Raw genomic sequence first — 217,804 nt, 5'->3', positions numbered from 1 at the left:
TATAGATATGATACTATATTATATATATATATATCTATATTATATATATATCTATATATATATATATATATATGCGCATGTGACGGAAAGGGTGGAGAAACTACAGATGCTTGTATAAAATCGTACATAAATATAAATATTATAAATTATATAACAAAAATCTATCAATGCCTAAAGTTTACAATGAAGTCATTTTAGCATTAGCTGCTTATAGCTGTGCCAAACTGGAAATCAGCAGCTAACAGCAGCCTGATTGACTATTGCGTAAAGACTTTGGATTAATACATCCACGATGCACACACATGCTGCACAAACAGAAAAGGCGCATACAGCAATCAGTCTTGATGCTCTGATACATTTTTATGTATTGTATATTAAGTTATGTTGGAATGTAGTGGTAGGCAGTGTTGATTTTAATCTTTAACCTAAGCTGTTATTCTTCATTTATAGTGGAGATGCTCTGCACTGACCAAACACTCGCTCTGGGTAATAAATAGGGAACATTCATGTCAACAGCCCAAAAAATAGTTTTGTTTTTGAGGCCTATATTGCTATACTTACTTAAGAAGAATACAAATCTGATAACAATTTACTATCCTATGTCTTTTTCTTTCTTCCATAAACACACCAAGTAAATATTTTGTAATAAAGATATGTCTGGGTAAAGAAAGGAAAGGCAGGAAAAAAAAGTATTGTAGAGTTTCAACAATAAACATTAATGGAGCCTGAAGTATTTTGAGCCATAACTATAAATTAAAACACATAAAACTGAATTGAGAAAAACTATATGTCAAATATACATTAAACGTTGCCAATAAATCATTTTTGCTGCGGTTTACTGCAACCCATTAATGGCTGATAATATCAGCTGGCTCTGCTCCTGAGGCTCTGCTTATCCTGGTTCAGTGAAGTGGAGCATATATAGTGTATATAGTGTAGTATATAGGGCATGTTGTGAGGAGACTTTGTCAGGGGTCTCATCCGTTAATTAACAGAGAAGCCTCAGCTCCGTGGGTTTGGTTTTAATCGCAAGGGCATCAGAACCACCTGTGATAATGAAGACTCGGTGTACTTCTCCTTGACAAGCCTCTGTTGCACCCGCATACAGCCACCAGTTTTCTATGATTTTCAAAGTAATCCCCATCCTCATATCTAAGAGAGTACCTCCAAAACTTGTGGCGTTACGCCTCTTTCTCTCTCCCTCCCTCTCCAGTTTTCTCACTCACTCTCTCTTACATACTCGCCGTATTCAGAAGAAGGCTCTTTGTCTTGTGTTGCCCAAGCAGAAAACCAGTTGCTTACATTCTATCATCTAAACATAGGACGCCCCTTTATTCAGCAGTCTTCAAAGCTTTAATAAAGGGCCGACCCGGGCCCTGAATGGGACAGCTGACAGGGGGCTAGTGTCGCCACCGCTAACTGAGAGCCAAGCCAATATAGGCCAGGCAGGTCTGCGTCCTCGGGACCTGTTGTTGCCAGGAGCACTGGGGCATGACCGACTGTTAGAGAAGGCCTTTCTTTTTCTCTTCTCTGTACAGTGAGGAGTACGACCACAAAGGGAGCACCTAACAATAAGGGGTCACCCTCAGCAGCCCCCCAAACCCCAACACTTGTTGAACAAAGTAGGGCTGAAGGCGTCACACATTTGGTTCAGTGATGGTGCTTGGACACTGGCAGCTGTGAAGATGGACTCTGTTGCTGACATACTAATAAGCCCCACAGTCAATAGAAAAGGTTCAATAGGCATCCTGTTGCACACATTCAGATCCATCAGTCATCTCTCCCTGAGTGGCCAATTAATCTCTCTCGCCGAAGATCCAACGTGTTTCCTGTGCCACATGTTGTCCACACGCTTTTATCTGTTGTAATTAGAAGTTGTAAATCTGATGAGATGGAGCGGGGAATCTCTTGGCTAAGAGGTGATAAAAAACTTTTTCCTGGAGCATGTCTCTGTTGCCGCACACACACACACACACAGAGTAATGTGTGGAGACTCCACTGTGTTTTATTTTACATCTCTGTGGGAATTTCCTGCTGCATTATCAGCGCTGTCATGGAGGTTTATGTCAGGTAGACCAGAGGAGTTGATAAAGATCAACAGTCAAAGGAAATCCTCTCCACACCTCTCTGCCCATGATGTATGATGGAAAGATGTATATAGGATATGGGCTGCAGTTATGGATGACTGGCTGAGGAAATTACTGTTGGCAAAACAGCGCTTGATGAAAAAGAAAGCAAGATGTGGATTCATTTATAACTTCGAAACGTATTAGTTTGATTTACAATTTTGTGACTCTTTGTTGTTTGCAAGCACAAAAAACAGAACAGACATTAGTGTCATCTATTTGTTCCTCGATGACTTATGTTTCTTATTATTCTAATAATAATTGTTGAGTGTTCTTGTGGTTTTGTCTTTATTTGGCAACATGACACATCTTTACCAAACAGGAATTGTTTTAGCCTTTGTTTTTGGTGTGAGAGATAAAATCAAAACATACCGTAAATCAAAAAAGATGTCAGCTATTGATTATCTCGCTTAATTAGCCTGAAGAAAGAACACACATGGTGTCAAAACATCTTACTTTTTGTGAGGGATCAAAGAAAAGATGTAATCATCATCTGTTAATGAAGAACAATAGCAGTAGTAAAAATAGTAAGCATGCTTACTATAAATAAAGGGATAGTCTGTGATTTGTGGCCAAAATGTTGTTGTTTTGTTTTGTTTTTGGGTTAGGGTTGGACTCTTGGAAGGAGGACCTGTCTTGAAAAAATAAATAAATAAATAAATTGTGCTGCATTATAAAAATTTAAGAAATGTCTCAAAGACAGTTGCTGGAAAACACATGCATCACGGACCAATCAAAGGAAAGCTGTAGCGCAACTTTAAAAAAAAATAACAGACTTTGTATTATTTATATACGGATAAATGAAGAAATATGGCTATTAAAGTTTAAAATGTGTCAGATATAATGTGATTATGCTAGGGTATTACCGATAGTTGATAGCGTCGATAATGTTCAGCAGTTTGGAGAAGCAGAGACGGATGCACGGAGCACAGCTAAGCTCTGTGAATATGCTGGATCAGATGTGAGTAGTGGATTACCTGTTGAAGGTACAGACTCTGTGATCTGAGGGTAAAATCTTGTTAAAGCCTACTGTTGGACAGTAAACGTAAGTGATCGAGAGCAGAGTTGTTGTAATTTTTACAAAGGTCTGCTCTTCATCAACAAGTGCACACACACACACACACACACTCTCTCTCTCGCAGACAGAAAGAAGCATCTACACACACATAAACACACACCACAGTGCTTAGTTGCCATAATCCTTGGCCTTGCGGAGACATTCCTGGAGGGCCTGTATGTGTGAGAGATATACAGCTGAGTGCTCTTTTTGACCTTATGTGCCATCTACTCGGTGCCATCTGTAAAACACATGTGAGCCCATAGGGTGCTGCGCGAGCTGAAACTCGCCTGGAGCCCAAAAATGTTTGTCAACATGTTCTCCATTTGAGCTCTAAATGACAGCATATTTAATAAGTATCTTAAACCAAATAAATGAGGAAGGAAAAAATACAGCGCTGACAGCTTTTTGACTAAACAAACGCACTGTGCAAACAATATGTTTAACTCTCGATTTTTGTATATGTAAAGCCTCAAGTTCCCATATTCAGCTGCGGTTTTATTTTTAGGTGTTTGAAGCGCAGACGAAACTTACAACTATGAGTCACACCGTGACCACAAACTTCCAGCCCCGCTGACTGCTCAAACTCTCAAAGTCATATCAGTTTTGCTCGGTTAAATCTGCACTCAATCTATCTGTGAGTTACAAGAACAAATTAAAGGCATTCGCATGGGGATATATTTAGACCTTTTTTTTTTTTTCTTCCTCTTTTTCTTTTTTTTCTCGACAGGACTACATGCTTTTTTAGACAGGCTGATTCCTGTGTTTGTTCTGCAGAGCTGAAGTAACTCTCTGGCAGTCGCTCTTTGGCGGCAGTGGGACACCAGGGGGGCCGAGGCCCACCGAGCTGTGTGTGAGGTGTCGCTGGTCCAACATGAGCGGCCTGCAATCGAAGATGACAGGGTGACTGTTGTCTGCCACCAGACTCTGTTTGTGTGTGTGTGTGTATATATGTGTGTGTGGGTGGTTGCTTTGCGTGCAGTAATGTCCTCAGCTGAGCCACCCCGGGTCTTGGAGGCCCTGTCTCCCAGATTGTCAGCTGTGGCTGCTTGGGTTTCTTGCAGCAAAAGCAGATTTTGGCTGATTTGATATGACATGTTGAACATAGTTTATCAGGATTAAAATGTGTTTTAGACATGTTTTCAGGTAATGAGGCCTGCTTCTTTTGGATCCTTTTTTTTCTGGATTTATTTCTTATTTTCTGTCTCTGGTGTCCCTGGAAATGTCATTTTCCTCTCTTTTCTTTGTAGTTTGTTATCTAGCTAAGCTAACATTAGGTTATTACCATAGCCTGTCTATGAACAGGCTTCATTCAGTGACATAGAACTATAATTCACCTTGTGAAAAGGCCTTTCACCTTCCCAAAACACCATTTGATCCCATACTTGCTCTCTTGACTGTTTCTACTATCTAATGCCAGATTCCCAAACACACACAGATAACCATGCCATCACGTTTTCCAATCCTCCCTACTCAAACAAAACGCTGGACAGCTCTGCAAAAATTAATTGGGTATCTGACCTTGTCCATGGTATGTGGATTTTTGCTGCCAGCAGAGTTTCAACGTGAAAACAAAGGATAAAGGAAGAGGGTTGTATTGGAGTGGTAATGAGGACCACTGCTGAGGAGTACATTTATTTTTATTTTCTCCACATTCCTGCTTTCATTCACGTGGCCTAGTTGACAATAGGTATAAATAAGAGAGCAAAAGAGTGACAGTAGGGGAGCGTGGTGGCAGCAAGAGGATAAACGGGACTGATTCATGGCGTGGTGACTGCTGGGATGGTCTTCAGAGATCCCCCGTGGAGCTCAGGAGAACAGCAGGAGTGGGAGCTGCAAGAGGGGTGGAGGTTGTACTGGCCTTGTGTTTGAAGTTTTTCCTTCCCAACTGGGGCACAGACGTTACCCAAGGCTGGGCTCCTCTCAGGGGGTCCCGCATGAGTGTTACCCTACCAGGCAGGCAGCTGTCGGACAGCCTCTCCTCCCTTCTTATCTGTCTTGTCTGTCTCCTCTTTATGTGCCAGTGTTGTGTAAGCAAACACAGCACCTGGACGTATCCTAAATCACTGTATGTAGGGAAAACAGGGGAGTGGGATCTAATCTGCATTGACATGGCCTGAAGGCTTTCAGTGAACATGGAGCAGACATTCTTGGGTTTCTGTAGTACACCGAAGACCTGAAAATGTGGGTCAAAAAAACATAACATGCGAGAAAATCTTGACATGATAAATATTTGGCTTACATAATGTCACAGCTGAGTGTAATGATCCAAAACTTTGGCCTGCAGGAACGTTCATCTGTTGCTCCTATGAGCCGAGCCAGCCCAAGAGCCCCTCAGCTGCATGACAACGGGTCATAAGTGGAAATGCAAGTACAGTTAGATAACGTAAGAAAAGGCCATTTAATAGAGCTAATCCAAGAGGAAAAACATAACCAAGGACACAGATTAGGTAATTAAACAAGTCTTGCATTCTGGACTTTCTGTGCATTCAAGAAACATGGTCCAAAAAGCATTTTGCGAGCATAAATTTGTAGACATGAGACTGAATCTCGATTAGAGAGGTGGCATTAACCTAAATAGGAAATTAAATCAAACTGAGATTGAATATCATAATAAACTTCTGTTAAATTATTAACCGAGGAAAATGTCACAAGCTATGATCACAAACAGACTTTAGTTTTACAGTGAAATATCATGCACACGCTCCCTTAGTTCAGTAGGAGATCTGTTATACGATGGTGACAGATTATGTTGCTATTACTGTAAATATTTAGAGCTCAGCTGCATTATCTACTGAAGATAACAATTACCGACAACATGGTAGACTCATCTGGTCTGGCCTCAGGATAGAATAATGTACACCAGGCACAGTGACCTTTTTTGTAGCATAGAACTTCTCAAAGATGTTGCTTTGTGTTGGGATTTAAATTTTAAAAATGTTTAGCATGGGAGGATGAGAGGCCTTTGTGCTGTGGTTTGCGGCTGGAAAAGTTTGACTTTAATCCCTATTTGAGCAGAAACATTTGACTTGCTCTCTCTCTCTGCTTCATTAGAAGAAATGGGAGTATTATGAGGCATACATTCTCTGCCAGATTCTTACTGGTAATTTATTTATTTATTTATTTTTTACGATTTTTGGAAACCGGTCTCCATGAATAAGTAAAACCTCTTTAGTATCTGATATTGATGTCTGACTGGCACAGACTTTGATTTATTTAACACAGCGAAGACGTTGCTTGCTGTGTTTTAAAGGTTTTAAATGTTTGGGGGTCAATTTGAATATATAAAAAAGACAGTTTTGAAGTCAGAGTTTGCAGCAGGAGGCACATGTTTGCAGAGCTCTCATTCTTCACTATAATTAGTTAACATCATAGAGAATCAGAGGGGGGGCAGTCACACACTCCTCCCCTGCTCCCCCCTCAATACCACCTTTCAAAGGAGCTTGTACCTTGCCTTCCTCCCCAACACCACCTCACCCAGCACTCCCACTGTCAGACCTACCCGACCCCTGCTGCTCCCCTTACCCAGCCCCATCCCGTTCCCGCCCTGGAGAGTGGACAAAGTGAAGCATCCACTGAGCGATCCATCACTCCCGCCTGTCTTCCCGCATGCCCTCCTCAGGAAACGCCTTTCAGACCGGGAGATTAGAGTGTGATGGGAGAGGAGAGGAGCAGTGAAAGAATGATGGAGGAGGAGGAAGAGGAGGTAAACGATTCAGGGAAGGGGAGAGAGAGAGAAAGAGGGAAAAGGGGCGCTGGAGAGAAATTGATTGAGTGAGGATATGTGAGATTGATGAGGACAGGGAATGAGAAAATGGGAGATAGAAGTGTTTCTTTTTTTACTTTGCGCACCAGAGGAAGCAGTGACCAGTGGAGAGAGAATAAACATGAACTTGCCCATTAGGGGACGTGTTGATAGTTTCAAGTGGCCCCTTGGAACATTAGCATGTCTACTAAGGACTGACATAGTGTGGAAGAGAACACACACATGTGGTCACACACACATAAACCCCCCCTTTTAACATCATAAGAACACATCAAACTAGAAGTATTAGTGTACGTCTGCTAAGATGAAAGTTATACAACTTTACAATGAAAGGCTGTGCTCCTGCGGGTATTTGTTGTACTCTTTTACATCAAGACTTCTCAGACATGACCCCACTCATGCTAATGTGATAGCAGTTTAACACGTTGGTCTCATGTTGAATAAGCACTCCAGTCACTTTTACGTAAAAGTCACAATGGCAGTAAAGTAAAACAACATTACTGCCTCTTTAAAATCACTGTAATAAATATATTCTCTTAGTATCTTATGCACAAAGACTGTCACTATCAAAACAGTTTTCTTCTCTGCTGTCATAACAGTTTTAATTGACCCATAAGCCACTTTACCCGAGGGATGTTACACATTCTATATCTGAAAAGGCCTCATGTATCAGTCATTTCGTGATGTTTCTCCTGCTGCAAATTATTATTTTCACATTTGTCCACTTAATAGATTCATCATTCAGTCTTTAAATGCAAAATGTCCGAGAAGTCCAAAATCATATTTACTTTTTAGTAAAACAGTGTCTAGCCATGCAGAAAATGTGATCTGCTCAAGCTTTCTGCCTCCAGCCTAACATAACAGAGATGATGAGTTTTGTCTGTGGTGCTCAAAGCAGTGAAAATGAACATTTAAAATATTCAACAGCAACATCTCTTTCCAAGCCAACGTTCCTTTGGGGATAATTCCCAGAACATGCTGTCAACAGTTTTCACAGGGACTTTTTCTTTTGTAGAAAGTAGTTCTATGAAACCGACCAGTACCGGGAAGAAAGTTACAATATTTGTAATTTTTGAAAATGTACCTTTTAACAACCCGCGTAACAAAACAGCTGACCATGTGTCACATTGCATGAGAATTTTGAATTATCACTGACAGCATTTCATGCACACCAGTAGTGTGCATGTGTGCGATGTGTGCGAACAGACTTTTCTCACAAAAACAGTATTTACCCACAAATTCTGGCTAACCAGATTATAACAGACAATAACTTCTGTTCTTATAAAAACAAAACTGAAATGCCTGCATCTGTGCTCCAGGCTGTTGGCATGCGTTTGTAAAGTCTGTGCTAGGAAGTAACTTGAGACTTCTACTTGTCAGAGATGTGTAAAATTGTCAGGCATTCAAATATATGGAGGGCATGACAGATAGTCTTACACTACCTGCCAATTTAAGTTAAGATATGAGATATTATTCTTTATTTTGGGCAAATAACCAGTGTTGATAAGAAAAACGTGAATAGAATTGATGTGTAATTTATATCTATATTAATATGAACAAATTAGGCACTGCTGTGAAAAGGCAATTTTCCTATTTATTTGAAGTTGAGTCAAATTCAACTTTAATGCAACCCATTGTCATGCTATGTTGACCAATCCATTGATCATACCAGTAAAATTCCTCTACACTCAGCCTGAAATAAAGCTGGGTGCTATCCAGTTCATCAACTAAACTCTCCCGTTGCGTCCTTGCTTGGTTTATTTGGTGTGCTGACCTTCTAAGTCTGTGTTTAGCTTGCAGTCTGATCTGCAAAATGAGAACACCAAGACATTTCTTTTCATCTGTATCTATTATTTTATGAGATTAAGCAGTGGTCAAGTGACGTAGACAACGAATGAAAGTGTGGGAGCAGAGTGCTGGAAAAAGATTGTTTTCATAGTGGTTACGTTCATCATAAATAAATAAACCCCCCCAGCATCCCCCCTTCCAACCCTGATATGGTCTGAATAGACCTGTCAGACCAGGGTGATTGCTTTAAGCCAACCAAAGGTGTTACATTCATTATCACCTCCATGTTAAGAGAAGCAAGATGTTTTGGCAGTGGCCTTGCAACCTTCGGTGTTGTCAGGCTCGGTGTGTGATTTCCCACACACACAAATTTGGTGTGGATAAAGGTCTCTAAACCAATCACACCTCTTTTCACTCATCACCCCCGTGGGAGACATATACGCAATCCAGGCTGCTAATTCGCTACCAACCCGCTCTTTGTAGCATCTCTGGCTCATTAACTTAATGCCATTTGATGCTGAGTGATAGTTCGCCTCGCTGAAAAGGTCCCAGAGATAAGGGCCAGGTATTTAATCTTTTTTTTCCTCTGCTTTGCCATCTCCCAGTGACAACGTGTGAAATATGTCACCTGCGGAGAAAAAACCTTTTCCAACACCAAGACCGTTAGGTCTTAACTCCGCAATGGTTCACGTGTCTCCTTTGTTTCATCAGCATTATGCAAACTGCTTTACTGTCTCCTATTGAATTGCATTGCCCTAATATACAAACTATACTGCAATAGAGGAATGTTCAGGAGGTGTTTTGAGAGGTTCGCCGTTTGCTTCAAAGATATGAAATTGAGCAGGAATGAATATCCTCTGCATGAGCGACATGTGATGTGTCTGCTGTTACACCATTGTTGGACGTAGATAAACCAGAGCGCCACAAACCAACACTGATACTTGTTGCACAATCCATCGAACATCCATTGTGCAACTCTCAGAGGAAAAGCTCTGGATTTTCAAATGCCCTTTAACTTGATATGTGACACACGTCTTGTGGTTAAGAACTTCTAAGAATTAATCATCATAAGCAAATCACACAATGACAGTAATTGCAGGCGTACCTCACAGGCATAAAAACAACCACACATATACATAGAAAAACACACACACACACACTGCACAATGAACGGTATTGTTGGTTGTAATTATATTCTTTTGTTGTTTTCCTGACTTACTGAAATCAGATCTCCCAGATGCTTAGATGCTATTTGTTTGTGAAAGTTGTTTTTGATTTCCATCATACACAATATGATTGTCTTTCTGAAATTACAGGTTATCACTCAGATTTTGCTGACAGGTCCGTAGCCATACAAGACGGGGCTCCTCCTGCCTGATACTGAATTACTACAAGTGATTTATTTAACCCTAACTACAACCATGAGGCAAAAAGATGAGCCTTTCTTTCATGGCAGTCATGAATTGGGCCCTAAATGACCCTTACTGTTCACTGGCAGGTAACGACGCTTCCAGTGGTGGGAGTCGGGTCGTTAATGTCCCATGTTAGGATCAGTGCTCTGTGGCTGCGTACTGAGTTATGGAGATGAGCGTAGCGACTGGGGAATGTTTTTCTGTCTGTCTGAGCCCCCCACCCCTTCCCCACTACAACCACCTTCCTCTCATCTGGATGTTAACGCATTCTCAGGCCTCAAACAGCAGACATTTTGAAACACTCAAAACAACAGCCACGTCGGGGGTTAACACCAGTTACGACTAAGGTGTCACACACTCCTGCGGTTTAAGTAAACACTGTGTGTATGTGTGTGTGTGTGTGTGTGTGTGTGTGTGTGTCTGCCTGTCTGCCTCATAACAGTATCTTCATGATCTTCCAAATCTCCTCTGTAAATAAAGTCACAAGTGACAGCTTGTGTTCTGCTTTACATGCAAATTCAGCCCAACCTTTTGCATTTAAAGGAGATAAGGGAAGATTAAGCAAACCACACTGTCACTGCCTAAAAGTAAGAGGAAGAAAGCGCAGCAGCAAGTGAAACAGGAGACGAGTAGCAAATTTTTTTTTATTATTATTTTGCATGTCTTAGCTAGCTGAGCAAAAGGCAGTCCTGCTTTCTCATGTTGCGTATGACAGGTATCACAGGCTTAGAGGCTTGCAAGCTTAGCAAGCATTTATCCTGAATATGATCTAGTGATATGATAAATTATACTACATTGTTCTCTCAGGTGCACAGTGTTTATGTATTTTAATGTGAATTTAATTGTTCATGAGACATGTTTTCAAGGAATTACGAAAGTGTGAAATGACACACTGTGGTTTTTACAGGGAATTATGACCCATAGGTGTCCTTGGCCTGGGAACAGTAACTTTTTAGACTCTACTGATTGCTGGTTCCCACACCCACCAATAAACTTGTTTTTTGTATTTATTATATAAACAAAACATTTTAATAATAAAGCTTTAGTGGTTTTTGGAGGCAGATTTTGTTAATTATGGAAGGGTCGTTCTCATTTAACAATCAGCAAGACAGAGAATATGGATGTTTCCCAAAATGCCAGTGGTTTAACAAAATAATAATTAATTGTGGTGTCCCTCAAGGTTTCATTTAAGGACCCCTAATTTTCTTCTAGCACTACTCTTTTTCTGAATTATATTGATTGCATAGGAAGGTATTGTTTTCCTTTCCGTTTATATGCCCCATGCATTTATATATATGTAACTGGTTTTGATTAGATGCTCTGAGTCATTTAGATGATGTGTAGAAAGACTATATGTAACAACAAAACTTGTAGTCAGGAAAACATTCATTTTAAATCCACATGTAACTCATCTGGCGTTGTTATGGATGCACAGACTAAAGGAAACCACAGTACCTCATTATCTCAACGATCATTTATACTTTAGAACACACACCTCAATTTACCGTGAAGGGAGGGAAATTTTGTTTTGGGGTTTGATTGCACTTCTATAGGTGCTCTGTAAAAAATTGTACATGCGCAACAGAGGAAGGCATTTTATCTCCACTACATCCATGTGCCCACATGTACACACAATGTGTTGCTGTAATGACTTTCCCAAATTGGTGTGATTTATTATACATTCTTTCAAGTGAGAGGTCTAATGCAGCATAGTTACTAAATAAACATTTGTTTTAGAGGCCCCCTTTTCCTCTGGGACATCTTCTCTATTCCTAATTTCCCTCTGTTTCTCACTTAACCCAAACTCATTCCCTCTCTTTTTTTTATTCTCTGTTACTGTGTCTGTCTGTTTCTCTTTGAGTCTCACCCCCACATACACATCTCCCTTGTGCCCAGTGAGTAAACGTGGAACCGTGTGAGCCTTCAGGAGGACTTTGAAATGAGACATGGCTGGGACATCAGAGGACTCTGCCACTCTCAATGAAGCCTGCTTGATTTATAAGAGAGCAGGGAGTGGGGGGGTTGTTTCCAGAGGCACACAAGGCCATGAGGTCCTCCATTAGTACCCTGACCCCTGTTTCATGGGACCAACCACTGCATAGGAGGAGAGGGAGGAGAAGAATGGAGGGATGGATGGATAGTGGACATGGGGGGCTTGTGTGTGAGGGGGTCTTTTCTTTTTTACCATAGAAAGTCTGCTATTTACATTTTCACCACTGAGAAGGCAGCAGAAATGAGAAACCCTAGCTCGGTCATTTGTCAGTGCCCTGCAGTGTCCTGACTTAAACGTCTGCTGCTTGTACGTGATCCCTCGCTCAGGCCCGTCCCTGCTCTCTCTCTTTTACGATTCCCCTCACAGTTTTACTGTCCTCAATCTAATTAGCTGTGTCTTAATCACGTGTTAAAGCGCAGCACCTTCCTGGTGTTTACTGTCTGTTTGCCATGCTGTAAAAATGTGTGAGGTGGCTCGTAAAAACTCGCCCACAGAGGATTAAGTACTCACTCTCCTTTAATGGACAAAATCACAGTATCAGTGACAAATAATGGGTTATATCCTCTGGACTGTGCTACTGCGGGAAAACTGTAGCACTGATGTACTTGTTTCTGATGATGGAAGGGATTTGGAAGGGAATTGAGAGACACTTGAAAGCTACACCATTTTGAGAACATTGGAACTTTGAAAATCACTTCCAATCATTTAATTTTAATCCAATTAAATTTTTTTTGCCCTCAAACGAGAAATTATAAAGGAATTTGATACTAAAAGGCATCTTATCTGGCTGAAATGTTGGCCTACATGACTTGTTTAATTTCTTTTGCTATTCAGCTTTGGAGTAGATTGTGTCATGCTGCTTTTATTCTGCATGCCTAGGTCAATCTATGTTCGCTCATCACGTCAGCCATTCTGTGTTCGCAGACTGAATCCATAACATGGCTTTGTTCCTGTCGAGATCCCGTTGTTTATGAACACTTCGTGACAGGCCTGCCGGCTTTGAACTAACTGGGTTATGGCATTATGCTAGCTTTTTGTAAAAGACATGTGTTTTCAGTGTGCATTACATTTGGTTAGTTAGTGTGGCCCCTGGACCTATTCATCAGAAAATGAGCCTGGTTGAAGGACCCTTACCCAGAAAGGCCTGCCTCTTGATATAAGCATACTGGAATTTATTGTTTTCAGTAAACATGTCTTATACATTGGCTTTGACTGCAGTATACACTGCCAGTTGCCATAGGAACATAGCAAGGTTTTCATAACACTTCAGGGGCTCCCTTAGGCATGATGGGTCTCAATCGACCCCCATCACACAGTGAGTTGCAGGCCCACTCAGTATTTTGAGGGATTGGGGTATAAGACAAAGTGTCCATCTGCATCTTATAGGCCCAGCGAGCATGCTGGGTAATGGGAAACAGTCACAGGCCTTGTGGGGATCCATAGCAAATTATAAAACACTGCAACAGGTTTTACAGGCGTGTCCCTTATGTGTACGAGGTGATTAAAAGTCAGCGCAGAAAGGAGCTGAGGGAGCTACAAGGAGAAAGACAAGGGGAAGAAGGTGTAAAACGCCGTCTGACTGTGCGTCCTCTCTTGTTACCGGATGTCTTTGTCCACCAGACATCCACTCTCATACACACTGCTGTCTCTGACAAGAAAATATAAAAGGCTCCTGATGGAGAGTTGGGGATTATTGCATGCAGCTGGCGGCTGTCACAGTGAGACACTTAGCCTCTCTCACTTCACCCTTCATCTTAACCCTTTCACAGGCTACTTCCCAAAGTTCCCAAAGTTTTTTTTGCCTTTCCACACCTGTAATTCTCCTCTGTAAATCTTGTCACCCCTTTTTATTGCTCTAAATGGGTCAGTACACTTCAAACAAAGTCCTTATTTGATCACCATACTGTGTCTTAAACACCCTCCTCCCATACTTTCCTGCTGTAGAAACTTGGAGGATTGCATCGAACAACTTTTGTACCTTTCTGAAATCAACAATCTGACATTTATACCCACTTCATGCAGCAACAAGTAACCAGCAACCAGTGTGGAAAAGCTCTTTTGTTCACTCTGAACTCCTAATCAATCATTATGGCATCTCACCCCTCTCTATGATGGCAGGCTTCTCACCACAGCTTCAAGTGTACCCGTTCAGAACAGGTATAAACACTTTTGCCCTCAATAATCCATGTACATATCACACCACACTAACAAATAGACGCATACACTGCCAGCACTCAGCACACACAGGTGTTCTCCACGAGCTATCCGGGAATGTTCCAGTGATCCCTGTCCAGGGTTTTGATGTGGGTGGAAGGAAAAGACAAGAATTTAGAGGAAAGGAAAGCCAAGGGATGAGAGGAAGCTCAAGATCAGATGACGCCACGGATGCCTTCAAGGAGAAAATATGACATTGTGCACCATTATTCTAATGAACCATTATTACATCTTGCCCCTCTCTATGATCCCGGGCTTCTTGCCACAGCTTCAAGTGTACCTTTTCATAACAGGTATAAACACTTTTGTTCACAGACATCGGACTACATTTCGTACAAGATGTTTACGTTCAAGCATACCTCATGCCTTAACTTTTTCTTAACTTCTGAGCTCAAGGCGACCAGCAGCTGTTACCATTATGAGAGAATATGATGCCTGATAACTACTTTGTAAAATGAAGTTGTAGCACTGATGACTCATTGAATCTCTCTAATTTTGTCCAGACCATTTTAGCTTTCATCACTTACTCAGTGATGCAGAAATAATTGTCCAATTTGAGTGGAAGGACTGATAACAGCCAGCAATACTCTTTGACATCCAGGATGATATCCTCGCTAGTAATTAATTCGACCAACTGCCGTCTTTACTAAGTTTATTATCTATGCAAATGGTGGGGAAGTGATTAAGACCTTGAATCCTACCTCTAGTGTGGGCTGCCCTTCCTTGCTGTGGATAGACCGTCTTTTTTCTTCTGGTTGTGTAGCAACCAGGGAACAACCACAGCCATCACATTTGCATCCCCACCCAACCTCTGCTTGTACCACTGCCCACTTTAACTGGGCCGAGCACTTCATCACCAAGCAAACAGTGAGAGTTTGTCATTTTGAATTCGGGACAATGAACTTTGGCAGGAACAGAGCAGTTAAAAGGATCATACGGTCGATCTTTGACACAAAGAGAGAAGTGGAAAAGGAAAGGGAGATGAGGAAGCAGAAAAGAGAGAAATGGGACGCCCCTTGAGACCGATCACTATCGCTCGACTGATAAGAGAGCGAGTGCCCGAAGGCGGGCTTTTCTTCCCACAGCCTTTTGTACCTCCCCAGGGCAATTTGAGTCCAATTGTTCAGGATTATAGAAGCTTCTCCCTCCGGCATAGAAAGGTGGATCTTTGCAGGTGGAGATGAGATGATGTAACACTCCTGACCAGAACCATACAGTGCAGTTAGAAGGGTATTTCCCAAATCCTCCACCATGACTTTATTATTAGCTCAGGGAGTGAATCTTTAGTATTTGATGATCTCTTCCAGCATCATCCTGCTGATGGTGACGCAAGATTATTTTTGGTGTATGTCATCTATATAAGATAGAGGAATAATTGTGAATGAAATAATTGTGGTTTATTGAATGAGTCATAAAGGACCAGTTTGCCCAGACTCATCACCCAGGTTGCATCTGTGTATAGTGGGGGTGGTTGTCTACCCATGAGGAATCAAGGGCTTCTCCCTTTTGAGGTGTATTTCATCTTAGTTAGTGGTCATTCTGATGAGTCACTGAATTTGAGGCAGTTTTTTTTGTCTTCTTACTCAATCTCTTTACAGGCGGCCGTCTCATCACTGATGCATTCTTCATGTACCGTATCATATCTTGTGCTGCATTTAGCCACTGAATCATCAGCAGCAGCCTTCGACATACATATGTTCTGTTGCGTATACTCTTGCGGGTGGCAGGTTCCCTTTCTCAATAAAAATGTGCAGTTTTTTCCACTCTTCATCACAAGGGAAAGTGTCTCTCCCTCCTAGTGAAAGAATGCGTCATTTTGCCAGTGTCCAGTCACTCTTGACCTAGATTGCTTAATGGTGTCTGCGCTGTCATGGAACAGTACTGTATAGAGAAATACAGCAGCAAAATACTACAGCTCACTGGTATTAGTCTTAAAAAAAAATTAAAAATTGAATGGTAACGCTTCAATTCAAAACCCTCCTACATTTGTTAATAATGTTCTGCGTTTACATTTTTTTTACTATAGACATTTATATATTGGCTTATATAAGTTTTAGAGTGTGTACACAACTATTAGCTGTTTATACATCAAAATCATTCACAAGTTGTTTATATACTTTAAAAAGTACAACTCTTGTGTTATTAAGTATTAACTAACTGTTCATAAAAGCAATAAGATAAGATTGACCTTATTGATCCCACACTGGGAAAATCCAAATTAAATAAATAAATAAACAATAAAATTCTAATGTTATTCATTGCTTATATAGTGGTTATAAATGCTAAATGGAGTTTCCATTTAAACCTGCCCAAAGCTTTATTGCTATTATCATATAATTACTGTATGACGTTTCTATAACAAAAAAATAACCAAGCTCAGTGATTAGGTTACTGTTTCTTGACAAAATTTAATTGTGGGCATACTAGCATGGTGTTATCATAGAGGCCGTCTTCGGCTGTATCTGCTTTTCTTCTGAGAGGCTTTGCTGACAAGGCAGGAGTATGGTATGTTGAGGTGTTTCTGCCCCTCGCCCTCTGCCCATATGTTTTGTATTACGCCCTAGGAGGTGCCATCCTCAGCAGATCGGTGATGGGAGGGGATAAAGCAGGCCTCTCCGGCCCAAATGACGCATGACATGGCGCTGCGCCCTGGGCCCTTATTTATGGCTTCCCATGTCAGCGAAGGCTTGCTCCCCTGGGGAGCCCCACGGCCGTTACCCGCTAAGGCAACCTTCATTGCTCATCTCAGGCCTGGGAGACACACAAAAGGATACACATACTATCCACTGTATGAATTCTGATCACCATAATGTGGCAACATGCACACACGGCTCAGAACTATGCAGAAATCAAATCGATTTCCTCATAGAGGAGTTTATTTAGCTGTGCAACATTCACAGTTGCTACACTACTTCACAAGAAGTAGCGTGGCAAATGGAATAACATGAAATGCTACTTCAGAAGAATTTTCATCATGTCAGGCCACGTAGTGCCAGGCACACACTGCCCCTTTTATCAGTTCCTCTGGTGTGGAAGAGGATGTGAAATCTGGAGATAGAGTGAGGAAGAGATTTGGAAGGAAGGATCTGAATACATTTTCTCTGTAGTTACTCAAGAATCCATGTACATATCACACCGCATTAACAAATAGACGCATACACTGCCAGCACTCAGCACACACAGGTGTCCTCCACGAGCTATCCGGGAATGTTCCAGTGATCCCTGTCCAGGGTTTTGATGTGGGTGGAAGGAAAAGACAAGAATTTAGAGGAAAGGAAAGCCAAGGGATGAGAGGAAGCTCGAGAGTAGATGACAGGAGAAAAAAAGCAGAAAGAGAAAATCTGCAATAGATAATGTTAAAAAGAATTTAATGAACGTCACAGAAAGACGTGATGTGATGGCATGGCAGTGACAACAGGGTTAACACAGGACAAAAAGGCCAGGGTTTTCTCTTCCCTGGTATATCATGTTTCTTTGTGCTTTGGGGAGTGAGCGTAAAAAGAGGGAACACTGTCAAGGTTTTATGTGGCCTTTTGAAAACAGAACAAGCCCTTACAAGAACAATATGTCCAGCTTCAGAACCTCTCTGACAACAGGGCACTCATTTTTCCAACTTCCCAGGTCCTCCCTGTAAAACACCCTGTTTGAAATCCACTCTGGTCATTGTTTAGTCTAGTGGAAGTCCCTTAGATCATCCTCATCAGCAGCCATTCCGCATCCCCTTCATGTTTCGAGTCCCCCCGCCTTGCAAAGACAAAATCGGAACCAGCCACTTGACGTTAATCGGACTCTTTTTAGCATTATTAAGACCTGACAGCCAGTGTGTTATTGCCGAATAAGAGGTTGAATGGTGATTGTACAATTGCGCAAACAAAAGAGAGCAGTTTGGGTTACGGTCAGAAACTTTTTTTGAAAGTAGTTGTGAAACAATGCTGCGGTTTGTATATCAGTGGTCGAGTGGTACTTGGTACAAGTGAGGAAGTATGTACTTATGAATATTTTTCCTGGAAATTATGCAGTGCTCCACTTTCTAGCCATAATGAAGTCAGATATTAATAAATGTTTTTGAAGCTAATTGACTCTATCGACTATATCGACGCCTGCATAACGCCATTTTATATTGTTATTATATTTATATTATTTCATTTTATAGTTGCAACTCCATTTTTATAGGAGTGACTGGTTGAGGGTTTGTTTATAATCCTGCTAAAAACCACAAGAAGAATGCATCTAAGCAAGAAACCAAGTATTGCTAGTTTCTGCCTCTTGCTCTCTTGGATAATGTGAACGTCCAAACACATGACTTGGACAATGACGTAGGATCAAAGAAAAGAGGGGAGGCTGCTACTGATGCTCTTGGCCTGTATTTATAATTAGAGAAGGGTTTGAGTATTCCAGCCGGACTGTACAGAGCCAGAGAAAGCCCTGGGAGTCTGGATCTGCTTGGTAAAGAGGGAAATACCACACTGTACTACTGAGACTGGGTCATTGGGTTAAACCTTAAGCTAGTGTCTGTTCTTTCATCTGGCCTCCAGCAGAGCAGAGGCAGCATCTGATCTGATAAAGCCAGGAGAACATGCAAAGTAGGCTAACGCTTTGCTTTCTTCTACTCTGAAGATTCAGAGTAGGAGGAGAGAAAGAGATGCAAGTATGTGAGAGTGAATGATGTGCTGGTGGTCTTCACCTCATTAGGACCTCCCTGAGGTCTTTGATGGCTGCTAAAGGCCAGAAGGTGATGTGATGGAGATCGAATGATTGAATCCTCCTTTCACCTATTCTCTCTGGTTCCTTTTCCCACCAAACATTTTTCTATTTTTCTGCTTCTTTTCCAGTCGTAGTCCTCTGCTGTATGCTTCCTTTTGCTCTTTTTTACACAATTTCTCCAGATTTGGTTTCCCTTTTCCCAAAATGTCTTCATTGCTTCCCTACAACCCAGTGGTCCAGCAGTGAGAGATGACACAGGGGTATGATTTGTCAGGGTTGGTGTGATCCAACGATCCATCAGGCTAAATCCAGGGACTCCTGGGGGACTGGGTCTTTGTTTGGGTAAGCCGCTGACGGAAGCAAAGCCTCTGTCGGAGAAGCCATTAAGAGCGCAGCAGGCCCAGAAAAATGAGCCGCCCTTGTCAATCCACATCAGGAGCTCTGCCACGGTCGCAGATCCTCCTCAGACGCCATCACATTCGATCGCTGTTTGTCCAAGCCTTTGAACTAGGGACAGCTAGGTAGATAGATGAATGAGCCCATGTGTGAAGTTGTGGGGTGCTTCAGGTTGGCTCCCAGTCTTGGAACGATGGCGAGTGATGGTTTGTTATCTAAAGTTGGGGCGAGGACAGGACAGATGAAGCGGGAGTGATGAGGGTGACTTCAGTACTTGTTCCATAGCAAATTCAAATGGTGTTATTAGCACTGGTGAGAAGATGAGAGATGATCCATGAAATCCACTTTGAGTTTGAAGTATGGAAATGAATGGAATTATAGTGACTGTCATTTTGTTCTTTTTTTTCCGTCTTGATGATTGTTCGTTAAAAACAGCATGTTACATAATATTCTACAAATAAATCTGTGCTTGTACATATTTGCGCTTATTCCAGATGACAGTGAATTGCATTGCTGCAGAAGTGTGAACTTTCGGGCCTAACAAAATTCTGCGTTTTGTTGTTGCAGCCCCTGCGTCAGCACCCCTGCTGTGCCAGTGGAGTAGTCTCTATTGAAGTGAATGAAGCACTGTCTTTTGTTTTTCCTTGAGCCACCACTGTGCTCTATCAGAACCGCTTGTGAAGTGGTTGAACGGTTTCAGAAATCCCTTCTTTTCAGGGATCAGGGGGTGTGTTCGTTTTCTTTCTGAATTCACACCCACTGGCTAGGTGCATGGACATCACCCCCAGGTTTGGAACAGGTATAAACACGTTTTCAGGTACAAAAAGACAATGCGACAAACTAGTTAATTTCTTGCTTAACCCTCAGACACCTCAGTGGTGGGAAAGCTCTCAGTGTCCAATTGAGGATCAATTCAAAAGGACTCCCACATCCATCTCCCATTTGTTAATGACTCAGCATCCTCTCTGCACACTGTCTCCTCACCCACCTCTTACTCTCTCTTTGTTCCATGACAGAGATGGAACACCTCCACCTTGCATGTCACAGCCTCAGACTAAACATACTCTCTTAGTGTTGACGCATCAGTGTAGCTGCTGCCTCCAACGATGGCCAACTTATCTCATTAGAAAAATAATGATTTCACTGGCAGCCATTTCCCACAGATAGTCCCTGTATTTGTCTTAGGCTCTGTGTCCTTCGTTGAGCTGCTGGCCCCAACGATTGGCTGCCACGGCCCTCATGCCTGCCTGTCGTATATCAGCAGCGCTGCCACCGTCAAGCCCCTGATTTATGGCTGTTTATCTCTAGTCACCACCACCACCCCCAAACCTCCAACAGATGGGCTCTGGCTATTTACTCAGGGAGAGAAAGGTCCCAAACTGATGAAATACAACAAACAAGAGGTAATCATAGGGTAGTTGGTTGTGATTACAATTTATAAGTCACTACAGAAAATTGAGATTAATCCATCTCTGTTTCTTATCAGGTGTGCCGTTGATTAATCTGCCTGCGTTAGGTTTCCCTCCTATCTTAATTACTTTTTCCGCTCCGGTGTGCTGACAGTCCTGGACATTTTGAGATGACATGATGGGTACTGCATATATAAAAACAGTTATATCAAGAGTTCCTCACATGATTTATGTTTATTAACAGTATAATTGTGAAAACATTCCTTCAGCTGTCATGTTCTACCGGGTTGTCACCTTAAATCTCTGCAAGTATATTCGAGCTTTAAATCTCACTGGCTGTCAGATCTTCACAGAGGAAAAAAAACACATTGCACCATAAATTGTCTGTTACAGACTTAGAGGGGCTCCAGTTGATTTCTGAGTCTCCGGAGAAAGGCCTTAAGTAATAACCCGACAGTATCAATTTTTCAAACCAGTCCTACTATATTGTTTCAGATTTTTCACTACCTGTAAGCATTGGTTGTTTTTTTTTCTCAATTTGATGGATACAAACCAGATTTTGACCCTTGCACCTGTCAGTCATAAATTATGATTCCTGGTTTATGTTACTCATAATCTCAAGTTAAACGCTTTGAAAATTATTTTGGGCGCAAGCACACAGATAATAGTGCGTAACATCCTCCTCTATATATCGCATTCCACAGAGACACATTGATACACCATGCAGTGGGATTTATTTCTTCTTGGGATTAAACCGTGATTAATGTTTCCCCTCCGTGTATATGAGCTTAAACACAGACCGTTATTCACATGGAGACGTCTCTGTCTGTGTGTCTGAATGTATCGGGAAAAATGTCTCCCGTTCAGATATTCTTGTGAGGAGAATTTCATTTGTCAGCACCACGTAGCTGATATAACTAAAAAGAATAAAGCACGGATTGACGTTGGTGGGCTCCATAATGAGCTCCAAACTCAGCCAGTCGTCACATCTCACTCATCTACTGAGCTGAGCCGCGGTGCCTTATCTCGACTCTGATTAACCGGTGATGGAGTGTAAAGGATCCAGGATAGTTCTGACCACTGTAGTACCAGATGTGTGTAAGCAATTATAAAGAGGAGATTCAGGGGGTGATGTTATATAAATATTTTTTGTAGTTTTTTGAGGGCAATTAAGTCGTATTCATTCATACTATTATAACCTGTGCATTATTTGCTATATACAGGGTGTTGGAGGAGTCAACATATTCAGCACACTTCTAATACCAAAACAGATAGACACAAAACTTTTTTTAGATTTTTTTAGGTTTACATTAGATAAACTTATCTAATTAACTTGGCTAGATATTGGTCCACACTTTATAACCATACTTGCGTACAAACATTTCCAGCCAACTTAAACGTAGGCGCTGAAAAGAATCTAAACTACATTTCTGTTTTTCAAAATGATGAAATCACAGAAATAAACTAATATACATCCATCGGCAGAAATTGTTTGCTTGCCTTAGAACGCCATATTTCATGTGAAACATGTGAAATGTTTCCATAATGAACATCCATAGTGACACATTAACAAAACATGCAATTCAAATAGCTGGTGGACAATTAAATTATTAGACAACATGATAAACCAATATCTTGAGTTCTTATTGCTCAGATATTAAATGGATAATATACTGTATGTGTAGTTTTTAGGTATCTGTGGCATTCAAACAGTGGTCACTCATGGTGGTTGGAAGCTAGAGGTCTGTACTGTTGGACCCCGTGGCTGTCAGGAGATGTACTCCCCAGTGGCCCCTTCTGCTCCAACTCAGCCCACACTGAGAGACAGAGAGAAAGGGAGAGAGGGCAAACACATCTGGAGCCAATCTTTAAGATGGTGAAAGAATCTGTGTGAGGATCAGACCTGCAGCCTGCTTAAGATCAGATCAGACTGGTTCATCTTGGCACTCTTGAACAGCTCCTTCCTAGAAGCGCACCACAAGTGGTTTCTGCTTTTGACATTAATAAACAACAAATTTGTCTTACGCAAACTCTTCCTCTCCGCATTCAGTTCTTCTTCTGTTTATCTCCCAGTCCCACTTCACATAGCATGTGTGTCAGTCTAGGCTACACCTCACGACTCCCACACATGTTGCGTATATTATGTTAGCAGGCTGGACCCTCCTCACGTCTCCAGCAGCCCCTGTAGCTGGCACAGACAGGCGGGCGATGAGCAGGAAGGAAATTACATCATGGCAGTTTTGATCGAGGCTTGGCACAAGTCCCCCCGTAAATTATTGAAGCTGTGTAGTGTGAACTCATGGAAATATAGATAGGGTGCAGTTTTTAATGACATGGCATTGGATTACTACACATGGCTGGTTGTGATTGTGAATACACAGTTGATTCAAAGCTTTGAGAAGTGTTATTTTGCACTTAAAGCCTTTCTCAACCACAAATTGAGCTTAATTAAGTCATTACACAATTAAAAAATACAACTGTTACACTTGTTTATTTTCACTTATGGTTATTTAGCATTGGTTGTGGTCTACGCAAATTCAATTATTCTGCGTTTTGTGGTACATTTAGCGTTGATAGATATATCAGACCCGCTGCTATTTGTTAAGCTGTGGTCACCAAGAATACAGATGTCACTCCGATTGACTTAGGAAAATGCAGAGCAGCCAAAACATAAAGTGGAAATGTTAACCCAATAACGTTAGATAAACAGTCAGTGGAGAGGAGCCAAAGACAACAGACAGCGAAGGGAAAGTGTCCTGCTGGCATCAGGTTTCCCAGAGTAAGTGTTATTTGAAAAGCAGCTGAAGGGTGACACTCACTCTCCTCCCACCCAATCTCCCTCTCTCCCTCCCTCACTCACTCGACCATCTGTTGTTCCCTCTCTTCTCAGGCTGCTCTAAGTGCCTTGAAACAGCTGTCGGAGCAGGGACTGGACCCGGTGGATGGCCCCATCAAGGTACGGTAGGACACGGATCGCGTCAAACTCACAGACGAAACGCACCGCGCTCACTCAGTGCTCAGTGTTCAACCACTCGGCCACTAAGAGTTGACGGATGCTTTGTCTGCTGAGGAGCCAGATGTGCGCGTGCCAATCTGGTTTATTGCAAATCTTCAGCGCTGCAGGCTTGGCCCATCATCATCTCCCTCAACACCCACACACACACGTACAACATTTCCGCACGACATTTTTCCTCCATAGGAAAGCAACAGTAGGCGTATATATTTACATGCACCTCACTCCTGTCAGTGCTCCATACTTTGCATGATGGCTATCACTACCAAGACTCAATCATGACAGAAAAGAGGGCTTTCTCTCCTCCCTTCCCCTCATTCCCTATCTCCTCCACGACAAGGAAGGGAGGGAGGGAAGGAAGGAGGAAGGACGACAGCGGAGAATGAAGTAGGAAAGTAGGAGCGCTGTGGGGGTTTTTTGGAAACCAGGGAGGAAATCAAGCATTTCTGGAGTATTTTCATAGTAGGTGTGCCCTGGGAAAAAAGTTTTAGGCAGGGCCTGTTTTCTTGCAACCCCTTGTCTCCTTTAGAGAGAAAGAGGAAAGGAACAAAGAGAGGAAAGACAACTACAGTTTGATTTACGTCACCATAAGAGGAGAGGGGCAAATATGGCAGCAATTGCTCTTTCACCTGAGCAGTTAATTTCTCGTTTTTCGCGGCAGTCTTTCCTCTCTCCGTGCCTCTAAAACTCATTAACTTACCCATACTTGATTGCGGTTATCCGTACAAGAATACACCTATTTCCCGCAAATCAGCAGGTTTTCTTTGGGCTGCACCCCCCCACGCATGACTCTCCGTCTGTACAGTCATTTCTGATAAAAGCCACACCGGTTAGTCTGAAACCGATTGAGGTCAAGGGCTTGTTAAGTGTCCCGAGTGGCAGCAGTTTCAGTTTCTCTGTTTTCTCTCTTTTACAAGAATCGCTTATCGTGTTTGGACTAGGTAAATCCTGGTATCTTTCTGAGGAACACTTAGAACAAATTACCACCAGCAGGACTGATTAATAGCAGCGTTGCTCAAATCTTTAGATGAAATCTGCCCTAACACAGTTCTATTTGTCTTTTCAGACCAGTGAACCATGTGGGAGGGAGGACGGACACTAAACAGACTAACTCAGGCACCACCACTCAGGTCTGCAAGGATTCAAAGGCTGTCGTCTAGGAGCTGACAACCCCGAACCCTTCCTTTGGCATACACAAACCCCGACCCCACCCTTCACCCTGATCTCCCATAACCCTACAACCCACAGTGTCCCCACTCGATTCCCCCACCCTAACCCCACGATTGCCACTGTATCCTGCAAAACCTGTCAACATGCAATAGGGTGGATGTGCACCGAGAAATGACCGACTAAAAACACCATTACCTGAGTCTATGTGAAGACAACGCTATCTTAACACGTTTATTGATGATTTCAGTCAAAATTCAGAGGTCAAAAAAAAAAAAGAGAATACACGAAAGAAAAACTAATGAGATAAATGCATGGTACTGTATGAAAAATCAAGGGAAATCCAAAGTGATACACTGCATAGACAACTTTCCCTTTGGATCAATGTCTGTTGGTATGGTTAAAACAAATATGTACATCATGCCATTGAAATACAAAAGAAACATTTAGGGGAGAAACCAACTTGCGTACAGTAGCTTATTTTTTCGGGGGTATTATGTTTCCTTTTTTTTTTTTTTTTTTTTTTGGGTTATTTTATTAATCTAACAATGCTTGAGTACTGTATTTAAAATTAACCAATGCCAGTGCTGTGAAAGTTGTAGTTGTTGTCTTCATATATAGTCACCCAGCTTACCTTGTATGCTGACATAAGAAAAAAAAAAAAAAGAGTTCATCTATCTATATGGATGTGTATGACTTGCAAGAGTATCATATTCAGAAAAATAACACAGAAAAGTTTTTTTCATGTGGACAATAGGGACAAAACTGGTGTTAGCCGTAATCAGTAGAAGTGTTGACCACCCAGGAGGGAAGGTTGGACTAACCTTTACTTCCTGAAGGGTCTAACTTTCCCACTTTAACATGACCCCACACTGGCATAGCATCACTGGAGCATCACCTGACAAACAGCGGAGGCAAAGGGGCCACCAACAGTTGTACTTTTTAATCTTAAAAAAAAAAAAAACAGGCCAGTGACAATGGCTAGTTTTTTTTTTTGCGCACATTCTCTAATGCCAGTAAACTTTATAGTAGAGTCCAAACTCCAGAGAGTTTTGTACGGGTGTGACTGCATGTCCTCCAGTGAATGAGAAGTCCTCTCCATTCCAGTGATTTTGTGTCAGTGGATTGTCCCCTCTCCCCCCCTTCCTCTTCTCCCACCCCCCCACAGTTTTGTCGATCACATCTACACCCATTGTGTGTGTTGTATTGACCCGCCAAGGCATCAACTGGGTGCTTTTAATACCTGCATTCTGGAGTGTATCTTTTGAGCGGAGAGAGCCTATGTCAAGTTTACAGACTCCCCTCCCCGTAAAAGGCCACTTTGAATCACTTTGTTCACTGACATTGAGGATGTGTCTTCTTCGCTGTGAGTGCAATGTGTTAATAAGGCTGTTTCTGTTACTGAAATGCAGTAAAAACACCTCAGTTCATGTGGAAAAAAAAAACAAAACAACTGTCTCTTCGTGTCTTCATTTTGTCCTCCTGTCACAACACCACCACACTCAACATATGCTGGCACATAGAACACATTCAAGTAAGTGAAAATTAGATACAGGCTGAAACCATTAACCAGAGGTTAGTTAAAAGTGTTAAAGAATAAACAGGCCGCCCTCCCCACACCATCTGTTCAACACCTCCGAGGCAGATTGAAAAAACCAAGAGCAATCAAGATTTACTAGCATTTCAGTTACTTTCAATCAGTCGACAGAAGTGGATAATCGATGCTCTGTTAACCTTGAGTTAGGATGATTTTGAGAGAAGGTCAATAATGAGCTTTCACGCTCCAAAGTCCGTTTGGAAACCGTTTTCTGCACCTGACACAAAGCCCTGTCCGAGCTTTTAAATCACTGAAATAACAGCTGAACCGAGATTTTACTATTAAGTACTCCTTCAAATAATCATTTTCATCTCAAAGAGAAATAGACTTTACATTGTCCTCATAAATAAAATATGTTGTTCAGGTTACTTAATCTTACTGCTGCATTTATCGGTCATTACGAGGTATAAAATTTAATGAGCAAAATGCAACAAATTGGGTAGTTGTGCTCCAAAAACCAAAAGTGCACTAAAAATTGTAATTGTGTGCCGTTATTCCAACTCTCTTCATAAGTCATTATCGTTTCATCTAATGTTGAAGCATTTATTATGTATGATTCTATAAATCGTCTGATGACTTGCCAAGCTCAGGATTTATCTGCAACACTGGCTGGTTTCTCATCTCTCATTAGTATCACGCGGTATTCCTTATCTTAAAGGATATGTCTGGGGATATTCTGTTTTTCTTTTTACTGTGAGAGTCTCGCAAAACTCTCCTATGTGGCTCTCAGCCCCATGCCCACTGATTTTTAAAGAAAATACAAATCTCTGAAATTTCGGAAAAACAGCTGGGCCGTGTAGTTTTGAACAAGTGTTACTCAAACAGGAGTAAATCATTTGTTATAGAATTATGAATTAATACACACGTGAATATTTAGGGCAGGACAGTATATCTGGTTTGACTTGGTGTCCATGTTTAGGTTGTGGCTATACAGATAATACTTGTTATTAGGATCAGGTTTCTGTCTTTTCCTGGAATTTGTTTGCAATAAGAAAAATCTAAAATATCACACGACCTATCCCTTAAATCATCACTGTGCAGCTTGTTAATATGTAGCTATAACTATATAAAGAATTTCCCCTTTCAGGGAATAAAGTTAATCATCTTCTTCTTCTATGCAGCCCAAACTAACAAATCACTTTCTGAGGACAAAGACTTTGTTTCATGTTGTCCTTCACTTGTGCTATTTGAAGATCTCAGGGGGGAAAGAATTTCCCCGTTGAGGGATTAATTAAATCTTCTAATCTTCTTTACAGTTGAATAACTACAACATTTGTAATGTCATGACATCCTGTTCATTTATACTAGAAACGGATCTCATTCTGTAGTGAACAAAAAAATGCTGCTTGTTTTTCCAAAAGAGAAATTTCATGACACTCGGCTGGACGGATAGCACAAGCATACATTGTGTGCACCTTATCTGTGGCATACTTGTGTTGTATCACTGCGTTTTCCACGCGTATGTCCACCACCTCTGCAACACCAAACCCACTCCGTTCTCTCCCATTAGCGAGATGAATGAGCGAACAGGACAGCGGTGGTCTAATTCAGTTTCACTGACTAATGGACTCAGCTGGCAGCTACATCTGCTAGCCATTGAGGAGCGCCAAGGCTGTTCACACACATTAGCAGCAGATCTCTATTCCAGAAGCTTGTTCAGGTAGTGGCAGACCAGCTTGAGGCCGTGTTAGACCCGAGATGAATTGCCTTGCTCTGACCAGCCAATATGGGAATTGAACCTTACAGCCCAAAATAGAATAAAATCAATGGTGCTGTGGAGCACGTCCATGCTATGCAAAAGCAAATGCCAGAGCCATTGATTTTTCCGTCTGAATTATGTGCCATCTACCCCCTTGAAGTCCTCTAAATTAGAGGTGTATTAACAGGAGGATAAAAGATTGAGGGGAATCCTATAGATGTTGATAGATGTCCAAGCAACGAATCAAGCCAAAATCCTAATAGTTTTCTTTCTTGGATGAGAGCGTTTTTGTGTGTACTTAACTAAAGGCCTATTTCACACAGTAAGGCTGATTTGAGCTACAGAGTCTTGGAGAGGCTGCACTTTGGTGCTGATTGCTTCTGTACACAGAGGGATCGAAACTGTCAGTACAGCTCTCCTTCATATTAGAACTAATCTGCCACTGAGCAACTTTATCCAGCCCTGATTAGTCACGGCAGAGGAGCGCTGCGTGCTGTGGGCTGAGGCTCTGACATCTCGGCACTTCCCTGTAATGCACCGGGGAGGTAAGAGAAGGGAACTCGCAGTCAGAGTCAGTAGGATGGTTTCTTTCTCTGTCACCAACCAGGAAATCAATTTGTTCTGTGGAAAGATGAGCGATCACACTGATAGATGTGTGGAGAATCACTTAGCTCAAAAATGTTCAAGGTAAAACTTTGTTAGATAAGTGAAGAAACCTACTTTGTTATTGAGATCTGGTTTTCTAAACCATAATGCTGTTAATTAACAGGCAGATGTGTCAAGAAAGCTCAGTTTTGGGGATTTACAGTCGAAAAGCTCTAGGTTAGCACCGTTTGGACTCGAGCCCGAGTCAATTTTAATCACTCATCGAGAATTGATTTGCTGGTGTCTGACAGTGGAAGCCTGAGGCAGCACTCGAAGGGCTTTGAAGACATGTCTGACCCAGATTTAGATGTACAGAGTTCAAGCCGTCAGGTTCCCCCAACGTTTATGGGCGAGAAATATGAATCATTGCATTGTTTTATTTTCTTGGCCTGAAAAATGTCTAGAGGGAATCTTGGAGGACACCAAAAATGTTTTGATTGATTTTAAAAACCACCTCTAGGCGTTGAGAAAATGCATTTTTACAATTTTTTTTTTTTCCAAGCTGAACAGCAGTTATGTATGACTTTTTTTAATTATTTCAGAATATAAACAGCACCTTAGGTCACTAAAATCCCCAAAATTTTCGGACAAATACCAAGGACGTGATCTCAAAGGCATCTACAGCCATGCAACAAACAACTCAGCAGTGTGAGGAAGTGAGTCCAAATCTAGCTCATGACATCCTAATGTGGTGTGGTGTGGTTAGGTAATCTTGCTTTGTTTTTGCTTTCCTTTAGGGAAGTAAAGGGCAGGGGTCAGCTACATAACAGCTCTAGTGGAAATGGAAGGAGTTTCATTGGTCTTGCTCTCAGATGGTTGCCAAAACTGCATTTTTTTTAAATTGATAAGTGTTTCTGCTAACCATTATCACTGCATTAGTTTGACTGTGTGAAGTTAAAATATGACAACATGACCACTTATGCATCCTCTTTCATTTTTTAGTGTGACTTTGGTGCTGTACATACAGTATAAACTGTAGCAAATGGCTCTTTGCCCTCTTTAGCCAACACCCATATCTAAAGGCCACCTGACTCAGTGTGGCACAATGTGGGAGGACAGTGATACCGATACTAGTCAAAAGAGTAGTCATAAAGAGGAGAAAAGGGCTGGGAGGGTGTCATCTTAACAGTAGAAACTGTGTCCAAGGAGTTCATGGCATTGCAGAAGAGTCTTTCCTGTGAGTCACAGGCATCACAAACACTCTCCACTACTATAAACAGAAAGTCCGGAGGTGTTTTCATCATCTTTCCTGTGAATTCAAGTTAATGACGACACACCATTTAATAATCTAAATCACTTTTATTAATTTAAGTTAGGTAGAGACACTAAACATTGGAACCACATTTGCTCGGCTATGGAGCAGTCTTCAGAAAATTACAAAAAATGAAAAAAAAAAAAAAAAAAAAAGAGGCTTATGTCATACTGTCAAAAAAAAAAGGCAAAAATTAAGAGGTAGAGAATTTAGGCTCATCACTGTGACTGGAGGAATGATGCCTATTGGAATGTAGTTGAAATTCAAAAACTCTTGTCGTCCCAAAAAGGTATATAAAATATTCATACATCAAATATGGTGGAGACAGTCATTTTGGGATACTGGGATATTCACAACATTAAAACATTTACATTTCACTTTAACTGGACAAGGTGGACAATGGACAGGAGAGTTTAAGTGTTACTTTGGAAAAATTAATGAAAAGCTAGTGTCTTTAATGCACTTCCCTCAACCACACATCAGTGTTGGGACAGCGGTTCACCTGGAGTTACAGCCTGTATCAGGTTATTTATTTATTTATTTTTTTAAACAAATAATATTGGTAACAGATAAATTTACAATATAAACACCACAGATCTTGAAAATAAAGACAAATGAGAGAAATAAAAAATGGATTTCCTCTCAGTTTCTCCCAAAGCAGTACATTCTGAATGTGTCACACATGTTAGTTCAACCCAGGACATTGACTCCCTCGTCCACTTTTCATTTGAGAGGTTAGTCGACACAGACCTGAAATGACAGGACCATGAAGGGACAATGTTGAGTCCCATTGCACTGGAAACTCCTGTGAAGATATAAAAATCAGCCACGATCTGGCATTTAAATGTCCCCCATTTGGAATGACTTCATTACCAACATATATGCTACATGTCTGTAACTTACATATTTAAACAACAGTGGAATATGGTCGACTTTTAATTGTGAAATATTCATCGTGTAAGACGGCACAAGCGAAAAATGTCGAGCTGCAAACCAATTTCCTGACGGACTGAAAAAGAGCCTCTGCATCGGGAGACGTTGGGTAGTTTGAAATGCTGTGTTGAACTTTCCTACACAGAGAATGCTGGCAGTGTAGAGAAAAATCAGAAATTACAGTGCATGTCTACAAAAATAAAATAAAAGTGAAAACTTTTTTTTTTTTTTTTTTTTTTTACTGTTTGTACAGTAACATACTGTATATTTCCACAATGACACTAGATAAGGCTGGTGACTACATTACGTAAATAGTTAATTATTGGATACCTTTTCTGTATGATTTCAAAACTAGTGACACAGAATATAGATGTTGGTTTCTTTAAACAAACTTACAAAAACAAACAAAACAAAGTCAAATAAATCCTTTGTGTAATACACAGCTTTCTTTGTTCCAGAGGAACAATATGGTAAACCTTTGCGTTTGCTCAATGCAAGTGCACCAGTCTAGATTCAGTCTTTCCTTCCGTCCCGTCTTCCCCATTTTTCCATCCTCAGTGGTTGTTTCCTCATGCTTGCAGGTTTATGTGCCTCTGTTTGTGTTACAAACAGCGCCCCCTAGATCCCATTCTTCGCCTCATTGTTGTTCATGGCCTCCTTTCTCTGAGCTAGGAAGGGGTACATGCACTTGTCGGCGCCTAGGAACCGGTACATGCACACAATGGCCTCGAAGGGTAGGATGCTGCGGGGGAGACGGGACAAAAAGATAAAGATTTATGACACAAGATCCTCCTGTTAGAGGTGATGAGGTGAAAAACTGAAATGGAATTGAAACAGGATATTAGAAATGTAAGAGGCGGCTCACCTTTTCATGAAGTTGACCATATAGACGATGCGAGGTGTACAGATCATGGGCTGGTCAGTGAGGATGGCTCTCATGGCCTGTTTCACACAGAACTCTGGCTTCAAGGGAGGCAGAAAAGGCTCAATCTCCTTCCTGGATGGAAAGAAAATATCATAACTTGGTTATTTACAGGCTCCAAAATTAATTGAAGATACTGAGATTTAAAACTGTGAAATAAATTTGATTGATTGGAGTTATCAGGATGTTTGAATATACTTTAAAAAGCTGGAATTACAATTTAAATCGACGCCTGAATTAGGTGATACTGGATTTGTTTTTGTGCACAGTAATGGAGCAGTTTTTAAAGCCAGAGAACATGCCACCTGCTGACTGCAACTATCAAACAAAGTAAGGGTGGAGAAAAGGTTGGGAAGGGGGTGGGGGCTTATTCCAGGTGCACCTGTTGGTGAGGTTTTCCCTTGGGAAAGTCTCCCGCTTTGTTTAAGCAAAGCACTGACCAATGGCGTACGAGCGACTTTGTAAGATCTCTTACCCAGCACAAACCATCAGCTGCTTGCTTTGAAGTTAAAAAAAAGGTGTTTGTGAGGAATTTTATATGGTGAAAATTAGAGATGACAAACTCATACCAGGTGCAAGAAACCGTTAAATACAATTACACTGGCCGGTGAGTTGAAGCTTACCTTATCCTGCAGCCTTTGAACATTCCCGTGTCTACCAGGTAAGGGCACACCAGAGTCATGTTGATGCCGTCCTTCTCGGAGGCCTTCAGCTCATGGCTCAGTGATTCGTGGAACCCAATGGCACCGAACTTACTGGCGCAGTAATCCTGGAGGGAATAAAGAGAGAACAGGTTAGCCCTGTAAAACTCTGCCCCAGCCCGCACCCAGGGACCACAGAGAACATTATCAAACATGCCCCATGGGCACAGAGGTCTCTCCTTGCTGTTAATGATACAGCCACAAAAAAAAAAAAAAAACCTGAGCGAGCCTGTCCGCTGTTCTACGGTTTCATTAGCATTCTTCTCTAGTGCATCAGGAGACTGCTCTGCTTGGCGGGAAGGTTTTGATGTGGTTCGCCATGGAAATAATCTTTATTAAAAAAAAAAAGGCTTGGGCAAACACAGATGCATGTTGCTAAACATGGGGAGGATAAAGAGATTTGACTGTGCCCACATGACAGATGAGGGCTTTGGTTCCCTCAAATTAATGTGCACATCTGAAATCACATTCGAGGCACTTCCAGGAAGCATAATAGGTTAACAAAAACTGACTTAGCTTCAGATCCTTTGAAGGGGGACTCGGATCATTATGGATGAATGCTCGTACAACAAAAGCAAAACGTGCAGCTATAAAAACAAAGCCAAATGGAGTGGTAGTCCCTGTAGACGATCTGAAAATGACACCATTCTCAGCCAAGGAAGGGGATAAATGAGAACGCTGCTCTCCGAAATATCAAAATAAAACCTTCTAGGAGGGCTACCACTTTACTCCCTCTGTGGTTATGGAGACAAATGACTCCACTGAATATTTTAATATGTATTAAAATAAGAAAAAGAATCTGTACAGGGTTGAAAAAAAGAAAGAAAAAAAAAAACTATAGGAAGGAAAACCAAAAACTTATCCATTGAAAGCTGCTGTGAGCTGAATACTGAGTGAGCACCAAGTTGTTCACAAAGCAGTGATGAAGATGTCTCTGTCTCTTGGGGAGCTGTCAGCTCATTCTGGCCCCAGGGCCAGAGCCCAATAGGGGCCCAACACCCCCACTGCTGCAGATAGAGGAATCTATAAGAGGCTCCCCAATGCTCATCTGTGTCCCTTAATTTAACGGGTGGAGGGACAACTAGAGAAAGGGGGCCTAACCTCCCCCGGCCCAGTGTGCTAGCTGGCACGCTGAGAGCTTTGGAGAAAAGCACTGGTTTTGGATGGTGGGAACGATGGGATGTGTACGTGTTGTTGTGTATGATACTAACCTCCACTCCAGCTGTGCTGAATAAACCCAGGGAGCTGGCAACCGTCACAATGTGACCATGATTCAGCTCCAGCATCTTGGGGAGAAACGCCTTGGTGGTCTGGGGGAAGGACAGAAGAGACAGAAGGGCAAAGAGAAAAAAAGAGGAAGGTTAGTTCACTTGTGCAGTTTGTCTGTGCCAAAGCCCTTTGATCCTCTCTGCCTCCCTCTCATTCCCCCCTCTCCATGTGTTTCTCCCTTCTTCTCCATGGTGATGCAGAGAGAGGCGTCTGAATGAGAATTCATAACGGGCGCACACACACACACACTAAAAAAAAAGAAGAATCAGTCTGAGGTGCAGCATATGAAAAAGTTACATTTTAAGTTGAGCGTTTTTCCTTTGTGAAAAGGTGTGAATTAGAGAAGACTGAGGGTTTTCCCCTTTACAGGTATTCATTGAACAAACAGGTATGTGGTGTGTGTGCGTGTGTGTGTGTGTGTGTATGTGCGCGCCGCTGTACAATCTGTTCTTTTCCCACACAGATCTGGTACCCGTCGTTGGGCCCAGCTCTAAAGACTTGGTGACAACACCAATCATAGGCCTCCGTTCACTCAACAACAATACAATTCAGCCTCTCGTCTACCCACACAGCCTTGCGCCCTGCCTGAGCAGCAGTCAGCAGAACAATTGGCAGCGAGATGAGCCCTGAGATGAAAGAGTTTCACCGTGAGTGCCACGTGAGAGCCCGAGTGGTTCCACCGGCCGGTCCAATGAGAGTTAGTGAGGTGGTGAGAAGAGCAACCCCCCCCGTGGAGGTGATTCAGAGAGAGTTACAGTTGATTAACCTATGGATCCATTCCTCATTCTGCCCGTCTGCTGACTTTGGACACAGCATGAGCCAATCAGCAGGTGTGACATGAGACAGCAATGACAGGAACTGACCAATCACTCTCCCACTAGGAGGTCTACAAACAACCAGCAGGCCTTTTGTTGGTAGCGCTGCTAGATCTATTCAAGTCAGATGTGCGCTGCCATAGTGAAGAACAATGCATGTGGCCTACAATGCCCTTTGAAAATGTCACAAGGTTGCAAATTAAAAACAGAGGACACCTTTACATCACAACAAACGCTGAAACAATTTGTAGTTTTTTAAGTTAAAGTATGAATTCAAAAGGATTTTTGCAATCAAACTTTAAAGACGTCGCTTTTGAGCGTTTGTTGTCCTGCGGTCCAATAAATGAAAGGCAACAGTTTCAGTGGTCAGTACAGTATGTAAATCTGCCCAGAGAAACGATTCAGCCTACTTTGTAAACATTTGCTGGAGAGGAGCACAGAGCCAGAGAGTGCATGGTACCAGGTAGTACAGCCATGAAACCACTGGCAGGGGAGGAAAAGCCTCATTAAAACTGCAACCACTGCATCAGACTTCTACTGTAATCTCTGCTGTGCTGAGACATCTTTCTCCTTGTTTTAGGAAGTGAATAAAACTGGAAGCAATAAGTCCGATCTACACGGAGTAAAGGCTGGCAAAAAAAAAAAGAGATGACTTCACCGTTATCGGCTTTTATTCTATAGCCAGGTATAGTATAACTGATCTGACTCAGCTCCAAACATCTGCACTTTTCCAGGACATAAATTTAAGTTGCTGCAATATTCAACTCATTGAATGATGGGGCCCAAAGAGAGGGGGGCAAGAGAACACGAAGCCTGGATACGAGCTGAGAAAGGCCTCTGCAAGCCAGAATGGCAGCGGATGAGGGAGAGAGTTGCGTGCAAATGAAGCATTAACTTAAGATATGCCCATACCTGACCGGAGCCAAAGTTTCCCACTCCCACAGCAACTTTCAGAGAGCGGGGAATGACTTGATCTGGCACAATATTCTCAGACTAAAGCCAACACTCAGATACAACTGGACAATTTTGCTGAGTGGTCTGAAAAGAACTGGAACTGATGGGAGGAAAGGCCCATTCCTTCAGCTGAAGGACGGAGCTAAACGTGAACAAACGTCCCGTCTCTCTCCCACCCTTGTGCAATGTCCTGCTTCTCATGGCAGCTCTGGCATGTGGGTATGACCCCCGCTGACCTCTCAGACACAAAATGTGTGAAGGCAACCAGGGGCTCGTGTCTTACATCAGAGCTGCCGTAATTGGGTCTCAACGCTCCCTTGTTCCGCTAAATTACCCGCTGACACAGTCGGGCCTCCTTGGCCTATGTGGGGATGCCTTGCCCGCTGCAACCCCTAATTGGTGCGTGCCCCCAGGAACATTTAAGCCACACAAAGCTTCTTGCAGCTGGGGTGTCAGACTGCATTAGTGCAAGCGCCTGACCAACAGCAATATGAACAAAATATTGGCCTTAGTGTAGGACCAGATGGCCATTTAATTGGACTGACTTCTCCCCGGATGAGAGAATGAAGGAGAGAGAGAGAGAAAAAAAAAAAAAAAAAACGCATGAGCTCTTCTGATCCTACAACAGATCTGGGAATTTGAGTGGGTTGTGTTTACTGGTCATCAGGGATGATGGATGCAGATTGGTCATGTTGTGGTGACCTTGCTGGTCAGTAAGCCTCTGTTACAGTTGATTAAACCTCAAACCCAATGCTGGTTGTACTAATGGAATCTAGTTTACCTGGAAAGCAACTGCATCAATAGGCCAGAGGGGATGTAGTGTCAATGCAGTATAAACACAAAGAATCCCAGGATTCAATGTGTGACACAAAAACTAAATTCTTGGTGTCTGTGTGTACATCATAGACTAGTATTTTTCACTCTTGGGTAATCATACCACGGCAATTAGACTGTTTTACCACAAGAAACTAAACTAACTAAAGCCTGTGTCATTACTTATAGTCACTTCAGTCCATTTGTCGTTTTTGTCTGTTTAATCTACCTTAAGAATTGATCTATCTCAAGCAAAGGTGCCAAACATTCTTTGGTTCCAGCCACTCAAATGAGGATTGAATGCTGTTCTTCGTCACATGATAGCAAACTGACCATCTTTGGGTTTTTGGACTGTTGGTCAGCTAAACCAGAACGTTTGAAGACACATTATAATTATAAATGGGCATTTGTCCCGATATAAATTGGCAGATTAATAGATTGAAATTGTTGTTAGTTGCAGCCCTAATCCCCTCCCTTGCGAACAGGTACATGTTCAGGGAGACACCCAACATGGGAGTAGTTGTGGCTAACTCCAGTGAGGGGGTACAGGTGCACCAGGCCTAAGGAGGGGCCCATATAAAACCAGTCAAGTAGGACCCTTCTGCCTGGCTGCCTCCTTTCTCTGGATACAGCAGGAATGCGGCCTGCGGAACTTGGCTCCTGTCGCCTGGCATCTTGTCAAGCTGATCCACAGACAAGAAACCAATTGTCAGATAAAGTGGGTCAGCAGCAGCTTACCATTACCCTCTCGCCTCGCCAGTGGATGGGAAGGCAGTGCCTTCCTTCCTCTTTTCTTTCCTCTGCTCTTTTCCCGCCATGTCACTGTCGAGCGCTCTGTGCTTTCATGTAGTCGCACGAGAGAGAGGTACAATTTCCAGGAGGAGGAGAAACTGCTTATTGTTCATAAACCACCTGTTGGATAACCAGCTCAAGATGCTGAGGATGATTTCCTTTCATGTCATTCCACTAGACACACACTAATCCTGAAACATAAACTGGTGACACTTACTGAAATGACTGCACATTTCCCATCCCGGCATGACTAAAGGCCTAAACATCACAAAACGCCAGCTGGACTAATCAAAGCATCATCAAACAAATTAAATGTTATGGTCCCGTGCTTCATAAAAACCGAAAGACAGCAAGGGACTGAATCATAGCAGTTTGTCCATGTGTGAGTGTGTGCACGCGCTAAAGTGTGTGTATGTGTGGCAGAGCCGGATGAACAGAGCTGGCCTCCATGGCTGCCATGCAGCTGCACCCACTGCCTCCAAATCAGGTTGGGAGGAGTCAGAGGGGCCTGTGGAAGGAGGACAGAAGAAGTGTGGGGTCTGAGCCGGGCCAGTCTGGCAGACACACACACAAACACACACACTATGATTACCATCCGCTTCCTGTTCATGTCTCCATCCCTGCCTTATTCCCACTACGCTGTCCAACAAATGAGACAAAATAAAAAATCATCTTTTTTTCATCTAAACTTGGCAGTCTTTGTCTGTGCTTATTTTACACTCTGGTGTATTTTAGATGTAGGGAAAGCTTTGAACCTGCTGTCATGTTGCTCTTGAGAAACTGTTGTAATTTCAGTGACTGGCTGGGATTAATGCAGGGAGGTGGACAAGTATTGGGGATTTTTCCTGATACCTCCCTGAGTGGCCCTGAGTAATCAAGTTTTGCCAAATAGTGACGCTTGACAGGCTGAATAAGATGAACACACCTCACGAAGAATGCATCCCAGAATGTTAATGTCCATTGCTGTAGCCTAAAAAACATGGACAATGATGGAGCAAATAAACATTAATTAAAATGACACTTTGATTTCTTACTTATTGTTTTCAAGAAAGTCAAACCCCTTTTGTAATTTCCTTTTGTGTCAGCATGAACACAAATATTCATTTAATATCTACTTGGTATGACAAGGCTCTAAACTAGTATTACTTCAGTCATGAAGCACAATTATTAATAATTAATTCGTTTTATAAACCGGTTGATCAAAAAAAAAGGGGGGAAAATAAATCAAAGGTTTGTGTAATTCTCCATACTGCATGCAATGAGTAACTGTACCGTGTTTGTGTAAGAAAGGAAAGTGGACAGGTCCCTGTTAGTCTAAGCTCTATTCATCTAGCTTGTGTCTTTAATGAACCACATCCTCCATTCTGGCTGTCGCCATTCATTAAGTTCCTCTTTCATCTGCCCCCCCACCCCTAAAGAAACCACGCTCTGCACAGAATATGGGAGAACAAACACAGGCCCCTATTAAAAAAAAAAAACCCAAATCTGCCACCCAACCACTGGATCCTGACTTCAAATCCTGGATGTTAAAAAATAAAAATAAAAAAAAATAAGTGGTGATGGCCAGCAGAGAGCCCCATGAATAGTTGAATGGAGCAGCCATTAAAAGAGGAAATACACAACCTGCCTGACTGACAACACAAGAGATTTTCATGCTCAATTAGGGAGCTTCACAATCACTGTGGTTTCATGGTATCACTGAGAATGCGGTTCTCTGTCAAAAGAAGAGTCTGCAGCCAAAAATCTCAAAATGAGCATCATGCGCTTCACTAGACCCATTGCTCAATATATCGTGGCAAATGCAATCAAAGATGAAATAGTCAATTTAGAGCCATGCCAACAGGCAAAAGGACACAATCTGAATCTTTGCTAAATACTCCACAGCAGGCCTATAAACCAATTTGTGCACAATCACTACAACTGTCCCACACAGGTGGCCAACTGTATGCAATCAATTCTCATTAGTGGTCTATTTGGCAATTTAGAAGAGGAGCTTAAATGCTACACACTTAACTCTAAATCTCATCAGTAAGGTTACTCTTCAATGGATTTCTAATTGCCAGCTGCTTTCCACGCCCCCCAAAAACACACACAAGCACATGAAATAAAGCTGTGATAGAACCTGGCCTGTTCCACACTGCAGCTTATGCTTATCTTAAGTACAACATATTCACTCCATCAAGTCCACGTAGCCTTTCAGATAAGTATTCACACTGAAAAGGCCGGAGGAACGGAGCCAGAGTAAAATCTGATACACAACAAATCACTGCCTGCCAACAAAATGTGGCGAGCTGATCCAACACAGATCCAACCCACGTACAGAACCCCCCCCACTTCAATCACGCAAGTCAGATTTGTGCAGATCTGCGCTGCAGAGAGGAGAGGAATGGAGAGGAGAGGAGAGGAGAGGGAAGGGCTGACATACCATGTGGATCATCACTGATCGGGGCTGCCAGAGAGCAGCAAAGGCAGGATTTACAAAGCCAAACCCGTGACTCTCCTCTGGCAGAATTAAACTAAGTGGAGCTGAAATTTGAACATGCCAGGGAACTATTTATGGTCACACTTTTTTCAGTCCCAGAGACACACATACATACACTCACACACACACACACACCTTTGATTCTTGGCACACAGACGGATAAGATTATGAATAGGCATGCAAGTCAGGCTGCAAACATTCCTGTGAACATAGCATCACAGTAAACACATTTGATAATACTGTGCTCATGGAAACCGAGGCAGCGAGATCAAACCATCATACTATAGGTCTAAATATACACACACAACACAAATTACATATTTTCACATGCTTCATTGTCTGTGCATCAACTCACCCAAAAGTGTGCATGACAGTTGACCACCATGGTGCGCTCGATCAGCTCATCGGGACACTCCAGGAGGTGATGGCCAGAGACGACGCCGGCGTTGTTGATCAGTATGTCTACCTCTCCCACCTCTCTGCGGACCTTCTCAGCCGTGGAATACACACTCTCACGCTTTCCCACATCACACACATAGGTGTAGACCTGCGGCTGGAAAGGAGGGACCTCCTCTACCCCTCCAACAGGTCCTGTAGGGGGGGGGGGGGGGGGGGGGGGGGGAGATGGAAATAAGATGACTAAAGTGATCAGTGAAAAACTTTGTTGAGTAAGCTGGAACCGACATATGAATTAAGTAGTCAAGGTTGATCATGGATTTCAAAAAAACTAATGTTAAGAGACCATCTGAAGAAGCAAGTCAGTCATGTTTAAAGATCTGATGCCTGTGAGACGCTGCAACCATGTCCACGTATCTTGCGTGAAACATTTCCACACAGCATGCGATAACACTGTATCTAGTATCTTTGAAATATAATTACCTAACACTTAAGAAAACACAGATTACAAACAACAGATTGTCCATGCGTAAAAAACAGATAACATCTTAATTGCTGCAAATAAAGCAGACTTACCGTCTTTGGTTATGGGAGTGTCCAATTCATGGTATATCTGCCGCACCATCTCCGCGGTTTCCTCGTTGCTTTGGCTGTTTATGTCCCATAACACCAGTATCGCTCGTCTCCGGGCGAACTCCTTGGCAAAGAGCCGCCCGAGGCCGCTTCCAGCCCCGGTGATCACGCACACCTGTCCCGCCACGCTCTTCTCCTTGGGCCGCACAACCCATTTAGCCCCGGCAGTCACAAATGCCCAGAGCACTTTTAAAATAACCACGAAAAACTCCGCGATGATAATCATCATCTTTGGCCGGATAATTCAAAAACAAGTAGCGAAAGGAAGGGGAAAAGATAGGTAGGGTCACGCCGACAAACTTGGTTGCACAGTTGCAAGGCAGGGGGGTAAGAAAAACGCTCAAAAACACCGCGCGTAAAAGTGGTGAGAAAAAAATACTAAAGCGCAAGCAGCTACCGCAACTTGTGTGCGTAAAAAGAGAGTTCAGGTGCTGCTCGGTCAGAGTCCAGTTGCCACTACTGTTGCGGTAAGTTATGAGCAGCTACTACGAACTGTGTGTGTGCCTCCTACTTCCTCTGCTGCTCCTCCACTCATCTCACACCCTTACTCGCGTCTCACTCGCTATTTATTCAATCCACCCATCAACGCTGGACCCAATAGGACTGAGACTTGAGCGCCTGTCAGAATGAAGCGCCGGGTCCATACACTACACTCAGAGAGGTGATGTAACCTCAAAGATTTCAACTAACACTCATCTGTTGCGGGTTTTTTTTTTCTTTCTACCTCAAATTCAGTATCACAAAGAAAGATCACAGAATAGCATTCACACCCTTGGAAACCACTGCATTTTTTTTTCTCTCTATTTGGAGTTTTATTACATTTAAAACAAACTTATATATAAAAAATATGGTTTTAGGACAAATAAAAATAAACTATCCCACTGATTAATATCACAAGATCTTGTTTTTAATATATTTTTTGGATTATGATTGGGATTTTACAACACAAATACAGTTTTTTTTTGGATTATGATTGGGATTTTACAACACAAATACAGTTTTCAGCCAGAGATCAGGCCATATTTTATTTTTACAAATCCAGGTCAATGTCCGCCCATACAAAGCGAAACCACTATTATTCATTCAAATATCCAAAATATGTCATTTGAGCTATTTTGGGGGGTTGATTTCAAGCTGTCACCAGTCTGACACATGCCACAGCAATTTACTGGCAATGATTCAGTACGAGCTTTTCATTGTGAAAGTGGAAAGATAAGATGACTGGAAAAAGGACTGGACCACATACTAATCCATGTGGTTTTACATGAAGGTGATTTTGATGGTGTAGGACAAAAGGCGCACCTGGGGGTGAGTGTAGGGTGCAATGCGTTTTTCACCGGTTTCCAACATTACCCCCCTTTATAGCGCTGGCTGACGACGTTGTGTAACGTCCTGCAGCAGCCTTTATCATGTGTGGTGGTGGGCGTGTCCCGTGTCCAAACCACGGGTGGAAGAATTAGAGTGTTAATGCCAAAATGTTAATATTGTATTCTATTCTAAGCTATTTAAGGTATTAACAACAATATAAAAAGCAGAACTAGCAATACTAATTATGAAAGAGCAATAACTTGTATGGGTAAGTTGAGTTAGGTAATTAAATGAATGATTGTATTGTTTTTTAAATTTTAATTAAACTGTAGGTCACTGTGCTATTTAGGTCTATAAGTCCGTGTGTGTTTTTTTAAATGCAAAATATTAATTTTGCATCTAAAAATATGTATATAAAAAGTTGCAACGAAAAGAAAAGAAAACTTCAAAGCAGCCCAAAATAGAAATACTACTTGGCCCTCACATTTGAAACAAATTAAACGCGCATCTATCAACAGATCTGTGTTTTGAATTAAACATTGACTGCAAAGTTACTAGTGGCCATATTGAATTGTTATGAAATTGCTTATTTCCATAACTCTGTTGTGCATCACGCTGCCTTTGTTTTATAACCCGAAGAAGGAGAGGGGGTCTTCTCTCCCCCCACTGAGATCCAGAATCCAGCGACACTGTCCAGCAAAGCAAACCTTCCCCTGCAGACGCGTCTGCAAAAATGAAGCGTTTGCTCCCTCTGCCGTACCAGCGCGTGTACAACCATCACCTGTGGCGTGGAAACTGGAAATGTACGGTCATAAATACACCGTGGATATTATTTGTATGTTACTTGTAGTCTCCTGTTCATGTCTAATTTGATTTTTTTTCAATTTTTTCTAATTTATACCATACAGTTATTATTTATATCATATCACTTACTTTTGTAATATTATTTATGGTCACTACTCTTGCAATAATATTATTATCCTCAGTACTTGTCTGTTTTGAAGGTTGATTGTCTTTCGTGTTTTTTGTGTAGGTTATAGATATTTCTGTCTGTTTAATTTCTGTCTGTTTATTGTGTTTGTTTGTTTTTTGCCTTTTCTACTTTTTTTCTAATTCTCTAGTGTATGCTACGTTTCCCTCTGCTGCTGTAACAAGTACATTTGCCCGTAGTGGGAAGAATGAATTATATCTAATCTAATCTAATTTCAAAACAATGACAAATATGCGACGAAAATATGGTCACATGACAGAATAGACAGTTTAAGATTAAGATTTCTAGAATTAGTTGTTAAATTGATTATTCTACTATCCAAATAAAAACAAAATAAAATTGACCGTGATATGACACCGTATATATAATATATAATTTTTTAAAAATATTTTTATTAGGAGGTAAGGCACAGTGGAGCAGGAACCAATGTTACAGTTACATCGAGCATCACATCTGGAAATGTAAACATATCGAAACAATAGAAATACTGCGCATCTTTATGAATGAAGAGTAAGACATAAGTTGTTTTCTTATTTTATAATAACTAAGGATTCTTGTATGTAATAAGTGAATAAGTGACACCGTATATTTAGAGGCCATTCAACCAACAGTACTATAAGAAAGACTATATTTAATCAAAACATCGCTTTATGATACTTAAATAGGCAAACTAAAGAAACTTTTTAAAATCAGGCACTCGGAAGGACAGTCCGCGGAGGTCCTAAAATCCTTTAACGCGCACATGCGCAGAAGGAGATTTCTCTTTCTCGGTGGGCGCAATGGCGGACGCAGAGTGAGTGTTTGCTGCGGTCTCTAAATCTGAGCACATCCAGTGTTTAAACAGCCATCCTTGATGATTTTACACCCTGGATAGATTATTTAGTTTGCGTGCACCATTATCCTGGCGGTATTGTTCAGGATTGTCATGTTTTATTGTTGTTATGATCACTTTATGGGGACTTACCCTGTAGCCCTAACAACATGGCTGTCTCTCCAGCCTCAGAGCTTTTGAACTTGAGCTTTTCTGTGATTTAAAAAGGGGAACTCAGCTTAGACTGAACTATTATAATACGTCGCTGGCTTTAGTGTTTATGGTTCTCACGTAAATACGCCACCATTGACGGGAGAGACGACATGAGCACAAGCCGGTAGATGACAGGCTAGCTGGTGGCTAATAGCGACCAGTGGCGGCTGTGAGACGTGTCAACGTGGTTAAACTCGCCATGTGAATGTGAAGGACAGTCGATGTTAGTGTGTTTCCAGTGTGACCATGAAGTTTACTCTGTGTGTAACAGAAAAAAAGTGCAGGCGGTCCCTGAGAGCCTTTTGAAAAGGCGAAAGGCCTTCGCCACCATGAAGGCCATGCGTATCAAGAAGATGCTGGCAGAGAAGAAGGTGAGTTTCTTTGCACACTCAGAAGAACTGATCTAACTCAGTGTAATTGGTCAGTTTCAGTAGTCATCTGTTTTTCTTTTGTGTTGTTTCAGGCCCGCAAAGTGACCAGGAAACTGATCTACAAGAGGGCTGAGAAGTACCACAAGGAGTACAGGCAGATGTACAGGCGTGAAATCCGTCTGGGCCGTACTGCTCGCAAAGTGGGAAACTACTACGTGCCAGCTGAGCCCAAACTGGCTTTTGTCATCAGGATCAGAGGGTGAGTGCTGTCGACTGAGGACAGGAGCATCAGTAACATTCACATGGGTTGCTAGACTTTAAGACGTGAAGCTCAAGCTGCTGATGTGGACTTTTTGAAACATCTGTTTGGGTGCCCAACATGCCATGTGTATATCTGTGGGTGCATCTTGCATGTTAAACTGTAATGCCTAAGTTTGGGCACTATAGCAATCCATGTAAATGTCTCTGATTCAGTCTCCTGCCCTGTGAATGCCGTTAGTTGCGTGGTTAATGATGTTCCTCTTTCCCCGACTGATCGACTATGGTGATACAAAAATGCAAAATAAGCCAATTATTTCTGAAACCACGATTGACTTGTTGAAGAAGCCGTGTACCGGTGCCGTCATGTGCTAACCATCGTCCTCGTTTTGTTCTGCAGTATCAACGGTGTCAGCCCTAAAGTCCGCAAGGTTCTGCAGCTGCTCCGTCTGCGCCAGATCTTCAACGGCGTGTTCGTCAAGCTGAACAAGGCTTCCATCAACATGCTGAGGATCGCCGAGCCTTACATCGCCTGGGGGTAAGGCTGTTACTAAAAAACCTGGTGTTGATCTCACGATGGAGGTGAGGGTAACCAAAAGAAGTTTTAGTAATGGTGCACTGATGAACACCGCCTCTGGTCACTGTTTGCTCTCTGTGATGTGGTTAATGATGCTCAACTTTTTTCCCCATCTTATCGACCATGGTGAACACTGACTGAAACAAAGCCAGTTTTGTCTGAAACCACAATCCATGATAGCAACAGGGACCAGTCATCTGTTTTTCAAGAAAACAAGTTTATTGATTACACATTATTGGTTTGGAATAAGAAAGTTATTTAGTTTTAATGAAGACAGATGAGTCTCCATTCTACAGTGATGCGTAATGCCGCTGTACTTGTTAAATTCACGTCAAATGTCAGGGAATAAGTGCTGTCAAACAGTTTTCATAAAAGTAGACTCAGTGTCAAACTTGCTTGCAGGAGGTGGATGCCTGGCTGCATGAATGTATATCTTTAATGACTCATTAAAAGGAAAAGATGAAGGGAATGTTTGAGTGTTTGACACTGCTGAGTGGTGCTGTAAAAGATGAAGTCATCTGACTTTCACTTGAATATTAGTGCTATAGCTTTTTATAAGACTATCAAACTTGATCTACTGTGAGCATGACAAACATGACACTAGGTGCTAATGACAAACATGACACTGGTGCTAATGCTCAGCTGTGTTCGTCACAGCAAACAGATGCTGCACTACTCGAGCATGTAGCACATCTGGTCACTACCCAATAAGTCAGAGCAGGTGATTTGCCTTTGACCCAAAGTCCCACATGTTTTGAGGTGATGAGCATTAAGTAATGTGTTTTTGACCTACTCTTTACGTTCTGGCAGCACAACTGAAATGCTTTTCCTTGTTTAGGTTAAGTTTTTATGGAAATGAGAAATCAGCACAGAATCAAAACCAGTTTGAGCTTATTTTCTAACCTTTATGACTTGTTGTGCCACCAGGTACCCCAACCTGAAGTCAGTGCGTGAGCTTATCTACAAGCGTGGCCACGGCAGGATGAGGAAACAGCGCATCGCCCTCACAGACAACGCTCTGGTGGAGAAGGCCCTCGGTATGGAAAATGATATACCTTTTTTCTTTACTGTTTGTACATAGCACAGTAAACGGGTGTTTATATAAATAAAGAACCTAATGTTACTTGTTAGCCATCCCGATTGACGGTATTATTCCTCTGAGTTTAATTTTAGATGAGACTTGCTCTTGCTCAAGGCAGGATTAAGGTGTTTATTACTGCTACAGGTGGAACGGCGACTGAATTATTAACTTGTAATGTATTGTTGGGTTAAAGCATAGTATTACACGTGGTTAATGATGCACACTTTTTTCCCCGTCTTATCGACTATGGTGAGAAAAACTGCAAACTAAGCCAGTTTTGTCTGAAACCACGTGTGTAACAGTGACTTTCTGTGTAACCAGACTGGGAAACCTTGGTGTGTGGGGAAGTTGTCCAGTTGTTAAACACATTGTCTTTTGATCTGCAGGCAAATATGGCATCATCTGTGTTGAGGACCTCATCCATGAGATTTACACAGTTGGAAAGAACTTCAAGCCCGCCAACAACTTCCTGTGGCCCTTCAAGCTGTCATCACCCCGCGGCGGTATGAACAAGAAGACCACACACTTTGTGGAGGGAGGAGACGCCGGCAACAGGGAGGATCAGATCAACAGAATGATCAGGAGGATGAACTGAAGTTATGGTGAGTCGTAGGGACGTCGCAGGTCTACAGGGTGTGTGTATGTGGAAGTTATTCGGTGTGGTTAATGATGCATATTCTTTTTTCCCCATCTTATCGACTATGGTGAAAACCAGCTGACTATAAGCCAACTATGTCTGAAACCACATCTTAGCCGATAATTGTCAAATCATCCGCTGCAGATACCCGACAGTGAGGGAAATGTAACTTTGTTCAGTTCAAAGCAGAAAAATATGTATTCAAGTTTCACAGTCAGTCATCTTCAGGTGTGAGTCAGATGATTAGTCTGGGAATTTTTCTTCATATCAGACACTTGGGCGTTGTGTTGTATGTGGTAACAAATGAAGATTACTTTCTCAATCTATAACTTTTTTTTTTCTCTCTTTCAGGTTTTGAAAGGACTCAAAATGTACAATAAAAAACGTGGAAAAAAATCAGCTTTGTCGTGTCATTAATGTGTGATTGTGTCATTTAATGCATGTAATGTTGGAGGTATTTCTGTGTTTCAGCAGTGTTTGTGTGTTGGGACGACTAATGAGCCATAAATGACGAGTGGCTGACTTATTATAACACATGAGCAGATATACAACATCACTTTAATCTTTCACATAAGGCTGAAAACGATAAAAACTGATATTTGGTGGCGTGAAACAAAGGGGACGTGAACGCACCACCTGTCATGTAACGTTAGTATAAGTAACGGTTCGAGTGAAGCCTGTCTCCATGGCGACGCGGTGACTAGCATTGACCGTGGCGAGCCGCAGTTTTAGCATCTGCTGCTCGGGGATGATTAGTTTGCGCGAATATCCCGTTATGATGAGCGCATGTGGCGCATTTAATCTATAACCAGATGACACCGTGTAGCGGTCCTCGTATGGCGGCTCCAGGTATGATGACTTTCCAGGTTAACGCGTCGCTACCAACCGCAAAGGCTTTAATATCAGAGGGAAGCTCGAGTTGCAGCCAGCGCGGCCCTGATGCGGCTGGATATCCAGCGTACAGGAACTTCGGGATGGGGGCAGGTGGAGGACAAGCAGCCTTCAGACAAAACAATCATACGAGGAGGAAATTCCCTGTGATACAACCCCTGAGCAGTGAGTAAGCGTGCTCCAATGTATCTGCTGAACACGCAGCTAGCTCGCCGGGTCTTTATGTTGAATGTGTGCTGAGCAAAACATTGATCTGTTGTAGAGTCCAAGGACTGGAGAGCCTTGGTCAGCGGCATCATAGCAGGAGGGTGAGTGGGTGAAATGAGTATTCAAGGTGGTGTTACACAACCAACAATAATACACATGTTTCTGCTTTTATCAGGGTGTTATTCACCTTTTTCCAACCCATGTGTGTCTCTTCAACCTATGTGCAGGTCACCTAATTTAGCCAAAGATGACAAACTGGAGTCAGAGACTGACCCAAAGAAGGACATCTCTGGGAGACACTTTCTGTTTGATAAGCAATGTGAGGACTGCAGAATATTAGCACCACCATCTGAGAATAGATTTATTTACATGTTTTATGTGTATTATTTAGAAATATGACTATGAATTGCTTTTAAAAAGTGGATACACTGAATCTGAGGTTTGTTCCTGGGATGTATCCTGACGGCCAGTAGGTGGAGTTGTCATCACACATAATGAGCACAGGTTGTAACACTGATACTTGAGACCGACTTTACAATATAGTCACATTCCTTTTCTTTTTAAAAGACCTTTAAATATCGGAAAAAAACATAGATGCTCATTCTGAGTCTAATTATTTGTTTAGTTACGAGGTTGGAGAGGACCAGAACTGTGATTCCTCCACTACCAAGAGACTACCACATGCACAGACCTGGCAACCTGCATCCCTTCAGCCTCTCCAAGGAGCTTTCCCACAGCCATGCTGGGCGGCCCTTCACCCTGGGGTAACCAGCAGTGGATTACTGTCACTCAATGCTGTAGTTGTAGCTGTACTCTTCCTTTTTTTTTTTTTTTGGAGACAGCTGCACAGATTGCAGTAATTAGTAATTAGACTGAGTCGCTGTCTTATAATGACAAGAATATGTGAATATGAGAAATTAAAATTTCGGCACGCGCAATTTATCTGTCACAAAACATATTCAAGATTTCAAACCGATAGCTTTTAATGGGAAATATTCTGGCAACATGAAGCGAATGATTTCATTCCTAAAACCGAAACATTATTATTTTGCACATTAATGAGATCATTTATTACTATTAGTCCTCCATATGTGGGAACACTTTGTGTCTTTTCAAGTGACATTTGGGTAAAAAGTAAATTTGGATAAGATCAGACTAATGATGGATTTATGCAGCCTTATATTTCATACATTCATAGCGGCCTCACTTTTGTCCTCCAGCTACCCTGAAAGATATGAACTGAATACAAGTCCAGCCATCATCATTCCTTCCACTCTAGTCCTCAACGGCAGAAACACCTTCTCAGTTGAGAGCTGCAAACTCAGCAGGTATTTTTTATTTTTTTGCCCATTTAAACTAAATCAGACCAGGCCCAATCAATAGTTTTCTCAATTATTTCTCAGACCTTTGCCTCTTCTGCTTTCCTCCTCTTCTGCAGGCCTAAGGTGAATTATCCAAGCTACAACCTAATGACTGTTAAAGACAATCAAAAGAGTGAGTTATTGCGATGGGTATTTGTTGTGGTCCTGACATGTGGAGAATCCGACCTTCAACCTGTACAGATGTTTATGATGTTGATTTATCAGCAGCCTTTCATTTTTATGGTTTTTACTTCTTCAAACAAAAAAGATTATGACAAAGTGGGACAAGGGTCTAGTGTTGTCAGGAGAGTTTGCCCTTGTTTGTGCAAATACTGCACTTTTCTCTTGTTACTCAGTCTAATATTTCTTCTTCTCCCCCTTCCCGTTCCTTCAGACCAGTCCTATCCAGACCCAATGGTCGGAGCCTCTCGCTCTTTCATCCACAGGATGTCTGAGCTGTCCTCTTTGGAAGGCGAGACGGTGAGACAAGAGAAGCTCAAGAAAATGCGGAAGCCTAAAAAACCTCCATCCTGACAATCAGCTTCATCCCAGTCACCCTGGTTAAGGATAAAAACCTCAGAGTCTGTGCCAATGGCGTCTGAACAAAATAAAACATTTGGTGCACCGTGGTCATTTCAGTGGCTTGCTCTAACTGCTTGTTTGTCTTCGGTGATATTAGTTTCCTGCTTAACCTGGCTGATCTTCGCATTTTGGGATTCCTGACCTGAGCTCCTACTCTTTTAGTGACTACATGTAGTATTTACTGTGGTAAATTGCAGCGTTTGCTACAACAATAAATGCTGATGATGGTATATTATTCAGCTTTTTCTATCCTGACTCACAGCTGCCGGTAGTTTCCACCTCAAAATCTGCATGAACAGATATTTATTTTAGCTTTCCGATGGCTTGTAATGGCTGTTATGTAATACTGCCATATTTATCATTGTATCATCAGTATGTTACAGAGGCTAAACCTTGGATCTCATTACAACAAACATTGCTGTTATGTACTAATTTAGCTTTGTTAAAAGTGGAATATCTATGTACATATTAAATAGTTTAGCAAAACCATTATTGTGCCTTGTTAAACGTCTTCCTGAGATTGAATAAATTTATTTTTGTTATTGTTGCTCTGTTTTTAGTCGTGATTTTTCTTCTGTAGCTTCGAGCTGTGTCCATAAAGGGAGCTTCCCCTTCCTTTTGGCATGTACGCCACTTATCGACCCGCACAGTAATCAGAATGCCTAAAAGATTGCACTGAAACATAATCTGCATTCCATAACTACAAGACAGATACAAAACTGTGCCCCCAGATCCCAGAATGTGGTACTTTCCCACATAATACATTGTTTTGTAGCCGTATGGCGGGCAGCTCATGGCCTTGAATAGTCTTGTTCATTGTATTTGACAAAGACAGCAGTCATGGCAATTGTCTTTTTGTTTAGAGAAAAATGCGGACTTTATTATTTGATGACGTAGTAACTAGAGTTAGCATTTGTGCTCATTTAACGTTCCAGATAATTCGATTTTCCCAGCGATTGACCTTGTTATTTTAACATTTTTTAACGAACTCTTTCTGGAAAATGTTTTTCCCAAAAACTTCAAAAATGTGGCAGACTGCAACCACATCCCCAACATAGTGTGGATGAACTAAAGCAGAAAGGCCCAAGTCACGTTTATACCGTATATCATGTCATTCACAAGGATTCACCTGCTGCCACGCAGGTGTGTATTACAGGTGATAAATGGAACATGGTATGGAGTCACAACCGCAGACACTCTGTAGCCTGAGGTCAAACATGAACACTGTACACCAGAAGAAGAAAAGGACAAGGGTGAGAGTAAGAAAATTACTCTAAAGGGCATTTTGTGTGACATAATTCTCAACAAAGTAGAAGTTTACACACAATAAAAAATCTATTAAGCAGTTTACATCTTACACTGTTCTTTTCACTGTTTACGTTGACCTTCATCGTTGGTTGAATATTTTCAAAGCATAAACTTGTATATGTCCCGGATGAAGTTGTTTCGGTTGCTCCACTGATCTCTGATGTGCGTTATGGAGCAAGGGATGAAACAGAGCCAAGATGGCCACTTTTCTGTCATTTCAAGGACAACAGTGTCCTCTGGTGTGATCATTTTCAGTGGAGGCCGATGGGCTTGAGAGACACATCAAGGGTTCTTAAGGATCTTTCAAGTGGAAGATCAAGGTCTTTTTTTTTTGGACATTTCCATTTGATTAAACAAAGTGAAGACAGAAGAGACTGGAGAGGGAGTGGAGGACAGTCAGTGAAGAGTATGGATGTGCATGAAATAAAGAATTTTGGTCACTGTGTCACTCGGGTGCTAACTGTGTTTAATTTCCAGGAGTGTGTCCTCAAGCTCCCTATTAAATATGAATGTGACGTTGTCAAACGTTAGGTTTTGTTTGTGTTCCGCCCTCCCTCCCTGTGGACAGTAAGGTGTGCATTTCAGGGACACGCACAGTGACCTAGAAACACAGAGCCATCCCCTTATTCATGCTAAGTGAAGGGGCTGTATTCAGGCTCAGACGAAGGCCAGGTCTCCCTCTTCTTGCAGGTTTTTTACCATCCCTTTCAAGTGTAGTGAAACAAAATGACCTGGAACAAACAGTCAACAATGAGGTCTTTAATAAGAGCTGTACTGGGGCCTGCCCACAAAGTGGTTTATCGTTTCACTGTAGTTTCACAGAGATCTTAACCAGGAATACAGTACTCTTTTAAATCAGCCAGGGAGAAAATTATGAGAGATGCTAAATGGTTTTATCATGTCTCAAATGGACAGTTTGTTATGTTTCATTTGTTCACAGTTGCTATTTGATGTACTCTTATTATTGTAATGTTTTCTATCAGAAGCAATAGGTAACAGTAAAGTGTATGTCCCCAGCTCAGACAGCGCTAGTGAAGAAAAGCCAGGTTGTGTTACTGTTTTGCCTGACTTGATATTGTGCCAGTTGACTCTATCAGCAGGGATCAGAGAATGTAGCCTGTCTGCCAAATTATAACTTTGCCAACACCTCAAATCAAAGATGCCCTAAATATGTTTGGGTCAGTATGAGAGGGAAAGAGTCTGGGGACAAAGATTAATGTTTTTTATAATTAATATGGACAATGTTGCTCTTTGATGAAAGTGGCCATAATCAATATTTTTTTTACAACAAGAATGGGTCAAATGTGTGACGTGACAGGGGTCGCTCATAGTGACAATTTTCAACCAGATCTTCTCTGCTTGTCCTCCACCTGTTTCCATCCCAAGACCCCAAGTTCCTGAGCTTTATAGCATTTTTAAACTCATAGTTTTGGTTTTTTGGACTGTAACTTCACTATTTTGGCTCAGATTTTAGGTTCCAGCTTCTCAAATGGAAGAATTTGCTGCATTTCCTTTGCTTACATCATAGTTAATTGAATGTCATTTGGTCTTAGATTGTTTTTGGACAAAACAAGACAGTTGATGACATCACCTTGGACTCCAAGAGTCCAAGGTGATGTCAAATATATTTTTGGATATTCTGGATCATTTTTAGAGTGATTTTCTGAAAATATCTTCATCAGGTGAGTCGGACAGCGTCATATTTCTTTCTTTTTTTTTTCTTTTTTTTTTACCAAGAAATGAACATTAAAGACCTCCAGCCAACCAATAAAAATTCTTTCTTCATAAAGGTTCTCTGACATTCTGCCTCCTCTGCTGTGAAACCAGTTTGGGCCCCAAAGAAGCTTGTTAAAGGATCCCAAAACATAGTCACATAGTGATCAAAAACAAATGATAGAGCAAACAAGCGTCGTGTCAACAGGAACTCTTGGTCCCATAGTAACCTGTGCGTCTGTGTATTCAAGTGGGGCACTCCGAGGTCAAATCTTAGTCTTTTCCATCATACAAACACAACAGCAAAGCCCAAAGCTATGTCAGATCTGTAGCAACGGAGATTATTGTGCCGCAAATATTAACTAGTTTCTTTGCTTGAGCTCTCTGTCTGGAATTTCAAGACAGTAAAGAGAAAACAAGATAATTTTTATCATTTAAGAATGTTTGCCTACAAGTTCTTACAGCTGCCAGGTATGTGTGAGATTTGACAAGTTTGTCAACAATCTGCACGTCATAGCATGCCTAAGAAATTCTGTAAAATGATTTTCAGCGCAAGTCCTCGATGCACAGCTTCTGCATGTTGTGATATTTATATACCTTGCCCTTGGCACAGCAGCATACACACACACAAGTCAAAGGGTCTAACCTTTCTGCTGCTCTCTGACATTTCACAGTATGATTTATGAAATACACCGGGATAGATGCACCCTCTCTCATAGTCATTCATCTCTCTCAGAGGCAGGGGTCAGTCCCACTTCCCACCCACACATCGTGCCTTATCTGCCTTTTAATGTCTGCATTGATTTACACATCTATGGAAGTTTATGCCAAGGCAGGTAACTGATGACGGGACAATTATCAGTGATGATGTCAGGCTCGGGCAGAGGAAGAACTTTAATCAATTTCACTGTCATTGTTGTCATTATATTGGCACCACTCCAAGGCCAGACCAGACAGCTAGCCAGTCTGCTTGCCAAGCTGTTGCCAGAGTGTCATCATCCGTCTTTGCTGCTGCGGTCCTGGAGAAGCGTGTTATTATCCATAAACTATCAAGCAGTAATGAGCTGGAATGAATGGAGCATCATTAGAGGGATGTACAAGACAAATAGATGCTCATGTAAGTACAATATGAAGAGACTCACTCAGGGTCATGATGCAAGACGTAATAGTCAGCAGGAGACCACACCATTGTTTTACAAAACTCTCTCTGTATTCTTTAAGGTAGAATTCTACTATCAGGATTCACCTGTTCAAACTTTTTTTTGTTGTTTTTCAGATTGACCTCCACCTGAGCACTGTGTTCACAAGCCAAGTCAAACATCCAGCTCCTTAACTCTCTAAATAATGACTCATACGGTGTGTGTCACAGCCAGGTACATCATTCACAAGAAACAAGATAAAATGCCACCGCATGGACACATGCAGCATGCACGCAAAGTACTGAAACTCTGTTACACATAAACAGATCATGTAAAACACTCCCTTACAGGCACACTAAATGTACAGATGTACACGTGGAGGGAGGAAGTAGGAGACAGCTGAGCAGTAAATTTAGAGGGTGGTGGACAAAGGCCTCCATTCATGAGACAGAAACTGACTGTACTCAACAGAAAAAAACAAACTAATTAGCCTGACTAACTCTTTAATTAAATATTTGGTTAAGGTTAAATATTTCTGAGGTCATGTTACATCACATTTTGGGTTGTAAATTGGATTTTGGACATCAGCATGAACGTCGTAGTAAAAACAGAGGCTTTCAGGTTCTTACGAGACACTATCATGTATAATTCCCCACAAAGTAAACATACTGTTAGAGTGATAGAGATAGAGTGGGTGTTGTCCCGCTCGGAGGTGACATCATCAGCGTACCTTTACAACGCATGGCGAGATGAAAAGGTGAATTCTAGCATTTGTCAACAAAAGGTTCTGAAACCATAGCAACACAGGAAAGGGGTTCCCATGGGGACAGCCACGGTTTGCATTCCCCACATAGGCGAGATGGAGCTAGGATTCACCCTGGCCGTCTCCTTGACGCCCAGTACAAGGAGTGGTGGCACGCGCACTTTCATTCCCCAGATAAAGCAAATCAATCTCTGCTCGCGCCTCTCACTATGTCAAATAAAATGAATTGTGTGTATGACTGTCATGAATTCATTCTGTGACATGGCGGCTCTGGCCATCATAAACAAACACATTAACACGGCCTTAATCTCCTCTTTACTCACATACACTAAGATAACTCAGCGAGCAGGGTGTGTTACTTGGGGAAATCAGATTGTCTCTGACAAGTGCACAGTAAGAGCAGGAGGTTCGAGGTTGGAGGCCTGTCAGATGTAAAACACACATGCTTTGAAGTGTACTCCTATCGTGCTGGAGCCAAAGCAAACTGATGCAGCTGTAAGTCTTGCATCAGTGGATAGATGAAATCAGCACTGGACAAACAACGTGTGTGTGTGTGTGTGACATTTCAGGGCATCATCTTTGTTTTTCACAGTCACACTTACAAAATTATATATAAAATTATATCCACCTTCTCAAAATGAATAAAAAGAAATAGATCATTATATATCATATTTGTAGATTAAAATGGCCAAAACACATTACAACTCCTAAGGTCAGTCTGGGTTCAGCGCCCTCAAACTTTAATATACACTGATTCAGACACATGCTCCTCAGTGATGCTGCTGCTGATGATTATGGTGAAGATGAAGGCTATTACTGTCGCTTGACCTACCTGCTTATGACGAGAAGAAGAATCAAAGGACCCAAACAGACCCCCCTCTGCTCTCCGGGAGCTGTTTTTCAAGACAGCAGAGGCAATGTATCCAGATTATTACAAATATCTGCCCCTTCTATAGCAGTAGACGCAGGGAGGCCTCATTCTCTGCTAATGCTCCCTGCAGAGGCCTCATTTGTTTCCCATGAAATGGAGGAGGAACTGCTCAAATAAAAGCTGACCCTCTTGAGTTCACAACATCCTCAGACATTCAGGCTCCTTGAGCAAACATAACAGAGGAGAAATTGCTGCGGATACCCTGCAAAATTATGTCTGATTCATATGCATCAAGATTCTTTGCTTACTGGGGGGGCTTCCTTTGACATTTTTGCATCATTCAAATGTAGAAACACTAGGTATAAAAGTATTATGTGATTTTTATCAGCTTATATTGAAATCCTTACATTTGACTTTATAAAGACATTGTCTCAGCTTCACTCAGAGGAGATAATCTAATAGTCCTTCTATCAATCATCTGTCAGACAGGCCAAATCCTAATGAGATCAAACAATTAGCCCAGCTAAGGGTGTCACAGACATGCCACCTCAGAGTTACGGCCTATGAAATGAATCTGTCATCTGCTGTTCGCCCTGTACTTTATGTCAAGAGTTATAGATTAAGCCACACCCTGGTCTACAAATAATGGTAATACACATACACTGGGAGCTCCAGCTCACTGATTTACAGCCCTGCACCTGCACTGAAGCTGAATCCATACAATAACAGCGAGCTTGGTTCTGTCAGAAGGTTAAAAAGTTTGTCGGACAGCACCCTTAAAACTAATCAACATGTATATCTATAAATATTTTTTACGGGGGGGTTATGTGCTGGACTATTTCCTGGCCTGGTGTAGTCACTTCATGGATTCTTGTCACTGTGAGATTACCAAGCAACATGTTTTTACATCTTGGTTTTTGTGTGGGTCAAACGAATGATATTATGAGTTTAGAAGAGCAGAATTTTTCAAAATCCTGTCTTTATGCTAAGCTTCACCAACAAGGCTGTAGCTTATTTAGTGCACAGATATGAGAGGTATTGATCTTCTCCTCTAACTTATGCAAGAAATCTAATAAGCCTCTTTCCCAAAATGCCAGCAACTAAATAAAATAGAATATCAGATAACATAACATAATGAAATAGAGGCACGTCAGAGGTAAAACAGGGGGAACTCATGTTCAAAGTGTTGAGATTTTTTGTCAGATTACAGTAACAATAATAGAAAGGAAAAAAGGGAGAGAGGTGAGAATCAAAGGGTGGTTTACAACGCTCAGCAGGCCCCCTGGCACAATTATTTGGAGACCTGCCAACTGCTCACATTCCTCCCTTTCTTCTGGGACTCTGGGGTGGCAGAGAGTGGCTGGGCAAGACTGGCATATCAGGGTCACATGCAATTCTGCAGGGAGAGGGTAAGAAGGAAAACGGGTAAACAGCACTAAGACAGGTGAGAAAGAGGCAGGAGAGAGAGAGAGAGAGAGAGAGAGAGAGAGAGAGAGAGAGAAAGGCAAAACACACACCAAAGTCACCAGCTCACCCCTCCCTCGCCCTCGTTGTCTCCTCCCTTGTGCGATCGACTGAAAGGAGGTGCTCCCTCCCTGGGAGCAGGGAGAGAGAGAGAGAGAGAGAGAGAGAGAGAGAGAGAGAGACGGGAGAGGTCACACACACAATATGAGGGACATTGGGAGTCTGACTGGAGCTGGAATGGGGTGCTCTGTACTGTAGGTTGCTCGGCAGACCTGTTTCTGGAAGGCTGGACACAGGAGACGGACACAGGAATTCCAGGTCACAAGGGCTCCTGTGGCAAAGCACAGCCTTGGCTGGGTTGGGGCTGGGCTGGTATTCCAACCTCTCCCTCTCACGTTCATGAGCATGACAGACATAGAATAGGACCAGGGAGGGCGTTAATACACTTAACAATAAGAAAGCAGATAAGAGGGCAACTAAGAGACTAGTGTGACCTCCTTTATGATGGGATCCTCTGTGGAGTTTGCATGTTTGTTGCTGGTGGTTTCGACTCTTGGAAAGAACCACTTGGTGTCTGGAGGTTGTTCTGGGAGATGCTGCCGGAGCAGAGACTTGAGCTGTTCGACCACTGACTGGAGGATGGACCGCGTGTATGGGACGTGCTACTGTGACAAGGGCTGCGATAAGACCAAGGACTGCTGCTTCGACTACTTCACAGAGTGCCCAGGTGAGGGATGAATGGAGGGAATGAATAAATCACAAGAGGAGGCACTGTTGATTTATGCACACACCCTTACTATATGACACCAGTGGGAGATAACCTGTTGCATGAGATAACCCGAACTCTTGTTAAAGATCTTCTGATTCTATCTATCAGACAGAAGATAGATATTTTTTCGTACCTGGTCGTTACTGGGTTGCTTATCTGATGGCACACAGATGGCAGGGGAGGATATGTTCCAAATTCATCCGAGGGATGTGAAATTGTTTGCACACATTTATCTTCATAGTCGTGAAGTCCTGTCAAACTCCCAGAGGCGTTGTTTGTTCTGTCTTCTTGACCTTCTAGCTTGCACAACACTCATTTTTCTTCTGTAACATGTGTCATGGCTGTTCCATCACAAAAAGGCAATACTCAGTTCACCAAATAACCCAGGCAAGCTCTGCATCTAACCTCATTTCAGTGGACTGGCCCACATAATGGAATTAGTACAAATATTTGAAGAATGTGATTCTGTCAATCAGTTGTAGCAATTACAGTTCCAGTCAAACAAGCCAAGCGTACATAATATGTGCTGGTAGTCACTAAATCTGCATGCTTAATACATCAAAGCTAGATCATCAAGCACAGGGAGCAAGTGAAAGAAAAATCACAGGACTTAGTGATTGAATGCTCACTTGGCATACTCTCAAACTACTTGTAGTTAAGCAGGAAACACTAATTCTACAAGTCACAATCAATGCTTCATTGATCTCAAGTTATGTCCTGCATATTTAGCTCTATTGCACTGTTTCACAGGAAAACTGTAATTATGCAGTCTGCACAAAACGCTGCAAGGTTTCACCTTAGCTATGGCTCAGATGTGTCACCTCATTGCACTCTGTGAACTTCAGGAGTGTTTGGTCCAACATCTCTCAGGTGTTTCAGTTTGATTGTTTTGCTGCCGCAGAGGATATCCTGTAATAATGTTTCTGCCACAATACGGGTGCCAACATCCAGCTCAGGACTGTACCATGAGCGACTGGAGCTTTTGGAGCGGCTGTGCCAAGCCCTGCCAGCCGTCAGTGAGAGTTCGTGTCCGCCACACGGAGCGGCAGCCCAGTAACAGCGGAGAGCCCTGTCCCAGCCTGCAGGAACGAGCCGGCTGCATGGAGTACAGAGACCACCATGGTGGCCACTGTGGACAAAAATCAGGTATACCAATAAATGAATATCTACAATTGCACTGCTTTTATTTGATTTTATACATATTGCATTGGTTTATCCTGTTTGTAACTTTTGGACTTGGGCTACACCTGAACTTACCAACAGAAATACTAAATTGGTTTCTCTTATCAGGTCCTGCATTCATCACCAGCATGGAGTTTGGCAAGGGAAGGCCCAAGCATGACAACTATGGAAACCCCCTAGACCCTGGGTAGGTTTCATATCATGCTCCTATAAAACCTCCCCAAGTATTCTGAAACTGCACACGACCTCGGGTATCTTTAAATTCAAGAGTTGAAAAGTTCATGAACGCAACCAGGGGTTAAACTTCATTTTAACGTTAGTCTGTGTAACTCAAACCATTTGGAAAAAAAAAGAAATAAAAGATCCTTTTTCTCCATCTGCATGAGCTACCAGTGGGTGTTTGCTCACCTGGTCGTCTGTCTACAAACCATTATATATAGCAATGTCGGGAGACTGCCCACAACCCTTTGAAATCAAGCACTCAGACTTTAATAAGGAGTGTCACATGAAAAGCACATGCACAAAGGGTCTAGATGACAGTAGGTGAGTTATAGTGTGGTGCCAACAGCATACCCATTGGCTGAATTATTGTCATTCTTACTTAATAATGGGTGTGCCCATACTACACTGGATCCGGAGATGATTATATTGCACTGATGAAACAAATTATCCCCACACCAGTCATTAACTGGGTGATGATGTCCTCCTATTGTGTACATTAAGACTCTGTCCCTTCTACCCTCAGGTTCTGTGTGGAATTCATGCTGCAGTCTCGGACACCCCATTGTACAGTGCAGAACCGGCCACACACCCACTGGATGCGCTACATAACAGAAGGCTTTAGAGTGTGCGTGTTGTGTGAACCCCCTGCCTTGCGAAACAATAGTGGCAGCTGCCAAGGAGACGGTCAGGAATCAGACAAGTAAGTTATGAACCTTTACATGCATGCTCTCTCAGCAATGTTGTTTTAAGGTTGCATATGAAGGGTTAGGTTTGTACAAACTGGATTAGATTTGATAATGCAGCATATTACATTTTTCCAGTTTATCAATCCCAGATTTATTTACAACATTTAAAACCAAATCAAAACAAGCTTAAACTCTTAACCAATCCAGGACAAATCCGAGCAGGATATGTCCCCACCTCCCTCTACAATTACACTTAATGCACCCTTGAGAAAGGCAGTAAATCAGTCAAACGTTGACATGGTGTACTGCACAAATGTGAACGTGTGGAACTATGCACATTGCAGTGTGGAAACGGTAAAACATTTGGGACTGTGACTTTTGTTTTGCAGAGAAGCTGTGCTTCGCTGGCAGGCGGTGGGAAACCATCAGTGCAGCGGGACGTGGAAGAAGGTTCAGAAAACCCAGCAGTGTAACTGTCCACCACAACACAGCTTTGTCTTCATCTGATCCAAACCAAGCACCTCAGACCAATGCTCAGATCTGGTGTCTACAATAACATCTCACAGCAGAGAACTCCTCTCGCCAGCACATACTTTGTTCAGATCAGATGCTACGATACTTTCAATGCTACGAGACTTCAAACTTTTGAGGGAGTTACAATGCAATTATGTCTCTATTACAACGATATAAAAGCATGTTCAAATCACTGCAATCACCATGCACACTTCCACTGTTGTGTAACTTTGCAGCATACACTCGTACAGTATTTCACCTTTTTCTAGCACACATTAAGCACGTACCAGAATTGATTTTGCATTGCTTTATTGAAAAACAAGCCACTGTTCTTTTGTTTGGTTTTTTACAAATTTCTTGCAAATATATTTAACTTAAAACTTGAAAAACTATTTACATTTGTATTGTGAATATGCATTTTTTTTTTAAAGAAAAACATGAAATGTTCCTTATCATAGACGGCTGTGATAACAGCCTAATTCATTGTTCTGTGTTGAGTGCCCTCTGGTGGTATGACATTCTCCCGGTGCAAACAGATCAGCAAGCACATGTTCAGCCAGTGACAAATTTTAGGTACAAATATTGTAAAATATTAAAATTATCACATCATAGAAGGCAATTTAAAAAAAATAGCCCAATTTAATAATGTGTGGACTGCCCTTTAGTGGAATATTTTCTGCGTGCAAACAAAGCTGCCATAAAACAGGACAAACTATATACAATAACACAAAGCTACAGGCTGGAAAGGGTTAAATTTGTGGATGAGCTTAATCAATATTTTTATTTTCCGGTACAATTGCTACATAAAAGAGGCACTCCCCTTTTTAGACTCTGTCCTCATTAGAACTCTCCAGCGGTCTTTGAGCATGACGCCACTGCGCCCTTCAAAATCATAATCCAATAATATGCGAGACCACTTCCCCGGGCCGTGACGTCGAACACCATCCTTCAGGTATTGGTCCAGCTCGCATGTCCATTTCTAGAAAGAAAAAAAAGTCCAACATGAAATCAAAAGTTTTTAGACTTTCAGTGATGAAGTTAGTATTTGAGCGATGCTTCATATGTTCATTTGAATGAGCTGTGTGGTTTAACTGACCCCACGTGCTTTTCTCGGTTTTGGTTTTTGCTCGTTCTTCGAGCAGGTGTCCGTTGACTTCCCAGATAACCTCTGTATTAACTCTGATGGTGGAAGGGTTCAACAGTCTTTTTAGCTTTTGTTCACGCTCAGAAATGCATACAAAATATCTGCCAGTGGATGCATTACTACACCTTGACAGATAATGAAAGTACTGCTATATCAGACAAGCGAAACACATTTTGTTTTTAACAGAAATATCAATGTAATAAAACTTACCATTCCGTGAGAGCCTTCTGAGAGAGACGAACGGCTTCTTGCATGTATCAGGTTGCCATACATCAATAATTTTAGTTGACAGTAGTTTCCGTTTTGTTCTGTGAAAGTGTAATACGGAGTGATGGAATGATTTGTTTTCCCACATACGCTGTATTTCTAGAGTTTAGGACAGCTTGTCTACACATTTCAACAATCATTTCTACTAACCTCAAACAAAGAGTGCTCTCCTTTTCCCTGTTAGGACATAATTGCACAGTACATTACTCAGTACAGAACAAGACCGTGCACATCTGGGATTGTAGGTAATGTCCTACCTTCCGTCCTCTGTGGATTCGCTGGATGTTTCTGACAGAGAGATGTCCTTTGTCACCACGTCCTCCAAATCCTTTATGCTCCCTGATGACTGGACCATCTCTGTAGCTGCCTGATAGATGGAGAGGTAGGCTAATATAAATTACGTTACTAAATATTGCCTTTTCATTCTCTTCCAAAACAATTAACTTTGAGGTTTAAGTATCGCTATAATATGAAAGCAAATCTAATGAGGCCTGTCATTACCAGATCGTTCATAGTTTAACCTTGGACAGCGGCCTCCGTGTAAATCACACTTGAAACTTTCATGAATAAGCGAGTCTGTTCGACCCCCGAGGAGGGCTCTGCTGAATGTAGCGGTTTGCCCTTCCAACTAATTTTGATGACAAATTGTCAATTAACTATGACTGATAATGTCACATCAGCACCTTGAGTTGGTCAAAGCCCCATTACTCAGAAGGAAGAGAGCAGGGCTGAACAGGCACAGGATCAAGAAGATTTACTGAGTGGAAAACATTTGTTTGTTGCCGTTTGTTGGAGCCAAAATATTGGAGAACTTATGAGTTTGACAATTAATTCTCTGCCACAAAAACAGCTGAAACAGCAAAAACCTGACAAGTCTTTCCACTTTTATAAGACTTTATAAGTTAAAGTGTCAAATACAATGCCACTCGACTTTACTGTTCATTTGTGGGCAAGGAGGGGATTAATCCTATTGTCCTGTGCCAAGACTTAATACTTTCTTGCACAGCTATTCTCATTCCTTATTTTTAAATTGGTATTAGTCCTGCATGGCCAGCTGTAGTAAAAATGTTTATTCTAATTATGAGCTAAAACCTACCCTAGGAAAACAATTTTCCAAACAGCAGTGCTTTGCTTTTTTCGCACAAACAAATATTTTGATATTCAATGGTCATGTTATACTACACTGAACAGCACTTCATCATTTCCTTTGTTCTGTACCTTGAGAAGGAAGTCAGAGGGGTTCTTCTCCAAGTAGGCATCCACGAAGGATTTTACCGTCTCCAGCAGGCGGCTGAAACTGAAGCTCATGAGGAATGGGTGGTATGTTTCCCTCTGTGCCACTATGGTTGACAGTTTTACTATCAAGCTCTGTTGGAAAAATGTCAAAAAAATGGTTGAGGATTAATATTATTCTAGGCCACCAAATATTCTAGTATACCAGAAAAGAATAGAGACCTGAGGGATTTCATGATTATTCTCAAACCACTTGAGGGCAGAGGAGGCAGAAGATCTTTGGCCCTTTTCCATGCACACAGCTACAGTCTAGGAATAAAAAAAACAAAAACATCAGAGACTTTACACTGAAAATGAAGACAAAGCATCCCCTGTGTGACATCAACCTTGCTTATTCACTGAACTGGTGATATGCATTATAACCAGCAGACTGTAGCATTCTGCAGACTTTCTTTAAAAAAAAAAAGGCACAAACCTGGACAATCAAGAGGATGTTAATGTTTTTGTACAAGCTCTCGTCCGTGACGACGTCTTCGAACTTTGACCATAGTTTGGCGGCAGACATCAGAGGCATCACATGAGAATCCTCTTCGAACAGGACATCTGGAGGGAAGACAGTGGTTAAAAAGAGGCCGTTAAGGATTGCGTGTACACGTTTCAAAGTACGGATTTTTAGCTTGAAGTTACGTTTCTGATATTAAAGCTGTTCTAACTATGTAGGTCATCAAAACATCGACGGCACTTCTTCTCCGATATCTACTCAGTTTCAGTCAGGTTCAGTTTAGTAAACATCCTCCGGCATAAACCGTAAACAGACCTCCAAACGTTAAATACTTTTTTCACTCGTGTACATTTTTATGAGACGTTTACAGCGTGGCTTGCTTCTGCTGATAAGCTGCGGCGGATCATTATAATTTCTACAGGGATGTATGCGTGCTGTAGGTTATACAGGAGGTCCACTCAAAAGCATCACTGCACAGAGATAATGTATGTACATGTAAAAACATGTATACAAGGGAACTTACTCAGCTGCTTTCCATGTATGACTCGAGTAAGGAAAGCACATATCAGCTTTTTCTCCACATGAAAGTGTCCGTTCAGAGATGACTTCTTAGAAATGGCTAAAAAAAACAAAACAAAAACAAAGATTAATTCACAAAAAAAGATTATAGTGTCTCCGGTGAAACATTAATGTGACAAATTAACCGTTCACCATCCTCATGTGGCTAATTTTAATCCAGGTACCTGGGGTAAAAAATAAAATGTCTCTTTATTTATGGCTGTAATAATGATTAATAGAGTTATCACAGCTTATTTCAGGTTATTGGAGATACATGATTTTAAACCACAGCATGGAGGCGAGCAGCAGCTGTGTTTTTTAATCTAGAGGCGTCCCACAGTTACTGAATTTATCCCTTATTTAATATTAATGCAGTTATGATGCATATTCAATTTGGAGCTGATTTCAGCACTCTTTGTTGTGCTCTTAAAGTTTACTTATGTAACTTACATCAGCGCCAAATTAAGTGAGAAAGTTTCCAGCTCAGGAAAATCTTAATTCAGGAATATTTCAGCTTTGTTTTGATCTGTAACTTCATGCAGCTTAATGTTTACGTTACTTTACTTATTGTTGCGCATTAACTGTTAGCTAGCTCGAGTTAGCGACTTTTAAAAACTTTTCCGACTCACATATTTCGTGTAATTCACACAAGTTAGCCGCTTTGTCAGCTGTGAGTTAACTCACCTTTGTAAATCGACAGCGACCGGCTGAACTCGTCCGGTTTGTCCGCCTTGAAATGATGACACATGCTCACAAACATAAAGTCCAACATCCACCCAGCAGCGACGGCGGACACGCGTGGAAAAGTGGCGTTTTGGTCCGTGTAGCTTGACTCTGTGTCGCTTTTGTCGCTTTTGTCGCTTTCAGGCTCCATGTTTACATTTGTAGTTTCTTCTCCTTCTTCTTCCGAAGTGCATGTTTACATTTGTAGTTTCTTCTCCTTCTTCTTCCGAAGTGGTTTGATTTAGGCGCGCTTTGTCAAGTTTGGTGGTGTCGCCTGACTCCACGCAGCGCCCCCTGGTGGCCGGGAGTGTAACTACAGCATTTTTTCTCCCCCAATACAAGTTAATATGATCTATTAGCAGTAGTCGAGTTGTAAAATGAAACCGGGGGGATGGTGAAATTTTTCATTTATGTGACATATTTTCCAGCAGGGGGGTCTGGGGTTCCTCCCCCGGAAAATTTTGTATTTCTTAGATGCAATTTCCTGCATTCTAGTCAATTTTAGGGTGACTTGCCAGACATGGCAAATCCTAAATCCCATCTGATTCATAGCTTACATTCTCAGTTGCATGGCCTGCCCTCAACTCGAGTACTGTCTATTAGTGACCAAAAGAAAGTATAAATACACAAAAGTCGTGTACATTTATATGTATTGAAAATTGTGTACATTTATGTTTGTTTATTTAATTAATTTGTCAGAGCAATAAGTAAAAACAAATAGGTATTTTCTCCCAAGCTTGTTGTTGTGAAAGTTTGTATAGAAACGCATTGCAACTATGTTTTTTCCAGGCAGCCGGTCCATTAAATAAGATTAACTTGTTTGCTCTCCTATGCTATTTGCCAAAAAGCAACAAATACACATCTGAAGCTTGCTTAAAAAACATGTTGATCTTACATCCTTTTGACACAGATAGGTGACGAACATTTAGTCTCTTCTTATTCTGAGTTTACAGCTACACCTGTCCTGAGTGTAACAGATACTGTAATTATAATCTTCTGTGCCACAATGGATGTAATAGATACAGCAATTTGTAAAAAACTCTTCACCTTATTTTAGAGTGTATGGGTTCCTTCAGTTTTTTCATATCAAAGACATAACATGCCATAACTTCTCGTTTTGAGGTTTGAGAGTGCTGTTTGTTTTCAGTATCCCTGTTTGGCAGCAGTGCACAATCAAGATCCATTAATCTAATGGAATGAAATACATTTCCCTCCAGTGATAAATCATTTATTAACCAGTCATCGCCAGAATGCTGAGCTGTCTGAACTTTTTAGATATGAAAAACAACTTTGTGTACCTTCCTGGAAATGCAGTATCAATGTTAATTTTAATGTCGGTATCATATTACGTAGAAATTGTAAATATGCAAAAGATGTATCCAGAGAACACAGATGTGTAACATCAGCTCGACTGTTGAGCAGAGAACACCAGGCACACAAACACATGAGTTATATACACATTTATTTGTTATTCTGCATATGCTAATAGACGTAATGGGGAACGATGCTCTACAGAAATGTTGACATACATGTACCATAACAAAGTTCTGTGGTCACATAATTGTTCGGACTACTACATGCATACAAAGATGTTGCTTTGTACAGAAACAGTCTGTAGCTCAGAATGTGTCTAATGATAATGTTCTCCAAAGCTGAACAGAGAAAACAAAATGTAAGAGGCAGAATACATAGAGAAATAAGAAGAAACAATGCTTTATGCATTTCAGGGAGCAAGGTTTGGTAAGCACGCATGAGTGACACAGACATTACCCATTCTCTCAGAGAAAATAAAGACACAACCTTTCCACTCTGTACAGCATCACACATGATAATGCCATTGTGAGACAGTAAGACAGAGCACAGTCCATTTGCTGTCTGCTCACAGAATTAATATTGGTATCCACACAAACATCATTCCAAGGGAATATAGCTGATCAATCCAAATCCCTTGTTTCTCTACCCTACCTGTCAAAATGAAGGATTACTTGAGGCTAACACAGAGACATGGTTACAATGAACAAAGGGATGAAGGAAATCATGTTAAATTGAACATACAGATACAGGAAAAATATATCTTTTTAACAAGAAGGTTATCATCGAACCTTCATAAAGGAAAACAAAAAAAGACAAATGAAAACTCCAAACAACAACAACCACCACTGACATTTCACTTTGGAGAGTACCAAAGAATCTGAGTTTCCAATGAGGGATCAATAATTTTACATGGAAGATAATTCCATGAGCTCTCACATGAATCTCTGATTACCGAGTTAAATTATGTCGGTCTGGGCATACAGTATGTACACAGACAAAAGGAAATATGGACCACAACTGATCACTGATGTGATGTAACCACCCGGGAAGAGCCCATTTCACCTCTCCTCTTTTCTTAACTCTCATAGACTTCCCTTATCCTAGCCTTCCTTTTACCCATTGATCGCTTGTTCCTGAGGGCATGCCATGGGGTTAGAGCCTCTGAAACTGTAGGGACTGGAGCACTCAATGGTGTCAGCATGGGAAATAATCAGATGTATCAGTTCAGTGACAGTAGGGATCTTTTCCTGCCTGTCGGTGGTCACTTAAACTCATCACTCCCCTCCTGTCTATTTCTCAGCTCTTACAGTCAAACTCCTGTCCTTCTGTTTGTGCTCCTTCCTGCCTCACTGAAGACTGATGGGGGTGGACACTGAATGTGGTACACAGATTACCCAGGAGGAGGGAGAAATATTGCCACTCCTTACACCAGGAGCCAAGACATCAATGTGGATTTGACAACATCACCTTTCAAAAAGTACAGAAGTAACTAGTTGACATTAGCTGTTAAAGAAAAAACAGAGAATCTATCCAATCGGAACATCAGAGAGTTATAGAAAACCTGAGAACTCAATAACATTACTTGTATCTATTACATAAAGACCTGATTTCTCCTATAAAATTAGAATTTTCTGTACAGTGCTATATGAACAAAGCAAAATGACTTGCTGCCTTCTCATAAACAGCAGTGTTATGAAAAGGCATGCATCATTTCAACCACCATATGGCAGGAAATTGTGGTCGTGCTCCATTTTGGTTTAGAAAAAATAGAATCATTCTCAATGTTAATTCACAAAAAACATAAAATCCTTTGTGTGTGGCCATTGAAATTAGATTATCTTAATATCTTCCACAGACATTTGTTAGATTTTTTAATGTAATCTAACAACAATACAAAAGGCCAAAAGTGGTCAATTTGGATCCCTATTCCCACAGATAATCAAATTTGAGCATCTGGCATAAATAGGCTTCATAGCAAATGCCAGCCACATAATATGAAAAAGTAAAAGTAAAATTCTCTTTTGCATTGTTTGTGAGATTCTGGTAGTTGTAATACTGTTTTGCCTCATATTAAAGATATAACATTTGAAAAATACAAGTAATTTCTGCCTGTACACTTACAAATCCCATAGACAGAAAATAAAGTGCCACAATTCTTGGCCTGCATAGATTGCAGTATGCGGTATTGCACATTCCACACCTCTCTGTGAGAACACACAAAAAAAAAACATGAACATAATAAGAAAAAATAAATAAAACAAATAACAAAGAATTCACCCACGTACTTCCTGTCAGTACCATTCTGGTTTGTATGGCTTTCACAAACACACTTCTAGTACACTCAGCCCAGTGTCATGCTGAAACAACAAACAAATATTCCAGCAATAAAATTGGAATCAAAGGCAACATACAACAGATATTTTCAGTCAGTGTAAAACAAAAGCGCGAAAGAAGACGAGAGAGAGAGAGAAAAAAAACTCCTTTGGGTTTAAGTTTGACTGAAAATAGTTTTGTTCACAATAAAACACGATAAATTACAGTCCAAGACACTACGGATATACAAAAAAAAAAAAGAAAAAAAAGATGCCTTTAACTTATCAGCAGGATCGGATAAACTTGCAGTAGTATGGGACAAATGTCAACAACGACATCAGGGTGCTGAGAGTAGGATAATGAACACAATGCAGGTAAACAAATCATAAGAAAAACAACAAAAAAAACCCCATAACTACTGTCAGAATACATGTTATTACTGTTTATGTTACTATGCAGCTGAGATAGATGAAAGCTTGTCAGTGTGCTTGATTTGGTCCATTGATATAACAAGGAATATTGTAATTTTTTTTGTGGTAGTCTAACCCTTTTAAATTGCCAAAATATATAATTATAGTGTAAAGCATATATGTGTATTAATGACCAGATGTACTGAATCAATAAATAGTCTTAACTGTTTTATGGAATCTCACTTACCTACTGTAGAATTTTTGTCTACAACCAATCTAGACCTACGTATTTCATATTTTATTCTTAAAACTACATTTAGATGTATATATCTGAAGTCAGAGAGTAAATAAGATTTATTTTTGTGATTTGGGCAGAATTAAAAGGTTGAACAAGGAATAAAACATCTTAAACCTTGCCCTAACTTCTGAAACTGCATGATAAATATTTTCAATAGCGGCAGTATCTGATAGTTCCTGTCCTTACTGGTTACATACGTATTTGGCAACTACAGAAGTATTTAGAGGAATCAAGGTGTTTTTTTTTGTCCTTCTTGCCCGCTGTCATTATTTCAAAGATTGAATATTGGATGCTCAACTGAAAGCTCAACAGTGGTTATGAAAACCAAAAGCAATAATGTTAACGTTACAGTTTCATACACCATTTTTCACACGAAAAAACATTACAGGGTCGTCATGGGAACACTTTGCATTTCCACAAAAGGTAATGATATGTTTTTTTTTATAGGTCGCTACGATGCAACACCCAGTCTGAGGGCTCTCAATTCAACCCCCCCCACCCCACCCATCCCATTTCACATTACAAATATTTGTACCTTCAGTGACAGTTTTTCTTTGCCATCCTGTGCATTGTCATTGCCTTAGATGTCCTAGTATTTACAGTGGAGCGCTTTCAGCAAACTAAGCACCGTAAAATATCTGTCTTTTTTAAATGCATGCTTTTTACAGATAAGTCCCTCTGTGCATTTCCTTCTTTTGCTAGAAAAAGGAGACTGTCATTATGTACAATGGGAGGACCAAAGTGTCTACATAAGTTGATGAATTCCCTCTGTTTCTCAAGAGCCTCCTCTCTGAGCCCGCTGTTTGTCCCAAAGTCGTCCTCTCAAATCTGCACGAAGCACTGCAGTTTCTTTTTCAGCAATAGACAACAACACAAGTAAAAGGGACTTGTCATGCCATGCAAAAATATCTGTCACTACAACTGCACCCTTGTCTTTTCTTCCTGCTCTCCCACACATCAGGCTGAGGTTGCAGTGGGTCTATTGTCCCTCAGAGCTTCTCTCACAGTCACATGCTGGTTTCACAGGTCGGAGACAGGCTGCCATCCCCGGGTATCAGGTGGATATCGGATGTAAACATGTGGTTCTCTACTTTGTGTCCACTTTGGTTGCTGTCAGCCTTGACCTCCTCGCCTGCCCCAACCATACCTTGGGTGCAGTTTTGAGCTGCTGTTTTGGGCGACAAGGGCGCAACTGCAGCGCCCGCCACCTCCATCAGATGCTTCTCATCGTGGTTCTCTGTGGACTCTTCATCGCCGGGTGGGGTGTCAACCACCAGCCTCTCAGGGGACAACGGGCAGGTCTCCTCCTCTGCGACTGGGAGCAGCTCCTCTGAACTGGGGATAAGCGGTGACAGCTCTCCATCGGGGGACTCGTCTTCCAGGATGCTGGAGCTGATGTCTCCAGGAGAGGTAGTGCTGGGCGGTGTTAACGGACCTTCAGCAGAAGTTTTGGTGAAGTTGACCTTCATCCCCTTTATTTTAAGAGGGTTATTCCCTCTTAGAGAGCTCCGGATGTTCTCCACAGCACTGTTAAAGGTCTCTCCTTCCTCTATGTGGAGCTCTGATCGTTCACCTGGGTTGAAGGATTCATAGAGGCCATCTTTGAGAATGATGCCAGGAGAGCTGTTGTCATCAATGGCCCTCAGTTGGCTAAGATCCAGATGGGCTGGTGCCCCTCTGGGGAGTCTGGTTTCAGAGGGCGCAGCTTCCTCATCTGAGTCGCAGCCTTGTTGTCTAAAGTCTCCTGAGCAGCTCGCAAAGTTATCTGGTGAGGAGGGTTCTACCTCCTTCATCTCTAGCTCTACTTCCTCTTTTAATGTGAAATCAGGGCTTTGAGACTTTTTAGGTGAGACAGGGGCAGTCATGGTTGTGCTCAGAGTGCTCATGGAGCTTGTAGTGTTGAGGTTAGTGAAGGACTGTGACTTGGTCATCTGGTTGTACATCTCCTCCAGTTTCTGCACATTGAGGTGCTGTGGGGTCCTGTTTGCCCGCTGGGGGCTTCCAGTGGTGGTGATGGTTATACGTTGAGGAGAGCTTTGCAGCAGAGACTCTGGGTTTCCTTTATTTGGGGATTTCAGGTTAGTCTCTGAGCTGGCGTGCCTAGTTGAGCTGCCCCAGCGGCTTGGAGACAGGTGGTTGTCGAGGGAGGTCTTGTCGTCTCCCTTTTCTACCACCACATCCATCAGTTCCATACTGCGGGCAAAGGCATCTTTTAGATTCATTGACACAATGCTGCCATTTCTCTTGGCTCGCTCCAGTGCCTCCCTCCTCTTGATGGCCTTCTCCTGTCTCTTCTGTTCCTTGTAGAACTCAGAGAAGTTGTTGACGATAATGGGGATGGGCAGGGCAATGACCAGCACTCCTGCAATGCAACAGAGCCCACCCACAATTTTTCCAAGTAAAGTCTGTGGGTAAATGTCACCATATCCCACTGTTGTCATTGTAATTGTTGCCCACCAGAATGAAGCAGGGATACTGGTGAATTTGGTGGCATCTTCATCTTTCTCAGCAAAAAAGACCAAGCTGGAAAATATCATGATGCCCATGGCCAGAAATAATATAAGCAGCCCCAGTTCATTGTAGCTCCTTCTCAAAGTAAACCCTAGAGACTGGAGTCCTGTGGAGTGCCTGGCCAACTTCAGGATCCTCAATATTCTCATGATCCTGAATATCTGCACCACACGGCGCACATTTTGGAACTGAAGCACACTCTTGTTGGACTCAGTTAGGAAGATAGTGACGTAGTAGGGCAGAATGGCCAGCAAGTCAATGACATTCAGCGGGCCTTTGAAGAACTTCCACTTATTAGGAGAGGAGAGGAAGCGAAGGAGGTACTCCATGGTGAACCAGGCAATACATACAGCCTCTACATGGGCCAGCTGTGGGTTGTCGTTGGCCTGGCCGAACTCGTCTATGACCTGGAGCTCTGGTAAGGTGTTGAGAGACAGAGCAATGGTGGAGAGGACGATGAACAGGATCGAGATGATGGCTAGAATCTGAAAAGAAAGCACAGAAGGACATAAAATATTATTTTCCTCCTATGTTTATGTGAAAGATGACTTTCATTGTCATTGTTAATAGACTGTAAAAGAGGACAATTATGCAGAATTGATATAAATACATATTACAAGTGCATGAGTCATAAATGTTGAATTAAGATATCTATCACTGTGTCTCTGTCAGTCAACGTTTTATGGGTCAGTTGTTTGTGATAGATATGGGATACACAGTAAATCATCATAATGATAGGTGTCTGATTTTAATTAGGGACAGAAAAAGATGAATCAAATGGAGAGTCTGTCTTTGATCAAAAGACACTACAGGTGCGTTCTTGAATGAGAATATGCAAATTAGATATATAAAGCATGACAGTATTCTATATCAGGACAAGGAAAGGTAGCAGGGTAATATAAAACGAATGATTCAATCTTTGAATGAATGTAACAGTGTGTATTACATGAGGAGAACATTTAAATACAACTAAAGGAACATAACTAGGTCAGAAAAAAAGGCACTATCTGTTGGAAACGGTCTGAAAAGGTTCATTCAGTGCTTTCAGTAATGAAGAAAAAGTACTTGCAGACTAGTTTTTACACCCTACCATTTGTTCTTGTAAAATTTATAATGCTTTGATATAGCTTCAAGTACCTTCCGCTCAGTAAGGGATGGGTAAGAACATCCTGCATAATCCTATGAGGTCAGCGCAGCATGAGGCTCTTTACCTTGACCAGGATTTCTTGACCTTGATGGATTAAATCTGGACTGTTTGGTACATATAAAATGAGATTGTGTGAGCATATATGGTGATTGTTTGAAGTATTTCAAGGTTCCTTCATCATCCGTCCCTTTACCCTTCTTCTTCTCCCTTGGTAGAGGTCTTACCCCCACCCTCCTCCTCATCCAACACACACATCCAATAATATTGAACAAGAAACCGTTTTTGTACAGTTTCTTGTCCTTGTTTTCTTCTACAAGATTAAAACCAACATCTCAAGCCACTGTCCTCATGTTTATAGGTCTATAGTCTCCCTCCATATTTTCTCCTGCTGGGATTAGTTGATGTCCTTTTTCCACACAGGTAGAAAGTTTCTGCCCTAAACTCGACAGTACTGCAGTATACCTTCCACAACCATTTGAAATCCAGTGCATGGAAACATTTTAATTCTTTTGTGTGAAGTCCTCTATGACCTGAACAATATAAAACCTATTAGAGTCTAATGAACAAAGACTGAACTCTCAATAGGAAAACTCAAGATAGAAAAACAAGGCAACCAGAATACTAATCACAAACTGCATTAAGCTGTAGAACATGCTGATTATTTTACATAAATTTAGATAGAGTCTGGAGTCAGTCACTGCATCTCCGCGAGATTTCCCTAATTTAGAAAATATTACATATTACGCAGGAATGGAGTTCAATGACTTTGCAGAAGTGCGCAGGGGTCAGCAATTTCTAATGTCTATCCATTAGTGATCGCACTGGGGAAAAAAAGTGGCTAATGGCCAGAGCCGCTGCCTGAGATACGCAATCATAAATGTATTAAAATGTATTTAAAGAAAGAAAGGTGAAGAAGAAATGATAGAGACAACTGAGGGACAAGGGGGGTGTCATAGCTCAGCAGAGGAAGTGTTACCGCTAACTGAATGCTGGCACTGATTAGGTTAAACCTATTAGCAGCTAAGTGCAACCTGGGTCTGGCCTGGCACTGAGCTGAAAGACGCAGATTGCTTCCGTACCCCTGAACTTCTTGGCAAGCCCGTTTGAGGCTCACCCTCTGGTGCCAAGCCACTCGATCAGAGGACTTTTGCTTGTGTCCCTGTTGCTGAACACCTTGGCACCAAGTCAGCTCCGAAATTGGAAGAACAGATTATAGAATGAGATAATGATTTCGCTTCAGTTTATAGGCTCACTGACATCCGCTTACATATCTGGATTTATTTAATTTATTTATACAGTACAAGTATAAATGTGATTTATGAATATACAAGCAAAAGGTCACTCATTCTTTAGAGGTCAACTTTTCTTTATTTAGATTCACATTAACTGACGCAGAGGAGACAGTTAATCTTCTAATGTTCCACAACAAGTGAACTGCACTATGAACAGCTGAATGAACGGACTCGTGGGCATGGACACAAACGCACTCACGCTCACAGACAGAGAGAGAAAGTGATTAATGTTTTCGCTGACCCACACCCATGCGATCTCACCTTCCTACACATCCATGCGCCCCTTGCTCATGGACAGCAGCAAATGACATTTGATCGAGAGAATGAGCAATCCTGAGGTGGCTTGCATTAACCTACTGTAAATTGAGTGGGAGTAGTTAAGAAGATCAATTACTTGGACTCAGTCTACTTTGCCCCTAATTTGCATGTGTGGTGGCATTAAGCATAGCATCAAATGCCACGAGTGTTGGATTAAAAGACGGAAACAAGCGCGAGCCAGGCCAAATGACCTGGAAGTGACCCAGCGGAGGAAAGTTAACAAAGACAGGAAACAAGATATTTCTTTGAACTGGACACCCATATCAATGGAGCAATTCTTTGAAAAGGAGTTCAAAGAGATAAAACGACGGGGATTAAAATGTCACTAATACCCTGATCATTTGACTCAAGTAATCAATGCTACCTTCCGCCCAAGCTGCCTGCATACAGACCTACTTTATAATCTGAGATGATATGCTAGAGAGCAGCAAGATGATTGTATTAGTGCTTAATAGCAAAAATAAAAAGACAATTTAAAGAAATATGCCACTTATGAAGACTACAAGCTACTTAGCTAAATTAAATGCACCAAATGTAAGCTGTCACAATAAAGACATGACTTGTATAAAAAAAAAAAGTCTGATGACACAGGTTTTATTATATATAAGCCCTTTCTGTCACCGTCCTCTGTCTATCTTCATCATTCCATGTCCTTATGACCTCAGGATGCCACAGTCAGGTCATGGTTAGGCTAGTCATGAGACCTGATTGGCTTAGACAGGAAGGTAATGTCCTCAGATGATTAGGTGATGTGTGACGTGCTTTAGTTGTCCATGGCTATTCTGGATCTTTTACTATTCCTCCCTCTATTCTGCTTAGCATGACTGGAAATGTGCTGGAAAAAAAAAAGCTGTCTCGCTTTGAGGTTTATGATGAGATGAAAGACAGATGGAGAGAGAGAATTACTAGATGTCACATGATTTTTATTTTTATACAATACTCTGAGGATTTCCCTCCGGATACTTTGGTCTTTGCTCCTGAGCACATTATAAAACACATCATGAAAAACTAAATCACTTGATGAATGTCCTCGCAAAAACAAAAAACCAGCTGGCTCAACTCCTCAAGGGACAGCTTAAAATATAGTGCCAGCGACAGTGTAGGCAGCAGTTCAGGAGAGTATTTCTTGTGCGTCAAGCGTGTGAATGCGCTTTCGCCACCAACACCCACCATCACGGCTCCTTTAAGGTAGTATTAGATCCTCTGGGAGCAGGATGGGTGAAGCTGATCCAGAGGAGAAAACATGCAGGAGCCACTGAGTTAAAAGCTCTCTTGAGCCTTTCTCGATTTCCATCATCAGCCACCTGTCAGCACAACCACTCTTGATATTGCAAGAATCACCTTTCCCCGTGTACTTCCAGCTCCCACAGGAAACACTCGATAGGCCCACTAACTCCTTTCTAAATGTCCTGTCATCAGTGACAGCCCTGTGGTCACGCAATTACACCCTACTTTGTCTCCTCTGCCTGCATCTCTGTCTCTCCTTAGTTTTAGGGAGGAAAGATGCTGTGTGGGAAGAAAAATAACCCACGCCACACCAGTGGCCCATCTGCCAGCTCGGAGGAAAGCTATTGATTATGTACACATCACATTATGGACACTAAGTGTTACGACCAGATGAAGGGGTATGAAAGGAAGTAACATAAAACCAGGTTGTAAAGGTTATTAAACAAAAGTATTTTATTAAATGAAAGTTTCAAGATTGTTTTAACAAAAGGAGGTGAGGCAAAAGGGAACTAAGGGCGAGCAAGTGCTGTTAAACGAACAAACAAATATAACAAAAGAAGAACTCTAAACAGAGCCTATTATATCTAACTAGAAAACCAAACGAGAAAGAAAAACCTCACTAACTAAGTCTAACTCTAAGTAACAAAAACACATCCAAAACAGCACTCTTAATCTAATGAGTCTAACAGAAATAATCTACGATGTAATCAGTAGATATAAACTAACTAAACCCTGCCCAGTCCCAATAAACCAAACACAAAACCTCCGTTTACAAAACACAAACAAACTAGTATCCTCAGATACATACGAACACCAAACGAGTATCATCCGACACAAACGAGGCGAGCTCACGAACACACAAACAACAAGTGAAGCCGCCACGATGCTCGGGCGGCTGCAGTTTAAATGCCGGTGATGCTGCTGCGGGGGCGCTCTCATTGGCGGCACGGGATTGATGCCGCACCAATCCTGGCCATGCAGAGCCACGACCAAGTTGTCCCCGCCTCCTCCAGGTTGGGGCCAACCAGGGACCGGGAACCGCACACCTGCATTTACCTATAGTGGGGAGACAAATACTACACACACATATACGCCGGGGCGAAACGGCGACAGCCGTAACACTAAGCCATGCCCAGTGAGGCCCTATTGATCTCCTTGCTCAGAGCTCTTATGGACCCTGATCCACATCTGAGGTCCCCACTGACCCTCCCTCCCTCCACTTGTGTCATCAATTTGTGCCGGACAAATTGAGCCATTCCTCAGGTATGATCATTTTTTGCTGCTGAATCAATCCAGGCGATTATGGCTATGGTAATGCGGATTGATCCCATGGCTTGTGCCCTGTTTTATCTTCTGGGACTGTCTACCTTCCAGTGTGACGACCCTGTCAAAGCAACGCATTTGTTGGGCGTCACGTGGCTACGGAGCTCTGCGCATATATTAAAATAAAGCATCATTTGTTGGATGAATTACCGCGCTAAGTGCACATGTACCAGTGGACAATTTTACTTCGTTATTCAGACCACTGGCTCCATATGTTTGAAATACATTTAGGAGGATCCAAATGGCAAGGCTTGACTCCTAAATGTGCACAAATTCAGTTAGCGAACCATTACCAGCTATTAATGATGGCACTGAGCAAATACGGCATTGTTAAGGAACCTGGCACACATACTTAAAGAGAGATTTATATGGCATGGAGAGAGAGGGTATGACTTAAATACATGCACCCTTAGAGAGATTCAACATTCTCCCTACCACTCTGTCAGGATTCTGCTGCTTAAGAGCATTTTGTATGGCTGGTTTCCAAAGATTTCACACAGAGCGAAAAAGCAGAGGGGGCGGGTAGAGCATGTAATATTTGGTGGCCGTCCACTGTTTTGTCCCACAGCTCCTCCGAGGTTCAGAGAATTTTGGAGGAGTGCCACAGTCGTTTCAATTCGAACAAATTCAAGTGAATTCCTTGAAACTGGCAGATTATGTGTGCAGCTGAAATATGTCCCCATATATTTTGTTTTTTTTTACATCTTTGCAACAGAATCAGATAAAAGAATCCACTACAGTGTCCATCTGGTTAACTACTTTGGCAGCTACAGAGGGAGAGGGAGTTTAGTGCTTAATAAGGGCTTATTATTCCAAGATAAAACTATTGAGCTGTTCATATATCTTTGACAGCTCTCAGTGCAGTCAATAATTGCAGTGAACATAACCCATTTGTCTTGGCATAATGCCGCATCACCATACTGTGTCACTTACAATTTAATTTGTTATCAGTCAGCTTGACTATATTATGTGTCCCTGTGTGCTTGCCAACCTTTATGATGAGTATTGGCATGATGTGATTAAAGTCACAATTTCAGGGTTAATCTCTGTGAGGTGCCTTACAATCAGTACAAGAGACAAACCTTGCATGTAAATTATTTTTCTTACCAAGGGGCTTGGTATAAACATCCATAAGAGATACAGAACTCTCCCTCACTTCTATATTACCCTTGCTGGAGGCATGCAACAGCAGGGCTCCAGAGGGTTTCAGCAAACATTATGAGGGCGTGAGGCTCCCTCTGCAATGCAAAAATTGGGATTACTTGAGAACATTTTGCTTCTGTATTTTTTTTTTTTTTTAAACATGAATTTCTTTTTGATAACCAATGCTCAACACTTGTCTGGTCTAACATACAAGGTCTTATTTTATTTTTTATTTATTTATGATGATTTATGGATAATAGAATTGATGTTCCTTTATTTACACAGAATGAGGAGGGTGGATATTTTGTGTAAGTGCTCCTCTTGTGTTACAAGTGCAAAGTCCTCAGCTTAGTCAACAGCAACAAAAACAGTTGTAGTATATACACAGTATACACCTGCAGTTTGTGTCAGTACTGTTTTTGTGAGGGGAATTTGATTTGACTAACTGTAAATGCTAGATATGAAAAATTAATTTTATTCATTTCTGAACCCTGGCCTTCTGCAGCAAGGACTAAGCCTTCGCACATGGGGCGGCTGCTCTACCAAGTGAGCTAAACGCCGCACCTCTGTGCGTATTACTTACGTATAAGCTGCAAATGTTATCAATAACAACGATCATGTTATTTGTATTCAGTAACTGACTACATTTCAATGTAATCTGATCCAACCCTGGAAATCAATAATCAATTCCTTATATCAGCTTGCAGAGCACCCGGACTCTTTGCTTCCAGAATGCTCGAGTTCATTTTTTGTCACAATATTACAGGCAAGAAAAATGAGGAAGAACCAATACATGATAAAAAATAAATTTTTAAATAACCCTTGTACATTATTTAGGGATGTCCGACCGCCACACATTTCTTCTTTTTTTTCTGCACTATGTTTCCTTTGATCTCTTCACCAAACTTCACTGCATCGCCCTTTCTTCCCATTCTAAACACATTGTTCCGGTGGTGCTGTTCACTCTCCCCCTCAAAGCCCTTTCACTTCCTTGGCAGGCTTTATTCATACAGGAGTGATATTTGTTTGTGTGTTACTTTCTTTTTTTTCCATAGAATCATGGAGGAAAGTGGGCTAGTATGAAATATTTATAGTATGTCCGTCCACTAGCCACACACAGGCCTGCACAGGAGAGGCAACACTGTCATGTGTATCAGTATACGGCGCTCCATTACATCTCAGATGAGATTAGGTTGAGTGACGTGACCATGATTATCAGATTAAACACCTTACATATTAAATAATGTATTAACTCACACATTGTACTGACAATTACCCCTTCGATGTTTGTTCAAACGACGTCCCTTTAAGACTGTTGCTAATTCACTGTAACCCTAACGCTGGGAGGGAAATGTGCCAGTATATGAATCCCTGTGAGTCCCGGGAGTTGGCAAACAGCACAGAGAAGAATCTGACTGCTTTCAAGATGCTGCGGTCGCACTGTGGTGGTACGGAGGAGACAGCCAGAAGTTTGTGGTTGTTTCTTTCTTGTTTATACAAACGGGAAGTTGAAAAGTTCAAAAAAATGAATTCACTTTGTCCATTTCTACTTTCTGCGCTGTCAAATAAGCACAAACTAAATGTTTAAAACATCCAGGAGAAGCAAATTCCAACCATTTTGTACCCCGTGCATCCTCATCCACTGATGATACAGCAAATTATAATGCAACAGATCTTTGATTCTACACAGAAGTAAACAACAACTGTCGGTTTTGCTGGCTGGAATGACCACTGTCGCTAGCAGATTTTATTAGCTGTAATTAGCTGATCCTAACTCTGTGAATTGGCGGAAGAGTTTTTAATGTTTCCAGCTGGCTCAATTTAAAGGACCAGTTTGTTGGATTTAGTGGGAGCTAGCAGCCCCCTCCACTCGCCATCCGTTCCAAGCATGAGGGAAAAAGTACAGTAGCGGTAAAACGCAGGAAATAACCTGGTGTTTAGTTTGTTTGTTTGTCTGTTAATGCTATAGAAACATGGCCGACTCTGTGGAAGCAGACCCACTGCGTCTGTATATATAAAAGGCTCATTCTAAGGTGACAAAAACATAACAAATCCTATTTTTACTTGATTGTAATTATAATAATAATACAAATTATACAATAATAAAAACATAACTGTGCATATTATTTTCCATTTCTGTAATATTCTGTAATTACAGCCCGTTAAATCTTTAAAGCTAATTGATGTTATGATGCAAAAAGAGGCTAAAGATAGATGTCCTGGTAAAATCTTCAGATAATGATCCATGTACAAATGTAAGGAACAGTGATGCTAAGTTTTGAGGATAAGGACTAAACAGAGTTTGGAAATACAGCGGATGACCACCCTGTTACACTTTGCTATGGTCACTTCCTACACAGTTGATGTTCTAGTTGTAAAACTGAGATATTCCTAACATACGTAATCCCCCCAAAATAATGAAGCTGGCTAATGATATTTTAATAAGGTTTGACAGAAACGCTGGGTTGCGACTATAGGTGATTAATTAGTTAGATGGACATGCTAACATTTGCAGATTATGTTAAAGCAAATGAATGCACGGTTTTTCCTATAGTTTCATGTTCAAAATACCAAAGTAAAATTTTAATTAATTTTTAATCTAAGTTCATCAAGGTAACAAACTTTGGGCTCATCTATATTAATGAGTAAAGAGGAAAGCCAATGACATCCAGCAGCTTTTTTTTCTTAAGGTCATAATGAAAGCACAACACAACAGCAGTCAGGTACTTAAACTTTAACATTTATGAACCATCCTCCACATGATGAGTTCACAGTCACACTTTTAACAGCAGTGCTTTAAATGTTCAAGTAAACATCACAAGACAGCGGGGCCATTTCTGGACACAACCTTGAGAGAAATTCCACAACTGTCTTTTCAATCAAATGTATTGATGAATTTATTTAAAGCTCTGATAGGATCCTTGAGCCATCCGCTGACTGAAATAGATACCTAATGCTTGGTCCATGCTACTGTATATCCTGTGACATAGCCCTCTCACTCTGCTATCAGATTTCTACATCCAGTAGACTTCAGGAGAGATATGATTGCAGTTCAATGATACTTCATCAGTGTATTATAAAAAGATTTCCCACAGTGTGCTCAGGCTATTTCCGTGGACAACTCAGCAGTTTTCTGAATTAAGCGTTGGATGTAAAAGTAGATCCTGCTGAGACCAAGCCTCCCAGGAAGGGCAGTGAGGAAAGTCATGCACGCTGCGTCACAAAGCATTTAATACAAAGAATAAACTGAGATTCAGAACAATGTCTTGATTAGTCCCAGCGAGATTAACACTTAGATATTTTCACTTTGGCAAACTTCTAATTGCACCAGTCCTTTGTCGTTCTCCTTATCCGACTCTCTTTCTCTCTGTCCGTCCTCTGTAATCTGTCCATCATTTGGCCCCCTTGGAGTCAATCATAGCCCGTGACTTTCACCACACAAATGTCAGGAAAAAAAAGAGAAAGAGAGTGTAGGCAATTACAGGCAGGCCTGGCATTGCAGAGGAGAGCAGGGTGTACTATGTGAGGCAAAGCTGTATTGTCCAAGACCAAAATATGCAAGCAAAATTCACTTCTGCTGCAGTAGTAAACAAAATATATACTATTCTTCACGAAAGAGAAAATCCAATAAAACTAACTCTTTGTGTGAAATATGTAAGAACATGCTTTGAATTATGAGACAGCCAGAGATGATGGTTTGCTCGTTTCTATGCCTTTGTCTTCTGTTAACATTACTTTGTTGCTGCGTAATTGCTTTTGCAACGTTTTTATGATTATGATCTCGATAATTACATTAGAAACCAATTTAAACAATGTCCTTCCTTCTCGTCTCAGTTCCCTTGCCAGGAGAAATGGCGGTAGACATAAAAAAAAAACAAAAAGAAAAACCGCCTATATGTTTGTGTGTGGGGATGGAGAACAAGCCTTCGGCCCTTATGGCGTGACAACATTATTAACCTATATGCCTCCTCCCCCTTCCTTTCCCCTCTTGAGAGAAGAGAACAGCAGGCAGACCAGAGCCAGTGCCCTCTATGCACATGTACGCTCACACTTCCAGTATGCATATATTTGAGGGAATTATTATGGTCATTATGCTGCATCTGGATGTGCAAACGATTAAATCGTTTAAAAAAGGAACAAAAGCCGTAATACTAAAGGACAATAACCTAATTGTAATAGATAACTTTCTTCTGTTTTGAGTCATTTCCAGCTGCACAGCTCTGTTCCCGCAGGGGTGTGTGTGCCTTCGTGTGTGACGGAGAGAGAGCGCCGGAGAAAGCAGTCAGCGGGGCTAAGTGTAATTACCGCTAAGTGTGCTAGCCCCTGCGCCTGAGTAGCGATCACTGTGTTAATCACCCGGCCGAGGCCCCCATAATCAACACCTCCTCGAGACACAGACCGGAGGAAGGCAAGGAGAAAACAAACACGCTTCTTTGGACCCTTTAACAGTTAATATTCATGATTCTCTGAGTGCTGCAAATAACTCGGTCGCTTTCCAGCGTTCACCTGCACATATGGAGATAACAACGCGGGAAGGATCTCTTACAAGCAACCTGCTCCCCTCTAGCCCCCGAGTCTCCTGATAACATCATCCATCTGAACTCGGAGGCTGAAGGAGGATGCGAAGGTGGGGTAGTAGTGGTGTGTGTGGTGCTCTCAAGAAATTCACTCTGAATAAGAATTACTCTCCTGTCACCTCTCCTGGGTGGTCTTTTTCTTTCCCCCCTTTTACAGATAAAACTCTCCTCTACACCTCTCACACATATATGCACACACACACACACACACACACTACATATAGCACAAATGCTTGTACAAATGCCCCCCCTCCAACCCGCCAGCCTCTTGAGCTTGCACAATTCTTTCTCTCTCTCTTTCCAAAACACACACTGTCACATTCAGCTGCACTCAGCAGGCTCCTATAGCTCTCGGCACTACACCCTCACATGAAACAGAGAATCCCCCATCCCCTCTCTCTCTCTGCATCTCTCTCTCTCTCTCTCTCTCCGTCTCCCGCTCCACTCTCCTCTCGTACCTCGTTCTGTTATCCTCAATGACTACGCGTCACCTTGCTGTCTGAGTCAAACTCCGTAACCATGGAGATGTCTCTCGGCGCTAGTCGCGCAAGCTGAGCAGAAAGCGGCTTTGTGACTTAAACATTGTTTTTTCCTGTGATGCAGAGCATTTACCGTTCAGCTGAGTGAACCTGCAGAAAGCCCATTGAGAAACTGGGTGAGGGAGACAGGTATCAGGGTACAGAGAGGTTACTCTGCATTGGAATTAAAAGCAAAAACTGTCGACCTCATCGAGAGCTGTCATGTTTTCCAAAAATATGAGTTAACATATGCCGCAGAGGGGAAACTTTTGTTTAAAGTGGCTTACAGTGCTAGGATGTTGCAGAGTGAACTGAACCCCAACGCTTGGCAGTGTTACTCTACTGGTCGGGTTACTGAGCTTTAAATGACTTCAGATACACTGGAGGGGTTTACTGTTGGGCTGACAGTTAGACAAAGAGTGCCTACAGCCACAAGAGGGAGCTCCTGGTCCCTCTGGAGCTGAATTCAACTAGTGAAAATGTCTTTTTGTGACTTTCTGATTTGATTTTCTTCAAAGGTCAGTTGGAGGTGGAGAGAAAACTCAAGCTGCTGAGTTCTGATGCGCGATAGAGGCGTTAATAATCCCTCAGCTATTCCCTCTATCCTTCACACAGAGGATAAAAAAAAAAAAAGAAACTTTCTTTCTCTCTCTGTCTCTCATCTGGGAGGGCATGAAGACTAGCGGTCACCGAGGAGTCAGCTAATCCTAATCAAGTATAAAGAATAAACCCTGAGCCCTGAATGACGCTCCTCTTCATTTATATTCCCCACAACGTAAGCATCGAGCATCTACCTCCAACACCATCACTGCAAAATGTGGACTGTTGGCTTCAGATGTGCACATTGTGTCAATCTCCATTGTACCTCTCACAAACTCTCTTTGAAGTTATGTGCCAGTGGTGCAAAACTCCCCATCGTGGCTTGGCTGAATTATTGTTATTCAGCTTCACTTCCAAGGACGGAGCTGTGCCTCCACCACTGTCTGTCTTTAACATGACTCACACAAATCAAAAAATCATACATATGCACACACATACTTTTTTTCTCTTTATTCATTTTTTTTATACATATATACATACATTTTCTGTCTTCCTCTGGGAAAGTGGGGTGAATATGAGCCAAACTCTGTTTACCACGAGAAACACACCAAACTGACGACACTGTTTCTTTTCTAATGAGATTCACCCTGATGATGTTGGCATGAATATATTCATGAGTGACACGCAGGAGAAACAAGATGGGGGCACAAGAGCAGCCAACTAAGTGAATACGTAAATGAGCAGAGTGAAACAACTGACAGCAAGACCAACAATCAAACTGCAAACCGAAGAGAAAAACAAATTAAAATATACAGAAAGACAAAAAACGCTTTTACATGACTGTGGACGATTACCATCCTGCATCAACTTTATATTTCTCAGTCCTTTTTTTTTTTAAATACAATTTTCAGTTTAGTCCTCCTCATCCCAATTACCAAATAACACCTTGAAATAGCCGTCTGCTCCTGCATGGGGAAAGAGAGAAGCTTAACAGCCATGGTGTCAACAGCATATTGATGCCTGTCTCCGTAACCATAGAAACTTGTGAATGGAATCCCCGGGTTCTCATGTGTGAAAAGCAGCCGTCACCACCGGAAAAGATTTTGTGCCCATTAAGGCTTTGGATGTCTTATTTATGCAACTGAAGCTTGATAAAAATCCACTTACATGCTCACATACAATACACACACACACACACACACACACACACACACACACACGGTATAGTTTTAATATAGTCATGGATCAGCTGATCGCAGTGAGTGATTTCAGCAAGTATCTTCAGTGGGGCAACCCCTTTCCGCAGCACAACACATGCCGCTCTCTCTTTCGCAATGTGCCATGATGTTTACTTCAGTAATGACTCATGCTGGATCATACTCAGTGGTCGTCAGCAACAAAAGAACAGCCAACAGACCACAATAGAAATGTGACTTTGAAAAAAAAAAAAAAAAAAAGCGGTATGAATGACTGAGCCATTGAGCTGAGTGCTGCTTCATGGCAGAGGCAAGCAGGGAGCGCTGATAAGGGAACTGTAATAACAGGCAGAATTTCACAGCCTTTGTTCCACGGCAAATGAGAGTGATGATCACCAGGCTTGGGAGCGGCACTGAGCGACAGTTTCCATGGCGTTAGAATGAGGTATGCCTGTGTGTGTGTGCGTATATCTGAGTGGGTAGTAGTACTCTGTGTAGGTTGGGGTGAAGGTTGGGGTTTTATTGATAGGTTGCCTGTCCTTGAGAAGACCAGATTGGGACGCCCCCACTCTTCACGGGAGATTTCCTTTAATTAATCCAAATGAGGACACACTTGCAAATTCATGCAGGCAAACACACACGCACAAAAACACACACACCCAGATGACTGCATGCAATCATCGCTGCAGTAGTGAGGGAGAGTGTGAAAGTGTAAGGATGTGTGTGTGTGGATTTTACAGATGTTTATTGAGTTCTGTGAGGCCAAAATGCTGTGTGATGTTTTAGAAGTCCAGATAATTCACACAAAATTTTAAAATGTCAGCCTCATGGTGGCGCTAGAGGAAAAGTCCGGGCTTCACCAAAGTCAGTAGACCTCATCTTCTGGGAATCATTAATGCCTGCACCAAATTATCTTTCAAATAGTTGTTGAGATATTTCAGTCTGCGGCGGAGCAACTGACACTACCATCTGTAGTACCACACAGCAAGCATGACTAAAAGCAAAATATCTTAAAAAGAGTTTCAAATAAACATATTGTAAGCAGCTGTCTACCTCTAGGCAGAATAACATCTTTCACACTTTTCCATAACATGCTTGACTTTGATGCGGTGAATTTTGAATTTTCCGTTTTTATGTTTGCGTGTGAGCGTCCATCGCTCTGGCGTGTGTGAGTGTGATGTGAGTCAGTGTGGCCTTATGGCTTATGGTCCAGTAAAATCAGGTAATCAGCACGGCTGATTAACAAATCTGTGTGTATAAGACGATAAGCCCCCATAACATTTCCGCAAACACCAAGAGTGTTTCCATGCAGGTGTGGAGGGGGCAGCCGAAAATGAAAAGCTAGGTATGCAATCAGATTATCTGTCTGATACCTGTCATCTGAGGCAAAGAGTGAGTAACCGCTTATAACCTTCTTTATAGCCTTACTAAAGATAGACTTGAAATCCTATTACAATTATCTTGAATCATCCTCAGATTGGATGGTATGACTGCCACTGAAAATTCAACACCCAAAACCACAGGAGAGCCTCTGGTGTTGCACCAACACACGGACGACACAGCGAATTCTCGACACTCGTGATGTTTTCTTTGCGCAACATGGGTTAAGTATACCGCTGCACAGTTATTACAGCCCAGTGTGGGGGCTGACTGTGGGAGATGAGAGAATTGGAGGGTTGAACGTACATGAGCAGACACAGCGAGAGACAAAAATTACAGCTGAGCATTTGCTGATAATAATATAGTCATCATGCCCCGAGGCTGATTCGCTTGTGAATCAGAAGACATGAAAAATTCACATGTGGGGGCAATGACGTGATTCAGTGAAAAGAGATGCTGCCCTTCATGCAGAAGTCCCATTTTAAACCCACATGTTGGCAAGCATCTGCTGCTGAAAGTGCAAGACACCAAATCCAAACCAGCTCTGGCTGACTGTGACCCTTGAACTCCCAGGAGAGGAAAGTACAGACTGCTAATAATATCTCTCATGTGTCGCTATGTAGTATAATAATAATAAATCAAGATAAAATCCTGTGACAGTGTAGAAACCGAGTCTAAATTGAGCAGGAGGCAGCAGTCAGGTGTATATGTGTGTGTAGTCTGAAAGCTACTTCATCAATTGGTCGACAACAACATGGATAATCATCATTTATGCCAACATATATGACTTTCTATGGCCTCTACTTCTCAAATAAGAGGATTTGCTACTTGCTATTTGCTTGTTAATTAAATATCTTTTGGATTTTGGTTTGGCTCTCAAAACCAGAATCTTTTCACTTTTTCTTTTGCTGTTTTCTAACATTTTATAGACTGAATCATTTAATCAAATAAAACCTTAGACCCAAGAGTAAAAACAATTGTTCAGCAGCCGTACTACGTAAATGCATTTCTACCACCGTATGCCAAAGTATAATCAGAGCTTATGCTGCTGGGATGACACAGTAGGTGGATGGGTGGCATACTGTGCTCACACTGAAATCCAATGACGAGTGAACAAACAATTAAACCTTTACACACTGACATTCTTGGATGTGTAATCCTATTACTGAAAGAACTCCTGTATTACACCCGTGGACTGAGAAGCGGATCAGCAGTTTTGATGAAGATGATATTAACTTAGGAAACAACCTCTGTCGTGCAGTTCTGTCCGTGACTGAGTTGTCAGTCAAACACTTCCTAGACATGATGGACATAGACAAAAAAAGAGACAGAGAAGAACATGAGCTCTACTCAAACTACATCTAATGCTGCCAGGCAGCTCCTGAGAAGCTAATGCAATCAGGAGTCAGTATGGCCCTGGTACTCACCCAAAATGGCTTTGAAGTATGTCAGGCCAACGTGTCTGCTGCTTTCAGATGATCAGGGTTACATCACCGTGTTTGCTCCTATCATGACTCTCTTTCAAGCCAGCATCACTGCTTTTACTTTACTGTTTTGTTGATTACAAGTTGTCACCAAAAAGTCCTAAATGAAGAGATATGCTCACATCTGCTTTTTTGATATTTTAAAGGCCTGTGATATCGATTTAAGTAAGCAAAACTCTTTTATCACTGTCAGATAATAACATCTTGATGTAACAATGCACTGCCAGGAGTTTTAAAAGTCTATTAATCATTCTTATTACACAGACTAATAAAAACCTAACACAGCAACCTTGTAAGGGAACTATCATTTTTAAAGGGCTAATAATTCCAGTGGACTATGGAGAGAAAACACTATAAAACAGACTAATGTGGGATCAGAGGTAAATTATATTTTGATTAAGAACGAGCCAGAAGCATTTCTTCTTGGGCTTGTATAAAAGTTGTAAAATAAAGACCGTCTCCTCTGATCTAATCTTCTGTTTTAAAATCTGTAAGCATCTTTGAAAACTGTCCATCTCAAACAACCATATAAGTTACTACAGGTGGTTATTATAGCGGGCAGAACATCTACACTAAGCTAAGCATTTGATTCTCCAGTTGTCATAAACTGACATCTTTGCGCGGGTTGTTTGTTATCTGAGGAGGATGAATTACGGACACAAGTCATTTTTTACTTTCAATGACATTTTGAGATAGGTTAGAGAGATAGTATAGTTCTTTCTAAACAGGGTTATATGAGATACTTATGCATTGTCAGTGTGTTGCTTACAGAGGACAATGGTCAGCAAGCTCCCAGTTTGTAGTTTAGAGAAGCAGACAGAAGTCCCAACAATGTAGTGCCAAGGGAAAGAGCTGTCCGACAGTAAGTTAAAGCAGTGAAAATATGCTCACTAAAGTGTACACTTAAACACATATTGATTTTTCTTTTTAGGCTGGCCTTATTTATGTGGCTAAAATACGTTTTTCAGTTGATCCTGTACACAGCCGTACTTTGCTCTACTTCCATGTCGAGACTTTTTTCTGCTTTTCCAAACGGGGAGTGCGCTGACTGTGGTTTACTGTAGGTAACACTGACTACGCATAAGTACCTCATCCTCATCCAGCTGTCAATTAAAGCAGCAATGTTGTTATTTATACATAACTCTAAGCCTTAATATAATTTGAATGGGTGAGTAAAAAAAAAATCTGCCTCAGTACAGTTGTCATGAAAAATGATGCTATCATGTCCAAAACTGTTTTTTGTACCATACTGTAAACATGTTTATTTCTGCTGTGAAGTCTGAAATTTTAGTATGGGGTTTGACTTATTCTGCAGCCAGCCTCAAGTGGCCTTTTGAGGAACTGCAGCTTTTGGCATTTGCAGCTTGATCCAACCCCACTTGAAAACACCCAAACTATTCTACTATATACTATTCATTACAGACTAGTGGTTGCGCTTGCAAATTTGCATATCAATTGGTCTTAGTGGACGTCTGCACTGTCTGAATGCTATTCTAGTTTCTGATGTAACAGCTACTCGACATATTAAAAGAAATACACACACACACACACACATATGTATATATATATTACATTAAAGAGGCGAGAATGCTGTGAAACCAGAGTTACAGATTCTTTTTAAGGGCAGAGATCTTTATGCTCTCATGAAAAGTTTAATGGTTAAATTGAGTGAACTCTGGTATGTATAATTTATAACTGTGGTTTCAGTTCTTACTGAGGGTGTGAAAAAGTAGAGAATTGTTAGTGAGATTTTCCAAACTTTCAGACTTGTGGTAATTGGCCTGCTTTTTGAACTTTTTTTTTTTTTGTACTTATTTGCCCCAGCTCTGCAAATCTGAGTAAGAAACAGTTGAACAACAATTCACACTGTGATGCTGCTTTAGCTGCCTTAGATGGAGAAACTCAAGGTCAAAATAATTGGCCACGTCTCTTCTGGTGTCACTGACTACCATTCGCTTTTCCGCTATATTGCCTCAGCTGTGTAGTAGCAGGTAAACAAAACAAATTATACTTTCTCCCATAACAGCAGGGGAGCTCTTTCTCTTCATAATTTAAACCAGGATACAAGAAAATAAGTCCCCTCTGTCTTACCCTGCTAGTGATGCACATCGAGCTAACACCTCACAAAGTGATTCTTCGCTGAGCAAACAAACATAACCACTCTCCACAACACTTAGCCTAACACGATTGATACGCTTGGGGGCGAGTCTTAGGAAACAGCAACAAACTCTCTCTCTTGCAGAAACACACAGAACTGAATAATGTACAATATAATGAGTGTAAACCTCTGCCCCTGGCTTACAAGGTTGAACACATTCACATTTTATTATGATGAATGGCATTGGAAAAGAACTCCCAAATTACTGAAGTCATTAACTCTGATAAATATTGTTGCAAGATATTTGCTATAGGATCTGATCAGGTAGAGCTGAATATATTAACAGGAACATCACTGTGTATGTGCTATTGTGTAAGGGTATATGTGTGAATGACAATGAGAAACCTGCAGTAAATCGTGCACCTCTTAGCGACTGGTCCATTATCAACTAGTACTAATGAGCAGCATTAGAAAGCTCTTATTTCCTGTGCTGACCTCCCCTCACTGTTCAACTTCATGCTCCAGTTCAAATACAAAATTTATGCGACTGGAACGGCCCACAGAGGCACCCCATACTTAGAAAAATCCCACAATCAATGTCAAATATTGATTCTTATTCATTAAGTCCAGTCAAACACCTAACCAGCGTGCGGCTTTTGCTCTAAAAAACCCTTCTGAAATTTTCATCAGAATTAATGGGGATTGGTTGGCAGGGAAATGTGATCACATAAACTGGTAGGTGTATGTTTGTAATACTAGGACAGCGGTATGAAAGCTCAGGTGTACGATAGAGATTACTGCTCCATTGGGTCCCGTTTCTCTTATTTCTTTTCTTTTCACAAACAATCTCTCTTTATGATGACATTTCTTGCAAAACAAACTAATCATTTCTTTCTCTCGGTCTGCCTCTGTACCACTTTTTCCTCCAGTGACGAAAAAAACCCCAACACTGGCTGGACTGTGACACGACACCGGTGTAACACAAATAAAATCGACTGCACTTGTAATATGTTAAGACGATATTCCTGTAGGGATCCTGAATGTCTGCGTGCTGGTATATGCGTGTGTGTGTGTGTGTCTGCATATCTTTGGTTTAAAAGCTTTCCTGTGCATCTGAATGATGATGTCATTGTTGGCATTGGTGTTTAATGCTTGACAAACAGGAACAGTGGCTCCCATGGCTGCCAGTGTATGTGGCTAAATTAGGCTTGGGGACATCAGACCTCACTCTGATGTCACTAGGGGTCTAAGAACAGTTGCCACATGAACAACAGTGGCTTTAACCTTGGCACCCAGATTGCATTGCATTCCATCAATGCATTCCCTTCGAACTTCCCCCTCGCTTTCTCTTTCTCATTCAAACTCTCCTGCTACAAACTCTATGCGAAGCCACACTTTCGTTCTTCTTCTTTTTAAGTCTTTTCTCGCTTTTTTCTCCCCCACTGCGGAAGTTTGTCAGTCCTGACAGCAGCTGGAAACTGATTACTGAAACCAACAGAGGCATAAGACTGCATGCACAACATAGACAGATTTTTCAGTCCTGACAGTGACCGCACCTGTGTGGACCTGGTGCTGCAGAGGTAAAATGCTGAATGTGGATGAGATGGTGGACAGAGAAAGTTAAAGAGAAGCGCCTCAATATAGATGATTCGGATGAATCTTTACATCTTTGGCCAGCAGTTTCAAATTTCTTGTCATTTACAATATCTGCACATGTTATAACTGTGGTATGGTCAAAGTTGGTGAAATATTATGGTTATGGCAAATAAAATATATTTATTTAGGGTACACTAACACTAACACTTGGTTATGATTAGGTTGTGGCTATGAAAAGAGGAACACTGATTGCAGGTCTGTGAGAGGACGTGAACTCAACTCTGCCCTTTTAACTGAGCTACATAGAGGCGACTGCTTCTTACATTGGCATTGGACATAAATTGTGAGGTGTGGAATCGGCAAGTTCTGAAATAGACAAGAGGTGTGTAAGAAGATCTGTAAAGTCTGCAAAGCAACTTTATAACTGAGGGGAAAGGTGGGACATTATAATTTGGATAAACTGTTCTAATCAGTAAACTAATTCACCATTTGTCCTTTGCTTTGGACATGTGATGGTCTCAGTTCTAGTCAAATGTAACATGTTCTTGGAAAGTAATCTCATGGGAACAATGGACACCAACTGCATCAATCAGAGTCCTTAAAAACCGCACCCTGTATGATTTTACCTCCTGACAGTCAACACCAACTGCCACAGCCGTTGTAAGCCAGTTGTAATGCCAAAAGCGTTACAGAAATCTGCTTAATACTGAAATGCTTTGGGTGTCATGTATCCCCCTCTTGATACTAAGGGTCTCCTCCTCCCACCTTTCTTCTCAGTTCATCTCCTCATTTTAGTCCTCCTACTAACACCAGTGATTTGCAACCAACTAACACATCATCACTTGTGACTGACTGGATGAAGACTGGTTGTTTTCTTCAACGTCTCTGCTCAGGACAAGAAAGGAGACAAGTTGTTGAAGCCATCTGTAGGAGGATCAAGAGTAATCCCGTCTGACAGGCAAACCCCTTAATGACTCTCTGTGTGCCACAGTCAAGTTTATTTACACGAACGAGGCAGATATTGATGATAGTAAGTGGCGCTGCTCATACGCTGCATTGCGCAGGAGCATGTGGTTTCACTGTGGCTTGCTGGATAAACAAGTAATATTCTTTTCTCTCATGTCTGTGTGATGATGTGTGAGGTTTGCTGGGAAATGAGAGAAGCTGGAGAACACAGAACATGTGGATGCCTTTGAGGTAAAAGGAACTGCAGAGTTCAAGGCAACTGTATGCCTCCAAATAAGTATACAAGCATGCACGCATGTAAAACAACATAAATATGCTGAAACATTAATATCTTCTGTTATATTCTTTCTAATTACGTAAATTGCTCCTTCCCTTCTTTCTTATAATGACCTTGAAGTTAACCCTTTAGAGGATCAGACACTGATTATTGGAAACAAATGACCAATTAAAATAGAAGACATGACACAGGTTGGCCAAGCATTCCTTACCCACTAATCAATCTCTCTCAATTATTAATTTGATGCAACTTTCCCCCTCTGTCTCCCAAGTGTGCCATTACTTTGGCCTTAATGGATACAGAGATATATAATGCTGATCCTCCTGTAAAGAAATGTTACAAATACCTTCGACTGGCTTTATCTTTATTTGGAGCTGCCTATTCCGGGTCAGCACTTTGGGCAGGTAGGCTATTTACAGGAGCGTAAATGTTCAAAGGCTTTTCACGAGTCCCAAAGGGAAGCTGTGGATGGTGGATCAGGTGGATGCTAGAGGGACTAACGCAGACTGACAATCAGTTGTTTGCTCGTTGTAAATTTGCAATAAAGACATATTTGGGTGCTAATGGAATGCTGAGACATCCCTTGCAACGTGAGCATACTCATAAGTTTGCATTTTATTTATTTATTTATTTATTTATTTATATGGTTGGTTTATTAGCGAGAGTGCACACATTTATGAATGGAGTTTAAAAACAATCCTCAGACAGAGTAAGTTATCTCTAACCTCTTGAATGTTTCTGCGAACAAGAAGAGGATGGGGGAGGGGTCCAGAAAGTAGAGTGTCAAGAGAGTGAATCAGAGAAAGATGGAAGAGAAGAGAAAAGAGCAGAGATCACGTGCATGACTGTCTGAGGAAATGAAATATCCCTCTTTCATGACTAATGAGCTACACGCACATACACACACACACATACACTGACAAAAATAGGCACTACTTTTAAGCAAATGTACTCATTTCAGATTCATTTTCTCAGTAAATTCCAGTTAGTACAGCTTATGTTGCCAAATACCTGCTAATAAGGGATCTGCAGGACGCGTGATAGACTGCACATTTTATTGGACTGTCTGCTTGAACATGTGCATGCACTCACGGACACAAGTGTGTGTGTTGGTTGGGAGCAGTGCGGAGTCACACGTTACCACAAAATACTGCAGATGGGAGTACATGTGGGAGGACCACAGAATCTCCCCAAGAGTCTGCGCCGCATCCATGCCATATTTGGTGCTTCAGAGTATCGCTGTCAGTCAAGCCAAGTTTCAAGTACAGTGTGTACATGCAGTGGACCTTGGATAAAAAGCCTTTCCAAATAATTTCTAGTGTTTGTTTTACCCTGCTTGGCCTGCCTGAAGGTTGGCATTTAACGGTATCAGCACTATTCAGATGTGCCAGATGTTGTCGCTCACAGAAATGTACAATAAACTGACTTTTAAAATACTTTCCAGGGATTGCCTAAACTTTCCACAACTCCAGCTGGTGCTAGGTGCCTATGTGACAAATCCAATCCATTTGGCACCTAAAATACAACAAAGTCAGCTCAAACAAACCATAACAACCCTTGTGTGACATTAAGCCACGCTCAGCTGTAAATAAGTGGTCAGTCCAAGCGTGCTGGCCCTCCTGAAAGAGCCACTGTCCTCACAGCTGCTTAAAGTATCCTCCAGGCATCCTGCAGCCTGGCTTATGATCCCTGACCAGAAACAAGCACAATCCCTGCTATACTTTATGATCTACACTCCCCAGCACACACATTTTAACACACACACACACACACACACACACACACACACACACACTTATCTCTCTGTCTCTCACTGTTTGTCTCTTCAGAGCAATAGCTGAGTGTAGGAGCACAAGTTAGTATCTGTATTTGTGCATGTGTGTGTTTTCACTGCGGCTCCTCCTGCCTGCTGCTCTCTCCACTGATCTGCAGCAGCGTTGGTGGGGCCGCCTACACACCTTCCTCATCATCAGATGCATCCTGACTCCTCTAAAGTAGTAAGTCCTGTGAGTGAGCCCATTACCGATGCCAACATTTTGCCACCGTAAGCCTTCACAGTGGATGTTTGGAGGGTTGAGAGTAACTTGACATCAGGGGAACTGTTCCATTTTTAGATCCGTGCATAGTCACAGGCCATCGCTGCTCCTCAGGATGAACTGAGAGAACTCTCATTTCACACGGGGATACACCTATACAGACTGGAACTGAAGCCTCTAACAGGAAATACAGAGTGTGTTCTCACACAGCAGCAATGAAAAACACCCCGAGAGTGTGAGCTCCTGTTGCTGTTGGTTATAGAGTGTTAAGCCTGTTAGGTGGAAAACATGAAATGAAAGCAAGATTCTATGGCAGCACGGGTGCTGCAGGGATAGTTCCTGACATGGACACATTGCTTCTCCAGTGATGCATGGAGCACTAAGGCCCGGGGAACCTCCTCTCGACTTCCTTCAACCCTAAATAAAGACAAAAAGAAAGCGCCTCCGGATGACCTCGCTTCTGTTACCCTCCCATCATTTACTCCTCCTTCTCCATCCTTTGAAGAGGGCCACCTTTAACCCGACAACGGGAAGAGGATCCATTGTTTTCCTCCCTCTTCCCCCACACCTGTCACTGTTCGTGCTTACAAAAAGGCCGTGGTGATGGGGAGATTGCTGCCTTTCATTTGTCTAGCCCACTGCACCGCTTACTGTGAAGCTGTAATTAGTGTCAAGAACAAATTTGTTGGTGCTAATAAGGCTGCAAGCTGTGATGCTAGCAAGCACAACACGGCTACACACAGAGTGGAGGGACCAGATGTAGATATTGCTGGCTGATAGATAGGTAGGCTGGGAAGCTAGAATTTGAGGAGCGCAGTGCCATGCAGTTTTTAGCCATGTGTGGCTCTAGGGATGGCAAAGTCGGTCTGATAGTATGCATGTTCGTCTATTCGTTCGTACTTTTAGTGAAATATCTTAACACCTTTTGTAAGGATTGGCACATTTTGTACAAACATTCATGGTTCCCAGATGATGAATCCCACTGACTTTGGCGTTCTGCTGACTTATCTTTGGCCTTAGCGGCACCATAAGGTTCACTTTTTTGGTTGGTTGAATGCACTGTCCCAACATCTCTTGCATGGATTGTCATAAAATCTGATTCAGGGGGCGGTCGGTAGCGTAGTGAGTTAAGCGGCCACCCCGTGTGTGGAGGCTACAGTCCTTGCTGCAGCTGGCCCCGGTTCGAATCCCGCGTCAGACGGCCATTTACTGCGTGTCACTCCCCCTCTCTCTGCCCCCCTGCTTCCTGTCTATCTTCAGCTGTCCTATCATTAAAGGCATTAAAAGCCCCAAAAAATAATCTTAAATAAATAAATTTGATTGAGACATTAATGTCCCCCGCAGGATGAATTTTAATCACTTTGCAAACCCTTAACTTTTCATCTAACATCATCATCAGAATGAAATTTAACTAGTTTTTATCTGATTTATGACAACATACCTGCAAAACTAATGACATTCCCATCAGCCTTAGTCCTTCATCTCACACATCTTGCATACTTACAACAACAAACTTGCGAGTGACAGTATCTCATGCTCTATTCTTATTGTCATTTATGCTATGTTGTATATAATTTGGGTATTAGTAGTATTTGATTTATGTATTTTTTTCAAAATAGGTACATGTTGATTTATTGCAAGTCACTCAAGTTAATACTACTTACAGTTCTGTCTTAGTACTTAGTTCTTATTTGCAATTCATAGCACGAAAGAAGTAAATCCTTCCTTGTACCTTGTGTTTAGTCCTAATTAGCAAATGTTAAAATGCTCAACACCAGCATGTTAGCGTTGCCATAAAGGGCATGTTAGCAGGCTTAGACCAGCATCGGAAAATTTCTGTACTTAAAGCCTCACAGAGCGACAGAGTCTCTGTCTTGTTATAGGAATGGCTGCCTCCTCACATAACAAGACACTAAATCTGCCGCAGCCTCTGATAGTCACAATGGGTTACAGAGGTCTTATCATAACAAGCATGTGGTGCTGATGTAGCCAGAATTGAATCAGTGATGAACGATGAGTGTTTCATGTGGATGTGACAAAAACTGTGTGCAACAATCTAGTGTGATATATAGGATACTCCACGGAGATTTCCCATGAAACCAAGTGAGAATAAAGATAATAATGATGCCACAGGATGAAGTATGGATATGGATGACTTCCTTTGTTAAGGATTACGTTGTGACGCAGAAAGGTAAGCCTTGATGAAAAGATTTATTTTCAATGAGGTTTTCTCTAATCCACATAATGATCCCCAATGAAAACACAGCACACAGACTGACTGAAACCAGGAAGTGCTAATGGAGACATTAACAGGAGCATTTTCCACAGTCTGGGGCAGAAAAACATAATTTTATTTCCTATAAGATATAATGGCCAAATCAATCACTTCCATTTGCAATGAGGAGAAAAATACAAGCTTAATCAATCTCTCTCAGAGCCATAAGCTCCTTCCATTCAATAGACTCTCTTCACACCCTCAATATAGTTTGTGCACCATGAAAAATAGATTTACGAATATTTCCAGTAGAAGCAATACCAATGTCACACCTAGGCCGTCTCACAGAGGCCAGTTATCAAAGGTGGTATTACTCCAGTGTATTCAGAAAGAGATAATCCATACATAGTGAGCTCTCAGCGGATATATGCCTCAGGAAAAGCCATTTCACACACCTATCACAATTTTATTGCGTATGAGAGCAGAACTAAAATTCCTTTACTGAAGTGCTCGACTAAGCGAAAGCGACAGTGTTTGTGCAGCTCAATTCCCCTTGTTATTTGTGAGATATAACATAATTCATAAATGGCAATATCAAGTGCCATGTGAAGAGCTATTCTTTAAAACAAAACTCAACTTATTGGTTGAAATAACTCAATCACAGCAGCCAAGGCCCCATTAAATACATAATGTAAAGTATTCATGCAATCCCTCAATGTTCTAAATATGTTCCCTAAATATTAGGATGGTTTTCTACTCTTTCTGCCTCCCTCCTGTTCTCCTCCCCTTCCTATCGGATGTCTCTGTCAACTCTGTCCACCTGAAACAAAGCTATTGTGTTTATCAGATAGTGGAAAGCTCTGCTGAACAATCTCTATTCATCTGGCACACAAATTGAGCCATAGATTACAGCCAGACCCCCTGCCTGAGAAAAAGGGGGTTCCTAAAATATACAAGACTACTCCAATTTTTTATATTATAGACACAGCGCATTGGAAAATAATGAGAATAGGAGTTTTCCCACTTCGACACGCAGAGTGTTTATTATATATTCATCATTACTTATACATTTAAAGTTTCCTCTCGCTGACTGAAGTCTGAGATGATCTCTGCTGGGTGAGGAAATGGACTTAGCTCTTTTGTCTGTGCTATGCGGTTAATTGGAAGGCTGAGTGCACCTCAGTATCTCTTGGTAACACAGGAAGAAGGCAAAGGCCATTTTCCTTTTAATTGACAGCAGGTACTGTAAAATTCAAGGGCTTAACTTTCCCCTCAGGTTGCATTCCCCGTCTTCACCTTCACCGTTTTTCATTGTTGTTCAATTACATGACCTTGCTATCACACCGTAAAGCAAACCACACCATTATTTTCTAGTGAGAGGTGACTGCAACAAAGAATGCAAGAAATATTTAGTCTCCATTTCTCTTTCATAAACTCTGAGTCACATTGGATTCTGCTCTAATCCTGGGACGGAGAGTTCAGAGTGTAAAAATTGTAAATTTGGGGGATTAAAATGAGGATTTATCTTCAGTCCGGCTTCTCGACCTATGTGCAGCAGCAAGCAATGGAGGTGCTGGCCTCCACTTCCAGCAGTGTGTGAGTGGTGTGTATGGGTGAGCTTAGTATCAATGTGAGCGCTTTGGATCAGAAGTACTGTACTGCTTCTGATGAGCAGTTGGCACCCTGCATGGCAGCCTCTGCCATCAGTGTATGAATGTGTGTGTGTGAATGGGTGAATGTGACAAGTGTTGTAAAGCACTTTGAGTGGTCGGTAGATCAGAAAGGCACTATACAATTACAAGTCCATTTACCATTTAGCATTGGTAGGCGTCCACGGCCACAGAGAGCTCTGTGATGCTACCTCATATTTATATATTTTTTTATAGATTGCTTGGAGGATGTAAGCAAGGAAGGTGGACTGCCTGTTAAGTGAAGTGAAGAAAATATGTTTCTCATCAGTTATATTTTCTATGAACCAAGTTAACAACAGTATAGCCCTGGCTGATCTGAACCATATTCAGAAAACAAGCATTTAAAAGTTGTTTGCTTGTTGTTGTTGCAGACAGACCTGACAAAATATGACATCACCGTCATAATATAGTCATTTCAGCATCCTTTTGATCCAAAACACAAATAGTCTGTTTTTTTTTTTTGGTTCACACTGCTGTGTACATAAGTGTAATATATAAATATTTACATTTGCGTATCACAAGGCAAAAATCTGCTTCGCTTTAGGTTGGAGCACAGCGTTTAGGTAAATCAAAGTGTTTGGTAGCTAAAGGAAAGCTCATGCTGAATATTGAAATAGCAATAGTTACAATAGCAATACCCAAATACCAGACATTAATGAGTCAGAAGTAGTAGTATTCTATTGATTTATTGTCTAGCACTGTGGTATATTTTTTTTCCATGGTCATTTAGTAAGTCTCATGATCCAGGTTGTTTCAGTGGTCAACAGACTGTAAGCAGTCAAGGATGAGTAATTTTCTAGTTCACAAAGACAGGCTCTGAGCATTACTGGCAGCACTAGTGAGTTATTCGTACTCCCAGAACCCAGATGGTTGGCGTGGATAGAAAAATACAACAAACAAGAAGCAAAGATTTAGACAAGGTGGCTGGAAGGGCAGAAAAGATTATATAGAGGTCTTTAACAACTCGGCAGCGATGAAGTTCTGATTTAGTTTGTTCATTCTTTATTCCCCTTGTCTATTTATTTCTCTGACCTGTGCCCTGCTGCAGTCTCTCCCAACATCTGCCCACAGGGGAGCTAAGCAGATTAATTGAAAGATCTGGATTTCTTTTCATTTGGCTTGGCTCACTACAAGACTTTTCTCCTCTCTCCCCTCCGCTCACAATCGCCCGACCTTTACTCACACAGCCCCCTCCGCCTCCTCCAGCTATGCGTATCACTGCTCAGAATGAGATGAAGGAGCCCAAAAATACTGTCACAGGATTGTTTATAGCAACATATCCCGCTGCAGATTTGGAAGTCCTCCTCTGCCTCACGCTGGGAGTGGAGAATTATGTTTATCATTTATAGAGGAGATAAAAACAAGCTGGCAGGAGAAATTACAGGCCTGTGTGTCTGCGTGTGTGAGATGAGGACACAATGAGCTAAATAAAAAAATATCAGTCATCGGGGACATAAACTTATGATCAATCCTTATGTCCCTACGGTGCAATGAAATGGTAGTTTTCCACACTGCTGATGTGCTAATGAGATTTTATACGACAGTGTTACTGACTCTAAAACAGTGAGATTGGGGTTGCAAAACATTGACACTATTCATATATATATAAAATCTCTCTCTCTCTCTATCTCTCTCCCTCTCTCTCCATATTATATAATATATATAATATATGTTATATAGATATATACACACACACACACACACACACATACGTGTGTGTGTGTGTACATATGTACATATGTAGCTCTCCAGACTGGTATCTCACACATACATAGCGTCCAATGAGACTGAAGGACGCAATTCATGGGAACATTTCCTGCTTTCATTGTTGCAATATTCCCAGACAGGGGAGGTGATGGGTTTCGAGGACATGCATGAATTACAGCAAAGGCAGATGGAAAAAACTGGGGAACAAGGGAATAAAGAGAGCCGAGGAAATCATAGGAGAGGTAGGTACAACTTGTAATCTGGAGTTTTGAAGGTGAACCTTCAAGGTAGCTATTACAGGCTCTGGGCACTTGGCTGAACTCTATTCTTTCAACTCACACGTGATCCTGTTTGTCCTCACACGCACAGATGGGGAAATGCAAATGCATGTAGAACTATGTACGTGCATGCACCCACACGTAGGCACACACACAAACACAACAATAAAATCTCACTTGCTCATAAACTTTCCACATTCCATGAAAAGGTCAAGTTGCTTGCTCGCGTTTCCGAGTCAATTGATTGTCATTCATTTAACATTAGAGGGCTTAGACTAGAAACTGTTGATGAACTGAGGACTGGTCTCGAAGAATGTCAAACGCTGTGACTTATAAAAATGACATTTTGCCTGAAAATCCTCATTTCATACCATATTAGCAACACTGAATGTCTTGAAATGTCAAGTGAGACAAACCCAACTCACCAGCCATTAATTTAATATGTCCTGTGCAACATAACGAGCAAATAATTGCATTACCAAAATGAGATATCAGCATGCATGTACAATCACACGCACATAAAATGCACACACCTCGACTAATATTATGCAAAATGATCATTGGCACACACACAATAAACAAAATCAAACCTTCTGTGGAGTACAGACTCATATCCAAACAGAAATCCACACATGCCCGTGGGTGCCATAATGAGGCCTGTCTGATTTAGTGTATTGATCACCCACTGTAAGCTGCAGAGCATCCTTGGAGAGTATGGCATCACATAAAAGACAACATTACAGCTTATCAGCTGGGGCCATACACAAGGTGACCTTCACTTTACTGCCTCATGGTCCAGCCTGTTACAATTAGTCGCATGGGTGGAGCGATAAAGAGTATGTTCTGGGATTTCTCTGTGAATGCAGCCAACGTATGCATATACACGTATGTCAAAAGCACTTTTACAAAAAGAACTTACAAAAAAAAGGGATACTGAGAAAATGCAAGTGCAAACTATATAAGTCTTTTGGGGACATTTTCTACTTTTGCAAAGCTATTAGGAATTGGAAATTTCCTCAATGTTCCGGTCACTAAATTTTTATGACAATGACATGCAAATTTAACACCAAATTGCTGGGGTACACCACGTTCCAAAGAAAATCGTTTTTTCACCCCCAAAAAGTCCTACATGCATAAATGGAGACGCAGAACTGTGCAAACTGCACACAACTGCATAGACAAAAAATCCACCTCTCTCGCACATTTTGATTTCATTTCATTTTCACTTTCATTTCTGTTCATATACTGTACCCTAAATATGAAGCTACAGCCGGGAGAGCATTACCATAGCTTAATTTATCATAAAGACTGTGATGACAGGGAAACAGCTAGCATTGCTTGGTCGAAAATTAAAAAAATTCAAAAATATGAATACTAACCCTCTTAAAATTAGTCCAGACAAGTATGCCTAGGGGAGTTATGTGCTGGACAGATTCAGCCTGCGTTCAGCCTGTATGCTAAACTAAGCTAAACCATACTAAGCTAAGCTGTCACTTCATATTTAACATACACATATAAGGTTGATATCAATATTTACATCTAATGCTCAGGAAGAAAGTGAAATATTCCTTTGAAAACAGCAGCTTACAACAGGTGTGTGCATAGTTGATCATAAAATATGTGCGTATGTTTGTTAAAAATACATGATCGAAGCTGCATGCTGCATGCTGCATGCTGCATGCTGCATGCTGCAAGCCACGGACGCACACACAGCAATACACTACACATGCAGTTTGAACATCCAGCGTCATGCCGGCACAGCACCGTGCCTGTTCTCACATCATGCACAGACTGGGCCGAACAGCTTGTCCATGCAACATCCTTGTACAACAAACAGCATAAAGTAGCATCATTAGCCAGTTTCTGCAGGAGGGCTGAATATTTTTGCTTAGCTTCCTCCTCTCTTGTACTTTCAAATGACCATATGGCTTATGCATAATTACTTATACATTTTGAATTTATCACTCCTGCAGAGTAATCTCGGTCTTCTCTCGCACTGTGAGTCAGTGTGGAACAAGATGTTTCTACATATTAAACCAGCAACCTTTCATTCAAATTCTACATCTAAATGAATTCATGTCAGGCATCAGAGAAGAATCACAGATAGAATTAAATATAATCCTCCCGGTGTCATTTATCCATGCACCTCTAGTGACCGACATAGCCTGTTTCTACTGTAGATGAATGGAAATAGGGAGAGGGGAATTTTATCTATTTCCTTAACCTATGCTCTGACAGGGGTGTAGATCTGCACCACTTTGTAATCCTTGGAAAATGACACCTCTGAGGGGTCAACAGGAGATAACCGTTAGTCAGGGGACGGCAGTGATAAAATACCTCTGCTGCCAATGGGAGATCTGGGTGATTTTATGGATTATATGGTGCTACTGGATCTTCTTTGTGCAGAGAAACTTAAATCTATGTATAAAACTTTGTTCTTTACTTTAGCACCGAATCCCTAAGACATCAAGGGTAATCTGACATCAGAACTCAATGTACTCTTTCTCAGGCCATTTTCCTTTTGCTTATTCCATCTGTGGAACCGTAATTCTTGTACAATGTTATTACCACATCATATATTTGTACAGAAACATTACGATAAGGTCCCCATTGAGTTGAAACTTTGTATTTCCCAAGCTCAACTGTCAACTTTTCAGCAAGTTAGATAAATTGTTTTGTTTACACTTTTGTGTCAATGCATTTAAAAATAAAAATAGTCCTGAAATGTTTGAGAACCATTTGAGGATTGAAGGAATGGTGTGTTCAGACAGAAAACAAAGTGAATTATCACGTCTTGTCATTCGTGAGTTTGACAGTGTCACCACTGAGCCCTTTGCGTAGTATGTGTTTATTTGTTTATGTGAAAATTCACACCCAATCGCTGCCACTGTTATCTTTTCATTGCATGCAATCGTCTAATCTCTAAACTTCAGCCCTTCTTCTGCCTAAACACGCCAAGAGGCAGATAGATGGTTTTACTTAACAGTGACAATGTGCTACATCAAACTATATCTGCACAGACTACTGTGTCATTGAAGTGCTTGGGGCATTGAAGACATTGTTGTAAAGGTCTTTACAAGTTAATTTCCTATTCAATAGCGTTTTCCTTTTCCAGCTAATTTTGCTGGAAAGTTACACACCTTCAATTTCCTATTTTCCTTGGAGGTGTTAATTAAACTTTAATTTAATCTAACAGTGGTGGAGAATATAGACATCCCCTCAATTTTTATCAATCTTGATTTTCCAAACCCATTCAAATATTTATCAGTTGTAGAGTAACTGTGAAGTAGACGCATAAGATGTTGGATCCCGAAAAGTTTGCAATAACATAAACCAATGATCTCACTCTGCGCATGACTGCCATTTACATCTGAAGCTCTCAGATATGAAAGTATGCCGTCAGTACAAATATAAACCATCAAAGTGCCAAAGTGTACATCCACCAAAACAACACACACTTAGATCATAAGATTAACATCCATATCTGATATAAAACCTCCCCAAAATGGAATGATATGATTATTTGACTGCAGGTTTCTTTTAGCCAGTCCGGTTAAGAGGGTAAAAGATGAAGGATGGTGTATTTTGGGGGAACACTTTTTGAGTGCTCTGTCCTCCAGAGTGAGAGTTCGGTATTCCTTGCCAAAAACAGAAGAATACCATGATCAATACAGCCACGGCTATTCCAGGGGCAATGACAAAGTGGATGTATTGAATTTTCCACATTTTGGTCCAAAGGAGATGATACTATTGGAGAAAAATCCAAAAGTGACCATTTCAACAAGTGTTTCTTTTTTTAAAATAGCAATGCCACAGCCTCAGCAAACTCATTTTTAATGACGTCAGAACTCATTTATTTGTTCAAAGGCATTCAATTACCAGCAGAAATATCCCTGACCTGAAGTCTCACAATGGCACTGACATCATCACTTTGAATACCTGTAACTACTTAAAATAACTCATATTTAATTCTGTGGCAGTCATTTATGAACTTGCATAGAGCTTGTGAGTGTGTAGGCGTATATGTGTGACTATGTGTGAGTGGTATTTTGTAGAGCTTTAAGGCTGTCTCTTCTGCTATGACTTTCCTTTCTCTTCCTGTACTCCTTTAATGAGGTGACCATGGTTACGGTTTTCTGCAGCCCTACTGTGCAGAACGATGAATAAGGTGTTCATATAAGCCTGTATATACAGCCTGTAAGGATGACCAAGGATGTGGAATATGGACTATGACAGTCTATTCTCTGCTGCCTTTTCCTATATCATGCTACTGACAGCGTGTGTGTGACTATGAGGAAATCTACTCTATTAAGCTGTAAAGTCAGTTGCTTGTCTCTTTACACTCCTACCTCTGAAAGGAATGAAAATAAAATATGTCAGCTCTAGTTTGAGGTGTCTTTTGGCAAAGCAGGGTGATCCAGAACACAATCTTACATGTATGACTTGCACCACTCCTGCCAATCATATCACAGTTACCTGAAACCTGATAACAGTAACACTCTGAGTCTTACTGGTCACCAATAAAGTGTTGCATATAATGATGGGTGCCATCATTATATGCATGTATCTACATAAAATCGATTGATTCTACCAGTTTTTAGGGCTGGGTGATATGATTGAAATAAATTGACAGTCAGTAATTTGAATTGTGTTCAGCCTTTTCTGCTTTACATTGCATAAAAGTCTTAACACGTGTAAAATACTAAACTTTAATATCTCATTTTGTTTTTGACTTAATAGCAATTTGTTTTGTGCCATTAATTACCAGCACCACCAACCTAATATTCAAATGAAATACACTCCAAAGATCTGTGTTTTCTGAATACAAATGAAATTCAAATGCCTAGAGCAACATTTTTTAGTGGACTTTAAACATTTAATAGTAACTACAATTGCACTGCATCAGCCAATGTGAGCTTCTGCCCTGGGAGTGGCTGCCCTGAGGTTTATAGGACCTGGCATTGGCTTGGTTTGTTGATTTTTACAGGGTGTCATTTGACTCAGTGTTGATTCAGAAATATAGCTTAATGCAGCTTTAAATATCAGCGCGCATTGCCAAGACACATCATCTTTCCCTGGTTTTTGTCAATATCAGAGCAGATGGACAGACAGACAAACACAGCCCAACCCTCAAACCCCAGCACCAGATGATCATAACGTCATAATCATCACAGTCATAAATACAGATTTGTAGCACTGCTGTTAGTTACTCCCCAGATAGCACTTTTATCAGCTGTGTGTCTGTAGAACAGTGTTTAACTCACCATATGGTAAAACAAAGCACTCGATGTGGTCTTGAGAAGTCATTGTGTCAACATTGTATGTCTCTATTTGGCACCATGTTGTTTGGGTTTAAATCAAAAGTGACAGGTTATAAATATTATACACCCAACCAGCTATATAAAAAGAATGAGTAGACATTGCTATGGTTCTTCGTGCCAGCTTGATTTGCCTAAAAAGCGGCATAAAAGTGTTGTATTTTATAACAATAAGGTAGTCAAAACCAGCTTTAAACATGGAAAGAAGATTAACATTAGTTTTTACTGCAGTAGACACAATTCCCAGTTCAAAGCATAACTTTGAAGTTCGAATAACAAAAAAGCAGCAGAGGCATTTCTTTTGCAGTGTGGGTTTTAAAGAAAAAGACTCCTAGTGGCTTGCCTCTATGTAAACCTCTAGGAATTGGAGGTTGTAGCTCTGATGTTATCCTGTCGAGAAATATGCATACATTCATGTTTACTGTGCATACTGTGAAGCATAATCACAAAGATGTAGCCATTGCTCCCAGTGGGAGCCCAGCCAGTGACAGTGACAGAAAGATATGCAGGATGACATGTGGTGTTAGAGCAATTCAGAGGTGAAAAGAACCCCCAGGCCAAAGAGTACATGACAAGTTAAGAGGTCGGGACAGGTCAGATTGTCTGGGACATGACTGCGGGGTAGTGATTAAGAATAGACAGTCAGCAAAATGCAAATGGGAAGTGGATTAGGATGTTGAGCTGTGCTTGTTGGGTGTCTTTAGTTGTGGCAAGAATAGTGTAAAGGTGAAGAGAAGGGGAGGATGTCTGCCGTTTTGTTCTGAGAGATGCACATAATTTTATTCAGTGAGGAGTTATTGAAGGGAGAAAAAACTCTAATAAACTTGCTAATGTAGGCTATACATAGAACATCCGAAGTGCCTGCTAATTTCAGCTAGAAAGCTTATCTCTGTTTCTCATGGAACAATAAAACCACAAAGTTTATTTCAAAGACGTATGCGTATTGCCTAACTTCTGTCTTACAACTGTCTGCAAACAAAGCGTTTCATGGAGGAGTTCATACTCCAACAGAGGAGGGTAGGATAAAAGAGGAGGGCAGTGACACATAGCTATTAAGCTAAAATAACCTCCTCCATTTTGGACTCTCACGCTCAGCACTTTCAAGAAATCCTGCGATTGGTAAGGTTCAATCTCATCAATGAACTCCACGTGAAAACCCCCCTGTGAACGAATCCACTTACTCCACTTGATTCCACTGGAATGAACTGATCTCACCGCCTTTGAAACCTTTTAGTTTTAGGAAAGAGAGGAGATATATCATCGCTCACTCTCTTTTGTCTAATAAACCGTAAAATGCACAACCGGAGAAAACCTCACATAAATGAACCATGATCTGCGGTGACACCCAGCACATTTCCTCCGCCATAGCGGTGCCTTAATGCGGTTACATTACGGCCTCTCATGTATGTGATTCAATTAAGTCAAAGAGGCAAATGCAGTCACTACTGACTGGCTGTATGTTTCTAAAGGGAGCACATACAGGAATTAAGTAAAAACCAACATTTGGCACGTGTGATTTATCCTCCAGCATGTTTCAGTGGTGCAGTGCACAAAAAGCGAGACATCGGAAAAGGAAATTACGCCTCCTCCTCCTCCTCCTCCTGTCTTTTAATGCAGACAGCATTCTGCCCTCTCTTAGCTCACACTCCATGAAATTGAAAGATAAATAATTGAATTGATTAGGAGCCAATCAATGAGTTTAAAAGTTGGCAGGGACAAGTTCCCATTGCTTCCCACACTGCCACCTTCTATCAAACGCCACTCCTGTCCTTTGAAGTGAGGAAGGAATGGGAATGTCATGTTGTCAGCAAGCACTGACACACACACACACACACACACACCCACACACACACACAAATACACATACATTTGCACACACACACACACACAGACGCACACGCACGGTTCCAGACCAGAATTAATGAGGTAAGAATGCCAGCTTAAGGCTTGCTTGGGATAAATCCATCTATAGATGAAGCAAAGCTGAGGAAATTCAATCCGTTGTCCTAACCTTTGCCGCCAAGGCTAAAACACAGGCTTCCCTCCTCCCCTTTTCATTTGTGATCACTGGCCATCAGACATTGGGGAGTTCAGCCAATACAGCTTCCATCCATCCACCAAGTCCACTTTAGTTATTGAGGGAGGGCAACCAGCTGAAACAGTACCTAAGACCTAATCCAAATGTCTTTAGACTGGCTTACTCAGGCTTACACTGGAAACACCCCTCTACACCGTTTCTCTAATAGTAATAATAGTATTATAGTTTCAAGAGGGTGAGTTTCTAAGAGGAGAGAGGGATAAAAAAAAAGAAAACATTTTTTTCCTGCCTTTTACTTTCAAGACTGCATTTCAAGCACACTTCAGGTCAACTCATAGTGAGGTTTTATGTAAGTGCCATGTTGCAGGAAGTCAACAAGTCCAACATCGATTTGCACTTGCAAGAGTACAAGCAGTCAGCCGAGTGTTTCAGAACACTGAAGTGCATCATATAGTCACAGTATCCACACAGCTCACCGGTGACAAATGTGAACCCCAAACTGGCAAGAATCCAAAGCAAAAAGTTTATTGAAAATAATATGTAACAGAACAGCAGTATCAGATTCATGGCATGTGCTGACAAGTGTTCAATTTCAGAGTTCAGTTTCAGATCGAAAAGGATGCAAACTAAGTAGTCTAACCGCACTCTATTAAAGGAAGTGTAAGTGTATCAAGGAGCTTGTTACACGCGTCCTTTCCATCACAAGTTTCCTCTTCAAACTGCAAATTACTGTAGCCGCATTTCTCCCTTCACTGCAATGTGAAAGCTACTGAGATGAATAAAAGTAAATGAAAGCCATGCAGGTCAAACACAGCTATGACATATAAGTCTATAAGAAGCTTAAGGTATTGCTGAAATGTTTACATGAGAGAGCTTTCTTTTCCTGGAAGATTTCCACAAACATCTGCCCACACCAGGCCATGAGGAGCGACTAAGCCAGCTGCTTGATGTGCTCACATGTGCGCACAGACGAGCATAGATACAAACACAGGTACTTGCTTATGTGCCACCACACTGCTTGCAGAATCCACAAGCGCTGCCGTAAATTTCCGCCCCGTACTTCTACCCCATATTTTTATTTCCAATTTTATTTCATGCTTTTGCACACCAACAGCGACCCTCTCCATCGACCCGGCGGCAATCCAGGCATTACTGTTAAACAATGGACAATTCATGGTTAGATAACCGACTCTGGAAACAAACTGTTATTTCTTCCACCCTTTGGAAATCAATGGTCTCCTGGGTTCATTTCACCAATCACCTTCCTTTCGCCCTTGCTTAACACTGAGCCTCCCCACTGCTATATGGAAAAAAAAGCCTGCGCCACCAAGCGTATCTACAGATATGTATGCATGGCAACAGTTGCCTGGAGCTACCAAAGCTAAGAATAACTCGATTTTGGAGCAAGGGCTAGAGAAAAATCATTCACAAGAAACCTTTGCAGTTCCAGTTAATGAGTCTCTCCTCTCATGCTGACAGTTAATTTTAATGAAATGCAGTCCTTTCAATTTACATAATGATCCCTTCACAACAAAATTAATAACAATGTTGCAGAGAATCAATCACTCCTAATTACGATATCAGAAAGTAATTTGACTCCTTATCTTTATGTAAATATTCTTATTTATGCAGGAAGTGGCCTCATTTGGATCAATTTAGGGTGCAGAATGTAAAAGGCAGAGGGGAGCTTCATTTATGGATAACATTTTTTGACATTTGTCATAATATTTCTAAAACTGAAATTGTTTGGGAGCATGTCAGTGTTGAATAAAAGAACATGTTAGCCCACACAAGCTCGACCCTGGACTTATACTCACACATACACAGCTGTCAAGAACACACCCGCAGTCGGTAAATACGGTACACGACCATGGCAACGGCTAAATGCCAAGCACAAGTGGAGCACATTTTTACCCACTGGGAACTCACACCACAAATTCAACTAAATGTCAAAAGGAATATTCAAATAAATCTCATAACTCCGGGGAAATAAAACAAACATTGATATCCTTTTTTTAGCTGTCTTTAACCAATCTGGACTGTAAGAAAATTGATTCAGGAGATCTCATCGATGAGTTCGTTGTGGGCTGTAAGATGGTTGATTTTGGAGAAACCCCCCAAGACTAAAAACGTATTATTAAAGACAGCAACAGTCGTTGTCAGCTGATGTCTTATGCAAACCGTAAATCCATGTACGCATTGATGCCGTTGACCTTTCACCATCTGTCCCTCCCCTTCCCTTCTGCCCTCTATTTTTCTACATCTTTCTTCTCCATGCATGTTTGTCCATTGTTGTGCTGACTTCCCATATGGCTGGCTGCTGTCTGCTCGGTGGGATGCTCAGTGAAGGTCCATGTGACCGTGGCCGGTGCCGTTGGACTCTCGTTGTCCCTCATCCGCCAGTGTGAGCAGACTAGGTGGGCGCTCACAGCTGAATACCTGGCTCTCCTTGTGCGCCCGTGCTGCTATCATTAGCCTGTGCCTTTGTGAGACGACTAACCCTTGTGTCCCCTCTGTCCCCTCCCTCATTCTCTCCACTTCCCATCATTCTCTCACCCACACTCACCCACATGGGAGCAACAATTAGGGAGGCATTAGACTGGTGAGCCAAACCGCCTCTCTCCATGACCTCCCCCATGGGGAAGGCGGTAAATGAGGAGAGAGCTAAAAGAGCCAGTACACAGCTGCACCCCTTCCTCAAATGCTGTAACCTCGAAGAAAAACAAAAAAACATGAGCCAGCAACACCCAGATGAACAGAAGGAGAAGCTGGCTGGAAAAGAGATAGATGCATGACACTGTGGGTGTCCCAATGTCCAACTGTGTCCACAGTGGAAGGTGAGAAGGGAAGTCAAGGGGGTGAAATAATTTACAGCAACCCCGGACTATTTGACCTCGCTTGTCTGTGAATACACCAGCTGCAGCAAACCTGACCACAACACTGCCTCATGCTTTTTTTAAACCATCTGTGGTGTTTATGTTTTATGCCGACATTCCGGGTTCTGCTAAGCCATCAATAAAAAATAGAAGAAAATTTCCTGGAAAGCTTCCTATGAGCCTTCCTGATTCACTTAGTTTATGACCAGGTACACTGAAAAAGATGTACTCTAGACGTAACTTAAAACAAAACAAGATTCACTCTAAATATTTTAACAAAGTTCCATTTATATCACTGAAACTGATTTTTCCATAACCTACTTACAAATACTGTGATAAGGTAATTTTCTTTTTTTTAATAACAAATCCAATAATAATATACTGTATTTTCACATATGTGTGCCTTGCAAGCATAAGCCTGCTCATCAGAAATAGCAGAACATGAGAAAGAACCAGGGGTTTTTCCACCAACTACTCCTCAAGCTGAGTCACTCCATCTCAGCAATGCACACAACTCTCGCATCACTCACGGTCTGACTGATCTCAGTCTTACAGAAATAACTAATTGTATAGCAACAATGGAAATGTGGAAACAGTGGCAGCATTATAGATCACAATGTAAAACACATTAACACCAGTAACAATGCAGGAAGACACATAAATTGAGACTTTCTGTTTTCTCTAAATAGCTACCAATGGATGTTGTAATTAAATCTCCTACAAATTATTAATTTTAGGTTGTCTCAAATAAAAAGAATTGAATATCTGTCCTCCACTAGAAACTTGTTTATGTCAAATTAAAAATGTATAATTTGATTAAATGCTTAAATGAAATATCTTCCACATACTACACAAATGAATCAATAAATAACAAATAGTTTTATACTTTTCACAGTACAAAATATATATATATAGAAAGAGAGCAGCAGTAAATCATGCCTTACCTCTAAGGCTAAGGTGAAATGCTCGACACACTGTTTGACAAATTACTTAAACTATTAATCGATTAACAAAATAATTTAATCAGCCAATTCATTTGTACATTTTTCAAGAATTATGCCCGTGGTGAATCAAGTTCAGCTGGGAAAAGTAAGTTATTTAGTATTCTACACCTAAATGTGGCCCTGAGGCTCATTTTCCTTCTCTGCATGGCTCACCCTTCTATTATTTGGGCAGGATTTGAACAGCATCAAAAGATAATTACAGGAGAAAGCTTGCCTTCATCACCCCTGTTATTTTCTCAGAGGAGGCTATGACCTACAGGGATTTTCTCTCCACCGCTATTCTCTAAGTCTCTTCATTATTATCAGTTTACCATTGATTGATTTCTGATATCAGTGGCAGTAGCTTGTTATGTTATATTATTGTAATAAGGCTTCAGCTCACAGACAACCTGAAATGATTAAATGGCATGTCTCATGCATGTGACTGAACTCCCCCGCGTCTCTACCGAGCTGCAATGCACATGATGCCATATACATAAACATGAGCCTTGCCCAGGCATGTGCATTCATACCCGTACACACATCCCACAAGCCACTGTACAGATTTCACACCCTCTTCTGGCAAGGGACTCTCATTTTTTCAGTGTTTTGGAAAACACTCAAGTGGCCCCTGACTTTGTGTTGACTACGCTGGCGTTTCAGAGCAGGTAACGAAGACGCAAATCAGCAATAAAGATTAAGCTAAATGCAAAGAAGGAAAGTGAAAACTGACAGCTAAAGTGCAAGGAAAGAGGATAGGCCAAGAAATGAAGGAGAGGAGAGGAATAGAAAAGTAGAAAAGAACACTGGGGAGTAGATAGAAGAGAGGAGTAGAAGAGTGGGTACAGTAAAAGCTCTCCTCTGTGTTGGCATACTGCCAGCCCCTGGACAGAGATGCAGCTCGCTGCTCTCCGCCTACTGGCCGCCTCCTCATCTGAACGTTCACTCTGCATTAAGGGCCCCAATCAAATATTCATTCTCCAAAACCAGCACTTATATAACCAATACAACAAGTGTGTCTCTATGCTGACCTGACTGAACAGAACAATGTGGTACACCAAGCGAGGAGCAAACAATCATCCGCACGGCAAGCAAAGGGTCAGCAGTGCTGCCGCACTCAGAATAGATGATATTCTTGCACAACAGATAACAAGCTCTGCCTCTAAACCTCACTGCTGCAGCTAATTAATGAATAAATCACTTCAGAGGAAAAGTAGGAGGCTCAGTTCATGAATCCGAGAAATGGACGAAAACCTTGCTTTTATTTGCTTTGATAATGAGAGCCAAACAGCTCTATAAATTAAAAGGAGACATTTTGTGTGTACCTAACAAGCACATAGAATGCACTCCCTTACTCATAAACAACATTTAGAAAGCCGATTTTAATCTATTTTAAATCCTGCATTGTTTACATGCATTTTTGCTAGGTAGCAGTCTTGTTCTTCATTGCCTTTTGTTGGCACATTACTATGTAGCTTGAAACTGCCTCCAGCAAAGTGTACTGCACCATCCTACGCTTGTGGACAAGAAATACATACAAACAAACAGCGAACCAGCTAACAACACTGCTCCTTTGCGCTAAAAGTGGTCAAAAACTCCACAGGACACTTGTAAAACCTGGCCAAATTGAGTGGAAAAGAGTTTTCTAGACCTCTAGGTTAAATATAACCATATATATATCTTTTCTGTCCTCTAGGGTGCCTCAGTTTACAGTTAAAGGACGATATTTTGATGTAAAGTTGGTCTTCACCATTTGCTGTCATCCGTTATTTGACATGCTGATGAAAAAAAATGGTTAAACATAACCTAAAGGTTTTTAAAAAAATGTTTTCAAATGATTGACTTTGACAGCTCTCTTTAAAAAGTCATCTTTATCACAGTAGGAAAAAAATAATTGGCTTTTTCTCAGGTACTTTGGAATCTTTCTCTTTTTATACTTAACTAAAGTTATCCCAGTTTTAACCTAGATGTCATGACCCTTCCTGACCAAGCTTCCAGGAAAGGTGCTGGGCTTTCTTTATCCATACCAAGTTACCAGTTCTTTATACATACATGTTCCTGACCCTCAAATCATGCTTTAGTGCTTACTGAGTTGTGTCTTAAAAATGTCAAACCAGTCATTTTTTCATGTACCACTATGTCCCTTTAACAATATAGTCCAGTAACTGATTTGATCTTACCACGATCCCAATCATTACAACAATGGCAGAACCCAGTGGCTATTACATTTTGTCACCATGGTAACTAGCCTTATCAGCGGACAACAGTGAACGCCTTTGTTATTTATCAATTGACCTCAATTCTTCTCAAGGATTTGACCTGTGTGGTAATGCCATCTCGACAGAAAGGAAAGAGCCCAGGCTGAACACGACAGCATGTAATGTGCCAAATAAAGACACTTTTCTCTGCAGATAATTCCTGCTGATAAAAAATAGCTCGCTCATTGAAAAGGGTATTATGTTCCGTCTTGACAGAGTAAATTACACTGTCCTTAGCACAAGTCAGTGGTTACCAGAGCAGAAAAAGTTTTCGCTATCAGTGGTAATGCGGTTAACATGAAAACCATCTTCATGCCACTCCTGCTCTTTACATTTTGTGGGTTATAACCAAGACATTAAGGTTGAATTGACTGACAGGAGTAACATAATGAAACCCACCACTATCCTTTAACCATCAATCAAACACAAGCCACAACAACAACTGATGCTTCCTAACAATCTTCTCCAAGGGCAATTAAGTAAGAATATCGAACCTCAACACTTCCCTAAGCAATGTTTCCTACAGTTCTAACTTTTATGTTACATTAGAGAATTTCAAGTCCCAATAGTAGACTTTGGCAGCTTGATGTGTGTTTCTAGTTTTCTGTCTCCAACCTCTGTCTCCGGGAAAGTGGATGAAATAGAGTGCCTATCATCTAGACTTTCATAACCTAGATGCTACTGTGTGGGGGGAAAGCCAAAGTCTCCACTGTTAAGTGGTCAGTAATGGCAAAGTAATTCAATCCGAGTGGGTCTTCCTCTATCCACTCAAAACTTCCGGTACAATCCCTCCTTGTTATGCGGGTGGGCAGCTTTCCGGAAAACACACCAAGACATCTTAGTGACTCTGCCAACAAGCCAGTGATGCAATGGCAATTAGAATGTAATTACGGTTGCAATTGTTCTTTAATTGAATTGGTTTTCAGGCTTATAGGACTGTGAGAATAAAGCATATAGGCCACATCTTAATCTTGAGACATAATGTGCGTGGTGCTGCCTGCTGAGGCAAGACGGTATGCCAAGGTTTAAGAACAGGCTGAATTTTGGGCTAATCCCCATTGGAACACAAGATTAGAGTTGTGTAGGATGAGCTGCAAGGCATGGGAAGAGAAAGAGAGAGATAGAGAGAGACAGACAGACAGACAGACAGACAGACAGAGACAGAGACAGAGACAGAGGCAGCCAATGAGACAAAAAACTGGAAGTTTAACAGGAAACAAAAGCATTTGTTCTTACAATCATAAAGGTCATAATAATTCTTCTCTCTCTTATTTCTTTGCTCCTGAACAAATCCTCTGCCTCTGAGACACAAGAAGATTAGGTGCTGTGTATTTTACACTCCATTTTCAAAGAAATTTGAACACTTTTCTCTTCAAGAAAAGGGGCTTAATCTATAATGCTGTTCATGAATCAATTTTAAAATGTAACAGAAAGGAAATTACAAATGCAGATACTCAAAGAAATAGCTTGCAGAGAGTGATACCATTCTCATGTCTTTACAGAAGCTGCCGGTTAGCTTAGCTTAGCATAAATCCCAGGAAAAATGGGGGAACCAGCTAGCCTGGCCCAGTCCAAATATACAAAATCTTCCTACTGGAACCTACAACACTCACTTATTGAAACATTATATCTCCTTTTTTTGTACATGTACATTTTCTGTAACTCATGGAGATGACAACACTCCAGGAAGAAAGGGCACTCTGACAATACCTGACCAAGAAATAGTATCACTCCAGGTAAAAATGTCATGTTTCATGTCAATGTAATTTTTGCATTTCAGTTTTTGTATTGATTAAATAAATAAGATATAGCATGTTAATCAGTGAGCTTTAGAGCTGTTGGTTGGTAGCATATTTACAGTACAAACATGGGAGTGGTATCAATCTTGTCTTTTAACTCTCTGCAAGAAAGCTGATTTTTTTCCAAAATTTCAAACAATTCCTTAAAACATATAAAACATATGGAACTACATATACCAGGGGTTTTCAAAGTGTGGGATAGTGGGCCTCCTCTAAGAGAACTCAAAAGCAGCTACCCCCCCTCAAATATTTTTTTAAAACACATTTTAACATCTTTGTGTGTTTTTAAACATATTTAAATACATTTAAACACATTTTTTGTTAAAAAAAAATCTTCACTTTTCAACTTCACACAATTTAACTTTTCATCTGATTTTTATCGCGCCTTATTGGCAGGACCCAAGCCTAATATTGAACATGTCTTCACCAGTGTGGCAGAAGATAACAACAGTAATATGAAGCAGCTGTGGTAGCAGCTAGTAGTGCTGCTAAGGCTAAAACAACACAGAGTGTGGATGTCCTGATTGGCGGATTTTGATAATTGACACCTGTCGACCAATCAGAGTCAGGAGAATCGATTAGTACCGCCCACATTCACCTTTGACCCACCAATGACAATCCAGAATGAAGTAAACCTAAAGGTAGTATATCGCACTTCACTTTCAAAGCCTCTTTTTAAAATATAACTTATTTAACTAACATATCTTTGTAAGTTATATTTAAATTTTTCCCCCCCGCCGCGCCTCCCCTGAAGTCCTCTGGCGCCCCTCAAGGGAGGCGTGCCTCACACTTTGAAAACCGCTGATATATACCATCTCCTACATGTAATTTCCCCCTTTTTTTAATGAAACAATAAATTAAGAGCAGAAGACCGCAACCCACCTCTGGCATCTTAATTAGTATCATTGGAATCACCTGTGTTGACCTTACTATATCTTGTCAGAATGGCTGCTGTGAAAAAGGTCTATTGAGTGTTTGAGTGTGAAACAGAGGTCGTTGTTACAGAGGTCGTACTTGTTTGCTGGTTATAGTTCATAGTTCAAAGGTCATACTTGTAATAAGAGAAGGTTTATTACGTGTGAAAATGTCACAGCAGCATTGACACATCCAGCTCACTGAGCTGAAGCCTTCTGCAAATCTATAAGAAGTGGTAGGATATCAAAGTCGGTGCCAAGAAACACATTGCAGTGGACCGACAAAGCATAGCTGCCACTGGTGAGGTTCACGGGACACCTGAGCTCAGGGTCCTTCTATGGTGTTTGGCTTCTATAATTGGAGACAGTCTCATCTGAGGTGTTGTTTCCCTGAAGGAAGGAGACAGACCTGTCAATGGATGGAGTTGCTGCTAATAAACAAACCAGGTTCCTTTACTGTGTATTAAAAAGCACTAAAGGCACCTAATTACACACTTCACAGGTTACTTAACATCAATAAATGGCTCCTAAAATAAACAAAAAATGCTGTTTGAGGCTGAATTTCCCTTATGGAAATCATCCAGCTTCACCAATCCCCACTCAAGTTCATTTTTTTGAAATACAACAACATTTGCATCACAAGTACACTCATGTTTTGAGCTCCTTTTCGTGCATATTCAGTATTAAAATGAGGCCCTGAGTCTCTGTTCTGCATGCTCTTCCCTGTCAGACACATTTAAGACTTTCTCCCAATTTACTCATTTCTTTGACTCTCTTTAACTTTAATACCACACAGTGATGCAAGAAACACTGTCATAACAAGACACACACTGCATGGTGGCATCCCATTTAACTAGATTAACCTCAGTCAAACGCTTAGTGAACATGCAACACTGACTCAGACAGGTTGTGCAGCAGCTCCCACCATGCTGCTTGTTAAATACGACCCAACTCTCCCTCTCACACAAGCACACGTACACTGTGTATACACACATCCATGTACAAAGAGAAATCAAAGTGAGTATCTTTCAGTACATGTGTAATGATGTTATGAATTATGGATGTGCTGCACCATTGTCTGTAGTGAAGGTGGAAAAGGCAATGCAGTGCCAACTGATGTGTCATATCTCAGTGCAGGGTGGCAAAGTGTTCTTTAAGTTTACGTATCTGTTCTGTTTTAATTGTTCCTTTATATAAGAAAACATATCGGAACATATGTTTCTGTGCATGAATGTGAAAATGTGGGTGACTACCATACTAATACATTACAGTATGTGGTTTGGTTTTGTTTTGTTGACTGTCATGCTGTGTGCCCATGCTGGGTGTTGCTTTACGTGAAGCCTCAGTAAAGTGACAGGTAGGCCGGATGCCAACAGCCATCCTCTTATTAACTGTCATTGTTGTCTTTTCCAGGAGGGCACTCTGACAATAAAAGACATGATGAACTTGGGGACAGCACGCTTCACTGCCCCTGCCTCAAATGTTGAGTCTGAGGGGCTTGTGCTCATGTAAAAAAAAAGTGTGTAATTTCTTCTTTATAAACTGCTGAAAGCATCACTAAAAGATGAACAATGTAACCTCCCCGGAGTTGCTGAAACAATCACTCAATTCACAGATGAGTTCATTCACAAAGGGTTCGGTAGTACTTTCCAGCAAAGAAATAACAAGGCACTAACCAGATAACGCCTTGAGAAAAAATAATATCTTGTTAAGTTTCTACAGTCATTCTGTCTTCTCCTCTGTGTATCCCTTCCTTAAAGTGTATTTAGCTTTCGATTGAAAAACACATTGTACAGACGTATCGGTGAGTGGAGGCCACGTGTGGTGAGAAAGCTTTCCCCTGTGATGGCTGTGATCTCTAAGAGCTTTTACCATCTCTATTTCCCAGAACAGACTTTAGGGAGGCTCCAATATCTAACAATTAGCAGCTTCCTCACAGCGTGTATCATTAAAGTCCCACAAAAACATTTCGGCCAGCCGCTACATATGTATAACCTGAGGCTAATGCATGCTTTCATGTGTTGCACGCCCTAATGTGGCATTGTAAACCAACCCAAAAGGACAACTCTCTTTAAATTTCCAATCATTCGATAGCTCTTACAAATAAGGCACATTAAAATATGTAATCCACAAAAATCGGTGTATATGGCACAACACCAGGGGAGGATGCTATACTAAATTGTGTGATGTATAAACAATGTGAAATTCTACCATAAAAGCAAATCAATACTTATTCAGAACATGATTTATGAATGCAGGCAGTTACAGGGAGTGTGCCAGACTCCATGCACGCTGCATGGGTTTGAATAAAGTAGAGTCATGAATCATTTTCACATGGCAAAAGCCATGGATAAATCATAATTGGCTTGCACTGAGTCACAAGCTGGTGTTGGCTACTAGACTGGATCTACAAATTGCAGCAGAGATGGACAATGGTGCTGCCTTATTATGATGGCTTGCTTCTCTAACGTCCTGAAATGGGTCTCATCATAGGACACAGACAAACTCTCTGTCTCAGTTAGCAGATCCTTTCATGCGGTGTCACTCCCGCTGCGCTGTGTGTTGAATGGGTTGGCACAACCTATATGTCAAGATCATGACGATAGCACACACACAAACACACACGCAAGCATTGGACACTTCAGATCTGGATGAGAGGAAAGTCAAACCCTTGACAGTTGCAAAAATAATCTTTCCCCTATATAGACCTTGACACACACATCCATGCTCGGTGTCCGTCCCATCTCGATAAGCATCGCCGGTGATAATGGCCTTGTTAATGAAGTGAGACGTGCTTGAGACCAGCGGCTGATGCAGCTGATGGTTATCAGTGGGTGGAGCCGTCATTGGTGCAGTAATAAAGTCAATATTTCCTGGGACACGCTGAGACAGGGATGAGCCTCGCTATGTGCTCGCACATTATCTTTGCAATCTGGTCTTTGTATGTGTGGTTCTGATGATGAGTAATGTGTTAATCCTGCATGGTAATGATCTAATGAACACATGGTGCACATGCTCCGTGTGTTTGCATGTGGATCTATAAAAAGGAGCATTACAACACAGTTATCCCGCACTGCTTCCTGCAATCAGCGGCAAAGCATCATTCAGCTAATGACGGCTTTCGTGTAGAGCACAGCAAATTACAACATTCAATAGTAACAGGAGATCACAGTGAGGCCTCTTGACCATTAGTGAGCCTGCCAAACACACAGAGGATGTTACCTCTTTTAACAGTCGGCAATTTGATGAGGATGAAGGTTTGGGAAATGTTCTGTATGTGTTGGTCATTGGATTCATCTCTTAACTTCTCATTCATCACTCATGGACCTCAGAAACTGTTCAGAGGCATTCATCATGAAAGAGTCAATCTATCCGTTCATTAGAAACAAGGCTATGGGCACCATGAATTCAGCTCACGTCCTATAATCCACTGACGAAACCCTTCAGGTGTGTCAGTGTGTCATATAATCAACTCGCGTTAAATTAGACCCAGGCTAATGTCACCTAAATCTCAATATGGGATGTGTAATTACTGTCATCCCCCTAAGAGACGTGAGGTTACAGGGAGGTTCATAAGAGGCAGCGACAAAGTTGAAGGCTTTAGAGTTTGCAAGAAGGAGAACTGACTAATTGCATCGTCCTACAAAGAGAAATTGAAGGGCAGACTATGGATCAGTCCTGATCCTTCTGACAACTGTAATATATTTATATTGTAATATAATTTGAATTTTGGCAAATATTGAGAAGCAGGGTGCTCACAAAATATCAAATTACACTAATAAATTACACTCAAGTCCAAAAGGGGCCATAAAAGATAATTTATTCTATCTATCTATCTATCTATCTATCTATCTATCTATCTATCTATCTATATTGTAAGCTCTGCAAGTTGACTGACAGACATCCTCTCACACCCACTCCTGATCGCTATCAATCACAAATTCTTCAAGCATTATGCCCATTATGTGTCATCAAAAAAAAGAGAGAAAGACACATCATTCACCAAATGCTCTGCTGTTTCTGTCAAACAGAACAAGCGCAGAGAGGCAGCAGAGAGAGGAGAGATGTGAAATGAAGACAGGAATGTAAAGGCAAAAAGAGGGAGATGTGACATAAAACCCTCATTAATCACAGGGCTGTCCTGAACGGCTCATGTGACAAATGAAACAGAATAATGGTTTCTGCGAGGAGTAAAATATGGGATAAAGCAGCCCTCATACTCTTATTTCCTCACCCTTCCTTCATAGCCAGATATCAAATTAATACCAGCTCTAGGAGTCTACTTTGAGTCTACATGACTCATTGCCACACAAGCGTTTCTTAATGTATTTGATATCTGCATCACGTGTGACAGAATTTAAATGAACTTGGCAATTTTCAGCCTTCACTGATGACTGCATTTGCTCTTCAAACACAAGTAAACCGCAGAGCGTATAATGATGACAGCAAATCACTTATCACATGCACCTGGCATTTCCATAGAGTATTGGGACGTAAAAATACAACAGCAAAAGAGACACGTTGTACTTCATTTCATTGCAATTCACTGAGTTGTGAGAGGTTTCAGAAAATACACAGTGGATCTCAGTATTAATGATGTTATGCCCGTAGGCAAGAAACAATAATAATAAAAAAAAAAATACCAAAGTAAGGATTGCTTTGAAATATTGTAAGTCTAAAACTCAGCAATACATAATACAGGTTTCCCACGCCTTCTAAAACATCAAATTCAAGGACCAATTCCTTTAAGTTAACTGTCCCCATTGAATACAACACTGAGAATTTTTATGACAACTAGTGAAACAGCCTATTTACTAATGCTGAGTAAAGCGAAAATATCTATTCTATTCTTGCACAAAATATATAAATCCAAGCACTTTCTATGACCCATATCTATTTGTTTCTATTTTCAAAAATTTTGACTATTCCTTGAAATTTCCAAAAACTTTCAATGATTTCAAGAACCTGTTGGAACCATGATAACAGGATGTTAAGATCAGCAACCTTCAAGGGTAAAAGTGGATTTCTAATCTAACTGAAATCTGTTCATTTAAATGCGTTTTTATGTAATTTAGCACTCCGTTATCTCCTTTACCCCTAACTCAGTTCAAAACAAACTTCACTTAAACTTAAAACAACGTTAACTAAGCGGAGGGGCTGAAGTGTTAGCTTATAGCAAAGGAGGAGAAACACCTGCTAACGAGAAATACGCTTCCTGCCAATGCTAAAACTGTCTTTACACGTTTTGTGTTCTTAATGTTTTGAGCCCAAATTCAGAACAACCTGGTTTTGTTCAGAGTTCAGGTGGCGTTAACCCTGCAGCTTCACTTTGCGTGTTGGAAATCTCTGGATTGTGAGCTAACGGAGCTAACATTGAGTCCTTTTTCCGTTGTAGACATCGCGACATGGAATAGTCGGGTCAACACAGGTGTTTCCAATGACACAAATTAAGGTTCTGTTGCATTTATTGCAGCCAAGCCTTTCCAGTGAGCCAACGCAGACAACTCAGCAGCATGCTACTGCATGTTTGAACTAAATGGAACAGAACCTTAATGAGTATCATCACCCGTGTTCGCCCTACAATTTCACATCAAAATACCTGCCGGGAAAAAAGGTCTATTGTAGGTCAGCGTCCTGTTAAACTGTCATTTTAAACAAGAAGCTTGCCCACAGCTAACCTCATTTTCAAATTATACGAGTGTCAAGTAATAAGTAATTTAATGAGTAAGATAAGGTTTTACTTTTGCTTTTGCTGTAATTGAGTAATTAGCATCCTAATGTAAATACTAATGTAATGAGTGACTGACAATTTTCAACAAACTTAATGAGTGGATGCATTCTTAGAAACAATATTTGGTATGGCACTCCTCTACCTAGGAGAGATGAAGCAAGAAATTCAGGAGAGACTAGAGAGAAGCCATTCATTCGCACTACACAAAGAATAACAAATTTGCCAAGTCTCCTCTGTACATATCATATCCAGCTGTTTGGCACCACATCAGATCCCTGTATTTGTTCATAATTGATGGACTGCCGCATTGTGGGACTTGAGGCGGAAGATACAATGCCGTCTTATTGTTTGGTGAAAACATGAGGATGGTGCACTCATTGTGTTTGTAGTGGTACATTACATGGAGCTTGGGAAGGGGGTGGGCGGTGGTGGATGGGTGGAGGGGGGTGGTGGTGGTGGCAGTACACAGATTGGGTTTTGTATTGGATGAGAAAGTGAGAGAGATTATTGTGGCTCCACGCACGGTTCACAGCTCCTGGTTCTGCCCTTCCTGGGGGTTTTAGATGAAATGTCAGGATATTATGAGGTTTGATGAGGTGCAGAGACATATGTGTCTGTTCACCTAGGTGTATGAACATAAAAGAGAAAGACCAAAGGCAGTACGGGCATGTGCATTTATGCATTAAGTACGATTATATGATCTACTTAAATATATCACCATGATTCTCTGTGTTGCAGCTTTCACGTCTATCTATAGAGATGTGGGTGTATATGTGTGTAGATCTCTATGTAGGTCTCTGTGTGTTATTATGTGTGTGTGTGTGTGTGTGTGTGTGTGTGTGTGTGTGTGCCCCGGCTTTGGTCAGGTCATGTAATAAAGAGTTATTGTTCTCTGTGAAGTAAATACAAGGGAAGGGAATAATCTGTAGAGATTGCTTTTCAAACCCTCAACACCATCTCACTTAATACTCACCATCAGGTAGAATATAGCAGAAAACATATATCTCACTTTTTCTCTTTCTCTCTCATTGCTCCTCTGTTATTTGGACAGGCTCACTGATCCTCGTGCGGATAAAAAATAAAATAAAAGAAAGAAAAACGAGGCAATAATGTGCCACGATGATGTTGCAAATGTCACCAAGTAAACAGCGCGCACATCCACGTAGCTTCCTTGTACTCCTACAGAAGTCCATTAGCTTGTCATTCGCTTTCTTTACAGTCATTCAGCTTTTGCACATGGCCCGTGGCAGTGCGGAGCAGCTTGCTCCACATGAATAACAATATCTGATTATTCAGACAGAAAGCCAAGTGACTCAGCTGTCTCTACTGTATTCTATCATCTCATCTTTTCCTTTCTTTCTTTCTTTTCTTTCTTTCTTTCTTTCTTTCTTTCTCCTGCACGTGTTCAACCACTTCTTCTTCATTCTTTCTTCCGTCTTTCTCCTTTATTAATCTTGCAGGTTATCGTTCATGTCATTCATTTCTCTACACCGTTTCCCTCTCCTCTCTCTCTCTCTCTCTCTCTCCATCGGTCCTCTGTTTTTTTGTGCGTGTGTCTGTGTGTGCACATGTTCTTATAGATGTAGAATGCTAACTTTGCCAACGGCCATGTCGGCTTGCTGTTGTGTAGGCGGGATCACAGAAGGATGAGGGGGAGTCTGCCACATTCATAGGACAGGTAGAGCACAGTAAAGTCAGTCCTGCTGTCGAGACATAAAAATAAAGCCTGGGACAGAGCGCCCACAGGGACAGCCTTGTCTGTTTCCACCTCAGAATACACTTAACCTCCAAATGGATATATTTAGACCAAACAGGCTTGTTCATTTTTCTCATATTTCCGCTTAAAACTATGAATGGCTGGCCAAAGAAAGACAAGCCAAAATGCTCTGAAAAAAGGGCAAGCCTATAATTAGCCTTTCACAATGAGCTTTTTATGAAATCCATATTGCTTAAGATTTCTGTCCTGAACTACATTAGCAGAAATATACCAGAAGAGCAACTGATGTATCTGTTTACAGTGAAGCCGAACAAACTCAAGTCGGTTTAATAGAGAAGTCAGGCAAAAATAATGAGAAACTGCAATTTCATTTTATGCTGCACACAATGTGAATATTTCGGGACACAAGAGCAGACACAGTAAAAGGAGTTGATTACCTTTCTTAGAACTGTGTGCAGCCTGTTACCTACATTTCATCTGATAGCTCTTTATTCCTCTCTGCCATATTTATAACTACCTAGAATATTGAAAATATTCTATACGAGCCTGTTGTCCTCTTTTCTAAGACCCATTGTTGGCGAGCGATTGCAGCCCAAATCACGGTGACATTTGAGCTGCATTTCGAAGTTTTGCCAGTTGAATGCTTTCCATGCAAAGTAACGGCAGCAGGAAATAGTAGGAAGTGTGCAGGAAATGAATACACCTCTGATACGGGAAGAGTATCCAGTGAGGCTGGTATCAGTGAGATAAAATTACACAGTAATGGCAACACTCGTGTATGAATCAAGCAGAGGAATGACAGACCCGGCCACTAGAAATGAAAAGTACTAAACAGAGAGATAATGGCTATTATTGAAAAAATGCTGACTTTTAACATCCAGAAACAATCGTATTGATTATAACTTTATATTTTGAATACAAAAAAACTGCATATCAACCAATCAGCTAGAGCAGAAGGAGGCGGTTGCTAAGACAGAAACGGAACTGTATGAAATGCCCGCCCTGTCCTCCTGACAAGCTTGCATAAAAGCTGTATTCATTTAAATAAACTGATAGGGCAGACAGTAGGACAGCCCCACAGTCATGGTTTCTAAGAGGTAGCGCTCTTTGATAAGGAAATAAGCCTCAGAGGACTCCAAAGAGCTGTCCGAGTCAGCCCCTTTCAGATCTGGGCAAAGTGCACCTGAACAATAAAGGTGGGACTCTAGAGCCAAACGAACTCTACATCAAAAGACCTCTGTCCTTTCCTTTGCCTTTCATCGCCAGTTTTCCTCCTAACTTCGCTCCCTTATACATCTGAGGAGTAACCTCTCTCTCTTTTCTCTTTTCCCTTCATCAGGCATTTTCTTTTCTTATTCCACTGATGAAATATAACCCCCCTCCACTCTCTGTCAAATGCTGTGATGTAAGAAACTTATTTATTAGCATAAATGCATGGACAGTTAATCCTCCAACCCTTTCAGTGTGCACCCGCCCTCCTTCCATTTTCTTCTTCCTATGAGCCCCCCCTTTAACATCCAGTGTCTTTCATTTCACCTCATCAGGAGTGGGAGACCTGGCGACCTGAAACATAAAGCTTTAATTGTGGTGATGGAGTGCCGCCCTATGATGATAGGGGCCACAGGAATCAGTCTTGCGGCAGGGTCGCTGTGTTATTAGTAAACGAGGAGATGCTGGGCCACTAATGGCACAGCAACAGATTCACAGCGATGCAGGTGTGAGAAGTTTCCTGCAGGAGACAGTGAACACCAGAGTAGTTAACAAATACTGAGCAAGGCTGTGTCTAATTAATAGTGGTATGATAACAGAACTACTGTGCTCTACCAAATGTTGTGTTCCAGCTCTGTGTCTTGGGGCTCTGTTTGATAATTACCTTGCTAATGAGAGTAAGGGGGGGTTTAGATCAAATCAGTGCAGATAATAGAGGTTAAGTGAATTGTAAAGACCAGAATGTCCCTCCGTATTTTTCTGATGCACTAATTACTATTCGCCATGGAAAACAAATTTCATAAGCTCTATTGTTGCTAGTCATAACAGATGACAGTGAGACAAATATGAGTATTAGGATCTAGCAAGAGGTATCAAATGTCATGCAGGGACAAGGAAATAAGGGAATATTTCATGGTTGGCCAAATTAAATCTGAAATTTGATGCAGGACATGCGCTGCCTTCTGCTAAGAAGGATAGTTGGATGTTTTGTGTGAAGCTTTCCTCAAAAGGAGACCTAATCATCTATGACTGTCACTCATGGATCAAGACCAGCTGGCTGAAATCAGTAGCCATGCAATTTCTCTGGAAAAAGCCATCAATAATGGAGAGGGCCAGAGAGATGAGACGAGTAGACAACGCGGTTCTGTTGCATTAACCATGAGAGGGTCTCCCTCCTTTGTCTTCCCCCTAGCTTACTTTTCATGGGAAGTTCAAAACAGAACAGATGGAAATCAGACCGGGAAAGAACAGGCAGCAGGTGCTCTGGCTTCGTAGAAGGGCCTCGGATTGATCGGGGAAATGGAGGATAGGCCGTGGGCACTAACCAAGGCCTGGGCCAGTGGCCAGAAAGAACACAGCTGCACTCTCCCACTGTCCTGGCCAGGTCCGTGGAGAGGCGCCTCCATCTTGTGATCTCTGTGTCTAACACGCTTGATCTGCCAAGTGCTCCTTTTTAATTAACTACTCCATACAGCTGCATAATTACTCCACTAACCTTCCCTAATCATTCGCTCACTGGTGCATACCATATTTTTCTGCTCTTGTTCATTGTTCATTACCTCAATGCGTCCCTAATGTAGAGCCAAGAGACAACCCACTGTTTTGGGCAAACGCGACGTGCAAGCTAATCCAATGGCAACACAGTTTTGTGTAAGTTTGGCACAAACCTGACAGAGAAGCTGTTTCGAGACTGAACACTAGTGGAATTACTTTTACGAGATGTTAGTGTGTGAAAGGTGTTGCGCACTCTGTTCCACAGTTGCTTCTGTTTGGATGTGTTCACCAGCTTGTGCATGTTCTGTCTCTATAATCAGGCAGCTGTATCACAGTAAGAGAAGAGACATAATTGTATGCTTTCTTTTCCATTCAGCCCAATCCAGTGTGAAGTGTGAAAGTATCCACTGTTGTCTTGGTTACATCTTCCTTCTTGTCTTTTCTGCGTCTATAAATAACGCTGAGGGGTCTGAACTCAGAGGAAGCCCCCATTGGTATGAGTCAACAGTTGGAACACAGTGTAAAGCATCAAGTAGCAAAACTAAATGGCGAAATGTAAAATATGAAATTTGAAACCAGGATAAAGTTAATGTTATCACATAAATTGTATTGATCCAGATTAGGAGCTGAGTTGGGGGACAAGAGATTATCTGAAGCACTATATCTGTCAACATATCAATAATGAGGCTTAGTTAATCAACATAAACATATAGTGTATTAGAGAACAAATACACAAAACATCATGACACAATGGCATGTGGTTCCCATACTTGTGGTAGCATGACCTTCTCTTAATCCGGTGCATGAGCAACCCGACACTGTAACAGAGCCGATATGGATTCCAGCGTGTTGCTGTTGATCCTGGCTGGCAGGTAGGATTTAGCACAGAATTTTAACTACATTTTGTATTTAGTCGTTCTGCTTTTAGTGCAGGTGTTGATGGTTGAATGCGTCGCACCAAAACTGCACCTGTTTTCTGTGAAACGCGGTCTAACGTACAGGCAAGATTCAGCAGCTATATACCGGACGTGACACCAGATACGATGACAAGGTGACATGACGACATGTAATCGTGTCACAAGGGAGCCTATTATCCAGGCTTATAGATATGATTTAATTCAATATTATAACGTCAATAAGATTATTTTTTTTCCAATACTGGATACGTATTATATTTCGATGAGGCAAATTTATGCAAAATCATCTGAACTAATTTGTGCTGTGCATCAGAAAAAGATCATGCATCAGATCAAGCAGAAAGCAAATTCATATATTATATTCATATATATCATATTTTGAGCAAACATGCCAAATATTCACTGTTACTAGATGATCAAATGATGATGATGATCAAACCGAAGTAATAATCAACAGTTTTGTCGATAATATAAAGAATTATTAGTTGCAGCCCTAATATCATGTGTTTACTCCTCGGAAGGTTGATAAATGAGTTTATCTGCAAATAGCTGTATTCCAGCAGGTGATAAATCTTCTGATGCATAAAGTGCACAAAGAGTAATGAGTTCATACAAAGTGCAGTACATGTACTGCATCTATTTCAAGTGTCAGATATCAATATTTGCATGTATATTTGACTGGAGGTGAAATTACGCCAGAGTAAAACAGGCGGAAATATGTTTGATGCCTATGATATTTGTTGTAAAGATATTTCCTGTAGCTCTTGGCTCACAAGCATGTAGGAGATCATCTCACATGTTTACCTCCATGTTGTTGCTGTTTTGCATGTTAAAACATGCAAAGCAGCAGTAAACACACGCCTAAACCACAGAGGATGCTGCATCCTGCAGATAGGCTGCTCCCATCATTCCCTCTGAGAGTTGTAACTGCCTGTCTGGGATGGGTGGGTGATGTCACTGATGCTTTCCGGCGCACTGCTCCTGTAATGGAGTCAATTTAGCTCCACACAGAGCCATTTCTGTCCAGCCTCACCCCATGAAGGACACATTAGTCCACCGCCACCCCCCCCACCCTCCATCCCACCATCTCTCGTTTCTTTGTCTCATCTCACTCTTTCACTTTCTGCTGCTTCCTCTGATCTTGCTCTATGCCTCTCCTCATTTATTTATCAAACACCCCCACATTTACATTTTGTTTCCTGTGCTACACTTCATCAAGCTTTCCCATATACCGCCTCACCTACCAGGTCCTGCAATAAATACGACAATGATACAGCCCTGCATGAGGTTATAAGCATAATTATATTAGAGTCAAATGGAAACTGCAGCAAAAGGCCTTGATTAAAAGCTAATCAGTGGCTCTGTGAGTAGTGATAGTGCTCGGAGAAATGTACACACCACACTCGCACAAAGACACAACCTCATACACATATCCCAGTAGCCTGAGAGTGTATTTTGGAATAAAGTAAACATCACTTTCGCTGGGTTGCTCAGTTCCTTGGAAGCAGATGTGTGGGAGTGCGTTGTGTTTAAACACCCCACTATCTGAGGCGAGCACTCCTTTGAAGCTGCTTCAACTTTCAACCCAGACAAGTTTCACATTCTCTCAGAACATTTTTTAACCTGTTTTTCACCAGGAGCATAAACACAAGTTGCATTTCCATCACTATCAAATCCCATCACGGTCATTCCCTCTCCATCACCTTCCCATATCACCAGAAGTATGCAGTGTTTTCCTTTTGCTCTGCTCCAGCCAGACTTCCATGAGCTTATTAATACACGCTCACACCCGTCCCACCTCCAAAATCCATCCCCTCCATCTCTGCCTCTTGCGTGACTACACAACGAAGGGATTAAGTTATCAGGATGATAAAGTGATATCCATACACTTCTGTGGCTGTGCTAAATTTGACTTGTCGCAGTGGAAACTGAACTTTAAATAGTCCACTCTACGTTTATGCCAGATTAGTACTGGCGTACGCACAGATCACTTGCTAATTTGCCTAAACTGTCTTACGTGCATCAGATTAGGTAGTGTGATGACTTGCAATCTTGCCGCACCACGGGCCTGTATTCACAGTTCACTCAGGGATAGGAGATGCACTCACCCAAACAGGGTCACATTTAAAACCACCCTCAACCCTAAAGTTTCCAGACTTAACTTTCACAATTACGTGAAATATTAACCAGCTCTAAGTACAAACCTAAACATATTTGGGGTAATAGAGGTTACATTGGGGAGAAGTAAGGGCAGTTTTCTCTGCTGGATCGAGGAGCAGAGAATAGTGGGTGTGTGGGTGGAAGCAAATAGAGGCCAGAAAAAGGGACTGGCATCAAGGGAAGAAAAGGAAGATAGAAACAGATAAAGTATCTGGTTGAATAGAGATGTAGAAATAAATTGAAGGAATCAAAATGGGATTCAAATAACTGATATTCTGGTATTTTAGGGCATCATCCTGTGTGCAGGTACAGTGGATCGCTGGCTCATATTTCAGATTACATATTCCCGGTGTGTAGACAGCTCAAGTGTCCCAGTCCCAAAATGAACTTGACACCTTGACTTTACACTGTTTGTACTACTCTACATTATTCCCTGTTACACTTTCAGCCTCGTCAGCTAAATGCAAATTTGCCTCAAATATCTCTAACACAGACACAAGGTACAACCTCAGCTTTGAACTTTAAATTAAGAAAGGCCAGAAGGCCGGTCAGGTGAAAAGGAGTTCAAAAAACAGGGGACACACATAAAACAGGCTTTCTATTGTGCTACTATACAATCAAGAGTAGTACACTCACGGCCATTAAACATTTACGTCAATCTGCAGTGACCAAAAGAGAGAGAGAGAGAGAGAGAGAGAGAGGCTAACATCGCAGAATGCGACCTTATTTCATTTGACAGCAATATTGATGAAACCCTTGGATCGAACCAAACATCAAATAAATGGGGTTAGGAAATTATTTAGGGACTATTGATTGCACCTCAGTAGCACCTTTTTCTCTTATGTTCAGTCTTATGTGGCCTAGCAACAGACACTCTGCGAGCTGGCTGCACTTGCAAGCAGGAGAGTCGAGTCAAGCCCTGAAGCGATCAGTATAAAATTTTGTGGATAGAAGCCACGTCCCTGTTATGGTCACAGAGTCATAACCTTAGCCAGAGCTCCATCCCTGTGAAGCTGTGTCTACAGCACTTCTTCTTAATATGCTTTTATCCCTCCAACTGCTGCAGTGTGTGACTCTGATAAACTGTACCTCACTTCTCTCTCTCTCTCTCTGCCAATGGTATTTCCCAGTCCCTGCTCTAGCTTTCATTTTCTTTAGCCAAAGCTCCCTGTTTCTGTGTGTGAGCACTTTGTTGCCATTCTAGTAAATGTCCTGGCTATCAATATTTCATAACAACGTACATCTCCCCTACTATGTCCTCCTTTGCTGGTGCTACAAGATACAAATGAGTGGTTTGTAAGAGCGCAGAGCAGATATCTACGGCTGATAAGATTGGAGATTTCATTATCATACTATTAAAGTTGATAGACAAAAACTGTCTCAGCAAAACGTCCGCGCGCTCAGCCACAGCTCATGTTTAATTTAGGACAAAGAACTAAAAGGAAATTGTTTGACATTTACTATTGAGATGGTATTTATTTGAGTGGATAGAGCTCCACGTTTGCTGCAGAGCATTCGAACTGCAACGTGCTTTTGCACGGTGCTGTCCATGCAATGTTCTACATGGCTGGCTACGTTGTGCTGCATTTGCACTTCTACACAGTCGGGAACACATACATGCACACTACACACACGTATGCAGTGCGCACTAATGTAATCTGCAGACTGTGTACGCCGCATCTTTTAGTGCAGGGCCCTGTGGGGACCAATGGGAAGATTCCTATACCTCGTCTGTTGCTACAGGCTGCCCACCTGATAAAAAGGCAGAAATGTGGGCACACGTGCATGTAAACAAGGACATTATCACATACTGAAATACAAATGGACATGCATTTACTGTATGTACACAAATATGTCTGTATGTTTGGTGCCTGAATAATTCTATCATCTGAGAGGATTCTGAATGATTTCACAAATACCAAAAGCAAAGTTTAGGAGATTGTGGTTGTGGCAAATAAGATAAGGTTAAGGTATTTTAAGCATGCTTAGTATGTTATGGCAGAGTCCAGTTAGTAGCTAGCAAACCAGAAAAGCACTGTATAAATACATAAAATACAAATACATTTTTCCAGTTTACTATTCCAATATAACAATTATATGGCTATCAATTGCCTATTTATAAAGCCATGAGATACAGAGCAAAATTTACATTACTGTGATTTGGAATTGTGTTTCAGGTGACCCAGTTTTTTCTTTAAAATAGATGCTTGCTGTGGTGCAACAGTAGCAACGAAAACAACAGAGACGGGTGATAATTGTCTGTGGGTCACTTCAAGCAACACCTTTCATATTTCACATCTGACCCATCGCACAAGAATGTTTATTAAAGCTGCTTTAAGTTTAATCAATACACATTATTTTAAATTCATGTCCACCTCCACCTTTTCCTACCCCTGATTTTTGTTCAGCCTGGAGACAGAGAAGCCAATCGCTTCAGATTAGGCTGTGAACCCCGGCAATCCACAATGTCCCTCAACAACTCTAACCCTCCCCCATTAAGCCTCTTTTTGGCCTTCTATCAGACAAGCTGAACAGACAACCGTTTTAATGAGCCCGCCTTTGGCCCTGTTTAGTCTTAATCTGATATATGCCATCAGTGCTAATTGATTTGCCATCGGCACGAGCACGTGATTGCTGCGATGACAGTCAGGCAGGACGCAATGTAACAGGACAGTTAATTTCTGTCCTCAGACTCTGTGGTGTCGTCAGAGGGGATTAGGGTAGTGGCACATCAGGTTGGGGGTGTGTCTGCCACTCCATCAGACAGACAGGAGGTAGGATTTAGACCTCTCAACACCAGAGTTAATCCATGCACGAAGACAGACTTGGTCTTTCGATTAGGAAACAGTGAACACAAGAAAATTCTGCAAATTCCTAAGACAAATCACACCGTCGTGATTAAATCGGCGCACCACTTAAACAAGACAAAATGGTAAACATTTCTAAATTAATATTTATTAAACTTTTAAACTATTAAATGTAAACAGCATTCCTCTGTCACAACTTTCCAGTGCCAAAGTGAGCGCTGTTTCTCCAGGCACATTCCTCCAACTCTGAGAAGATCCATCAACGGTATAAACCTGTAAGTCTGGTGGTAAACTCAAAGATATAAGAGCAAAGTGAAGGAGTGGATCTTAAGTGGAGTACTGAGATGAAAGAAAATAAATAAATAAATGTTTTATGGTTAAATAAATTGACATGCCAAAGAAAATACAGATAAATATGAATCTTTTTACGATAACATCTTTGCACCTCTTCTGAAGAAAATTACTACAAATTTGAAACTGACACCATTTTTTGTTTTTTTTATTTTTAATTTGTCTTGTTTAAATATTCCTCATTCACTTATGTCTGTACTTATGCATTCATCTGTGCGCATGTACTCTTGTGTGCTAAGGACTACTTGAAAATGAAATTAATATGCCTTCTGAGACACGCAAACACAGCCAAAAGGTCACCCTGGAAGTGCGTCACTTTATAAATTTCTACTTCAGCCCCAGCTGAATTTAACAAAGATTAAAGGCCAGTTTCATCAGCTGTGACATGTGAAGAAAGGGAATAAATACATATTGAAGTAATAACAGAGGAGATGAATCATGCATCCAAGGGTGGATGAATCACAGCCTTAGCCGATTTAATGCTTCACATTATAATCCGCATTAGCCTTTACCCATTCACAATGCAGCTATATGTTTAAATGAGACCTGCTAATCTCTCCGCATATTCACCGAGACTAACAAGTGAAGAGAAAATCTAGATTTCCAGGTCTTTTGATTCTCCGCATAGTTGTTGTTTTTTATTCATTGTGTTGTACACTAATGTGGCAGGACTGGCTGCCTTGTTGGTATTTTTAGAAGTGATCTTTCCTTTACATCTGCCTCTAAGTGTTAAGCAGTCTTAATACTAATCTTTATGGTGTCTATCTGTGGCATAAAATGACTTTTATGCAACATTAATGCAGTTTTAAGGCGGTATTAGTGTGATCCAAATAGAGCAAAACGACTTACTGGGGTAGTGGTGGAAAGAAACCACGCAAAAAGGCAAGAATAGCAAGACTGGAAATGTGACAAAGCCCGGTGCTACTTTGCCTTGTATCAACAGTCATCCATCAATATTAGTATTGTTATTTGCTTCCAGGCACCTTATTCAATACCTTAGAACAGGAGGCCAAAAGTAGGGATTTTTAAGAGTGTTAGGTGGCCTTTAGATACTGTCACGCTACTTAAGGGGGATTTATTGTAAAACAAGTAGGCTTTGAAAATCTTTAGTTGGGCAAGTGCCAGAAAGATTGGCCAGCACCAATAAGTCCAGGTGCAAGGCAGAACTCAGAGTTCTAGTATGGCTGATTTGTATGCCAGCATTCATCGCAAAATTAAACACAAATAGTCCCATAAATATTTATTAGTTTTGTATGAAAGGGCATTTTTAAAGAAGGAAGAGATGAAACTTAAAAGGAAACAAGTGTTTTTGGAGAAAGGGTGAGTGATTGGAGAACACCAGGGTAAAATGAAGGGCAGAGAAGCAGCGAACAAGTATATTTCACACAAGAGATGTGGATAATCAAAGAAGGTTATAAAGAGAATCAAGTTAACAGTGAGTCACTGAAGGTGAATCACAAACAGGCACAAAGAAAAGAGCTGAGCTGCTGTAAAAGTAGCACAGAGTTCAGAAAAATAAATAAAGGAATCTAGACATAAATACACAATATCTACTGGAGCCGAGGGAGTGAGACAGCAAATATCAGAAACAAGCAAGCGTGTAAAATCACCAGTACAACCACAGTGTGTTTGGCCAGTGGTGGTACTTGGTTGACACTTGCACTGTACATACACAGCCCTGTGCTCTGAAATACAAAGAGACAGGTAGGCCTTTCAGCACACCGGTCAATACCTTAGAGCCATCATATCGATTGGCAAGGCTTCAACCAAATGTCAACACCCAAAAGACCAAAATCTTCCCTGATCCCACAGTGATGGAGGACAGATCCCACTTTAGGTGGCAGTACAACAACAACAAAAAAATTGTGCTGTGATATATCTGACAGCATTTCAGAAGAGGTTCAGAGTTACTTCCCTTTTTTTTAACCTTGAAGACAACTCAAACTTATTTTAAAGGTGTGACAACAGACAGGGGACCAGACCCACATCTGCACATACGTCAGAGAAAACCAGAAGGCAGTGTGACCTTTCAGGTGTGTCAGACGCTGATCCTTTGGCCCACAGCTTGGCTTCCTGACACTGACATCAGTCACATGGTGTGAGTGTTTGTCTTCGTCCCTGTGTGCCCTCGGGCATGCCGGGTCCTTCCTCCCAGTGGCAGTAAGCTGATTAGTCACACTAGGGAGCTAAAGGAATGTATCAATGCCTCTTGCCTATCCTGTCTCGACACACAGATGGACAGTTCCAATTGAGGACACATTTAGTGATGTGTTTGATTGATTTATTGATGAATGGCTCTGATGAAAACAGCACTGGGAGAATGGAATGGATAGAAAAGCTATTCATTTTTTGTCTAATATTTCACAAACTAACTGAAAAGTCATGATTAAATTTAGGAAATTATCACATATTATTATTCATTATCTGTACATCATTGCTATTGTTGAGATACTTCCTTCAATATCACCATGGCAGACCAACACCGCAATCCTAACGCCTTGTCCGTAGCTAAAATAACATTGGCACATAACTCCAAAAAATTGAGAAGTGGAGAAATTCTCCTGCCTTGGGCATAAATTGTTAAATATAGCACTTAAAGTTTTATGACTGCGTAAGAGAATATTGTATTTAGGAAACAGAAAAACTGAAAATTGAAGGTGCATTAAAGCATTTGAAGTAAGGCAGAGTTACTGTGGTCAGCACTGAGGAACTCCTGTGGCTCAGCAGAAGATGCGGGAGGCCCACGCACACACACAACAGAGAGCAGGAGATATAATAATTTCTTCTGTCACTTCCTGGGGCGCTTGGAGACAGCAAACAGCTGGCAGCACAGCCCACGGTGACGCCAACAACACGATGACATGAGAGAGAAGCGAAGTGAGAAAGAGGGGAAGACGGTGTATGAAAATGGGGGCGGTCCGACAGAGGAGCTAAAATAGGAAAATGACAGGAAAAGCTAAAGACTAGAGAAGAGGAGGAGGGGGAGGAAGAGGAGGAGGTGATGAGAGGGAAATAAAGAAATGCCCAATCACAATAACTTCTGCTTCGTCACCCAGTTTCTATGAGGCAGTGGCTAACAAGTGGCTTCAACCCTTTTCAACCTCCCACTGATCTGTGCTATCCGTCTCTTTTCTCTTACACGTCCTCGGAGGCTCCTTCATAGAGCAGAGGTTTTTAATTAATCTCCTCTGTCCTACAAAACCAAGTCTCTGTTCTGCTGCTGATGCTCTGGAGACCCTCTGATTGGCCTGTAGAGCCTGCCGGCGAGAACACCAATCTTCTTCTTTCTTTCACATAAACACAAACCCCAAACTTCCTCGCATCTTTCCTCTCCTCCCGTCTCAAACAGAGGAGAGCAGATTATCGCATTATGGTGCAATTAAAACCTGACGATATTTTGCACTCATCATATCACAGCAGTGACTGCGCCGAATATGTGTGAGCTCATTTTGAACACTCCACTGCACAATGGGATGTAATTTCGGTGTCAGTGAGAACTATTAAAGCATTGGGGAGAAATGACACCAAACAGAAAATTACCAAAAACATTTCAACTGGAAAAAAAGAAGAAAATGATCCCGATGACACAGCGTTCAATCTGAGGGCAGCTTTAAGTCAATGAGACCTGAACTGTACAGCAGACGCCTTTTTCCCTTACATTTGCATTTGGGGCTGGTTGTGGGGGCTGTGGTACCAGCTGCTCTGCCTCACACACAGCCTGTATAGAGATGAATTGCTCCCTGGGTGTCGATAAGTCACCATGGCACACCACGGTCACCATGGAAACTACGCAAACACAGCATTTCCGAGGAAACAAGTAAAATGAAGTTGATTACACGTTCTCTCTTTTTTTTTTTTTGCCTTTCAAGAGCTCCTTGGAGGGTTTTTCTTGGTCAGTGAAGACTGCCAGGACTCCGAAGGATATCCCTTTTTTCTTAATGAAGGATCTCAATATGCATTACTTAGTTTTTGCTTTTCCACCAGTCATTTTTCAAAATGTCAAGATTGTTTGTACATTTCGTCCAGAGGCAGCAGAGCACCCTCCGTGCTGCAGCTCTGCATGCACAAAGGAAGTGGAGACACCTGAGGAAGTACTTCTCTGACCGGTGGTACTGAATCATAAACATGACTGATATGGAGCCAAATGTAAAAACAGCACAATGAATACCAATGCGCTCTCATATTGCTGCTTCCAAGATGGAACGGTGAGCGTGATCACAATTCAGCTTTCACCCTGCGAGTAAATAAAGACAGAAATGCGGAGGGGAAGGGGAAGACAGAGTAGGGAGATGAAAGGGCGCGGGAGGGTCTGGATTGTGGGGTGCTGGTGATAAAAAAAGCCAATGCAAAGGGAGGCTGTGAAAGCAGCTGCTGGTGGTAAACAGGCAATGGAGACGAGGTGAAGTGATATTGAAAGAGAGATGGCATGGGAAGAGTGAGGGAGACAACAGCGGGGCACTCGCTGTGTTGTGGCACCCACAGAAAGCTGGCTCAGCAGTATTTGAAGGTGTGTGTGTGTGTGTGTGTGCATGCATATGAGCACATCCATTTGTATGTATGTGCAGAGATGTGGAAAACTAACTGTGAGCTGCGAGTACATAGTGTGTGTTTGTGTGCAAAGGGGGTTCACTGAAGCACGTAATAGAGACCCGGTGTTCATAGCATTTAGAATGATGCCCCTTCCACCCTCCCTGTCCTCTCTCCATCTCCCCCTATTTCTGATGACTTCGGGAACGAGGCAAACAGGGCAAAAAAAAAAAACTCACAACAAGCAAAGGTGCAGGCAGTGAGCAGGAGGACAAGAAGGAGATGAGGATGGCAAGAGAAGGAAGGAACACATTAGCCTCTTATCCAGAGTGTCACTCAGGCTGGCAGTGCCAGCCAGCGCTGCTGCTCGCTGCTGGTCTACAGCCACTCCCAACCTTCAGTGGGATTTATGTCTCGCTCTGACGGCGCTCAACTCTGTGGCTTTTTGCCAACTACATCCCCTGGACTTTTTGCAGGCTGGACAGGCATCATAGAGAGTGTGTAACAAGAAATGACAGGCTATGGAAAATCAATAATGCTTACTTAAATGGGCTATAATCAATATTATTCTATTTACAATGGACCGCACAACTACTTGCAAGTGAGAACCCTCTCTGCAAGATGGTTTATGTTTATAATGATGAGCCCACAGAGAAATAAGTACTGGCTCTGCGGCTTTTGTTAGCTCTCTTTAGTTTCTTTTTACTCATTTTGCTTGTCTGGACCTCAACTTGACTTTTGGTTCATTTTAATTGTTCTAGCCTGCAGCAAACAGCTGTTTTTATTGGGGGGAAAAGGTTTTATTTTAAGGTACCTGTCCAACCCTAAAGTAGGCGACTAGCTGGTGAGCATAGTGGTATTTAGCAGCTTGAGTTGAGTCGGGGGACAGTGAAACAGAGGTAAAGAAACGAGTGAATATTGTTCTTGTATTCATCTGGTAGACACAAACACAACTCCATCTCTGCTTTATGTGCAAATCGCCAACTGTTTACTTTCATGTGGAGATGTTGTGACAGAAATTATATAGCATTCATCAAGAAAAAAATTACTTCTGGCTTCTGAAATGTGGGAATCAATGTTTTTTTTTTCTGTTTCAAAGCACAATAAATTCAATTTCTGGGTTTTGGACCCTTGGACAGACAAAACAACAATTTGAAAGTCTTACCTCTGGGAAATTAGCCACTTATACACTAAACAATTTCTTGAAAAATATTGATAAACTCATTTTGAAAACAATTCTTAGTAGCAGCCTTAGTCATAACAGATTTGTTCACTTAGGAAATGTGAGGGTGTATTCTGGGGATGACAGTAGAATTACTAATGAGACTTCAGCCATCAGGCTTCTCACACCATCTGGCCACTCATTAGCCTTGGCTTGTATTGGCCATGTTGTTTATACTAGACTTGTGTTAAAATGAGTTTTTCTTGTTATCCTAAATCCACTTTGCCACTTTGTTCTCTCTTTCTTTATTCCTTTAGTATACATTATTCGTGACTTAGGAGTTCCATTTGATGATAACTACAATCACTACATGCATGGTCAAGTACAATAAGCCTTAAGAGAGACCACTGGGCCACTGAGCTGTATCCAGACTGTAATTCCTTTGCATGCAAGTTCCCACTGGTAATCAGGAAAATGGAAGAAAGCAGCAACGGGTTATTTGTGCAAAGCAAAGCAAAACAAGAGAAGAGGATGGAGGTGTGTTTTGCAATTACAGCGCACACTGATCAATGAGCATTTCTGAAATAATTAAAAATGTAATACAGCATGATTTCGACAGATCAATTTTAAGGGTCGGAAGCATCGATAGCTTTCCCTTGCTTTGTCTTCAACAACTCGCTTTGCCCCACTTTAAATGTTCGCTTGCAACCCTGCGGGTGAAACTCACAGACACTTCAGTACGATCAATAAAGGGCTGCAGTGTCCTAACCTCTTCATTTTAAATATGACCCTGGGATACTGCTGCTGTAAAACCAAGATAATTTCTTAACACCAAGAGATAATATTTAAGTTAAAAACTGCTTTTGTGAGATAAACTGCTGATTTAATGCTTCCCTTGTGTATTATTTTCTACATACAGTTTGTGTTATTATTGCACATGCATCAGCACCTTCAGCAGAAATGCACCCACAGCATGAATCTAATATCTGAATATAATGTAATGTACAAGGCAACAGCAAGAATTGAGCAACAAGACATAATTTCATAGATTTTAGAATGATTTTAGTATTTCACAGTCTGGTAAATGTGCGACTCGATTGTTATGAAAGTTTATATTTGCTGCTTAGTAACATAACTATAAATTCAAACAGCACCAACACAACTGCGGAGAGTGGAAAGTGCTCTATCACTGCTTACACCACTCGTGCAGTTTGTTGTCCATATGAGGAAATTCATGTTTAGATTGAGTAAATAGCAGAACAAACTAGCGAGTATTCACTGTATATACAAAAAATCAGCCATTTTTCATGAAAACAAAAAAAAAGACACGCTTAAAATGCTTTCAACACAAGAAACAGCCACAGCATAGAAGGTATAAAGCTGACATCAAAGTGCAAATTGTTGCTTGGTATCAAGTTAAGAGCCTGTGGCCTATCCTTTAATAGCCATTTCTAATCTGAACCAAGTCATTAGAGGACTCATTTCAACATATGTTGCCAAAGACTTATGGAGGGAAAACAAAGTCAGCGGTGGACAGGGGGGCAGGTTAAAGTATGCTCTGGAACATCCAGATGATGAATGTTGCTGCCTCTGCCCATGCAGGGACTATAAGAACTCATGTCACCTATAATCTAGGAGGTTCACTCTTATCTGATTATGATTGCGGGGTAAAGAGGATTTAGGTGTTGGTGCCTAAATACTAGGCTGTACCGATTAGAGGCCTGGTGGAAGGCTTATGTAACTAGAAGACTTTATGGGGTGGTGGTGCTCTTCCTAAAAGACAAACGCCTCTTCCGTAATACATTCTGATAACTTCCTAAAGGCACTGGAGATCAAAATTGGATTTCAGTAGTCAAGGGCAGCATCCAGTGGGCAGGCTTTTTCACAAAAGAAAGCAGATAGTAACTAAAATCCATTTGTCCAACAAGCTGAGAACAATTCTTCCATAAAATGCCATTGGCTATCGATTTAACTCTCTGAAGTCTGACCACAATCCACGCAGAGATGAAAGGATGATATTAAAACACAAGGTAGTGGACCTGCTGCTTGAATTTGACTTGGGAATACATACTGTAGAAAACATTTGACTTGATGCTGACTAAAGGCCTCTCCCTCACTGTTCCCATCCCCATCTCCCTTCATCTTTCACTCTCCCACTATCAACACACGCTAAAGGCCAAACGCTTGCTTCAGTGCTGTAAAAGCCTGGAAGGAAACGGACGGATGGAGAGTAAGAGGCTGCCTGCAGTGATCTGAAACAGCAGACAGCTGTGGAGTTTCTGTGCGCTAACTGAATTTACTCCTGTCACGCTTAAAGCTATGCATTCACTTTGTCACTTCTGCTGTGTCACATATCCCTGAATCTATAATGAATTAACAAAATGGGGTATTGTACATTTATGGCTGCACTGCATTAAGGCAGTTCACAAAGATTGGCATTTAGGGTGTCAGATACTGTAACTTATTATGCTACATCTTCCTCACATCGTGTCATCATCACCAACAGTGTCTGTGGCGAACTGACTTTGGCTGCTCCCAAGCGTGGGAGGACCAAACAGCACAAGTCTGCGCCCATGCAGGCCCACTGCTAAGCATTCCCACTAGCTAGACTACATTATTAGATAAAGGAAAGAGTGATGGTGCACATCCACATTAGGAGCAAGCACGAGGCTAGACGTGGCTGATGTAGGGAGGAGGGAGGTGGGGGTAGAAAAGCCAACTTGAAATGTCTGGCAAGTAGAAACATTGATCTCTTTAAAATGCTCTGAATCCTCTGCCATTATTTTTCCAAGGCTGCCCAGACTGAAGAGATTCTAAAGCAAAGAAAACCGAAACAGGGGAGTGTTTTCTATCTTAGAGCGATAGATGTACAGCTTTTAATATTTCATATGGTATTGTTAATATTCTGGAAAGCTCTGCATGGACACAAATCAAAAGAAAAAAGATGCTGCTCTTGCAAACCACCCTATTAAAAGTGAGCACTGTAGGCATCCATGTAACAACTAATAGCAGTAATTTATGATACCAGGAGCACAGCCTGACTCATATGTTAATACTGAAGCTCTCACTAAATCACTAGTTGTGCAGCAAATGGTTGTCGAGGTCCTGATATGTATTACACACTTTCTGCATATCGTTGTGCTCATCAGAACACGGAAAATAAATGCATCTGAGGCATCTCATCACATTTCCCGTCACGCTGACAAAAGACACTTCCAGTGGAAAAACATAGACAGTTGACAAACTGTATTTACAGGTTACACAGTTACACCGTCTCTGCAGGAATGATGATCGGTAATGGTGATCTGTTTACACAGGGAAGCATGGAAGCGAAAGTCAGTGTAATTCAGACTCCGCAATTTGGATATGGCTTCCTCGTATGAGCTTGTGGTAAGTGTATTTGCTGCACAACAACACCCGTGACTCATTGTAAACAAAAGAGGGTCAGGGCAGCACAAATCCTTCTGGCTCAATATCAAGGATGACACGTTCTACTGGATTAATAGAAATTATAGCCTACGGTAAGGAAGCAACATCCATCTAATATTTTTTCATAAACATTATTGCCACTCTAATCTTACATAATGTAATATGGTAACACGTAACAGCCGATTACCAATACAGTGGAGATATTCAAGGTGAACAGAGATGTAGTAAGTGCTGCAAGTTGTTGACACTTAAAGTTTTTTAAGTGATCAACCAAATTCTATTTTCAGTAAAGTTTCCAGATCATATGTGTGGTGGAAGTTCAACTAAGGATATTTCAGGTGCAAGCTCCTGCATGTTTATTTATACAGCACAGGGTTTTACGAGATCCTGTGGTGACTTCTCACTTTTCCTCCTGGACGATCACCTGTGACGAGCCAAGCACCAGATAGAACCGGACACAAGATAACTCCCTGCCTCCTCCTCCTCCTCCTCCTCCTTCTCCTCCTCACGCGACGGGGCATTCAACCAAAAGTCACGCAGTAACACAGAGAAGCCACTGCATTAGCCTGTGTCTTCTTTGTTTTGACCACTGCATTCATTATTCATTGGGAAATGTTTGCAAAGATCCAGCTCAGCATCCTAAGGCCTAACTTACATGACTGCATCTCTTACATCACTCTCTCTCTCTCTCTCTCTCTGTCTCTCTCTCTCTCTCTCTCAGGGTTTTCCTCTGTCACTATATTTCCGCCACCTCTCTTCCTTTACTTGTGGCTTCCTCTAAACTCTTTTCTGCTGCTTTCTACAATTGTTTTTTTTTTGTGCAACCTCAGCTTATAGTTTCTATCTTTCATTCTGCAAGGTTTGCCCATACTTCCAAAACGTGCTGTGCTGTTATCGCTAATGAATGTAATCCTAGCTTGATTGACCCTGCTGAAAAGGTCAGTTCTCTCATGCTTAACCTTTATTTAAGGGCAGAGAGAGCCATAGGCCACAAAGCCACACATTGAGCTCTAATGTCTGATTAACCAGCGTAAGAGAAAAAGGAAGGGGTGAGAGAAAAAGAGACAGACAGAGAGGGAGGGGTAATATCAGACTCTGTCAAGACTCTGTGATTGCATTTGACCAAGGGCTCAGGTTGCTCTGTATAAAAGCACACGGCTGTGTACCACCCTAATAATGGCATTTCCTTGGTCAAGGGCTTTCAAGGGTTCTAAGGCAAGGCGCATGCCCCATAAAAGGCTTCCCTGACCTCAGGGAGCTGCCATCTGACAGTCGAGCAGCCCTGGTAGTCTATTTCCAAAAGTACTTTGAGCTCTGGATAACCTTAGTGCAATCACAGGGCTGAGCCATTAGAGTCACGTTCAAGCTCTCCTTGTAGAGCACTCAGCAGAATGTCAATGCAACTTGAATTAGGGTGGGATATCCCTTTAAGGTTTCACAGGCTTCCCCCACATGATAGTGAACAGGTCAGCAATACCGAGAAGCATGTAGAGAATGAGGGACCATACTGAGGAGGTAAATCACTTTAAATATCACGCACTGTATCAAATTATCCCACCGCTGTCACCTGAGTTTGGCTTATAGTATATATTGGCAGCCTCATGGTAATTGATTCTTATGATCTACAGCTTCCCCACTGGGGAACACAATTACTAAGCTGACGCGGGATCCTTGTCAATCACAAATCACCAGTTGAAAACAAGCCATGCAGGAATAACACAGGGAGGTAGAGAGCAACATGTACTGTATATTGTACTATAAAAGGAGCTGAATCTTATGTATTCAGCACCTTTACCATGTTTGTGCCTTTTTTAAAGCTGAATACTGCACCATAAATTTTACATGAGGAACCAGGGCTCTGAAATTGAATCTAGCATGATTTTCAAACTGTCTCAGCCAAAGGAGAACATTGTTTGCTTCAAGGGGAGAGGCCGCAACAATGCACCAAGCAACACATACAGCATATCAGGAGCCACGTTTCTCAAACGGGAGGATGATGTTGCTTTGGTCACCACACGCACACCCAGAGGACCCTGTATTTATGATCCCATGACATGGAATACAATCCCACCCAGCCCTGCTCTGCACTGCCCGATGATGAGATGAGGATACTGGAGACCAAAGGTAAATTACCAGTGATTGGATTTCATCAAGGTTGACCTACCTAATTGAGGACTGAGCCAGAGCGGGGGATGGAATGAGGAGGAGGTGGAGTTGAAAGAGATGTCATCATTTTAGCTTGCCTTGATATTGCAACACAGTCCTTTGACTTCTATAAGATGTATCATTTTTCCAAACATGTGGTGCGTGGGAAGGGAAAAGGGTTGATGACTACCTCAGTTCGCTTTCAAAAGGAATAAATGCGCTCAAGGTAAATATAGTAAACGGCACCAGAAACAACAATATTCCTCGGCACACCTGCAACAAACTTTTGACACCCTGACCTAATGTCATTTCGCTGACTCACACTCACATCCAGAAAGGAGGGCATCCAATCAGTGAGTCAGACTGACACATAATAGCACCAGAAAAGAGACCTGTACCGTTGAGAAGAGAAGTGGCGTGTCACAAGTCATTGACGGATCCGGTCTACACTGACATACTTTAACCCTGCAAAAAGCAACATGAGAAGCTGACGCACTTATCAATTAGTTTGTCAAAGCAAATGGAGTCTAAATGTAGCTCCCGCAGTGATTTCACTACTAATTTATCAGTGCCAGAACTATAAATCTACTAATCTACTTTACCATGATGTTTGCCTGCACGTCACACATCTACTTCCACTTATTATCTTGTGCTTTTTTTTTCTTCCGTCACATTCCCACAAATTGTTATCCAAAGACTGCAGCTTTCTCTATATTTAACTCATCCCTAACAACTGTTGCTACTTTCAAAGATGGAGAGCAGACAGATGGCACAAAGAAACACCTGATGAGAGTACAGTACACGCCTGTTTAGGAATCAAATTGATGAACTCATGCTTTTTTTTTTTTTTTTTTTACAGGTGGGTGTAGGCCTTTAATAAGTGTGCTTGTAATGTGTTATGAGGCAGAGTGTTCGGCTTTGAATGTGATCAGGAAATGTGAGATGGGGGCGGTGTGATCACACTTCCAGTTTCGGTTCCCTACCTTGGCAGCCACCGAGGAGCTGGGCTTCTCCAGGAGATCCCACAGCTTCTTCCTCTTGTCTGGGCAGCAGGTGTTATCAAACTCTCCCTCTCCCTCCCTCTCCCTCATTGTCTCTGCCTCCCTCCGCAGCTCCTCATTCATCTGCTCTTTTTTCTGGTGGTAACGGGCCTGGCAGCAGGACTCCAAGTAGATCTCGTCAATCCCCCAGTAGTCCAACTCCTGACCAAACGAAAGGGCACACATCTCCTCCATCATGTGTAACTTGCCTGTGCGGTAAAAGTTCAGAATGGAGGTGAAAGCCCCTGGGTGCCGGTCGAAGAAGTATTCATTTTCATTCAAGCTGTAGTCATCGCAGACTTCCATCAGGGATTCATGGGTGTTGCAATCTCGAAGCTTGCCGAGACGGGTCCTGGGTAGCCGGTCCAGAGTCCGCCATAAGACCTCGTGGTTCAGACCCCCAACGTTAAGGCGGACTCTGCGGGAGCGGGCTTTGGTACGGATGATGTCGATGGGCTCAGGGGGCAGGGAGGGAGCGGTTCGGATGTTGGTGGGCTTGAGCCCCGCTGGTCCAATCTTCTCAGCCATGGTGATGGAAGAGGAGACTTATTTGGGAAGATGTAACGATGATGGAAAAAAAAAAGGAAAATAGAAAAATAAAAAGTCTAAAAATGTTGAATTATGTTGGATCCTCTTTAGGGAAGTCCCTCCATGGCTGAGAAAACAAAAGAAACAGTTTATGAGACTTGAAACATAAGTTCATCAAGATCAGCATTAAGAATCGGACATATTACAACATTTACCATCTTTCTATGCTTTGTTTGAATCACATTTAAAAAAACAAAAAATAAACAGGCTCTTCTGAAGCAGCGCTCACCTGTCCTCACACACACACACACAATTTGTCAGTCAAAAATAGCAACAGCTGTACAGTCATCGATCCCTTTCATCACATTTCTAAGAAGGTATTCAGCAGAATCAATGATTTTATTTTAACAGTCAATATGGCTGCTTTTCTTTGCACTCCACTCCAGCACTGTTATGGCTGTAGAGAGGCAACGAACTCCTGCTGGAGCACTACTTTCTATGCAGCCCATCGGTCGAAATGGGACTCAGTGGTAGGTCAGGAAACAAATTAACAGAAGGAAGCCCTTCAAATCCATTGACGTGCTTTCACTATTCGGATGGAGGTGGCATGTGTGACAGCAATTCCTCGACTCTAATTGAACTTGTCATTTTTAAATGTCTCGCCCTGCCACGTTTTACCTTTACAATCACATTCACTGACTAATAAAACCCCTTGCTCATGAAAAACACAATGTATATTATTTCAATTTTTCACACAGGGATTAAAATGCCTCTCACACTTGGGTAAGTCCTCAAAATTGCACAAAAAGTTGTAAATATTAAAGTATTTACTGACTAATATTAAATGATTTTAATGAAGAACATCATCCTTATACAGGATTAAGATCAGGATTGAATGCAACAGTTTTTAGTCACATTTAGCACTGCCTGACTATTTGTAGCAAACCCTGGCTCCACAGCAGCCAGTTTTACTATCCAGATGGAACAATATGAGTAGATGTGTCCATGATGGGATGTAAAGAGGCATCACGTTGCTAAATCCACATGTCTTGACTTGTTCTGCAGTGCTATAAATTCAAAAAACACTGCATACCTGTTAACGTTACAACGAATTTGTTGTTCTGTAAGGTTTTCATAGTCCCAACACCTTCTATGTAAATCAGCCTAATCTGTACTGGAAAAAAACACGTTCTGTTGTTCAAAGTGGCATGCAAATTTGTAAAAAAGTGACAGAAAAACACACTCTCTCACCTTGCCGAGATAAACCACCTTTTGCATGCAAACTCCTCTTGTTCCTAAGGGAGTAGAGGATGAAAAAGGAGCCGGGATCCCCCTCCAGTCAAGCGGCTACGAGCGAAGAGAGCACTCCGCGGACGCCGCGCAGAGAACGCGCGTCCCACATTTTGTTAAAGAAAAAAAATGAGTCGAGAAGAAAAGAAGAAAGAGAGGAGGAAAAAAAAGCGTGGATGTCTTCCTTTACAAATGATCACAGGGGCACAACAAGCGCTGTTTCGCCATCCGAAAACAACACGAAGAGTCCAGCCTTCATCCAAAAGCTTGCAAGCGTGGGGGAGAAGACGGGGCTCACTGAATCACTGTACTGCAGACGTCGTGCGCGTAAAAGGCAACGGGAAGGAACGGGATAAGCGAACTGCGGAGTGTCCCGCTCTATACTACATAAGGAGGAGCAGAGGGGCGCACACACACACACACACGCACACACACACACACACGGGCTGCACCACATCCTAGAGGTGAAAACCTCAGAGCAATTTAGGTAGATTATAGTATATTATGAAACCAGCTCATAATTGTTGGCGCAGAGAGAATTTTTATTTATTTATTTATTTTTTTACATTTCTTTTTATTGTTTTAGTTATTTTGGTATATCTTCATATTAGACACAACAATAATACACACACACACACACACACACACACACACACAGGCCATAACCTTCTCATAATCTCAGTGTTCCCCTTCAAGGCTACTTTTGAAGTGTTTGCAGTGCCAAATGATATTTAGGTGCACAATTCAGCCATGGGCGACTCTTAGTGAAATGACTATGAAATGTTATGTTCATCCATTCGCTTTGCAGAATCTCCACTAAAAAAAAACCTGATAGGAAATACAATTTAATTTTGCATCTTTCAACAACATAAACACAACAAATTGCTCTCCTCTCCCACTCATCCTCACAGACACACACACACACACACACGCGCACACACACCCATTAAAGGCAAAACAGCTAAAACCTCAAAGGTAACAGCTAACCATCCATTTGAGATGTTCCATTTGACCCGCAGCAAGTAACCCGATCCACAGAAGACAAGAAGAAACCCTGACCCTTTTTTCTTGACCACTTGAGAGAGCAGGCAGCGGTAACCCCAGTCAGACACACCTCATGTCAGGTAATCAAAACCCATCTTATCTATTAGCTGTCAATATGTAATGAGCTCCACACTCCCTGAGATTAAAATAATAAATAGAGATATTAAATTATGCATCTCTTATTATCCCTCAGATTCTTACCTAGACTGCTGAGTGGTCTCCTGTCCCTACTCTCTATGTCTCAGTCTCAGTTCGTATGAATAGGGCTCAATACAACAATGATATTTCCCCATAGAGCTTATTGTCAGTTGAACATTTACCCTTAGCCAAGCATTTTTTCCAGAAATTTGATTATACACTGTATATGTGTAATTGATTTCCATGCCATGTTGCTTCCTTCCAGTGACAAGTGATCAATACCGCCGCATTGACTAAGTGGAGCCTTTGTGTGCACGTATATTGTGTCTTATCTGTGTGGTCACTGTTGTTTGAAGGTCAAAAGCTTTGGCACCGTCAGGATGTCACACACGGATCTGCAGATACAGATACCACCATCATCTTTATGCCAATCACATATGGACCCGGTGAATTATTTAAATGTGTTAAGAGCATAGGTATGTTTTTGCTATGCCGATTTGATTTGAAGGGGGAGGGGGGCGCAAGGGGGTTATAGGAGTCGTGTGAAATTATGCATCTGAGCTGCGGGAATTCACTTGAAGTTAAACAACACAATGTTTACCATGTAGATGCGGCTTGCAGACAGTTTTTCTCTTAGCACTATGATTCCCGTGGCATCATGATGAAATTAATTTCACAGTGTTCAGGGCTAAAGTTGTGAAGCATCTCCCCAATCCTTAATTGACAGACGTAAATTATTCTCTTGATGACAACAAAACAGCTGATGACACAGTCGTTAATTACTTAGGGCACAGAGAAATGATTAAGGGCAATTGACTGTGTCCCTTTCCATTAATTATTACCAAACAGCCAATAAGCCATCCTATGAGTCATGATGTGTGAGGTAGCAGTGGTACAAATTAATCAGCAGAGCAGGACTGTTCACCACAGCTTCTACTTTGTGCAGTGGAGGCTTCCACTTCTTATACTAACACCACATGCATGCACGGGTTCTCCAGGGAGTTGAAGGCAGCCGGTGCCCCTCCATGTAGGCGGAATAACTCTAGTTAGCAGCAGCTTGATATCTGTAATTACTAACTTTCCATATAGAAATGTGTTGATGCACTGCAGGTTACAAAAGACTACAAAAAGATTTTCTTCCTAGAGGGTGTTCACAGATAAGATGAGGTTATGCAGGTTTTTTTTTTTTTTTTTAAATTCCTGTGTACTATGTGGGCATGTGCGCTTGTGTGGGTTGTTGCCGTAGCAACTCAAATTGTAGCATCATGCTGAAAAAACACTTTGGGCCATGGAACCAGATAGACTTGCGAGCTAGCGTGGCTGACAATGATTGAATCAACTGTGTGGTCAATTAACCTTTGCTGTCTGTATTTATCAGAATATATTATACACCCTGACAGTGATAACGTGATGTTATAATGGAGATTGAATGCAATGCAGAAGTTTTACACAGCGTATTCTGCGAGAGTAAGCCGCAAAGAAGGACTCAGAGGTGAGGAGCTAACCTAACTCAAGAGTCATCTCCAGCTTCTCTCTTTGTGAGCATGCTCTCATCAATCTCAGGCCAAAAAAGAGTTGACTGATACACCGGCTGCCTCATCCCTGAGCCGTCACTGCCTGCTGTATTTTCCCTTTCTAATTTGTCATAAAATGTGTCCACTCCATCATCCAAACAACACCGTGCAAACACTTGCAATCCACACAGCTCCTGCTTCTGACGCTGTCAGCACATGAGAGACACACACACTATCATCTGTTCATAACACCTTCATTAGACAGAGCAATGCACATATCATTTACAGCTTCCCTGTAAGAGACTGGAATGTATTTGCTTCTAGATAAAGAATATGCTATAAATTGTATTTGGCTTTTAGAGTATGAATATATGCATGAAAAAAGGTACTCCTAAAACAGCAGATTTAAGCTAACAAGCCGTGCAGCCTTGCATGTAAAATGGGTCTGTGTGTGGCGGAAGAGACAGGGAGAGAAAGAAACGTGGATGGCTGTAATTTAGGCTGCTGTGAGCTCCTGCGGGATGGGGGAGAGCAAAAAGCCACATTCAGTTAAATTACAATAATAAGCATTCAATCTATGTGGGACACCTTTCTATTATTAGAAAGCTGCAATAGATTTGAATAGTTGTAAGGACAGAAAAAAAAAAGAAGACATAGAGTAGGTGGGCAAGGTTAAAAATGCAAGCATTAGTTCTCTCCCACTCTCACTATTTCTCTGCTGCCCGAGCAAGGCTTTTCAGAGGTGTCATTTATAATTCTGTAAAATTTAAAGTTGAGGATGTCCCACGTCGAGGCCACCAACTGTGAGTTTGAAGACTTTGCAAGTGTACAGTGCAGTATGTGCAAATGTGTGTGCGGCTGCGTCTGTACGCGCATGTGTGTGTGTCTTTTTGTCAATACGAGGGAAGAAACGCACCATAGCAGCAGCCTGTTTATTCTCTTTGGCTATTTTTAGCTGCTGGCCATGTCAAGGTCCACACAACCACCCACCCACAGTGGGCAGCAGTGGCCTTCAATATAATGGTCTTACGCAGACCCCAGTCATTAATCTATGTCATCTCTTCATTCATCCCGCAAAACACACCTGTTCACCTCTGGGGCTGCCAACGACACCTAACATGTCAAAAATACATGCCACACAATGAACATGTACACGCTTTGGTATTTTGTTGTACAAAAAGACAACACGCAGAGAGTCCCAGGGGATTACTGGTCTAAGTCCGTACCATGTTGTGTCTACTTAAACCTGGTTCTAAGTGTAGTGTATTTTCGGTGGTGATGCTGTGTCCCTCTCTATCTAAGCAACACAACACTGCTTTCTACCTTTTAAAAAATGTACCTGTTTTCTTAATGTGCCTATCCAAGGTGCTCTGGCCAAAGTGGTGCTGCTGTTAGCATGGGACAAACAAACATGATTGATTACTACTCCATCCTGTTGGTTATTTTTGCATAATACATCCAGGGCCATGGATCACTAATTGAATGGGTGTTGTTTTTATATTTTTATTGGGATCTCAGCTGCGACTGCTGGTCAATTGCTCTCGCAATCATGTCGTCCGGGTACAGCGAAAGCACGTACGCCGCCTCAGGCAGACAGAGAGGAAAAACACAGCAGCACTTGACTCCGCTTTGACTCTACACCTCAGCATCATTGTTTACCAAATACAGACATGCCACATCCCTTTGCAGCACAAGCTTGAGCGCAACCTCCAAATTTCAGGGGTTTGCGCCATACTCATCAGCATTCATCAGTGTGAATAATGCTGCCTTGCAGGGCAGACAAGATGCTCAGTGCTGCACCTTAACCCAGAGTGCTTGTGGCAGCATGATAATGTGAATATAATGCACTTTGGTCTAATTGCTCCCAAAAAACATCTAGGCTGGCAATTTGGCCTGTTTGTACTGTCAAGAGCTGTCCTATGAGAGTAAGCATTTACGTAATCAGAGCAGGTGTGGCACCTCTAGCGTGTTCCAGTGATCATTGTCAGTTGTACATTGAAGTAAAAGACAGGAGAAAGGGAGGAGAGACCACTGTATGAATAGCAATGAAGTCACTTGTGGTGTAGCTGGGATATTAGCTGGGCTTGGGGTGGGCCATTTAGTATCTTCAGTCTGCACTTGACTTGTTGAAGCTGAAAGTGCTATTTTTATGTTCTGGTTTTCCACAATACACAACCGCCCGCTTGCAATATTAAAAGGATTTTAGACTATATGTTTGTCAAACACATGCTTTTACTTTGTATTATCGCAGAAAAGTATCTGAAACAAACCAGGGTTTTTATAGAATTATGTATTGTGCATTGTTATCAGCTCTCTCCCTGATTTGCATCTTTCCCGAGAGAAAGTGACATCACCAAAAATACATCTTTATTCACTCATTCTGGCCTTCTTATCTGTGCAGGTCGTTTCTGTAAATCACTTATGCTGATGTAGCACAAAGGCCTTGTTTATGCTGCCATAAGTCAGAGAGTTGCATTGATACTGTTGTCAGTTGTGTAATTGGGTCCACAGGTAGTGTTATGGTGTTATGAGTCCCTCTGTGAAATAATATAAAAGATTAATCATTTGGACAGGAAACCAAAACTTGCCCATTCCTGGGAGGGTTGTAGTGATGGGGGAAATTCTTTCCTCCTCTCACAAATGACCACAGAAGAAAGAAGAGGCACTTCTATTTAAATTGGTGTGCAACACTGACTGTAAAAGTAGCAGAATTAATTGAACGTAATTAAGAAAAGTAAAAGTCCAAATGACAGATGAGCTTTATACCATGATGTTAATAAGAATAAGTTATTTTCCAACATAAACAGGCGATGATGAGGTAGTTTGTTAAGGTACTAAATTGCACTAAGGTGTTATGGCCCCCTGTAATATTGATACTGTATGACACTTAACCAATAATGTGTTGCAAGTCCAATTATGTAGCCATTTGGGGGAATACACTGTGTTGAATGGTTTACTATCTGATAAAACAACATTCAATGGGGTTTAGCTTACAGGCAAAGAGCCATGTTAAAAGACTCAAGTGCCCTTAGATTAAAATCACACATAAGTACTTATGAGCTTTCTTTTTATATTTTTCCCCCCTACCTGCACTCATTTTTCAGTCTTATCACTCATGCCTAATTTATTTGATTTATGTATTCATGTCACGTTATGAACACATCAATGGATGACAAATGTTCACAAACACGGTCTTACTATAGGTGTGTGACATACAATGTTTGTGTATCGAGGTCAAACTGCAGCAGGTGATGTCGTCCTATCTTGTTTCCTTGTTCAGGCTGTTGTTTACTTGCTGACGTGGCTCCATGGTCATGTTGAGCTTATTGGGCAACAGCTTTTTAAGTATGGGAGATGACATTGCACTGAAATCCTATCCCCCTTCCACATCAGATAACTGGTCTGTGTGTGTGTGTGTGTGTGTGTGTGTGTGTGTGTGTGTGTGTGTGTGTGTGTGTGTGTGTGTGCATGATAACCTTGGATATTTGCATTAAGCAATTCATCAAGTGACCGGACACACAGCAATCCAATGTACACAGTTGATATTTTCAATCACTATCAATGTCCAGGGGTGTAATAATATCATTTCATCTCGCTTGCTTCCTTCAAGGTTACACATATTGGACTTTAAAGATAATGCTAACTGCTGGTGTCAAGGCTCTTGATGGACTGGTACTTGCTCTCTGGAAGCACCTCCTAATTTAAACCAGTATATTGAAGAGGTCACTGCTGCTGATCTTGGTTTCTGTCCTTGACAGTAGGTGATTGTCTGAATGTGCCACAGCGTGATTGGCCCACACCAGTGTCATGACATTTGAGACTCGGGTTCAAGGCTGGAATACCAAGCAACAGATGCACTGTTTATCAAATGATATGTGTCAGTTTAAGTGAACTAAACCACTAAAGCACACATGACATGATATGTGACTTTATTACCTGATCTTGAGATTCAAAATCTAGTTTTAAGACTTCCATTATATAGTTTTATGCTTGCATTTGCATATTTCGAAAATAGTGTTTCGAATCAAATTATTCCACTGCAAATTTTGGGGCCGGGCAGTATTCCAGTATTTATATAAAATCTATACACACTGCAAAGAAAGTGGGGAGACAGAGAGTTGATAGGGGCCCAGCAGTTTATTTTTGCCCTAAGGCCTCCTATAGGTCAATGTGGCTGTGCTGGGAAAATGAAAATTAAACCTTAAACGAAAACCACCACCTTGGGCATTGTCCCAGATGGACATTTAAGTGCCAGTCACGATTTTGTACACTTTGTACCCTTTGTACTCCCATACTCCAGATAGAACAGTCCAGGGAATCCTTTTGCTTTGCCGTGAAGTAGATAAATTGTGCTTCCCCCCCCCTGTCTCCTTCTCTGACTCATGTACTTTCACCCAAAAACATACAAATACAGATGCTTTCAGATTCAACCTCTAGGAACATGGTGCCTATAAGTACTTATTTATTTTGGTCGAACACTTACTGCTGGGACTCAGAGTAGGCAGTAGCAGAAGTCAATAAATTAATCTCAGATATCTAAGGAGCTGCACTAGACAAGATTTTGTTTCTTTTGAGAAGATTCAAATGTTGTACCTTTGGTCTTAATAAGTTGTCTAAACCAACATTTTGTGTGACCACAGGCTTCTTGTGATTGAATGTACGGTTCCACACGGGATCAGCATCAGCACTTACAGTATAGTTGCTTAGAAAAGGTCATTTGTCATTAGTTTTTCCCATTCCTAACATCCACAGCAGTTGCCTCATGAGTAGAAGCTCAAAATACTGATTCAATGAAGTCATCTACAATTACTGTTGATGTATCCAAATACTCTTTTAAAAATAGCTCTGACGACAAAGGTCTGGGAAAACACAATGCTGATACTGTACACGTGCCTTTGGGGTACGTAATGCTGGTACATGTGTTTTGAGGCTGACGTATATTTGTCTTTTGATGGTTTATCTGTTGGTCTGCTTGTGAGGTGCACGTCATGAGTTTTACACACAATTATTTATTGCCACTACTTCAATGCACTTAGCCATCAGTATAAGTCAATAGTGTTTTTCCCTGCCTCTGTAAATCTGAGACAGGGCACTCAAGTGTTTACTTTCACTTTTTCTTTTCTTTTTTTTTTTTTGACTTCCGAAGCCCAGTTGGGGAATAAGACCAAATGGTGTTTGGGTAAACCTTAAAGTCCATGTAAAGTAAGAATAAATATGTGTTCTGAGTTTCTCAGACCAAAGAAAAAACTTTTATTAACCACCCAGCCAAATTTGAATTAATAAAAGTTTATGCAATCAGTGTCAAAATCAGGTAAAAATGAGCAGTATTCTCAGCTCCAGGACAGTGGGGGTATGTCTGCTGAATGTGATGAAGTCACGTCCACTCGCAGGAGCAGTCAAACCGCAATTTTGAAGCGACTCTCAGATGAGTTCAGGAAATTACATGACTAACTTTGAAACACTCTGAGCAAGATTAATTAATCTTTCTGCTAAGGGTGCAGGGTTATGCTCAGGGTGGCCTCAGTGTGTCATCGAGCCACCCTTTAAGGACTGAAAACTGGTGAAAAACTGTTTTAACGTCTAACTCCACATTACAGCAATATTTCGCTACAAGTCTTTTCACATGTTTTCAGCAACTAATTTCCAAAATGTATTCTAAAATAAATGTTCACATGTCATCACCACCCTAGATACCATCATAGCCTCCCACTGAGCCAGGGAAAACGCTTCTGGATAGACACCCTAAGTAGAGAAGGTCAAATGATCTGAGTTTCTTGAAAATATCTTATGGTCAACAGGATTCTTATTTTATTGGTAGAGGGTGAGACTTTTACTGCTCTGAAAAACCCGACACAAGCCCTGCATTTCCAAATCCCCACTGATGGTCAGGCTGAATGGATCCTGTCAGGAACTAAGACTACCTTCCCTTCATCCATCATTTGGCGTGCCTGACAACCCTGGCACTGCTCGATGCGCCCTCTACCCAGAACACAGGTCCAAGCCCTTGCCCAAAAGTGAAATCATGATGAGAAGTATCAAAATGAGTTATTGCTATCACCGTAAAGGAGTACTCTTGAGGACAGATGGCGGCCCTTGGATCATTGCACCCACATTAACCTTCCTGTGAAGGGATCATACTCAAGCTTACTTTCACAAGGGAGTTAGGTCACTGTTCTAAGAATACCTTCTCTACGTTTTGGAGGGCATCGATAGGGACCTGCGTTCAGAGAAATCCTTGTGGGCCTGGCAAATAGAAAAGGAATGAAGCCCTCAAAAGAAATGACAGACCAGCCTTTGGTGGTGATGGTAATGTTATCCCTCGGGTGCTCTGTAATTCACACCTGAGGGAAAGGTTAGTGCACAGCTGAACTCTATCCATTTGATTACTGTGACAGAGGCAAAGGTAATTAAGTTAATACAGTTTAATTATGTTGAGTAGAATTCAATGAATGTTTCATTGTTATCCCTGGTTACTGGCAGAGCAACGCAGAGTGAGATAAGCGTATCAGCAACAAGTGTTGCCTGATGGCAATTTGGACATGGTTCCGGAAACTTCCACTTCTTACCACTTACTCATTGCCATTTAATATGTATAGCCAAAAATCACTTGAGAGGAACAGGCAATCTGTTTGATAATTCATCCGGAAAATATATTGTTTTTCCTCTTTGAGTACAAAATTCATCAAGGAGGGTCTTTGTCATGTGCATTACAGCATCTTTGAATTACTTTAAAAAACTGCAATTGTTTGATTTGAACAAAGTAATTTAAAAACCATCGTGATTCATGCTGTGACGATAGATGGGTCCTATTACTGTACTCAATTAGAGTGTTTAGACAGCACAGAAACTATGTTGTTAAGAATACCGTTGACATATTTTTCAGTCATGCATTATACATAAATTGGGTCCTTTCAACATGTCACAGGATGATTAATTTAAATCAAAAGTAAACATCACCGTTTTTCCCCTCTGTGTTAAGTAACACGTTCGTTATGTAACAGCTTAATCCTTCATACAACGAAAGTGTGGTTTCTGAACCTATCTCAACTCTGGCCCATTCAACTTCAAGGCTGGCATGTGTGCTTACTGTCCATTGTTGAAATCGTACTGAGTGCTGTCTTTTTTAATGACTGCATTCATCAGTATGAGCTTTCAGTCATTTGAAATACAGCTTGACTGCGTTCTATGCAAGGTGTTTAATTGTCTGCTCTCTAAGTGCCCTCTTGGTATTTTATTGAACTAATTTATTCTGAATGGAAACCCTACCGGGTATAAAGCCATCTGTTTGACATTGCCAGCTGGACCCTGTCCGATAAGAGACAGCAAGGTTAGGCTCCAGTGTTTAAAAATACGCAATGTGGCGAGGTAGGTAAGTGCAGACCTTTAGAAGTGGAGAAGTTTACAACTGATTCCAAATGAGGGAGAAGCTACTGAATGCACACTGACTGATTAGATTATAAATTATGATCTCAATCTCGGTGTCCCAAAATAAAGACAAAGTGTTTGGATAAAATCAATAATCCGCAGAGTGCAGGAAGAGACGTTTTAAAACAGCTGAGATAACAGCTGAACACCTGATAGAAGATAGAGAGAAATTTGTGCAATGCCAATGAATAAATTATTGTCTTTTTTTTTCTTTTTTTTTTACTGCAAGGTCAGCTCTGTTGCTCGGCTTCTCCAGGGAAACCTCCGCCAACACATATGAGCTCACACACAAGCACATGCACACACACACACAAATGCAGTCCCACACATTGGTCAATCGCAGGCTCCCCACCAACACATGCATCACTGCAAATGTCTTCCTACACAGAAATGCATCTTACGAGAACATGCACATGCACTTGTAGCACATGGTGTACCCACGGCACGTGCACCTATGGAGAAGACAGTCACACACATGCGTTCTCCTGTATATGGCTTTCTCAAAGATGAATATGTTATAATGAGTACTGTGTTATAAGAAGGGCACCTTTACAGTGAGTCTCTTGACCTGTGCATGTGGGAAGCTGTTTGCTGTGCGAGAGGAGGAGGTTCAAGGGTGAACACAGCTCTCAGCAAATACACTGAAATTACTGCACAAAGCAGACAGCCAATAGACACAGAAACAAAACCCTTCTCCAGTGCTGGTTTCTCAAAATCTTGCTGGCGCAACATTTTTACTTTAATATACATCTTCAGTAAAGTCTCACCGATTTGAAGGTGACACGTAGGGTAAGATGGAATGATACTGTCATCCTCTGCCTTGGCTGTATATTACAGTGTACCGTATACAGTATGAGCTTATATCCTCAAACTAAATCGGAAGGATAGAGAATGATTAAACTTTTTGGGATTATTTATTGTGTGCTGAGCAGACATGCTGGGAGTTATTTATTTGCGGGCCATCAAAAACATTTATGAGTCTGTTTCAGCAGTATGCTCCAAACAAGAAGTCATAAATCTACCAGTGTATCTTCCCTCCCCTCCTCTCCTCTCTCTCTGTTCAGCTGTCTCCACCTCACTATCTCTCCCTCCGACTCTTCTTCCTCTCATTTTCTCATTTTTTTTTTCAGCTGCCATCATGCCTGCTCTAATAAAGATTTGCCATAAATTTCAAATTCATCAGCCCTGATTAGATTTTCTTTTTCTTTTTTTGGGAGGGGGTGGTCCGGTTTGATTTGGTGTTGTCTCTTAAACATTAAAGTAGAACATTTTTCAAATCTAATGTCCTTAATACAGCATTTCTGGAAGAAAAAAAAAAAGAAGTAGGATAGATTGTGGCCACTAGGTAAAAAGGATTAATAAGAGGTGCCACAGTTTCCAGAATGATACTGCACTCCACAGACACATTCGTACATTTGTCAGATCAGCATTTCCTCTCCAATTAAACATGTAACAGCACTGCCTTTCTAAGCACAGCGTGATGTTCCTGAACGGTCGGTCTAAACTACTCAAAGTGTTCTTCAGCATGTGTGTTCCAGTCAGAAATCTGTGTTGTCTCCACAAGGTGGTGTCATGTTCATTAGCTAAATATTGCAGCCCATTTTAACAGCCAGTCTGACTCTTATAAACGTAGTTGTGTGTGATGTTACTACAGTACCTTTCCCATTTCTACTGTACATCACTAGCAAAGTGGTATAAAGATAAAGTAGACCTGTAATTCACTCGTTATCAAAAAAAAATTAAGATTTGAATAACTGTGCATGTGCTTTTTATTGCTTATCAGTCAGTTCACACTGTGTGTGTGTACACTTGTTATCCTTTTGTAGGTGCCAAGTGTGACTACACAAAACTGTTCACTGTTGAGAGCAGTTCAGTCAAGTGAGGCGGTGAAAGCCAACCACTCATTACTACAGTTCGGAAGGTATCAGCCCGTAGAGCTAGCTTTCTTGACCCGTCCATTGACCTTCAGAATAATGGTTGCAGTGGAGTGGAAACAGTTCATTACCCACAATGCTTGTCAGTTCACTGGTTCATGCATCCTCAATCACTAAAGAAGGGCAAGAAAACAGGACATTCTGGAGTGGATTGAATCTCATCTCTATCTTCACTCTGTCCTCTTTCCTACCCGCTCAGCCAACCTAATCTCTTCTTCTGTCCATGCCTGCATTTCATCCTCACTCATTATCATCCCATCACTTGCTATCTTTCTCTACACATAGCTTTCTAAAATAATCAGAAATCAATCTCTTATGGATTTTTCTCAACCTGTAATTCCGTGTGCGAAAACAAATGTTGCAATAATGTAATGAAATTAAAAGTAAACCACTTTCATCCCCACACATTGACACATTGCCCCGGTGGTCAGCTCTGGTTGTGGCTGGGTTTATTCAGGCATAACCCACTTGGTGTCAGGGTTAACAAGCTTTGTCTGGGCCAAGCAAGTGGAACTAACTAATACTCATGATCAGCTTACTCATCCACAGCCAGTGTTTGTGGAAGCACTGAGCTATTAACACTGGTCACAGGTATGTGATCACAAAAACATTGCACTCCTTGCACACTGGTTTTAGTTGTCACACAAGAGCAACGTTTACTTCAGAGAGCCGTAAACCAGATGTTTCCTTAGCCATCTATCTTATCATCTCAGGGTACGTAAATGATTGTTACACCTGCGTAGGATGTACTTGTCGGAAAATTATGTGGGTCTTATTTGTGATTTATAGAGAATGGACACAGGCCAGGAGCCGGTTATACATCTTCTAAAGTTCAGCTTTATCCAAGTTGACTGTTTACTACAGAAAAGTAAGTGGAGATTTATCACTAAAATAAAACGGGCTGCACCAAACAAAGCCAGTTCTTAGATGGAAATGAACGGTTACTAAATATTTACATCTAGCAAATGCCAATTCTGCTCAGTTAGATACACTACAGTTATCCAACTTGAGCTAACAGAACTAACATTAGTTTACTACGCACTAACGCATGGCCATGACCAAGAGGTAATATAAGATGTTGTCATAATATCTTTCATGACTTTTAAACTAAACTAAATAACCTGTGAAGATTTTGACTTACGTTTCACCAAAATAAGACCTCAAAGTTCGAAACGAATGACATAATTATGGAGCATCTGTTTCGTTAGGATAATCACTTTCCACTGACTCTGAACTGCATGAATACTACTAATTCTGAGCCATATGTTATTTCTGCAGTACATAAAGCAAAGTAATATCTATTTACAAAGGAGTGGCAGTTGAGGTCAATATATTGCTAACCTCCCTAAAGCTGTTACATTTTTATTTTTTTATTTTTTTCTGCACTCTAATGAATTATCTGGCACTATCCATTCCAGGTCACCATGTTCTCAAAAGTTACACTACATTATTCTTGTATTGCTGGTTAATTCTGTCAACCTCTACAGTATGTTACTGACATTGAGACGACCCACCCAGATGGGGACTGAAGTGTAAATTTAGTGTTAATGATCAGCACAGAGCACAGCACTGACAGATGGAAAAATACTCTTAAAAGAGGATTTAAGTTCGACTCTGGGGATGGTGCAAAGAAGCACATCAGGTGCATTGATCGCTTTTTTTCCAGATGCATCTGCAACAAACATCCCTCTGTTCTTCGGTCCTGGTCTGGAGTTATTGCTGGTTTGCATGACTTGAGAACTATGCTGGTGTCATCAATTAAAAACACATAATTTACTTAGCTCATCAAAGAGTAGCAAAGTAATGAATATAGGGATGGCGCAAAAGCATAAAAATGTCCACAATTAAAAGAATTTAGGCGGGAAAAACTGCAATACTGACAAACACACTGCTCCACTGACAAGTGTATGAGGGCACAGGCTAATAAACTGAGCAGATGGGGTAGCTCTCTATCAAATTGATACTGTTTCTGACCTGACAAGCAGCAGCAGCAGCAGCAGCAGCAGCATGTATAGCTCATGATTGTTTTTCCAGTTTGACCTGTGTGAATCCACACAGATAATCACAGGCACCAGGATCAAGGATTTAGACCTCAGGGAGTTCTAGCAGTCATAATGCTCACTGTAGTCTCAAGACGATGCAGTTCCCACCTCAGCTTAGTTCAGACCAGCTGGGGCTTGGAGAGAAAAACAAAAGATACAGAGTGAAGAGAGCGAGAGACAGAGTGAGACAAACAGAAATGACACTTGGAGAAAGAGACCACCAGTTCTGAAGTTAGTTCTCATGTCCAACAGCTCTGACCACTCAGCCTGTCATGCTCAAATAGGTTTAACATTATCCTGTTACGCTGTCAAAAATAATGTTTTGGTCCACAAGGGGAAAATTTCAAAGGGTGAGGTTCAGAAATATCCTTCTAAGACATAATTCAAAACAGCAGCACAGCAGATTTAATTCCCACATCTGAAACACTGACAATTTCTTTCATATATGCCTACATTAATTCCTGGTTTGGGACAACTCATGGTTTCTCTGTGAGAAACTTAAACTTTTTCCCAAACTGCAAGCGTTCCGCCAAACATACATTTTAAATGTTTTTTTAATTCAATGTCAATTACTTCTTCACTTTCTTTTTTATGTGCCTTGTCACCTCCAGGCCCCCATCCACATCTGAGTCAATGTGTGACGGGGTCTTATAAACATTTCATAAGTTTGCAGTAAGCAAAAATAGTAACAGGCTCTTTAAGAGGTGCTGTTTTACACTGCATACAAAATATAATGGAAAACAAAACATTTGCACAATGGGAATTCTAACACTGACACACTCACGCATAAAGTGTTTACTTACACTGAGGGCAAAGTGAAATTTATATGTGTATACTGAGATCACTGGCGCTTCCAGGTGTGAGAAACCACGCCTGATGTGTGGCAGGTGCATTAAAACCGCAGAAATGCACAACAAATCACTGTTGTGTGGAATACTCTAACCTTTGTGCTATTGTTATTAAAACCAATATTTCAGAATGTTGTTATTGTCCTGTGGAGATACGTGGAGAAATACAAGCATCACATCTTTTTTTTTTCTTTTCCAAAAGAGGAATTCAAATGTGTCTCACTGGCGTAACTCCATATCTCAGTCCAGTCTGAAAATCATGCCTTTTGTGCTCTGAATTGTATGGGTCTAATCTCCAATATAACAAAAAATATTCGACTAAAAATGTGCATCCTTGTTTCCTGTACTGTATTAAAACAAGCGTAACCAGTTGTACAGGTTGTTCTAAAGAATGGGAAAGTGACTTGTTGTCTGATTAGAATTCACCGGTGGTACATTTGAGAAGTCAAACATGCTGAGTATGTTTTCAGCGAGGGACAAATAGAGTGTCAAAAAGCAGTCTGGCAGCCAGGCTTGTAGCACAGCCCCCAAGGACAGCACCACTCTTAAGAGGTAACCTCATTTATAAGTGATGGAACACCAACGCAGTGCCACATGTTACTGGACACACACACACACACATTGACACACACACACTAACACTACTTGTACTGGTGTGAACTTCTGATTGACAGCTCTGCGGGTAAAGCACTCTGCATATCGCTGTTCTCAGCCACTTTTGTGTAAAGCAACACATTAACCTGTCTTTTTAACACTTTTTAAACGCCATATGAGGCTTTTCTACTGCAGGTAAGCTTTAAACACCTCCACGATGCCTGAGGATTTCCAACAACACTCAATATGTTAATCAGGGCAAATGTGTAAAATGGAAATAAAGTTATGTGTATTAGTAATATTGGTATCAAAGGCATGGGTAGGCATATGGGGAAACATGTAAGAAATGATATTTTTTTATGTGGTGGGGCTTTACAGCGTGCAGTGTTCTCTCTGCATAATGGCATGAATGTATAATTTAGTCCCCAGTAGCCCGTCAGTAACTCGTCAGCAGTTGCTGCATCATTCGACAGGTGCAATGGAGCATGCTTACATAAACGCCACTTCACTGCAAAACACACATGCCCTATGTCTGAATGATGGAATATTCAAATCATATTATCATTACAGAACCATTACACATACATGAACACTCATTAAGGCAATGCCTGAAACAAATTTAGTCAAAACATACACACACATCACTCCAGTCATCTTCCTCACCCTTTCTGCCTTCTACGGGCCTTTTTGCATTCAATTATGATCCACCGCAAATTTCCTAAACAAACACAATCATATTGTGTTGAAGGTACTATTTATTTATCTAACACGAGCTGATCCAGGCAATTCATCAAGCTCAGCCAGTGAGATGATAATGTCTTTGTGACACTGGCTCCGCTTCTGCTGCATGTGTGGCCTTTCCGCAAATATTGCCTGGACAAAAGCACATCTCAAAGATAACCTAGGGAAGCAATAACCGGGCAAATATTAGTTTTGAGCTATTAGATGTGGTCCGGACTTTGGGCCTGAATAACGTATACCCGGAGACATTTATTATGATGGATAGTTTTGTACTTTGTTGTTTGCCAGCAAAATAGAACATAAAGATAATAAAATTACAAAATTGTTTGCTAGCTTGCAGATTTATTGGTTCATTAATTATAATTCAGCTGCTAGAAATTTAGATGCGTCAGTAGTTCCAATTCATTTTTAGTGTTTCAATTCGGAGGCAGCGTCAGGTCATCTCACTACCCCAAAGTTTTATGGAGTTTTGGAAGTTTTAAATTCTACACTAAGCAAATATCTACTAACTCCAGTAAACTAACAGCAGAATAATAACAGCTGTGCTTTGAGCTAAATACTAATGATGTCAGCATGCTAACAAGACAAATGGTAATGTTAAAATCGGGATCTCCTGCATATGCTTCTGCATTGTGGGGCCGAAAGAGCAAGCTCACAAGAAACCTTGCAATTTGATCGTGCCACTCTTATAGATTTTTACAAATGTTTTGGACCTAATAGATGAAATTCTGATAGTGAAATGAGTCATTTTGCAGGGAGGTTTGTTCGTTTCGCAGTCGCTTCTTTAACAATGTATGGAAAAAAGTGGTCCGTGGGTATCATGTGACAGACACCACTGCTGTCGTCATGTTTTAGGTCACTATGTCAAATTCGCCTCGAGGCTCGGCTCGTGTTTAAAATGTACACCGTGTTTCAGAGTGCAATACCACTGTTGTAAATATGGACATATGTGTTTTTGTTTTGATTATATTACTAATATAATAGCTAAACTAGGGAGTAACAACTTTGCTGCCAAACATCAAGCAAAAAAGACATAGCACCCAGCTAATACTTACAGTAGTAGTCCAACAGCAGTTTACTTTACTGTCCGTCAGAAAACTATAAGAAAACTGTAAATGACTAAGAGTTGAACTGCAGCAGCCAGAGAACATCAGCAGGAGAGTAGAAAACAAAAAAATTATTCAGTTTCACTAAATCATTGAAATGTTTGGTGCTGTGCGACTGAAAGTTTTATATACTCCTCACTGGTGATCTTACGCAGAGCACAAATTTACAAGAGTACAGGGTATAGAGTAGAAATGACAGCGACATGTCAGTGTAGCATTAAAATAATCTGAAATTAGTTATTATCTGGTAGAAAAGTTGCTTTGACACAAAGTACAGCTTCATGATTCATGCATTCATTAGTTAATCTGTGTTGTCTTTGGTTCCTACCATTGCTTAAAACTGTAGACTAAGTAGCTCATCTATTTGAATATTTTTGAGTGGTATTAACCTACTTTTTAAAATAATATTTAAAAATCAGTACTGCTAACATGGCAACTACAATTTTGTGCAGTCAAAGATCAGTGTACAGTGTCAGATGATACTTATTCCCATGATGATAATGCTGCTAGAAATACGAGTATAATCCTTAGTTAATGATATATTTTATCTGATAATCCTGCCTGATAAAGATTCCCTGAGGAATACTCTTTAATCCCCATCCCATCAGCAAGGAGGTTTCAGAGGTCGTCTTCATTGTATCTTGTCGAGAATCACAGAAGAGAGAAAGCGGCAGGATACCCAAACATGGGCAAGAAAACAGTTTTCTGCTACAGAGTAATGCTTTGATAAATGGTCTGCTATGTGCAGCTGGGTGGTTATGCCCTTTTTTTTCTCCTCTCTGAAAATGTCAGGAGAGCCGTGCCTTTCAAATACTACACAATAATGAGGTCAACCTCTCAAACTAAAAAGACAGCAAAGGTTGTTTTAGACATGAATTCTAGTAGAAAGAAAGAGTCCAGTTTGTAAATAAACACAAAATGAAAAACTTGTCTGGGTATTATTATGTAAAACAAAATACAGTTTCACATGGTGGCTATCAAGCATCCATTTATATTCACTAAAATGTATTGTGACTGATGCAGCAGTATCATGTTTGCTGCTAAATGTTGTTGACAGCCAAATTTCCTATCACATTTCAACTTGGGCTTGCCTTCATCTCTTTAAAAACCATCATTTGGTCACAAGGGGCAGTGTCTTGCCTGCATTAGGAAACAGACTGGAGACTAGCTTGTGCCAGACTATTTAAAAGCCCTATAGCTGTGGTGAGGCAAACATCCTGAATGCTCAGCTCAACACCAACATCACGCAAACACAGTAAGTAGATCATGTCTTCAACTACTACTGCTTATTTATCAAACACTATGAGGGTAAATGGAAACATTAGGGATAGTTTGAAAGTTTTAGTTGGTAATTTAACTTACAATGTCAATCTAACTCAATATAATGTATATAGTTGGATTTGAATTTGTCATTGTGCAGTGATAGATACATCCAACAGGTGTCCACATCCCATAGCAGCAATGAATCTCTTAATTATGTTGTTTAGTCATGTGAGTGTGTAAAAATACTCAGTTACAAGGAAAAATACCTGTATAAGAAAACCTACTTACGTAAAAGTAAAGAAGTATTAGTAGCAAATTCTAGTTAAGGTATTATAGTAAAAAGTATTTGTTTTTTCCCTGTGAGTGATATGTGATATTATTCAATTAGTATTATCAGTTAATGCTGATGAATGAGTGTGTACCATCAGTTGCAGCTACTCAAGGAGAAGCTCATTCTAACTTCTTTATGTACAGTTGGATAAACTAATCTAATCTCTGTGGTTCCCAAACTCGTGGACTGGGACCTGCAAGTCAACATCATGTAATGGATGTAATTTTAATCTGTTTTTGGAAATAATGGATAATTTACCTCTTTGGGCATTAAACAGGTTTTTAAATAAGACTGTTCAAGAGGTAACTCATAGATATCTAAAATGTGACAAGCATCCCCAACCAGACATCAAATCTGAAAAGTAACTGTAGCTGTCAAATAAAAGTAATGCAGTAAAAAGTAGAAGTATATAGCAGCATACAGTACAGGATGGTACAAGTACAGTAGTTAAGTATATGTAGAATTACTTTCCAACACTGGTTCTTTTATCATTTGAGTTCATCATTTATGTATCAATTGAAATCTCAACTTCTATAAACACTTTTTTTTTCAATGGTCATAACCTAATAGTCCAGTATGCCACTTTAAAGATCTTTTGTTCCAACAAAATTAATTAATATAATACATCTAGTATTAAACTCACTCATTGATCATTGTAGGTAAGATTAAGGTAAGTTTAGGTAAGATTTTTATTAGTTTTTTTTAAATTAAATTAGATGTAAATAGAAATGTAAGCAAACATTTATCCAATGTGTCAGTAATACTTAACGTTCAGAGCACATTTTTGCATGCAAGGATGTTATCGCTAAGTTCATCTACATCTACAACCTGTTTTCCCCTTCAGGGAAATGCGTTTGCCATTATCCATTAGTGTACTTCCTGTATACATTTCTGCAAACAGTTGAACGTCAGACTCAATTACCAAAAACTAATGACAATTATTTACCGCTGCTGCTCGGAAATGATAGGGAGGATGACACACACAGTGGGTCATTATCAAATTCACCAAATTACAGTCGAAGAAAATGAGGCTGAATAGTTTCTTATCTGGACTACAGAGGATGTAGAGTAGCCACATTAACTGTCAAACTCACCCAAGTTTGAATGGTTTCAGAATTTTGATGGAATGGAAACTTTTTTTAATTTAAAGCTGTATTCTATATGATCTTACTACAAACAACAGAATCTCCAGATCTGTAACATCTGTAACAATAGTTTATATGTGTGCCTATTTACCTCATAATTGGTATGAACGAGGTAAATGCCTGAACGTCCTTTGAAGCAAACACCACATGTCCGACCAAGACCTAGACTTTTAATTTATGCTCCTTTGTCTTCATTTACCGATCAGAAGAATCCATTTATATAGAGCTGCCTGAAGGACGTAAATTAAATTAATTGCCATGGTGACCACAGCTCAGCAGAGGCTAGAGTTAATTATTGATCTCTGATTTGGTGAGAGTCATTTTTCTCACCTTAAAGGAGCCAGTGAAGAAGCAAACCCCGATAGAACCACCATCCAAGTGAACTGACCCATGCAATACTGCTTAAATGTTTGCACTGTGAATCAAGTACGCAACAGAAACAAAATATGATCTCCGCAAAATAACTTCCGCCCACAAAGGGTAACAGTTAGCTGCTGTTTTGACCTGAGAAACAACTTCAATCAGTCACAGTATACAGCAAAGGAATGCTGCTGCATAAGGTCGAGGTGATTTCCAATGAGAATTGAGCAAAGTAATTTGCTCGCCAAAAATATAATTTACTGTTTGGCCTTTTAATGTGACTTAGGGCCTCATACAATACAATTACAAGGTCTTTCTCAATCTCGCTCACCCAGGATCACCCAAGGACACCCGGGACTGACTCAAACGAGCTGCCCCCCAGCTGTGAAGAAGATAATTGCTTTCTTCAACAGAAGGGCTTCAACCTCCAAACACTCAACGGATCTGAATGCCCTTCTGGGTAAAGACAAAGTAATCTGTGCCCATATCCCCTCATGGCAAGAGGAGCCTATGGCTTAAGGCGTTATCTGCCCCCTCAGTCATATTACACTCTACGTTCTTCTAGCTTGTAAAGCAGGATTTAAACACTTTGTTGACTTGATTGAAACTTTGGTGGTTTTGTTTCTAGTTTTCACATTTTGTTGTTGCCTAAATACAAATGTGTTCATCCTTGTGTGTGTTCGTATGTGGTTACACCTAGACACGTGTCATCACCCTTCATGTGGGCGCCCAGGATTTGTTGAGTTCATTGAGTTGAGTGATGAACTTCAGCAGAGAGGTTACCCGACAGACCAGTTGTTATACATATGTGATAGAGGATGAGGATCCCGCCCTGGCGAACCTTAATATATTTGAGGTGAGGCTGTCAACAAACTGAATGAAAAATAAACTATTTGAACTAATTTATCATAGTAAATACACAAATAGATATAAAAATCAACAAATATTAAACAACAAAGGTCTAGAAAAAACATTTTAAGATGTGGTTTCTCTCTTTGAAGTGTTTTCAATATGATGAGTGTTTATGTAACAACCCATCAGTAATCCCAACCTTGTGTAACCTTAAAGAAAATCATTGTGAAGAACTGAACAGAGACCCAACGATAAGTCTGGCATTGTATAATAATGTTACGTGAGTACTCAAAAATATAGCCAGTCGTCTGGGAATTAAACAAATAGAAATTATGTCATGCATATCACTGTAACATAAATAAGACACCAATAGCTGTTAGCTGTTAATAATAAAAATTATTCATTCTCACCATGGAAACATCCTCTCCTATTATATCACACTTTACCATCTAGTTGGCTGAGAAGGGTGACCTGGCTCTCCTGGAGAACCTCGTGAGGAAGAGCCCAGAGGTCCTGAGTGAGAAAGATGAATGTGGAGCTAGTCCCCTTCATCACGCCGCCGCAGGGGGCTACATCACCCTTATCCAATACATCACCAGTGTCAATGACACACAGGGTAGGCAAGCCTCAGTCATCAATCATAAGTTGCACTCCAGCACAGGTGAAATATGTGTATTATACATCACCATAATTCTGTCTTTAAGTTACTGTATAAAGAAGTATGTTTCATTACAAAGTACTGTGTCTGGTATTTATAAGAGCTGACTGTGCGTATATGCATCTTTACGTAAATGCATTTGTATATGTGTGAACCTGCATGTGTTGTTGTATCCCCTCCTAGAGTTGAACAGCTGTGATGAGCAGGGAAATGTGCCCTTACACTGGGCAGTGGAGAAGAACAAGGCGGACAGCTGCAGGGCTCTTCTGGACCTGGGGGCCGACCCCAACATCCTCAACATGGCCCTGCTGTCCCCTCTGCACCTTGCTGTCAGCCTCGGACACAACAATCTGGTGGAGGTGAGGGGGCTGAAAGTGCCCCGCTGAAATAACAATTTATTTGAAGTGCTCCAGTGTTTCACAGATAACACTGTTACTGCAGAGGCACTTGATTTATTTAGGTGCAAACAGCACAGTCCATACACTGGTCAATATTTTAAGATAATATTCCCACACAAACTTCATAGATAAATACTGATGAAGTGTGTTTTTCTTACCAATGGCAATTACAGCTAATATAGATTAGATTTAGTGGAATGTGGCAGAAATTAAATATAATATACATAATTATGTTTCCATTAGTGTATAATCAGCTAAAATTAGGAGACCTTATGTTATTCTTAAAATGAGCCTCTGTGTATGAGCCTCTGTGTATGTATCTGTACATATTGTTATATGTAGAGAGAGAATAGAGATGTTACCTGTTCCCAGTTGACTCATTTGGCGGTTGTAATAAGAGTTTGTTCAGTATCATATATTCATTCAGTTGCCTGCCTTGTCTACCTATGTATAACTGTTCAGCTATATAGAATAGATTATGTTCTCAATACTGATTGCCAGCCCACCGCAGCTTTGTGCCTGACAAAGAAATGTCTGTGTTTGTCTTTCCTTCCATCCATTCTCTTAACGTTAAAGAAGCTAAAGCGTGGAGCACAGCTTTTCTAAAAGAACAAGCTCAGCCGTTTCCCATCCCCATGTATTGTAAAATAGCCACACTAAACTGACTAATGGAAAGTTTGTGTTTGTCTAACCCATGACAGTGAAGACCAATGTTAAACTGTTTCCTCATCTCTTCCAAATTAATAGAAAGACTTTTTAACAAAAGGAAGACAAAATGATATGTGATACAACAACTCCGACCATTGTTTACATATCTGACAAAACCTGAGTCTACTTGGAAAGACCTTGTCCCATCGTCCCCTTGGCATTTGGATGTTGTCCACAAACTGACACAGCTGCAGCAGGATGCTGGCCAGTTAAGGATGGCGCTCTCTGTTAACTTGTATCTCTGCCCCATGCAGCTGCTGCTGTCCTATAGTGCTACAGACAGCAATCTACAGGGAGATCTTGGGAACACCCCGTTGATACTGGCCTGCTCCATCAACAACTTTGAGGCTCTTAGCATATTGGTATGTACACAAGACTGACACATGTATCCATTCAGTTGTGCTTTCTCCCTGTAAAGGATAACTGTCCAGCTGTGCAGAACAGATAACGTAACTGTTCTTTATACTGATTGCCATCCTATAGCAGCTTTGTCTCTAATAAAGAATTGCCTCCGTTTGTCTTTCCCTCCATCCTCTCCCCTATCTGTCAAAGATAAAGAATGGAGCGCGGCTTTGCCAACAGAACAAGCTCGGCCATTTCCCCATCCACGCAGCTGCCTTCGCAGGTGCAAAGAAAGCCATGGAAGTGATCCTAATGTTCGGTATGACAAAAGGAATGATCTGTCATTAAAAACGAAGAGTGCTGACAATGATAAAAAAAAAAAAAAGTTTTCACAAGGCCAAATAGTACATTTAACCGATAGATCACATGAGAGTTCACCTCAGCCCGCCGGCGACGCTTAGAAGAAAAATGCTTGTGCTACTTTGTACACAGGCCAGATGCTACAGGCTGACAGTGTGTTTATCCACAGTGGGAGGTCTATTTGGTAAATCCTGTGTTGTTGGACGAAGGTTTAGGCAGAGCACAAAATATTTATGATATAGCTGTGATCGTTCAGCAAGGGAATTAAACGGTATTCACATTCTCGTGCTATTTTGGAATTTATACAGACAGCCCACCATGAATGGACACACTTACTCATTACTTCCTTCCACTAACCTGAATATTAGAGTCAAAGAAGGAAGGTACTAGAGGTCCTGCTATTAGAATTTTAGAAATAAAAACAAATATAACAAAGAGCACTAAGAAATCTTTGTGAGCCTAATATGTATTTAATATGATCCACAATAAAATCTTATTTAATTCTCTGCTGGCAGGAGAGGAGGTTGGCCACCAAACTGAAAAACACATCAACTATTTGGATAAGTCCAAGAGCAGTCCCCTCCATCTGGCTGTACGTGGTGGGAACATGGAGGCTATCCGTCTCTGCATTGCTACTGGGGCCAAAATTGACCAGCAACAGGTACTGACATCAGTAAAATCAGAAAATCATATCATGTAAATCTGTACTTTGCTTCGTTTTGGCTGCCACCGCTGTTTTCCATGCCATGCTGCATCAAATAAACATATTAACAGCTGAAGCCTGCAAATATTTCTATTCACCTTCCATCTGTTTTTTTTTTTTTAGATTTGCATTGCTTTTTCAACTAGATCTCATTTGTTTACACCTGTGCAGCAGGCAAAAGCTCTCTGTACTGTTAGAGTACGTCAGTCATATCACGCCCATCTGGGAGTGATCATTATGTCTAGCCCTGGGGTGGTGGCCAGAGCTGCAGCAGGAATAGTGAGTACAGTAATAGCCTCGGTTGGCTAAATTGATACAAATTACCTCCACTTACACAGTGAAGCTGAGTGGAGCGATCACTGGCCTCCTCCTGCCAGTTCTGGTTATCTCATTAAAGGCTTGTGTTACAGCCCCCTGTGTTCAGCCAGCAAGTCTGGGAGCTACTTTGCTAATGTTACACTGGGGAAGTGTACAATATATGTGTGTGTGTAAGTGAGCACATGCGAGAGCCTGCGTGCATGTTAATTCCTGTGTGAGTGTTTATGTTCTGCTCTGTCTAACTCAGTATGTCACAGCGTCTCTGAATGGAGCAGACATAATCGTGCTCGAATAGCATGGGAATATTCATTATATGTGTTTATTCATCGCTCATAATGCATCCGTGTTTATTGCTGTCCAGAATGACAGGTCCACGCCGCTTCATTTGGCCTGCATCCAGGGTGCTACCGAGGTGGTCAAGCTGATGCTGTCCTCCTTTGACCAAGTGGAAGACATCATTAACCTAACTGATGGGGCATGTCAGACCCCTCTACACAGGTGTGCTCCCCCGATCCCTCCACCCTGATTCTGTAGTTCATTGATCATTCCATTAAAAATACTTTGCTTCTCTTAATTCTGTGTATTGATACTGCCATGAATGCATGTATGTAAGCTCTCTGTAGATGTATCCACGGGGTTTCAAAAATATTAAGATGCAGATGTTGCTCTATATCTCTGACTTGATAGCATACATTGTGATGACGTTCTCTAGCTGGTCTTCATAGTTGAGCTTTAAGCTGAAGCTTAGGACTTGAAATAATGATTTGATGCGTTGGAAAATATGCGCATTTGGCTTCTTTCTGAGAGTCAGATCAATAACATGGCTTGTTATGTGTGGGACTATTTCTTTGCCGACCACAATAACCGCCTAGATACATTATTGCAATTTTGCCAGGCCACCAGTCACTTTGTCACATTCCCCATAAAACACACAATATACAATGTGTTTAATTAGCAAGCTTTAGAGGCCTGTTGTTCATAGCCATAGGTTTAAATCCCATTTTGCAACAAAAACACAAAAGTAGCAGAAGACTTTTATTTTGACAAATCTATAGAAACACAACAAAGTAGACGGTGACATCAAAATGGTTGCAATCTTCCATAAAGCGGAAAGAAAAAGAACTATAGACAGTGATAACCATCGAGGAGCCAGAAAGGAAAATGAAAATGAGTTTCACATACCCTCTCAGCGCGAGAGGGTTTTAGCTAATGGCTCAAGATATACGGATACTAGGTAATTTCACTCTGTTAACACATAGCATTGATCTACTCTCCAAAGCACAAGAACGAAACCTGCAAAAGTAATCCTTTATGTTAAAGACTTCTTGTTATTTCGACTCATTGTGGCTTGTGTGGATTTAAACTTTGAAGTCTTGATTTTTTTGGTTTTTAGAACTATTTAAAGTCTTTAACAAGGTCTCATTCATTTGATCATTTAATTCGGATATGAACAAAATGTGTTGTACTATTGTTTTCAAGCAGTTTCACAAACATATGGGATGTACGTGACTTCTCATTCCAGAACACACACATGTGGGACGTGTTTTGCATGTCCTACACATGAGCTATTAAAGTCTGGGGGTTCATATATTAATTGAGTTGAGTTCAACTTAATACATTTATCAATCATGCACATTTAAAGAAGTTGCTTCCTCCAAAACAAAAGACACAAAAGAGAGTAAATCATGGTGCACGTTTGTTGACTCAGCAGGGATAACATTAAAACTGAAAAGTGGATTCAGAGGAAAATAAATATTTGAAAGCAATACAGAATGCCTGAGAGCCTTACTGCATGATGTGCCATTACATCCTGAACCTGGTGCTTTAATTTCGGCCTGGCATATTTGGCAAGACTTGAATCAGACTTGGTTATACCAACATTTATGACACTGAGTTTTACGTTTTACAGTTCAAATTTAGGCGTTTTTTGAATAGAAGATTTGCACTATTGGCTAATTCTAAACTATCTTGACAGTGCTGACCTTTGAGAGAGTCCAAAATGAAGAAAGATTCTATTAGTTGCATCTCACCATCCACTATAATAAAACTCTCCTTCAGCTGACGTAGATGGATCATATCTGTGGTTACCATCTGAACTGCTTGCTCATGCCGTGTAAAGATCATTTCATGGGCATAATATCAACACTATAGCACTGTGACAAACAGGAGAAACAAATATATAAAACCCTTGGGTATGGCTAGCGGAACACAGAGCTTTTAATTGGGTATAATAATGATGATATGAATACATACAGTAATAAAGATATGCTTCGCACATTGATTTTATCTTAAAGCTATTTATGTTGGCACAGACAGCAGCAGAGTAAGACCAGATACGAGGACAGGGGGAAAGGGAATGAATCTAAATAACCCCGTTTATCCTCTTTTTATTATCTGGAAAGAAAAGTCCATACCCTACATTTTTATTCTTATTGAAATACTCACACTAAACCCACCTAATAGCTGTTTTGATGTCCAATATGTCTAACCTATAACCTGTGTTTCCCCATCATCTGTGGATTTAGACTTCAAGAATTCAAAGTCTCCCCTGACCATGATTCAGTTGCTGAAATCATCTTTCCACCACTTAAGTATCTTGATGCAAAATACCAGGAACTAGTTGTTAATGTGCGTCATTAAGTAAGCCATTACCATCCAGGAGATAAAAAGATGTAACCACGCAGGAAAATCTGGCTGTTATATCATGCTCTGACGAAGTATTAGATTATCCTTATTCGACATCTGGGCGACAGCACTGGTAAGACCTTGACTCACAAATCACTTGTTGTGTGACTGGTTTTAAAACAACTGCGTTTACTTTTCCAGGGCTACCATATTTGACCACACAGAGCTGGCAGAGTACCTAATTTCTTTGGTAAATAATGCACGCACGCACACACGCACACACACACACACACACACACACACACACACACACACACAACCCCACAGCTGTGGGCACAGGGCAAAACTGCATTGTTTTCTATAATAAATGCTTCAACTTCAACTTTAACTGTTTTCACTACTCCTTGGGTTTCATTAGTAACTGCATCATGTTACTATGTGCATTCCCTTTACCACAATGAAAGAAAATCTGCCATTTTAAACACACCTATTGGTTTATAATACATATTAAACATGCTACCCATTGATTGTAGACCATCTGTCACCATCTGTTATACCTCGTAGCCAGGAGGTCCAAGTTTATCTCCTGTCAACTCATTCTGTTGGCAAACACTGTAACAGGAAATAGCGTGTTTCTCTTACAGAGACGAAGAGTAAGAGAGGGTGGCATCAGTTGGCACCAAAGACCGGCTAATTAGAGAGAATATGTTTGTTTTTAGATTAGCAAATTACAAAAGATTTAGGCTTGATTTGGTTTAACGCTAACAAATGCGGCCATTGCAGATGTAATACTATGATGTTAGTATTAGTGTGTCTTTGTTTGTTTGTTTTTAAATAAGGATTTTCATAGTATATACACAAATTATATACACTTTTGAATACACAATGTTGAATTAATGTTGCCTCTTCCCCACATCTGGTATATTCATCCATTTATCCATTTCCTGTAACCGCTTGACATCCTTGATCAGGGTCGCAGGGACTGGAGCTCATCCTGCATCTGATCTTTACATCAGATAAGAACTATGTATATATTATTTCCCTTACAGGTTATATATTAATGTCTATTATTAGGCTTAAAAAGCCTGCTGCCCCCTTAGTTACTGTTGCTATGCACAGTTTGCGCTAATGGTGGCAGAATAACCACTTGAAGTTTTTTGTAATTTTTTAAACGAGTCCTTTATTTGAAACGCAGGTAGAGAAAACCAGGCTTCTCATTTCTAGTCTGTTATTATTATTATTATTATTATTATCATCATTATTGGCTAAAATTACATTTAATTAGCTCGAGCGAGTAAATTAAGCTAATGTTAGCTGCATGAGTTAGTTGAAAATACTGACTCATTTCAAAGCAAAACTGCATAAAAATTGGTATTTCTGCGCTTTACCGCCCCCCAGTGCAATGCCACTGTCAAAAATATGGACAGCTATATATGTATACATGTTATATCTACACAGACATGCAAGAAGTAAATAGACACCTTTAATTTGAAGTTGAATGAAGGTGTCTATTTACTTCTTCTACTTGCGTGTCTGTGTACATTACTTACTATCAAAAATAATTCAACAACTATAGCCAGACATCAAGTAAATACCACAACACAAGACATATCAGTCATTATACTGATAATGATACTGATAATATTACTTACCAGTACTTCTGGTACTGCTCGACCCCTCTCTCCTTTTCTCTTCTTAGCTTCTTCCATCAACATCACCTTCGTTCTTTTAGCCTCCGTCACTATGTCCATAAAAAGAGCAGCTCGGTCAGATTATCCGGTTACCCAGCTCTGGTTCTGGCATCACACTGGCTCCACTCACTGTCTGCATTCACTCACACCCTGGGCCTGAAAACCTCCAATAGACCTTTTTCACAGCAGCCATTTTGACATAGTTATAGTTAATAATACTAATTAAGTTTCTTCTGGGCTCACAGTCCGGACAGCCTGGCTTACAAACTGAGCTAACTTTCGCTAGCAGTAGCTAACAGCAGCTATAGTTCACAGCAGTTTACTTTACTGTCCATCAGGAAATTGTAAATCATCAATAGTTGATGCACAGCAGCTGGAGGACATTGTTATTTCTCAATAAAATATGACCCAGTTTCACCAAAATCAGTGAATTAGTTGGTGGTGTGTGACTTAGTGCTGTAAAACGTTACATAGTTTTCACGGATAAGCGTACATAGTGCAAGACACTAGACACACGGGCTGCAGAGTGAGCACGATAGCTACCACCTACTGTAGACCAAGCAAGTTAGCTGAAGATGCTAATGATTGCAACATCCATTAACTTGCACTACACACCTCACATTAAGAGAGGCTATGATCATCTTTTATAGATCCCCTAGAGGGGGGACACTTACACGGCTGATCTGACATTATGAAAAACTCAGCAAACCGGTGCACAATGCTCCCTCTATGCAAACTCCACTCTGGTTGAACAAGCATATGAAATTAATATAGATGTTGCTAATTTTCCCATGGTCTCCTCTCTGTTTAAATTAATGTTGTAATTAAGGAGGTGAATTGTGCATTCTGTCCTCAGGGTGCAGACCCTAATAGCATTGATTGCAAAGGAAACTCTCCCTTACTGCTTGCTACGAGCTGTGGAGCATGGAAGACTGTGGCTCTGCTACTTTCAAAAGGTGAGCTACCGTACTGTACTTCATCACCAGCAATGCTCATAGTATTTTACCAAATGCCTGATCATGCACACTTTGCACACTCATGCATGTTCATGTCTTTTAGGGGCAAATGTAAACGTGAAAGACAGATGTGGCTGTAACTTCCTTCACCTGGCCATCCTACAGCCCAAGGGTCTGAAAAACCTCCCACAAGAAGTACTGCAGGTACCCGCGATCAATGTTGCCTGTTTGTGAGTCATCAAATGCGCTATATGCTGCTTAGACAAAGATGTCATTAAGATTGGAATTTAATTACTACTCTGTCCTTGATCAATTTGCCTTGAGCCTAGCTGCATACATTCAAGGCTGGTTGATGAGGTTCATTATACTCTCACTAAGCCAGATGATCCTTTAAAACATTATAAGCTACACCTAAAGCTACAATGACACCTTCAAAATGAGCCACAGAGGAAGGCTGATATTTACACTGGGAATGGGATCTCGCTGTATCAGTGATCAAATATTATTACACTTCATTATTATTATTATTAGTTTGTGTGTGTGTGTGGGTGTGTATGTATGCGTGTAACTATAGCCATGGTAGAAGTTATATAATATGTTCCCTTTATGCTGCATGACAGCCTCAGCATGCTTAAGTCTTTTGCATTTGTGCATTTTGTTTAATACATGTATTACTGTTACAATATAATGTATGTACATACATAATTGTGTTTATATTGTATCTAACTTTAGCATACTAGTGTGAAGGCATTGCTGAGCTGTGAGGATAATGAGGGCTGCACCCCACTCCACTACGCTTGCAGACTGGGTATCCATGACTCAGTGAAGAACATGCTGGGCCTCTCGGGGGAAGTCGGCCTCGCATGCAAGTCCAAGGACAAGAAGTCTGCCCTGCACTTTGCTGCCCAGTGAGTTTGATTGGTCCCTTAGGGCATGACTTTCCATACCACTGGACTAGACGATTCTGATTCGACCTGATTTCCACTGAAGGTTGTTGAAACTTTGCAAATTTGATCAAAAAACTTGCAGCAATGTCACCACTGTTGACATTGACCAGTGTGGGATGCTGTCTATGTACTTGTTTCTGTTGTGTTATTTTAAAGCTACAACATTCTAGCTGCAATATTCACATCCTCAGAAATGAGTCCCACTGTCTTACTGTCGAAACTCTGGAGCAATTACTGTCTGCTCAAGAGGATTTCCTTGTCTTAAAAAGATCACATTCTGACATTGTTCTTCTAGTTACTCTATAACAAGTGTTGTGTATTGATCAGCGATACCACAAGAGTATGTAACATTAATCAAAAATGACTTTTCAGTGGACGTCCAAGGCCAAGACTTCTATCTCTATAATTGAACAACAGTGGTCAGATGAAAAATGAACTATTTAAGACTGTTACCTCACTGCTGTATTAATGCAGTGAGCACTTTCTTTTGATGATTAATTGCTATGACAAATCTATTATACAGTGACCAAAGAAATTGTCACAAGAATAGAATTCAATTAGCGAGGCACATGTGAAGAAATGTTACTAATATGAGGGGACATTAAACATTATTGTTATTGATTTTTCTATCATGTACCATCTATTTCATTAAAGCTAGAGGGTAAATGAAGGCCATGCTATGATATCATATCTTAACTATTGTAGACACTTCATTTCCTTTCTTCAGCAGTCCCGCTGTACTCACACCATACTCACAAAGTGCTGTTGACCTTCTTAAAAGGTTTTGAGACAATGAACGATCATAACGCAAGCCAATGTGTCACTTATGCTTATGTCTTCTCCCCAGTTTGCCGCACCATTAGTCATCAACTCTCCCCAGCACTTTTTAACTATATTTTACCTACAAGTTCAAGCCCTGTAAGAGCAATCTTAGGTGTACAGCTGTGAGTGAGACACTCAACCGCCAAGATGAACTGTGCTTTAACTGCCCCCGGGCCTCTGGCTTAGCTGTGCTGTCGGTTGCGTACAAAAAGCATTTCCATTTTAGAGATCAACAGATCATAACAGTGGGGAAAGTTCTTCCACATCATAATGCTTCTCCTCATCTGTCTCTTCTTTAAGGTATGGGCGCATCAATACATGCCACAGATTACTGGAGACCATCACAGACTCTCGTCTGCTAAATGAAGGTGATGAGCGAGGCCTGACACCACTCCATTTGGCTTCAAGAGAGGGGCACACCAAGGTGGTTCAGCTGTTGTTGCGCAAAGGAGCTCTCTTTCACAGGTAAACTCAAACACACAGAGAAAGCGTACATCAAAAATTTAAAAAAGTACATATACACTATATATTCTTGTTTACAGTGATTACAAGGGCTGGACTTGTCTGCACCATGCTGCATCCGAAGGATACACACAAACTATGGACATTCTCCTGTCAGCCCATCTCAAGTTACTGGATAAAACAGATGAGGATGGGGTATGACTTGCTGAATTACTAGTAGCATTGAATAATACAGATATCACTGCTCTATAATAGATAAATACATAATAAATTATTATTACTGTCTCCTGATATTGATATACCAGAACACTGCGCTCCACATCGCAGCAAAGGGAGGGCATGTGCCTGCAGTCAAGCTCCTGCTGACTCGGGGAGCAGACATCGTCTTAAACAAGAATGACACGTCTTTTCTCCACGAAGCTCTGCAGAACGGGAGAAAAGATGTGGTCAACGCTGTAATTGACAGTGACAGGTATATTAATACAATGGTCTGTTCTATAGAGAAAAAAGATCAGCTTAACACATTTGTAAATCAATGTTGTTTTGTTAACGAAAGAACCTTATAAATGTGATTGTCCCACTGGGTAGCACCATTGTCCAAAATGTTTCGATTTTACACATATTGTACTAGCTTTGCAATCCATCTATATTCTTCCTCTTCCAGATGTTCTGAGGCTTTGGGAGCATTCATCCCCGGCTCCACCCAGGGATGTCCGATACTAAACATGATTGAGTTTCTTCCTGAGACCTGCGAGGTTGCCACTAGCAAAGAAAAAAACATGCGTATTAGAAATCTGTGTGCACATTAGTCTTAAAATCTTCTATTTTTCAGCAGTTTTCTGCTATATATAAAAATATATATATATATATACTATTTCAGAATAGACCCTTTGTCACTGTCTCTTCTGTTTTCTCTAATAGCACCTTTTGGACCGCTGTGTGAGGGAATCTGATGATGATTCAAACAGTAGTGAATACCATGTAATTCAGCTACAAATTACACAATCAAAACATCACAGTACACATTCTATAATATATATCTATAATGTACAAAAGAATACCAAAACAAACTAAATAACTCTTTCTGCTTTGCAGATTGAATACATTTTCAAATGGCTCCAACCTCCCATTTCATCAAAGAAGTTACCAGACATGAACAAGAAGTATAAGCCACTAGCAGCACTCAACGTAAGCAACTTACTTTTTTATTTAGATAAGATTTTGGTGCAGCAGTGTACAAATAATCTACTCCAGCATTTATCATTGACCTTCATGTATCTGAGGGCTCAAATATGGGCTCATCCAATCAGAATTAGCCTATTCATTCACAGTGGTGCCACTTTTCTCGATTCACTTTTCCACAGTGACAGTGAAAACTACATAGCCAAGCTTTATGGCTTTGTGATAAGGGACTTTATTTTCCTTGTCCTGGTTAGTGAGACCTAATTGTGTGGTTTTCCAAAGCCCTTGTCCCACAGCTGATGACAAAGATGAAGATGATATTTGTCATTGCTTTGACAAAGCAAAAAATTTGTACTTCAGTGTGTCAGGCTGCCTTAAAAAGTTAGAAAAGAACATATTTCTGCTGCTACACCGCTGGGCCTCTATCTCTCCCTCAAGGGAGAGAAGCCTAGGAATGGCAGGTTTCTACCTGGCCTCCTCGACCCCAATGAGGGTCCGGGTGGGAATAAGCTGTGAAGTCAGGCTGCTGCTCTCCTCCTGTTAACACTGCCATATGTTGGATATGCATGCTTATAGACAAGCTGCTAAATGTGTTCTGAGTGTCCCCTATTTGTTGTACTGTTGGCCGCCTTGGTCAGCACCTCTTATTATGCTTTGCTGTTGGCTGTCAGCAGTGAATTAACAGGGACAGGTCATGGCAAAAATAGGCAGGTAATTCACACAGCAACCACTACTTCTGCGAATACACGGTGGCTTTGTGTCATTTAATTGAATAGAAAAATGCAAATCATCTCATCTACCACCAAATGTTAAAAACACTTTATGTTTATGCCTGCGGATGTAATCCTACATTATGTCTGTGGAGATCAATAAGCTGTATACACTTTTAAATCTTTTAGGCTTTAGCTGCCAGATTGTTTTTTTCCGTTTGTACCAAATGTGCCATTAACAGCAGGCTATTTTTCTGTTACTGTTTGTGCAGGCAATGGTGCAGTACAACCGCATTGAACTCCTCAACCACCCCGTCTGCAAAAAGTACCTAGCAATGAAGTGGTGCGTATTCGTGATTTAACCCCCAAGAGCGACATTTCTCATTCTGATGTGTTGAGACTGCTGATCAGATTGTTTTTTTAAAAAAAAGATTTGTTCTGCTGAATGCAGCACATACCAATACATTGTTTACTTTGTCAATCTTCTAATGGTGAAATTACTCTGTCTCCTTCTATTGTCTATTGTCTATTGTCTATTGTTTTAATCCACAGGATTGCTTACGGCAGCAAGGCTCATTTGCTCAACATGTTTTTCTACCTGTTAAGCCTGCTGCCCCTAACTCACCTGATAGTGTCTCTGAAGCCCACTTTGAACATCACTGCCACGGGAGAGCACAACATCGCCATGGTGCCCGTATCTTTCATAGAGGTACTAATGACAGTGATCATTATTAAAGAATCTCTGTGTTAGCATAGGTTGAACAGCTAGAAACCATTTAAAATGACTTGTTCTCTTAAGCCTCTGATAAACCTGCTTTTGACTACTCATTGGCATTCACACGATGACTTCTCAAAGCATCCTGATCCCCAAGATAAAATTAAGCCCCTGAACATATGGGGTTCATTTGCAAAAACAGATATCTCTCCATTTGATTTATTTTCCTAAATGTTTTTTTATTGTGCACTCAAGGGAATACCAATCAAACTGATGTTGGTTTGTTCATTTTCAGAAATCTGTGCATCTGTTTTTGCAAATGAACTCTTCTGCCCTCTAGCTAATATATATTTTAATTCACCAGATATGCACAAAATACACAAGCAAATATGTGAACGAGTTACAGCTGCTTATCTATGTATATGTGCTAGTAAAAAAGTTATTTAAACTGGAAAGAGTTGCAATGAAGGTGACTATAAACAACATTCATTGTCATTATGATGCAGTGATAAAGTAAATCTTCTTGATTTCACAGCAAGGTCTGTTATTGTCCTTCTGCATGGTGATGGTCGTGGTCATGAACATCTACGCCATAGGAAAGGAAGTGGTGCAGATAACACAACTGGTACTGTTACGCAAGTGTCATTACCTCACATGAAGCATGTGCTCATAAATCTGTTCCGCACCAGGTCTGTGTAGATACACTAGCAATCAGGTGTGATGGATGATCACCCGCTGATAGATGTGTAGGATCACAGTCCACATGTGTCAGGATGTGTCCTTCACACTTTACCTGAGTCATTTTGATCATAGCTATAAGAAATGCTCCTATATCATATCACATGTTCAGTAATACAGACTTAAAGTGTTGTGCACGGCACTTTAAATGAAATATTATACCTGAATGTTGCTCATGTCTGCACAGTTGTTGGTCTGTCGAATTATTTTGTATTTCTGCTGATTTTTTCTTTCTTGTCACTTGAAAGCGCTGGAATTACTTCAAGGATTATTCCAACCAGTCAGACTGGTGTACGGCCATCCTCTCCCTTCTGTTCGTCATTCCCATCATGCTCAGTGTTGACGGTTCTTGGCATTGGCAAGCAGGGGCAATGGCAGTTTTAAATTCTTGGATTGGATTTCTCTTTTATCTCCAGAGGTACTGTTTACTCTGACTTAATAGTGCCATTTCAACATCATGTCTTTTTTTATGGTGTAGGGGCCACTAACTGGTGCACTGGTTTCCCGTTTCTTCAGGTTTGAGGGTGTTGGCATCTATGTTGTAATGTTTTGGGAGATCATGAAGACACTGCTCCGTATTATAATGCTGTTCTTGTACCTGCTGTTAGCATTCGGATTGGCGTTTTATGCTCTGATGCTCAACCAGGTAGGAGAAGAAACTAATAATCAACCTTCTTGAATGGGCCTAATAAGCGTCAGTGTTTCAACTCACACAGTGGCAGAATGAACAATATACTGATGATCAGTAGTGGAGCTAAGAATGTTAAGTTAATACTGTGAATTGATGAAAGGCAATTTAGTCATTAATAGCATAGGCTTCATGCTCTTGGAAGCATGAATGCACTTCATGATAAACTATTCATTTCCAAGATGTTGTCATTGACTTAAGTAGAATAAAGGCCAGTAGCCAGGCTAGCTGTTTCCTGCTGTTTTCTGTATTGGTGCTAAGCTAAGCTCGCAGTACTCATTTTAGTCTTCATAATGAATTGTTTTGAAGAAGTGCCACAGTATTTAACTCATTCTTTTTTTTTTTACTCTTAGAAAGAGTTTGACAGCGTACATCTCTCAGTGATGCAAACCTTTGTGATGATGGCCGGGGAACTAAACTACCAAAATAACTTCCTGGATCCTTTTCTGAAACATGAGCTACCTTTTAGTTTTCTGACTTATGTGATTTTAGTGAACTTTGTTCTGCTCATGCCAATACTGCTGGTGAACCTGTTGGTAAGTGTGTACAACAGTGTGTTTTCTCTCCTTATAGACATCTATCTCTCACATTCTGTAAAAGCTACTAGTTCATATTTTTAAATTGCTGTACAGATGACAAGATTCTTATTTGTGTTTGGTTGTGTTGTAGATTGGTTTAGCAGTTGGAGACATTGCCGAAGTACAAAGAAATGCTGCCCTAAAAAGAATAGCCATGCAGGTATGTACCAAAGTCTTTACATCTTTTATCCTGCTTGTGTACCATGAGGTCAAGCAGAGAATAAGATATTCCTTGACCAGATGCGCCTCTGACTAAAACTCTGAATATCTGACCACAGGTTGAACTCCACACATCTCTGGAAGACAGGCTGCCTTATTGGTTTATGAAACGGGTTGACAAGAGCTCTGTTACTGTCTACCCTAATCGCAAATGCTCCCAGGTATGTTCAATACTTCAAAAATAATATTTTAAAAAAGAGGTATACTGTACAACATATTGATTGTCTTTGTTACATATGTCAGTTCTCTTTCTTAATCCTCATCACTTTTGTTAACAGCACTATATAAGGCAATTCCTCATAGGTGATGTGAGAGCAAATGAAGTCTGGGGTCATCTGCGGGCCAAATCCAGGCAGTGTCCTGCTATCGAAAACGAGCTCAAAAAGCAGAAGTACAGGTAAAGCACACAAGGTTTTGATGGTGGCCCACCTTCAAAACCACACAGGGTACACATGATAATCACATTAAAGTCGATTTTTGATTCCCTGGAATCACAAAAAACTGTGCCAAGTAGGCCTACTACTACTGAGATGTTAAATGTTCTGTAATAATAGGCTGCTTCAAATACAATGAACTACCATCAAGAATGCAACAGCTATGGCCTGATGAGAAAATTAATAGTAGTTTTTGATGCATGAGCAGCCCCTAGTGGTGACAAAGACTGATAAAGCCTGTAACTGCTCACAGAAGGATGTGACTCACTGTATTTTTTTGCTATAATAAGCACATGGAACCGCTCAGTAGTATCAACCTAAAAAAAACCTGATTATAGACTACTCCATTTATACTTCATTTATACTTGATTATAGATCAAGTATAAATGAAGTCTATTACTGAACTGATCTTTTCCTCCTCAGGATGAAGGAGATGACAAACACGCTGGAGAAGCAGCACAACCTTTTGAAGCTCATCATCCAGAAGATGGAGATCTCTGCGGAGGCCGACGAGCAGGATGGTCCTGTGAACGTCAGGGGCGCCATGTGGCCGAGCTTGAGTCAGGCTAAACCACGAGGACACAGTGTGTCTCGGTGGGTTCCACTGATGAAGGCCCTTGAGTCCAGGAAGAAATGAGCAACGACAAAGCGAATTATTACTACATTATAAAAGTCTACCTATAACTAGAATTATATGACTACTGCACAATGTTATTCACTATATTAAGATTTAGCCCTCATATCTACTATATTCATACTGTACATTGTAACAGCTAATTTAATTAAAATTGTAAATAGACTTTATATATTGCCTTTCTGGTCTTGTCACCCATTCTCATGCTGATGGCAGAGGCTACACGGCCATCTGAAGCAATTTCAGGGTTCAGTATGTTGTTCTAATTAACGTGTGGTTTAATACTGCAAACTGTTGCATACCGGCTGACAGTAACCTTTCCTGTCCACTGTTAGGTTTCACCAGAGACCCACTGATGTTGAATGTTAAAGTCATTTTGTGGCATGTACGCAATGATGTCATACTTAAATAACGCACACAGTAGCTGTTTCTGTAATCCTGTTATGCATGTTTATGCTCAATAAGTCTTATCTTTCAAATATGATTTTTTCCCCCCTCACCTTTTATCACAACTCATCATCAGACATCTACAATGTCTTTAATGATTAAACTTACCAGTTTTCATTAAAGGTCCAGTGTGTAAGGTTTCAGAGGCTCTGTTTACAGAATATGGCAGAATTGTAATATAATATGCCAGTTTTCATTAGTGTATAATTATCTGAAAAGAAGAACGCTACTAACCCTCTTCCACAGATTTCCAAGCCCGGAACAGACAAACTAAACGATGGGTCCAGACGTAGCCACTGTAGTTTTTCCTTCACACTAGGAAGGAGAGAGTGAAACAAGTTTAAATAAGCAACAAAACTACTAGATCCCCCTTTATCCTACACACTGCTCCTTTGAATGTCAATTTGTTGGTTGAGATGCAGACATAATTTAAAGCTCCAACAGAAGCTGAGAAGACACCTCGCATGTGTGGATGACTTACTGTGGCATGTCCAACAAGCTTTTATATCAAAAGCTATGTATTATGTGTCTATATCTATATGAATGCATTCATTACATAAAGAGCATTTTTGCAGTAGACATAGATACTTATACTTAACTTATACTAAACTGTTTCAGTTTGCCTTGTAGCAACTTTCTTGGCAGCTTGAAAACTGATGTGTACTGCATGTTAAGTGATTCTGGAATATGATTGAATGAATTTGATGTGTTTAAGTTAGCTAAAGGCGGCAAGATGGAGTTTTAAGCTCACTTTTACTTAGATTTTTCTAGTTATAAATGCTGTATGAGTAACCTATGAATTCTGTTGAAGATATGAATGTCTGAAAATCTGATTATATAAATAATATGATTAGATTTTCTTGATTTTCTGGACTCTTTGTAGTATTGTTTGAACTTTTCTAGATCTGGTTCATATTAACGTGTGGTGCCTTGTAAGCCCATGCAGTCTGGGCATGGTTTAATGCATGACACAATAATATAAAAACTTCCAAAACTTCACAGTGACTGATGGATTATTGCCTCTGATTTGTGCATTTCAGCAGATTTGTGCACTCGAGCTGCTTCAGTGGCAATCCTGGGAATCAAAGGAGATTGAGAGAGACACACAGAAAGGCCTCTGACATCATGATCTTGCACCTGTCCCTCTGCTTCTCCAGCATAGGGCCCCGATAGAGGTCACAACCCCTGAAAGTCTTTGCTGATAGACGAATGCTAGTGCTGCCTTCAAGTCGAGTTTCAAGTGATATTTATTACTGTTGGCCCTGAATTTAATTATTCCCAGGGCAAATACAATAACCATGTAAGCATCAATTACACTGATGGGTTAGACAATATTTGCTGCTCTTACTTGAGGAGCTACATCTACAGAATGACTAATGAGCACCCTTGTTTTATCTGAACCTGCTTCTTGTTGACAGTGAATGGAGCAGCAGGTTGAAATATGTGTCACATAGCCAATACCTTTTCATGTTATGTTTAAAAAAAAAGAGAAAAAAAGTGACAGCTTATGAAACGAGGAGTAAATCCAACAGCAGAATCCCTTAGCTTGCACCTTTGAGTGTGTCAGTCATACCATCCAGCTCGCTGACGGATGCAGCGACAGGGGATGAGATGGCAGCCTGCCTGAAGCTTTGACTTTCTTTCTTACAAGAGTAAAACACTGCAAGCAGGAACTTAATATCTCAACCTCATGACACATCCAAGGACAAGGACAGATTTGTCCGAGGTCCCGCTGATGTCAGGTCTTCTTGTGAAAAACGTGCATGGAGGAGTGGGATAGTAGAAGTGGAAAACATAGGAATGTGTCCTTGGATTAGGGAGCATTCCTGGTTTGTGAAAGAGGGAAATCTGAGTGGTGGAAAAGTGCAGAACAAAAACCGCAGTGACTTGCATTTTGACACTGAGAAATGAAACTGGAACATCATTATAAACAGCTAATAAGCAAGCATGATGGGTTTTGAAAGGCTCTATATATTAGACGTTTAATAAAAGTTGGGATAAATTACACCCCATCGTGGGAACTGTTGAAGTACAGTACAGCATTGAGCCCACTCTAGTAAAGTAGTTCTCATTTTGTGACCCTGGCATGGCCAGCTACCAAAATCAAGCATGCATCTCAGCTGCGCTGCAGTTAGGTAATTCTTGGCAGAGTCTTGCTATTGTCATAAAAAAATCCAAATTTCACACGTATTATGTGGAGTAATAGCTTTTTCAGGGACCTGGGATTTTCTTGGACTATCTTGAGAAAGTAAAGAGGGGGTGCTGTACGGCCATAGAACGTTCCATTTATCCAGAGAAATTGTGCTCCCACACCTCACACATAAGCTCCTTATAATTTCCTCAAAGCGTTCTCTTTTTAATATAGTGAGCAATGTGCTTACTTTTACTTTGTAATGCTTGCAAATCTCACAGACTACAACAGAGATTCTGTATGAAGTGTAGAGTCTGGAATAAAAAGACTTTTTTCTCAGAAACTTTCCAGGCAGCATGGTATCTCTGCAAACACATTTTGCAATCCTGTAGCTTCTGAGGCCTGGAGCTGTTCTCTTCCCCGACTTCTGTTAGCTCTTGATCTCAGTCCACACTAAAATTTACTACCCTGTCTGAACTCTATCAGTTGATGCGCTGAGAAAAGTTTGAGGGACACTAAACAAATGCGAAAAATGGCCAACATGCCCAGTGAAAAATGTTTACCATGGGAATGAAGATGGTGCCTCTTCTCTTCTGCCACACCCTTGTCATGCCAACGCTCCAGATGTCATGGGAACCGATAACAGCTGGGGCTGGTGCACGCAGGCTGCGTGTGAAAGGCTGCTCCATCTGCAGAAACCCAATCCCTCTGTGAAACCAGCAAAGGATTATGCACTTTTGATAAGGTCCTCAAGACATTTCTATTACCAAAACACATCTGTGGAACCGACAGACTTAGAAATGTTTACTATATGTGCATTTCCAAATGTTGCAGTGAATTGTTGGTATTATTATCACACTCCATATGAGAAAGATTATCTCTCTGTTTGGTAAAAACATCCTTATAGTCAATTTGCAACTTTATTACACCTCTCTTTAGACTATCAATACTAAGCCATTCATTTACGTGGATTAATGCTATCATCAAGTTGCAGATGAGCAAGTTAAGTCTTTAACAGTATACACAAGGAGATAGAGTTGTGGTCATGGTGGATTGGAGGGAAAGGGGGAGGAGAAAGGCTCAGAAAAAAACTGTACAGATGCCAAGTCCAGGACACTTAAATTAGAGGGGTAGCAAAGCAAGGAGGCATGTTTCACTTTTAGAGAGAGCTGCAATTTTCAGACTTGACCTTAAGCTGTTGGTACTGCAGCATTGTCAAGTGGTGACATTTCAGGGTGAAATAAGTTGTAGGGTTACCAAATGGGAATTTAAAAGTGGCGGTAGCCTGCTGACTTCCAACCTCCTGGTGTTTGCAAAACTCTTACCAAGCTGAGAATCTATTTTTCCAATCTGCTGCTGTCCCTTAAGTGCCAACCGCGTCCGCCTCCAAGGCACAGGTGGAGCAGCCATGTCCACTGGCTCTGCTGCAAGTGATGCTGAGGACTACGAGACATGTCACACAAGGACTGCCACCGCTTTGGCGAGGAACGCGCGGAAGATTGCATGCTACAATCCCAACCTTTATTCGGATGAGGAGTTGGAAAATGACGGCGGGGAGGGGAGGATCAAGCATGACCGAAAAGCCTCCAGAGCGCACCAGAAGGAAGCGCGCCAGTCGCAGAGAAACGCGGCCAATGCCAGGGAGAGGGCGCGGATGAGAGTGCTGAGCAAAGCTTTCTCCAGACTGAAAACCAGCCTGCCCTGGGTACCAGCAGACACCAAACTGTCCAAATTGGACACGCTTCGACTCGCCTCGAGCTACATCTCTCACCTGAGACAGCTTCTGCAGGATGACCGGTTCGAGAGTCGCTTTGCGCACCCAGTCAATCTGGTATGAAGATAAAAACCCAAAGCAAAAACAAACAAATGTTCAGACACAGAAAGAAGTATTGAAGTGACGTTTCTCATTGTGTACTTTTAGGGTTTTGCACAAACAAATGGGAAATCACTTTACTAGTCTCTAGGTTTGAATTTTATAGTGACTTAATTATGTAATTTGACATAATCACTATAGCTTCCCCACAATATTCCTGTTATTTCTGCAGTATCATTCTGAAAATGGAGAATCTCATTACCAAGACTATCATAGTCAATAGTGAGTCTGGGAAAAAAAAGTTTTTGGATGTGTTTCTTTACTGTTGTGTTTTGCTTTAACAGACCTGGCCATTTTTGATGACGGGGCGATCAGAGGACAACCAAGACATCTCATCCAATGTAAGACTATGTGGAGCAACAGCATAGGACTCCTTTCTTCTTCAAACACCAGCTTTGGTTCTGCTGAAGCCTGCAGACAATATAAAATGCTGATGCCTCCTGAAAATGGAAAAATGTCTGCATAACTGTAGCTAAGCAATGACTTTAAACTCAACCTTTAATACACTTTGGATTGTGTATTTTCAGAGCATGTAGGTTAGAACAATAAAGGCAGTACTCCAAGTTTGTTTTGAGATATATCTTCTTTTGTGTGCATGTTTGCTGTAATTAGTATTATGGCATGTTTACACTGTGTGTAAGCTCAATTAGACTGGATTTAACCTCCGGATTTGGGTTTAACAAACATCAGCCCCACTATTTGTTTTGTCATTTTAATGATCTTCGATACAGTTTAGAGAGCAACCAGCAATCTATGTAGTATAGACCTTTTTTCACAGCAGCCATTTTGACATGAAATAGTAGGTAAACACAGGTTTTACCAATGACACTAATTAAGGCTCTGTTCCATTCAGGTCAAACAGAGTCAGAGTCAGAGTGCTGCTGTGGTGCACGTTAGCCCGTTGCCTGCATTGATCCTACTATTTCATGTCGACATGGCTGCTGTGAAGATAGATAGATGTTTTGCTACTTTGACTTGTATTTCAATCACAAAGCAAAAATGTGCAGCATAATTCTTTTCTATTGTGGATCTACAGTATTTATTGTATTTGTGACGTGTTTGTCCTTTGATATTTTTGCATTTCAGATAAAATTTTACTAATAACAAATGTCTTTGTCTCTCCTTGTGCTGAATCAAAAATCATAATAATCCCCTTATTATGATTTAGAAGCATCTCATGTGTGTTTATTTCACCATGAAATCAGTTGTCGTGGCTGAAGTGGGCAGATAGCAAATCTGTGAATCTCGATAGTTTAAATCATGTCTGTTGCAGATTAATCTAGTGGTGGCCAGGAGCTGCAGCACTCATAAGCTGTAAGAAGCAGATATGTGTCATTTGTGCATGTAACCAAACTCCAGGGGTGCATTGTGGAACAGCATGGAAACTTTAGAGATCAATATTCTATCATAAAATGTCTTGGTTTGGTTTTATCCTGTCAAAAATCAATCAAGACATAACACACTTGTCCAAATATTCACAAAACTATGAACATATTGCATCACATATTTCCAGAGAGACTTCTCAGACTTTTATAAATGTTTCATTCATCTTTCATTTCTTGCTGAAAAATGAAGTCTGATACAACACAGATGCAACTGTATCTTTGGCACAAAGCTTTTTTTTCAGTGGACAACACTACCCACCATACACGCCATCATGTATTCAGATCATGACTCTTATCTGCCAGCAGGACTCCAGAGATCTGGAGCCATGTCATCAGGCCGAGTGCAGTTGTTCATATTCCAGTCAAAACACACACAAAAAAAAAAACTTCCCAAAGCATTGGTCAAAAGTTCAGAAAGAAGCAGAAGAGCCAGGCCCACTTCCCTTCCCCCTTAACATACGCACACACACATGCTCATAAACATCCACACTTAGGCCACAGAGACAGAACGGATGGCAGTGATCTCTTAATCTACAAGTCCTTTTATATTCAGTTAAACTACAAAATGATGTGAGTACAGATGGATGGAGATCCAGGGCCCGACAGTCTGGTGGGACGGACTGACAAAGTACTTCAGATGAAGAAGAGGAAGAGTTTTCATCAGGTTCATGTAGAGTCGCAGCTGTTGGCGTGTTGGTGAGTTTCCCAGAACTCTGAGCTGCTCTCCTGGGAGAAACCAACCACTTTTGCTGGACCCGGACAGCTAATGAGCTGCCTTCTCACACACACACAGTCTGCCTCCGTTTCTCGCACCATCAACTGCAAATGTGACGCCAAGGGAAAGCAACTTGTAAATGTCTGACGTGCATCTTGACTGCACTGAAAATGAGGTGCCATTAATCAAAACATGGCATGTCAACAGAATGATGACATCTGGAACTGGATTACCTGCAATGAGCTGATCTCAGTGAAGCTTTTTTAGTTTTTATAAATAATAACAAATAAATTGTGCACATTTACAGCAACTTTGGCTGAAGCAACAAAGGGAGTACTTGCTGTAGCAAGTTTTTAATGCAAGCTCATGCAAGTTTATAATGTTACATGAGTGACATCTAGTGGTGAGAAATGTAAACTCCGAGCAGCTAACTGGGGGTGCTCACACTCCGCTGAGCAGAACAAAAACTTTAGGTCATGTAGACTCTGAACATGTAAAATAGTCAATTTGCAAAATCTTTTCATCATGTATAACCCTTTAATGAAGAAATTCAGGATGAAACACGACACTTAGCAGCATGTTAAGCCTATGAAACACAAACTGTTCTAAAATTGCATTGCAATGATCACTTTTATCATAATTTAGTCTTAAATAAGTTTTACAAAATGCAAATTGATTGATTAAAATGACATTGTTTTCAAGGATTTGTTTTGAAGGATTTCTCTTCAATTCTCATTTATTGACACTAGTACAGCAGTCTAATTGCTCAGTTGTATTTCAAGATGTCAACACTAATGGCCAGAAAGTTCCCCAAACAAGGAAAGAAACATAATCTTACACCACTGACTGATTTTGTACTTGTTTTAAGAAAAAATAAGTCTTCTAGCTCAAATAGAAGACAGTGTGAGTAAAGGTAGAGACATCAGAAGATCTTTCAAGATTTGAAAAAGCACAGGTATAAATAATTACAAATGAATGAAAATGAATTACAGTTTTGCTCCTTCGGTTTGCTCTCACTGTCACACTGTCATGACTTAAAGGGACATTTTGTTGAGAGAATTTGTTCATGTTATTTTGTTATAACACCTGTGCTATGATAAGTCAGACTGAAAAAGAAAAGTTTTTAAATTGTGTTGAGTAAAAACGCTGTTGAGGTTTATCTGGACAATGGAAAGATTTTGTAAAGTAAATTACAAACAAGTGGACAGAAATGCAAGAAAACCTGACCCTGATTTTGATCAAACACTCACCTTTTGGTCACCTTAAGCAAACGATCTAAACAAAATCCAAACGTTTAAATACAAATATACTACTTGTGGACACAGGATTGCGCAGCAGCCATTTGGACTTGAAATAGTAGGCTCAACACAGGTGTTTCCAATGATACTAATTAAGGCTCTGTTCCATTTTTTGCAGCAGGCCCTTTCCAGGGAGGCCAACATGCACCACAGCAGCACCCTGACTCAGTTTGACCTGAATGGAATGGGACCTTAATTAGTATCATTGGCAACACCTGTGTTTACTCTACTATTTAACTATTTTAAGTGCAAATGGCTGCTGTGAAGAGGGTCTATTTGTTCTTAGCTTAGCTTCTTAGCTTCTAATGTACAGTACAATACTTTCAATAAAAAAAAAAATCCAATCCATGAATCTTTATGTCCAGCAGAGGTCAGCATTTCTTCACAATGGTCAGCTTGTTCACAGCAAAATGTGACACTTAACTGCTTTCCTTGCTTTGGACAGTATGTTTGGATTTGGGATGCCTCAGCTTTTACGTTGCTGTTTGTTGATTGTTTTTTTCTCCCCTCCATACACATCACCAAATATCACTTGTTCAAGAAACGTAAAGGAAAAAAAAAAAGATTTAACAGCATGTTCACTATTTTGCTTCTTGCGTGCTTTTCACACAGAAATATTGTCTTGTTTAATTACCACTGTTTATTTTTTAAACCAATGTTTGTTAGATATTAATTCATTTCAGGCGGAGCACATTGCTTTGATATAAAATTGCATCGTCAGCCATCATGGCTCAACACAAACTAACCTTTTTTTTTTTTTTTTGCTACAACTGAAACATTTTTCGTTTGTAGAAGAATTTCCATGAACAGGAAGGAACTATAGGTCCAAAGACAACATCAGGGCTTCAGTGAGGCTGCCTTTGTAGCTGCCCCAAAAGCACTAACTTTAGGCCTTACACCCTGCAGGAATCCACCCTGGATGCTTTGAGCTCTCCAAACCCACTTTCAGCATGTTTGTTATTTAATATCCAGTCACTCAATACCACTAATGAGAAAAGAGATATGTAAATCCCGGACTATTTCAATCACGTTTGCCTAATATATACACTTCCCATTGGGGAGATTAGTTCCTCTGCTGTGTCCAAGGCTTTGTTTAGAAATACATTCTTTCTAGGTATGAACAATCTGACTGCTGAACCTACAACCCCATCCTAAAACAGAAATGTAAGAGGACAGTTGGGCTATTGCTTTTCTAAAGAAAATGCTGTAATCATGATTATTACAGTGGGATTGTAGCACAACATGGACACAGGTTTGTTTTTTTGATAACCAGCTCTTCCCACACTCACTTTGGGAACTCAGAAGTTGCCTAAATGGAACGTCTCCGGGAATGTGCCCATGACCTGAAGAACCAGACGTTTAAGGATACTATATCCAGAGCTGAGCTTGGACTTAGGGAAGTGGTGGTTTGCCTTGTTCAAGGTCACTGAATGATACTGACACATGTGTGTGCACAATTGCATCTGGATAAGCATTTATACATATTTTGTGTTTCCATTCAATTTCTTTTCATGCATATTAATAGTTATGTGAATGTTATGATAGCTGAAACAAGAATATTTTTTCTGTTTTTGCTGTCTATACTCCCAGCTTCCAGTGCCTGTCTGTGACACTTAACCTTAAATCTTATATTTATATGTTATTATTATTTCCTAAAACCGTCATTTTTGTGACAGTTGCTGATTTTTGTGTCATTTGTGGAAGACTATTTTCAACCACAGGTTTATTGAACTTCCAGCAGAAGTATGGTGAGGCCTATGTCAAAATAAACAGAGCCCATGTTCATTTAATAAAGGAATATGTCACTGTGTCCAACAATGTGGTCTTTTCATTGGATTTCTGGACAATAAGAAAAATATATAATATCACCAGCCTCCAGGTTTATCTTTAAAGAGCACAATCACGTCAATGTGAACCAGGGAGTCAAGTATATATATATAAAAAGACCCTAAAATCAAATGTCATGCTGTTTTGTCCAGGATATTGTTAATTTGCTGTTGAGAGCGTCCATGCACATATCCACGCATATGCCCTCTGGTAAGTAAGTGTGACTGAGAGAGAGACAGAGGCAGAGAGAGAGACGGAGCTCTGTCTTGTGTGCGAGACTTCCTGTTACTCTGTGGAGATGACACACACTTCTGTTAGATAGGTGATTGGGTTACAGTGCGGGACTGGCAGCCTCCTCTCAGGAGAGAATGGAGGCTCTTTGTGGCAGGATGAGCTGGACACTCTGAAAGGGAAGGTCGAGCCAAACGGAGAAGAAAAAAAAAAAAACAGGAGAAGAAGACGGGAGAGGGTGGGGGGGGGTACGTAAATTGGCGAGGAGGGGTAAAGAGGGCATGAGGAGGGGAAGGTTGACAAAACAACATCCACACAAGCCCTGAGGACCTCTCTTGGCCTCGTCCTCTACTGTCTCCTTAGCTGAGGCAGTCGCTGAGCTGCTTGGGTGGTGTCCTGGTTCCAACGTCGCTGCCAATAGGAGCCCAGAAGAAACAGATATTTGTGTTTTCTCTCAGGGCATGTGGAGCTATCACAGCCCTGTTTACAAGGACTGGGCGGTGCCCCCTGGCCTATTATCTTGTCCTCGCCTTTCTGTCTCTCTCACAAAGAGATTTACACCACTAAGGTTCTTTCAGTGGGCTTGTTTTACGTACACACTGACTGCATATTTCTCCCATTGTGTCTGAGTTTCTGGATATGTAAGGCATGCTCTCAGATGTGCTCTTGCAGGCATAAAAACAGATTTATGGCGCACATACAAACAAAGGTGAAAATCATGTCATCTGTGCCCAGAGAAACTATCGTGATTAAACTGATTCTAGAGGAAAATTAAAGTAAATTTTTTGTATGTGGACTTTTATTTATTTATTAAGGTAATAATAACAAATACAAATCTCAAAATGGAATACCAATAAATAAATGAGAACATCAACGCACACCTTTGTTCAAACAAGATTCCTTTGGGTATTTCTGTGCAACATTAATGAGGTCAGAAGAACTTGTTTTGAGACACTGTCTTACGCTAAAAACCTCTTAACCTGGCTGAATAGCGTTCACACAGTCTGAGCTGGTTCTATCGCTGTTCCAGTCCCCCTCCGGTGGCATATTCTCCCTGAGTTCATCTTCTGACATTACAAAGACGGCCACAGCCTGACAATGGAGATAATATTTTCCCTTCACAATGGTCTCCCAGTCTCTGCTCTGGGCGAAGGCTCAGTCGCTGTAAGTAGCCCGGGTTTTCCCATCCCTGTCAGACAGCGGCCCTGCCCAGTGGAGAAATGAGTCCCCAGGTTGCTTAAAGGCCCAACCTGTCAGCGGTCCAGAGGGATTAGCCATTCACAGCCTTCATATTGTTCTCCAGGCCACAATAGGCTGCATGGGGCCCGTCCCTTTGTCATCAACTCTGTTGTGAACTTCTGCTGGGGCAACAAAAGTGTAACACACCTGCAACTGTGGATTAGATCTTTTTTTTTTACACTCTTTTTTCTTCTCTCTTGTCTTTTTCTCTTTTTTTTCTGACACATTGCCCATGGCAGTGTTGGCCACATCAAACGTGATCTTTGAGACAAAAAAACAAGCTTACCTGGTCAACACCCGGAGCAATGGTGGACAAGACATGCAGATTATTTTTCTTATTTTTCCTGTTGTGTATAGACATTTACCTGTGATACAAAAGTACTTTTATTTTGGTGGTTCCATATTAATATGTTGAAATGATTTATAATGTTCTACAGGAGTCCAAACAATCCAACTACATGTACCAAATGTTTTTACAAGTCCAAATAAATGTCAGGAAGGATATCTTTTCCAGGCATCAGTCTTATTTTGACATCCCCGCATCACCTTTAACCCTGTGGAGAAAATATTCTGTCAAGGGTCTCTGATGGCCACATCCAAGCAACTAAACCCCAAATCCAACCTTTTTTCTAAGAGGCTTGAACTTTGCATGACCACATGAGAAATCAAAGCCATTTCACGGTCATCATGTCGAACGTGATGTCCTTAGAAATCTCAGTGGAAGAGAGAATTTATAGAGCCGTGGTCTCTTTTCTTGTTTATTGCCTCCGAGAAACATTTAGTCTGCACAGGTGCAACAGAAAATGTCTTTTTTCAGTTTTTAAAAGATGAATAACTGAACAGTGATGTTTGTTTGTAATCGCTTGTTTTACAAAGACTTCCTCGTCATTACAACACTTCCCGATATCCCATATCAAACTTCTTGAATGACAGCGAAGACGTACTCATACTCCCATTACTCATTTTAATGTCGCTGAACTTTTGTGCTGAGTCAAGGTGGAGTTTTGTAACACAGGTGAAGCCTCATGTCTAATTTACACAGCGGCATGAATAACTTAAAACCACTGGTTAAATGTTGCAACGACAGGGAAACACACACGTCACAGATGTTTGAAGCCAGGGGACATTTTTGTCTATATTTAATCTATACTTAAATTAACAATATTCTCAGCATTTTCTGTGTCCTTAACTTTAAGCACAGAGGCTGCTTCTTGCATACATGTGTAGCAAAACTAGGTGTAGCACAACACGCCTTCAAACTACACAAAAAAAAAACATAAAACAAGGTGTCCAGAAGTTTGTCTGATTGTGAGTCGGTAGATAGATAGTAAAAAATGTCCACCCATACCAAACTATCCCTTTAGAGTAATTGTTAGAGACCTTCAATCAGACATCATATCTTCAGGATTAGTTTTATGGTGCATCCAGTTCCAAATTGCTGAAGAGGGGATTGTCATTATGGCACATGATGGTCTCTTTGGGCTAACCTTGGGGTCACCATCATACACCAAGACACAGCTGACAGCAACACTCGGCCAGTTAACACTGTTTGATGGATCGCCTGTGCATGTAAGCGTGCAAGTGTGCATGCAGGTTTGATGTGTGTGTGTGTGTGTGTGTGTGTGTGCATGTGTCCCCCTGGAGAGCCTCTATGGCCGGATGGTGTATCAGATGGCACGTTAATTACTCAGCCTTCAAAAGGGGGCTGTCCTGTGTAGAAGTGAGTGGAGGGCTCATGGCTGTGTGGTGGTCAGAGAGGCTGCCCGTGGGGAAAAGGCGTGGGGATGAGGGGCACATGTGGAGAGCTACAGGCATACCCAGTGATCACACAGACATGCAACCGCTCGCACAGGTGAGCGATCAGAATGGGCCCCATCAAAAAGTGACACAAAGGTCGCTCTTTGTACCTTTTCCTGTATGTTGTTTCTTTATATTTCTTTTCAAAAAAGTGTCAGCTAATGATACCAACATTTTCAACCCATAAGTTTACTGAATAAACAAACTTTGCTAAAATTACCCTGAGCCGAAGGAACAGGTTAGCAGATGATGCCAGAGGTTTTAGTTTTGCTTTACAGGCAGCGGAAACAAACTTTAAACACAACATTATCACTATATTGGAAATGTGTTTTGGTTTACACTAACTCCTGAGGGAAATATGTGGCTCTTTAAATGCCAAATGCTCCACTATGTTCATCAGCTAGTAGCTGACTCTCTCTGTCTGTTGTTTGGTATCGGGCAGGTAGAGTACAGTTTCTAAAGCATTTTAAACTGAAAACAGCTCACGTGCTTGCCTGAAAAATGACACTGTGAGAGAGGTGAGTGGATCAAAACAGTGAAGTCGAGGGCCAGAAATCCAAAAGCAATGAGGTGAAATAAGCTATAAAACTTTGCAGAGATAATGGAAACTGCAGAGTTGGCTGATAATTTCATGTGGATTCGTATCTAGAAGTAGCTTGTATGGATGTGTATTAGCTTCTGTAACCAAAAAAAACCCACACAGGACAGTCAAGATAGACACCGGCCTTTGACCCCACCTGACCCTGACCATCCCCCTACCTTTCTGTGTGTTACCCCATCACACACACACACGGAGCAAAGCCCTCTCAGACCCCCTTCTTCTGTCCGTCAGATCAAAGCTCGCCGGGGGTTGAGAGGGACCTGACCCGTGGGAGAGGCGGAGGACCCTGCTGTTTGGCTAGTCGGCGGTGTGGAAAGAGACAAACAGGCAGCTCCAAGGACGGCCACAGAGAGCCCCCCCGGGGCCCGACGAAGCCCTAAATCCACGGAGGTTTCTCAAGGCCATGCATGACAGAGGAGGTCGTTTGTTCTGTCATCATAGAAAGACATACTTACACACATACTTGAAAAGACACACGCACTGCATTTCCCTCACTCTTCTTCTCTTCCTTCCTCCCTGCATCAGTAAGACCCACACAAACTCTCCCTCTCCTCCTCTATCACTCCATCATAGATGCACACAGACACACTCGGTCTCTCTTGGTGCCTTTCTCTCTTCCGCTATCTGCGTCACATAGTTACCATGCAGACATTTTTCATCCATCATCTTTCTCCCACCGTCTGGGTCTGTGACATTGATTAATCTACACACACATAATGGAGACATAACTAATATCAGGGTGAGTGTCCTGCAGCTGCATATACATTATAATGCAGAGGAAGTACATTATAACACATGAAGAATATGTGAACTTTTCTCACATTCAAATTCTCTGATCTATTGAAAAACTAAGAAAACTAGACGCAGTTCAAAAACATTAATATACAGTTTCACTAAAAAAGTGATTTACCAGCAATTCCTACCTATTAATCTACAAACTTTAAAAAAAAAGTCAGGCATTTGGAAGAATTTCAGGTGTAATAAAATACAGCACACTGCCTTCATTTATCATTGAATAAGCACTCATATTTTTTGCCAAACATCAGTAATTGCTTCACCTGCTTCCAGAGAGTTGATTCAAGCTGATTTTTTGGCAGACTATTCAAATGCAAAATTGAATTTAATACGTCGAAACTACTCAGATAATTTGGCTGCGGGTCAACCGTAGGATCCAATTCTTCAGTACCTGAAAATAAGGCGCATACCGGTAGTATTGCTGCAGTCTGTGCTGTGGCAAATTGAAAAACAAATACAGTAATTACACTAGATCGCTATTTGCTTAACTGATATTTAAGCGGTTTTTGCTTTTTGGGATACATTGATTGAATGGTCAACTGCCAAAAAGTATTTTTAAAAATCAATTTTTTTGGTGTATGTTCTTGTTTTTGACCTCATTATGAATCTTTCTTGCACTGTGAATGTTTCAGCTGCCTGCTGCCTGTGCCTGTGGCGTAGATTAATCTGCGTGATAATGAAGACACGCCACAAACCCTGGTGGGTGTGTAATCACCATAATCATTTAATAATTATGTTGTATTCATGAGGAGCGGATGTTTTGTGATCTGTTTACTCACTTTATCTCCACTTGATTAAATCTAATCACTCCTCACTAATGCAAAGTTGTTCTTTATAATAATTACTCGTAGCTGTGGTGAATCTGTAATTTGCTTTTTCTTTTATACAGACGTGTAGGTACGGTGATGGCTCATTTGAATCTATATTGCAAAAACTAAAACTAAAACTAAATAATATCTAATGTCAACAATCATGGGCTTGTATTTCACAATCTCTCTTAGCTGAGGACCATAAAATACAGATTTGCAGCATGAAATTTCCTTTGAAATCCCAGAGACACCTGATGCTTGTTTGAGCTACTTCATGCGTCTCATACTAGCCTCCTCCGCGTTTTTATTAAACGCCGTGCAATTTCAGACCCTATGCTCCCCTCTCTGCTCCCTATGCCTCTGGTGTGCAACAAAAAGACAAACTGTAGTACCACTCTTTGACTTCCCCACACTTCTCTGTGTCTCCCCTTTCGTTTACAAGGTGACAAAGCTCGTCGCAGTGTCTCAGTGCAGCTGGCATCCCCAGTAAACGGGAGGGCTCCCATGTGATCTATCTGCGTGGCGCTCATGTTATCTCCAGTGAGGGCATTTAAAGCTCTATGTCTTTTCCACATGGCCCAGACTAGTTTAATTACACTGCACTGCCTCAGCTGTGACTGTGAACGCCCACCACTCTGGTTCACTATGTGGGAACCAGGGCGGAGGAGGACAGAGGCCGGACCCCCTGTTCCATATAAACTAATACACATTTATACAAGAATAACACAGTTTGGAGAGAATTACAAGTTAATGTTACTTTAAATGAATATATATTATATATTAAATTGAGTTTGCTATGAAAATCCTTTCATTCTCAAGAACAATCACAAAAAAAAAACAAAATGGAAAGAAAAGACATATTCACGTTAAGAAATATGTATACTCATATACCTGGATGCACAAACATTTAGTTTACAGATTCTTAAATTCTCATTACTTTTACCTCCTACAGTATATAATCTACTCAAAGTCCTAGACCTGGACCACCCTATTGGGTCACATAATGATCACTGCTGTCTCTCATTATGAATTAGATTTTCTATAATAAGGGAACTTCACCAAGATGAATTGACCTAAATTCTTCCAGCCCCTGAACAAAACCTGCCTCCCCACCATTATACAAGTCTGGATTATATCTGAAGCTCTACAGTCCACTGTCATTAGTGGGCAGGCTAATAAACACAGTCTAGGATTCAAATCAGAATTATAATTTGAATGATATATTACATACAATATCTGAACTTGTTGAATTTGAAAAGACTCAATCATCTCTGATGCTTTTTGTTTATTCTATTCCATTCTATTCTTTATTCCAAACTTAACCCAATTTAAGTTTGAGTTAATTTCTTAACTGTACACATCCTTGTTAAAGCTTCCAATCCCTAAATTCCCTGCAAGATCACTGTTGCTAAATGACACTCCACCATAATTAGTTTTTTGTTGTTGTTGTTGCTAGAAATGCATTATATACTGTTTTTAATTCATGTGCAATGATATAAGCAATAATAGAAGCCACTGACTCCTAACCTTTGTGGCTTGTGACTTTTATCGAAGGTTACATATTCCTATGAGCTGTGATCACTTCAAATAGAGGAGCAATCTGAGTTTAAGGCCTCAAGAGGGTAAAATTGTTCAATATTTTACAAAAAAAAAAAGCAAAGATAAACATCCTAAAAAACCAAACTCGTTAAACACCTTATGACTTTGACTTTCATGGCTTTCAGATTTATTGTTACATTACTGGGGAGTCCCAACACCCAAGATAAGACCCATTAGTATATCTAATCTGTTTCATTCTGATGTGAGCACTAGTGGTGTAGTACTTGAGTCCGGTCATGGAGTCAACACGTTTTTTTTTTTTATTGTCTTGGACTTGGCCACTGGTCTCACCAAATTTTTTAGTTGGTCTTGACTGAGCCTATCAATATATGTTTTTTGTCGCTTAACACATTCCTGTTATTTGTTACATTCTCTACTGGCAGTCCAGGATAGTGTCAGACCATGATCTATTTTCATAATTTCATTTTATTTCAGCTGTTCACACAGTAGACAGTGAAGAGATGGAGGTGTTTGGTAAATAAATCTGTGTAATGAATGGAAATGCACACACATTTTGTTTGAACATGTTATTTTTTTGTTATTTAGTTGCATCCAGAATGTTATTGCTACACCATAATAAAAAGACTCAACGGAAATGTGAAGTTGCACTCCAGCTTTATGTGACTTTTAAGTGAAATTGCTATAATTAAAGTAAATATTATGCCCTAATTTGATCCTACAGTGTTGTTACACCGCACTTGCTTTATGATCATTACAAATAATAGTGCAAAGTGATCGTCTTGTTGCAGAAGATACACTGTCTCTCTAGCATAGCATAATTATAAGTGGTCATGAAGAAGATCCTGTTTTTTTCTGTCTCGGTCTTGACTCTGTAGCTCTTCGTTGGACTCAAACCTCTTTGGACTCATGCTGGAATCTGTCTCGACTAGTCCTGATCTTGGAGTCTTGGACTAAACTTTAGCTTTAAAAAAATTATTTCTGTATGATCCTAAAAACAGACAAACTTCCATGTGTACGGTACTATATGTGCAAAAACTACAGAGGAAATTTGTCTCCTCTAACAAGAACCACACAGTGTTGTGTTCATATGATACTGTGGGCTTGGCTCTGCCCGTGTCAGGTCTTCTCTCGCTCTGAGCAGTATGAGAAGGTGAGACACTCTAATAGGATCAGCCAGCATGACCTTTTCACTCCTCGCCTCTCTCTCCTCCACTGCCCTCCCTTCACCCCCATCACCATTCCCCCACCGCCTCCCCCTCCTGGCACCGTTGGCGCTGGGTGGCACCCAAGAGCCACTCGGCCTGCTGGGTAGGGTTACAGCAGCAAGGGCCTCGGCTCACATGTTTTAACAATTTCCTCCGTCCTCTGTGAAATTATGCAAATATTTTAGTCCAGTTTCCTTGAGTCTGGAACACCAATTAAGAGTGTCTGTTTGGTTTTCATGACAGCTGTTGAGGGGGTTTGCAGACAGTCAGGCTTCGCGCTGGAGGTGAAGGCTCTCACCAAGCGGGCCTGGACCCAGATGTAACATGTGCAGATACACAGGAGGCTGCTGTGCACGCAGGGAAGCGCTACTGATGAGGTGAGATTGGGGGATAAAAAAAAAGAAGAAAAAAGCAGGGGAAATATTGGGATAAAGATTTTGAAAAATGAAGTCTGTGGGATGGAGAAGTGATGATGACGAGGGAAGGGAAAAAGAAAACATAGTGATGACAGCAAGGACAGAAGAGGATGAAGATACTCAAAAAGAGAGAAGAGTTGCAAAAGAATCAAGGGAACCAAGGGGAGTAGAAATAAATGTTTCCCAAAGCTAACAGATTATAGAAGAATAACAGACCTTTGACTTTGTGTTTATTTCAAGGAACCCTCTTGTGGGTGGCTTTCAACAGACAGAATGTAGGTTTATTAATCTGCTTTGATGATGTTCCAACTCTGCTCTTCCAGCAGCAGGTAAGGTCATATCTTCTGTTACTGCCATGTAAAAGCACAGACAATAGCAGGAGCTCAAAAATTGAACCTGGCTTACTGCTGGGAGTACGAGCTTCTTCTGTGTTTCTAATCAGACCCGCCCCAAAGCTCTGTCTGACTTATTTTTATTCTCTCTCTCTGCCTTCCACCTTCTTCCATCTCTCTAAAGATAACCACCGGCCGATGTCCAGCTGAGGAAAACCTGATCTCGCATCCAAAAGTCTATCAAGTCTGCTCTACCTCACTGGAAGTTCATCTTTGCTTTAAAGACCTGCTGGCTCCAGAAATTCTCCATCACGTTGAAGTATTTGATCCAAGGGATTGCGCTGTCTGGATAAATGTTCATTGTGCTCTATAAGGGGAATGGATTGAGGTCACGGCACTAAAGTGTCTCCCTCAGTTCAAACGTGGGCACGAACGTGAGCCGTGCAGAGAGATTCATCTTGGTCAGGAGAAAAACCTCTTGAAAGGAGGGCATGTAATCACAATATGGAGCGTGACGGACCATATCGTTATTAAATGGTATTGTTAAAGGGAAAGAGGCGAGAGGTCAGATTTGATGTAAGCCACCTTATTGTGACATTTGAGATGAGTCCTTCACCGATGCTGGTGATAGATGGATGGTCGGCTTTGATAAGCTTATCCATCACTATAAATAATAGTATGGAGGTAGACGTCATTTGGCGATAAAATGGCATTTTATATTATTTATACTAACATTACCAAACCTGTCTATGTTAAGTTTCTTAAAGCAAAAGTTTAACATTCTGGCAAATGCACTTTTTGCTTTCTTGCTGAGAGTTAAATGAATGAAGATGACTAAGTACTTTCATGTTAGCCAGCAACTAGTTAGATTAGCACAAAGACTGGAAAGAGGGGCAAAGAGCCAGGCTGTCTAGACGAATAAGCACATTTTATCTTTTAATTTATAAAAACTGAAGCGTAAAAACAACAATAAGAAGTCCCTGCTTCTGGACAAGAACATTTTGTACATATAAAATGTATAGAATGTTTACAATAGGTAAAGATTAAACAAACAAGATCTAACTTTTAAATTAGTGCTGTTAGACGGATCTTGTTACCTTCAGACAGACTGTTTACAGTTTTTGTACTAAGCTAAACTAATCCATTATAGCTTCATATTTGACATACAGACACAAGAGGTGGTATTAATCTTCTCATCTACCTCTCAGCGAGTATGAAAATAAAAAAATTTACCAAATTGTCTGTTTTCTTAAAGCTTTGGAGTTGTTAGCTAAGAGTAAATAAGAAGTTACTGAGAATAGTTTATCAAAGATGCTGTTTAACTTTTCTTAACTGTCCTTTTCCCTCATTCAGTACCTTAATTCTTATTCTTTGTTTGTTTCTTCATCCCATTCTCCACTCCGTCTCTGACCCCCTTCATAATTTTTTTCCCTCTCATCCCCCATTTCCAGACCCTCCTCTCTGTGGTGTCTCCCAGAGATCTTAGTGTGGTCGAGCTTTTCTGCTCCAGGTGGTCTGCAGCCAGCCACCTGTGTTGTCTTTGTGGCGCTGTCATCTGTCTCCAGACAGGCTTTGTGGGGTTGCCAGTGTGAGGACAGGCCTGGTGAGCACCGATGATGGAGATAGTGCTCTCTGCTGCTCCTTCTCCCAGAGACTCTCACAGGACTCCAGTGTTGCTGGACACAAGGAGCAATGTTTACATCCGCCCAGGAGACAGTCCCAAAGAGAAATCCTGGGAAACTGTTTAACTGATTTGTATGGCTTATCATTTGTTTGTATTTTAAAACGTGTGTGTTAAAAAAGACATGAAGTTCCTCTCCTGGCTCGGAGCCTAACAATCTTACTGACTGGTGCTCAGATTATGACAGATCAGGTGGTAAAATGAAAAAGGTTTACATAGAGCAGCTACAGCAGAGAAGCTCACCCATAAATTCTGTCCTGATAGGAACAATGACCAAGAGGCTGTCCAGTTTGTTTTATGTACCCACTGTATGTGTAGTTAGAGAAACAAAGTATCACACAGGGGACATTTCTCATCCCCAGTCTAATGCATTTTTCCTAATCTCCACTTGAGGGAAACATTATGCAGCTATGGCACCTATTTGTCTCTCTATCGCACAACTTGAAGTAAAATCACATCAGATCAGAGGGAACAAAAGTAGGGTTTATACTGTACATATTCAGGCCATTATGAATTAAACTGTTGTTTATTTAATTTTCAATTATCTATGAAATCATATGAGAGATGAAAAAACAAAACATTCAATAAGCTCCAGAAAAGTTTGTGTGTTTGTTTGTTAATGTATTCTTACAATCAGAATCATTTTAAAAAAGCATTATTAAACTTTCTTTATGGCTTTAATGTGTCATAATATGTGTCATAAATGTAAATGTACTATATAGTCTACATAAAAGTCTCATATGTGAGATATTTTAAAGACAGGAAGGCTTTTAAAGGACCCATTCAAAAGAAATAAACTAATTAAATTGATGACTTCTTGGAGGTCATAGTTTAGGCACTTCTTTATTTACCATTACACCATAGGATATTCTCAACATCCCTGGACACAACCCCCTCCTTTCCCCTCCGTTACATATTCAGAGTTTTATTTACTCCTCATCCGGAGGGGAGAATGTTGATAAATGACGGCGCTGCGCCATGGGACTCTCCTGTTTAAGGAGCGGCGAGGCGATTTATGAGCGCGCTCTCGCAGGCTTCACTGTGATTAATCGACACCGTCCTCCACGGCCACAGGCGGGGCAGGGGCAGCCGGCCCTCCACTGTTTGGATAGGGAGATAACATCAAAGCAGCCTGCTGCTTGTGTTAAGAAAATACTGCATTCTGGGTCAGCGCAAATGAATCCAGGAGGAGCTTGAAACTGTTTTTAATGGCATTCCCATCGATATATTATCACTCTGTAGAATTTGAGCGTGGAGGTCACAAATGACATTTGCAAATGTCTTTGTTCTACAAACTTCAGAGCTTCCTTGAGGCTGTGGTTGACTTTGATGATTTAGCTGTTTATGTTGGGCTACATTTATGAATGGAGGGGGATCATGGGGTGAGTGTGTTGTCAGTGAGAGTTAACATTAATAACTGTTGCAAGACTAAAAAAACGAATGAGCTTTAATTACTTAGACAGTTTCCCAGCATTAAACTCTCTAGGGTTGAAAGTTTGGACTCAAAATAATCCCAACCCTCAAAGGTGTTACCGAATGAGTAGTTAAAGGTGTTAGCCTCTGAGATATTTACCTGCCCCAGTGTTCTCCTCCACACCTGCTCCATTGATCACAGGTCACACTGATGAGCTGGTTGCTTCAGGGCTAACACTGCTGCTCTTTTGATCTGTCTTCAAAATGACCTGCTCATCACCAGGACCAAAATCCCTCTTGCCCTCAGGAAATGTTGATTGCTGAAATTGTGTCTATAGCTCAGTTCATCAAGTGCAAATTCCCTGAAACATTTTTTTGAGTCACTGATTTATTTGAATTTTATTTAGTACAGTCAGGTCTGGGGTATTAAAGCAACAAAGTAAAACAGTCCTGGCCAAAGCCCCCCTTTTTTTTCTTATCTCATTTACACATCAAAATAGTTTCTCTCCTTTCCCATTGTGAAAGCACCATACTCCTCAAGCCAACTGGGAATCGCCGGGCGAATTTCCGCTCTTTATTTTCTAGTTCCAACTGCTTCCCGTGGTTCCTAAAAGGATACCAATTTAGCTGAATTCAGGCTGAGTTGAAAGGCGCACTGTTACCTGTCCGCTGGGGTAGAACCTCTGCGGTGGCTGCCCTTTCCCATGCTTCCACCACGGGACCTCGACCACAGGCAGACAGAGGGGACACCTGTTCCCTCAGAGAGGTTGGCCAGCATCTGAAATCTTAGCGTCGGCCCTGCCTATTGAGAGTGGGCAGCACTATAAGGCCCCCGCACTGTGATGGGGCGGAGGAAACCTGAGGAGAGAGCAGGAAAGGGGATGCCTATAGCCTGATGAATCTGATGCAATTTGCCAAAACACAGTGCCTCCCTCCCCAAGACGATTACCCACACTTGCAATAGAAAAGCCATTGTCTGGTATGAGTCTCCACTTATCTGTGTATTCTTTATCGTAATGCAGAGATACAATGGTTTGCCTGTGCTGCAGTAAAGGACAAAGTTTAGTGCTGAACGGAGGAGGTGAAATTAAATGTTTTTGTAGCTATCGGTGTAAATCAGCACAATTATAGTCTGGTAGGAAAAACATCGACCTCTCCTGGAAATACCTTTGAGCCGAAATCATAAATTGTTGGCACAAAAACCCCATCAAATTTTACAGTGTTTGAACTATTTGTGTGCTTTTTGCTCCGCTCTGCCACTGTTCATCTCCTAAAACAACAAAAGAGCAGAGAGGTTGATTTGAGACTCAAGAAGGAGTGCACACCCCATTGAACATGATAACTTTTTTTTTAAATATGTGGTTAAAACAGTGGAAGACTGAAAGATGAACTTGTCTAATGTTTTCTACCCTTCATGCTTACAGTGTAAACCAAAGCTATTGCCATTGCCTGACTGTGGCTTCAGAACATCTTCTGCAAGTAATAATATTCCCCCTCCCCTGACCAAAGGCTGTCAGAAACATGGGTCACAAGGGCAAACACAGTGCAGTGAGAGTTTGTCCAAGAGGTTTCCGCATGAGCCCCTCAATGAGCCTCATACTGTCTCCCTCCTCACACCATATATCACCCTTCCCTGCTGAGGGTGAGTCACCTTCCCCATACCATCTTTGAAGTCCGAAAAAACCTGAAGCACAATTTGTGATCACTGTTGGACAAAGCTATGGAGCAGCCTCGTGCAGGCCCCAGTCGACTGTGATCTATAAGATAGTTTTAATCCTTCCAACTTTTTATGGTTCTCACTCCTCACGTCCGTTATTGTAACATCTTACAAGTGCACCCTTGCCGATGCGGTTGAGTTGCATAAGTTCTGGCATAAAAATGTCAAGTGCCTCGGTATTCAGCTATGCTGAAGACGGACATTGCAAGACAGGATGGTCACCAAGGGGCCATTACTGAGGCCTAGGTCAATGTCTTTGTGCTGCCTTCAGAAGCCATGGGGAAACAACTAGCAGTTCTGGTGCAGGGAGTGAACTACCCAGATGCACACTCCTGAAATCTTCAAAGATTCCTACCCTTGACTTTCACTATCAAACATATGTGCAATAAGAATGCTTTATATGATGGTCAGATCTGGAAATGAGTAAAAGCTGGAGGCAGTGTGATTTACACAAGAGCAGGGTTAAGTTTTAAACACAATGATGCCGTTTGGAATATACAGAACCAACGATTTTAAAAGAGGGTGGTTTTGTTGTTTCCTGTGGTGCAATCTCCCCAGCGGCTGTGGTTGATGGGAGCAGAGATGATGGAACAATGTACAATTGGGCAATGACAAAAATCACATTAAATTAAAGCACTTTCTGAGGTTGTTGATCTAATTTGGTTTTAAAATAGTCTTTAAAATCAAGCGTTCCCATTATTCTTTGACTTATTGTTTTTATTTATGAATATGGCCTGAAGCTGCACCAGTTGCTTAGTGTGGTTTCTGAAAAGCACAATCACATGTGAAAAACTAGTCTTGTGTTGTTCAAAGACCTGAGTGACAGCTTAATGTGGCTTCCTAATTTATTCCACCACCCATCCACTGACTCAGGACCAAAGAGAAAAACAATCTCTTTTAGAAGCAATAGTAAAGGGCATGTTATTGGGGACAGTCCGTTAAGCTGTCCTCACCTTTCCACCTGACCTGCGCTCGCTTGAGATGTTTTCTAGCTGAGGCATCCTTCCTGCCGGGTGAAGCAGAGGGGTGATTTATGGCCCAACATGTTGAGAGGGAAATGTAAGGGCACCCGCAGAGAATTATCGATCCTGGGAATCAGCAGTTAGGAAGAAGCGTTGGAGAGAGGCATAGGAGGAGTGGAGAGAGACGGTAAGAGAGAAACAGAGACAGCCAGTCAGACAGGAGACTGTTAGAGAGAGGGAACAGAGGGCTGTACTCAGGGCTGGAACAGTGTAATAATTCAGGCCGGTAATCTTACGTCAGCCCAGGCCAAACTCCACACATTTACTGTTTTGTTTAAATATTTTTTACTTTGTACTGTTTTTAATGTAACTTATCTTTTAGTTTTGTTACTACATAAATAAACTGCTTCAAAAAGACATGCAAATTGTTAAGAACAGCCATCTGTTTAAGAGTTAGTCATCCATAATAAAGGATAAATATCCATATATATGTTTTTTGTGTAGTTTTTATCATATGCTCTGATTTGTGTAGCTCTGGTACCTCTGGGTAACTAGGAGAACAAAGTAAAATTAAATGGAAATACACAAGTAGAGTACAAGTACCTAAAATGTGTACTTAAGTACAGCACTTCCAGTCTAGGCATGGATGTACTGTGTCCATTAGCCTCTTCCCTTTGCAGTAGAGACCAGGCAATGATGGGTGCTCTCCAGCAGACAGAGGAGGAGTGGAGCAGAGGAGGGGCTCTAATAGGATAACTCCCCCATTAACCCAGGGGAGCTGCCTTTCAGAGATGCTATCAATCCGAGCACACGTCTCCATCATGCCTTCCACACTGTCGCCATGCAACTGCAATACACAAATCCCAGGAAAGGCAGCATCTGTCTATCATCCAATATGCGGCGAGGAGGCACTGCGGTGGACTAAAATCAGCTTTATTTGTTAATATCGAAGTAGTAGAGGTGGTAACAGACTGCAGACCCTCTGGGTTTACATCATTCTAATATTCACTACGTGTTTACACTGCAAACATCTGCACAGAGCCGCTGAGCACTTAAGGAATTGTGCCTCTAAAAGGCAAAACGTATACTTGTTTTCTTAAAGTAAACATCATCTCCATGGTGAGTGTATTTAAAAGGTAACTGACAGTGCCCATAAAACTTCATGTGATGCCGTTCTAGCTCCCAATTCAAAATATGATGTAATCAGCGTCTAATTTAGTGTGTTTACTCTTCGGGTCGCATACAGCGCGGCTCATTTTTGCCAGACGTTTAACTGCTAAAAGGGAATATTTTGATTGCAGAGAAAGACAGAAAAAAGGACTCAACTCAAATCGTTAAATCCAACTTACTATATTAGTATAACATTACCCTTTTAAATGTCAGATAATGGGCAACATACTACTTAAAGATATATATTTTTATTTTACTAAGGCGGACAGGTTCTTTGCTTCTTCAGTGTAGTACCCACTGTGATTGAATAAGCCCCGTACTCTATTGTTTATTGGAAACGTATTAAGAGCGAGTGTCTCCGGACACCTTGAGTGGATAACCATATGCTGTCACAGTAGACCAGACGTGCCTCATATTGAGAGCTCTGTTGACCTGGGAATTGTGTGGGAGGTGGAGAGCGGGGGTGGAGGGGCACGGGGGACTTGTGAGAGTTTTCGAGAGGTACAAATCAAGGATTTAACTACTCCAGCCCTCTCCCTCACTCACAACGCACAGGCCAGTGTTTACATTTACAGCGCAGAAAAGAAGAAAGTAATCAAAAACTACTGGGCCCGAGTAGCAGCGGTTCTGATGTCTGTATGAGAGAAAGAATGTGAAATAGTGTGAGAGACAGGCGAATCCAACAATAGACAGAGACAGAGAGAAAGACAGATATTGCACCAGTGCCATGGGTCTTTATTGGGCCACACATTAAATCAAAGGCAGATGTTCCCATTCTCTTTGACCAAACCACATCAGCTGTTGCTACCCTTGTTTCCTTCAGCCTCCCCAATTATTTCTCAAAAGGGACAAACCAAAACCAGCTATCAGTAAACATGCAGACTCCTCACATTCCATAAACGTCAAGCTGTACAGACAACAAGCCAGTCAGCCTCTGTTTGTATAACTGGGAAACCCCTCTTTGGTTCTGACACAGAGCTACGGCTAGCACGATAGTTTGGGGGGAAGTGTTATTATGGTTTAACATGCCAGCAGTTCTCCCTCATCATGAAACAAACCCACGGGCCTGTCAAACAACTGTTGCCTTCTTAGGGAAGCACATTGTCATTTGCTGGGTTGAAGTCTTGCTTGCGGTTGAGTGTTGTGTACCGCAGTTTTTGAATTACCAATGCAACCGAAAGAAATACAAATGTTCCTTTGTGATTCAAAGTGGACTGAGAATATGCAGCAACGAAGGGTCTGGGAGATTTTTACACATATGCCCTTGTAGTGATCAAACAAACTTAATTTGGGAATGTGTCATTTTAAACTATGGCAAGTGTACGCCGATAGTGCTTGCATATATTTGGCAGCGGGCTGAAGCTGTTAGATTAGAGGTGAACCTAAAAATGGTACCGAAAAAGCTTCTCAAATCCATTTCGACTTACATTTTCATGGGAGATAGAACTTGCTCCCTTGCATTACTTTGATTGCGTCTCTGGCTGTATGAAAATGTAACATTTTGAGTGTGCTGCATATTTAGCTCTTGCTTGCCCTAATGGTGCCCAATCAGTTCCACCAGGTCCGTTCCAATGGAGTAGGCGGCCTCTACCCTGATTACACTGAATTGTGGGTATTTCCTGCCTCTAAGCCTCGCATATGGATTGAGTAAGGCAGTGGCTGAGGGACTACCGTTTCTCTCCACTACATCTTCATTTCTTTCTCCTTTGCCTTTTTTTTTTTTTTTCAACGGAAAAGCAAAACACTTTTGTTTTTTCTGGCTCTGCTGTCAAAATACTGAGCTGGGCTTTGGCTCAGTGTCTGCTTGCATGTAGCCAAGAAAAATCCCATGAGACAAGTGTGGCTAAATGCAGTTTAATCCACATGATCACTATCCGTCTGCGGACTCAACCACACCTATTGCTGACCTATTGCTATGAGGCAAACACATTTTATTTCATGGTGTGTCCCCCACTTTAAGGATATAGATGTTTTCAATACGTTCACGTCTTGGAGAAGGTATATGTTTTATAATTAAGTCAGTTCCATCATATGGGTTGTGGCCTGTTTTTATAGCAGAGGTTACTTTCTCTTCATTAAAACAGCAGGGTGGATGCTTTACAAATCCAATAAGTTTTTTCCCCTAAAAAGAAAATTATTACATCATCATGAAATACAACCTCTTGGTAGAAATTACCATGATAGTACCTGTAAGTGACAATATGCACATAAATGCTTTTGAAACAAATATCTAGCCTGCCAGCACAATTTTTTCTATGTATAAAGTTTTTAGAATCAAGTACTCTTGGCCTGCACATCTAACAGTTATTGCATTATTATATAAAACCACAGATATGTAAGGCAGACCTGGCAGAAGAGAGTGAGATTAAAGAAGTTGGTTGAGGATGGCATCAGTAGAATCATATTATATCCATGAAGATACACATTATTTCCTCCAAAAGCAATTTCCTATTACAAGCCAAAGGGATTTCTGCTGAGGTGATAATTTAAAAAGGTAACTTATCTCCCTGTAATGGCGAAAAGGCTTTTTTTGTGCTAATTTTGGCTATGTTCAAAAAGACGCCTGTTTTATTATTTTTTTAAAGTCACATAAATCATCATGACTGAGTAAAAAGGCAAAGAAGAGGTCTTGTACTCAGTGCCAGTTTTTTTCATGACATATTAAAAAGAATCCATACATACCGAGTAATTGTGCTGAGCAGTTTTGGAGGACTTCTCCCCACTACAAATTTCCCATACTTTATGCTCTCCCACTGGACCGGGGCTTCATAAGCTCTTTTTGTGGGAGATCTTGGCATTTGATGCCGGTGCTTGTATGTTTGTATTAAACATTTTTTGGAATGGGTGGCTCATTATTTTGCGCTCCACTCTCAAACATTGGCCATACTTCCTCTCCAATATAACCGCTGATAGAGGACAGATTGAACCACATTTTTCAGGGTTTTTCATACCTGCAGGGGTATTTGATTTGGCAACTGGACAGCCATCACCTCGAGGCCTTATACCACTGGAGCAATGAATCAAAGTATCTTGGTTGTTATTGTATTTGTATATTTGGGCAGATATCTAGCAAGTCAAACACATAAATGACCACAGATGGTAATTAATTACCAATGGGACACATTAGGCTGTATTGTGTAGCATTAAATAAATTAATATTTTGTGTAGTATCTGGATCTGCACTGAAAATATGTAAAAATGTATATACAGTATATCATTTCTTTTCCATGATATCCAGACTTGTAACGAATTGTCTTATAAGACTGTCTTATGGTTAAAAAAAAACCTCTTTAAAGGAACAGTCTGTGATCTGAACATAAACAAAAGGGTACTCCTCCCAATGAAATTCAAAACACCTCAATTTAAACTCCCAAAACTGTGAGTAAAGCAGCAAATATTTTAGATTACAGTTATCTGAGCAACACTTAAATGCTATTTTTTAATCTAAAAGTCAAACTTTAAAAGATCAAAATTACAGATTGGACCTTTAACTGACTTTTATCTCAAACATGCTGATGTGTTGCTTAACACTTACCAGCTTTAAAGTTGCTCACTCTTAACTCCTGGGCACTTTAAGCATGGTTCTCTACAGGGTGTTATATGAAAGACGCATCAGATTCTTTTGTTTGTTTGTTTGTTTTAATGCATAAAAATGTGTTTAAAAAAAACCCTGTAAAAATAATCTGATTTTGGGAGGGAATTCATTTTGCTTTATGTGTCCTCAGCTGTTGGAAAAACATTTTGTTGTGTTGCGTCTTTCTTTGACTCCCACTGCTGTCCTGTGGCTAACAAAAGAGATAGTGTGACACCTACTAAATTACTGGTGTACAGAATGTGATTGATTGACTTGTTGTTGGCCTGCCATGACCACTGGAATGCACCTCGTGTGAATGGTGCCTCCAACAAACACACTGGTGCATACCTCCTCGGGTTACCTGGGCGGCACACCAGGTATTCTCATTGTATGATAAAAGAAAGGGCAAAGAAGAAAAGAAAAAATAGAATATTTTAATAAACAAAAATTGCCTCCTCCCTTTTATATATCAGCAAAAATATGCACTTTTCTCCAGGTGTGGGTTATTTCACTTCACTTGTAATGTGATAAGATACTAATACAAAACACCTGACCTCAAAATGAAATGCAGCATATAATGTAATAAAGTGCATTGTCTGATTGGTTATGGCAATTCTTCATTTAGTCACAATAACCTTGAGCTCAGCCGCCTCAAATCCAGTAAAATCACTTAAAACAGATGTGGCTCTGAGGTTCCAGATAGATCTATGAATAATGTGCCTCACGGCGAAGGTACCACCAAAAACCTGGTGCTCAAATGTGTCTTCACGGAGAGAAAGCATTGGTGCATTGTTATATTTTACTGTATGGCATAAATCAAAAATTATAGAGGTGCTGAGAATAAAAAGCATCTGACATTTTTAGCGTGACAGTTCCGCCGTTCCCGTGTTTAAGTGGCGGTGGGAGCTTTGTGGCGCTAGGCCGAGATCTCCTCCTGTTAAGCACACATCCTGTAGGCTTTGTCCCCTGGCAGTGACCTGATCCAGCAGGAGGAAGCAACCAATCAGGAAAATATTAGATCAGCTCCGGGAAAAATTAATAAAACTCTCTCAAGTCTGCCTCACCTACTGTACTGAACCCTGAGATTCATACACAAGAGTGAAGGCGTGTACTTTATATGCTTTCATCAGAGCGACTCCATTAAACTCCCCCCACTCCAGGTTCAAATGATCTATGGGCATCATGATACGCTTGTGGAAGGTGTTGTGTTCCTTACTGCCGATGTCCAGACAAGGGTGGTCTGTGCAACCGGATCCTTTGACATCACAGAGAACATGAAAACATGAAACATAGTTATTGATCACTGAGTCCACACTAATCAAATAGCACCCTGGTTTGTTTGAAGTTAAAAATGGTTACAGTGGGTGTTTACCGTTGCACTTCAGGACCCTGTAGCCGCACCCCTCCTAAACATACACAGACAGAAGTGTTATTTGTATTGTTAAATTTACATTAAGTCCATTTTAATTGCATCAAGCCACTAAACAGATCTTACAATAATGGGCCTGACAGAGAAAATTGCAATCATCTGTGAAGAGCCTGCGGCGGTATAATGGACAAACCTGATTAATTTAATCTTGTTGCACTCCATTATGGCTGCACTTTATCATTTCAACAGATGGAGCACCAAGAAATTAAAAAATGCTCTCAAGGATATGTGGCACTTTCCATCCACTCGAACCCCTTTATCTGAAGGTGTGTGGGCTGCTGTGTTGAAATGAAGGCCTCGACTGGAACCTTTTGGATGAGTGCATTTTCCATCCCAAATGAGATTATGTGAACAGTCAATTGATGCAACAAATCATCAGAATTGTCTTGTGATGTATTGCTGAAGGCTGTTAAGAGCTGTCCATCCAATCATCTAGTCCGACGAGTTGATATTATCAAAGGAGTAGAATGACAGTAGCTTTATTCATGCAAGCATTCATTCAGCTGTCAAGACACTGTTCTTATAATGCGGGAAGCATATGATATATCCTGCTGAGTGCTCCAACGTGTACTGTAATTGTGTAAATGTCCGTTTAAAGAGATATAAACCACAGCAGTGAAACATGTAACCACTTTACTGTTATTACTTTTTTCAAAGTGTTATGAGATATCCCTATTTTAATAGTTTATTTATACAATATTAAAGCAGCAATTCTCAACCTTTTTTTGCATGTGACCCCTTAATATGAAGTAGTATCTTCTTGTGACGTCTCATCATAAGTTGCATGTCTAGACGTTGTAAGACGTTCAACTGAAGAATCAGTTTTTTCCTCTTGCAGATCGTTTAATTTGAATAATATTTTCACAAAGATTAGACAAAAGACTGAGAAATAAATATATACACGTGCATCAGAATTTTTTGTTTTCTTATGCATTACTTTCTTTCTTATTTTAATCTTTTTCAAGACCCCTTAGCTTATGAAACACTGCATTACAACATTAAACTAGAGATTGTTGCTGAACTAAAAAGAAGCTCCCATTCATACTAAAAAATCATTCAACTTCAGCACCCATCTTTGATGGTTGTCAGGGGACCTATAGGTGGCGCTCTAGCTCATATCCAGAGAGAGAG

General features: G+C 41.1%; 9 protein-coding genes, 1 long non-coding RNA gene and 4 other non-coding genes across 16 annotated transcripts in view; 10 read left to right on the top strand and 4 right to left on the bottom strand.

The window, feature by feature from the left end:
- Nucleotides 1-26,009, top strand: part of stau2 (staufen double-stranded RNA binding protein 2) — an 81,074-nt gene extending 55,065 nt beyond the window's left edge. The window contains exons 14-15 of the mRNA XM_027274160.1: nt 23,756-23,821; nt 24,945-26,009. Coding sequence (XP_027129961.1) covers nt 23,756-23,821; nt 24,945-24,980 — 102 coding nt within the window. The 3' untranslated portion in view covers nt 24,981-26,009. The remainder of the gene's footprint in view (nt 1-23,755; nt 23,822-24,944) is intronic.
- Nucleotides 26,010-30,662: 4,653 nt separating this feature from the next.
- On the bottom strand, nt 30,663-41,506 carry rdh10a (retinol dehydrogenase 10a). The gene is made up of 6 exons (XM_027274310.1): nt 40,892-41,506; nt 40,275-40,510; nt 34,006-34,104; nt 32,717-32,862; nt 32,037-32,168; nt 30,663-31,913 (listed from the first exon to the last, which is right to left on the bottom strand). The coding sequence occupies exons 1-6, from the start codon at nt 41,175-41,177 to the stop codon at nt 31,790-31,792; spliced, it is 1,023 nt and encodes a 340-aa protein (XP_027130111.1). The 5' UTR covers nt 41,178-41,506; the 3' UTR covers nt 30,663-31,789.
- A 2,423-nt stretch (nt 41,507-43,929) lies between these two features.
- On the top strand, nt 43,930-47,591 carry rpl7 (ribosomal protein L7). Its single transcript, XM_010733846.3, has 7 exons — nt 43,930-44,040; nt 44,543-44,642; nt 44,735-44,901; nt 45,301-45,438; nt 46,405-46,514; nt 46,945-47,160; nt 47,547-47,591. Exons 1-6 carry the CDS (start codon nt 44,027-44,029, stop codon nt 47,151-47,153), a joined length of 738 nt encoding a protein of 245 aa, XP_010732148.1. The 5' UTR covers nt 43,930-44,026; the 3' UTR covers nt 47,154-47,160; nt 47,547-47,591.
- LOC113744535 (small nucleolar SNORD12/SNORD106) lies at nt 45,143-45,232 on the top strand. Its single transcript, XR_003461618.1, has one exon. It is a non-coding gene; the product is annotated as a small nucleolar SNORD12/SNORD106 (small nucleolar RNA).
- On the top strand, nt 45,557-45,648 carry LOC113744531 (small nucleolar SNORD12/SNORD106). Its single transcript, XR_003461614.1, has one exon. It is a non-coding gene; the product is annotated as a small nucleolar SNORD12/SNORD106 (small nucleolar RNA).
- Nucleotides 46,762-46,852, top strand: LOC113744533 (small nucleolar SNORD12/SNORD106). Its single transcript, XR_003461616.1, has one exon. It is a non-coding gene; the product is annotated as a small nucleolar SNORD12/SNORD106 (small nucleolar RNA).
- On the top strand, nt 47,215-47,307 carry LOC113744534 (small nucleolar SNORD12/SNORD106). Its single transcript, XR_003461617.1, has one exon. It is a non-coding gene; the product is annotated as a small nucleolar SNORD12/SNORD106 (small nucleolar RNA).
- Nucleotides 47,592-47,859: 268 nt separating the features above from the next.
- On the top strand, nt 47,860-50,292 carry cxxiiih8orf89 (chromosome XXIII C8orf89 homolog). Of its 2 annotated transcripts, XM_010733858.3 has the most exons (7): nt 47,862-48,251; nt 48,349-48,394; nt 48,521-48,612; nt 48,919-49,057; nt 49,514-49,621; nt 49,732-49,787; nt 50,049-50,292. In XM_010733858.3, exons 1-7 carry the CDS (start codon nt 48,008-48,010, stop codon nt 50,186-50,188), a joined length of 825 nt encoding a protein of 274 aa, XP_010732160.2. In that variant the 5' UTR covers nt 47,862-48,007; the 3' UTR covers nt 50,189-50,292. The 2 variants fall into 2 exon arrangements, with proteins under 2 accessions (XP_027129857.1, XP_010732160.2); XM_027274056.1 differs by lacking the exon at nt 50,049-50,292 and having other exon boundaries at nt 47,860-48,251; nt 49,697-49,787.
- Nucleotides 50,293-57,635: 7,343 nt separating this feature from the next.
- sbspon (somatomedin B and thrombospondin type 1 domain containing) lies at nt 57,636-61,487 on the top strand. Its single transcript, XM_010733871.3, has 5 exons — nt 57,636-58,221; nt 59,215-59,409; nt 59,554-59,632; nt 60,191-60,367; nt 60,743-61,487. Exons 1-5 carry the CDS (start codon nt 57,996-57,998, stop codon nt 60,858-60,860), a joined length of 795 nt encoding a protein of 264 aa, XP_010732173.1. The 5' UTR covers nt 57,636-57,995; the 3' UTR covers nt 60,861-61,487.
- On the bottom strand, nt 61,310-65,470 carry terf1 (telomeric repeat binding factor (NIMA-interacting) 1). The gene is made up of 10 exons (XM_010734372.3): nt 65,255-65,470; nt 64,536-64,631; nt 63,986-64,113; nt 63,733-63,819; nt 63,496-63,645; nt 62,535-62,644; nt 62,428-62,454; nt 62,221-62,318; nt 61,963-62,045; nt 61,310-61,845 (listed from the first exon to the last, which is right to left on the bottom strand). Exons 1-10 carry the CDS (start codon nt 65,442-65,444, stop codon nt 61,666-61,668), a joined length of 1,149 nt encoding a protein of 382 aa, XP_010732674.3. The 5' UTR covers nt 65,445-65,470; the 3' UTR covers nt 61,310-61,665.
- A 1,285-nt stretch (nt 65,471-66,755) lies between these two features.
- On the bottom strand, nt 66,756-177,042 carry kcnb2b (potassium voltage-gated channel subfamily B member 2b). Of its 2 annotated transcripts, none has more exons than XM_027274357.1 (3): nt 176,943-177,042; nt 145,967-146,678; nt 66,756-72,624 (listed from the first exon to the last, which is right to left on the bottom strand). In XM_027274357.1, exons 2-3 carry the CDS (start codon nt 146,549-146,551, stop codon nt 70,636-70,638), a joined length of 2,574 nt encoding a protein of 857 aa, XP_027130158.1. In that variant the 5' UTR covers nt 146,552-146,678; nt 176,943-177,042; the 3' UTR covers nt 66,756-70,635. The 2 variants fall into 2 exon arrangements, with proteins under 2 accessions (XP_027130158.1, XP_010732185.2); XM_010733883.3 differs by lacking the exon at nt 176,943-177,042 and adding an exon at nt 147,803-148,425.
- trpa1b (transient receptor potential cation channel, subfamily A, member 1b) lies at nt 168,961-186,108 on the top strand. Its single transcript, XM_010733895.3, has 27 exons — nt 168,961-169,182; nt 169,632-169,794; nt 170,020-170,195; nt 171,197-171,304; nt 171,495-171,603; nt 172,160-172,305; nt 173,027-173,163; nt 175,492-175,540; nt 177,838-177,937; nt 178,041-178,141; nt 178,670-178,845; nt 180,007-180,171; nt 180,249-180,363; nt 180,474-180,640; nt 180,833-180,923; nt 181,090-181,149; nt 181,264-181,356; nt 182,333-182,403; nt 182,613-182,769; nt 183,311-183,400; nt 183,762-183,931; nt 184,030-184,159; nt 184,555-184,737; nt 184,871-184,939; nt 185,058-185,159; nt 185,277-185,395; nt 185,856-186,108. Exons 1-27 carry the CDS (start codon nt 169,087-169,089, stop codon nt 186,067-186,069), a joined length of 3,357 nt encoding a protein of 1,118 aa, XP_010732197.3. The 5' UTR covers nt 168,961-169,086; the 3' UTR covers nt 186,070-186,108.
- Nucleotides 185,938-193,965, bottom strand: LOC113744498 (uncharacterized). Its single transcript, XR_003461595.1, has 6 exons — nt 193,868-193,965; nt 190,804-190,928; nt 190,416-190,472; nt 189,208-189,352; nt 186,748-186,828; nt 185,938-186,048 (listed from the first exon to the last, which is right to left on the bottom strand). It is a non-coding gene; the product is annotated as an uncharacterized LOC113744498 (long non-coding RNA).
- msc (musculin (activated B-cell factor-1)) lies at nt 189,971-190,904 on the top strand. Its single transcript, XM_019263200.2, has 2 exons — nt 189,971-190,475; nt 190,802-190,904. The coding sequence occupies exons 1-2, from the start codon at nt 190,053-190,055 to the stop codon at nt 190,883-190,885; spliced, it is 507 nt and encodes a 168-aa protein (XP_019118745.2). The 5' UTR covers nt 189,971-190,052; the 3' UTR covers nt 190,886-190,904.
- Nucleotides 193,966-217,804: the final 23,839 nt, after the last annotated feature.

This window comes from Larimichthys crocea, chromosome XXIII, assembly GCF_000972845.2.
Source record: "Larimichthys crocea isolate SSNF chromosome XXIII, L_crocea_2.0, whole genome shotgun sequence".
Lineage (NCBI taxonomy): Eukaryota > Metazoa > Chordata > Actinopteri > Sciaenidae > Larimichthys > Larimichthys crocea.
Note: the sequence above shows the minus strand (reverse complement) of the source record. Positions and strands in the feature narration are given on the sequence as shown.

Excerpts from the sequence above, each read along its gene's own strand:
- rdh10a (XM_027274310.1), bottom strand. The coding sequence starts at position 41,177 with ATGATGATTATCATCGCGGAGTTTTTCGTGGTTATTTTAAAAGTGCTC. Across the intron at positions 32,863-34,005 it reads TCAGCACAGCTGGAGTGGAG|GATTACTGCGCCAGTAAGTT; the intron begins GTTAGTATCATA and ends TATTCCCTCCAG. Across the intron at positions 32,169-32,716 it reads TTCAAAGGCTGCAGGATAAG|GAAGGAGATTGAGCCTTTTC; the intron begins GTAAGCTTCAAC and ends CTTTCCATCCAG.
- rpl7 (XM_010733846.3), top strand. Across the intron at positions 45,439-46,404 it reads GAGCCTTACATCGCCTGGGG|GTACCCCAACCTGAAGTCAG; the intron begins GTAAGGCTGTTA and ends TTGTGCCACCAG. Across the intron at positions 46,515-46,944 it reads TCTGGTGGAGAAGGCCCTCG|GCAAATATGGCATCATCTGT; the intron begins GTATGGAAAATG and ends TTTGATCTGCAG.
- cxxiiih8orf89 (XM_010733858.3), top strand. The coding sequence starts at position 48,008 with ATGACACCGTGTAGCGGTCCTCGTATGGCGGCTCCAGGTATGATGACT. Across the intron at positions 48,395-48,520 it reads AGCGGCATCATAGCAGGAGG|GTCACCTAATTTAGCCAAAG; the intron begins GTGAGTGGGTGA and ends ACCTATGTGCAG. Across the intron at positions 49,622-49,731 it reads GAGAGCTGCAAACTCAGCAG|GCCTAAGGTGAATTATCCAA; the intron begins GTATTTTTTATT and ends CCTCTTCTGCAG.
- sbspon (XM_010733871.3), top strand. The coding sequence starts at position 57,996 with ATGATGGGATCCTCTGTGGAGTTTGCATGTTTGTTGCTGGTGGTTTCG. Across the intron at positions 58,222-59,214 it reads CTACTTCACAGAGTGCCCAG|CTCAGGACTGTACCATGAGC; the intron begins GTGAGGGATGAA and ends GCCAACATCCAG. Across the intron at positions 59,633-60,190 it reads GGAAACCCCCTAGACCCTGG|GTTCTGTGTGGAATTCATGC; the intron begins GTAGGTTTCATA and ends TTCTACCCTCAG.
- terf1 (XM_010734372.3), bottom strand. The coding sequence starts at position 65,444 with ATGGAGCCTGAAAGCGACAAAAGCGACAAAAGCGACACAGAGTCAAGC. Across the intron at positions 64,114-64,535 it reads CATACATGGAAAGCAGCTGA|ATGTCCTGTTCGAAGAGGAT; the intron begins GTAAGTTCCCTT and ends TCTTCCCTCCAG. Across the intron at positions 62,455-62,534 it reads GAATCCACAGAGGACGGAAG|GGAAAAGGAGAGCACTCTTT; the intron begins GTAGGACATTAC and ends ATGTCCTAACAG.
- kcnb2b (XM_027274357.1), bottom strand. The coding sequence starts at position 146,551 with ATGGCTGAGAAGATTGGACCAGCGGGGCTCAAGCCCACCAACATCCGA. Across the intron at positions 72,625-145,966 it reads GCTCCTCGGTGGCTGCCAAG|ATTCTAGCCATCATCTCGAT; the intron begins GTAGGGAACCGA and ends CTTTCTTTTCAG.
- trpa1b (XM_010733895.3), top strand. The coding sequence starts at position 169,087 with ATGAACTTCAGCAGAGAGGTTACCCGACAGACCAGTTGTTATACATAT. Across the intron at positions 177,938-178,040 it reads GGCTCTGCTACTTTCAAAAG|GGGCAAATGTAAACGTGAAA; the intron begins GTGAGCTACCGT and ends CATGTCTTTTAG. Across the intron at positions 183,401-183,761 it reads TGGTGCAGATAACACAACTG|CGCTGGAATTACTTCAAGGA; the intron begins GTACTGTTACGC and ends GTCACTTGAAAG.
- msc (XM_019263200.2), top strand. The coding sequence starts at position 190,053 with ATGTCCACTGGCTCTGCTGCAAGTGATGCTGAGGACTACGAGACATGT. Across the intron at positions 190,476-190,801 it reads TTGCGCACCCAGTCAATCTG|ACCTGGCCATTTTTGATGAC; the intron begins GTATGAAGATAA and ends TTGCTTTAACAG.